This window comes from Sesamum indicum, linkage group LG7 (assembly GCF_026168435.1).
Source record: "Sesamum indicum cultivar Baizhima isolate 11 linkage group LG7, ASM2616843v1, whole genome shotgun sequence".
Taxonomy (NCBI): Eukaryota; Viridiplantae; Streptophyta; class Magnoliopsida; order Lamiales; family Pedaliaceae; genus Sesamum; species Sesamum indicum.
This window is the reverse complement of record NC_142663.1, coordinates 13,203,637-13,464,932: the sequence shown is the minus strand read 5'-3', so window position 1 is coordinate 13,464,932 and position 261,296 is coordinate 13,203,637. Positions and strand designations below refer to the sequence as shown.

Below are 261,296 nucleotides of genomic sequence, written 5' to 3'. Positions count from 1 at the left end.
ATGCTCTTTTAATTTCTAGCACTTTATTTCACTACTTTCCACTCCTAGTGGACCCCAATGCTATTTCTTACTCACATTATTGCCGTTGTCTGTGAGAAACAAAAAATTAAGAGGTGAGAACATAGAAGCTACCAATATCGAAGGGGCAAAATGTTTTTTAGTCCCATAAAATAAAGATAGAATTTTTTTGGGTACCACAACTATGGCAAATGATGCTTTTAGTCACATAAAATATAATTCACGTTTTTTAGCCCCAAAAAATGTGATTTTCAACCTTTTAAGTCCCAAAATTATAATGTCTTTTTAATCCTAAAATCAGAACATACGTGACTTATTTGGGACCAAAAATACGTAATTATGAGTTTCATGAGATTAAAAGCGACACCTGCCAAAAGTTGTGGTACCAAAATAAATTTTTCTATTGTTTTATGGGACTAAAAAAATATTTTTGCCCAACATCGGAGCTAACACCCTATTGGGGAACCTTGCAACAGGACGTCCCTTTCTGGGAAAAAGTAAGAAAACCCGCCCCTGCAATGCAACTGGAGGGTGCACATTGATATGCTTTAATAGGAACTCCTAGATCTGTAGAAGCGTGTCTTAGGGGTTCCCCTAGTGGAGCAGAAAGGTACCCCTTCAAGGAAGAAATCTTGGCAGACGAACTCTTCCTCAATTAGAAGGAACCCAATCTCTTAGAGTACGATTGAACCACGGATCCTCAGAAGTAATTCTCGTATTTCGAGAATGTTGTCCTTCTCCACCATTGTACCGTTGAAATAAAATTCATGTGTTCATAACCACATTCACTCGGTCGGCTCAATAGGGATTCAACCAATTGCCTACGAAATCAATCCGATCTTTTGGAGAGTTTTGCTCTCTCTTTCTTCGCCAATTTGCTAGCAGAAAACGACATCGATAAACAACAATGAGACTTTTTTATCCTACAACAAAAAGAATGAGAATTGATAAAGTATCTCCAATGTTTTAACTTAGCGGTTCTAGAGATTCCTTCTACTACTTTTGATATACTAACTTGTGCTTTTACGCAGGTCAAGATAGGGATTTTTTTCAAGTCCTTAATTAAGAAGTCTCTTCCTAACTTTTACAATCTTCTAGCCCGAATTGAAAAATACATTTAACATAGATAAGTCTAGGAATTATAAGCATGAAGTCCTTGGTGAAAAATGCTAGGAACGAGAAGATGAGGCCAAGCTCCACAAAGAGCTTGATGTATAAGCCCTGCCTCCAAGCAAGCACCCTAATCCCTCCTCAAGGGAGACATAAAAAGACATTGTCTCCCACACAAGCACATAAGCACTCTTCTGTGGAGGCACAAAAGCCCTTCTCCACAGAGGCATCCAAGCGCTTATTCGGGTAGACATCTAGGGTCGTTCTCCTGAAAAGCACATAAACTATGTTCCATGTAGGCACCTAAGCCCTCCTCCGTAGAAACACATAAAACCTGCTTTGGGCAGATACTTTATTACTCATCCTGCGAGGCCCCTAAGTCCCACTCCAAGCAAGCAAACTCAAATAAACCTTCTTCCGAGCAGGCACACAAATCTTGCTTCACATAAGCACAAAATCCCTGTTCATAATAGACAATCTCTATTATTAACATTTCTTGCAGAAAAATAAAACCTTACACCTGAGTAAGTACAAAAGGTACCCCCATTAAACCCTCCTCCATGGAGACACATAAATCCTACTCTAGTAATCACCTTCAGAAAAGCCCTACTCCATACAGGCACGAAAGAAGCTTTTTTTTTTCCCCTCCAAGCATGCTTATATTACTAATATTCTCTTACATGAATGCTAAAAAATAGCTCCCTCTTTGGTCAGTCTCTTCTCTTTAAGACATCTATTTTAATAAATATCAAAAGTTTTCAGTTATTAGAATGTGGGCCTAAATGATGTCAATAAAAAATAAGTCAACCCAAAGAGGCCTAAACAATCCAAATTGAAGAAAGAGATCACAAATCCCTAGAAGAATGCAAAGCTTAAAGTGCCCCTAATAAGCCAACCCAAGTAGAGTTCCCAAGAAGTCCAACAGGAGGTACCTCCAGAAATAAATTGACCAAAAGAATTTCAAACAGCCCAAATCCCAAGAGGGCAAATCCAAATTGTCTTCCAGGCCCATAAGAAAGTTTAGAAACTTGAAATCCCCTAACTAAAGTTAAGACCATATCACATGACGTCTGCGGGGTGACTTAGGTGGCATCCATATAGGATATTTGGAGATACACCTTACAAATCAGATAAGAACCAACAGTCCCCTCGAGGACATGTGGTGTCTCTAGTCCAAAGTAACCTAAACTTTATAAACTTGACATCCGGCTAGGAGAAGGCATCTCCTCAACCTTCTCCCCAAAAGTCCGACAAGACATCCTTATCTCTAGAAGATATCCTCATCCTCAACAGACTGCAACCGCTCCCGAGAATTGCGGCACTCCAACCTCTAAGAGATAGCCCTCCACCGAATCCCGTGGGTATCCTCCAATTGCTGGGAAATTGGATTCAACCTTATCTAACTACTTTGAAATCTTACTCTACCAAATGAGTGAGATCCTTCACCAAATCAGCGAGGAATTTGGTCTTCTCCAACCGATTGGTGGTTGCTTATAAATAGAGAGCTCCTCCAATGAAAAAGGACAATTTGAGCCTATATACTACAACTTTCGCCTTCATACTACCACTTTATATGAAAGAAATATGTAATTTTATACTTAAAATTTTACTTTAAATCAATCTCTCTTTTGAACATAAAAAAAAGAAGAACACCCTCAATTCACTCACTTATGCTCTTTTATTTCCCAAAACGTTGTTTCACTACTTTCTATTCCTAGTGGGTCGGAACACTATCTTTTGCTTGTATAAAAAAGAATTAAAGATTTTATTACTATAAATTAATTAGTAACATAGTTTAATTGTTTTAATGTCTGATAATATATTTTCATTATTAATTCTTAAGATATTAAAACTTAAATTATTTTCTATTACATAGTTTTATATTTAAAATTTTGAACTGTTATAATTTTTTATTTATTGACTATTGTAAAAAAAAGTAATTATCCCGCGCAGGATACTGACTATTTGTGAAATAAATAACAACCTAATACGTTGAGAGATTATTATTTTACAGTAAAAGTTGTGTAATTCTTACTTTCTTTAATGCATGAAAATAGCACTTCATATAAAAATAAACCTTTTCATTAGTTTGCGAATTTGTGGATAATTTACTACACATAAGTCACAATTTCTATATGGATTTTTGCTATTTTTATTTTTAGCCCATTATATTAATTTCTTTTTTACATTTTTTAAAACAATGTTAAAAAGATAATATTAAATTCATTAATTTTAAGATAAATTTCTATAAGACTATATTTGGCTAAAGGATTTGAAGTTATGAATCCCAAATTTCTAATAACAAATTCTTTTGATTTGTTTTTGATAATTCTAAATTCTAAATTTTTTAAATTTTTTAATATTAAATTTGAACTATTATTTTTTGAAAATTTATGGATTTGGAGTTGAGCGGGTTATTTAGAAAAAAAAATTCAAATGATTTCATATTAGAATAAAGGTAAATTACAATGACCTTTCATGAGGTTTGTTATAATTATGAATACTCTTTTATTATTTAAAAAATTATAAATGCCCCCTGAATAGGAGTATGAAATTGTCAACTTTGCCCTCCTTGTATTTTTTTATTTCTAAAAAAATAAAATTTATAAAAAAAATCAAACGGAGTGGATGAAAAAATTTTAAAAATTATATATTTAGTGTATAAAAAATCAAAAATAAATAAAATTATAATTTTTAATCCATAAGGGCATTTTGGTCAGTTTAACACAAAAAATAGATGGAACATAACGGATTTGGCTAATTGTTAGATGACCGTTAAAATCAGGGAGATATTGATAATTTTTCAAACAATAAGAGAATATTCATAATTATGTCAAACCTCAGAAGACGTTGTTGTAATTTGCCCTTAGTATAACTTCAAATCATCAATATTTAACAAAAACATAATTCAAATTTAAAGTTGTAGGATTTGAAATTCTTTAAGGCAGTATTTATTTATTTGAATAATTCAAAATTTAAAGAATTTCAAATCCTCCGTCAAGGTGGTGCTCCATGGACCTATAAAAAAAGATTACGTTTATGCTATATGTACCGATCAGAGTCTATATAACTAATTCATTGTCGAAAAAAAAAAAAAGTAAAATTTAATCAAGTGAAAATTAACAAAGACAAAAATTATATGATTCTATTAGAAAGAAATAAAAATGAAAAGGGAAGTGGGCCCATCATTGATCATCCTCTTCGTTGATTTAATTTTTTGTGATATCATTGATTCTTAATCATGATTGGTAATGATTATTTTTTATCAGCAGCCCATACACATTACAACTTCTGCACGATTCATATCCTTTTCCAACTTTGATTGGTTATGCGTACAGGAAATGAGACTCTTTAAAGTCGTGCTTTTGTCTTCTGATTTCGTTGCCAAAGTTTGCTTTCTCTTCTTTTTATTTTTTATTTTCTTATCAAAGAAAGTGCTACTTGAGTTATTAACCTAATTTGACCCCGCATAAAATTTTGGATGAAAATTAAAATATAATATATATCCTTCATGTTATAAACTTACATTGCAGTTAAAAATTATTTGTTATATCCTATTATCGATTATCATCATTTGTTATAATATATTGGTTGAGGTTGAATTTTGTCTCCCACAAAATGATTAGATTTGTCCACACGATTTTGAGTTTGTAAACAAGAATTACGAAACTAGAAATATATAAATACGTACGAATGTAGATAATCCCCTAATTATTCTCTCCGGATGTTGATCCAATGGCTAACACTTGTTCTTAATTGAACGTGTAATCTTCTCTAAATTTGTAGAAGAAAATCACTTGGGCTATCTTGAAATAACTTCAAGGTCTTGAGGGCTTGTTGCCAAGGAAGACAGAATTTTCGCGGTTCAAGAGCTTCGTATTGGTAGAAAGTTTTAAAAGTTACTTTTGTTGTGGATTTTGATGTGTGTACATAGTGATGTGTATGTGGGGAAGATTTTCTTTTTATAGGCATGAGCAGTGTTCAAGTATTTTGGGCTTACTTCTATTGGGCTTTATACCACAAAATTTAACATAAATCAATCTTCAACGAGCCATATTTGAATATATTTTGGCGCGAATTAGTCAATAAAAGAAAAAAAATTATATTTATATTGGATTTATCTATAAAAATGCATAAGGTCCAGATTTAGTTCTGGTTTATCAGGTTTTATTATTATGAGAATAAGTAAAGCCCAAATTAGTTATGGATTATGACTAAATTATTAGTCAATTTATTTTGGGCTTATGGTTAATAATTTTATTTTAAAATTAAGATGTCAACATGAGTTCTTGCGAATGTATTTAAAGGGACTAATCGAATGTCATGACCTGTGTGTTGACTCCCACACAATTAAATCTTAAGTTTTGACGAAAATAGATTATCCATAAGAACACTGACCGACGCACATAGGGCAAATGCAGTTGTGCCAGCTCTGCTTTCTCATTTATCTAACCCAAACAAAAAAATTATATTATTGATTTGATTTAAATCATTTTAATAAATAAAAAATAAATCATGCGTCACCATTAATAATAAAAAGATAAATATTCAATTAATTATTTTTTTAGAAAAGGAAAGATTACAGCGGAGGCCCAAAAGTTTTCAGTGAAAAATTAAAAAGTATGTATTTTTCATTTATTTTTTAATTAAAATTGATATTTTTTCCGACATAATCCATTTATCAAAATTAAAATATCATGGTAGTGTCTGTTGGTTGACCAACTCAAATGGGCCCTACAGATCAGGCCTAAAGCCCAGAAAAAAACCAGGAGTCCAGATCTACTGAACCAAAGCCACGTGGGCTATTATTTACCCTGTGATATTTTTTATTATGGTAGGTATGAGTACAGAGGAACAGCAAGCCCATACACGACTCACGTTCCGTGTTCCACGCTATTGATTATACCACAAAAGTGAAACCACGCTTTTCTGCAATTTTACATGGAATGGGGTCACAAGCGTGGCCGAAATTTGACTTCAAGAAAGAGCGCTTTTTGGGAACGTAGTGTGAAACTTGACTTTCAAGTGTAAACTATGGGACTAATTCTCCTAATATATAATTTTGTTGGGGTTAAAGCAAGAGTCAGATATTTCTAAAAACTGCAACTGTGTGATGGGATTTGAGGGGTGTAAATGCAATTTAAGCTCTTTTTCTTTTTTTTTATATATTTTTAATTTTTCAAACAACGATAAAAAAGTGTCAAAATGTACAATCTATCAACTAATCTAAATACATTTTTAATTTTACATGAAAACTTATACAAATTAAAAAAATACTTATTTTCACTAAAAACTAAAAATAAAAACACAACCAAACATAGCCTTAGGCTATAATCACTTGTGTTTTCGTCTCGTCTCATCTCATCCCATCACAGGAAGGAGACGAGCAAAAGATTTGTATCCTAATATTTGTAAAATGTTGTAATTTTAACTTTTAATTATTAAGCTAAGACATCATCACTCAAAACATAAAAATTGTGATTACTTGTGCTTTTTTATGTTGCCTCGTCTCATTTCATATGAGTGGGGAGACGAGCAAAAGCAACGGGGATAGTGCCGGCCGTGTTGTCGCATTTTGATTAAACCCACGCTTTGTAATTGCAGGAAGAAGTCGGCTCTGACCAATTAGCGCTTTCACCTGTCCCTTTCATTTCTGCTATCCATGTGTTCTCTTCTGGGAGCCTGATGCACCCTACAATTCTCATTGCACCTCACTCTTACACCCTTTTGCTCCGATACATATACATGCATATATACTAACAGCCGTGCACACTCGATATCCGTGCTGAAGAAATTAAATAAAGTATATTCTTTTATTATAGTAGCATCGCAAAATAAAATAAAAACAGCACATATATAGTATTTTAAAAAAATAGAAAATATAGAAATTACATGTTGATAATGACTATTTCCCACATGAAATTACATTTATACACTTACGAGAATAGATGAGTTAAGAAGAATAAGGGCATTTTTGTAAATCTACTTAATGCTCACCAAGCTAATTCTTCTGAACCCCTCGCATTTAATAAATATTACGGATATGTATGTTTATTTGAATAAGCAGGAAAAGGGCATTTTAGGTATTTTAATAGCGATGAAGTGTGTGCCCAAAGTCATCACACATAGCCACTCATCTTAATGCAGGAGTTGCAGTATATTTGGTGCAAGGGAGTGCCCCAGTATACTGTTTTATTCTTCTTTTGGAAAGTTTGTCTAATTCAAGTAAACGGCCAAAATTAATTGCTAGTGCGACATGAGTTGACCGTAAAAAATCGGGTCACGTCAGCACAATATAAATTTTGTAAAATTTTTTAATGTCTTTAAATTGAATATTATTAATTAATATTTATAGAATTTGATAAGATCATCAAAAAATCTGAATAAAAATTTATATTTACTTCCGACTAATTCATTACTGACCAAACTACTCTTATAAGAGTAAAAATGTACCTTTTCATATGCATTAGTGTGTGGATATGTATAAGGATTATTTGGTTAGAAAATAATTATTTGACCTGCAATAAGGTGATTGGATGTAAAAATGAATTTTCAGTTAAAAAAAATCTGAAATCAACAAACTAAAGGATGGATCTCTTTGTTGGTGGAAAACAAACGTCAAGGTATTAGATGTTATTTTTCAAGCCACGTGAGGTTTGCATGTTATTTACACCAAATCTCAGGGAAGGAACGTGTAATTGCCCCTTATCAATAACGATTATATATAATTAACTTGCAACTATTATTACAATGGATCAACAACTACTATTAAAGTAAACCAATACCTACACATTACTAAAATTTGAACTCATAATCTTATGATCATGAAGTCTCAATTTCATCAATTATATTAGGCAATCGTTATTTTAATTTTAACTTCTTGAAAAAACAAACTAACTATTTAACAGAGATGTGTGGAGGATAAAAAGTGTGGCTTTCACATCTCATAAAGACTTTGAAATACACACCATATGAGTGATCAAAACACACACAAGGGACCACAAATAATCATTGTTAATGTGTTCTTAAGCATTTCAACCAACACAATACAAAAGGAAAATGATTGGACCAACAACATAAATAAATATATATATATATATGTTTAAAAAAACAACAATATATAAATATATATATATAATAAAACAAATATCCATCTCAAGGAAATTACAAAAACCCAAAATTAATTTAGCCTAATAACTAAGAGGCATGCATATTTATATTGAAAAATAAACTATTAAAGTAAATTACAATGAACTCTTGTAAAATTTATCATAATTTTAAATATTTTATTATTATTTAAATAATTATAAATATTTTTTAATGCATATGTCGCATTGCTATTTTTTTTTTAATTTTACTTAATATTATTTTTACAGGTAATCTTAATCATACTTATTTATAGAAAATTGTTGTCATAAATGAATTACTGTGTATGGCAAGAACTGAATTTTCTATTTTAAATATTATTTTATTTTTAATAAAATATGTGATGTTAATTTTATATATATGGCGTAATATTAAAAAAATAAAAAAGATAATAAAATTAGATATAGAAAATTGAATGGAAGAAAAGAGGTAAAAGGTCACGTGAAGAAGAGAACATCATCATGACTACAACTGTGAAACACAAAGTAAAAATGAGCAGTGAAACAGTGTTGTTGGAGCAGATCATAATAAATAATAGTGAACAACATCACAACTTTGAACTAATCATTACATTATCATTTCCACAATCTTTTTGTCTACCCTTTTTCCTGTAATAAATATATACACACACAAACAAAAAAAAAGAAATTACACTAAACTATTAATTAGATATAGTGCAAAAATAATTCAATTTTTAAAATTAAATTTTTTTATTAGCTTTTGTATTAATATTTTTCATCTTTTATCAATTTACGTAACGCTTCAACGGTCAAGAAGAATCAGCAATTATGCAAAATATATAGAAAATATAAATATACTTTTTTTTTACATTGATGAATTTATATCAAAATGTCAAATAAAAATGAGTATTAGTAATGAATGAAAATTGTGATGTTTGTTTCGTTTTTTAAGTTCTGTAATTCAAAGTTTTTCAATTTTAAATTTTTGATAGCATGCCAAGTCAAGATAATTACTGCACTCCTCTTCAAACAATGAGCGCAAAATACAAAAGGTAATAAATTATAAATTACTATACAAGTAAATCAAAACCGAACTTGAATCCCAAATCTTTACCCAATGAAATAAGTCTTTCCACGCCCCAAGATCGACAATTACACAAAGGTGAACTTTTTTCACAAATTCCGTACGAATCATAACTCAATCTCATAATATTCCAGTCAACTATTATTGGCGGCTAACCCCTAACCCCACATACCAGAAAAAAAATAGTACTTGTGAAAAAAAAAAATTTCTTTAGAGTTAATTCTAAATGTAGAGTTATAGAGTGTTTGTGCGGAATTATAAATTTTTCACCAAACAATTATAAGATATTTGAAAACATATGAAATACTTAAAAAGAAATTAAAGATTTTCTTAATAGTTAAAAATATTTTATAAAATATACAAACTTATGAAATTATAAAAATTTTTTGAGTAAGTTTTGCCAAACACCCTCTTAAATCATTTTTTCAACCCAAATACTGAACATTTCGAATCTCGAATTCGCAATCACAAAATTATGAGTTAGACCTTCAATTTATTTATATAAAATACAAATATATATATCTTTCTATTATTAATTGAAAAGGAGACTCTTACAATACATATCCTAGTTGCCAAACATGAATTATCTAAAAAATCCTTAACTATAAGTTTTCCAAAAATAATCATATATTTTATTAATTAATTTAATTCATAATTTCTTTATTCATACACATTTAAAATCAATTTTATTAAATTTTATCAGCTTGAATCCTTTTTTATTTTTTATTTAATTAAATAAATATAATAAAAAATTAAATTTAGTTGAGGGAGGGGGGAGGGGGGGTTTAAAGGAGAAGTTTGAGAGAAATTAGGATGGAAAAGTCAAATATTTCAAATCAATACAGTTAAATAACTAACTGTGCAAAAATAGGTGTGGAGACATCATGATTGAATGGGGGGTTGGATGCTTTCTGCCTGCATGGATGACGGAACGTGTGGGCTGAGCTGCGCGTGGGTATCACTACTCAGATTCATCTTCTCAATCTAAATTAATTAATTAATATTATTATTATTATTATTATTAATAACAATTATACTTTACAAGAATTTGATTTAATTTAATTTAATTTGGATGCATTAATCATCATTATTATTTGACTCTATATTTATTATTATTATTATGTTGGAGTGAAATATAAGTAAGTGTCATATGGCTTTGAGCCCATAGGTATCATCAACCCCTTCATCAATTTTATTTTAATTAAAGTATTTATTTTATTTTATTTTATTTTCCAAAAAGTTGGGAGATTTTTTTTTTTTTTTAAATAATGAGCAAATGAAGTCACTTTTGAACATATGGAAATGAATAATTACACAGTGGGCTATGAGGTTTTAAGTAATTATAGAAATTTTATGTGGAGTTAATTAATTATATTAAATATATCAAGATATTGAAAATATTGTTAGATTTAGTTAAGTTATTTTATTTTGAGGTTCTCACAAATGATGTAATTAAAAATTAATTTTTTGGCTAATAAATATTCACTCAGCAGTTAAAGCCGAGGTCTTAAAATTTTAGGTCTATGATGTTATAAATTCGAATCTCATTAGATGTGCAAGTATTTAGTTCAGTTGCATGAGGTTCTTATTCTTTATTCATTACATTAATTTATTTTTTTATGATTGTACGTGATAAAGATGGGGTGTTCGACTAAAGTTATTTAAAATATCGTATAAATTCATATAGTTTTATAAAATATTTTTAGGATTTATAAAATTTCAATCTTATTTAGAAAAATTAAAATTTTAAAGTATTTGAATAAAATAAAATTATAAAATTTATAAAATTTATAAAATTTTAACAATGAAATTTATAATTAATTTGAAAGAGTTTGTTAAAATATTAAAAAAAAATAAGCCTACTGTTTTTGAACAAGCTTATAAACGCATAAAATTTTCTTTTTCTATAAAAAAAACCTTTGTAGCATTTTAAAACATATTTTAAACGGGTTACAAGCTTGTTTAGATCTAAAAAACCTAAAAATATTGATATAAAATTAAAAAAATTTCTTCTTTTCGTCTCATCAGACTTCTCACGACTTTCAAACAATGTGAAACTGAAACCACCAACCCCACCGGCCATCACACCACCCCAACACCTGTCAAGAACCTCGACCACCCAAACATCAGTTGTCCTCGATAAAAAATTAAAGCATATTTATCCGCATTCACTGCTCCAAAAATCGGAAAATATTAACTCCATCGATATGAATGCGGATAAAATCAAATTAAATTTTTGCTGTACGTCAATAATTGTGAACCATTCTCGATAATTTTTGCCAACCCTGAATGCCTAAGTCCATCATAATTTGAATTATTGCTACCTCGCTAGCAATTGCTTTTGATACTGCATAAAATACCAAAAGTGGTCATTGTTGGCTCAATGATTGAATCAATTTGAACAATAGGGTGAGGTGGTCACTTAATTTCACTATAGCAAGCAGCTAAACACGACTATGGTCAAATTGAAGCGTAAATCGCGCCTACCCGTGTGGCAATGGGACCAAAGGAATGACACTTTGGCGTCAGATGATCCACACGTTTCTTGTGGAATTTTTTCCTTGACTAGAATTTGGAAAATAATAAACATGTGATGCTACATTTGAGGAGATGACTACATACTCATACAAAATTGAATTTATTCACTCTAAAAATTATTTTATTCTATTTAAATAAAAATACAAGCCGATAGTCGGTACACAAAATTTGCCGTTAATTGGCAAACCAACTATGTAACACTTTTGACTCTTTTTTTTTTTTTTTTTCCCTCTAGGAATACTATAGGACTAATAGAGGATCAACACTAGCTACATCGTTTATGTCTTGAAAATAGTTGTCGACTTCAAGAAAACCAAGATCTTGAAACGTATCCTTAAAATCTCCGAATTCGGCCTCTTGGAAGCTGTTTTTGAGGATTGGGAACTCGTCTAATGACATTGAGAAATCATCGTAGTTGGAAGAAGTCGGGATGTCTTCAAACAACATTTGGTCTTGCGATTGAACATTGAAGAAATCATCCAAAAATGGAATGTCCATAGGCAAGAAGTCGTTTGAGTAATCGGGTACCATGCTCGTCTCCCCTTGACACTCCTCCACTTCATGAACCGGCAAATCAGCCGGACTGGCATCACAAGCCGGCCGGTTCGGAGCATCCTCCAAACCAGTACACGGTTCGCCTTCATTTCCCAATTCTTGCACCGGACCCGACCCGCTCGGTTCAGCGTCTTCACCGGGACGGAGACTGCTCCTGAACCGGAGAACAGAAGTTGGCGAAGACAGATTATGCGACTCGTCCCCGGAATCATAGCCGGAAACCGACGCCGGGTTGGTCTCCGCCGATGAATCCTTCGTTGGAGGAACGGTGAAGTTTGTTAAAGCGTCCGGTCCGCGAAGCTTTATCGCCGCATTATCATAAACCATAGCTGCCTCTTCTGCAGTATCATAAGTACCCAACCAGAGCCTGACCCTTCTCGAAGGGTCTCTGATTTCTGCAGCCCATTTACCCCAGGGCCGCTGCCGCACGCCACGGAACTTCCGAGAGCCGCCCTGTGAGGCGGCCGGAGCCGGCGCCTCCTTCACCTTCATGGGCTTGGGCTTAGCCTGGAGAGTCTCTACAGTTCTGGTCCTGCCATTGGCGCCATTGATGGAATCAGTCGTTGTTTCCATTCTGATCTCGCTGATGTATTTCTTGACACGTTGTCTTGGAAAGAGCTCGTCGTCGTCATCGCTGGAGGAATCCGTGGCGTCAGGGTCGGTAACGGAGATTCTAACAGTTCTTGGGGCAATGAAATTCTGATTATTCTTGGATTGCTTCTTAAGGCTGTGTTTGGAGGGTTTGATGAGTTTCTTGGTGATTTTCTTGTGCTCGGTGTATTTGACTGGACACAACATCTCCATTGATACAGACACGCGGAGATTTGATCTTTAACATACAACAGGAAAAGGGGGACTGCTTTGAGGAGGAGGCAAACAGACCGCAACGCTTCAAGCAGAAGCTTCAAAAACACAGAGAGAATCAGTCTGACAAATGAAAAGAAACAAGAAAACCTCAAAAGATGGGATTTCAAAGGCTAAAACAAGAGAGAGAAAGAAGAGAGAGAGGGGGGCTTTTCATGAGAAAAGTGCATCAACGGGTGAAAAGAAAGAGGTGGTTCTGCAAGAGTTGCAGGAAGAGCATGGGATTTAAAAGGAAGGGTGTTGCTATATCTGCATCGAGGATTATAAGGTAAAGAAATCAGTGAAAATCTCTGGATTCCTGGGTGGGTTTGAGAGAGAGACTCCTAGTTGGGTTTAAAAGGTTTGAGGAAATTGGGAAGAAAAAAGAGTGGGTGAGGGGAAGGAGTCCTTGGAGGGACAGAGTTTTAAGGTTCTGTTTGGAGACTCACAACAACACTGAAATCGCTGTCTTATAGGATCGCCGAAATTGGGAACCCCAAAATTCGGAGACCCGTTTTATTTTATTTTTTTAAAAGAAATGGGGTCTTTAATAATAGAAAGTAGTAAAATATCTAAGTGACGAAGTGGGAAAGTCATAGGTGGTAGACACCGGCCAGCTGGGCGGCGAGAGATTCCGGCCACCGGTGAGGGCCGCGACTCGCCGCGTATGGAGATTGTGGGCTACCGACACGTGGACATGTGGGGGCCAGTACGTGGGGGGGTTGGTCCAATGAATAAGCGTGAGGAGTCGCTGAGTCAGTAGGTCTCGAAGTACGTGTGGGGGGTCACGTGAGACCCAGGATGCCCGGCCCGGTTAAAATATGTCGGTCAAATTAAAAAGCCATTTGCAACAACTCACCTCTTTGACCATCAATTAACTTTTAACTACATTTTACCATCATTACTCACTTTTTTTACTATATTTTCTTTTTTCAATTTTTTGAGTTTTTACATTTCTAGAGATTTTTTATCTACCAGACGACAAATTTTCTGAAATTGTATTTATTTATAATAATATAAAAAAGTACTTTTCATTCACAAACAATCGTTTGTGATATAATTACATCAATTTTTTTTATCACGTCGATAACATCTTCAAGTTGGCTTTCTTCTCTCTCTCTTTTTTTCTTAAAATGTTATATATTTATTTGTAATTTATTTTTATTTATAATATATTTTAAAATACGCAATATTATTTTATATATGTACGAAAGTACAACGTGCCACGACAGCTAGTATTACTATTAATATAAATTCAACCCACCAACTTATTTATTTTAAACTCATTTTCGATAATAAAAAATAATAAAAGCGCTTTCTTTTTGAAATAATATTTATTTAGTTTTTGTAGAACAATAAAAGTTTATTCCTAATACATATTCATTAATAAATTAAGACTCAATGGAGATCTGAAATACAGAATATTTGTACGTAAATAACAACTTATTTTTTTAAACTTTTATTCGATACTTCAAAACTAATTGAATCTATTTATTTGAATGTTTAAAATAACTAAATATAAATAAATTGTACTTTGTTCCAACACTAAATTAAATAAAAGCATTATATTACCAAATTACATAAAAATAAAAAATAATAATAATAATAAGATTACTTGACAGTACACACAAAAAAAAATAAAAACAAAACGGTGTCGCAGGCGTTTTTACAGCGGGAAAATAATAACGTGGTGGACAGCCTTGGATTCGCCGCCATTTATAATTCCGGTTCTGTACGGCTCTGGGTTTTACCTCCATCTTTCGAGAAACCGCTCCCCACTTCGACAAACCGGGAGTGTTGATCACGCGCCCACATCACAGAGAATGACTTCAACACACGCGCGTGGAGGAGGCGGGGTAAAAAGTTTTCAAGTGTTTAACTGCACATGGTAACTGTGCAGAGGCCCATGAGGAGGAGGAGGAGGAGTTGTGATAATCCTCGTGAGCTGCACGTGATTAATACTCCCCACTATTATGTGATTCCTATTTTGGTTTATTTCCTTTTTATTTCATATTTATTTCCATAATTAAAAAAATGATTTTTTATTGCATTATTTCGCGGGGTTTGTTTTTTCCACATCCAATTATTTAAATTGTTTCCATATATATATATATAGTGTTTTTATTTATGATTAATGTATGTGTAGTCGAATTTTTTTTTGCTGAGCAATGGTGTTATTATACATATTAATTATTTTTTTAAGATAATATTATATATATAGTGAATAATTAATTTTTTCAACAATCTAAACTCTCCCGACTTCTTAAAAACGAAGTATTTTTCCAAGAGTATCCCGTCAGAATTAAATTAAGAAAAATATTATTTTTCTTGAATTAGTTTTCAGTAAAATATACATATTATAATTGAAAATAATTAAATTGAATTTTTAGGTCCAACGGTACAAAACTCTTTATAGTACATTAGTGCAAAATGTGAATGTCACACGAATGGCACTTTAGTATATTAATTAAAATTAAAGAATGAGAGTTATGGGAAAAAATGTAATTAAGCTTTTTAGGCACGATATAAAGTGGCCGGTTGTTTACATGCAGATCTAAAGGCCAAAATCACTTTCTGCCCTTTTGAGTCTGCATGCAATTTTAGTACTTCAATGGACCAAAGTTGTTTAAAGCTGAATACCTTGTAATAAAATTAAGGAAAAGTGGCAAAAAAAAGAGGATTAAAAAGTAAATAATATAATTATGTCATTTAAAATGAAAAATATATTTTCTTTACTATTTTTTGTAAATTAAGTATCTTATACGTAAATTAATTCCGAAAAGTAAAAAAATTAAAGATACAGACGATGTCTAGCTTTTTAATTTAATATATACCATATTTTCGAATCTCATTAAAGACGTATAAATCACTTACTTTATACGGGTGCATTTATGGCCTGACAGCGACGATAGTCGACTTGTACAGTTTTCAACAGAATTTCGGGCTTAGTTGTAAGTGCATTAATGATAAGATAGCAATGAGCATATTGGGTAATATCTTTATGAGTTTCGACGAAATGAATATTTTGTGACAGTCAGATGCCTTCAATTAGGCAATTAGCTACAATTTATGTATCATTTCCGCTTGAATGTTACAGGTGTGAATTTCATTAATGACATAGAGCTCTCCATTTTCTGTAGGTGCATAGTAAGCTAATTTACCGTAGACAATTAATATTATTTTATTCACTGTAAAACTTAGTTTAAGGCGTGTTGGGGATGAGAGTGAGATGAGCAAATCGATATAATATATTGGGGCCTGACAACACTGCCATAATAGTTTGTACCCACATCGACTGTAAGCCGTTCGACCACAGACTATCAGATATCGTCATGTGTTAATTCAACGTATCACAGCTTATGCGAGTACAAATTTATACAGACAGGATCAAATTTTTCTAGTAATATCAATGATTTGAGATTAAAATTCACAATACAATTGTAGCCGATCCACTGAAAAAATTGGGTCAATCGTGACAAACAAATTTCAATCACATTATAAAAGATAAAACAACTTTTAGATATGAGATCCATTTCAATATTTTTGTTGTGGCCAATCTTCTCAAATCCCAACTATATATGTACATATAAACACACTTTAGAACTTGAAACTTTTATCATATGAGAGCATTACAAGCTATATTTCCTGCAAAAAGTGAACAAGTGTACTAGATGTCCCTCATTTGCATGCTTGCATGTAAGAGAAAACAACTTAATTGGGAAAAATGAAAATTAAATAAAGGTGAATCACATGCCCATCACCATATTATCATGATGATGGATGTACAATTAAGTCACATGCATGCATGCATCCATGTTTAGAAAAAGAAATATAGAGTATATATGTATATGAAGGAAATGAGTGAGTCCCAACCCTTGTTTTCTTTGTGAATGTTTATCATGTCTTTTAGATGTTCTTGCCATCCTTTATGCACATTCTTGTTATATTGATTTTTATATAAGATTGTTCCGGGATTTTAAGACTGTATTTGGATTGAAAGATTTCATAATTAAAATTTTTAAATTTGTCTGGACTCATCAACTTTTCGTCTTGATTGACCAGACACGATCATTGTTTTTCGTTTTTTGACAATTGCACTTATGCAGATCAATGAGATTTATCCGAATCGTACCCTGATGTTATTTTTTTTTGTTTAAATATATATTTTTATTAAAATATTTAATTATCTATGCGTCTCAAGCTACAATTCTTTTTTATATATTTTCAAAAATAGTGTGCAACGAACGACTAATATATCTATATAGGTATATATATTTCATTTCTTATTAGTCTAAGTTGGAAATTGTCTGGTTGCTAATAGAATATATATATAAACCAAATTCAACATATTTAATAATAATATCAATTTCACCCAAACTCATCATTAATATTTATTTTTGCAAAGATCATTCTAGCCATCCTTTGAATATTCATTATTAATTATTAATTAAAACAAACAACCCCATTACTCCTCCTCACCACCCACCATGCACCGGAATACCCGCCGCCCCCATAATATTTTTACCTCCACAAATTCCAAAGGTGATTACATATTAAGTGCAATAATAATATTTCGAAATTAAGTTCAATAATAATAATAATAATAAACTGAGATTCCATTTAATTTAATTACAAACCCCATAAGTTAGAAACCCAGATTCTTATATGGATTTGTGAAGAAAAAATTATAAATAATAATTACTTATAATTAGTAGTAATCTTGGAGTTTGGCCTATATGTATAACGATATATCACTCATTGAGCCAAGTGCGATCGTAAAAACAATATACATAATAATGTCGAGCTCGACAAAAACAACGTACATCAACGTATAACCTAACGAATAATGTACGTCGACCCGTTTTTTGATAAAATTAATATAATTAGTCATAAAAATTTACAACGACAACGAGTGTCGATTTCTACGTATACTCTAATTAACGAATAATATACTTGATTTGTTATATGTATGTGGAGGTTAGCTATGAGCAGTTCTTACAACTTGGGAGAGAAGTCAAATGATTTCATCAAGTCCGAAGATGTTTAGGGAGTAATTAATTGTCATCAAGCCCTAGAAACCCTTGATTTGGGTGAAAACACCAGCTAATTATAGTCGTCATGTCTTACGCTGTGAAAACTATTATGTTATGTGTGATCGAAAGTGCTTATTCAAATCAAATTCGATTGAATCAAATCAAATCACAGAGCAAATATGATATATACTTGTCATATAATTTGTCATTATTTTTCTTAATTGTATACTAACTATACGAAAAGTATACGTTATTCTTGTCATGTATTTAATTCATGTACGACCAAGCCCGATCTGATTAGAATTTTCCGTTATGTGTGGGTTAATTTATGCAATTTATTTATTTTTGGTAAAGGCATTTGTGTACAACTTGCATGGTGGGTTTTATTTAAATCTAATGATTTTCTAATTTATCGAACAAGAAAAAAATAATACATTTGCTCGCTCCTAGAAATTTTATTTCATAAAATCTCGTCTAATAACTAATTAGTAACAAACAGTAAATTAAGATTCTATTCTAATATAAAATGAAAAAGACAATATACATGATGGGTCGATCCAATACTAAAATAAAAGTTCTTTTTTAGTTAAAAAAAATTAAATTTTACAAAATTAATTAAATGTTACGAAAAATCATATATATAAAAAAACCATATAAGTACAATCCAAATTAAATTGAATTTAATTAAAAGAAAAGTAAAATTGACGCATCCAAAAAGAATGAAGCAAATAATAATTATTTGCGTTAAACGAAATATAACTACAACCAAATCACGACTTTAATTCCTACCCTAAAAACGTTGTTTTGTGTTTTTTTTGCTTTTAAAGGAAAGGCCAAGATGTATGTAGTATCTTGGAAAATAATAAATGGCAAGGCTCGTGTTTTGATGCATGTGAATGAATGTATAATATGATGGCAGCATGAACCAATGAGTAAGTCAGAAAACACGCTTAATTCAGAAAAATGAAGAAACGTGTCACAAGGCGTCCTGATGAAGCAAGAGATGTTGGTCTTCTCCTCTCCCTCTTTAGCCTTAGGTTATGAACACTCAACATAGTATTAAATCATTGTCTATTTCCTTTTTCTATTTTCTTTAATTTAAAATTATTATGATAAAAAAATCATAATAAATAAATATGATCTATTATAGTAAAAAAAATCTGATGCGAAAATTTAAGTTTTGACTATAGTTAATCAACATTCACTTGACCTATAGTCAGAATATTTGTCACAGTTTTTAGATATATCAAATATTTTGACCTCGTTTGTAGAAATAACGAATATTAGCCATTGTCCATCAGCAATTAATTAATATTATAATTATTTTTTTTACTTTTAACTATAATAAAAATCATATTTCTTTTAACGCACTACACCGCACGTGTAATATTGAACATTTAAAAAATGAAATTTCGAGTAGTACTGATTAATTATCAAACTTGAAAAAGTTATTATGATGACAAAATAAAATACATCATTTCTTACATAATGAAATTTTTAATATTATCACTAATATATTGATTATCTTGAGAAATAATTTTAAAAATCTTTTTTTAACTCCTTTTTGTTAATGAGAGAAAAGTTTAAAACAATAAAAAATAAACATAAAAGCATGAAAATTTTTGTGCATGAATGGTTTTTGTTTGTTGAAAATAAATAAATAAATAAATGATTTAAAATACGGTATTGGTAACTGGACCGCGAGATCGTATTGTCTCGAGACTGGGAGGACAGTGGGACCCATTGCTTTGCTTCGGTGGGTCCTCACACTGACTTCACAATTTTCTCGAGCTACCGGTTACCGGCGGACTCCGCGCCCCCCGGCTTACCACTTGAAGCCACGTAGCATCCGCACGTGGTGCTGAGGTGGCAGCTTTCCACTGGGCTAGATATTTTGTACTCCGTACTTCCCACCCCACTCTTCCGTTATCTCCATACCACCCCTCATGTTTTAAATATATTTAAAAATACTGCAAAAATAATATATTTTTTGTAATGTTTTTATGAATTGAATTTATTAGTATTATTCAAAAATAAATTATGGTTTAATAGATATAATATTATAAATTAATATAACAAAAGAATAATAATAAGAGAAAATAGCATTTCCCGTCTCATATTTAGGGTCCGTAACTTTTTATCTTATTGGTTACAAGATTCTCAATAATGACCCCAAAAATTAAAAAAAAAAATCTAATTTTTGGTCTTTTTATTAGACCCCATTAGGATTTTGGATAACGGCGACGTGCTTTTTTGTCAAAATACTAATAGAATCTGTCGAAAAATGAATAATAATGATCATTTTTTATAACTTACGATACTATTAATTAGAATTTTATAATCAATGGGATCAAAAGCATATAACCCAAAAAAAAAAAAATGCAATTTTCCTAATAACAATAAAAACATGTGTTGCCCAATATCACACTTACTTAATGGGCTTTTTCTTAAAAAAAAAATGGATTTATTTAAAATTTAAAAAAATCATGATGAATAAGTTTTAAAATAAATATAATATTTATCTATAATATTATTAATGAATATAACAACAAAAAATAATAGACTCTTACGGTCTTGATTGTATTGCAAAAACATCGCAAATTCAAAATTATCATATAATTACAAACAATCGCTAAATTTTCAAAATATTTTGGATTTTCTTAATATTTCTTTTCTAATTTAGAATGTATTTAATTATTAAGTGAGAGAGAATATGTGGGGGATTTGGTACTTGGTGTCTGGAGCTAAGTGCTGCTAACATGAAATTATTTTTATATTTTATTTAAATAAAATAAAAGGAACATTAGTTGCATTTTATTGTGTACGTACGTACCTTAAATTAAGGAGAAAAGAAGCGATGAATGTCTTTTAGTGGAGTTTCTCTTGTCTTTGTTATCTGTATTTGTTCGGACACAAAAAGGTGTTGAGGTTTTAGTACTTTTTGTTATTACTCTTTACTCTTCAATTTTTGGTTGTCAATTTTGATCATTTTTGTCCCTTTTAGGTTTTTATTTTTTCTTGCACAAAATTTTAACTGGAATGGGGTTTGATTAAGATGGTATTTGATAAGCTTAGTTAAAATATTTATAAGTTTGATGTTTTGATTTTATTTAAAAAAAATAAGTCAGGTTATTGTACTTATAAAATATTAGTAACAACAATTTTATAATCCATGCGCTCAAACTTAAAGGAGTTTGCTAAGAATTATAAAGTAGGAATAATCCTGACTTATGGTCTATTTATACAAGATATATATGTCTTTTTAAAAATTACACAAACACCCACTGAAAACGTCGACATCATTTACCACTCCTGTTTTTTTAAAATATTATACACACACCCTCATAAATTACCACTGTTGTTTTACTGTCAAAGGTGATTTCTGTAATTACACAAAAGATATGAGTTGTTTGTGCAAGTAGTCCATAGATCATGGGGTGTAAATATAATTACCCTTACTTAATAAGTTTGAAACTTCTTATAAGCTCCTACCATCGTATTTTTGGATCGTATAAGCATCATTTTCAAAAAAATCTTACAAATCACTCATACATCTTATAGTATGTCTTTAAAAGTTTACAAGGTCAACCAAACGCTTTCTAAATCAAAGTCCATCACATGACAAGTATATCGTACTTACCATGTAATAATGTACAGTTTAAGGAGCGCGATTGATCTTACAATAAGTACAACAACACTTATAATATAATTGAATTTCGTGTAATTAATTTATTTTTCATCTTATTGGTATGTTCTCTAAGTTAAATAAAATGCCGATAAATGTTTACTCAGTTTCCAAATATATTATCATTTATTTATAACATATTAACTTATATTAATTTATTCATGAAAATATTTCAAACAAACATGAAATTTAACTAACCATGACTATATTGCATTCCCATTATTCTCACATGAAAGTACATTAAACATAAATAATTTCTCCTTTTTTTTAAAAAAAAAAGAAAAACTATAATGTGCTCCCCAACAATATATGTTGGAACAATAATTAGAAAAATAATTAAAGAAGCAACCTCAACACCCCACCTGTTCGCCGCTTCCATCCGGCGGCTGCTCAACCACCACACCGCCACCACTCACTCCTCAAGTGGGACTCAACTTGTCATTCTCAATCTTGTCCTCACTCAAGACAAATTCTACAAGTACATCAAACCACTGACCAAACAGCCTTTTTCTTTATATATATATATATATATATAATAATAATAAATTATAACAAATTCTTTTAAATTTTGACATAATTATAAATATTTTTTTATTTAAAAAATTTATCAATATCTTCTGAATATTAATGACCGCGTAATAATTAGCTCAATCAGTTAGTTTCCATTAAGTTTTTATTTATTTTTTTAGAGAACTGATCAAAATTTCCTTATATAATAATTCTATTCATTTATCGAAATTTTCTAAAAAAAATTATGGATTAAATGGATATTTTTTAATTTATAAAATTCATCTACCTCGTTTGAATTTTTTATAATTCTTTATTTTTTAAAAAGTTCAGTAAAAACAAAATGAACAACTCTATAGCTAATAAATAATAAATAATCTTTCACGCTTTAAAATATATTATAAATAAGAGTAAAAATATATAAATCCAGATATCATATTAATAAAAAAGAAAGAAATAATAAAAATAATAATTTATCAATTAATATAAATTTTAAAAAGTTGAACAAATTAATTATTTTATTATGAATAACACTTTTTACTTCAAAAAAATAGTATGACGATGTATTATTAACCATTATTTGTGAGCATGGACAGATTTTTCTTTTATATTAGTATAAACATAATATCTTTTATTTTATATTTTATATTAGGTTTAAAATTAAAGTGGAGCTGATTTTGAGGGTCGTGCACCCCGTCTCCACTCGTGGGCACGACCCTTTTGTCGAAATTAAATTAATTGAAATATTTATGATTTTTATCAGATTCTTGCACAGACGTGAACTCGACACTTGTAATTTCTAACCATAGATAAATATGAAAAACTTACACGACATGGGTCCCCATCTACATTAGACAACGTCGGCCTAAATGGGTCCACATAGACTGGGTTCAAATCACTTTAATTTAATTAATGACGTTTTAATTTAATTATTAAGGTTAAGATTGAAGTCTTATAAATAAATTTAAAATTACAGATTTTGAGTCTCACCATATATTTAAATATTTATTTCACTTTACTCGAATTATTATAATTTATTTATCAAATATTTTTAAAAAAAAACCTCAATTTAATGAATGGGGAAACAAGAAACATAGTTAATTGTTTTAGGATTCCTAGGTATTGGTCCTAAGAATTTTTTATTTTGGGATAGTTAGTACTTTGGTGACAAGAAAATGGCCCCTCCATGCTCATAAAGGGGTTACTAGGTTGTATTTTTCTTTTTTTTTTTTTTTCTCTAGAATTTTAATAAGATCATACCTTCTGAAAAAGTCTATTCTAAAAAAATAATATATTGAAATATATAATAATGTTTTATTTCTACTGTTACATAAAACCATATACTGATCAGAAGATATCAGTATGCATTTTTTTTATTGAAGTACTGTATTTAAAATGTATATAACTAATAAATAATTATGATATATGTTAATCTTTTTATAATACTTGAAAATTGGGAAAATAAGATATTTTTAAATAAAATATTAAAAGTTTCCAAGTTGTATCGTATATACAATAATTTAGCCTATTATTATTATTTTTTTTTTCAAGAGAAAAAATTACTTTTGGAAATTCAAGTCAAACCCACAATGGCATTTTAATTTGATAAAAGTCAAATTTAATCATAGTTTAATTAAATATAACTTTTTGTGTTCATCATCATTGTTGGGCTATTAATGGATTTGGGTAGGCCTAAAGACGTACCTAGGCAAGTTAATTGACCATAAATCGTTTCAATTAGGAAGAACGATGGTACAAGAAAATTCTTATCCAAATGGGTCTGGTCGGACTTGAATTAGTTATACACTTATCAATATATGATCAATTACATGACAAGTGTATTTCACGTCCTATTTGATTAAATCGGGCCGACTAGACCTAATTTGGATAGTAGTTCTCTGTGGCACCACTTACAATACGTCTACTCCAATATATGGTCGTGTACTTTAGGCTGACTTCAAGAAGGAATTGATTTAACGACTCCCTCACATCTTTGGAGCTAAGATAAAAAAAAAAAAAAATTAAGAAAAAGGAAAAATATGTTAATTAAAGAAAATCCAAGTTGAGTAACATTAATTACACAACAGCCCCAAGATTAACAAAAATTAGATGTACGTGCCTTCTAAAAATAGTAATAAATCTATGTCCATTACTTTCAATTATTATAATCTGGTCCCTATAATAATATATCTTAATCATCACAACCCCAATTTCGAAGGGTCATTAGTTATGAAGGATTAACCCATTAACAATGTGATTATGTGAGATAATCAAAACCAATCACATGCATCCATCGATCTGAAGGCTTTTGAGAGCCGATCGACGAACAATTATAATTATATATATTAATTGCTAATCACGATTATATAAAAAAAAATCAAAATTAGTCTGGAATTCTGCAGGTGCCAGTGACTCTTGATTGTGTTGAATAGCTTGCTCGCAGATTCGTCATGTCATTAATGATGCTTGTAATTTGACTTTGGCTGCATATTTTTAGTCATGCATCAATGTGTCGTGATGGTTTGATGAGTATTTAACTGATAGGAAGTGATCATGAACCTATATTGATACCTTCAAAATTCTAATATATATGAACTTATCGCGAGCATATGATTATTTTTTGCGTTAACGCGAGATCATATAATTAGGAAAAATATATAAATCGTCATCTTTTATGGTTCAGGTACAACTTTCGTTGTCCTATCATTTTTTACTATTTTAAATACTTTCCTTAAGACCTATCAAATTAAAGTACTGAAAGACTGTTACTGGGACTTTTTCAGTATGATATCTAATGATTCTTGTCTTGTAGGCTTCATTACAAGAAGATTTGAAGCATACTTTGCATATTTAAGGTGGTATAATCAGAATCCTACACTAATCCTAAAAATAGTAACAGCAAAATGAATTTAGAAATACGTCTTTGGATTTCTGAGAGGATTTAAGTAATTTGAGGAGAATGATGGAAATAGTTGAGTTTGTGTTTAAATGTTCAAGTTCTAAATTAGATTAAACAACTCAGAAGTTAGATTTTAAATAGGACGAAATAGTGGAATTTGGTGACTATTAACAACTATTCATGGTATTTTTAATCCATCATATTATAGGTGTAGAATTTACGGATACCTAGTTTTGGAAGTAGCAACTTAGAACATTAAGTTTTAACTAATTTTTGTACAATTTAAGAACTCGGCCACCGAAGTCTCAAAATGATAGGAAAATGATAATGTGGCCTTTTTTAGGGTTTTAAGATTCGAATTTTTGTTGACTAGATCCCAAAAAATCAAATTCTTGCTACACAAGAGGCTTATGTGTATAAAACTCTCCACATATGATTACAACTCGAGGGGAAAAACAAAATTTATCGCCATATCAGAAAATTCATAGCAATTCGGTAAAGGGTTCCCACCTTTTTTTTTTTCTTTTTTTCTTTTTAAGCTATATGAAGGGTTTTATCCACGTAAGTCTTTTTTGTCAAGATGCGCAGTTGGTTGGACTGCGCTAACCCAACCAGGACTTGATTGAACCAAGTCCGTTTGGGATTTGATTGGTCCTGGGCTAGTGCCAAGAATCAATACCTAGGAACAGTCGGGCCCAGGACTACCTGGTCCTTGGTCGGGCCTGAGCTGGGCTTAATGGGCTTTTTTTTAAAAGTTTATTATGTATATTATTAACTATTATGTTTTTATATATAAATTTTAGTGTAATTTTATTTATTATTTATTTATTTTTAAAGATAATTATAAATATAATTAATTATTTATAAAAGAAACTTCAATATCATAAAAAAAATTAAACAAGTAAATTCGGGCTTGACGCAGGCCTAGTCTGGGCTTGGTCCTTCAACTAGGCCAATCCATAAGCTGGGTCCGATTTTAAAAATAGATCTAATTGGGGCCTGCTTAGAGATCCAGGACCACCCTAAGACCGACCATAAATAGTAATGAATTGGTCTTAGTCCAAGCTTTTTCATGGTGGTTCGTGCCAATTTTGGACCGATCCGACCCACAGTGCACCTTAAATTTTATGGATGTTATAAGCAATTACTTCAATAAGTTGATAACTAATAAAGTGGTCTTATGTTTATGTAATGTGAGCTTCCTACATGACAAAGTCTGATGTTATTACATATGATATTGATTAATGATTTTTCAGAACAAAGTGATCATCACCAGTCTTAGAGTTGTGAAGACAAGAATGTGGGAATGTGAAAGTACCAAAGATGTAAGATCAAATCTGATAGTACACTTGAAAAGGATTTATGATCCGGCGCCCTGATTAGTGGGATTACTTTACGTACTAGTAGTGTGATTGGCTCAAGTGTGGGTATAAAATATTTGTTTTTATTTTTCCAAAAGTTTTTGTTATTTTTTAGAAAAAGATTAGAAAAAAAGTGAGAGGAAGGGAAAAATTTAGAAGCCTAACGAGCCTTAGGATTTGGGCCTATGCTTACATAAAAGTCCAAGGACTGGTTTATATGGACCCAAGTTAGAACATATTCAAATTGTCACTCATGGATTAAGAGGGTGTTTGCAGAAACTTCTAATTATAGAAAAATGAAAACTGTAATGAAATTTGTTTGGGAAAAAAACAAAATTGTTGGAGAATCCCAAAAAAAGAATGAGGATAAATGTCCAAACACGACTTTAGATATTTACAGAAATGCCGTGAAGCTGCAAAAGCTGGTTCTTTGGTGTTTTTAGATTATGGCTAAAGTATTTCAGCTTAAGTTTAGAGGTGCAAAAGCATAAGCAATTTTTGCAAACACTTAACTTGAACTTACTTTTTTGAGAAAAGATCCACCAAATACCAACTAAAGCTTCAAATTGTTGGTGTAATATGGAACAACAGTGATGTATATAGTTGTTGGGGGGGGGGGGGGGGTACAGATCTATTACTGCCCTTTTCGTTAATAGCATCAGTCATGTTTGTTTCAAGAAATAGTTGCTAATAACAACACTAACCTTGTTAAAATTAGTAATGTTACTTGATTTTGCCAACACCACGTGTTTTTTGCACCACGCAATTTCGATATAATTTCATTAGAATCTACATTGTGTTGACATGACAACTTCGTTGTTTGGTGTAAAACATTCTGCAGGGGGATATCCAGTTCTAGGATTTGGTGTAAAACATTCTGCAGGGGGGTATCCAGTCCAATCCTAGAACGTAAACGCACCCCGGGTGCAGGGAAATGTTTTTCCAAGAAAGATTTGGACAACAAAAGTGAATTGAACAATCTCTGCAACAAAAGGGAAGTACAAAACCGGGAATCAGCACTATACACAATCGACATTTTTATGTATATCAAGACTTAAGATTCCACTTTCACTACAGAGAGTGAAAGAAAATTGGAACTTAAACGGGAACAAGAGAGGAAAAACCATGACACTTACCTAACACTAACAAAAATCACTCATCATCTATATCTACCCAAAAAAAAGGCGAAAAATCATATCAAAATATGGGCTAATTAAGAAGCTCTTCATTGACATCAAACCAGCAGCACCTCGTTATTTTGGAAAATCAAAGGCTGCACATGTAGAAAAAGACTTGCAAAGAAAATGTCCCAAATTTTAACCCCTTGCTAACATGACGTCCAAGTGTGTTGAACAACTACCAGAAAATAGACCGTGCGTGTGAGAAACTTTCCTGTTATCTCTGCCAAAAATGGAAGCATCATGCATACCAGGGACGTCCAACGTGTATTTCTCCTTGGAACCTGATTGATTCAGATGCGCAAAGGCAAGCATGCTTATAGCAAGCAAAGCAGCATTGCCAAGAATCCCAACCGTGTGATTCTCTTTGAGGGATTTGGAAACAAAACTAAAGCTAGAAAGGAAGAAGTTCAGAAGAGCATTTGGGCTCTTCCCTTTCAGCGGCACAAAGCTCTCACCTGAGGGAGACGGTGTTGAACCACGGAGATGTTCAGGAGCAACAAATCGACTAGCATCTCGCACATCACCTACCAAAGCTTGTGCTTCTTCAATGACTTTGTACTTCTTACCTTGATGTTCGGCCAATCTCATTGCAAGAATAATACGACTTTGCTCCAAACGAGCAACTGCAGCGTCTCTCTCTGCTCGCTGCTGAGTTTGTACAGTCTGTAAATTGTAACATTGAATAATATTTTAGTAATTGCTCTATAGAATAACAGAAACTATCTAATATGTATCAGCAAAACTTCCTGATAAAAGAATCCATCAAATTACCACAACTATGATATAGTACTCTTTAACACATTGCAGTTTACAGCTAATATAGAATCTAATATCCATCTCTTTTTTTCTTTTTTTTTATATCTTTTTTCCCTCTCCATCACGCGTAAAAATCTCTAAATCCATTTAGAAACTGACGAAATAAATTCAAATCCTAGAGAGAGAACGAATTGCAGAGTTGACCACCAAGAACAAATTCTAGCATTACTGTATTTGTGATACAAGCTGCCTCAGCTTCATTCTTACCAGTATACACCTCTTCAACGGTTAAAACAGCTCCTCTATACTCAGAACATGAAGATAACAATTCATTGACCTCTAACACGCTGAATTCAGTATGCAGATCAAATCCGTTTCCAATGCGTAAAGAATCCAAGATAAACCAATTTATTACATACATAATGTTAAATAAGAAAAGAATTATTTTCAAAATATGCCCAGAAAATTATCAACAAAAATAAGCTAAAACCCACCCCAGAATTATGCAAGAAACGAAACCAGACAGATTAAGACAGCCAAAAGAAAGCAGAATTTCAACTAATCAGTCCACAGAGACTCAAAATCAAAATTTTCAATTTCGTAAAAGATAAAGAGCAAGGTAAATCTACATGTAAATATATGTATGCATATTCACATAATTACAATTTGGAGTACTCACATGGAAGAACTCGAGCTGGTCTTCCAGATTTTCGAGAGCGGTTCGAATAGCATACAAGCTCTTCGCCTCCTGAACAGCAGGCTCATCTTCATCGACCCGGAACTCCTTCGCGAACACAAAACCCGACCCGCCTTTGTTCACCGCGTCATCATCCGCAGATTTCTTCTTCCGGTGGAAATAAAATTCATCGGATTTCCGGGTCAGGTTCTTGATGGAGTTGAGGAAATGAGCTCGAGAAATGGAGTGGATTGCGTCGCTGAGCTTATCGTGCAAATCCCAGATTTTCTCGAGGACGGCTTCAATCTCGTCTACCTCCATCTCCCATTTCATTTGCAAGAACGATAGTGGGAAGAAAAATACAAGCAAAAACCGAAGGAAAATGAAAATTCTTTGAGTGTCTGAGGAGGGAAAGTATAGAGGGAAAGGGAAAAGGGAAGAAGAAATTTTTAGGGTTGAATCACTTTTGTTAGTTAGTGCGATTTCACGACAACGATGATAAGTGGCGTTATCAACAGAGAAGCGTTTTTGTGCTCTACTGGGAAGAACTGGACGAATTGAAACGAGGGAGGAGGGATGTGATGATTGTTTGTGGGTCCCACATTGGCGTTTCTGGAATTTTAAAATCTGTAGTGGCAATAGTGCTTTTTGCTCGTTCAACGACCAACGCATATTTGGTTGGCTGTGTTTGGATTCAGTCACGAATGCCACCGGGAACCTTTTTCTTTTAATTTTTAACTTTTTGGGTTTTACAAATAGTGGCCCTACCTTTTGTGGTTATTTCGATCAAGCCCTTGAACTATGCATAAATATCAATAAAGTTCCTATTTGAGACAACTTGTGCTTTTCTTGAGTTCATGAAAAATATATACATACCATGAATGTGTTTAAAATTCCCCTCAGTATATTTGATATTACTGATAAGACTAATTAAATATTTATGTAGAATGCACGAGCTGCTTATAAAAAAAATACAGTCTTATCAAGGAAACAGTTTGTACTCCTCTATCAACGGAATAATTGGGTATCCGTAACTTTTTTATTAAAATAAAAAGTGATGAATTTTTATTTTTTGAATAAATTGATTACACATCATCAATATAAAATATCCATATATAAGAATTACCGACAATCGTAGCAATCATATACTAATTATCAATATCAGATAATTATATCCAATCAACAACTACTATTAAAGTAGAGCGACACCTAATATTAAAATAGAATAACATCTCGATGGAGTTCAAATCAATAACCTTAAAACTGTGGGGCTCAACTTTGTCAATTGAACTATAACTCATTGACAGGTGTGCATAACTTAAAAACTTTTGAATCAAACTTTGTGTAATGCGATTTGGTTGGCGTTTTGTTTAGGCAAAATACTTTCAAATTCTTAAATATGCAATCGGATATTCCCAACTTTTAGGACATAATTCCTTTCCTAAATAAAGTAATATTACCAAACAAAATAAAACTTTAAAATTAAAATTCTCCTAAATACGTCATTTCCCGCCAAACAAACGGGTCTAAAGTTAAATTCTTCGTATGGCCACTTAGACACTTTTGTCCCTAAATTCTTCTTTTCTTTATATTAGTAAAAAATATAAATTACGATAAACTCTCATAAAGTTTAGTGTAACTATGAATATTCATTTACTATTTGAAAAATTATCAATATTCTTAATATTTGATAAAATTATGTAATTATTGGATATGTGCATAAAATTATCAACTTTATTCTAATTATATAAAAAATAATAATTGGAGGACTTGAATAGAAAAATTTGAAAAAATAAAATAACTGTCTACTTTGTCCATAAAAAAATTCAAAAATTTTAAAAATTATGAGAACATAATTTATAGTTTACAATGATATTTTAATTAATTCACCAAAAAAACAAATAATGGATTAGACTAGATGTTGGACGACTGTTAAAATCAGTAAGGCATTCGTAATTTTCTAAAGAACGAGAGGAAAAATTTTAGTGCTACCAATCTAAAGTAAAAAGTCCAGAGAGCTAACGCCAAGAAATAAATTTTAAAAACTAAAGTAACTCTAAAAAATTAAAAGACCTGCTATAATATTTACTCTATATATATTGAATTGAAATTAATCCTCAACTATTTAAAAGATAACAATTTCAAAAAGATATGGTAATTGTCATGTTAATTCTTAATTTAAATATAAAACATGTAATAAAAATAGAGATAAGAAATCCTAATAAAATTGGGGCTTCCATAACTTTAATTCCATATAACACATTTCAACATTCTTACATAAAAAAATAAAAAAAGAAGACAAAACTCAATTTGTTGAAGGATCACCAAATTATTTCCAGATTATCCAGCTCTTATTCATTCATGATTCTTAGCTACCCTTCCCCAAATTTATTATTATTTATCATCATTTCTTCTTGCAAAGCATTGAACACAATTTCTTCTTCAAAGCCCAAGTGATAGACCTGCCGGAAATTCCTCAATTGTCTTCCACACTAACCATAATTTCTTGAATCCTCTTCCCAGTTGTCGGGCCGGCTTTCAGGTCTTTTTTCGGTCATCTGGGTCTCGCTGTAGCCACCATCTTCGCCGGAAATCTCCTCCAGCGAACGCCCCTTTGTTTCCGTCACCAGGAAAGTGCAGAAAAATCCGATCATGTTTGTAATGGCTAACATGATCATCGCTTTCTTGATCTTCTTCACGTTTCCGTCTTGCGTGTAGTTCTGGATCCCGAACGCGCCGACCATCGCCCCGGCCTTCCCTGAGGCGGCGCTGAGAGCATGGCAAGTCGACCGAACTCTCGTGGGGAAGAGCTCGGCCGGCAGCACAAATGTTGTGCTGTTCGGGCCGAAGTTGGCGAAGAAGAAAGTCAGCCCGTAAAGAGCTGCGAACGTCCATTTGTGGTCCTCGTTCTTGAGGTAATCGTATTGGACTCCTATTATGAGCATGAAGACCGACATCATGAAGAAGCCCACCAACTGTATGTAAAAACGCCCAATTTTCTCAATGAAGGCTACTGTGAACCAGTAGCCAGGGAATGTGCCCAGTAGCGCGATCACGAACATGGCCCGCGATGTTTCAAACATTTCTCGCAGCGCACTGACGTTTTCGGCTTTGTTTGTCAGGCCCATTGTCGGGAAAATGTCTTTCTGTGTGAGGTTTTGGCTGTAGAATGCGATATCTAACAGAAACCATGTAGTCATGGTGCCTACCAAATGCCGCCCGTGGCGGATGAAGAACTCGTTTGAGAGCAGTTTGTACTCATTAGCTGAGTTGAATTGAGTTATTTTTTCCTGATCAGCCTGAATTTCGATGTCAAGAACCCTGCCCATGTCGGAAGCAGCTTGCTTTGCGTTGCCCTCGATCAGCGCCGTGTAACGTCCTGTTTCGGGCATTTTCATCCTCCAGTAGTATGTGAGGAGTGCAGGAAGAGCACCGAGCATTAGTACAATTCTCCACACATAGTCGGCCGCCGGCTCGGTTGAGAAGACATGCTCTTCTTTAAATGGTTGAGCTCCATAGTGGTCGAGGAAGATCTTGGAAATGATCATGGAGACGAGACCTGCAAAGATGATTCCAACCCCTTGCATGGCAAAAACGGCTGCAATGAATGCCCCACGAGTTTTCTTGTTGGCGTATTCAGACATGATAGTGGCAGAGAGAGGGTAATCACCTCCAATGCCAAAGCCAAGCCAGAATCTGAAGAAACAAAGTGTACCCATAACAGCTTTTGGACTGTATCCAAATGATAAGCCCGAGCAGATGGCACAAAAGGCCATTAGAATTAAAGTGACCCCATAAACTTTCTTTCGGCCTAGTTTATCTCCCAGATACCCAAAAAATAGCTGGCCGGTTAGTGTTCCCACGAGAGCAACACCAATAACCAAATTGTTGATGCTGTGAGGAAGTTTTCCGGGAGCCCCAGTCCAGGGCTTGTAGTAATAGAGGCGGCCTAAGAGTTTGGACACGGTGGAGATGCAAAACAGATCGTATGCATCGGTGAAAAAACCCATTCCAGCAATGACAATTGCAGTGACATGATACCATTGCGTTTTGGCATTGTCAAGAGCATTGAGCACAGATATGCTGTTTGAGGCCATTGCTTGATGTAAGGTTGCTTTACTTGTGTTTCTTGTTGCGTTCGTATAATTTCATGGTTGTACTATTTATATTTATATACTGACTAGATTCTGGAGCAAGAAACTAAGGGAACCAAAATTACGACGTTTAGACCAAGGTTTTAAAACAAGAAATTGACAGATAGTGGTATCCGTATAGGATATCCTTGTGCATAGTGGAAATCAAGGAAATATGTTATGATTTTCTGGGGTTTAGCAACCAATAAACACCAACTACAGCTAGTCACGACTTGATTTCATCTATAATTAGAAATATTTCTTTTGTAGCTTATAATAATCCATCATCAATCGAAATATAACAGACCCTTCGAAAGTGTAATATCATTATCTTAGTTTAAGTTTAGTCTGTTATTGTCCTTCAATAATTAAATAAGTTATTTAAATTGCTGCACTTAAAATGACCTGTTTGTCTAGAGTAGATTTGGTTGTCTACTGTTAGTACAACATTATTATGTTCTTCCCCTTGTAGTATAACGTTACTATGTCCTTCTTGTCATGTACCATGATGTGGTTTATTCTTGAGAATATTACTACATTTTCTGATAAACCTGTTAGCTGTTGTGATATTGTTTCGTATTCGTCGAATGAGTATTATATAGATATCTTAGGGATAAACCTCCATACATGCTTATCATATATTCATATCATTAGAGTAATTCATGTTACATACAAGCAAAGTATTTTTTTGATGCCCTTAAGAAAGTAGAATTCTTGGGTAAATCCCCTGATTTTATTTGTTATTGCTGTTCAGTAAAATAAAATCTTGGATCATGAGATGCTATTGCTACCCACTAGCTGAGATTGTGTTACTTCATTTTTTACTACATTACCAGAGATCCTATGGTTCGTGAGAAGTTTTTCTACTCTATTTCACCGATACAATCCCACTGTTTTAATCTCCCTTGATTCTGAAAGCATTAAGTTTAGGGTAAATTATATTTGACATCATCTGATATCCAAATACACAAACATCCTTTATCGTTTTCGAAGTTACAACTACACTCTCTGATGGGTTTTAGTGTAATATGCTTTGAGGGGTATTTGTGTAACTTTTTTCTTTAAAGAGGGAGTATAATTGTAAATTACAACTATAACCTCAAGCAGTAAATTTGTATTTGTACAAAAGGAATTGGGTGTTTTGTGTATTTTGCTCTATGTTAGGAGGTGTGGATGTAATTTACCCTTAATTTAGTTATACTAATCCAACTGAATTAATTGCAAATAAATATTAAGGAGATGAGCCATTTTATTTTTTGGGGCTCATGGGTCAAACCCAACCCCAAATTTTGGGTTAGGCCATAGTTTGGTAGGGTATACTATGAGTTAGGTCGGAATTGCACGGCTCTGCGATGTTTTAATTTTTTTTCTTTTTGAATCAAACTGGTTATCCAATTTTCTTTGTAGGACTCTAACCCAGTTGGGTTTGATAAGCATGGTTTTATAGTTGAGGTGGATTAAAATTGGGTGGAACCTAAGATTAACTAAAACTTAATAATTTTATAAAAAATAATAATCAATTTTAAATTAGTGGTTGTTGAATGTAAGCCGTGGGAAATACATGCAAACATGTTTTATATTATATTAAATATCTTTATTTTAATAGTTGGCTTTTGAATTAGGATTTTCTTAAAATCATATTATGCCCATATCCCTTTCTTTTCCCCCCTATTTCTAATGCCATATGTCTATATTAATATAATTAAGAGGGTCTCTATATTCACAAAGGGCGACTAATGATACACACTTATTTTTCTGTGAAGTAAAAAATGCTTTACAATAAAATAACTAATTGATTTAATTTTTAAAATTTTATATTAATTGATAAATTAATTTTCTTTTTTTTATATAATGTATAGATTTATATATTTTACTTTTATTTGAATATATTTTAAAGTATAAAATTTATTTCTTATATGCACGTAGAAACGACATGCAACAATAGCTATATATATATATATATTAAAGAAACCTTTCAAAAACCCCTAAGAAGATCCTAGTAACTGGATTTTTGTCAAACCACAAAAGAGTGGAAGAAAGTAGAAGGCAATGAGAAAGAAATATTTTGTGGCGGGCATAAAAGTGAAGAAATAACAACCCAAAATAAGAAAAATAGAGAAGAAGGAAAATTGTATTTTTTTCCCTTTTTGTTTCCACAAGAGAAAAATCAAAAGAGAAGCAAAATGGTCAATTAAGCGGCGAGCCAAACGTTGCCCTAAATCGAGAGACTTCTATTGAGGCACGCTCTCTTCTCTCTCTCACACACACTTGTGGTGGGGCGAGTGTCTGTGTCTGTGTCGTTCATATTTCCTCTTCTCCAAGGAACCAGGAACCAAACTACTTCTACGTTTTTCAATACCATTAACTGATATGAATAAAACAATAAAATAAACAAAAAAAAAACCTAGCAATAAACCTAATCATGAGTGTTTTGCTTTCTACTCGTACAGCCCCCAGCATCTAAATCGAAGGCCAGGATCATCTTAAGGTTCAGTATTTTCGATTTTGGTTCGCTATCTACGCTTTTGATTCTGGGCGTTGTTCTAGGGCATGCTGTTTTTATGCCCTCTGGTTTCCGTCCTCGATTGTTATGTGGGTCGTGTTTATAAGCATTCAGTGTTGATTTTTTTTTTACCCCACAATTTGTCAAATTTTTGGTTGTTTTGGCTTAAGATTGGAGAGCAGGGATTATAGCGAAGTAATATCTTTTAATTTCTGTTCCTAACTCTGAGATTGTTTTCGTAATGGATTTCCTCTTCTTTTCTTTCGGTGCGTTACTTGTGTGATTATCGCAAAAGAATCAACTTTTAACTGTCGCGGAGTTAGTTGATTTTGCTGGTGACTGATTGATGAAGTATGACATTTTGTGTAGTTGTTAATTTCAGGTTGATTCCTTCTTTGATTCGAGCTGGAAGATTTTATTTGGGAAAAGGAGAAATTTGTAAAGAGAGGATGGCAGGGGAACTGAAGCACTCTGAAAATCCATGGATGACTGTGGCCCAGCAGTCGTCGAGGATGGAGGAGTTTGATGAAAATGTTTCTTTGATGTCTGGGTCAATGATGGTTGTTGGTGGAATTGAAGCCTCTGAAATTTCACAGACTCGGAGTCACCATTCGGATGCCTCTTCAGGTGGCAAATTGGGGTTGCCAGAGCGTGCATTTTCTGCAGCTGGTGCAGCATTTCTATCTGCCGTTTTGGTCAACCCACTTGATGTGGTTAAGGTAAATGTTTTACTTATAGTGCTTTAATTCATTAATGCTTACTTAGTGCTGTCATTTTTGGTCTTCAAAGGGACGCAGGTAATCCTTTGGATTTTTCTGTTTATGCTCGTATGCCTTTCTGTTGGCTGAAATCGATGTATGTTTCAACTGAGACTGTTATTGAATAACTGGCTACCTTGATGTATTGCTAATTTTTAGTGAAATTGTTAAAATGGAATGCTTGACTGACTGGCAAGGAACCATTGTGTTGCTATACCGGTCTAACTTCTAGGATTTGATTTTATTCATCTCTCTCTCTCTCTTTTATTGTTTGTCTTTTTATGTGCCCGAGGGGAGTTGTATTTTTACTTCTATAAATTTCTGTTTTTATTTTTCCTTTTCATCTTATGATTTATATGTGTCAAATGTTTTGCAGACAAGACTGCAAGCACAAGCTGCTGGAGTCCCTTACTCACATCCATTGAGTAATGTTACTAGTCGCATGGCGTTATTTGGACCACACATGGTGCGTGTATTGTTTCTTCTGTTATTCCTTATAAATTTTTTTAGTTTCTTTCAATTGTCTGCTAATTTAAGAATTTCATTGATATATTTTACTGATTCAGGAGTAAAGCATTAGTTTTATGTTCATTGGATTTTGCGGAACTAGGATTTCTTTATCTTATATAATGTGTATCACATACATATATTTCCGTTAACACGAAGTGCTGCTCTAATTTTTTTTCCCAGATTGCTGACTTGTATGTCATCTTTGATTTACAAGAAATTTCAATGTTTATATTGGTACTGATAGTACTTCATGGTAGTTGGAAATTTGTAGCTTTTGGACTTGATGCAGCAAAATATTAAAACTTGATTTTGTCTTTATTTGGTTGCAATGTCAACATGCAAGTTATTTTAATCCTTTGCGGGTAGTAGTATTCAAGCATTATGTCATGATCTTCAGTTGTACTCTGACTGACCAAGATGTGTATAACTCTCAGTTGAGTTCTAGAATAGCTAGGCTCAACACGTTAAAAAACTGAAGTGGCACAAGTGCAAGTCTTAGTGCAATTCTAGGCCACTGTGCAACTCAGATGGTGAATCTAGTACAGTCTGAAGTACTTTACACTTCTCGATTCAGGTAATGAAGTTTGACTTACCCTATGTGATATTTTCCAGATGTTTGCTGATCTGAGGTGTTCTCCCTCTTGCACACGTGCTGGGGTTCATGGTACTGTAGCACTTTGCCCGCCTGATTGTTTTCATTATAAGGGGACCCTGGATGTTTTCTACAAAATTATTCGCCAGGTTAGCAGCTGGTAGCTAAATTCTATAAGCAAGTATGCTTGTTACTTTAGTATCAGTTATATACTTCTGAGGCACACATACATATATGTAATTATATAAATAGATATATTTAGTAATATGTATACATATATATATAGAGAGAGGGAGACATACATGTTATCAAGTACTTATGTTTACACATTTTATGAATTATAGTTGTTCAGACATTCATTCTGCATATTTTGTAGGAAGGGTTTTCTGCGCTCTGGAGAGGAACAAATGCTGGCCTAGCGCTTGCTGTGCCAACTGTAAGTTTTGAGTGGCTACTGCTGAAAATTTCAGGCATCTATTTACCATATCTTATCATCGATCTCTTTCAGAGATGAATTCATCTGTTCCCAATAGGAATTAGAGTCTTTATTGGTTTTCAAACAGGTCGGTATATACTTGCCTTGCTATGACATTTTCCGCAACCAATTAGAGGAATTTACTGCACAGAACGCGCCAAGCTTAACACCTTATGCTCCTTTAGTGGCTGGTTCACTGGCACGTTCTTTAGCTTGCACAAGTTGCTATCCCATTGAGCTTGCAAGAACACGCATGCAGGTATTTGACATATTGGCTGCATTATGATTTGCTCCCTTTTTCTTATTGTGCATCAATTTCTTTGAATGATGCAATGATGATTAGCTACCATTCAGGCATTTAAGCATCTCCATGGTGATAAAAGGCCTCCCGGAGTCTTGAAGACTTTAATTGATATTATCTCCCAAGTGAAGAGTACAACCAGCTTGAGTAGCAGCTGTAAGTAGATTTTCTTCATTTTACTGTACATTGATTTTTTTTGTCCTGGTATCTCTCCGAGCTGGACTCAGATGACTGATACTTGTGACCTTTTCGTAGATAATAAAATCATTAATGTCTATTGTAAATGTTGAGTTTTTGTGATGAAGGGGGTATCTGCTCTGTTTTTGGATGCATGTAAAACTTGGTGCAATTTCTTAGCATTTCTATTATTTATTCTTTCTTGCCTCCAATTTTTTCTCCTGGTGCAGTACAAAGCTACCGTGTCTTGTGGACAGGCCTTGGGGCTCAGCTTGCTCGCGATGTTCCTTTCTCTGCAATCTGCTGGTCAACCCTTGAACCGGTGAGAGCTGATTCCTCTGTATTTAAATCTGGAGCTGTGCGCATATTTTGTATAACGAGCTTTTATACAAGAATCTGTTATAGGTAAGGAGGCGGCTTTTAGGTCTTGTTGGAGATGAAGCCAATGCAATCAGTATCCTGTGGGCAAATTTTTCTGCTGGGTTTGTTGCTGGGGGCCTTGCTGCTGCTGCCACATGTCCTCTTGATGTTGCAAAGACTCGTAGGCAAATTGAGGTAATTCTTGTCTCATCAAATCTTAATATACTAGGTGATTGTATGACATGGATTTACACCATGGTGTATCATCCTCTCTGATCATAACAAGCATTTTCAGATTGAGTAAGCATGGTTTTGCATTAAGTTAGTTTTAAGCTGTTCATGTACTTGCTGTCTGATATTAGAAACGAACACTTATTTTGGGCTGAAGTGATGATTTATATTTACTTTCAAGAGCAGAATATCCAATCTATTGTATGTGTGATATGGCTATTATCATATGCCCTATCTTGCTGATATTCTTTCAGAGTTTGTGCTGCCAGTTTAGTTACTAATTTTTAATTGTGTGACGCTGTAAATAGGTCAAATTATTACTTCTTTGAAGAGGGGATGATATTGCTGTTTTTCTAACTATTATAATCAACTTATTTGTTTATTCATCTTACAGAAAGATCCGAGCAGGGCATTGAAGATGACAACAAGGCACACACTCCTACAGGTTTGGAGGTATCTCTCCATTTTTTGCGACCATAACTTCTATTTTTCTTTTCCAGTTCTTATAATGCTTTTCCATCTTAGACCATCATATTATTATTTTTAGTTGCATCAACAAGTAGTTCAGGTTAGTTTGTTCTTAAGGAGCCATTAACGATCTTGCATCATCTCTTCTGAATCTATGTCCAAGAAGTGATTGACACAATACAAATGATTTTTCTTCCTCCTGAAATTCCAAATATCATTCTTGATGAGGTCTTAAACTTTAGTTGCAATATTGTCAGGGACGGAGGAATTAAAGGCTTGTTCACTGGTGTTGGTCCCCGTGTTGGCCGTGCAGGTCCTTCAGTGGGGATTGTGGTTTCATTCTACGAAGTTGTAAAGCACATTTTGCATCATCGATATGCTACTTCTTAATCTGCCAGACATCTTTCCCACTCTTTTTCTTAACTAAAAACCACAGCCGCTGACTAGAGCTAACTAAGGCTTTGGAGGTTGTAACAAAGCACACTTGATGTCTATAAATAGGTTTAGATTGCAGAAGTTTCATGGTACATTATCTGCAATCTTTTCTAGATGTCAGGAAATAATTCCTCTTCTCATTTATTTTTGGACTTTTGATTATTAGGTTAGTTGTCGCATGAGTCCATTATTGAGAAGAGATTTTGTGGAATTTTTTTCATTTTGATCAGTAAGCAATTTTTGCTGAGTATATCTCAGTTTTGTTTGAAGCACCTTACTCCAGTTTTGCCTTGTGAGTTGCTGCAGCTTTATCTGCAACTTTTATTTTGCCCTTTCCAGGTATACTAGATGTGGAAATTTTTGTTGTATTAAAATTTCAAATTCCTCCTGCATAGATCACCAAGCAACTTTTGATCCATTTGTTGTTTTTCAATCATCTAGAAATTCCTACTTGTTCAAATGTATTGTAATTTTGTTACTTCTGCTCTTCATTTTCTAAGAGGAGATTCACTGCGTCATCTTTGTACAACTGAATATAAACTCCTCATCTCTTAAAAATAGATCTTGTTGTGAATTCACTAAAAATAGATGACATATATTTTATGCTAGTGTGTATATATAAAAATTGAATGAAAATATATATTTATTTTTAATTATTTTATTATTGATATATTGCATTTATCTAGTTATACTACAATTATTTGTTTGAAGTACAATAAGTATTAAATATGAAACTTTATTCAATGTCTTTTTGCCAATATCAATAAAAATTTCAGTCAATTTTGACTAATGAAAGAATCTATTTGTTAGTGAAAGCAAACATTAGAGGAGCAGGAGCTTCACTATGGTTGTATTCAATTTTTATTATGAGCTACCTAAAATATCCTTTTAGATTATGAATTACAATTATATAATATATTATAAAAATATTTATGGATTGTTATATTTTTATGAATTATTTTCTTTACCAACTCTGAGATTCTTTTACATTTTATGAACCACTCTTTTTAGGGGCAAATTAATGAGGATAAAGTAGTAATTTTTATCTTATTATTTATAAAGTTTATAATTATATATTTTATTTAGAGAATATTTATAATTTTTTTAATATTAAAAAATATTATAACTATGCTAAATCTCAAACAAAAAAATTGTAACTTGAAATTCACCCTAAGTTTAAATATTCATCAAAATATGAATGACGCCTAAAAATTATTATAAGAATGTAAAAGTACTAATGAGATTCAGACCCAAAATCCTCTAATATTATTGGTTGGATAATATTTATAAAAATGATAAAAGTACAAAATTCTAGAAAGAATAAGTAATAGAAATAATTAAAACAATATGTTTATTTTTGAATTAATTAGAATTTAATCGATTTAACTCCATATTGCTACCATGCAGTCGTGCTACAGAGACAAAAAAAAAAAAAAAAAAAATACTATTTGACTACATAAATAATTAGGTATATATAAATTTATATTTCCGAATTCACTTCTCAATTTATTATAAAATGTAATATTTCCCTTGGAACCACTTCCGGAGCTTGTGGTACAACTCTCCAAAGCTCTTCTCCATCCCTCTTCCTCTCACTCACAACTCTTGTCTTGCTCGTCTCTGTGAAGATGAAGATTCCCAGCATGGTGCGTTCACTCACAGCTCTGCAACTCAACAGACGAGGAATCCCACTTTTTGCTAATTCCACAACACTTCTTGACTCTCCAAGTCGTCCCTTCTCTACTGCATTACCGGAGAGCCAGGAACTGATCGAATTCATGGAGTACATGGAAAAGCTCAAAAACTACGAGAAAACAGGCGTGCCTAAAGGAGCCGGCACCGACTCCGGAGAGGGGTTCGATTTAGGCAGGATGAGGCGGTTGTTGCATAATCTGGGCAATCCTCAATCCAAATTCAAGGTCAGTCGTTATTTTAATTGTTTTTTGCTGAATTTCTCGGGTTTGGTGTTTATCGTTCTTTGCCTAGCACAGGGTTTCAGTGATTTGAGTCGAGTGGAAGAACAATGTTGATTCTTAGGGTTGAGTTCTTACCATGATTGATATTGTGATTAGTCTTTATTTTCTTTCTAGTGAACCACGCAAGCTCGTATAGCTTGATGCTTGCTTGTTTATGTCACCTTCTTTCGGTTATTGAGTTGAGTTTGTGGTGAACTCCAAAAGATTAACGGACTGAGGAATGGTGTTCAAGCTTTGTCTGATAAGTTATCAAATGAAGCTCAAGTAAGCTTTCAGGATACAATAGTAAGCCGCTATATTTCTTTGGTTTGTTCTCCAACCCTTTCGGGGTAATAAGAAGTAATGTGCAGGATTGTCTGTGTTTGTTTGAAAGGTATATTTACCGTGATTTCTTTCTGGTCATTCTCGGCCAAAAGGAAAAGACTTTTTGGTTTTTGTTTCCTTTTATTTTTTTTTGGTAACGTGAAAACCCATTCCACTAATCCTCATTCTATGTCCTTCAAAGTGTTCAAATTCTACAATTTCTTTAGTAAAACTGGAAATTATTCACAGTAGAAAATTATAAAATGTATGTTCTCTTTGGAGCTGGACTTTTGTGGCCTTGGATAGACAAGAGGCCTCTCTTCACTTGAATTTTGAGTTGTCGGAACTACCAAAGGGTGTCAGGTTGGGATGACTAATTAACTTAACGGCTTCTATGTGTGGAGTCCTGTATGTGGTTTTGGGTTTTCTTGCATGCCATATGAATTAGGAACTTAAATGGACAGAGATTGATTTTTAGGCTGTACATATTGCTGGTACCAAAGGCAAAGGATCAACTGCTGCATTTCTTTCCAGCATTTTACGTGCAGAAGGGTATTCTGTTGGTTGCTATACCAGGTATGGTCTGCGCTCCTGGTTGAGGGTATGTGATTGTAGAATCGGCGTGTTCATTTATCATGTCTAAAAACTTGGCTGCCTAAATTTTGCAAATGAAATGAGCAAGGGCTTTTTTTATTTAACCAGCCCGCATATACAAACTATTAGAGAGCGTATAACACTGGGAACAACTGGAGCACCAGTATCTGCAAAGACATTGAGTTCTCATTTTGACAAAATAAAGGAGGCTCTTGACATGGCAGTGAAACTGGAAAAGGGGCATCTCAGTCAGTTTGAGGTATACTCATTGATGGATAACTTTTCCTGTTGACTTATATGTGTGGTGTCTGTGATTTAATCATTTTAATTAAATCTGTTGATGATGCTGATCTTCACTGATTTTAGATCTGTCTGACTGAGGTGTTCTTTTGTTTGACAAGGTTCTCACTGCTGTAGCATTCAGCCTATTTGCTGAAGAGAGAGTTCATTTTGCAGTCATTGAGGTAGATTGTCTGCCTGACCCCTTTTACAAACAAACAAGGTGTTTCTCATATTCTAATAAATTGTCATAAAACAAGGTTCAACTTTGATAATCTGATGGAGCTATTAAATCTCAATAAACTTTTATTACGTGTTTTCTTTTGTCTTCTCAATGTCGAAATTTTGCTTAATTTGGCTTCCTGGTCTAAGATGGTAGATTCCACTCCCCATAAATTAACAGTGCTTCAGTATCAGGGTTCTCCGTTAGAGCTGGAACATAATTTTATGTCTCTCATTGTCTCATTCAATTTTTCCCCTTTCTCTACACCAGATCATGTAATCTATGTTTGCTAGAAAATAGTGGAAATCACCATCCAGATGTGGTATATACTCTAATTTATTTTCTTCAATGTATAGGCTGGACTAGGTGGATCACGGGATGCAACCAATGTAATTTCTAGCTCTGATCTGGCAGCATCAATCATTACAAATATAGGTGAAGAGCATCTGGCTGCACTTGGCGGATCATTGGAGAGTATTGCAGTTGCTAAATCAGGAATAATCAAAGAAGGACGTCCAGTTAGGTGGTTCTTGGAACTCCTTGCTGTAATAAATACATAAACTGTGTTAAGTTTTCAATTTGTGAGCAGACAGAAAGAGCAAGAGAACAAATACATCGTATAGAAACTTATGAAGCTTTTAAATTGTTAAAAATGCAAAAGAAACTTTAGAAGATTGAACTTTCGATGGTGGAGGAAAATTAAAAACACCTTCATCTGGAGCACAGTACCATGGTTTGACATTTACATTCTCGCTCTCGCTCTCGCTCTCTTTCTCAATCATCTATCTATTGCTATCTATCTACTATATATATATGTGTGTGTGTGTAAATGCATGGTTTTGTTCTGAATTAGCATATGTAATTCTGATTAATTGGTAAAAAATTTCAGCTCGTTCTAGGTGGGCCGTTCCTTCCACATATTGAGCATATTATTCGTGATAAGGCGTTGTTTATGCGTTCACCTGTAATATCAGCATCTGATCCTGGAAATAGAAGTGTTCTCAAAGGGTTTTCTAGATCATGTGAGACGCCTCGCCAATTATGCGATATTCTGCTTCTGATTGAGAAGGACCTTGAAGTGGTATGCCTTTGCATTATATTATGTGGTTCCTTGTCGAAAGTTTTCTATACAGCTAATTTGTTTTGATTTCTTAACTCAATTCTTGTTGGATTTCATAGAGCAATTTTAACATTAATTTGTAATATTCCAGTTCATTGAGTTGTTTGATGTACAATTACGGTTGCTTGGGTCTCACCAGCTTCAGAATGCTGCAACTGCTACTTGCACAGCCCTTTGCCTTCGTGATCAAGGTTTGAAAAAAGAAATTGTTATCAGTCTCTTTTTCCATAATATAGCATGAAGGTTATCTTTAACATGGACTACATTTCTGTTCATAGAATTTTGCTTTATATTCGTAAGTTGTTAGGATCCTTCAACAAAGAGATTATACTATAGCTCAACATTATTGCCCAGTCAAAGGACTAATGGTAAATGGAAAAATGGCTGAAATCAGTTGAAGGTAATGGTGAATGAAACAAGTATCTAAGTATATGTGATGTGGATTGATATAGGGTGTACATTTATCATGATTTCTTAATAGTTAACCAAGGATGATGGGGTGGCTTGAAATGGGTTTGAAATCATACTCAAGTATGAGGTACTGATATAACAGGGGTTGAATTCAGAATCTTGGTGGTTTCTGACCAGTATCTTCCGGCAAGCAACCCAGAATACAGGCGCTTGTCAGGTTTCAGAAAGACAAAAGAAGATTTACATCCAGTTCTAGCAACCCTCACCTTTTTATGAATCACTAAGCACAGTGGTCTTGTGTATCTTACTCGACTTATTTAAAGTTATTTTCAACTTCACCTGAAGAAAGTAAAATCATTGGTGTATATACTCTTATTGCTTCCAAAGGACATCTACTGGCATGAAGCATCTTCTAGTATCAATTGGAAAATTGCCTATATATGAATTTAACAATATAAGCTCTAACATGTCTGCTGGAAAATTTTCTTTTGAACTCTGGTGTTATTGGATAATATAATTTTACATCATGTCTGCTTTCAAGGTGGTCTTAGTGGAATTTGAAACTATTGAAATTTCTTCTGACTACAGATTCTAGTTTTCACTGCATCTAATATATGTAATGATTTTTGTGTTCTTAATCTTATCTCTATCCTTTTACAAATATGTCAGGATGGAAATTATCTGATGCATCCATTCGCAATGGTCTAGAATGTGCATATCTGCTTGGTAGAAGCCAATTTTTAACATCTAAGGAAGTGGAGATGCTAGGACTGCCAGGAGCAACTATACTGCTCGATGGAGGTCTGCTTCCAGTTTTGCGAAGACTTTCATTTTTGTACTACATGATAAGGCTTATGACAAGAAGCAGATAGATTAACAGGAGTGCTGTTCTCTTAAAGTTTTCAGGGCCATAACTTAATTTATAGTCCTTTGATTCCAATTATTATGTGTTCTTCCTTCAACATAAAAATACAAGCAAATTTCCAGAATCAAACTAAAGGATGAACTAGTTATTCATATTTCTATTTACTTTAGGCCACTCCTACCTAGATTGTGGCCCAGTGGATGAGAGACTTGTGCTAATGTTTATTACATCACTAATTTTCAGCCCATACCAAGGAATCTGCCCAAGCTTTGATGAACATGATTAAAGTGGCATTTCCTGAGGCAAGTTTGGTCCTTGTGGTTGCTATGGCGAATGACAAAGATCATTTAGGTTTTGCTCGAGTGCTACTTTCAGGTTAAGTATCTCTTTTGATTTATGTAAGACTTAATACTCCGTAAATAATTGTGAAATTAGGAAAAGGGGCAGTGCATTAAACTGGGGTGGTTTGTTGCTCACATGTCTTGACATTGTATTTTCTCAAATTAGCCTAATTATTTATCTTTTTCCTTTGTGCTGTTTAATCAGACATTCATTGCAACACCTAATAAAGCACTTGTGTCCTTTGCAGCTGGGTGCTTGGAAGCTGTGTGTTTCACTGAAATCGATATTGCTGGAGACAGATCACGTACGACTTCATCATCCTTGTTAAAAGATTCCTGGATACAAGCATGTACAGAGATGGGTTGTGATTTTCTTGACTGCAAAACTGCTAAGTACGAGTTCGTTGAGGATCAGCATAGTCAATTTGAAGGAAAAATGGGATGTCAATCCGTCTTGTTCGCTGAGGGATCATTAATGGATTCAATTAGACTTGGAAATGAGATCTTCAGTGCAAGATCTGGAACCCAAAGAGGGATAGTTGTGGTCACTGGATCTTTGCATATTGTTTCAGCTGTATTAGGTTCCCTCGAAGGATAAGTTGAAAACTTGCTATTCATTGTTTAATATATTTTCCAAATAAAGATTTGGTTATTAAAGTCCTGTTGACATCTGGGAATTGATTCATGAATATGTATAAAATTTCCATTATTCCATTATTAAGTGCTGTTAAGCTAGTACAAGTCAATGCCTATCCATTTGTATTTCCTCATTTGCTGAAATTTTAAGATTTCTTTAGCATTTATCACAAATTGGTTTAGTGAGACCTATGACAGGATTTAACAGTTTGTTGTTCTGCAGAAATACAATTAAGGTAACAAAGCATTGCCACTTAGTTTGAAGCCAAAATACCCAAACTGGATTGGTATTGTCACAGAATGAGGTACCTTTTTGGCTTTTGTTCATAAATTACACAATCTTTGCTGAACTGGATCAGCATTGAAGCAATGCGGTGTTCGTATCTTGTACATACGACAATGGCATCTCTTGGTCCCTACTTGTCTAGCATTGGATTCTAAGCTTAGCAAGATTTCAGTACATTACTATTGTTAAGCATTTTTATCTATACGAAATTTGCTGTTCGCTGTACGTGTTGTAGGTTGGAGGACCAACTCTGAAGATATGCTCCAACAGGTGGGATCACTTCCGCTACTGTTGCCTAGACTCTACTGTTTCCCGTTATGATATTTGCAAGTTGCTCTATTTGCCTGGTATGGTTTTTATCAGTACGCTGTTCCCCACCCCACCCAATCTTTAATAGAATTCTCTTCCTTATTCTGCTTAACGGCAAATGGAACTCTGTTAATAACTCCAAAAGTTACCAAGTTTTTATTTGCAGAAATTTTTTATGGTGAATCTTGCTTCATTTTGGCTTTAAACGGCCCCTATAGGCTTGTCTGTACAACAAACAACTTATTGAACTTTTCTTTCGAGTTCTTTACTTAGGTATCCACATCGCTGTATTTGGATAATTATTTTATATAATCGAGACAATACAGGTGTCGTGCATTACACAAATTATAATCAGCATATGCTTAACTTTTGGAATCAAAACTTTGGAGAAAAACAGATAATCTGAGAAAAACAACTGTACTCTTGACTACTTTTTTTTCCCTATATGTGAAAGCCATTACGGCTTGTACCTAAACTGAATAGGCTGAAAAACGGTCATATTGTTCGATTATATGACTGAAATCAAAGAAGGACAATGTGAAAAATGAACTAGGTTCAATATTATGCTAGACATTCGTGAAATGTTACATGGGCCTACACAGATGGAGCTTTATTTACTCTGCCAACCACCCTCTCTCATATAATTTTTCTTAGAACTCTCTTTTCTTTCATTTAGTCATAGCTACGTCGTTTTTCCTCATCTAATGTCCCGAACTATCAATTGTACTACCTAAAAAACCAAGTGGCGTAAGGACACTTTCCAAAACTCGTAGAACACCTTTCGAGCAATCCAAACACCATTTATGTCAAAAGGGGATAATTGGCTTGATACTGTAGACTGCTTGATTATATATTTGTATTTATCGGAAAACATATATGCCATTTACCTTAAGATTCTGCTAGTTGACTCGTGCTCAAATTTGAGTAGTCTCACCTAACTCCAGTGTCATCTATTAATGCACAGTACCTTGCATCAATGTAAAATATTGTAAACTGTAGTACAAATATTTTACTTGGAGCATCTAACTATTAAGTGAGGATTGGAACTGTAGCAACCTAAGTTTACATTTTTCTTCTCCGTTCCAGATATGTACATGTAAAAGCCAATGAATTTAATCTTACCAACCACAAAATTACTAGTCGAGTTATAACTTGTACCTGCTCCTCCAGTTTGAATTAGGTTGGGCAGTAACTGAAACAAAATGTCGTCAAAAACAGAAAATCAATGTCTCTTCTTTCATTAACAACATTCTTTTAAGATGTTTCTCGTGTTAATATTTTAGCATTACCAACCATGATACATGATATAAACGTTAAAATTACTAGTTGAGTATAACTTGTACCTGCTCCTCCAGTTTGAATTAGGTTGGGCAGTAACTGAAACAAAATGTCGTCAAAAACAGAAAATCAATGTCTCTTCTTTCATTAACAACATTCTTTTAAGATGTTTCTCATGTTAATATTTTAGCATTACCAGCCATGATACATGATATAAACGTTGGAAGTAGAATTTAATATACACTTCATACTCAAATACGCCTCTTTCTGATTTGTCAAATCTCCACAAAAGGTAAAGAACAACTGTACTTAGAAAGTAGGAACAGTCGAAGATATCATGTTTTATGTTAGAGCAACCAAAGGTGAAGCGCTACTTCCAATTAGTAGGACCAATCTTTTGTTATTTTGACACAGTTGTATGCTCACCATATGTTCTTTTCAGGGGCCCTGTACAACAATCACTTACTTCTTTTAACTCTGTACTGCCTTTGGTAGTTGCATCAGTTAGCTAGGCATTTAAGGTAAGATATATAGTTTGTTTTCTCTTGTGCGCTCCGTGATTGCTCCTTATAATCTTATTCGAATCATCTTGATCTCACTATTGATCCACGCGTCGAATTTGAGTAGATGATCCCTTCAAAGTTAGCACTTTCAAGGGATTGCCGGTGTTAGTGTGTGGAATTAGTTGCATTTATGACGCGCTATTTCGGATGGAAAAATGTTAAGACTGTGGAGCCTGATTGAACATTGATATAAACTTTATTGTTAGGGGTAAATTTCCATACTCTGGTATTTGATTCTTTTTTCTTATGTTCTGCATACTTTTTTACACGTTCTGTCATGTGATTTCGTGCAAAAATACAGCATCCCTTCTTTTACCATCATATATACACATAAAAAAAGACCACGACACCATCATATATCATGATCGTGTATATGTGTTTTTGTGCATATAAGTATTTTAAAGTTATGGAGCGCAGTAAAGGAGGGCTGCACCTGCACCCATAGCTGCTATAATGCGAGACGGGGACGTGACAGCAAAATGGGCCATGGGAAATCTACCTAGCAATCAAGTGAGTGGAGCCGTTGCTGCGTCTCAACGGACATTAAATCGCCCGGAAATCCAGCTCCAAGCATCAATTTTCTTACCGGCGTGAACACATGGTAATTGTTAGTTACAACAATCTCTCTTGAAAGGTAGTGTTGAATTGTTCAGTATACCTATCTTCTTTACAAAACTATGAGAACACCCCTGTCCCCTCCCACATTTTCTCCGTTAAAAGAACCCCATGGATAGATACCTCCCTACGTTTTCATGCAAATCCTGCACATTAAATCTTTCTGTTATAAGTAGGTGAAATATGAAATTTAAACCCAAAACCTCTTGTTCAACCCTGTTCGAATAACATGTTAAATGACCATTTCATCTAAAAAATTTAGACTATTAGAGATGGGAATCGTTTACAATTTAATATCTCAACAACCACCCAATTCGATAAACTAGGGCGGCACATAAATATTGGAAAGAAGGGTGTAGCCAGTAATTACATAAAGGGTAAACTACAACGCGTTTCTCCAAAAAAAGTTTGATATAATTAAAAATACCTCATCATTGTTTGAAAAATTGCAATACCCCCTTGATATTTGATGATTACCCTTGAATGAGGTTTGCAATTGTCAACTTACTCTTGTGGTATTTTTTTTCATTTTTTCTTTTTTAAAAAAACTAATATATCGTAAAAAAAAACCGAACAAGGTGGATGAAAAAATTGTAAAAAAATTATCCGTTTAGTCCATTTTTTTAAATTAAATAAAATTATAATTTATAATTCACAAATGCATTTTGGTCAGTTCACTATAAAAAATGAAGAGGTAATTACACTCCTCCCCCTTGAGGTTTGATGTAATTATACGTAAACTCTTTGTGGTTTGGGAAATTACATTTAACATCCCAGAGATTTGCTTCTGTCTAATAAATAAGTCTCTCCGTTGGTCAAAATCTATTGAATTTGCTGATACTAACAAAAAAAAAAAACTATATTAACCCTTGATTGACTTATTACTAACTTCTTACAGGCCAAATACATCTTTTTATAATCAAGTTATGCTCATACGTCTCCACACGTTAATGCATCTTCATTGTTATAAGGGTGGGTTAGTTCGAAAAAAATGTTTGACCTGCAATAATCAAGTAATCAGTCAACAAAGGGTAAATATCCATTTGTATTCAGTTTTTTGTTAACATTAATAAATTTAGTGAATTTTGACTAACGAATGGACTTATTTATTAGCCAGAAACAAACTTTAAGGTGCTAGATATAATTTTTCAATCATAGAGGGTCTACGTGTAATTATACCAAACTTCAAGAGAAGGGAGTGTAATTATCCCAAAAATAAACACAAACATAATAGATTAGGCTACTTGTTAGACGATGGTTAAAATTAAGGGGTATTGATAATTTTTAAAATGACGGTGAGTATTTACAATTATATTAAACTTAAAAAAAGCTGGTTAATTTAGCCTTACACTAAACTAAAGAAGAAAGGGTTGGTGTTGGATAACGGCGAGTGTGATGTCATGCGTTGCATTGGGTGTGCTTTTAATGATGGTTTTAGAGTGGGTAATGAAAGAGGGAGGACCCCTCCCTATTTACTCCACTTGTTTTAGTAGAGAATTTTGTCCCACATAAGTAATAATTTCTGATAAACTGTTACCACAGGAAATTAAAAACGAATATTCATAATATCTCCATAGGCTTCTTGAAAATTGGATTAAATGCCATTTATATTCCCTGACAAAAACTGGAATTTCTTTCTGAGGTGAGTAACTCTTGTGATAGGTACATTGTTCATTTTATGATTATTATTCTCTGCAAACCACTTAATAACTATTGGAAGATATTATGCAATTTTTTTGAAATTAAGACGAGTTCTTTTAAATTCCAGGAATTTCGATATATCATCCTCCTATAACATTCCATCATCCACACTCTATTTTATTCAAAACTAAAAACAAGTCATCTTAAGCAACTATAAACATAGGACAACTCTTTGTCAAAAATAAGTTGGATTGAAATAAATGCAATTAATCAATCATAGCAAAATGATTCACCAATTACTACAAAACTGTGATTTTCCTAAACTGGAACGCACTCCCACGCACGCACGTACTACTTTGTCCACTTCTACTGTAGTCTTCCCCCTACTCCTTTCTAACAACACACACAAAACACACTCCACTCATCTTGTAATAGTGGTGCAGTAAATGTTAACTAAATGCTTAGCAATTGAAACACCACCAAAATTTCAAGTAACATAGGGGGGGTGGGGGTGGGGGTGGGGGTAGGGTTGCGCACGGAGATACCGTGTTCTGTGGCTGCGCATTAAAAGCCATCTTCTTGAAGCTCCCCTTGTTCAGACACAAGTTGCAGGGGTACTGAGACACTGCTGCACTCCTTTCTTCCTCATTTATTACAACCACCTACTAAATATGTGTACACATGCATCTATGTACATACATGTATATACGCTCTTCTTTGTGTGTGCATATTTGTTTGAATGTCGTGTCGACGAGCTTTGTTGTTTTGCGTTGTGTTTGCTTGCTTTGATTCTTTGTAATTGTCGGTTCTTGTATCGTACTATGCTTAACATTATAGACCCTATTTGATTTAGAATTTATCTAAAGGGTTTGATGGTTTAATATCTCGAGAATGGTAGAAAATTCAAAATCCTAAGGATGAGAAATCTCTCAATTATAGGGTATCATATGATTTTTGGATAAAGTTCACCGCTACCATCTGAATTAACAGTAAAGAATCATTCTTCTCGCTGAACATCGTTGAAATAGTACTCAAATTATAGGGATTGATGAGTTAAATGTTTATTAAATCAAATAATTGTCATTCCATAATATACTTAGGTAAAGTTTACCAACTCTATAGTTGGAAGTAAAAAAAAAAATAAAGGACTTGATTGAAAAGATGATTTGAAGGAAGAAACCAAATGGGGCAAAGAGGACAAGAGAGTGGAAAATAAGTCATTGTCACACACTCATCACAAAAAGGAATGTCATTGTCACTCATGATATGATGATCCCTTTGTTTGTCTTAGAAAGATACACTTGTCTGGATGTACAATTAATCATCAAGGTTGCTTAATTTGTCTTTCTTTGGTTTTCAAAATCCTTGTACAAGAATTAAAATTGTTTTTTATTATATTCATGTCGGTCTTTTTAAATTATATAATTTTATATATTTTTTTAATTTTTTTTAGAATTATCTTTATGAACTATCCACCCTCATTTTTCTTCCCAATTAGAATTCAACAAAAGTAGAATAGTAGTTTTTAAAAAAAAAATGATATATCATATTACTAGCTATATATAATCCCATCCAGCAACCCTTTAACTGCAAGTTGCCATCATGCACATTATTATTGTATATATATATATATATATATGTTGGGGTTCTTGAATTCAGTGAATTTAGGCATTCATTACATAACTGTCACCAAGATATATATTGTGCAGTTTAAAGTTGATAAGATGTTAATTATATATATAGCCAAGGAACAAACAGTCCCTTCTACAGTTATGCATTCATTTGTGGCCATTTTAATTTGCAGTCATCATGATTTCGTTTATCACTTGAAAAGGAATTGTAAAGCCCAGAGACAGAGAGAGAGAGAGAGATTGGACGGTCTTGAAAAATTATGAATGATAAATTAAAAAAATAAATTTATATCAATCAAATCAAATTACGTACAATAAGTGATTGGATATACACATAACAAGTTCGTAATATACGGTGGTAGTTGATGGCCCCCAATTATTATACAGTCGTGTCTGATCAATCGAACTGATGTCTATCACCAAAATGGTATTTTTTTAGTTGAAATGATGCGTCCATTTGGGTGTACTGTTTGCGTTCATTTGGTTGAAAAGTCATAATGTTTCAAAAGCATCTTTTCTTTTATTGGGCATGTTCTTCAATTATGCCTATCTGATTTCTATAAATAGGCTTCTCTAATTTGATTTCATTAAATTAAATCAATGGAATAAATTCATTCCAGAGCATTTTTAAGCAATAAAAATATCTTATCTTTTATTGAGAGAGTTTCAAAATCTTTTTTTGGTCCGTAGTTTCTCCAAGTTTTGTAGTGTTGCTATTTTAAAATTGTAAACTGTTGTATCTTGGTAGATAAACTGTCGTTTTTGTTAGCACTAGAATGGGACAATAGATTTTAAAGATAAAGAATCTAACTCTTGCTTCGACTTCATAATACACAACTCCAGCTCATCCCTAATTTTTCATATCAAATAATTACACCACCCTTTTTTATGTTTGGTGAGCTACATGTAAAATTCATATAATTAGTTTTTCCCCCCAATTTGAGAAAAATATTTATTATTAATTTTTGAATTAATTGTATATAAATGAATCATACTCCGTCCCAATGTTTGTTGGAAATAAAACATTAATATTTTAAATTATTAAAAAATTTCCAAATATGGGTTAAGAAGTATCCGATACGTTATGATTATTTTGAAATTTGAATAATGTGAAATGTAGATATTATTTAAATTCCATCCAACGACTCACAATCTATCTTTGAGAGTAAATAATATATTTATTCTTTATAAAAGAAACTACTTACCAAGATCTTGGGTAATAAATTCTCATCCATCGGCTCTGCCATTGCCAACCCTAAATTAAATAAAAAATAATATTAATAATATATTGAATAAAATTATTAATGTGGAGTAATAATAAATGATGTGAGCAATGGAATAATTCAAAGGAAAAAATGGCAGGTATGGAGTCAATTAATTTGAAGGTTGGATCCCTCATGAACGTGGGACCCCACCCCCCCCCCCCCCATTAATATTTATTTCATATCAATTCCTCTCTCTCTCTCTCTATATATATATATATATGTCGATACAGACATTCCTAAATACACCAATGTTATGCCATGTCCTATTCAATATTCAAACTATATTTCTGCGTATACATACATATATATATATCTCTTTTTTTAGTATAAATTGTGATATGCTTCTCTATATTTGTCATAATTATAAATATTATTTTATTTTTTTTAAAAATTATAAATATCTTTCTAAAATTAAAGGTCATTTAACAAATACCGACCTATAATGGACTGTCACAATGGGGTATTTTTTTATACAGACATTAATTTTAGAGAAGTATTTGTAGTTTTTCAAAAAATGAGAGTACTTGTAATTATGACAAATATCAGGATAACCCATTATAATTTTTTTTATATATCTAATTGTGTCAAAATATTTCTTGAACTAGCTCTATAATTTATGTTTTCGAGCATTAATTTCTTATACTAATTAAAGTGTATAATTACTTACACATATATTTTCTTAAATATGACTAAAGTTTGTGGTTGAAATATAAAATGAAACCTGATTATTTCAATAATTTTTTTGGTTTTAACTTTCGCCAGAAGAATAAAAAAAAAAAAAAAACTTTTGATTTTTGATTTTAAAATAGTAAATGGAACTGAGGATAAAAGTTGAATAAAAATACTTTTGATTTTTGAATCTCAGGAATTAAAATTACACTCCAGACTTACGTCACTATCATATATATAGTTAATTATTTATGGGGTAATTAATGTTATATTTGAGTTTTAAAAAAAAAGCAATCATATTTCATTATTATAGAGAAATGAAACGAGCAAAAGATTTTATTTTCTGTCCATCATATAATTTTGAAGTCATTTAAAATTGAGATCTTCCAATCGCAATGTTGTAAGTTCAAATCCCACAAATACATGTGAGTATAGGTCTACTTCTATATATAGTAGTTTGTTTTTTTTGTCATGTCTGAGCGTATTTGTTGATCTGAATTATTGATGTATTGAATCAATTTTTTGAATTTAAATATATCGAATGATGTAATGAATCATATACTAATAAAACATTTCCTATCCTAGTCTGTTGGTATAAAAATAATAGTATCATCTGACTGACTATTTTTCTTGAATTGTATATTTATTATACTTATATTATGCTTTTATCATATAATACACCTCAAACTCAATCTAACTTAAAATTTCGCCTCGTTATATATATATATATATTATATACGCGTTCTCTCTCTGTCTGTCTGAAAGTTGTTCTTCTATTATATATTGTATATACACTAAAACCCTATCCCGCTCCAATTATGTCACTCTCTCCTTCCAATTTTTCCATCTGATTCTCTCAACCCCACTTTTCCTTTCCAAACATCCAACGCTTAATCACCCTTCCAAACACAACCAATTTCAACTCTAAAAGCGCGTCGATGGTGACGGTTTGGTCCCTTTCAAATCTCTCCAAATAACATTTCTTGGCAGCTTCCTGTTCTTGTTGTTGTGGTAATCCGTCGACTTTTTCTAAGCTGTTTTGTTTCATTGAACAAGATGGAGACTGAGGGTTTATCGGATTTCTTCGAAGAAGCTGACTTCCGCGACGCCACCAGCAGCAGCTTCTCCAACGCAGACGTCGACATTTTCAGCGTTCTTGAAGCTTGGGAGACAGTTGAAGTATCAGCTAAAGCTGGCGGAGTAGACGAGACGAATCATGATCATGAGCGCAGCAGCTTTGAGTTTCAAAATTCATCAGCTTATAATTTAAGTTTCCAACAAGAATCGGATGAGACGGAGCTGCCTGCGCCTTCTAAGTATTCTCCTCCTCACTGCAAGAGGCAGAAGCTGATTGGCGCTGCAGCTTCTGCGGAAGATGAATTAGGTGGACAGCACCGAGTTTCTCACATTACGGTGGAGAGAAACCGCCGGAAGCAGATGAATGAGCATCTCTCCGTCCTTCGCTCTTTGATGCCTTGCTTTTATGTCAAAAGAGTAATCATCATTATTTCATTTACCGCTTAACTAATTAAACAAAATACTCCTTTTTTTTTTTTTCTTTTCCAGACTGGTGGGTGTAAAATTCTCATCGAAATAAATCACAAAACAGATGTAATACATCATTTCTTTTAACTGTATTTCAACTAATTATACGATAAATGTTTCTGTATTTATCATATAGTTAATTCTACAGGTTCAACCAGTTGAATTAAAATTTCCTCTAGTACTATGATTATACGATTTTTATTCAACAGAAACTATAGCTTATATATATATATATATATATATAATCCATACAATATATGCGTCTTCAACTCCTAAATTTAGGGTATGTTTGATTTTTGTTAAAAATATTAATTTGACCCTTTAATTAGTTGGTGATGGTAGTAATTTGAGTTCCGTTATTTTGTTTTAATTCGTCTTTATTTTAAAAAACTTAAGGTGATCCAAACGCATCAAATATCATACCATCTTTTTGCTTAAACATACATATATACATATGAAAAATAGAAGGATTATTTAAAATTTGTTACTCTCTTCTTGATTTCATTTTTCTCTGTTATAGTCAGTAATTTCATTTGAGTGAACCACGTACCCTTTCTTTCTACGTCGAATTACCTATATATATTTAGCATCATTTTATTTTACTAATTGTTATTCATTTTAGGGCGACCAAGCGTCCATAATTGGGGGAGTAGTAGACTACATTCACGAACTGCAACAAGTGCTGCAATCCCTCGAAGCCAAGAAGCAAAGGAAAGCCTATACCGAAGTTTTAAGCCCGAGGCCCGTTTCTAGCCCGAGGCCTTTGCCACTGAGCCCACGAAAGCCTCCACTCAGCCAGCCCATAAGCCCGAGTACCCCCCAACCAAGCAGCCCCTACAAGCCCTGGATGCACCAGCAGCAACAGCTCCCCGTTTACTTGAATTCACCGTCTCTCCCCAGTCCGGTCGTCGACCCGTCTCCTTGCAACTCCTCCACTTCCTCCATTAATGATGCCGTCAATGAGCTCGTGGCCAACTCAAAATCAGCCGTGGCTGAAGTTGAGGTGAAGTTTTCGGGCCCAAATCTGCTGCTCAAGACGGTGTCGCATCGCATTCCGGGCCAAGCAGTCAAGATTATTTCCGCGCTGGAAGAACTCGCCCTGGAAATCCTCCATGTCAGCATCAGCACGGTCGAGGAGACAATGCTCAATTCTTTCACTATTAAGGTAAACAAAAATACATATAAATCTTTAATTTACAAATTTATATACATTTTTGTGTCATATTATTATTATTTAATTAAAGTTCATTATTATAGTTAAATATTTTATATCATTTGGAAATTGGAACCATACCTATAGCTATACTGAATTGTCTGAATTCGACCATATCAAAATTAATTATACAATTTGTTAATATAAAAATAATTCTTTTTCATTATCTACTAAATCTAGTAGTAATTCTTTCTTGGAAACATTTATAATAAACTCATGTATATATATATATGTACTATGTTGTATTTATCTTAGTAGTAAAGTCTGAAATATGTGGTATAAAATTTTGATGGTATCTCCCTCAAGATATATCTATGAACATGAACATGACAAGCAAGAAATGGTAAGAAAATTTTGAGCAATAGTACAAATGAGGCTACAATTACAAGGTAGAGGTCCTTGTAATGATTACAGCTGACAGTGCAATGCAATATTATGCTGTCATACCAATCCCCATCAAATGGTTAAGTTTGCACCTGCCTAGGAAACAACCCTTTTCACTCTCAAAATTTACTACACTTTTCTTGTCTTACCTACCTCTCATATATATATGCATGTAAATTTACTATTAATGTTGTTTGATTTATTACAAACCTGAAATTGTGGTATTAGTTTCATACTTTAAATGGGATTTCAAATAATTAATTAGTAATGCATTAATATTATAATGTTAGAGATATTAATCAGGCAAAACTACATTTTTTATCCTATAATTATAGGTCATTATTTTTTTTCTGTAACTTATTTATATCTTTAATACTTTCTTTTATAAATCTATTCATTTTCGGGCAAATTTAGTTCTGTGTCGATAATTTTGATGGTAACGACATTGAGATCTAATCCAATGTGAATGGGACTAAAATTGTCAATATATGATTAAAGTTGTCAAAAAAAAAACTAAACGTGAAATATTCAGACTAAATTAGTCAAAAACAAATTAACTATGTAAATGGAACCACAATTTACTTATATATATATATATGTTTATAATATATTTATAATGATTGGGATGTGTTGTGGCTTGTGTTGGTAGATTGGGATTGAATGCCAGCTTAGTGCAGAAGAATTGGCTCAGCAAATTCAGCAGACATTCTGCTAGCTAGCTAGGAAGTGCGACTCTTCTTCTATTTGCACTTGGAAACGCGACACTAATAAAGCAAATGTGGGGAAGCGTTAGAATTAACACGACTAGTTGCTACTATCTTTTATTTTAATTGTTAACATGAGAGTTCAGAGTAGTGGGTACTGATTATATCATATCATGTAGATTAATTACAGATAATCGTGATTAATTACAGTTTGTAGTTGAAGTTGCTGTTCACCTTTTCAATTTATGATATCTCGTCATTTACCATCTAACAATTCTCTCTTTCTTTCTTTTCCCCTTATTTCTTGTCTAGTTATCATTTGGAATAATATTCCACTTAATTTCCACCTTTTTATTTATTTTATTTTATTTTTTTCCTTTTGTGTACTATTGAGGTATTTTCTGGTTTAAATAAAAATGCAAGTTTTCGGTAGCTTTTTGTCAAAAATTAAGTTTTATTGAAAATTTTCATCCAACCTCTAAAAGTACAAAAAATTCTAATTTTAGTCCAGTAAGTATGAGATTGACAGTTTTAGTTCTACATAAATTCATTTGGGTAACTTTGTCCTATAATAATTCTAAAATTCCGCACATTGACGACAAAAATGACCATAATTTCCTAAAATGGCTGAAAAAGTATACATAATCAGCTCAATTAACTGCACTTTTCGGACTATTTTTGTCCTCAGTATACGAAATTGTTAAAATCACAAAACAAATTTTTTTGCCAAAATAATAAACTCATACAGAATTAAAAAGTTGTCATCCCTTATAATTATGGGACTAAGATGGATTTTCCCTTGAAAATATCTTGAATAAATCACAGTTCGAATATTTTATTAAAAAGTAGTATATATGTATATATATACATTAATTTTTTTTATATACTATAGGCACATTATATAGATATATATATATATACATACCAAATTGACTCATTTAATTTCAACAAAACATTCAATATTGTATATGTATAATTAGAAATTGGTATATAAATGCACTAATTAATTAACAACTACGCCAAAAGAAGACCGTCATAATTATATATTTGTAGAAACTTATGATAATGATCTTAATTAATACTATGAGGACTTGAGCTTATTATAAATTATATTTAGCCTTATTCTAAGATGTAGAGCATTTTATAATTTCCTTTTATTAGAAATGAGCTTATATATAAGATCCAAAAATCAAATATTAGAATGATAATTAAGCATATTTTAGTGAAATCCTAAGAACAGTACCTTGTTTTTAAAATCTTATTAAGTCCCTTCAAATTTTTGTATACTAATTAAAAAAAATTTGTAGGTTTTTTAATCTTATTTTACTAAAATTATTATTATATTTTTTAAAATTAATATCTTATAAACTATATAAATTTATAAAATATTTTAATTAAATTTAGTTTGATGCTCTAAAAGCTTATCTTGAGTTTATTATTCTAGAAAAATGCAGATTATATTTTTCCAGCATTTAATCAAATATCTTACACCCCTTGTCACATATATAATAATGTATTGCTACTTTATTTAATGTCAATTATCAAATATATATATATCTAACTAATTGGAGGAAAAAGAAGGGGGGGGGGGGGGTAAGGTTTCTCATTGAATTTTATAATTTCCAGTTTTAGCTAACATCAAATAAATTGCAATTTAGGCCCATTAATTAAGTAGGGAATAACAATTTTAGTTCTGTTGGAATTCAATTTGTAATTAATTAGACCTTGTAAATTTTTTGTAAAAAAACAGATAATTATACTCCTTGAAATTTATACGTAAACCCGATATGGTTTGGAAAATTACACTAACACCCCTGAGGTTTGTATCTGTCTAATAAATAGGACACTCACTTTCACTGAATTTGCTGATATTGAGAAAAAAAATTTGAATGAAAATTGATACTTACCTTTACTTGACTTAAAACTAACTTATTACAAGTCAAACAATTTTTTCAAACTAAACTACCCATATAACAATAAAAATATACCTCCTCACATGCATTAATGCGTGAAGATATATGAGGGTTATTTGATTATAAAAATATTTATTTGATTTGCTATAAATTAGGGGTAAATATTAATTTTTTTTCTAATTTCTTTATTAATTATCAATAAATTAGGTGAATTTGGAATAATAGAGAGATTATTTATTAAACGAAAGCAAACCTCAAGAATGCTAGATGTAATTTTTCAAACTATAAAAAATTTATGTTTAATTATATCAAATCTCAAGAAAAGAAAGTATAATTATTCATAAAAAAAAGTTGCACATTGAGGACAAAATTAGCTAGCAATTGGCCACATGACTTGCATGTGATAACTCAAATAAATTGAGGCTTTGGTAAAAAGTACCACTCCCCAGGACTAAAATTTAAATTTTTTCCAAGACTATTAGTGAAATTTGCCCCCCCCCCCCCCCCCAAAAAAAAAGATAATATTTTAGCCAAATCTCCAATTTATTTGATTCACGTGCATGTCGTCTGGCATAATTTGCAAACTCTGACCAATTTTATTCTCAATGTGTGATTTTTTATTTTTTCATTTTTTTAGTTACAAAGCCTAATTACAAAAATGAATTTTCGGACAAAATAAAAAATATCATCATTTAAAATTACAGGACTAAAATTACAATTTTCGGTGTGATAGTTATCTTCCCAACCTAGAAAGGATATATATAAATGCATCATCACATCCTCACTACTTCAAATACTAATAATACTACACCTATCATGAGCTAATAATAACCACTACAATTCATAGGGAGAGGGGTGAAAAAACACACATACACATACACATACGTGAATATATGTGTGTGCACGTATATATACATATAAATCGAAGTGATTATTGATGAACTTGGAGACTGGAGAATAGCCCTCAATTAACTACGCATGCAGCTTTACATTTTTGCATTGAAACTCTTGCAGCTTTCCGAGGTGGTCCTAATTAAGACAGACAACTCTACCTACAATTGTTCATTTTAATTCATGCACTAGTTGTTAGCCCCCCTAATGCGATTTATACATACTTTCATGCCTACCTATTTCACAATCAAAACTACCAACCATAGTTTCCAAGTAATTAAGGACAATGGTCCTATAAGTGTATAATGCATTGGGGATACTGTCCTTCATCTGGATCCTGTTTTTATGAGCAAACCCTTGTTGGACCATTCTTATTTTCGCTTCAATTGAAATTATATTCGTTTTTACACTTTGCTATCTAATTTCCTTTCGTGTATATATATATTAATGGCCCCCCAAGCCCCATAAGTGGGCTGGACTCCTTATTGCCATCTTCCTTTTTCTAGGCCTTTAGGTTTAGGGCCTTATGCCTTAAGATTTGGGCCTTAGCCCAATTATGATCTTCTTACATTAAATCCAAGTTATTGAAACTTGAAATGGGCCGAAGAGAAAAACTACTTGGGATTGTGTGCGATAACTCTGCTTTTAGATAAGTGATTTTTGTAAAAAAAAAATTATAATAATAAAAACTGTAGTAATATTAAATTAAATTAATATTTATAAAGATGGTTAAAAGCAAATAAAAGCTCAACGAGATAGTTTTAGAAGAGAGGTAAAATATGCTTAATTGGTCAAAAACTTTTTGTCTTTATATATTAAAACAACTACTATTTTCCCTTAATATTTGCATGTACCTTTATAAGGGTGAAAATATACCTTCGTATTGTGTAAAGATGTATACTGATAATTTGATCAACAAATATTAATTTATCATACAATAAGTTAGCAATAAGTCAATTAGAGATAAATATAGATTTTCATTCAACTTTTTTTTGCTAACATTAGCAGATTCATTGAATTTTGGCTAATGAAAGAATCTATTTATTAAACATGAATAAACGTAAAAAATACTAGATATAATTTTTCAAATTATAAGAGATAATGACACCAAATATCAGATGGGAGGAAAACATTATAATTACCAAAACAAATAAGCTCTTAAATTTCTTATACCATATATATGTATATATTCTTTTAAATCGAATGAAAAGAACATAGAAAATTTATCTACATCTTATTGAAACACTAACTTGAATTTGGGAATTTTTATTTAAAATTTTCGTGAACCGCTGAATTTTTTTATGGTATCTAATTATTTAAAAAAGGAAAAAGAAACTATTAGAAAATAATAATTAAATAAATGAAAACACATTTAAATGGCTACAATGAGGCTACGTCTGGATTCTCAGACCATTGACAGCAAAGGGAAGTAGGTCCCACCATATTTTAGTAAGATCCAATGAGAAACAACTACGTGGAACCAACAATATCCATAACCTGCAGGAAAATATCTCACCTTCCACTCTCAACCCGCCACGTGAGATCTTAACTCAGATCATTCTCCTGCTGTGCTACTGCCCACGTCACCCTAGCATTTTTCTAAGCTCGCGTGGACTCTTCTAGCCGTCTGATATTTTGGCTCCCCGATCTCAGCCGTATACATTTGTAGCGGAAAAGCTTGTGGACACCGAAATTCGAGCGCGTATTTATATTTTCAATATTTTTTATTAGAACTGAAATCTTTCGTTCACTTGAGATTCTTCTTGTTCACACCAGTTCTCACCGGAATATTCCGTCGTCGGCGGCAGGAATCTCAGTGCGGCTCGGGTTTATAGTCTCTCTTTGCACTTGCTCAGGTACTTGTTTGTGGGTTGATATTTTGTTTGTTTTGATGTGCGGATGGGATTTCTGTTGATTTATGTGTTATTCGTGAGTTTTGATTAGTGTTCTATTGGAATTGGTGTTTCTTTCTTTAATCTGTGATCCGCTGAATTGCCTCGTTTTGGTGTAGTTTTTAAGGTTTATGGTTTATGTTTTTGTGTGAGAATTTTAGTGTGTGTGGATTATGGATCAGTTCCGGTTATCATTAACGATATAGCCGAGGGAGCACTATAGTTTCTGAAGCTCTGAAAGTTGGCATACGGTGGTTTTTCGTTAGGGAGTAGCATTTGTAGCTTCTTGTTGTTCTATTATGTCATCGTGCGGCAGCTGCGTATGATAATTACTCCTGATTGGTAATGATTTATGTAAGTAGTTAAACTTATTAGGTGTTTGGTTTTTTAGCAGTCATAATTTATTGAATGATGTTTATCTTTTGAAGGTTTGTACTTTCCTGCTCATTTTTATGTCATGGGATTGTGTATTTAGAGGTTTTCTATATTGGCAGTCAATTTCTGGATCACACAGCTTTGGCATGGGAGTTGTGACTGTCTCTAGCTCTGCTGCACGAACTCCACTGGGATTGGACGCAAGATATTTGACTCGTGTATCTTTATGTAGAAGGCAAGTAATATTATCATTCAAGAACGATAAAAACAAGAATATAGCTTTAATTGCACCTAGAGAATCTGTAGCTCTACCTTTGGAGGCAAAAAAAGAAAAGGAGAAGAGGTCAAGAAAGGTAAAAAAACTTGTAGAAAGAGTAAGTGCAGTCTCAACAGATGAAGCCTCTCCAAGTACCATAGATTTGGATTACAATGAAGCCGCTGCAAAACTGGAATATATATACAAACGAAGTCCTGCAACCACTGTCTCTCTTGAGGAGGTCAAAGACCAAAGGGTAAAGAGAAGGCGACCACTAAGGAAAAGGACTGGAGAGGCTGAGGAGGCAGAGAAGAAAACTGCTGACGATGTGGTAAGGAGTAAAAGGAAGAAGGAGAGAAGGTTGACTCTTGAGAAGAGAATTGCTCTCAAAACGAACAAAGAAGTCGATTTTCTTGCATCATCATCCCAGAAAAGGAAACAAAGAAAGAATGATGAAGATGAGAAGATTGATAGGCTTGTACGGGACTATTCAGCTTCCACTGACTTGGTCAGCCTAGACTGGAAGAAAATGAAGATCCCACCAGTTCTTCCTTCATCTGAGCATGCCTGGCTGTTTAAGCTGATGCAACCTATGAAGGTGAGAAAATTACCCTTCCCCTGAAAGTTAATGTGCAAATGCTTGGAAAGTTACAAGTGATTTCCTTTTCCCTTTTGTTTTTTACTGCTGACTTTGGTATATATGCTTCAGGCAATCCTCCAAGTGAAGGAGAATTTACAAAATGATCTAGGAAGAGAAGTGACAGATGATGAATTAGCAGAGGCAACGAAAACTAATGCTGTCCAGCTGAGGAAACAATTGGAAGTTGGTCGGGCCGCCAGAAACAAGTTGATCAAGGTATTTATATTTTCTTTTGTTAGATTCCTTAGGGAAAGGAGCTTATGTAAATTGGAAATCTATTACTCCCCAGTTTCAATTGTGTAGGACTTAGCCTTTTTCCAGTTTTGCTTCTAGTTATTAAATCATGCTTCTTTTGCTGGGGGAATGACAAGGTTTTTAATTCAGGAACTTTTTAAAAAGGTTAATGTAATCTTAAGTTTAGCAATCAAGAAACAAAAGGCTCAATTTTCCTCACACTGGGGGAGTCATACTGACTCAGTGACATTTTGCGAAGAGAACCAGATGATGTCTAAGAGTTGTTAGGTTAAAATGGTATTTAGCTTCAGAAATCCAGCCTACCATTATGGATGTAGTTGGGTTTGAATCAGTCTACACTCTACATCAAAACCATGGGCAGTGGGTGAAGAGGCCATGTTCGTCAGGCCTGATGGTGTTGGCAGTTTTTTCTTGTTCATGCGGGACAAGCTTCAATATTCTGCTGCCCCTGCAAACTCCAATTTTGCTTGTAGAGGCAAATGCAAAAAGCCTGACTATGGATCAGCAAGATCTCAAGAATGAGGTGCAACTGTGCCCCTCTGAAAAATGCAAAATTGGCAAAAATAAGTCATAGACATGAATTGACTGGAAAAATAGCACTTGTTGAGAGTGTCTAATATCTTACATAGGTTAGGTAAATTCCGAAAATATATTCTCAAATTGATTTTTATTTGACAGTCGTTATGCTTTGCTGGAGAACTGTCTAAAATTTTATGGTTCTAGATAACAATTTACTTTAGATTCAAAAGTTGCATGTTGCATCAAAAGGTTCTAACTGAAGCTATTATGTTCTTTTACAGCACAACCTCCGGTTGGTTTTGTTTGTAATGAACAAGTATTTCCAAGACTTCTCAAATGGCCCCAGATTCCAAGACCTGTGTCAAGCTGGTGTCAAAGGTCTTATAACTGCCATTGATCGCTTTGAGCCAAAAAGGAAGTTCCGGCTCTCAACATATAGCCTATTTTGGATTAGGCATGCTATTATTCGTTCTATGACGCTGTCAAGCTTCACAAAGGTCTCATTTGGCCTTGAGTCGGTAAGCCTCATCAGATGCTCTTTTTTCTTTTCAATTCCGTCTCAAATTGTAAATAGGTGTAGCTTGTTGATTATATTACAGACCTTTGTATTCGCTAGGTTATTTTGTTGATTTGATAAATGCTTTCTGTACAACATATAGCACTCTGAAAAGGAATGATTTCCTGGTATAGGTCCGAGTAGAAATCCAGAAGGCCAAGCTAGAGTTGTTGTTTGAGCTCCAGCGATTGCCATCTGATGAAGAAATTGTAAATCGAGTGGGAATCTCCCCTGAAAGATACCATGAAGTCATGAGGGTATCAAAGCCTATCTCTTCTCTCCATGCAAGGCATGCAGTAACACAGGAAGAGTTCATCAATGGGATTTCTGATGTGGATGACGTTGAAGGAGATAAAAGAAGGCAACCTGCACTTCTCAGGCTTGCTCTTGATGATGTGGTAAGTTCTAGTCTGGATTTGGTATTAGTACTTCCTTTATTTGAGATGATACTATATGTTAATCTTTTTGTTTTCTAACAACGTGATGCATATAATCTTATACCAGGAATTCGGACTAGTTGTGAAACTGTGGCTATAGCTGGAATCTATTTTATACCCTATTAATCTGAACTTATTCTTGTCTATCTATATCTCTTATCTAGGCTGATGATTCCTGTCCATCCTATGTCCTTTATCTATTTCTTTTCCTCCTTCATGGGGTATATGTAGTCGTCTATAACGAATGTTTGTCACATATTTGAAAAGAGGAAACAGATATCAAGACCCTGATTCAGTTGATCTACTCATGATTGATATAATCGATGGCATTAACCTATATTGGCATGATAAATAACCAATATGAGTCTTACCTCCTGTTCTTTCAGTTTTTGAATACTACTTGCCCTACGCTCTTTCAAATTCTTCGAGAAATGACCAAGATTGTGCTTGTAAACATCTTTGACAGCTCGATTCGCTGAAGCCCAAGGAAAGTTTGGTTATCAGACAAAGATATGGACTTGATGGTAAAGGAGACAGAACACTAGGAGAAATCGCAGGAAATTTGAATATTTCGCGAGAAATGGTAAGGAAGCATGAAGTAAAGGCTCTCATGAAGCTCAAGCATCCCGCTCGAATAGATTACCTTCGCCGCTACATTTACAAATGAACCAACACTGGCTGACGACAAAAATGCTATTGTATACTAAACTTTTGTATAAAAATCATTTCTGTCATAGTTTAACATTACATGCACATAAGTATCAGTTAACATGTATAAAATCCATTTTTCTGGGGCACAACCTGCAGGTATACATATGTCTACACTTCCTATCTCTTTTTGGTCTGTATTTTACTCCGGTGTTGGAAAAGATATAGCTGTAACAGTTTAACTTCTGCTAAGTAGTGTCAATATCTAGCCTTTGCATTGGCATTTCGGTATGAATTATGGATTCCATACAATTGTTATCGCACATCCACGCACGTTATATGATGGAAGAACATTTGGTTTGGTTGGAGAGGAGGAGAAAGATCTTTAAAAAGTGAGCTTCCATGGTTATATATGGGTCTCGAAGCCACGGCTTTTTCTTGTGGTTAGTACGTTGATAGGCCCTGTAGATGATAGATAGAAAAAGTTTCTAGTCATAAGAGTATGCTTTTACATCAGGTATGCTGCTTTCTGTCAGTTGTGAAGAGAAAGAATGTGCATTTACTTTCAGAGTCTCCAAACTTGCATATATCATATCAGAGTTTGGATGGCTTCTATAGTCTACAGAAAACACATGGGTTCTATTGTTTACAACAATCCAACTACAGCCAGGATCCTTCTTAACTCCCAATTCTCTCAGGAAATCCCTTACCTTCAGCTTCTGCCCCCACTTTCCTGACCCTGAATACATATTTGACATGATAACACAGGCAGATGACGGGTCAGGATCCAACATGAGCATCTTTTCAGCCACTCGGTTGCCTACTTCCATGTCCATCCAAAACCAACTAGCATGGAGCAATGAGATCAAGAGAATCTTGTCTGCTTTAATTGGCATCGAATCAATAAGTTCCTCAGCTTCATTTAGGAGGCCTGATCGACCAAGTAGATCGGCCACACACGTGAAGTGCTCTATGGTTGGCGTTATACCATAACGCTCTTTCATTAGACGGAAATATCTCATTCCCTTGTCTGCTAAACCTGCTCGTGCACAAGCGGATAAGACAGCCACAAAAGTTGCTGCATTTGGAGTTATCCCCTTTTCTAGCATAAGATTAAAGAGTGAGACTGCATCAGATCCAAGTCCGTATTGTGCGAGTCCGTTAATCAATGCTGTCCAAGCTGCAACATTGGGAGAAGATATGCAGCTAAATGCTGCCCTTGCATCAGTAATGCTTCCACATTTTGCATACATGTCAGTAAGCGCTGTGCCTACATACAGGTTGGAGGACAATGGAGTCTTTGCCAGATGTGCATGAAGTAATTGTCCCTGTTGAAGAGACCCCAAGCAGGCACATGAATGAAACAAAACAGAGAAGGTTGATCTAGTTTGGCTTATCGATGATCTTCGCATGGTTAAATACATTTTCAGTGCATTTTCATGCTGATCATTTTCAATATATCCTGAAATCATCGAATTCCAAGTAATGGGGCTTCCTTCTCCTTTGGCCTTCTCGAAAAGCTCCAGAGCTTTGTTGATCTCACCATTCTTCGCATACACTGAGATCATAGTATTCAGAGAACTTAAGATCTTGGCAGGCATTTCATGAAACAACCTTTCTGAATCCTCAACTCGACCACACATTGCATAACCTTTAATCATCAGATTGTACGAAACTGGATTCCTCTCAACCATATTGCTAAAAATCAACTCAGCTTCTTCGATCTTACCTATCTTGAGAAACCCGCCAATTAACTCATTTGAATCATTCGCGCATCGATCCAACATATTATCATAAACCTTCTTGGCATCATCCATAAATTCACAGCTAGAATACAAACAAATCAAAGCACCACCAATCGAACACTCGTATTCGAACCCAGATTTTATTATAATCCCATGAACCACCCTTCCACCCCACAAATCCCCCAATCTACCACAAGCCCTCGCTACACAATCCAAAGTGAACTCATTTGGAACAGCCTCGGAACTTTCCCTCATCACCTTAAACAACTCTAACCCCTTCTTGCACCCATCCTCACTCTTCACATAACCTGAAATCAACGTAGTCCATTCCACCACACCATGCCTCGGCATTCGATCGAAAACGCTCAGTGCTTCACTCATTAAATCACACTCAACATAACCCACAAGCATCAAACTCCATAACAATTCGTTCTCTCGGTGCAACTCATCAAACACCCTCCGCCCGTCTCCAATTTTACAACAACTAGCATAAACGTACAACAGTGCACTTCCCACAAGCTTAAACCTTTGATGCCCGGATTTCATAACCAACCCATGAATCTGCTTCCCACAAACTAACGACTGCCCACGCCCACAAACGCTAAGCGAGGTCGAAAATGTAGTTTCATCGAGCTTGACACCGGAACGATGCATGAGCGAAATCAAATCTAGAGCTTCGGGAACCATATCCCACTTGGAGTATCCGGTAATCATGGTGTTCCAAGAGACGACAGTTCGATCAGGCATTGTGTCGAAAAGTTGCCGGGCATGTTCCAGCTCCCCCGTTTTGCAGCCCAACGTTATCGCTTTGTTTGCCGAGACCACATCAAAATCTGGATGAATTGGATTCACCTTCAAGAATTGGTGCTTCCAGGCGCCGGCAAATGAAGATTGCTCCAGCGCTGTTTTCACCGATTTTCTGAGGTTTGCGAGGTATTCAGGTCGCAGTTTGGACATAGAGAGCAAGTGCGAAGCAGAGCAAGTATACACTATACAGAGGTGTTTGCTAAGAAGCTTATTGGAAACATATTACAAGCTCTACATATTGTTAGATGTTTTAATATTTTAAAGGGCAAAAGACAATTTTCGTCCCACAGCTATAGGCCATTTTCGTTTTAGTCCCGTAAGTATCTAGGGTTTCAATTTGGTCCCGTAAAACTGAAAAAATTCGCAATTTCAGTCCAAATTTCGCCGGAAAATTTTGTGGGTCGCCGGAAAAAGTCACATGCGATGCATGTGACTTTTAAAATTGGGGGCTCGATCTTGATTGGCTGGAGAAGCTGATGTGGCGCATATGTGGCGCATACGTGGAAATTAAAAAAAAAAAAAAACGACAAAAATCGAGCTCGCGACCGTCGGCAAAGGCGGAGGATGGCTTTCGTCAAATCTTTGCACAGAGGTGACCAAAATCGATGGGACTGGTCTCAAAAGATTCGCCAGAATGAGAGGCGTTCAACGATGGTATTCCGAGCAGGTGGTTCGTTCGGACGAAGGAGAATACGCCGGCGGAAGGTGCAGTCGCGGCGGACGACGACCGAAATCTTCAAAACGATGGATCTTTGCACCTAGTTGATGAAAATGGATGAGACTAGTCCCATTAAAACCGCAGTGAGGAGACGAATCCAATGGTACCAATCCGCGATCGTGGGTCGTCCTGTCGCCGGCGAATCGACAGGAATTGTCCGCGGCGGTCAATTTCAAAGCCCAGTCGCTGTCGTGGTGGGATCTCAAAATTGGTTGAGGGGTTTTGTTCTCCTTGATGTGGGGAATCGAATGGTATATGTGGTGGCCAGAAATTCCAAGTAACGACGGCGGAATTGAAGAGAGAAGGTGGCGGCGACTGGCGGGCGATTTTTCAGTCGTTTTTTTTTTTTTTTAATTTCCACATATGCGCCACATCAGCTTCTCCAGCCAATCAGGATCGAGCCCCCAATTTTAAAAGTCACATGCATCGCATGTGACCTTTTCCGGCGACCCACAAAATTTTCCGGCGAAATTTGGACTGAAATTGCGAATTTTTCAGTTTTACGGGACCAAATTGAAACCCTAGATACTTACGGGACTAAAACGAAAATGGCCTATAGATGTGGGACGAAAATTGTCTTTTGCCCTATTTTAAAAGAGATGATTAAAGTGTTTAGATAAATAAAATATAAATTAAAATATTGAACATAATAATTTTTTTATATTATAATAATTGGAAAAGTGATTAAATTATTTGAATTTAGATTTATATAAGTTGATAATTTCGTTTTGGAAAATCGCTACAATGTTAAATTCAAAAATCTATAAAAAAAAAAATTTTAGAAGAAAACTTATAAGATGCAAACATCTTATTCTAAATTTTATAAATTTCTTAAAAAAAAATATCAAATAATTTTTAATAATTTAAAATCACATAAAATATTTTGAAAAACTTGTAAATTTGGCCCAATACCCTTTAAAAAAACTACCACCATATTTAAGATGACCCAAAAGACTTTACTATTTGGGTCAAATTAAGAGCAGATACGAATTGGGTCTATAAGTAAGGCCCAATAGTCAACATTTTTAATCCACATGGCCCAAAAAAGAATATGCCAGCTGCGCTACATGCATCTCTTTCTGCTAACTTCCGCAGGGTGTACATCGTACGCACCCATCTCCCTCCCACACAACTATAATAATAAATCCAAAAAGTGAAATTAAAAATCCTGTTTTCTTCTCTTCTCTTACAGGCTATTTTATACGCTCTCGGAACCCTAATTTCCTGATTCTCTCCTCAGGTAACCCTTCTCGGTGTCTCTGTTTGGCTTGTCGTTTATTTATTTATTTTTAGTTTGGATTCATTTAGACATGGTGCGGAGATTGGTTTGAGCCGATTAATTTGGTAGCTGAATCGATATTTTGCTATTATGTGGCAATTACATTAACTTCACTTCTTGGAAGATCTGTTTGTGTTTTTAGCTGATTATCGTTTATTATGGTGCACTATTTGTTGAAAAGTAAGTGCAGTATGGCATTGTTTGATCTGCGTTAGGGTTTTTTTCGAGTCTGGTTTCCTTTTGAGGCTAGTGGACAGATTTGAGGTTGCTTATTTATCTCAAGTTTGTGTTTTGGGTGGATTCCTTGCATGATATGTTGACTACTTTGGTTAGGTGTGGCTGTAAAGTTTCCATTGGCTATCCAGCTGCAGAAGGCATTTCGCTGGTGTCACAAAATGTGAATTGAAATTTGATGAATAAATTAATTCAATTTTTGGAAAGTTTTCCTGACTCTGGTTTCATGGATAAGCGTACCTGAAGGAATTTTGGTTGGTGAAACTGTAGAGGCATATGCTTGTATTAGCATGCAAGTAAATGGATAAGAATCTATAGAATGTCTTTTACTGAGTGGTTTTATCATTAGTGATTTTATGCTTCAAAAGAAACCATTGATTGGATGCATGACGCAGACAGGAAGGCTTATCGTGGTGTTATGTGTTTTACACATCTTTCTTTTCATTCTGTGTGCTTTTGTGATTCAAATTTATGTATATTCCTAATGGTTGACTTGATTTATGGCTGTTCATACCAGTAAATTTGTATAGGTATAAAATTTGGCTTACGATTTTGCAACCGGGTCGTAGTGCCGGATGTCGTCTGTGTCCAGCCAGCCGCAGTTCCGCTACACTCAACCTCCATCCAAGGTTCTCCATTTGAGGAACTTACCATGGGAATGCACTGAAGAGGAACTGATTGAACTAGGGAAGCCATTTGGGAAAGTTGTAAACACAAAATGTAATGTTGGAGCCAATCGGAACCAGGCTTTTATTGAGTTTGTAAGTGTGAAACTGTTGCTTGATGTATTGGAGTTGATTGGATGTTTGATGGTTCTGTGCTTTGACCTTTTTGCTTTGTGGCTTTTCGTGTTTTATAGGCGGAATTAAATCAAGCTATTGCTATGATATCATATTATGCCTCATCATCTGAGCCAGCTCAGGTACGAGGGAAAACCGTCTACCTACAATATTCCAACAGGCAAGAAATAGTGAACAACAAAACTACTGCAGATGTTGCTGGAAATGTACTCTTGGTAACAATTGAGGGGAATGATGCGCGTCTTGTCAGCATTGATGTCCTACACTTGGTAAGCAGTCAGGCATCTTCATTGTGAACTCAAAGCAATGCAAATTTATTGGCAGTATGAGATGTCCTCCATGACCTTTTGTGGCTAGATTGTTGTATGTCATGCTTGTTAAGCATTATTTGACAAGAGTCTGGATGAATCAGCAGGCACATGTCAAGGAAATATCTTCACTGGCAGCTTAGTGCATTCGGAGAAAGATCGCATGTGTGTTTGTCTTCTTTCTCCTTTGTTTAACACTGGCTCTTTCTTCCCTTCTTCTTCATGATTCTACCCCTACCTTTTAAGAAGCCTCAGATGATTTTCTTTCTTTTTATTTTTGGATTTCTGTACCTCCTTTTTTACTTCATACTCTATGATCTGTTCTTTTATTCTAGTGGCTTGATAACGCTTGCACTTATCTTAAATATTGATTATTTTGTTTTCAGTTGAACTTAATAACGTGTTCACCTTTTGATTTCTTAATGAGAGAAAAGGAGATTTCATAACATCTTTTACAACTAGTGTTCTCAAGAAAGCATGTTTATAACTTGGATTCACTGCTCAAAGATTATATACTTAACCTATTCTGATACTTGACAAAGTTACTGAGATTTTTTGCGAGTTTGTAGAATATTACGTAGTAAATTTCCCCTTCACCCAGTTGACTCTTGTTAGTGGTATGACGTCTTCTGAATCTGTATTTTAACCATCACTTGAGGGCCTTTCTATGGGAGACAATCAGTCATTTCATATGTTGTTATGAACTTTATTCTTCTTTTTTGTTTTTTTACTGACTTCTGTGGCAGAAGCAGCCAGTCTCTGGCTTCTTTATTAATTTTGCACCTAGTAAAACACAATGTCGTGGGTTGGGATGATTGTAACCTCTTTAGATTTCATAATAATATACAAATATGCAAAATGTTAGGTCGTCTGAAAGTCATCTCCAGGAAAACACCTAGCTGAAAGCACAGCATCTGGCTTTCTTTTTTCACCAACATTAGGTTCTCATATATGCAGCTATCATTTGTTTACTTTGCATGTGTTAAGACTTGTATTTACGCTCCGTCAGTTCTCAACACCATGGTAAAAGGTGGTGGTGCATGAAGATCAAAAGGGAGCATTGTTTGCAACTTCTACCTCCTTTGGTTATTCGCTGTGCAATTTTACCTTTGAAAGGGTACTGACCATGATCTAATACTAGTAAATAATATTCTTTGATTCGCAGGTATTTTCTGCATTCGGATTTGTACATAAGATCACTACTTTTGAGAAGACTGCTGGTTTTCAGGTGTGTACCTTGCATAAAGCTTTATTTAATGTTTTCTTGATAGTAGTAAACTTTTGACGATTTCTTACAAATCTCTTGTTTTGTCCCTCATCAGGCTCTGGTGCAATTTTCTGATTCAGAGACTGCCTCCGCTGCCAAGGATGCCCTTGATGGAAGAAGCATTCCAAGGTGATCTGGGTTTTTGTATTTGGCTTTGGATGTAACACCAACTGTTATCGATCATATGTCTCTAGATATGGTGCTCATACATTGGGCCGGACATCTTTCAGAAGGTTTATTAAGAATCTGCTAAAGGGGTACATGCATGTTCCTTATCCCACTTTATCTCTCCTTATTTAGTTATTTCTAGTAAATTTAGCCTTCATAGCAAGGATCATTCTGGTTAAGTTATGGGCTTATAGGTCACCGGTGTACTGCGAACAGATTTTGGGTAGGACAGGGAAAAGTGTACAAAATTATGAAGTAGGCATGAGATTTATGCTTATTGGATGACAATTGTAGGTAAAGTGCTCGAATTGAGAAGCAATGGGAAACTCCGGTATCCAGTGTATGGTTGACCACAGAAGCGATAATGAATACATGCAATGGACGGCACCTGATTATATGTTATATAACCCATAGTAAACTATAATTTTCACCTTGTATCTCATCTGTTTGGATCATATTGGTTTCCATCAAGAATTAGTGAGAAATGAGTGGGCTCTGTTACTGCTATCCCAGTTATCATCTTTGGAGATGTGTTATCAACCAGTTTTAGTCCCTATTTCTGAGAGATACATTTTTCTTTTTCCTGAAAATCTGCATCTGTGCTGATTTGTGGCCTTCTTTCTTGGGTCTGTGTCAGGTATTTGATTCCAGAGCTCGGACCATGTTCACTTAGGATCACATATTCCGCACATACAGACCTGAGCGTCAAATTCCAAAGTCATCGTAGTAGGTAAACTGATTGTTTTTGCCCAGTTTGATTACTATAGATCAGAAATGGTAGACATCATAGTGTATTTTGTTTTGGTCTTTAGTTTTATGAAGTAATATTTGGAAATTCTAATGTGTTGAATATTATTTGTTTCCTGTGGAAGTTGTTTTATGTTTTAACATTCACTTAAATTTCTTTGTGTTAATTTAGGGACTACACCAATCCTCTCCTTCCTGTTGCTCCTTCAGCCATAGATGCAAGCGGCCAGGTAAATATTGGATTAGCTATTTAATCAATATGTTTGTAAGTCATTTACTCCTGAGCTGTGGCCTAACTGGAGAAAATTAATTGATTGGGATTGCTTTATTTAGCATTAAATGATTTGCAATATCATGTCTACTATAATTTCTGTTGCCTACTTTCTCTAAGAAGGCTCCAAACTTATGACATCTTTCAGATGACAACTTAACCTGTCTTGATGGTATGCAAAAAGACCTATTCACCTTTGCAAGTAGTAAAATTGCAATTTTTGATTCATCACTTGCAATTTCTGTTTGGCATGTGCTTGCCCTCTCTCCACAATGTCGGTAGGTATTGCATCTAACAATCTGCACCTGCCTTCTTGCAGTTCAGTTTAGGAGTTGATGGGAAAAAGTTGGAGCCCGAGAGCAACGTTCTACTTGCTTCCATCGAAAACATGCAATATGCAGTCACCTTGGATGTTTTACATACGGTAACCACCTTCAAACAAGAGAAGCCTTTAGATGTTAGTTTTTTTTTGCTCACTTCCTTATTGTAATTCTTTTTGTGCTTAGGTCTTTTCAGCATTTGGGCCTGTCCTAAAAATTGCCATGTTTGATAAAAATGGGGGTCTTCAAGCTTTGATTCAGTATCCCGGTAAGTTGAAATTGGTAACTTATTTACCATGGTATGCCTATTTAAACCTTCCACGGAAATTATTTTAGACAAAAACTAGAGAAATAAACTAACAATGCCACAGAGCATATAATAAGGAGAAGAGACGAAATGCTTTCTTCAAATGATATAGGACAGTTGATCAATCTATAGGTCTGTGGTGCAGTTACCATTTTCCTCCCCAGTTTGTCATAATCAAATGAAAAAAAACAGTTGCGTAGGATCAAATAAAACTGGTTAATATATGAATTAGGAGGGTCAATTCTGGCTGGGTTGAAGTCCCTTTGAATCCTTTATATGATTGAGCAAGCTGTAGTTTGAAAATTCGGTATTCGAGATACAATGGGCAACTAGTATAAGTTTAGCTTAGTAGAACAGTTTCGGATCAGGATCATAATCCACTGGATTTGCAGATGTCCAGACAGCTGTTGTTGCAAAAGAAGCCTTGGAAGGACATTGCATATATGATGGAGGATACTGCAAGCTTCACATCTCATATTCTCGACACACTGATCTCAGCATAAAGGTGAGACTTCTCTAATGTGTCAAGTTGAAAATCCATGCCTTTCCAGCCATCCCTATTCCATCACCTTTGTTCATGCATTCATCGGGCATCAACTACTATAATTTTTTCAGGTCAATAACGACAGGAGCAGAGACTACACAATCCCCAATACTCCAGCTTTGAACTCACAACCCTCGTTATTAGGACAACAACCATATCCAGTGGGAGGTCCAGGTGTTCATGCTTATGGTGGAGGTGGTGCGCAATACGCTCCCCCATCAGACCCTCATGCAAACCCTTCAGCAGGTTGGAACCCACCTGGCCCTGCAGCACCTCAATCTATGCCGATGCAGATGCATAATTACCCATATGGGCCCCCTGCAGGTGCTCCTGCAATGGGCCCTGGGCCAGTACTACCTCACAGCCAAAATGGGCTGCCACACTCATCTCCGATGCGCCCTTATCATCATCAATAGCCCAAGTACTTGTGTAAAGCATGAGTTATGCAAGTACAGAGGATACGAATCCTTCAGTTGACTAGATGTGGAAACAAACTGCTTCATGGGCGATGATACTGCTCCTTTCTCATTGTACGTTCTCTTACTGAATTACCAATCAGGATTTTGGTAGTGAATCCCTTTGAGCTCCTTTGTCAAGTCAATTATGCTTTCCACCCTTTATAGGGATTGCATGAGTATGGACATTCAGCTTTTTTTCTTTTTTTGGGCAATTAATGTGGTAATATTGTACATCTTAATTCAGTTTTTAAGTACGAACTCGGAGGATGTAGCTCTGTTGTAAGCAGATCAGAATTTGAATGCCCTTTGCTTAATTCCGGATTAACTACGCATGTCAATTTCCAGCTTTTTATCCAGAAAGACAACCCCCCCCCCCCCCCCCAAAAAAAAAAAAAAGATAATAATAATAATAAAAGATTGAGGCAGTGATTTCTGCATGATCATTAGACTGAAAGGCAATGGTAGGGATTGAAGCAATGATTTTGATGTGGTAGTAAATTGTAAGGAATTTAATGGAAATCTTTTCTTTTACACAGAATTGCTTCCCAAGCTTGGCAATTAGTAGAGAGAGAGTTTTTCATAGAGAGAAAGTAATGAGTAGTTTTGTTAATAAATAGTAAATGTGTGTAAAAAATAAAATATGAGTTATTTTTAGTGGTGTATGGGTGTTGGAAGTTTTATAATATGATTTGGTGTACAAATTCATTGTATGATTTATATATAAAATATATTTTCATATCCTTATAAATAATTTAATATTATTAATATATCCATAAAATTTGTACAAAGATCATTCATCGCCTCAAGTCCAATGGTCAATGTATATGATCATTTCCATTCATAGGTAAATTTTGCCATTTTTAATTCCAAGAGACCAAAAGGAATGATTCCATAAGCCTTATTAATATTATTACACCAAGGTGGTTGCTCTAGGTCACTCAATTTTTAGTAATTATAAATGTATATAAATATTTTTCTTAAATAAAAAATTATTATGTAGATTTTTTTAAATATTACTAGTTTTAGTTTTGTTGATTTTTTTTTTTTAAGGAAGTTAGAAACTATGCAAAAAAAATTGAGAATGAGTCAAACAAATAATTTATAAGATATCTTAGTCCATAACAAAAACTAACAGAATGTGTTCATTGTTACAATCATGTTAAAATTATGAGGTTTTTATAATTTTCAAATAATGAGTAAATATTTGTAATTATGTCAAATATCATGAAATGCACTGTAGTTTACACTTATGTATTTATATGTAAGTTAAAATTAAATTTTCTTGAACTTGAAATATTTTTTTATAACTTTATGCAAGTAGTAAATTATACAAAGATAAAGTATTAAATATAAGGGTAAATTATAACTGCTTGCTTTGAAATTTAATATAATTATGAATATTTTTTAATTATTTAAAAAATTACGAATACCCCCTAAATAGTCCATAGACGGTGAGGTGGGTAATATTACTTTACCTTTACTAATTTTTCTTAAAAAGATGAAAAAAAGAGTATTTGAAAGAATACAAAAAAATTGAGGACTAAAATAAATAATTTATAAAAAGTATTAGTTCATAAAAATATTTTAAAAAATAAAAATATATAATTCAAAAAGACATATTAATCAATTTATCATAAAAATTAAATAAAAATCTATCTGACCTAGTTGTAATTTACCCAAAATTTAAAGATATTAGTACCATATATAAAATAATAGTCATCATCTCTATCAATACATTGACCTGCATGGAAGGTCTCTGCCTCATATAACACTCAAAGCCATGACAATGTAAAACATAGATATAATCAACAGGTCCATACCAATCGAAGAATCCTTAACAAATTCAATCACAATCCTAATAGTCAAGAGTTTCCCCCAAATTATAAAAGCAGTATCACACCGAAATTTCAATTCCACGGATAAGGTTTCAGTTCACCCTTCTCTTTCTCTTTCTTCTGTTCTCTGTAAAGGTCCAATCTTTGTGGTGAAGAGGAGAAAGAAGGAAGACGCCACTGGGTGTTGTGTTTGGTTGATTTCCTGTGGGGTTCAGTTTTCTCGCTGTGTAAACCCTAAATTCGAAACCCCTTTCTCGTTAAACCCTGAAAATCTCGCAAAAAATTGATTCTTGAAGTTTACTATGAGTATAGCACTTCAGGCTTCTCTGTTTTGCAGGCCAGCGATCCCTCAATTAAACCCTCCTTCTCTCTATCTAAAGCCACGCCTTTCCAGTGTTTTCCCCCAGTTGTGTTTCTCCAGAAGAATAAACGGAAGGTTAAGCGGTTCGGCTTTGATCAAGCCCAGACTTCGACGCCATCGTTTTTCCTGCACGTTGGATTCAGAAAAAGTAAATTCAGCTAGTGAGTCAATTAATGGTAATTCTTTTAGTGAGAACTCTGAAATAATTGAGCTCAATATCGGGTCTGTGTTCAGCGAAACCTCCGTCAGCGGAGAGGCCGAGAGCGTGGTGAAGAATGGGGATGCGAAAGAAAGGTTGCCGATAATGGTGTTTTTGATAGGAGTCTTTGCGAGGTTGAAAACTGGGTTGGAGAATATACTGTATTCGGATTGGTTCAGTTGGTGGCCGTTTTGGAGGCAGGAGAAGCGGTTGGAGCGGTTGATTGCGGATGCTGATGCTAATCCCAAAGATGCTGCTAAGCAGAGTGCGCTTTTGGCTGAGCTTAATAAGCATAGGTATAAAGTTTACTGATTGCTGTTGATGGATTTTTCATATTTTTGTATTGGTTGCATGGTTACTGTTAAGAGTTTTTAAGTTAACCTATATGCTGAATCTGAATTATAGAGTCTTATAAGAAACTTATTTTGCACCTAAACGTGGCTCGTGATGCGTGTCCTATACATTTAAAAATAGTCCGAATATGGAGATGGTTACATTGAATTTCTTGTTTGGCTTTGTTCAGCCCTGAGTCTGTGATTCAGCGTTTCGAACAAGGGGTGCATGCTGTAGATAGTACAGGAGTAGTGGAATATCTTCGAGCTCTAGTTGCTACTAATGCAATTGCTGAATATTTGCCGGATGAGCAATCTGGAAGGCCTTCTAGTCTTCCTTCCTTGGTAGGTGGCTTATTAATTTTTCTTAATGGAACTAGCCTTTAGTCTCTGATTTCACCACTTTTCTTAACTGGTTGAAATGTCTGGGTGCTGGTCATTCCTAAGGATGCATTTTTTACCTTCGGATCTATAACATTTGTTAAACAACAAATGTGATTCTAGGTTAGCAAGGTCCGACTTTTGGTTTAAAATGTTGCTAAAGAATAGCATCCTTTTTGGTTAAATTTTTGCTTGTGTCACACCAATTGTCCTTATTGAACATTCTTTATTTGTTGTTTTCCATTTCCTTACATCTTAGCATCTTGGCTAACTTTTAAATATTATGTAGTTGCAAGAGTTAAAACAACGTGCATCAGGGAACATGGATGAGCCTCTTTTGAGCCCAGGTGTGTCTGAGAAACAGCCATTGCATGTTGTGATGGTAAGAGAGAAGAAACTTTCCAGAAAGGAAAGGATTAAGGGCAAGAATATTGAAACTTTTATTCCTTTGCTGCTATTTCCAAAAACTCTCAACTCTTAGCATCTGCTGCATTGTAGGTGGACCCAAAAGTGTCGAACAGATCGTCACGCTTTGCTCAAGAAGTCATATCAACTATCTTGTTCACTGTTGCTGTTGGTCTGATGTGGTATGACCTCTCGTTTCATAGTTGCTAAATCCATTATTATTTTACCTCCTTGAGTTTATTTATGATGGTATTGCTTGTGCGTGATTTACTCTGGTTAAAAGAGAAGGTAGATGTTATCTAATGTGAATATTAGTTGTTTCTCTCATCTCTATTCATGCTTGCATAAGCTATATCTGTGTCTATGGTCATTTTATTATCTCCTCTATTTTTAAATGTTTGTGGTTTCAGGGTAATAGGTACAGCTGCACTTCAGAAGTATATTGGTGGCTTAGGTGGGATAGGAACTCCTGGAGTTGGTTCAAGTTCTTCTTATGCCCCAAAAGACTTGAACAAAGAAATTGTGCCAGAGAAGGTAATCTTTTTGTTCACTTATCTTTTGGTTTCAGATGTTCAAGGTTTTTTAGCACATTAATATAATACGAACTTGTTCCTCTTACGTCGTATTGTGCTTTTAGCACTTTGGTACGGCTGCTTTTTGTTTATCATACGCATCTTCTGGAATAACTCATACTAAGCGTCACAAACACATAATAACTTTTGATTTATGCTATGGCAGAATGTTAAGACGTTTAAAGATGTCAAAGGTTGTGATGATGCTAAACAAGAGCTTGAGGAGGTTGTTGAGTATCTAAAAAATCCTTCAAAGTTCACTCGATTAGGGGGGAAATTACCTAAGGTTTGTTTGGAGTAAATTTGTAATTGCACTTAATCACCTTGTTGTGGAGCAATGTCCTCCATACAGTGGCCTTTTCATGCATTAAATTTCAGGGAATTCTTCTGACTGGATCGCCTGGAACAGGGAAAACTTTGCTGGCCAAGGTATGCTGGTTTGTTGCAACAGAATAGCTATTTATATGTCCTATAAACTGCCCCCTTTGCCACCTCTAACAAATCTGAAGTGAGTGGCTGACAGCCTGCTGCCCAACATGGGCTTTAACTATGTCTGACTACTCTGTTTCTTGAATTTTGAAGGCCATAGCGGGAGAGGCTGGGGTTCCTTTCTTTTACCGAGCTGGCTCTGAATTTGAAGAAATGTAAGTTTTTTTAGGGAAAGCATTTAGATTTATTACCTTTGTGGGGAACATAGAGCTAGCAATCATATATTATTTTTCCATACAGTACGAAAAGTAGAAGAAACTCATAAGAGTTGATTTTGTTGGTCTACTTCGTCTCAATCTAGAAAACTTGAGTCATTCTTCTGGTTGGTAGTTTACTTAATTATCTGTTTGTACTCTTGATTTTTTAATTTTTTATTCTTTTTTATTTTTGGGATAAACAGTACATGTAAACTGAATATTTTTTTTTTAATTCTTTGCATCTATTAAATTTGTGTTTCTCTGAGCATTTAAGATAGGGTTTTGTAACTATATTAGTTTTCTATATATTCAAGACTTACAATTGATAATGATCAGATTAGAGGGTATGGATTTCCTCTGGGCAGAAAATTTACCACTTTTCTTCCCATGCTAGGTTTGTTGGGGTTGGTGCTCGGCGTGTGAGATCCTTGTTTCAAGCGGCTAAAAAAAAGGTAAATTAATGCATCACTAAATAGATGTAGCCAATTTTTGTGAATCTGGTGTTTCTTCCTGTTAAATACTCTTAATTGATTATCATTTATGAATGAGCTCTTTTTTCTTTTTAAATTTAAAGTAGAAATGGGACTAATGTCTATTGCTAGATTCTGCTTGAGTCCAAATGGCAGTAATATGGTTTTCCAAGGATTTAGACCAGAAATAGGAGACACTGCTGGAAAGTGGCCTTTGAAGAATTTTTCTTAGTGGAGCATGTTATGGATTAGATCAAATATTGTCATGCAGTGGCCAATTAAAAGTGGATAAGTTCAATAGACAAAGTTATTGCATCCGTTATTTTGAAATTCCATGGTAGTCTTTAAGATAGAATTTGGAAACAGTGTCTATTTGTTTTTATATATTTTATGTGCAGACTGAACATCGCTAGTGTTGTATAAGCATGCTATTCACCATATATCCAAATGTTTGTTTCCCTTCTACTTTGACGTGGAAGAATGTTTGACAAGCTGAAATCAAACTGATATCGATCTATTTAGTCATATCTTCCATTATCTCTTCTGACGTTGAATGTATATGATAGGCTCCATGCATCATTTTTATTGATGAAATTGATGCTATTGGGTCAACACGGAGCCAGTGGGAAGGTCATACGAAGAAAACGCTGCATCAGTTACTCGTGGAAATGGATGGGTTCGAACAGAATGAGGTAAAGTCACATAAAGTAGAGGCACCCTGTCAGCTATCCTTTGCACTTCCTGATGCAATCAAAATGTAAACTTTTGCAGGGTATTATTGTAATGGCTGCAACCAACTTGCCTGATATACTTGATCCAGCTTTGATAAGACCTGGTAGATTTGACAGGCATGTAAGTCTATATATCTTCTTTAAACATGTGTAGTGCCGATGCTGGACTCCATTTTGTCATTTATCCATTACACCGAAATTTTGAAATCTCAAGTTCTTAGGTGTGGTTTCTGAGGTTTCGGAACGATTATTGACTTCTTGCTTTGGATTTGGATTTCTACTCTTTCCAACAGCTAACACTATCTGAACTATGGCTGACTGCCACACTGTTTTTATGGTGCCAAAAGAGGGTGCATTTTGTAATAATATGCTGCTGTCTTGCTGCTACAGAAATTGCATTTTGCAGAATTTATCTCCTGAATGCATGATTAATAGATTGCTTCAAATTTTTTCTCCTTTTCAACTCCTTGTTTTTCATTGTGTAGTTTGTACTTCTATTTGAAGTGCTATAGGTCTATACAACTGGCAACATTTGCCTGTTTCATACAAACCTAACACCTAAAATACCTGTTTCTAGATCGTTGTTCCTGATCCAGATGTCCGGGGCCGTCGGGAGATCTTGGAGCTTTATTTACAAGATAAACCTTTGGCAAATGATGTTGATATAAACTCAATTGCTCGTGGCACTCCAGGATTCAATGGGGCAGGTATGTTACCACATTATATTTGGTCTTTGATCCATAAGGACCATAACATAACTCTAAGCTTGCGCGTAGTTCTCTGAACATCATTTTCTTGGTTGTCCATATTGTCAAAGATATAAGGTAGAAAGAAACACAGGCCTTTTAATTTTGCAGTTAGCAGGATTGACGCCCTGCTATGCTTACCGAATTATTTAAGTGGCCTGAGACATAACAGGACCTGGTTCACTAATTCTTCTCCTGGTACAGATCTTGCAAATTTAGTGAATATTGCTGCTGTTAAGGCTGCTGTAGAAGGAGCTGACAAGTTGACTGCCACACAGCTAGAGTTTGCCAAAGACAGGATAATGATGGGAACAGAAAGAAAGACGATGTTTGTATCAGAAGAATCCAAGAAGGTAGGGTCTGGTCTGTGTGTGTCTGTGTTTATTTGCATTGTAATTTTTTGGTGGATATGTCTATTATTAGCCTATTTTTCTGGTGCAGTTCTACAATCATAGTGTAGCTTACTTAAGTCACAACCATGCTAGCAAATTATGTAGCCAGGGGGTGATATGCCAGTTTTGGGCTGACAAGAGTTCTTTACTAATATCAGCTCCTTTTTAACCCTTGTTTAATTGCTGTTTCTGTCCACTGAGACCTCTTTTTCCTCTTATGGCATGAAAACAAACAATATGCACATAATGACTTCTTGTTTTTCAGCTCACAGCATATCATGAGAGTGGCCATGCTATTGTGGCCTTGAACACCGAAGGTGCACATCCAATTCACAAGGCAACAATCATGCCCCATGGATCTGCTTTGGGCATGGTTACTCAGCTTCCTTCTAGCGACGAGACGTCAATCAGCAAGAAGGAACTATTGGCACACCTTGATGTTTGTATGGGAGGAAGAGTAGCTGAAGAGCTTATCTTTGGCGAGGACCACATTACTACTGGAGCAAGTAGCGATCTTGACACAGCTACTAAGCTTGCTCAATATATGGTACTTCCCATAATAATGCATATTTGAATCAAGATGGGAAATCTCATTCTGATTTTTGTTCCCTCTCTCTCTCAGTGTTAAGCCTCTACCTGTTCACTTTTTTGATTGAGATATATTCTGGGGCTTTGAGTTGCATTTTAGTTCCTTCTTAATAGCTTGAGCAAAAATACTTTTTAATAAAATATTTGAGCGCCCAAACTTTATGAATCTTGTTGGGTTGTTTTACTTACATGATATTGACATAACATCCGAAGACTGTCCGAAAGGTTTGATAATCTTCTGCTATTTTTGCTTTTGTTGCTAGGTAACAACATGTGGGATGAGTGATGCAATTGGCCCTGTTCATTTTAAAGAAAGACCTGGTTCAGAAATGCAATCCCGTATAGATGCTGAAGTACGCTTATCCCATTTTATGCTATTCGCAGATAAAAAATATTGCTTATCAATATACTGTTACATCCGTTATGCAGGTGGTCAAACTGTTGCGGGACGCTTATAATCGTGTTAAAGCCCTGCTGAAAAAGGTATGATAATGGGATTCAGATCATCTTACTCTTTTGGTAATTGTACTTTGCATCAATGATTCGTATGCAAGAAAACCTTTTCAATGCTTCTCTATGGCATGTAAGAGTAGGTGAAGTATTAATTTCCAGATTCATGCAACAAGTTAGTTACCTCAATTATTGAAATATAGTTATTTATGATGTCTAGTCGTTTTTTGACTTGTAACAATGTCCTTGTAATATTAGTCCTTGTAGCTACTCATAGGATTATTTCTCCTAATCTCCTGAAACGCTCATTGCAGCATGAGAAGGCATTACATGCTCTGGCAAACGCACTCTTGGAGTACGAGACCCTCACTGCAGAAGAAATCAAGCGCCTACTTCTTCCTTGTACTGAGGGGCAGTTATTTGAAGCCGACGATCAGCAACAGGTGGAAGAGGAGCTTGTACTGGCTTACCCAGGATGAGGGAGATTTGTACAGGATATAATTACCTTGTCATCATTCACCATTACACAATATAGCGATATACGTTTCACATTTTGCTGTAACATAATTAGCGAAGCAAAATCCTGAGTTAGTCGAATGAACTAAATTATTATACACTAGTGGTTGGAAGGTGAGACACCAGTTCAAGTTGTACCCAAGTTTGGGCAAAATTTTGGATGTTGAGGATATTAGAATTCCCATTATGTTAATTGAACATAAGCTGATTAGCTGAAATTTATGTAATTCTTTCTGATTTTATCTAACAATTATAAAATGTGTTTGCCAGCTTAGATGGGAACACTACATCCCACGTCTAATAATTTACCCTGTTTGATGTCTTATGTATTCTACTACTATTGCCCTGTTGACTTTCCATGATTATGCCAAGATGAGGCTATACGACAATGAGACACGAGGTTTTCGACACTGTTCTTGCTGGGTTGGTACCAACAGTCCAGTTGTAAAAGTTTGGTCCGATACAGATTCTGTTGGTAGTCTGGATCACTCTGGCAGATATCAACCAGCCGCTATTTTTTACAAAGCGACAGGATAAATTACCAGCACACCCTGCACAGCGTACATCGTATGGTTTTCATTTATTACAAGCATCCCTGTCCACACGAAAAAAAATGGTTGAAGGCTTTTAAGCCCGAAGAGCCTTTACATCTATAAAAACTAACCAAAAATTCTCACCACCGGCAGAGCAGCTGTCGACGTTCCACAAAGCTTAACAATGATTAACAAGGTGAGGTAAATGTAAACGAGAGTTAAATACCAGGATATGTATGCAGTTTCTAACAATGGGGTAGTATTCATAAATAAACCGAATGAAATATAAAAAATGGAAAGGGCAAATCACTCTCCATAAACTATGCCGATAGCAACCTGGGCAGCATCTCAACAGCTCTTCATGGATAGAATGAAAACGAAAAACTGCGGACAATAGATTGAAGCTTGAGCTGTGCAACCAAATCTGCATTTAGCAACTATCAGCTCCACATACAATAGATTCATAACCAATTCAGAACCCTGAAATTTGGGCACCGGTTCTAGCCCTCACTTTCACTTCCCGTTTGTTTACAGTACAGAGTCACAAACTTTTATACAATCTGTGGTTCTTGAGCTCTAAAACACAGGATGTCCGAGATGACTTCGATACTAATGTACAACCAACAAACATGGAGACAAAAGATAGAGTCCAGAAAGGTATTTGCAATACAGAAGAATAGCTAGTCACACCTCCAAAGCTTGAGAGGTCCAAAAGCCTTCAAGTAAAGCTTCATCCTTGGTGAGCATAGTCCTCCATGAGAAGTACCTAAGTTCCACTCCTAGACACAATCAATAGGCTCAGTCCTGTCCTGCACAGCTAGCCTCTCGGAAACATCAGCAAGCGACTTTAGGTTGCACTTGATCAGTGCTTCAACAAAGTAGCACGTCTCATCCTTTGTGTTTCCTTCAGGCACATCCACCACGAAGGATTCAATTACCATGGTCCCAGGCCTCCCTTCAATGACCTCCGGATGGACAGATACAATGGAAGAGTAGTTCTGCAAGAAATTTTTGGAGTCGGAGGATTTGTGCTCTGTTAGATGGATGCACATTGTTTCACACCAACACAACAAACTATAGTTTGTCCAGTCATTATGACATGACACCTAGAAAAACCTCCTATGGAACAGATTGCATGCTGCAGTGCATTTAAAGGCCATAAGATGTAGTCACAAATATGACTTTATGATAGTTTTGAGACACTGTAAAACATCTCCAATCTAGAACATGAGTTACTAGAAATAATAAACTTTCACATTTTCTCTAGTTTTACTTATAGGCTTCCTACACTACCTTGCCAGACTTGGTTTGTATTTAATTCCATTTACAGTATTGTTGGAGATACTCTCTTGTCTCTAATAACTTAAACTTTTCGATGATGTGGTTATTTTACATGACAACCAATCCAGGCTAGAGGAGGTCTAAAAGTTCAAGATCCACTACCATCCATTTGTGAAAAAGAGTTCTTTGTACTAGGCTTCATAAAAGAAAATTTTCAACACCTGCCAGAGTCTCTCCTAACAGCTTAAGTTTTAGATAAGATGGTAATTCAACACTAGAAATACAATACCAGCAAGATAAAAGCATTCAACAAAATGATGAGCATAATAATATCAAATTATTTCAAACACATGAGTTCTAGAAAATCTCACCATGACACACAGCATAGGAAAAACCAATACAGATTAAAACTTTCAGTCTTCTGGAAATATGGAAGTTTCCTAGAACAATCGGTTTTCCCAAGGGATTGCATACAAGAGTTTTAAAGCTAATATGACAAGAATAAATGGTTAACATACATAAGATCAAATTACCACTTACCACCCTCAGAAATTTCAAAACCACACATGTATACATATTCATTAAAGATCATACACTCAGGAAAATTTTACATCACATTGAAGACTCCAAGAAACTGGCTAACCACCTAATTTTATTTGCACTAGCTAAAACTTAAAGATATGCACAATACAAAAAGAAACTTGAATATACAAGTTATCTATCATTTCTTTCCCAATCAAAGTGCACGACAAAACAAAACAAATTAGGAGGCCCTCAGAACTAATTGAAAAGAAGAAACAGCAACTACATACTCTGAGTCGGTGGTCTCCACCAATAATCCTGACACTGAGTACATGTTCATTATCATCTAGAAGCTCCAGTCTCTCAGTGCTGGTAGTAGCAGGAAGACCTGACTTGACGTCAACTTCCCTCAAACTACCAATTTCAAGATTTCCCTGCACAACACAACGACTGACAAAAGGCTTGTACTTCTGTGGTTGATCAAATCTTCTTACCAGAGACCAAACCTAGCAGGCAGAACAATGCATCATTCCTCACTGTATCTATTAAGCTACAGACAATAGCAAAAATAGACAACAACGACATAAAAGGCTCATATATATACACAGAATCGAAGCATTTAAGATTATGGTAAAAAGAACTTTAAGGGATGAGGCCGGCTAACAGTTGATGAATATCAATACTAGTTGTCCACTGTCATGCATTTTGCTTTGAATGGGGTTGAACATCTTAGCTTTCTGTACCTTTTCTTTTGACAAACAATGGGAAAAGCTATTCCACAAAAACCATCCTCTAAAATCATATCATTCAACAACTTCAGACCTTGCTCCTACTCAATATTATATTAGATTGCACATGGGAAAACAAGGAAAAATATTGAAATGCATAACTCGTAAATGAGACAACTAAAATCTAGCATTTCCTTAATAAATTTTCTATTCCCAAGGCAGATAGAAATTAGGAAAAAGAATACAAATAATGACTAAACCATATGAATGAACTGCGTTCAAATCGATGCTGAAACTTAAGAAAAAAAATCTTCAAAAAATAAGAAAAAAGAGATGGCCGTTTTCAAGCTTAAACATTGCCCGTAGAATGAATGAGAGCTTTCTGTCACAAAGAAGAAGCCTCGAAGGACCAAAAAATGAAAAAAGAAAAATGGAGTCTAATCAACCCTATAACTTCACGAATTTCATAAAATACAGTAAATTCAATTAACATCCATCCACCAATCGATCAAAACTCATCCAAAAACACACTCAAATACGGCGGACGTCCTAGTAAAACTTGCACGCACAACCCCAAAAAAAAGAAAAAAATAAGGCAGCAAGTAAATGGAACTAAAATTATTACGAGATGCACAGGCGCTTTAACATGCTTGATGAGAAAAGAAGTGCATTGATTATCCTTAATCTCGTGCTTGTGATGCTTATTTATATACTCTTTCTCCACTCCGCTCAGTCCTCTGGCATTCATCTTCTTCTTCAATCAGCGGAAAACTCCACCTCCGATCACCGGAACAACGCAGCTGAGTTACCGCCCAGGAATTCGACTAGCGAGTTGACTCAAATGGATCCGTACAGACGCAGCACCGCCATATTTGAGCGTTGGAAGGAGAGAGAGAGAGAGAGCGAACTAAGGTGCGTGCCGCCTCATCGCCTCCAATGCATCCCCCGACAACTGAAATAATACAAATAAAAAAATCAAGTCTTCTCTTTACCGTCACCATTTTGCCTACTATTTACATATAGACCCTTCTATTCTACAATATTTACTATACATCCCCCGACCTTTTTCTGGGGAGTAAAAAGCAATAAAATTTTAGGTGAGGGCTAAAATTAATCTCAAATTCTTGTTTTGAATTTCTAAGCTTAGGTCTATAGAATTTCACTTTTTTATTTCTTCTAATTTAAGACTTTTAATTTAGTGAATAAGGGTTTTTATTATCATTTATACAGAAAATTTTGGTACAAATAGCAATAATTGATATTTTATTTTGTAATTATATTGAAATACGATCAAATTATTTCTATACAATCATTAGGAGATGGGACCACCAATGTGCTACAATTTTACTAATTTTTCCCCATTGTACCCTCGTTTAGTGCTTCATATATATATATATATATATATATATACACTAATTTGATGAATACAATGTTATATTATAAATAGATTGATGAAATTATATAAATGTTATTTATAATTATAAATAAAGATAAATATCAAATAATTCAAACAATTTTGAGGTGGGCTCATGCTAAAATTGGAGATCATGCCTCGAATCCAACAGAGTTCATAAAATAAAAATTCAAATATATCTTTAAATTTACGTAGTTAAATTTGAACCCTTCTAAAAGGGACAGATTATTTATTTATCCTGTCCATTATGAAATATGATGAATTGGTCAGAATGACAATAAATTTTAAATTAGAAACATATGCTGTTAAAAAATGATGAGGATAGTACTTAGTATAATTTAAAAAAATTTATCGCCTAATACAAAAATATGGAATTTTAACAGATAAGAGAGTGATGTTCTTTTGAACTATGTATTACACAGTGAGATATGTTACTTAAAAAGTTATTCAATTAAATAAAAAGAAAATGTTATACATGTATAATAAAAAAATAAAAAAAGAAAAGAATAGTGTCATAGATCACTATTAAAGAAAACGCACGAGAAAATAAGCGAATTAATTTATTTAACTCATAATTTTCAATGACATATATATAAATGCAATAATTCAACTTTCTCTATTTCTGAAATTTGCATTGGAGGGTTTCTGAGTTTGAGTAATAGTCCTCAGGAAATAGCATATTATCATTTTGGCCCCCAGTTCTTGTCGTTTGGTGACAACTAACGCCCTCAGAACAATGCACTATTTACGGATGCGTCCACATTCTTGTTTGTTTGCGGCTGACTCGTACGGTAAAATATCTTATAAACTGTAAAAAGCAACCGTTTTTGTCCTTTTCCTGGCCGCCTGGCTTTTTCTATCGTGCATGCGCGTCTATAGTAGCCCTGTGCTCCTGCTCCTCATTTTTTTTTTACTCTCAAATAATAATTAAAAAGTAAAAAAGAAAAGAGATCCATTACACTGTATAGATTCACAGTAAATTAAAAGAAATTAATTATTGACTATAATTTTAATAGATATTAATTAAAAATTATGATAAATAATTTTTATTAATAATAATGTAATATAAAACTAAAATTTTCTACCAAGAAGAAGCTATTTGTCATGGCTAAGAATTATGGTAAATGTTTTAGCCACCCTTAGCAGATACCAGGTCAATAACTGTCATATGGTCATGGTCAATAGTTATTTGTTACGGTTATTTTATTTTTAATCATAATTAATATGTTTCATTCTTTATAGCTGTACGATAAAAAATAATTTAAAATTATAAATTATAAACAAAAATAAATAAATACCCTCATATAAATGGAATTTAAATTTAAAAAATTCAGACGTTACATTAACTTTTTTTTTTCTAGAGAAAGTCGAGAGCCTTTCAATAAATTAAAAAAGAAAAGAATCAAATCATCGAAATTTCTATTAATATCATGGGAAATTTCATTTAAATCCACGTAATGAGAATATTTTAAAATCCCAATTGATTTTTTCAATTACTTATAACAAATAAGATACAGAAATCGATTCATTTTTTCTCCGATTGTAACTTTACAAATTTATATACAATTTTTAGGACGTTATGCAACATTCAACGTAATTTATAATCATCAGGTCTTTGATATTGAAATACCAAATACACTGAGAAATATTTAAAATAATTTACTATTTCTCGTAAGTTGTAATATCTTGAATAAAAGCGAATATAAATTTTAATATCTTTAATATAAAACAAAATAAAGAGTAAATTTTCTAACATCATTATCACTAATCTCTATAGTCAAATTTTAATTAGTATGTAAATAATAATGAAATTGGTCAAAGAAAATATGGATGGAAATCTAGTCATGATGCATTAAGACTGAGTTCACCAAGTAATGTGCGTGTGATTCATGAGTATGATTATTTTGAAGAATATGATTATTAATAATATAAAATTCTCCGACATAAATTAAAGACAAATTAAAGTGTAATGTCACCTCAAAACATATGTTAACCAATTACAAATGTTTGCGTGCTACAAACTAATTCAATGTCCTAATTAACTTGGGACACACATCATTAATTTGTCTTATGTATCTAAATTATCCAATCTCAACACTTGTTTTCCACAAACTACCTACATGTTGCCTTACTTTTTCACATTTATTTTTAATTTAAATTCTGATTATCCTAACAACTTACATTACTTTTATATCAACGATAGGATTCCAACCTCGTCAATCTGCAAGGTGGGCCACCAGAGAATAATATTGTATAAAATGGTGAGCTAGTAAGAATAATCAGAGCAGTAAAATTTATACCTGGAGCATGGAAGGTGTGAATTTATGGGTGTGGTCGAATTGTAAGATGGTCGTTGATACATTTATAATTGTGTGACCATACTCGTTTTCAAGCCAGTTTGGAATTGAATCGATACGATCCAAATACTTTAAACATGAAATCAGTACCGATTAGGACATTAATCAATATAATTGGGGATCTTTATGTCATTTTGAGGTATCTAAGTATGGTCCCTACATCAAATACTTGTTCTAAAAATAAAAATAAATTACAACTGACTCCTCTAAGGTTTTGTATATTGTTGAAAAATTTACAAATAGCCCCCTATTATGGGTGTCACGTGGGGATACTTATTAGATATCCGTTAATTTTGTAAAGATATTTATAATTTTTCAAATAATGAAAAGTATGATATGAATGTGTTGTAATTTACCCTAAAAGCATTTGAATTCAAAAGAAATGAAAATGGGTTTTCATTCATCATCTAATTATTTAGAACTGATTTTACATATGCTATTATTTTAATTTTTGTAAGAAAAAATTTCTCCAAATAATTAGTCAGAATGGTAGACGAGGGGTAAAAATGTCCACAAAAAAGGAAAGAGAAAAATTCCAAGTCTCCAATAAAAATGGTGGTGTAACTATCACATTAAATTCAACGATTTGGACCAATTTTAGCCATTGATTAATAATGGTAAAATTAGGAAAATTAGAGATTATTCCAGAATATTCCAGGATGGACTCAACAATCAACACTAACACCCATCAAATTATCAGCATTTTGAGATCTGATACCCATCTAATACCAACAAAATATTTTTAGCAGAATTTCAAAAATTTGGTAAGAAAAAGAAAATTAAATCAGTACGACATAGGCCTCGTTTTATCGTAAATATGTATTTAATATTAATTATTTAACAAATATAATATATATTATTATGGTGTGTTTGGTTTAAACTCAAAAAAATTTGATTGGATGATGATGTCTGTGAGACAACACTAATCACAAACTGTCATTTCAACTAATTTGAGCATAATGGACGATGAATTTTTGTCTTTTTCAGTTATTTTATGGTCTCTGCCACAATGAAGATTAGGTAAGATTTTTTGACATTAAATTACTGAATATTATGGTATTGATTATTGGAGGTAATGGCTCTGTGATTTTTCATTTGTTATTATTAATTCAACAAGCTCAATTATTGGTGCTTTTCTTTTCTTTTTTTTCTTTTTCTTTTTCTTTTTGTGCGTGTCGTCATTTCCACTGTTGATTTTTAAAAGGGATAATTACACTCCCTTCTTTTGAGGTTTTGTATAATTACGTATAGATTTTTATGATTTAAAAAATTATATTTAGTACCCTTAAAGTTTGCTTCCGTTTAACAACTTTAGTCAAAATTCACTGAATTTATTGATATTAAAAAAAAATAACCCTAGATTGACTTATTACTGATGTATTGCAAGTCAAAGAATTCTTTTCTAACTAAACTACCCTTATAATGATGAAAATAACCTACTTATATGTATTAACATATGAAGATGTATAAGGGCAATTTGATCATAAAAAAATTTATTTTACCTGCAATAAATCAGTAATAAGTTTATGAGGAATAAATATAGATTTTTAAACAGTTTTTTTTATTAATATTATCAAATTCGGTGAATTTTGACTAACAGATGGACTTATTTATTAGATAGAAGCAAACCTCAATGATACTAAATATAACTTTTCAAATTAATAATTACACCAAACTAGAAAAAAGGAGAGTGTAATTATCCCTTTTAAATATTTGATATATTCTCTTATTAAAGGATGTTTGGCTAAACTTATTTGAAATATGATATGGTTCCTACATTTCATAAAATATTTTAAGAACTTTAAGATATCGAAACTTATTTTAAAAATAAAGTTTTTTAAGTGTTTGGTATAATAAGCTTTTCATTCTTTATGTGAAGTACTGTATATTTTGCATAGAAACGTACGATTATGTTCTGAAAATATGCCTTTGCTAGGAGCGGAGAATCTTGTTTGTCTAAGACGTTGGTGGCACAATCAGCATATATTGTACCTTAAAAAAGAGATGTGGGGAGCATATGTAGATGGTCTCGTTCTTATAGAACATGTCAAGTGGTCGATGTATCTCTTATGTGAATACAAATTCAGTCAAAATAAATAATATTTTATGTAAGGACCTGAAATTCTGGTCACATCAATACCTAATATTAGTTATTTCTGACATATTCGGATCATTCTTTTTTTTGTTTTTCAAACAAAATTATTCTTCTAATAGAACAAAATTACAAAATCATTTCGCGTCCGTGGGGACTTGATTGAGGCCGACTGCATCTATTATAAAACGCTATGTTGATACGACGTTGTTGTTGTAGTATATTAAGGACCGATTTTAGCGGATCAGACAAGGAAATCGCGATTAAGATCATCGGAAACGATTGGCGACAGAAACACGACTATCTCATAGCATAGGATATGGTGATTTCTTTGGATGAGTATTGTGATTTACCTTTTTGGCCCATATTCCTATGAAGTACTCACCAGTCAGCAGCCAAGAAATGCATTCTGCATCTGCCCGTACATTAGGTCCATTGGGCTCTTCAGATGACCCAATTCTCATGGGGGCCCAATACCCATTTCTGTAGGCCCTTCTCAGAGATCTGGCCTATTTTTATAAACATTCAGAAACAAAAAATTAACTGAAAAATCGTATAACTATAATTATAATAATAATCATTACCCATGAAATTATATATTTCATACACCCAAAAAATTAAAAGAAATCAGTTTAATATCTATTTTGTACTATATATTAAGGAATAACACCTTTATTATTTTCTTTGTTTTTGTCTGTTTTTTAATATTATTAAATTATATTTTCCTTTTATTCATTTGACTTCTCACCCCCCCCCCCCCACATTTTTTATAGTTCTTTAATAATAATAATAATTTAATAGCATGCGTGTCAGAAAGAGAGAGAGAGAGGAGCCATTTCCCAATGTTGATTTCCTAAGAAAAAGGAGAGGAGGACAAGGAATTTATGTGAAATATTCAGTATTAGGACAGTAGCACTTGGATATACATATATTATACTATGATTTTAAAGTACAACTCTCACTTCTTAATGTACCAATCTACTCTTTCTTTCTATTGGAATATCTTAGCCCCAAACATTGGCTTCTCCCTTAAACCACACAAATCAAATCTTTCTTAATTTATCTTGGGTTTTTTCTTTTTGTTTTAATGTATGAAATTTATATTCAAATTTAATTAATTTGGATTCGTCCCAAATTTGAAAATAAAAAAAAAAAAATCCTTGAATAGGAGTATTTCGTATGAATCAACCCAAGATCTTCACGATTATGGAATGAAGCTATTTCTGCTCCAACGCTGGTGTATTCGACGACTCCCTGTTCAGTGCACAGTTACATGTATGTATTCTCATAGAATATCACTCTGAAATTAAAACAATAATAATGATTCATTTGTGTCTATTAGTGTTATGTTGGTTATAAATATTTAACAGGGTAAATTGTAACGGCTTCTCCTGAAGCTTACCATGATAAAAAATACTCTCGTTGTTTGAAAATTATAAATGCTTTCTTGAAATCAATGACCATATCTACGATGAGCTGTTGTGGTGGGGTATTTGTTAGATGACCGTTAATTGTAGAAAATATTTATAATTTTTCAAACAACGAAAGAGTATTTATAATTATAACAAATTTTGAGAAAACTTAATGTAATTTACCGTGTAATATTGACAAGAACGGAAGTGTAAGTGGAGCCATGTACATGTAATGCAAGGAAAATGGAAATCAATGTGATAATTAATGTCATTAATTAAAATAGATAGTCCGGTAAAAAAAAAATTTAAACCTATGGTAATTTGAATAACAAGCTTATGATAATAAACTTAAATAATAATAATAAAACTTAAAATAAATTTACTAAAAATTTAGAAATAGAATAATATAGATAAAAAGTTCAAAATTTTTAAAAATATAGAGAACCTACTTAAATATTCAACTTAGAAAAAAAATAAAAATTATATATATGCATTATTAAAAAGAAATATGCCGTACAAGCCTGGCCCAAAATTAGGTGGTCTTAGGCTACTGGACTAGGTCAATACAAGGGACAACAATGAATCTAGGCCAAATCAACTTATTTTTTTATCGAATCAATCTAATCTTGGACCAAGCTAGTTCAATTCGATTTACAGTACATTTTAAATAAATACATATATATAAGTACTATGTTATCAATATTGTACGCTTAATGTATACATATAAAACAAAATAGAGAATACGACAAAAGGAAAAAAAAAAAAACAATAGAAAATGGAATCCGACGTCGAACCTCTTAGAGACCCAAAGCTTTCAACATCAAAGAAGCTTCTTGAACATTTGGGCCGCCAATCTATGGGGGCCCATGGTGTCATACCAAAAAGGGCCCACCTGTGTCGAGTAACTAAAATAACGGAAAAAAACGTACCGCATTACTTCATCCCCAGTCATGCTACCGGCGCGTTGGGCTACTCCCGCTCCCTAAATGAGTTGGTCGTGCTGCCTACGCTGGTTTCGGGAGCGTGGAGTAAATAGAACCTTGATTAGCGGAGAACGACAACTGGCTTTGCGCAGCACACAACCGTACACTTGAACGATGTCGTTGCGGTATGTACACAGGTATTTTGAGATGATAAGAAAGAAAAAAAGATATTGAAAAAGTAAATTAAGAAAGAGGAGAGAGAATGTATCCAAAACTGAATTTCACTGACAAAATGTTTTATATAAAGGCTGCTAAAAACCCACATATCTATATCAACACAAAAATGTATAAGGAGGGCTTCCTAAATTGACATCTGCTTTAACTTATAAAAGGCATGTAGTCTTTTTAACAAAATGAAATTCCCACACCAGAATCAGACAACCATCTACACCCCCTCCAAATCCTTTCCACCCGCAGCAAAACAACATCTACTTTCTCATCTTCTGACCTATACCATTTACAGTTAAAACTGCAGCTAAACATGATCCCCTTTAAGCATTCTGCCTCGTCTCCTGAGAACATACAAAAAGAAATAGGTTAAAATAACACCAAACTGCTCATCCAGTATAAACTTAAATCTATTGATAATGTTGGCTACCTTGGTGAGTCCGTCTTCTCCTAATTGCCCTCATGACTGTCAATATTGACAGCCTGAGGCTCAATGGTTTCATCTGCTATCTTGTCTAAATTAGTAACTGCAACTGTCTGCGTTCCGTCTGCATCAGCATCAACTGCAATCTCATTCTTTTCTGTTATCATCTGAAGAAGTTCCAATGGGGTAGCTGCTGGATCCAGTTCCACGCATCCGTCTGGGGCATTTGGAGCTTCTTGGCTGGTAAGCAAGTGGTGTGGGACAAGATGTGAAAATCGAAACATCTCCTCCTTCGGTATCTTCTTGATCGCACCAGAGTCCAAATTTGGACGAAATACTGTCTTGAAACCAACTACCTTCTCAAGAGGAGCAAATGATACACCCTGTTCCTCACTATAGTCAGCAAGTACCATTACCATGTCGTACTTGTGTACAACATCATCAGGCGTATGTTCATTCCAATCAGACGACCAATTCCTGTAAAGTGCCCAAACGTCATCCTTTTGCGGAAGTATTAGAACACTCCCACGTGGGCCTTTTGACCAATTAACTCTTTGAGAGAATGCATTAACAGCTTCGCAGGTCTCGTATCTGCCCACCCTAAATTCACCACTTGTTTTATAGAAACCTGAGCCTACCCAGTCAGCGGTGCTGAATTCACTGTTGTTTTTTGAGTTAAGCCAGCTGATTCGTAGCTTAAATGGATCTTTTGAGACCACCTTACTTATCAAAGCATAGAATCGCGGCATACCATCATCATCATCGTAAGCAGCCCAAATTTCATTATCTGCAAAAGAATCTTCAGTTCTATCCTGGTCAAAATCATGAAAATCAGGATCTGGAACACTCATTGTCACAGCTGTAACAAACTCCTCACTCTTGTTGTCAGCAGAATGGCTAGCCCGTTGTTTTTCTGCTTGCTCTGCATTTGGGTCATCGGCAGAACGGCCAGCCTGTCTCTTTCCTGCTTGCTCTGCTATCTTTGTAGCAGACAACTCACTGCTACCGTCTGCACGATGTCCTTGAACTGTGCTGTTGTTTCTATATCTCTCTTTGTTGCTTTCTTTAGCCTTTGGTTTTTCTTTAGCTGCAGCCTTAGCTGTGGTCTCCATCATCGGCGTACTTAGCATCTTTAGAATCTCCTTTTGAGCCTTTTCCATAAGGAATTTTCGGGCTTCAATGAGTGTCATCTCCCTAGTACTGTTTGGCTGAGGGTAAGTGCCAGAAACACCATACGTCCTCGATCCAGATGCACTTGCAGTTCCAAAGCCACTTCCAGGAAAACCATACATCCTCGATCCAGATGCACTTGACGTCGCGTAACTGCTATTTCCTTGGGCCATATTAGAATTCATTCCGAACAGCCTGCTACCATCTTCCAGTTTTCTCTTTTTGAAAATTTCATCCCACCCAGCAGAGGCATACGATTCAGTATGTGTTCGCTTCAATTTATCCTGTACCTGCTGAACAAGATTGGCTGCTTTTGCCGCAACGGGAGGATCTGTGCTAACGGTATTAGCTGTCCCATAAAGTGGACTCTGCTGATAGTTTGCATGCCTATGAGAACTTGGACCTGCTTGGCCTGCTTCTGATTTTTGCGCAGCTGCAGGCTTTCTTCCTGGAGCATAAATATTTGGCCTAGGCAAGTAATCATTAGGTAAAAGATCATTTAAACCATGCTGTCGCTTCCAAGGAACCGGCTTGGTTGATCTTCTAAAGTTAACTGGTGGAGCTGTCTGTGTAGCCATAAATGGCTGGTGACAATTGGGACAAAGGAGAGTATGGTTGAGATACACCTTGAGATACTCATACTGCATCTTGCATCTATGACAGAGAGTCCAAAAAGTATCCGGTCTTTGATAGGATGGAGGATGAGGAGGAGCGGGAGTAGGAGTAGAAGAGGGACCATAGGTATGAGTAGAAGTACGAGTTGGCATACGGGGCGCCTTCCCGCTTCTGTTCTTGGACCTGGGAGCCGGCGGTGACCTGCTTGCAAAAGTGAAGAATGGGTTTTCATTAGGTGGTGGTGCTGATGGACCACCAGTATAAGTTGGAACATTCTGACCACCAGTATAAGTTGGAACATTCTGACCACCAGTATAAGTTGGAACGTTCTGACCACCAGTATAAGTTGGAACATTCTGTTGGGATCCTTTACAGCCCCTCCTTTGGTTATACGCCAACCTCTTCTCCTTATCTGATAGCAGACTCCAGCCCTCCGAAATGAGTTTAAATGCACCATCTGCACCAATAGATTTATTTTTATCTGGGTGCAGCATCAGAGCCAACTTCCTGTATTGCTTCTTCAATGTTTCATCATCAGCTGACGGGTTCACGCCGAGCACCCTATACCAATCTACTTCCCCACTTATCTTGCTCTCCGCAGAAATGTACACATCAAGTGTTGTCAACATTTGGGAAATACCATCCAGCCCTGGGTATAGAGTTTGTGCTTTTAAAGCAAACTTCTTTGCACCAACATAATCTTTTTGCTCTAACTTGCTCTCAGCAATTGACTTTGCCCTGTTGGCTTCATCTCTATTGCACTCCATGTCCAAATTTTATAAGATACTCTTCAGTACTCTCAGTACGGCAGGAGAACAGCGGAAGCACCAAATGACAGCTGAATACGAACACAAAGGTATCCTGCCAAACACCAAGGATATCTCCAGATCAGAGATCCACTTAAATCTTAATTGTCAAATACCTGAATCATGGCAAAAGATAAGGAGGGTTATCACATAAGAACTGAAAATTCAGCAATAGCAAATAACAATCTATGGAAAAAAAGTTACGTGCTCATATCAATCAAATCATTTTCTGACAAAGTTCATCACTTGAAGACAACTTCTAAAAATATTGGAATCCTGAGTAAAATAACCTCAGGCTAAAGACCATGAGAAATTAGCAAAAACAAGAGCTCTCAATTTAAAATCTGAAAGGCAGTAAAACCTTGAAATTTCAATCAAACACAAACTTTCAGTTAAATTAATGAGATCAGGACCAAACCAACCAATAAAAGGAAGAACGGTCAGAACTCAAATTGCAATAAGTGGGTATGTGGTGAGGATACATTTTGTGAAATTCAAACCCACCTCTACGACACTGAACACCCTAATGTAACCACATGCACATCCATACACCATGATTTACAAGAATTTCAGTCCATGTACAATGAAGCAGCTCTTAAAGATGATGATATTAAACACAATCCGACACAGCAGTTGAGCTGGTTGAGACTGAAAACCAAAATGTTCAAAGAAACCACTCAATCTAGAAAAAGCGGCTTAATTCGGTTTTAGCCAAAAACCTTCTGGTTTGCTAATACATCACAAAATAGTCACTCATTTTCAATGTGAATGTCCCACTAAATTGGTAATAAGTTCTGGATAAGAGTTCACAAAAATAAGACTTTTTTATATTTTGACATAACTAGTCTGAATCACTATTTCAAGCATGAGGGTAATATAGAAAAGAAACCTTTTTTCTCCAAGGGCATCGGAAAAGGAAGCAGCGCCATTTAATTTTGAATAAATCAAGTATTTTTCATTTAATTTTTACATTTTCAACATTTAACGTAATTTCCATATATTAATTATACCCGACATACTTATTCCAGCTCGTTTCAAACACGTGTTGATTACCGTTGAGACAAACCGTTGAAAGAACCTGATCCTAACACGTGTTCACATGTTCAACTCAAATGACCAAAAAAAAAAGCAACTGTTCCACCACGTGTTTCCAACGGTCGACCAAATCGGTTAATAAGATGACCTGTTTCAAACACGTGGCGATAACGGTCGACCCCAACAATTCAAAAAAATTCCCGCGAATCGAGTTTACCAGTAAATTGAACATTCTGAGTTAAAAACATTGCATGAACATGAAAACAGGAACTACAAAGGTTCTTACTGCATTTTCTTTTCTCTAATCACATCAAAATTCAGTTTTAGTTTCTTTAAGATCAACAACAACGTAAAAACAAAATGCAACAAAAATGAAAGAGAAATGCCAAAGACTACTTAAGCGCAGCAACTCTGGAAAAGCACATCAACACAAGATCATCAGATTCTTCGGCAAAAACCCTAATCACAGCATAAAAATCACGACATAAACTTCATTCAACAGAAGTAACAGAATAACAACAATCAATTCAAGCAACCACAAGGACTGAAAACTAGCAAAAAACACTTAAACCACTACAAATTAGAAACAAAACCCAAATTCAAAGAACATGGATCGCTAACATTGGATCTGTATGATTAAACACACAACAAAAGCCAATTTCACCTCATAAACTAAAATTCAGCACAAGAGATTACAAATTCCACGTAAAAATTCAAGAATAAAAAAGAAAGAGACAGAGAAGAATCACCCATACAATTCAGCAACTTGAATCAGCAGAAGTTGGAATTTGTGGGTTTTATCTCTCTGTGTTTCCCACCAAATTGAAATGAGGGAGTTTGTGAAAACCCCCCAAAGAGAAATGAGAAATCTGAAAATGCCCAAAAAGTATGTAATTGGGAAAATAGGGTGGTGACTATTCAAGGGGGTCTCAATGATTTATAGACAAAAAAAAATTAGGTTAACCCTAACTATAATTGGATTTAACCATGGTTAACACATACATTTTAGCCTACTAGAGTTGCTTTTCGACTCGTATAGATAGGACCTCTGTTTTTTCCGATTTTTAAAACTCAATTTAATTAATTTTTCAAGATACAGAACATTTACTGTATTTGTCTCGATTAAATAAATCCATGACCTATCTATTTTTATTGTCTAATACTAGAGCAAGGGTCATTTCTGTAATTTCACTTTTGCAAGAACCAGTATTTATAAACAATAGATACACCCCTCGATTTCAGGGCAAATTCAAATAAAAATAAAAGAATTTATATATAAAAAGAATCATATATATATATATATATCAATAACACAACACTTCATTAATATTTCAAAACTTCATATTAATTTATGATTCGTCACAACTTTAAAAGTTCTTGTGTAATTTACATTGAATATGATCTCATTTTTCTCCCAAAAACTTCCTAAGTACACAAAGTTGGCTATGGTGCAATTTGAATATTGGTAAAGCGGGAGAAAAGCATACACTCATTTATTACTATATTTGTTTTGCTTAATTTCAATGTTAGGTTAAATTTACTTCAAATGTTTGCCAAATTCATACCTCTTATAAGACATTGTAAAACAATATACGTGTAGAGGTTCGAGTACTAAATTACAATGTCGCACATTGGGGGAAATATCAATTTACGAACAACTCAATATAATAACATGCGGGACGAATTTTTGAAAATAAATTTTAATGCATTGAGTATTATTACATTTAAGTATTACAGATCAGATGTGTAAATATTACGTTATTTATTTGAATTTTGAAAAATGTTCTGACCTTTTTCTTTAATTGTAAATTAGTGATTTTCCTTTTAGGCCCTTTTTTCATTGATTATTCTTTTTTGGTTGTTGATGGGTAAATAATTAATTGCCCTCTATCTGGTGACAGGTTTTGTCAAAACAAAATCAATGCAATTCAAGAATGGGATTGGGATGTATTTATGGCTGAGTTTGACGAAATGGGAGTTGCATAATCCTATTACAAATTCACAATTCTGGTCTGAATTCTTGCAATCTTGTTTCATGGTATTGAGTCAAAGTAGCTTGGAATTGGATTTGTAGTATCAGTGATTTCGTGTTCATGTGAATTTTGAAGCAATTTCAAGAATTGGGGATGAACCTGGTCAGGTTTTGTGGGGGGGGGGAAAGGGGGTTTGAATATGTAGAATTTGAAGGTGAGTTTTCAATTTTATTACACACAATTTAATTTTCCAAATATTAAATGATTTTGAGTGTACTTACTATGAAGAACATGGAATTTTGATAAGATTTTTGATGCTGTGATATATTTACTCAGATTTTATTTTATTACTATTTGATATTATTTTAGGTACCATCGTAATGAGTTCGTCAACAATGACATCATATATCACCCACTGATTCACAATTCTTGTTGCAATCTTTATATAATATATGATTAAAATGAATTTGATTATCTCTACCCACGCAACCATGAGAATTGTGTTGAACAATAATTTATAATGTAAATTACCATGGGTTTCCATCAAATTTAGTTATAATTACAAATACCACTTTATTGTTTGACAAATTCTAAATACCTCTTAAAATTACAGTTATCTAACAAATATCTTATCGTGTCAATCCATTATAACAGATATTTATTAGAGAAATGTTAATTTTAAAGGTATTTGTAATTTTTCAAACAATAAAGATATATTTGTAATTATGATAGATTTTAAGAAGATTGATAGTAATTTACCATAATTAATAATTATTCCAATAACAAATCTATTATTTTCAAATATTTCAGCCTGTAACAATGACTGAAAATAAAGCACCCGAAAATGTTTGTAGAATAAATAAAATTATTAGTAAAAAAAAAACAATGACATCATATATTACCAAGCGGTTTACACATTTTGTCACATTCTCTCATATACAACTAGGACTCAATCAATACGCATAATTTTTTAAAAGCGAGACTAAATTTTATTTTACCTCCTATATATATATATATATATATATATATTTGAAATAGTTAAAAAAATTTATGTGTTTTAAAAAAAAATAAAATTTTTCTATATTTTAATAAATTCAGTAAAACAAAATTGCAGTTAGAAACTAATGGAAGTGGGGTACACGGGTCTCAAAATTTAGAAAAAATGATGACAGATAGAATTGGATAGAGAGAAATTTTAAATAAGATAATAGAAAGGAAAGTGAGAATTGGGAAAAAGATAATAAAATAATTATTGACAGGCGAAGACACCGGTGACGCTCTTCATCATATATAAACAGTAGGTAGAGATAAATAGTACAGACGAATAGTAGTTGTAATCATTGATGAATAATAATATGCTCAAAAGTGGTCAAGACCTAGATTTTATCCATAAATAGAAAAGAATTTCAAGGTCAAAACCAAGTATGTGTGTTTGTGTGTGGACCATTTCTACATGTCCTCTCTCTTCAGACAGTGACCCATTTGCCTCCGTTTTCCCGGCCGCCTATTGACTCCCAATTCTTTGCAATAAAACCAATGAATAGCAGTCTACTTATGGCAGATAATTAATGAAATCCCAACGACCACTATCTATATAGCAAGTACAAAGGCGCATGCAAAAATAAAGAGACCAAGAACACCAGTCTTTATTTCAATGATATAAAAAACTACACCACCCCTTTCAAATTCTTTACCATGAAAAACACCTTTAATGAGCATCAACTTACAAATACACCGCCAAGATAAAATTACAAGCCAAGAATACAAGAACCAAACCAATGAATGAACAAATCACCAATCGACCCCCCTCGCCCGACATGCCTCAGACAGCGATTTTGCATCTGGGAATAATGCAATTTCAGGCGTCAGAGAGAATTCATCAACTTTGTCGGGTTTCCTCGGATTCTGGTTTTGGAGTTTCCTGGGATTCCTCAGGCTTAGGGTCTGTTTTGGAATCTTCTTTGTGTGTTTCGTTTGGTTGGGGTTCGACTTCAAGATGTTGGTGGGTTCGCTCAGGATTGACTTTGTCGTGGTGGAACTTGACGACGATGCAGGTGATATTGTCTGCACTGCCACGACTGAAAGCAGTCTCTGTCAACTTCCGAGCAGCAGCTTCCGGCTCTTCTTCTGTTTCCGCTATCAAAACAGCATCCTGAGAATAATGTGGATGGTGGCATCAGCAGTATTTCTATCGATGAACATCTTTTCAGTTATCATTTTGCCATTTTCTTTCTGTTTTTGTTTTTAATTAAGGTTGTCGCACAGACATGCATAATCACAAAATATCATATACTAAATTTTATTTTCAACCAAAATTTCATTCCACCTATGGTTCCAGGTCAAATTTCTGGATAATTTTAGGAGGGCATGTTGGAGACCTTTTTGCTCCTCTTGTCTATGTGATTTAGATATTCATAAAGTGTTATCATCTGAATTGTCTGTGACATCTAACCACTAATGCAGAGAAATATGTAATGGAAAGCTAATAAATGATAGTAATGATAATCATGCATGAAAACGATTACCTCATTAGGTACGACATCCCAAAGTCCATCACTTGCAAGCACAAGCAATTCAAGGTCATGGTCAACCTCCTGTTCCTGTACGATAAAACAAGAAAATTGATGTGGTCAGATGTAGTAGAATGACAAAGGTTATTTGACCACAAATAAAGCAGTAATCAATAACCACATAGTTCAGACATGTTTCAGCTTAGGTCTCATCAATATGACTAACAAAACCTCAATATTTTATGATTGATTAACGATCCATACTCTGGTTTTAGGTTAATCCATTACTGACAGTGTTAATTACCATGGAAAAAGAAAAAAAAAACCCATAAAATTCTGAATACCTGAATCTCAGGTTCAGCCACAACAAATTGCTTCAGCATGCGATTGCCAAAAGCACGAGACATGGCCAACACACCTCCAACCCTCCAAGTGCCTGATATAAAATAATAAGTGAAATTTATTGCTACTTCGAAGTATATTAAGATAACTGTTGAATGGAACATGATAACTTTCTACACACAAGGCATAGGTTCCCATAAAATATTTGTAACATAATCTGTCTCTTCTCTTCTCATCTATAAATCTAACTCAAAGAATAACTAGTCCCTCAGGTGACCAAAACGGAAGGAAACAGATTATACATAATGACCAAGATTCAGTAACTCCAGAAATGGCCCCATTTCTGTTTGCTGTTTGACATTATAAAGTAATTCCTTATATTAGCATGGATCCAATAGAGGCTGAAGGATCATTTAAGTGACTCGACAAGGAAAAGATAAGCAAAGACTCTTTTTGACATCAACACAACCTTTTGGTTCATAAATGACATCACTCCAAAGATGATGATCCTCGCTACATTTGGCATGAAATTAAATAAGCACAGCATTCTTAGATAATATAGAAAGGCCAAACCTGCCCACATCACAACACCCCCGGCACTTTCAATTCTCTTCCTCTCATCACTTCTATTTGGTTTGTGATCTTCCGAGAGTGCAATTGCTGTGGAGGAAGAAAAAGGACGCGATTTGTTATAGGAAACACTAAAACCATTATCGTCCCGAAAAAGTAAATATCATCGCCATGGCATTGCAAATTCCAGAGAAACAGCATGTACGCATACTGGTATGTGAAAAGAACAACAGAATTAAACTATTGTTCTAACTTCTAACTTCTTCTGGTATTTGTAATTAGGTAAAACAATCAAGCTACAAACTTATCACTTGTTGAAGAAATCACCGAGCCAATATTATTAAATCCCAATCTTTTATTAGAAGTTTGGGAATCGCATTCTTACTGGATGAAGATTGAAGGATTCACCACAACGGAATACTTAAAAATTGTATAACTGCAAGAACAATTGTCTAGTACCTTTCCCTGCCTTTGATATTATAGTTCGAGAATCTCCAACATTAGCAACATAAAGGTGATTGCCAACAAGAACTGCTGTTGAAGCTGTTGAGCCATCATCCCGGAATGTGTCCTTCTCAGACTCCAGAAAATCTCTGTCAGTCTGCTGATACGTGTCACCTGTTGTACATGTTAGTAATCTGGGTGAACTAATAAATTAAAAGAGAGAAAATCAGAAATAATTAGAACAATTAAACCATAACTACACTGTCTTTTCTAGACGTTAACCTTTCTAAGTATCCAATTAAGGTAGCATTGTCAAGTAGGAGATCAACCCACCCATGTTGCCACCGAGTCAAAATGATAAAATAAAAGTGAATTAAGCACTACCACTCTTACTTTGGGCCCCAAATAAATCCAGAGCCCAGAGATTGTTTAACAAAACTCAGAAATTCAATTTGTCCAATCAAAGTGATTGTCACTTTATCATAGATAAAAAAAGCTAAGGTGCACTTGAAACAGATAATTTCTATCATGTTCCCCATAGTGCTTTGTCCCAAATATGTTTTCACTTATATCCAAATATAAGTTACACCACAAACACTCAGCGGAGTAGAAAAACCAAATTTGCAGTTGAACCCAGCGAGTCTTTTCATGTTGCATAGATTTTTTTCATTTTAGAAGTTGAACCCTCACCCTTTCCAAATTCTCAATGTAGGAAGACCATAGCCTACCAGGTGAAAACAAGACATAATTTAATGCAACTTCATTCACTTTATATGTCAGTAGTTGATATCCACATTGCACGATAGAAGTTCGACCAAGCAGCAAGGAATAAAATGTACCCTGGAACATAACCAATATTGAACTCTATAATGATGTTGACATCATAGGGGCAAGTTCTAGGTTAGGAAGCTTATCATAGTTCAGCCCAAAACCAGACATAAAAAATTCCGATTGCTCAAAGCCCAAACTCCTAATTCTTGTTTCTCCAGAGCATCATACCCTATTAGCCAGAGAGGCTTGTGCATGCCCTAAAGTTACTCCCGTAAAATCCCATATCATAATTTGGTAACGAAAAGCAATCAGAAATTGGATACTTCAACTCACTAATAGCCAATTTCGTGTTTGAGATAAATTCTGGATGTTTCATGAGATTCTCAAAGAGATGTTCCTTCAAAAATTCGGCAGCGCGAGAGCCACCATGACCTGTCATGATACATTATCCACATTAGAAGAGAAATATTACTTTAATCTCATCAGAGTTTAGAAGCATAAAGTAATACATGATTATATAATTATGTACAAAAACCAAGAAGCAGCATTCAACTCCATGATTGAGCTCATGTTGTCAAATTCAGCATTCAACCATGTGATTGCCTTCAAATTCAACAAAGTTTTGTCGAAAATGAGAGAGTTTTCACGCATAAACTCAAGTTAGAAGACCTTTGTTCATAAACAATCTGAGCTTCAAAGCAAAATTTACACTCATTTAACAACTGAACTTACAAGCTCGACAATGGGCAAATGCAAGTACTTTATCCTACTCAATCAGCCATTTATTTATGCTTCAAGAAAGAGGTGCACAGGACAAGAGCTGACCGTCAAATATTCCAAAGAGGCAGACTGACTTCCCATCAATCTTGGAAGCCTTAATGTCATAAAAGTCCTCCATGCTTGCCCTTTTTCCTCTAAAACTGGAGTACCCGCAACTTAACCTTCCATCTTCACTGCCAATCAGGAAGAAAAATGTAAATGTGACTTCACGATGACAATCACATTGAAGCATACTCAGGAAATGAAGAAAAAGGTGTAAGTAGCCTCATCAGCACCGTTCATTTTACACTCCACAAAACAAATGCACCATGCATCTTGCAAGTAACTTGCACTATGTTAAAAGCTGATTACTGTGTCGTACAAACATTGAGCATGTCTTGTACATTCTCGGCAGACGACATGTAGATGGGGGAAGAAAGAACAGGATTAGATGTGATGCTTGTTTCCTAGTGTTCTGTCATTTCACTAATTCGAATGCTTAGTATGCTTTTTTGTTCACAATTAAGGGGCAATAAGAGGTACCACAGAAGCAACATATATTCCTAGTGGAACCCAAAGACAGTAACTAAATCATCTAGGATAGGAAATCCTCGGGACTTGGGTGCATAACCAGAATAGAAGTTCTAGAGCAATGCAAAACAAAGACGGCAGAAAAATAAAAGCATGCATAGAACTATTATTTCCATGAACAGATGTTACTGGAATAAACCGCTACCTTCATCAAATCACATGCAATATTTCGGTAGAGTGTTATTTAGACCTAATAATAGCTTTCTGAGCACAACCAGAGGCACGACAAATTTAAATCATTTCCCATACTAGATGACAAAATACCAGTGAAGCTAAACATTCTCTCCTCTGTTATCTCATGTTTGTCGTGCTTGCTTCACAATATAGGTGGGGGACTTGCTGATTTTACTATCCAAAATATAGGATTGCTAAATAAAGTAGACTTAAATTTTAGGATATTAAACAAAAGCATCAAACATAGTGTTGCTGAAGACTGTGGGGATGTAAGCAAATGCAAGGACAATCCAAGGGTAATTCTGTTGGTTGATCTAAAGAAACAACCCATCATTATTAAGAAATATTCTTTCTCCTTTCATGAAAGGAATCACAGTACAAAAGATGCTATTATTCAGAATAGGGCTACTTCAAGAACTTAAAAAAGGGAAACCTTTTACGCATGGCAACAACAGAAGACAAAAATGCAGAAAAGCATTTAATATCAAAGAATTAAAACAGTAACTATGTATAAAGACCACATGATCACCAAACATTAAATTTTAACTAACTCATGTGCAAAACTGAAATAAAGACAAAGTTGGGAATGACCAATCGTTCTCATACAGATTCTTTCTGAAACAACAAACCTAGAACGCAAACAAAAGCCTTACGATAAACAGCACCGACGCTTTACATCCAAACTGAACACAGATGTAAGAATGTTTTTATCCTGAAATAATTACTTGAAATAGCGATATTCCAAAAATTAAATATAGCAAATTCAAATTTAAATATTCAACCACCTTTTCCATCCTCCACTAGCATAGCCACCATCATCATCCTTTTCAGGTAAAAGATCAATCATAGAACCTTTAGCAGCTGTACCAGAATCTACCATCATCTTTTCCCTTCTTCCAAGCTTATGACTTGACGAATTAGTTAAGCAGCGAGTGGCATTCAAACCTCCAGAGATGTACCTAAACTGCGTGATCTCAGTGTATCTCCCAATGTGCCCCGCCCAAAGACTTACAGACCTCAAGAAAGTATTGCATAACATTTAAAGCAGATGTCTTGATCTCAAAACTGGATCTAGTGATGCCCAAGAAAAAGAATTTAAAAAAAAAAAGCGAGAGAGAGTGAGAGAAAAGAAAGCCAAAATAGTAAGCGCTGAGTTAAAGAGAAGTACAGTTAATGGATAGTAACGAGCAACCAAATTGAAATGGTTTTCATATACTATAAACATTCAACTTCAATACAGTAAACCCTAAGGTTTCAGGTTCATACTCTTTTTATATCATGGAGTAACCACTTTCCTGGGTAGGAAAATGCTCATTTTTTACAGCAAATAAACTAACCACAAGTGGTGAACTCCTTTTATTGGATCCAACATCTAACAAAACCTTCATTCTATCTTATTTTGATAAGCCAATATTACAAAGCTCTGAAACTTCAGCTACCACAACAGTTAACGGATCAAATTTATCCTAATCGAAACATCATTTTTTACATATAATGCAACCTCAACTAATTTCACAAACTATTTCCATCCAAACTTGAAGTCACCATCTCTGATCACCAAAACATTGAGTTTCCACGTCACTCAGAACACTAAAACACCAGCTCGGGTACAGGTAACAACAATCCACAAACACCAGCAAACAAAAAGTAAAAAAACATATCATCTCTTACACTCAAGAGTAGCCGACTCGTCGAGCCGGAAAAAGCACCACGAGATGCAGATCCACATCCATATTCACAAACAAAAGAATCTCACAACTTCACTCGATCAATAATCAAACACACAACATCACACAAAATCAACAGATCGAATGGTTGAAAACAACCGAACAGTGAATCGGATCAAAGAGAAGATCGCGGAATATCCGAATCCGAATCACATAAAACATCTCATTGTCGGCGAGCAATCATGAAACTAAAACTTTAAAGAAAAATAAGAAAAAGAAAAGAAGCTTCATTCAGAATCCGGAAACCCTAGAGAGAGTGATTGTTGACAGCAGCAGCATATACCACTATTATTAGTGGAGCGGAGTGGAGGTGGGATGAAAATGAGTTTTGTTGTGAAGTGGCGGAGGCTAGAGCGAGAAAGTAAGAGAGATAGAGAAACTCTCAAGAGTCCCTTATTAATAAATGTTGAATCTCTTTTGTCACCGAGGGAGATGTGTCGACGTGGCACTGCATCTCGTTATCGACATTAAAGACCGGATGATCTTCCTCTAATATTTGCCTCTCTAATTTGTTAAATATTCTGATTTTTTTTATTCAAATTAGATTTCACAAATTAAAATTAATTCTAAAATAAGTATATTGTACTTATTGTATTATTAATTATTTTTTAATTATACATCAATCGCATAATAAAAATATTATACTTATAATATAATTATGGATTAAACACATTTTGCACCTTTGACCTATGCATCCAGTCCCATTTACATCGTAACAAAAACACCCCTAACGACAAAATTGGATATTATTTGGAAAAAGTTGGCCTTCTCATCTATCCCATATATTTTTCAGTTTACTTTGTAAAATATATTTTATTAAAAAATTCTCCCTCTAAAACTACTTATCGCGCTTTAAAATTTTACTCAAATTTTATTTTAAAAATTATATTTAAAGTTTATAACTTTTTATAAATTATGTAAGAAAAAGTATGTGATGTAAATTGTAAATTTTTATTCAATTATATGTCCACAAAATAAAAGTATATCATATCATTATTCAAAAAATTAAACAATATTATATATTGGTTATATTATAGATTTGCATATTTTACAGTATCTATGTATATGTTCGGTGTGATATTTTAAAATTATATTGATAACTTATTTGTAAAAAAAGTTCAATATAGATAGACAACACAAGGAATAATTATATAAATATTGTATCAATTATGTAAAACAATAAGGATTGTAAATTTATAAAGTTTATACAGATTTTATACTTGTATATAAATCATAAATTTTAAATAGTGTTTAATTAAAAAATATTATAATAATTTAAATTATATTTAGAAGAATTATTGTAACAAATATATTTCAGGGGTTTAAATACTAAAGGCATTTTTTTCATAAAAAATATTAATCCATATTATGAGGGATCATTTAGAGGTGCAAAATGTATTTAACCCTATAATTAATTTTGATATAATAAATTCAATCCAGATCAAAAATCCCCTTAACATACCTTCAAACAAAACTATCAAAATCTTGCTGGCCAACTAGGTTTGAAGGGTGTTTTCAACAACTTTTGCTTTTGCTATGAAAATAAGTTGTAAGGCAAGTAGAAGTAAAAGTTGAGAATATTTAAAAATAATATTAATTTATTTAAATATTAGCTATTAGTTTACTGTAATTGTAATGGCTTGGCTTGCGGATTGATCGGTGCCTCATTGCACAAATTATTGTCCGTTTTGATTTCGTATGAGACTCACGTTTTTGTTCTAAAAATGCTCGGAGATGAAATAGGGTTTATAAACCGCTCAAATTCCTTATTTGCAATCAATATAGGATGCTTGTGCATATTATTAACCTCTATACAAGAAGTTTGAGATAAGCACATGGCCTCACTCCCACTGAATATTAATTAATAGTCATTAATTGTTAATAGTTAAATTATATATATATATATTGCTTAATGCTAAAGGTCGTACACAGTTTGAGTACACATACATGTTATTTTATATTGGATTGAGTTATTAAAAAAATAAATTTTATTCCCAACCAATAGGCAGCTCAGGAATTAGATTATGAGAAATGATAAATACCCTTATGTATAGAGTTGAGTTGTAATCTGCTGTATTCACGTGTTGGGTCGTTCAACTAGTGATTGGAACAATTAATTTTATAAAAAATAAAATAAATCGCATCCATATACACTAAAATTTATCTAATTATAAATATATTTATATTAAATTGAGATTTATAATTACTTTAACTCAAGTTTATTTTCTACGTCTTATATATAACTCAATCTAATAAAAAAACAAAATACATAAAATTCCCATATATTTTAAAAAAATTACAGAAAAAACCCTCATATTATAAGAATAAGTTAAAAACTTTTGATGGCAGACGATAACAGAGGAGGGCGAAGGATGGGAGCAAGTGGGACGAGGCAGTAGACTGCAATGGGGCTGTGGGGGCGAGGGCACAAGCGGGAGTTAAGGGTGGGCATGATGGCAGGATTGGAAAAATGGGATATTTAAAAAAAAAAAAGAATTTAATAATTTAAATATCTTTTATAAATAAATGATTTATTTTATTAATTCTAATATGGTTTAGATAAACTGCATAAATTATTTTGAAATATTATTTATTAAATTTAGTAAAATACAATTATAAATAAAAATAGAGAATATAAATAATTTATAAAAGTGTGGTACTTTTTTAATTTAAATTCATAATCTAGTAATTAATTTTATTAATATATTAATTGAATATTTAATTATTAAAAGGTGTAATTTTATATAGAGATTTATTTAGAAAAAATAATGATAATTTAAATTTGAATTAAAAATTAATATAAATAATAAAAAAATCTACGGGATCATATTACTCATCTCCATATATATTACTTTGATACCCCATCTATCTTTTGGTAATTACAAAAACACCATTGAGGGTATTTCCGTATTTGAAAAATCATATTAAAGTTTGACCATATCAACAAGAACATTTTGGGGTTTTGAAGGTTTCATTTGGTGGTTTCGGTAAATTTTTAAAAGGCATGGATAATTTGTGTAAAAGAGCCTATTTATAAATAGGACCATCATTAACGGATATGTATGTCCGTTATGGGTAGGGTAAAATATTTATACCCAAAACTAATTTGAAGATCCATGGACTATAGTCATACATTACCCGATACGTAGAGAATACTGCCTACCTTCTATAGTACGTAACAGTGTGGATAAAGGCTGAACATCTTAAAATACCCATATATGTTGATACAGTCAAAATATCTAATATTCTAAATAATTCATCTAGTCATTGATATTTTACCACACAAATTTTCTACTGAAAATGGAAACTTGTGCCCTGTAAATTGAGTGAGGTGATAAATTAGATATAGCAATTTGGGCTAAACTTTTATATTTATTAGTTTAAGGGCATTATATGATCCAAGCACCCAAAAGGGTGTGTAAATGATAAAACTCAATATATAAATTTAGAGTGTTTTGAATTGATGGATTTAAATATGAGAGACTTATTTTAAAAGAGCATCAGAATTTCATTCATATTCATCAGAATATAATTTAAAAATTAGAATTAGATTATTTGAAATTATTTAAATTTAGAATTATTCAAATATGATTTAAAACCTTTAAACCCAAATGCAACCTTATGCTGCATTTAGATTTTAGACCGATTAATTTGAATATGAGAGACGAAGTTGAAGAAAATTTAAATAATTTAAAATTTTATTAATATTCTATAAAATATAATTTTAAATTTTAAAATCCTCTTTAAAATTATCTATATAAAATCAAAGAAGAAGTTGCAGGAAAATTGCTAGGGTGCAACATTTATTAGAAAAATATTTCAAGATAATTGATTTCCGAAAATTAGTGTTTATGTATGTACATAATCTCTCTCTTCTCTCTCTCTCTCTCTATATATATATATATAGCAATTACTAAAATTTACAGCTATCTGTTTGTTTTATTTAATAATTGAATTTAGTCAGAGCATAACTATTTGCATTCTTTTTTTCTTCTTGAAATTAAATTATATAATATATATCAATATCAATAAGATTTACCAATTCAATCAGTATTAAAATAAACCTATTAAACTTGTATTATAAAAAAATTACATTAGATCAGATAAATACGCATTACATAAATTATTTATATTAAATGAGACAAATACTCACTTATTTCATTTGAATCTATAATTTTAAACTTATTTATAAAACCTGAGGTTGTTGTTTACCAACTCCCCACCTTTTCTTTCTCATTTCACTCAATTTGTACCAATCTCATGTTTTTTGCCCAGTAATATTCTGTTCATTTTTGTCTCTTTTAATACACTTAAATTCAAATATTATTCAATACATCGATAGTCAACTAACATATTTAAAGTGAATTTATAAATAAAACACCACTATGAAAAATTACTATATATTCATGAATCTTGAACTCACAACACCAAACTCTACTTGATAAATATTTTTCATATTAAGTCGCTTTCTTTCTACTTATTTTGACGACTCTACTTTTCCAACTCGACGATTACAAATAGATTTATGTTCTGGAATTTGTTACCAGCTCAAATTGATAATTAATATTTTTTTATTGTTATTATTTTTATAATGAGCACAACACGAGGATTTTTTATGGGATTACCTATCATACTACTATTTTCTCTCGAACACGCTTAACGTTAGAGTTTTGATGGAATTTGGTACATTGGCGCTGATATGATCGCACCCTCAATTTGATTATCAATATTAATTCTTGATATTATTAACAGTTGAGATTATAATGTAATAATGTAATATAATCAATTATTTATTTTTCTAATTCTTTTATGAGCTCCAAGTTCCCTAAAAAAGCAACAATTTTGAAATTATTAGAATTAAAAAAAAGTACTAATAATATCTTTATTTAGTGGTTAAGATTGATGTCTCATAAATAAGTTTAAGATCTTGAATTTAAGTCTTACGGACATATGAGTATTTGTCTCACTTTATATGAGTTTTTTTTTTTTTTTTATATACTTTATTCACAATTCTTTGTTGTCTATACTGTTATAAAGTAAAATAGGTGGTATAGAGACAAAATGGTGGTTTTAACATTGTTGTACTAATTTTTTTGTAATTTAAAAATTTTCTTAAATTGATAAGGTAATCAATTTATTCAACTTATCAAATTTTATATTAATTTAATTGTCAATTAATATATTTTAAAATATAAAAAAATATTTATTATAAATATACAAGACAACGTGCCATGACAGTTGCATTAATATATTGATTGAAGTCACGTATTACTCAACTTATTATAATTATCACTTGTGTAAAAAAATGTTATATTCTTGTCATCATTGACCACTTTATCCAAGTCAAAATAATATTATTTTAATTTTCCTTCAACTTTTTATTAATATTTTATTTTTCCAACTTACTGCGCGAAATCATTTATTCTCACCAATTTCCTCCTTTTTGTTTGATAAATATGAACTTATAAAGATTTTATCCTTTTTAATTATAATTAATTACCTAAACATTTTGTAGTATTTTAATAAGAAGGCAAAAATTGTATTTGTTATTACATCACCTCATCATAGGGACTGCATCTAATAATTACTTGCACTAAGTCTTTTTTCTTTTTTCTTTTTATTTAAAAAAACAAATAAGTAATTAAGATATAAAAGTTAAGAGCGTTATAAAATAACAATAAATAATGTGGAAGTAGGGCTGTAAATAATTCGACTCGAGTCGATCACATTATTATTTAAGCTTGTCTGATTTAATTTAATTTTTTGCAAACACCTCCTAAGTCGAGCAATTTACTGGCTCAATTTGTTGATAATTATTAAAATTTTATATTTTCAACACATCTATATTGTCGTAAAGAAAATATGTGCTATAGACACAAAATTAACTATGTTTCGGTTCAAAATTATTACAATATTAGGATTGGGCCGTGACAATAATTATTATTAATTAACTTTTAAAAATAAAAACGATGAAGTACTATTTTTTTTTTCTTAATAGATCTATTACAATCATTAATATCAAATATTTGTATCGAACAACAACGACCAATTATATCAATTATATATCAATCATCAATATCATGTAATTAAATTTGATAAATATTTATTATTAAAGCAGACTAATAATCCACACATTAATAAAATTCGAATTCATAGTCCTATAATCATAGCACCTCAACCTCACTAATTTAACAAGTTTTCATCGCCGCATTGACTATTGTAACGCCTTCGTAAGTCAACTGGGTCAACCCCACTGATGATGTGTATATGTTTTCATTTTTGACAGGCTTAAGCTTCTGGAAGATCCGGCGGTGGAATTCACTTTGTCACAATAATTTATCTTACAATTTATATATTTATTAGGTAAATTGTAATGAAATTTTCAGAAATTTAATATAATTATAAATATTTTTTATTATTTAAATAATTATAAATTTATTTTTGAAATTATAAATACTTTAATATATTTCCCATGTGATAGCTCATTGTATAAAGTGTTTGGTAGGGTATGTAATTTTAGAGCTGTAGTTGTAAATTTTCAAACAATGAGAGAATATTTATAATAAAGACAGACCTCATAAAAGCTCATTGCAATTTACCGTTATTACAGTTATTGTAATTTTATGTTTTGTGCGTAAAAATATTTGTTGAATATAGTCGACAAATTTTATTTTATTTTAAATAAACTCACGCATTTAAAAAAAACAGGTAGACCTCATCAACAACATTAATAATTCGAATTAACTAACAATGATGTGAAACTCGCTAAATTCGCAAGTAATAAATTATGTCAAACATCGTCCATGTCATCTAAAAGTCTGAACTATTAAAGAGGATAATTATTTAATATTTGTATTTTAACATGTTTACGTTATGTGCAAATTATATATGTAAAGTCTAAGTATAATAAAACTTTTTTTTTAAAAAAAATTAATGTTTGTTAATGAGATTATAACTCAAAATCACTTTTTATTAAACATTTAAAAATTTAAATTATTAGAAAAAATAATTATTTAATGTTAATATTTTAATATGTTCCTCTCACATACGAATTCTAAATGTGAAACTTTTAATGAGGAGATTCATTTAATATTAATATCTTAACATATTATTTTTTCATGTGCAAGTCCTACACGTGGAATATTTTCTTAATAAATGGGTGATAATGATATTCGAACACAAACCCTTTTTTTTGGTAGATCAATAATTCTCGTTATTTCAGATGAATGTATATTTAATTTTTAAAAAAGTATAGTTACTTTTTATAAACAAAGTATGAAAGTGTAGATGTTATTATCCGGTCTATCTATCAATTGTAGGAATTTTTTTTTTATAAAAATTAAATTCGGCCAAAGCAAATATATTATAGAATAAGTGTGATAAATTTTTCATGTGATTAATTATTTTTTCAGAAATATAAACCAATTATATGAAATATGTAATATACTAACATATAATTAATTCAGATTGGTTGAAATCCGGAATGAATCAAAATTTCCAGAATTGTAGTGACTGCATAACTTTCCTTGTGAATTAAAAATAGGATAGATACTGGAAACTCTTCAAGAACCGCAAGTACCGTACGACAGGAGAACCGGAGGGAAAAAGTCACACCCATTGGGAAATAGGCCCCACCAACGACTTTCCTCTTTTCCTTTCATTTGAACTGTAGTTGGGTGGACTCATATGCGGGAAGGAACCACTCTCTCTCTCTCTCTCTCTCTCTCTCTCTCTCTTTCTCTCTCTCAAATCCATTTACAGAGCTACTACAGATTTTTGTGATAAAATCAAATTGCAAGAAACACTTTAAACAAGAATTGGCAAAGTAGAGAAATCTCCACGAAACTTCCCTCCATAACCCCCAACCCCCAACCCCCCCGTCTTCTCTCGTTCACACAGCACACGTAATGATGTACGACGTCGTGGACTGGCCCTTATATTGTAACTATTCATGACTTCGTGTGTGTGTGTGTGATTCTTGGACCATTATTTTCCCTTTTACAGCTCTGTTTGTAGTTTTTCTTCGTGGTTTTGGAGTTTCGTGCTGAAAGAAGCTGGAGACAGTGCGGGAGTATGTGTATGTGCGTTTTCTTCTGTAATGGCTCTCAAGAAGTGGTGGGTTCTTCTTCTTTCCACTATGATTTTTGATATTGTTGCCTGATTATCTGTTTTGAATTGGGGGAAGATGGTTAAATTGTCTATCTTTTCTTGATGACTCGGTGACATTTGGTTTCTTGACTCTTTCCTTTGTGTGAACGCAGTGTCTTTTACTTTAAGCTGCTTGAAATATAGTAAAGATTTTTTTTTTAATAATTTTTTATTGTTGGGTTTGGGAATTGAATTATATTTTGTTGAATTTAAGGACAAAAGTGAGTTTGAAATGGAAAGAAATGCTGCTTGAGGGCGAGGTAGACTTATCTCCTGTTCAGAAATGTGAATTTCTTTTGCTGAAAATAGTTTCTGCTTTACTTTTCTACTAGCTCTCAAAGTTTGATTTTGGTGATTCAATCTAGTAAAAGATATTAATCTTTGATGGCCCAATGTTTGGTTATGTGATATAGCAATTTGATATATTGTTTATGGGCTTATTGAACTTTTTTATGTGCCTGCTTGTATTTTACGGAGGACTATTTTGGTTGCATTTGAAGACCTCCATTCTTGTTTGATGTCCATTGTGTAGTAATTTATGTTTGAATGTGTCAAAGAAGATGCTGGTAGATGCTAGAGTGGCTTAATCATTCAGTTTCTGCTTTCAATTTTGACCTTGCAATGAAATATCAACTAATAGAGGGTTGTTAATTGTATTTCCAGGGCTTGATCAGCACGGAGGAGTGGTGCTAGTGGAAGCATATTTTACAGGAATTTCTCATTTCCACTCCTGTAACTAGAAGTCTGTAATAATTACGCTGATGTAAGTTGGAGTTATGAGTCACGGCCAAGAGAAGTTTGTCAGGTTAGTTTTTCGTGATCTTTGTCTTCTCGATTCCTCTGCAACAGTTTGGGGTTTTACATACTTGGAAGTATTTATATAGAACAAAATCTTGCTAACGGAGAGAAAGGATAAGCATTTTACCCTTTGAGGGCAGATTAGAGATTGAACAGTTTTCTCCAGTGTAGGAGTAGGAAAAAAGTGACCTTTTGGGTGGGGGGGTAGGAGAATCAAAAACTTCACCATGGTATGAGATTCAGAAGCTTCATATCAATATGACATGACAAGATCATTGTTCTATGCCTTGCAAATTTCAGCAAATGGAGGGTTATGCTAATATTTTTGTTCGGCCACAATCTAAATAATTGAACCTTTCAGGTTTCAAGATTGGAGATCGGAGAAAAGCTTCAACGAACAATCCCCCTCAAGAGGTGGAGCAAAACTGGGCAGGCTTAGATCAGCAGTATACTCGGTTTCAAACAGATTTCAGAGAGGGTTAGAATCTGGCTCTGAAAGAATCAAAAGTTTCACTGGATCAATAAGATCCTTATCTTTTGGGAAGTTTCTGGCAGATGACGAGGGATCTAGAAAGAAAATTCTTGACCCTCAAGGATCATTTCTTCAGAAATGGAATAAGGTTTTTGTACTGTCATGCGTGATTGCTATCTCCTTGGATCCCTTGTTTTTCTACATACCCATCATCAACGGTGATAAAAAGTGCCTTGATTTGGACTGGAAATTGGAGCTGGCAGCTAGTATTCTACGTTCATTTACTGACGTCTTTTACCTCATTCATATCATTTTCCAGTTCCGAACCGGTTTTATTGCCCCTTCTTCACGCGTATTCGGAAGAGGTGTTCTAGTTGAAGATTCTTGGGAAATTGCAAAGAGATATGTATCCTCATACTTCATAATTGACATACTTGCAGTTCTTCCGCTTCCACAGGTAAGTGTTAAACTTCCACGTGCAACAAATACAGGATGATTGCATATAACTGTTCGTTGCAAGGAGGGTGCAACATAGTATTTTAGATAATTCTATACATGCATGGATCGTTCTGCACTAGTGGAAAATTAGTTTATATGAGACAATTGTTATCTCAGCATGAAACTTTGAATCCTGATCATCATGTAATTTCCACAGATTGTAATACTGATCATCATACCCAAGTTGGAAGGTGCGAGATCTTTGAACACAAAGAATCTGTTGAAATTCGTGGTGATCCTTCAGTATATACCAAGGGTTCTCCGAGTCTATCCATTGTATAAAGAAGTCACAAGAACTTCTGGCATACTCACTGAAACAGCATGGGCTGGAGCTGCGTTCAATCTTTTCCTTTATATGCTTGCCAGTCATGTAAGTAATGCTAGAAACCTTCACATGTGTTCACTGAACCATGTTCATTTCCTGCTTTCTATTCTAACATTCTCTCATCTTTGATCGTTGTGTTTTTGCTATTCCGCAGGTGATTGGAGCCGCTTACTACTTGCTCTCCATAGAACGTGAAACTACCTGCTGGGTTAGAGCTTGTGGGGATCGATCTGCTTGTAGGAACACCATAGTTTACTGTGATGCTGATCGTACAGGATTCATACAAACTTTGAACCAATCATGCCCCATACAGACTCCTGACACTACCATTTTTGACTTTGGAATATTTCTCAATGCCCTTCAATCTGGTGTTGTTGAATCAAAAGATTTTCCTCAGAAGTTCTTTTATTGTTTCTGGTGGGGGTTGCAGAATTTAAGGTACATTTTACCTTAGTTTATATTTCTTGTTAGTATGCGTAGTTCCCGCAATCTAACCTAGTACATGATGTTTAGCACTTGTCTAACGTTGCAGTTCTCTCGGCCAGAACCTTAAAACAAGTACCTTTGTCTGGGAAATTTGCTTTGCAGTTTTCATATCCATATCAGGCTTGGTGCTGTTTTCATTTCTGATTGGAAACATGCAGGTGAATCAATTTTCTCTCCGTGCTAAATGGTTTTAACAAACAAGCTTGTAATCTTCTTGATTTGATTAACAAAGGCTTGGACGACTAATACTATGTTTGTAATATACTGTGAATGTTTGGTACAACAGACATATCTGCAATCTACGACACTGAGATTGGAGGAGATGAGGGTGAAAAGACGAGATGCGGAGCAATGGATGTCTCATCGTTTGCTTCCTGAGAGTTTGAGAGAGCGCATCAGGAGGTATGAGCAATACAAGTGGCAGGAAACGAGGGGTGTTGATGAAGAGAATCTGATCCATAATCTTCCTAAGGACCTCAGACGAGATATTAAGCGACACCTCTGTTTGGCTTTACTTAAGAGAGTAAGTTTATCTTGAAGCCCTTATACTACTACATATTTCTCTTTCAATATGGACACAAGCTAATGCTAGTTCCTTCATGCATCAGGTCATCGTGGTTGACAAAAAATGTATAGTGAGAATAATGAAATGTTATACAGATTGTGCAAGGAAAGAAAATATGGGAAGAAAAATCAAATATAAGAACACAAATTTTACATGGTTTGGAGAATATTCCTATGCCCACAGTCGTTTCAGTTCTCTTAGCAGCGTAGGATTTTGTATTAATTACAATAGAGGCCACTTATCAGCTACGTATACTCAGGTTTTTGTAAAGACAATATAAATTACAATTTTAATCTTGACGGCGAAGTGTAGCATCGCCTGAGGCTTCGTACCCTGGTATGATTTTTCTTTACTTGAATACAAAGCTGGTAAATGATATTGAAAGGTACAATACAGGTGCCCATGTTTGAGAAAATGGATGATCAACTCTTGGATGCGATGTCTGACCGTCTTAAACCAGTACTTTACACTGATGATAGCTACATTGTTCGTGAGGGTGATCCAGTAGATGAGATGCTCTTCATTATGCGTGGCAAACTGTTAACCGTGACCACTAACGGCGGAAGGACTGGCTTTTTCAACTCGGACTATCTAAAAGCAGGTGACTTCTGTGGGGAAGAGCTCCTAACGTGGGCTCTCGACCCACATTCATCATCTAATCTCCCGATCTCCACCAGAACCGTTCAAGCCCTCTCAGAAGTCGAGGCATTTGCTTTGATGGCCGATGATCTGAAGTTTGTGGCTTCCCAGTTCCGCCGTCTACACAGTAAACAGCTCCGTCACACATTTAGGTTTTACTCACAGCAATGGAGGACTTGGGCAGCCTGTTTCATTCAAGCGGCGTGGCGCCGTTACTGCAGAAAGAAGCTTGAGGAGTCGCTGCGTGAAGAAGAGAACCGGTTGCAAGATGCATTGGCGAAAGGCAGCACCAGTTCGCCGAGCTTGGGGGCGACCATTTACGCATCGAGGTTTGCCGCTAATGCCCTTCGTGCTTTGAGACGGAACAGCACCAGGAAGACGAGGATGCCGGAGAGGATATCGCCAATGCTGCTTCAGAAACCGGCCGAGCCGGATTTCACTGCTGAAGAAAAGTGATTGTTCTATGTGTCTATTGTTTTTCAGATAATTGTAACATAGCTTTGTTGTTTTGAATTGTATGGCTTGGCTTTCTGTAGGATATATGTTGTATGTACAGGTTACTGCATTTAGGCACCTTCTGTTTGTGATCGTCATCATCATGAAAATTTCATGACAAATTACAAAACAATTTTAATCCTAACCACAATTGTGAAAGAACTTACCATAACAGAAATCTAAACTTTACTTTGATTATCAATTATGTTATTTCAAATATTGGCACATTTTTTATTTTACTTAATAGATATACGATCACGTATATAAATATTACACCACATGTTATTTCAAATAAAAATTGAAGAATCTACTTCTATTTCTTTTTAAAATATTATCCACACGAATTAAAAAATTATCACTAAAAGATTCAAAATTCTTTTAATTTGAATTCAATGATTCAAATGCAATATAAAAATATTTATCTTTCATCGGACTATGTTGCGAAAACCTCGTAACATTGCCCATTTTTAAGCATCAGATACATATCATTGCCTTAAAATTTTCAAACAATATTGCCCATTTTTAAGCATCAGATACGTATCATTGCCTTAAAATTTTCAAACAATATGTCAGGTTTCATGTCAGTGTGTTTGTATCCATACATCATATACTGTCATTGTTGGAAATTGATAACAATTTACAGTGACAACTCAGTAATATACAGATGAAAATCAACTCACATACGCAATGACCTCAAAGCAGAAACAAAATTCTTAGAACTGAACATCAGCCAACTCGTAGTCTCGTCCCCAGAGAATAGCCGTTTGAATCGGTCTCAACATCTCCATCTGGTCTGGAGGTTTTGGTTTCGAAATTGGACAAGTGCGTGAGCGTGATGGATGCGCATGTTAACCCCTCCCCCCCCATAAAAAAAAAAGAAAAAGAAAAAAAACATCAACCAGCTCAACTACCACCTCAACTTTTTCCAGCAGCTCGCTAGCAAGCTGACCATATGTTACCGCCAAGCTCCACCACCACCACACTGATATTGTCTCTACTACCTCCGCTCATCGCCAACTCCGCTAGCAAAACCGCAGCTTCAGCAGCACCACCATCATGCCGCTCATCTCCTACTCCTACACCGCCCGAGGATTGACAGGTTGGGCTCATCCATCCGTGAAGGCACCTCCTGGCAACCTGGCATGCGTGGTCGTTAGAGATGACGTCCCATAGTCCATCACTTGCGAGTATAAGGCACTCATCTGCATGGGTTCTGTCGATAATTCTTACTTCCGGTTCTGTTATCACGAAGGGTTTGAGATAATTGTCACCTGCAAATGAATATCACATGAGTCTAATTCTAGCCCAGACCGTCTGCACTTCCACCATGCACTTGTAATGCGATTGTTATACAGTTAAATAAATGACTAATTACATTAACGAATATATTACACGTTTCATGTTTGTATACCTATTGATCTTGAAGTCGCGAGAACTCCTAAAACTCGCTGTCCGTTCCAGTCAATGACGTTCCCACCGCAGGCCTCGATTCTTTCCAATTCATCAGGTCTATCGGGCTGTATAATATACATCAACCACCATCCTGTTAATGTCCATTTGATGTAACAAAGAAGCATTTGATCAATTCTCTAACAATATAAATCTACTCTCTCACTATTTCTATGTTATGACATTCATGCTGTACAGCGCTGTTTTGTAAAGACAGCGAGTATATGAATAATTGTCACATATCCTTCATTTGTATAAAAAGTATCGAGCGTGGCATCTGCAAGACCGTTTTAATAGATAAAGGATTTTGATGAAATTTATCTTAATCTATGGTCATGTGATCACCTTGTGATCGTCGGACAGCTGCACCGCCACTCCTCCGCGCGAAAGCACGGCCCTGGAATCGCCGCAATTCGCCACTACCACCTCATTCTCCCCCACCACAGCCACCACGGCGGTCGACCCCATCGTCGCCACCGCTGCGCCGTTCTTATTCACCTCCACGTCCATCTGCTTAAACCCCGCCGCCATTACCTTCTTCCAGTCTATATCATCACCAGTACTTTCTTCCTCCACGATCTTCGCCAACAGCTTATGCAGCATCTGGCCGCAGGCCTGAGCCACGTGCCACCCGCCGTGGCCGTCGTACACTCCGAAGAAATCGTAGCTTTTACCACCTCTCTTCAGAAAGCCCAATTCCACCGCCACCGCGTCCTCCATTTCTCTCCGCCGCCCGATGATCGATATCTTCCCATATGACGTGCGAGTGACTCCTCTCCGTCTCTCTCCTGTATCCATCAATCCGCTCTCAGTCACCTTCGTCTCTATCTGAATTTCCGCTCGCTTTTTCTTCACGCATACGTCGTCCCTCGATGGGTCTCCGGCGGACTTCGCCTCATAAACTGTCCTCATCCGACGGAGCTCCATTCTCCTCCGGCGAACATTCTTAGCTAGCTTACTTCCTTCACCACTGAGTTCATCTTGTGAACCCAACCAAGCGCCCCGGCGGCGGAAACTCGCCTCCGGCGGCGGCGACTGGTGTTCTGGGCTACTGAAATTCATCGCAGGTCATTTATCAAAGGAAAGATGGCGAAAAGATTGCATGCTGCAGGGCATATATACAAAAAGGGTTTGCATGAGAGTTGAGGAAGAATCAGAGCAGTAAATAAAGAGTTTGTTTTGGTGGGAACTGCGGCGGTCAAGTGACATACGGAGGCGGAGGGAGGCGACACGTAGGCGTCGGGGGATCGGAGTAGCTGACACGTGGAGGAAGGATCATGGAGTAGAGGGTGATGTTAAGTTCCATGAATCTCAAGATATTCATTTTTTTTTATATGTGAAAATATAAATTAATATACTCGTAAAATATTAAAATAAAAGAAATTTTAATTTGGGTCCAGTTCAGTGAAATTAATGTTAATCACACTGTGAATTCAAATAATTAGTGAATAATTTTAAAAAATAATTATTAATCACATCCTCAATTATAATACTTATTGTAATACTATTAGCTCTGTAGACTGATTTTAATAAGAATTTTTTTGAATCAACTTAAATTTGTTAAAAAGTCAAGTGTGTTAATAATGCATCCTTACGTATTCTCTGTTCTCTCGTGGATTTTAAGTTTTATTTTAGTTTAATATGATATTGTATTTCAAATCATATAAGCTTATATAATAATGACCCGAATTTTATATGCATAATATATATAAAAGAGATAATTACGTTTATATTTTTAGTTTATAGTTTATTTACATAAATTATTCTTGTCTTATCTCTAATTATAAAAACCACTCTTGATAAATAAAAAAACAGATATTAGAATATACGTAATTTTCAAAATGATGTTGACGTTTTTATTGTATATTCAAAAAATATGAATAATTTGTCAACGTGCAATTTTACATATCGAAGAACTTGGTATAAAGTATGACAAATACTAAAAAATTGAAAAACTTTCCTCCTCTATGAATTGATCATCCATGGCTCCCTGGAAAGGCATTGGAGGCATCTTTAGCAATTCAACTCCTCCTTCAAGCATTGCAACAACTTCACTCATCAAAGGCCTGTCTCCAGCCCTGATTTGGATGCACCATAAGCCTACAGTTATCATTTTCTTCACCATTTTTCTCTCTTCTTCATCAGCTTCTCTGATTTCCAGCTCTTTCCCTTCATTCAACTGCTTGTAAATCCACCAGGGGAAGTACATTTTCCCTGATTTTTCAGCGTATGGATTCAGGGCTTGTATTCTTGCCACCATTTCCAGCACCAGCATTCCGTAGCTGTATACATCAGCTTTGTAGGAGACTTCTCCAATGTTCTTGTAGAACATTTCAGGAGGTAGGAATCCTGTTTTGTATTTGCCTGTTTTCAGGGATACGGCTTCGTGATCATTTGATGTGTAAAGGTTTTGGAGCCCGGAATCGGAGATCTTGGGGTTGTGATCTTGATCAAGTAGAACGTTCTCGGGCTTGATCCGAAGATGTAAGATGTTGTTATCATGTAATGCTTCGATCCCACGTGCTGTTCCGAGAGAAATCTTGAACATGTGCTTATAGCTCAAAGAAGGACTTGTTTTCTGCAAGAAAATGTGTTTTTCAGGAGAGCCATGTTGCATGAACTCGTGGACTAGAGCTCGTTTCTTGCCCTCGATGCAGAAGCCAATGAGTCTCACGACGTTTTCATGGCTTGTTTTTGAGATTTTCGATATGTAAGTGATGAATTCTTTGTCACTGGCTGAGGAACTCTCTAGCATTTTTACTGCAGCAGGAGGACCGCTACGGAGGTTGCCTTTGTAAACGGTTCCATGAGCTCCTTGGCCTATTTTAGTTTTGAAGTTTCTTGTCATCTTCTTGATCTCACTGTAACTGTAGTTTATGGGCACGGGATGTATCTGTTGTTTCAGAATTTCTTTGATGGTTTCACTCTTGTTCAGTGATGAGCGCCTTGTTTTGCATTTATACACCAGAAATCCAACTATGAATGGGATCCCGAACACGAACCTTAGTCCTATCAGTCCTCCTGTGAAGTTGAGAAACAGAAGAATGAGGAAATTAAGGTAGATGCGAAGAGAAAGGGTCGATTTACATTCTATTACACTTGTGTTTTCAACTGAATGTGCATCTGAAACTTACCAATTACCACGGCAACAAGTAGCAAATAAGCTGTTCAAAGGGCAAAAAAAATAGGATCAGGGGATGAAGATTTACTGACAAAGGTACCAAGAACAGGCTTATAATCAACTAATCAGAAGCCAATGCAAAGAGGAACTTACGGGCATAGTACTCCAATTTGCCTGCATCACAGTTAAAAAAGACAAGAGTGTAAGTAGTTCCAAAAGTCCTGTTTCAAGAACATAGTTCTAACAAAGACAGAAGGCATAGAAGTTGTCTTACAGCCAAAATCACGCTCAGACAGAGGGGTGCTTTCATAGCAAACGCGGCGACATTGTATTCTGTTGTCCTCGAGAAAACATGTCCTCTTGCTTTCTTCACATGATGTGCACATGGCTCGGTACCATGAAAACTCAACTCCATAGGCTAACATATCATGAATCTGCGAATACGAAACGTTACCGTCTGTTGAAGATGATGCTGGTAATGAGGTCATAGCTGGCATGTCGAACGTGCAAGTATCCTCCAAATCGGATGCTGATATGCTTCTTGCTGTAACATAGCTATGAACACGGGATGTGTTGGAAAAAGCACTTTTGTTGCCACAAAAAGGGCTCTCGACATATAATGGATTGTTCACAGGGCCCAGGCAGTTGAGAAAAGTTAAGAAAGTGGTGTTAGTGTAACCAGGAGACATGTATCCTAAGTAAATGTCGTAATCAATGGAAGAATAAACCGGACAGGATGAGTAGTTTTTGCTGTCGAGACCTGGATCAGATGCACGTATCGAAAAGTTGTTGTAAGTGATTGCCTGAACATGGTACCTTCTTGAGCTTAATCTCAGCAAGGTCCGGTTTTGCTGGCATTCAAGCACGAAAACGGGGTCCTGATGGCCACAGTTTGTGGGATCGTCTGGCAACCTGAAAGGGTATCTGATCTGGATGTCCCCGCATGAAGAAGGGATGCAGGCCGAGTTGTTTTGGGCTCTGCAGTTTTTGGTACAACATAGGAGTAGAATCAAGGTTGTTAGAACTGAAAACCAGAGACCTGTTGTCGACATTTTTACAGATGATGAGGAAATGTAAACCATTGCACAGCTTGATATCTTTTATTGATGTGAAAAAGGGTTCTTGGAAAAGAAGGGAATAGATGGATGGTTTCTTGGATGTTTCAGACTGGAACTGGTTATTGCTTCAGTTGGAATATAATGATTTTGGTGATTAGTGCATTGACTAGATCAAATCACTAAAAATGTTACTTTTCTTGGCACTAATAATGCTGAAGAATTAATAATTCCACTATCCACATTGAGTTCTGAAAATACAGAGCAAGAGTGATTAATATATCTCAACAATCTTCATCATTGTGATTTGTCAACTAAGAATGTTGTTGATCTTCTATTGCTTAATGCTTTCATTCAAAGTCAAAGTTTGAAAAATTAGAAAATAGGTCTGTTCTGATCCACTCGACGCGTTTCATGTTGGTCCCCGTAGGTTGAGTGGTAGGGTAAGGAAGAATGGAGGAAAGTGCAAAATATTATTCTAGACAGCATCTTGAAACAAGAAGTCAAATAAGGAAGAACAAGATCAAGATAAAACTCAACTGTATAGGCTAAGATGTATTAACGGATTTCACAGAATCATAAACCATGAAGATTTTCCTTTTCACCTTCATTTCCATAGTCCATCTTGCAGGAGGCCAAAATGGCTGCCTGCCTGCAACATGTGGACCGTCAGGGCCAAATATCCGGTTCCCATTCTGGCTAAAAGATCATCAACCAGAGCACTGTGGATATCCGGGCTTTGAACTCAGATGCACTGAAAGTGGTGATTTGAAGTTTGATCTCCAATTTCCAGTAACAGCATCAGCCAACAATGTAGTGCTTCCATTACTAACAACTGTCACAGTCGGGGTGATCGACTACGGAGCACAACAGATGCTAGTCAGGAATGCCGTTGCACGGTCCTGCCCACCAGAGAAGCTCACCACTTTGAACTCTTCGGCCTCTCCTTTTGAGGTGGAAGCGTTAGGATACAGTGAGGGATATGTTTTGTTCAATTGTTCTAATGCAGAAAGTGATTGGCAGACGGTTTCTTGCCTTAGCAACCATGATCACAAAGTCATAACTCTCCCTTCTACCAGTGAGATCACAGCTCTGCCTCCTCACTCATCTTGTTTTAAGATGTACAACATTTCATACGTACCGTACAATGCATTAGCAGGAAGAGATGATGAATATGGTGAGCGTTTTTATGTTCGTTGGCGAAAACCGTCTTGCGGAAATTGTGAAGCAGAAGGCAAGTTTTGTAGATTGAGGAATAATACAGCAGAAGACACTGAATGCTTCAGTCCGGAACAACCTCAACACGGTACACAAACACAGTACTCCAGTCTGCTCTGAATCTTGTTTTCCTCTTTTCAACAGAAATCTTGACACAAGTTAAGACAAATCTGTGTTTTAGCAAGAAATTTCAGGTTATATCAGCTAACAGACATATATTTGTCTTACCAGGTTTATCGAAAAATTATAAATCACTTGTTGCAGGTAAAAGTTATCATTACTATTCTTTGTTTCACTCTGGTTTAGAAATGATTTTTGACAATACATGTGCGGATTACAGGTATAACTGTAGGAACTATACTCCTTGGGTTTATCATGGTTGAGTTGTTCTTCGTCTTCATCTCGATGAAAAGAAAGAAAGAGGAGCACAAAAGGATACAAAAAATCTTAGAGAATCACAAAGACATGAGCCCTAGAAGATACTCATATGCAGATATCAAGAGAATTACAGATAATTTCAAGGAAAAACTCGGCCCACGAACTCTTTTCAAAGGGATGCTCGTCGATGAAACTTGTGTTGCTGTGAAGATGCTCGATCATTCTGAACAAAATGTTGAGGACTTTATTGACGAAGTGGACACAATAGGTCGAATGGAACACGTCAACGTCCTTCAATTAGTTGGATATTGTGTTGATGGACGTAAAAGAGCTCTTGTTTATGAGTTCTTGTCGAGTGGTACGCTTGAAATGCTTATTTCTTCAGAAAGCCAGAGCCAAATGCTTGGTTGGGAGACACTGCACCAAGTTGCTCTAGGCGTAGCCAAAGGGATTGACTACATTCGTCAAGAATGCAACCAGAACATCCTCAGTTTGAACATTAAACCTCAGAACATTCTGCTAGATAACAACTTAAATCCCAAAGTCTTAGTATGTTCGATAAGTGCTGCTCCAGGGGCATCAGAATATGCTGCCCCAGAAATGTTTGCAAGTACCTTTGACGTCCTGTCACAGAAAGCAGATGTTTATAGCTTCGGCATGTTGTTGCTGGATGTTGTAGGGAGACGGAGCGGTGGAGAGAAAGAAAATGGTGGCATTTACTTCCCCGAATGGATCCTCAAGAATGGAGCAGAACGAGCAATCCAGATAGACGAAGAAGAAGAGAATATTGAGATGGTTAAGAAACTCTCAGTTGTCGGCTTATGGTGCATTCAGTGGTTTCCATCTGATCGCCCGTCTATGAAGACAGTGATTCAAATGCTCGAAGGAGACAATAAGCCCATTACACCGCCAAATCCTTTTGCCTCTTTCAATCTCAAACACACATGAAACTTCATGTTGAAACATATTTAGCAGAAAACTTTGTTTTGGTCTGCAGATACTCATTCATGACTTGTTCTATTCTGATAATGTTAATAAGCTGAAACACAATAAGCTAGTGAACAATTATCGATTTACACTTTCTACGTTGTGTCGAAGGACAAACAGCATAATATTTACTTAGCAGGCAAAAGAAAAAGAATCTAACTGTATAGTCTATACAATATGACAAAATAATAAAGGTTAATTGGGAGTTCTAGTCATTTCATGATCGTTTGCCATCTCACGTGGCGCCATGAAAGGCTTTGGAGGCATCGGCAGTTCAGAGTCATCCTCGAGCATCTCGACTACTTTGTTCATCGGAGGCCGATCAGACGGCTTCATCTGTATGCACCACAAGGCCACTATGATGATCTTCTTCACCAGCTTCCTCTCTTCTTCTGTTGCATCCTTTATCTCTATCTCCTTTCCAGCATAAAGCTGGTCATACGCCCACAATGGAAAGTAAATTTGGCCAATGTCTTCAGTGAAGGGGTTCATATTTTTCCGTCTACCCGCCATTTCCATTAACAACATTCCAAAACTATAAACATCAGCCTTGTAGGAGACTCCACCAATGTTCTTGTAGAACATCTCTGGTGCCATGTAGCCCATCGTTCCTCTTGCAGCCGTCAGGTTTACAACACTGCCGTCGGTCGGGTACAGTTTTGCCAGCCCAAAGTCGGAGATTTTCGGGTTGAAATTCTCATCGAGCAAGATGTTATGAGGCTTGATGTCGAAATGCAGGATTTGCATGTCACAACCACGGTGCAGGTAGTCGATTCCACGAGCCACTCCAAGGGCAATATCGAACATTTTCTCGTACCTCAAGGCTAGGGCCTCTATACCTAGTTGGTTGAAAATGTATCTGTCTAGGGAACCATTAGGCAGATATTCATATACTAAAGCACACTTTGAACCTTCCACGCAGAAGCCGATGAGCTGAACTACATTGACATGGTGAATCCGGCCAATCGTGCCAACTTCACTGATGAATTCTTGCTCAGTAGCCATTGATTGTCCCATCATTTTCACTGCAACGAAAGGGCCACTTCTAAGCTTTCCTTTATAGACGGTTCCGTAGGCCCCCTCACCCAACCTCTGGTTGAAATTGTTGGTCATTTTCTTGATCTCAGAGTAGGTGTACTTTATCGGCGTGAGGTTGTTCTGACCTTGTAAAAATTCTTCGATGCTTTCATCCATCGATAAATGCCGCCTTCTCCATTTATACACCACTAGCCCGATGAGGAACGGGAATCCAATGATGAATCTCAGAGCTAAAAGCCCACCTGCATGATCATGAGGAAAAGGAACCGTCAGCTACTCAACAAAACAATAATTTTGAATTACAAACAATTTCCTTTTCTTTGGCGGAAGGTGATAATAAACAAGCAAAATCTGCTACTTAAACTAAAAAACAGGATCAATGAAACAGACAATCAAGAATCTGTGTAAGAAAATAATGGGTCTGAATCTTACCAACTGCAATACCGCCCCATACACCGATAATTACTGTTGAAAAAGCAAAGTTAGAAGTTAGAGGATATAACAATATGTTAAAACTTTAAAGGAAAAGGCTCACAAAGACAAGTAGTGTAGACTTGAATAGTTTAAGAACTCACATCCCCAGAACTCAAATTGACCTGCATTGTTCAAGTAAAAGCAGTGTCAGCAAACTTATAGTAAGTGAAAAAATCAGAAGAAAAACGCTCATCAGCTATATTCCTTTATCCAGGTAAAGCATTGAAAACTGAAATAATAATAGTTTGAGACAATTTTCAGTAGCTAAAAGTACTAAGGATAATAAGAAACATCAGTTGTTCCATGATACTTAAAGGATACCACAATTATCATTTTACCATGTAGTAATAATTTCCTCAGTCCATAAATCCCAAGAACCATCCAATTCTATCCCATCATCATCAGTTCAAAATCATAACAAATGTTTGCAGCTAAGTGATCGCAACAAGCATTTGAAAGATAATTTTCCAGGCATAAATTCAAGATCAAGAAAACATGAACTATCACTTACACTTAAAGCCAAGTTTTGAAAGAGGAGTATCCTCCCTGCAATAATGCTTGCAACTGATAGTATTCCCCTCCAAGCTGCAATATCCATAAGTCCTCTCACATTCTGCACAAAGAACACGAAACCAAGAAAGCTCGAACCCGTAAGCCAATCCATCATAAATGCTTGCCAAAGAAGAGTTATCTCTCGTAGGCCCTCGGGGCGATGCCCGGGCCACCATGTCAACTGTACAGGAATCCTCCAAATCCGATATCATAACACGATCACCAATCATAACATAACTATGAACTTCTGAAGAATTGGGAAAAATGCTGCTCCTGTTGCCACAAAAACCAGCTTCCACATACTTCAAAGAACTGACAGGAGCCAAACAGTGGACAAACACCACAGGTATGTTATCCAAGATCCCATCAAAAATGGAAGTGGGCCAGTCATCATAGCCATTGGAAAAAGCAGGGCAAGAAGAGAGATTCCCCCTGTTTATGCCTGGATCAACTAGCCTCATTGAGAAGTACTCATAATTGATATCTTGGACATAGAACTTTCTTGATCTTACAGTCATTATGGCCCGATTGTTCTGGCAATCTATCTCAAAGCTGGGGTGGTTGTACCCACAGGATTTGGGGTCGGTTTTCAGCCTGAAGGGGAAGCTTACGCTGATATTCCCACAAGATGAAGTAGGGCAGGATGAAGTGGGATTATTGTTCTGGGCTTTGGAATTAACTGTAAGGGAAAGGAGGAGAATCAAGATTCTTGAAATCGCAAAAAAGAGTCTCTTTCCCGTCAACATTTTTCTGCTCTTTTAGTGATATTATGAATTCTTGTTTGTGAGACTGGGAAGAAGAAGGAGCTCTCTCTCTCTCTATATATATATATATATGACTGTTCTAAATTGATTTCAACTGATTTGATTTGCTTTGGGTTGGCTGGTTTTACTGACGATCAAGACAGGGTCAGCTCATCCTGTCAGTCAACTTTTCGCGTTCTATTTTTTGGATAATTATTGCTGGAGAACAAGTGGAGAGAGTCAGACGCTATGACCAGTGACCACTGACCAGGTCCATCATTCTTGGGCTGGTTTACAATAGATCTGGTGCACAGGACGTGGCCTATCATTATCGTCGATTACCTCACGATCAGTAAAAAATTTCAAGGTATTGGATCCACAAACCCTTGATGCAGTTTGTGTGTTGGTCTTCATACACGGCATGTAGCACAACCCTACAAAGGGAATGGAATTGTCCAACTTGCCAAGTGGGAGTGGTCCTAAAGTTCCAAATTTTACTTATCCCCTCTTACATCATCGTTGAAAATCAAGCAGACAAGGTGGACTGCGCCATTTCAACACCTGTCCTTGCTCATCTTTTTCTCTCTACAAATTAAAATACGCGCTTATTTACAAGTTCTAGAATTCAATACTTTAAACTACTTGATTCAAACGATTTGATCCACTACCATTTCATGTTTCTGAGTGTAGCTTGTCTGTTTTCTTTTCAGACTTTAGCAGAGATTTAGATAAATACCCATCAGAAGGATTGAAAGAAACAGAAAACAAGCTTTAGTTCCTTACAGCCAGTATGATTCTTCTCTTGATTTTCTTGATTTTCTCAGCACCTGTCCAAGAATCAAGATTTGCAGCAGCCCAAGATGAATGCGAGCCCACAAGCTGCCATGCCTCGGGCCCGGTTGTCCGCTTTCCTTTCCGATTAAAGGGCCGCCAGCCAGAGCACTGCGGCTATCCGGGCTTTGATCTTTCTTGCAATCCCAACAACAGCACGGAATTTGAGTTCCAGTTCCCGGTTCGGGCCTCGACCCGGAACATTGTCCTCTCAATATCAGCAAGAGCTACAGTTCAAGAAATTGACTACAGAAGTCAGGTGATTCGGGTCAGCTTATTTAACGGATCATGCCTCCCCAGCCGGGTTCCTGATGTCAACTCCCCTGCATCTCCTTTTGAAATGTATTACAGCTACAGCCCGGGAACAGATGGATTCACACTTTTCAATTGCTCGGGCAAGCCAGAAGACAACTATTCAGACAGGGTCTCTTGTCTTGATCATGGAGGGTTCAGAGTGTACGCATACCGATCGTATTATTCGGTTACCGAAGCGTCGGTGTCTAGTTGTGTGAAGATGTACAATATTTCTGATATCTCAGAGGTGATTCTATACGGGCCGAGAGAATATTCTGTTGATAACACTCAGTTGTATTGGTCCGAACCGTCTTGTGGTAGTTGTGAAGCGAGAGGAATGTATTGCAGGTCAAAGAACAACGGCCCGAACAATGGAACTGAATGCTTTGACATTCCAAGAGTACCACCTGAACCGAAGAAAAAAGGTAACCTTTATACATTTTGTCTGAATCTTTCATCTGTTGAAATTTATGTGTGTTTTATAGCACTATAGCTTTGCTGCATCAAGATTTTCAGCAGTTCATTGCTATAGAATTTGAATATCTGATACAGAGTGATCTTGTAAGATGAGAGCATTGTGAATTGGAGGAAAGTGAGAAAATGGAAAGTATTGTGAGTTTTAGCAGCAATGTTGCTGATCTTGTATTCCTTCTTTCACAGGTTTGTCGAAAAACGTAGTTATTGCAGTGTTGGTGGTTAGTGTTTTCCTGACGGCGCTAGTGTTTGCCGCACTGTGTCGGGTCTATACCGTGTGGAAGAGAAAACGACAGAACCAAAGAAGAATTGAACAGTTCTTGGAGGATTATAAAGCTCTTAGGCCAACAAGATACACTTTCTCGGAGATCAAGAGAATAACTGATGATTTTAAGCAGAAACTGGGCCGTGGAGGTTATGGGACGGTGTACAAAGGGAAGCTCTCTTCCGACATTCCTGTAGCCGTTAAAGTCCTCAACAACATCAAAGGAGATGGCCAAGAGTTCATCAATGAAGTGGGAACCATTGGCAAGATCCACCACGTCAACGTGGTTCGTCTAGTGGGATACTGTGCTGATGGATACAGACGAGCTCTAGTCTACGAGTTCTTGGAAAACGACTCACTTGAGAAGTACATTTCGTCGGGGAAGCAGAGCAGCACGCTTGGTTGGGAGAAGGTGCACAAGATCGCTTTAGGTATAGCCAAAGGGATCGATTATCTTCACCAGGGCTGCAACCAGAGGATCCTTCATTTTGACATTAAACCTCATAACATCTTACTAGACCACAATCTCAACCCAAAAGTTGCAGATTTTGGTTTAGCAAAACTGTGTTCCAAGGAGCAAAGTGTCGTCACAATGACTGCTGCAAGAGGGACGATTGGTTACATTGCTCCAGAGGTATTCTCAAGGAATTTCGGGAAAGTGTCGTATAAATCTGATATTTACAGCTACGGTATGTTGTTGCTTGATTTGGTTGGGGGGCGGAGGAACTTCCAAGCCAACGGACAAGACAGCAGCAGCCAAGTGTACTTTCCTGAGTGGATGTATAACCAGCTTGACAAAGGAGAAGACATAGCGATCCAGATTGAGAAAGAGGACGATAGTGACATAGTGAAACGGCTGATCATTGTAGGCTTGTGGTGCATTCAGTGGTATCCGGCTGACAGGCCTTCCACGAAAGTCGTGATTCAGATGCTTGAAGGCGAAAACATGCCCATCATGCCGCCAAATCCTTTTGCTCCTTCAAAGTCTGTGAACACCACGTCAACTTCCAGTGAGGGCTCGTTCATTAGTGCTCAAACAAGCATGAGTAATGATGGAATGAGGTGATGAACTTGTGACAGTATGTGCATATTGTTTAGATTTGAGGTGCTCATTCTTTCTATGTAACATAAGATCACATTTTTACACTGTTTTTTATATGATGTGTTTGGAAGTTGCAAGGCAAATTATGAACGAGACAAAGAAATCGACTCTAAACTCTCCCTCCACTCGTTTTTTCTTTCTATTACTTACAAAGTGATTGCTTAACCTTCAGTCACTTGAATTTTCGATATTCTTTTTCTTGACATCCGCAAGAATTTGGTGTCCGACAATAAAATTAGATCATAATGAATGAGCTCAAGTGTACTATTAGATCAAGAATCCACACTTTAATAACAAAAACCCATTACTCCAAGTCAAGGAACACAAAGAACTCATGATTCTAAGTCACAAGAAAGCTCCATTAAGTCAACATTTATCAAAGGAAAAGAAGTCCATATTTACATCTTAATTATAGCACAGCATCAACATGTTTCATTCTATCTACACTCCCTCATCAAAGGCACTACCAATGAGAAAATCATCAAAATTACATGCACAGCACAGTTAATCTTTTCTTGTCTTCCTCCAACATTGTGGTTAAGAACAAACCGTAACCAAACCCTCTAAATTCCTGTCTCAAACAAGCATCACGCAGCCTGTGTCAGAGGAGAGGACTTAGGAGAATTCCTACAAACAGGACAAGAAGGGTTCATCCTCAGCCATTCATCTATACATTCTGCATGGAAACAGTGCTGGCACTCAGGTATGCTTCTCAATGTCTCTTTAGGCATATATTCAGACAAACAGATTGAGCAAATATTATGGTCAGGTGTAGGCAGCCGACAGCTCTCCCCTAGGATCGTTTTCGGGTACGTCTCGATAGTTGGGCCGTCGAGGCCTGCCGTCGTGATGGTTGGCTGTGGAGCCACCACCACCGAGAATTCCATGAGGGGCCGCTGCCGCCACCTGCTACAGCATATCACCCGGCCACAAATGAAGTAGACGAAGCCCAGCAGGCAGAGGAATGCTGGGAAACCTGCTCCGACGATTATGGCGTATCGAGCACCTCTTGGCAGCCCTGGAAGGTTAGTTCATGGTTTCATTTAGTAACACGTTCGGAAAACTCTATAAACACACTTCATTGGTACAAACAATACCTCATGTAACATAATGTTACTAAACCATTTCATGTTATAGTACGATTAATCAAAACTTGAATGAATAATACCTCATACAATTTGACTTTACGTCATATCAAATATATATTTTTTGTCAATTTATTTCATTTTAGACCTATTATATAACTCGAAATGCAACGGGTAATTAAAAGTCAAAGGATCTTGTAATATTCTCTTTTTCCTAATTGAAGTAATTGACTTTTCATAAAAGATTGCTCTTGCAAGGGTCCATTGCACGGTAATTTGACTTTACGTCATATCAAATATATATTTTTTGTCAATTTATTTCATTTTAGACCTATTATATAACTCGAAATACAACGGGCAATTAAAAGTCAAAGAATCTTATTTTCTGTCAATTTATTTTATTTTAGACCTATTATATAACTCGAAATGCAACGGGTAATTAAAAGTAAAAGGATCTCGTAATATTCTCTTTTCCTAACTGAAGTAAAAGGATCTCGTAATATTCTCTTTTCCTAACTGAAGTAATTGCCTTTTCATAAAAGATTGCTCTTGTAAGGGTCCATTGCACGGTTCCAAGTAGCATGTCCATTTTAATTATGTGCAATTGTGATTAAAATCGTGTAGTTTAATATTTAGAACGATAATCTAACAAATTATATAATTATAAATTGGTCGCATACGTTACCAAATCGGTATAGGATGGTATGTGTTGGGGTATGTGATACATTTAAATACGTAAATAAAATAATTTAATAATAAAAAGTTGGTTGTGGTTAAGTATATTTTGTATTTTAGGTGTTTAATTTGGTAAATTAAAATAAACATAGAAGAAAAAGAATTAATTGGAAAAAGATATAGAAATTAGAGAGGGAACGGAGGGAAGAGGACTTTACCATGCCGACGAATATTTCTGCACTCAATCACGCTACTATTTACGCTGACGAGCCCGCACTGGCCGCCGCGGGCCTCACACCGCCGGCAGCGCGGCCAACCCCAGCTGAGCCGGATATCGTCGCTGAGATCCGACGTCGTCACCGGCTGGAAAAACTCCCACTGAACCGGCACCGCCACCGTCGCCACCAAGCTACACTTGGACGCCAAGAATCTGATAGCCCTTTCAGAGGAAGAAGCGAAAATTGTGTAATTCTCTCCACTCAAACAGCCTATGGGATCCAACTTGTACCTTTTGTAATCAAACGTGCAGTTAAAAAGCGTGAAATCTTGGAAGAAGACACCATTAAATGGCGACCCGGAGAGGTTCAACTCGAGGAGGCGTCTGGGAAGGCAATATTGGGGGTCGTTGAGCCATATGTTTTGGTTGCCGTATTCTATGGCTTGGACTGTGAACTTGCCTGAGTTGGGGAGCTCGATAAGTGTTTGATTAAATGCGCCACAGGAGAGGTCAAAGCCTGGGTACCCGCACGAGACGGGCTGGTGGTCTGGGAGGCGAAACGGGAATCGGATAACGGGTTCAGTGCGACCGCAGAGAGAGCTGGAACAGAATTCGGAGGCTGAAGCTGAAGCTGTTCCGACGATAGAATTCAAGAGCAAGTAGAAGAAGAAGATGAAGAAAAGAGCAATGATGAGTTTGGTAGTGTCCATTGAGTTGGCGATGTAGTGATGTAAGGTTGAAGAATTTGGGGCATTTTAAAAGATGGGGTTTTTGGATTTGTATATAGTTGAATTCGCAAGTCAACTCATGGAGCCATAGATGAGCAGGGGTGTGACAGTTTTTGTTACTGTTTTTTTATAGGTCTTGTGAAATATTGCTATCAAACGACAGTCACTCTATATCAAACAAGATAATGTGATGCAAATAGTTTTGAATTTGGTACCATACTCTGAATTGTGAAGTCTATTAGCCTATATTTCTATGTTGAAAGAAGATAACATACTTCCAGTTGAATTGGAATACTGTTCCGATGCAAATTAGTCGCACGAGAATGGATTATACTCATTGTCTGATTTGCGTTCTTGATCCTTACAATTCAACTTAAACTGCAACAGGGGTTGGGGGTGGGGTGGGGTGATATGCAGTAACTTGACTCTTGGGCCAATCAACTTCTTGAATCAAAGCCACGACCGATTCGCTTCAATGATTCAATAGAAAATTGATTGGCAACAAACATGCCTTTTTTCTTTGATCATATTTTGTGAAGGCCCTTCCTTCAACACAACCCATATCACAAGCAAAGGACTTGGTCAAAATAATACACAGAAAATTGCCAAGTATTATTATAATGATCATTTCAACCCTCACTGACTTCTTGTTTTCTTTACTGATCATTTCAACACAAACACACACACACACACCAAAAAGAAAAAAAGAGGAAAGAAGCTTTGGTCTTTTCCCAAGAAACAGCGTGAACAAGTGTTTGTTTTGTGAAAATATTCTAAATTTTTTCTTCATTTTTCATGTTCAATCACTGCATGTTGGTTAGAGATAAAATGTAATAGATAAGATCAAACATGCAAAGATGATCGGATCACAGCCAATTAACCCTAAATCAATCGCGATTTCCCCATTTATTCTAATTTCTTAACCATAAAAACAGATTGAGAGAAAAAAAAGAAAAGTGAATAATTCGTGAAATATCGGAAGCTCAGAAATCATAGCACCGACCGTTCTTCTCCCAATCGCCGTACCGAGTGGGCTCCGGCCCGCGGGGGCCACCGACTTCACCCGTCTGCTTATTTACAAACTCATCGCTCCCGTCAATTTCCTCATCTTTGGAAACCCTTTTCTCTCGATCCCCGACTTGGTTGTGGGCCTTCTCTTTAACGTCGAAAACCGGCGAGTCCTTCGTTTCCGATTGCTGATTCTGCAACAGCTGAACCTTCGTGACGATGAATCGCCGATTCCCCGAGCTATACAACCCTGATCTGGCGATTGGAGATAATAATAGACGGTACAGACTGCTAGCCATTCCCTACTTCTCCTGAAGATTAACTTTAAAACTGGAAATTTTTTATGGAAAAAAACTCGCTAGAGAAAAAAAGTGGTTTGATTGAACTGGGAAGGTGGCGCCGCCGTCTTATGCGGTGAAGGAAACGACGACGTGGTGGTGAGTAGAGGGAACACGTTTCCCTCGGAACATAATCAATAGTGGACTGGATCTATTAGGTGGGCCTAAATCAACAAAAGCCCACCAAATTTTCTTCATTTTAATTTTATTAAATTTATTTGAACTGAGTTGTTACTTCAACAAATTTTATTTGAATGCTTTCTATTTTTATTAATTTTTAAAATTTAAAGCTGCGGCATTACTAATTAATTTTAAAAATGAAAATAAAACATATTAAACTATTCAAGTTCGATTGTATGTCGAATCCTGATAAAAATATTTATTTACTATTTTAATTATAAAAATTTAAATAATCTTGTTTGGACCAAACACACAGCAAAACCGTAAGTTGCTTTCAGGAATACTTACCAACATAACTCTCAGGTCAGCTGAGATATATAGTACCATAAAACTTCTTACACAAATCTATTTTGGTTTATTGAAACAAACAATATGTACAAATCTAGACGAGCATTTGATCTACAATGCAGATTATTACATTTTACGAACAAACTAGCTATCAAGCTTTAAGATGGGAAAAAAATACTAATCCAAACGAGGTTCTACCAATCACATTGTAAATATTGTTGCACTTATCATGCTATTGACTATTTCAGCTGCACACCAATTACACGATAAGTGTAGTTCACTTGCTATGAAATTAGTTCGGTTTTGCTGAACCCGTCCGAACTAGAATAGATCCCACCAAAGCTTCAACTAACACCACAGTTACTAACATTACCATGAGATTGCCTTTCCCTGACCTCATGATTAGCTCTAAGAACCACAGCTCAACATCCTTGTAGTTGTAGAAACAAACACTCATTGCTTCTTGCAACTTTCTAGTTCCTCAGTCCTGGCAAACCGCCCTCGGATTCTTGGCTGGCTGTCGGCCAGTGCCTTCCTGCAAGCATACTGAAATCGGACAGTCTAGTAAGAATTCGTACTGGATATGTAGTTACGGGGAAACTGAGTAAAGATTCAAAACTCACCTTAATTTTTCTGCCAAAATTTCTCTTGGACTTCTTACTCCAGTATCTGGAGAGCTTTTCCCTGCGGTCTTCAGAAGCACGGCTGCTCATAGGTTTAGGTTGCCCTATCGAGGACTGCATGATGCTGCCAAGACTCTGTCATAAAAACTCAGAATCAATGACTCTGCCCTATCCTGTCGAAGAATCCAGAAACATCTAAACATTTCACAGTCTCGTCGACCTTGTCATCAAACCAATAAACGCATATGGCTCAGTCGGGAGCATGGCTAAATGAGCACATATCCGTTTGACAGAAGTCATACATGCTTGTTTCAAGCTTGATGTTAAGATATAGTACAACGTTTTGTTTTGTCTTAGTATCCATTTTGTGCCGTGTTTCTCTAGGTTTTACACTCCATTAAGTTTCGGGATAATTTATGCATGCCCGAGGCTTCAACATATTACAAAAGAACCCTGATTCCACTCTAGCCACCTGCTCTTCAGAGGAAAGGGTTCCAGTGTATTATCCTTAAGTTTATCATACGATATACATATATATGTTATATGAAGGAAATATAGTCTGTGAATTAGATAGAAGGGAGCAAGTAAAGTTGACCTTTATGTCTCCTTCGCTGAATGCTCGTCTCATTCCATAAACAGCTCCAAAGTCCAGAACGGGAAAATCAAGATAATTCGGCCTCAGCTGAGTCTCATGCAAAGAGTCCATTGACCTTAAACAACTCGAACTAACACTTTTCTGGAACGGACCCTCAGCGAGCGAGTTCTCCTCAACAATAAAGTTCTCATCAATCTTTCCTGAAGGAATATTGATACTAAGGACGTCAGAAAGTGGTGTTTCGTTCCCGTCCTTTGCCAAAAGATCCTTCCTGCACTCATAGAAAACCTCACTGAGAATTTGTCCGCTCTCAATAGATGATTCGATATCAGACACGGTCAAAGATTGGGGTGAGATGACATCTTCTCCACAAGAAATCATAGAAATGGCAGCCATCGGGTTGAGGTCAGTAAAGGGTTCTCCTATAACTAGTTCAGGCGCCTTGAAGAGATCCCCTTCTCCCCCAAGGTCGTATTCGGATATAGGGGATGTCTGAATGAGGCTGCTCGGTAAGCCCTGTATTGGAATTAAGAAACAAAAGTTTACCATGACATAAGAAATCATGTTTCTCAATGTTCAACAGAAAGTACTGATTATCAATGACACTGCTGTCCTACGAAATAATCCCAATCAAGTACAACATCTATACATCTTCACATCTTGTCCTCACACGTCTAAAGATGCCAATGAACACAAAACAGAACTATCACATGAACAGAACCTTCATATCCAATATTTCAATATGCAGAGTGAAAAATTGGCTCAAATACGAGACAGATACACGCATAAGATTAGCCAATTGTTTACTATAACCGCAATATTTTCCCAAGAATTTACTTGAAACAAAAAAAAGTTATACATCTTAGAAGTCTAAGTTGCTAATTCCTCAAAAATCAGGCATAAATTTTCCATGACTCATACATACTGCTCTTAGCTAAGAGGCCAATGCTCTGAAGCTGCCATTTTCACCTCAAGCACATGAAAATAAGGGAAATTTAAATTAACCCTTTTAAGATTAGCAACAAAGTTACACAGAAACAGAAATCCCACTGAAAAACAAGAACCCTTTGGAATAACAAAGCCATTAAAGGGTATCTTTTAGCTTTAGATTTTCTCTCAATCCTTACTTCATCTTTAATCAGCATAACTCAAGTGGAAAAGTGAAAGTCCTCAACAAGTTGACATCAGAAGATCAAAAGCATCACTAGAAAGGAGTTGTTGGGAAAAGGAAATATAACTAGGTGGAAAAATTTATCTCTTTGTATTGGGCGAAGAAAAGAGATAAGTGAGTAAAGAACACGGAAGTGATGAGTATGATACTCTTTTTTTTCTTTTTTCAATGTTTTGTGTTCTCTTTTTCTTCCATAAATAGAAAAATTCGAAGTGCTTTCTATTTAAAGATCTCTTCGATCCCTATAAAAAAACAGAACATTAAAGGAAAATGGGATCATTGGAACAAAGAAATCAGCTTTTCCATTTTGATGTTCAACTATAAGTCAAATTTTTGCAGCGGTTAAAACGTTAATTTAAATGTCTGGAAATCAAATTTCAGAAGTGAAATTCAGGTGAGAAAATCAGACAAGATTCTTGAACAATGAAAACATTTGCCCATTAAACTTTCCTCCAAATTTCTTGAACAATCAAACAGTAATTGAACAACCCCCACAAACGTAAAACCTGAACTTGAAAAAACCAAATCCACCGCCCCAAAAAATAGAAAAATGGGGGACAAAAAAAGGAACTTCACAGAAAAGAAAATGAAGAACAGAAGACGCAAATATTAAAAAAGAATCCCTACAAAGACAGACGAAAAAGGTTAGTTTGTGTTAAGGTTTTGACCAAAACACAGAAATCGTGATCAAGAACGAAGAGATTGTTTACCAATGAAGCATTGGGCTTGTGGGAGCAGAAAAAGTCATCAAACTGCTGAACTTCTTGAGGGAAGCTCTGGAAGTAGGGGAACATTAGCCCTGTTTCTGCATACATTTACTTCACTTCTTGTATTTCTCAATATATAACTTCAAGAGACTGAGAGAGAGAGAGAGAGGGAGAGAATTCTGTATGTAAGTGTATGTACAGATATAAGCACTAGTGCTTTAATGGAGGAGAGGTTTTTTTATAGGCATCAGAGAGAGCGGAAAAAAACACAGAGAAGCAGCAGAGCAGCTACAGCAACAGCCGTAATGAAGAGAGAGAGAGAGAGAGAGAGAGAGTTGAAGAAGGAATCTGATTTTGGTGGCTTCTTGGGTTTGGAGTCTTCATTCAGGACAGGGAATTTTGCGACGGTAAAAACAAATTTATGCGCCAAATTTACCACTGTTATTCTTTTATATATGCATAGACACGCACACTATCTTTTTAATTTAATAATTATTTTTAAAGAGTGATTTACATAATTTTAAAAAAATAATTTTTTCCATTTTTATCTAAAATTTTATGGGTTTTTTTAGAGTAAAATTCATAGTGTAGGATTAGTCCTAGTAAAAAGAATTAAAATTTAGTAGTAAACTCCATCATTAATAAATTTAATTGTGGTTGTAATTTGAAGTTTTAGATAATTATAACATTTTTTAGGGTCTGAATATATATATATATATAAAGAGATTTACGTTCTTTTAGAGGATAAAATCTTACTCTAAGTACCTCATAGAAAATAAATATTATTAAAAAATTATAAAGATATAGTCTTTTAAATTCAACTAACAAGTAGAAGTGACATCCCATAAACCTGTCAAAAAATATCGCACTTGCATTATATGTGTCAGTTGGTGTCTTCACTTACTGCTGCAAAAAACTAAGGCCCGTTAGAGAGGATTGTGTTTATATGGGTTACTGCAATCATAAAAAATCAAGGCCTGTTTAAAAGCAGTATTCTTATATCTGACTTATTATCACCAACAATCGAAGTATAACCATATGGTGTCAACACACAGATCAAAACGTACATATAACCCTATTGACAAGAACTCGAACCCACATCATAAGTATAACATAATTAAACTTTAACTATTAAATCACAGTGATCAACTGTTTAATAACTGTGGTTGATTTTACACAAAATTAAAATCCAAAAATACCTCAAAAGTGGCAACCAAAGCACCATGTAATTGAAGATTGAGGGTGAAGATTTAAATATATATTATTTTTTCAAGTAGGTGCACTAATTTCTTTACTATGGGCAAGTGAAAGGGACATGTTTAAGTAAAGAGGAAAATACAAAAAGGACAAAATTCAAAAGGGGTCATCAAATCATATACTACACCATGCAATGTCTCCTTTTTTCTTATCATCCCTAATTATTTAATATTTTTTAATTTATATTATAGTGTTGAATTTCATAATATTCACATGAAGACACCAAATTACTTATTATGACTTTGAGAAAAGTGATCAGTGTATTACACGCGCTTGAGTTAGGAACGACGCTTAGAATGTGTGCAAAAAAATAGAAAAAAATATTTTTTTTTATTATAAATTGTTAATTAAATGTATTTTGATCTATTAATAATCATTGGAATGATGGGACTGACCCATTAAAAAAAATTCATCTAAAAAATCAACATTGTAATATTCATGGATTTATATAATATTAAAACAAAATTAGCCACCCTCTAAGTGACATTTATGCTCAAAGATTCTAGTTTTCACACTTATAAAATATTGTATATATTTATATTTTTAATTGTGGATAGAAAAATATTACATTTATTTTTTACCATTTTTATCCTAAAGTTCTTGACTGAAAATTAGTAAAATTAATTAGGCCAAATCTCTTCATTACAACTCATCTTTACTTGCCATCCCATTTTAATCCGTCGTTCTTCGAATACTCCATAATAGTTCTTCGTCTTTTAAACATATATCACTGTAGTCCCTAATCGTTTTATTTTAATGGAATCTAAGTGAAGTAGATGGAATATTACACTGACGAGATGTAAAATTAAAAAAAACTCATGTAGTCTTTAACGCATTCCGATAATATTGCTTTTTATAACTATAAAAAAAGAAATCGCTAAACAATTCCTAATTATTTAAAAAAGAAAAAAAGACTAAATAACTATAATAAATCCAAGTTGAGTATATTCTTTGAATTTTGCAATGCATAATGAAAATATGTTAATTGAAATTCATGCAAATTCTTTTTATATATATTTTGCAAATTTGTTAACACCTAAGCATAAAATTATTTATTACGTTGATCTTTTTTGAATAAATTTTTTGTTCATAATTATTTTTTATGTATGATAACTTGTACTTCCAATTAAATAACTTGTACTTCCAAATGGTTTTGTGTATGAATTGAAAAGGACATATGATGGCCAACAAAAACACGACACGCGTCCAATAATGGCAGCAGCACGACGGAAGGGGGCTGGGTTCGGTGACGACAAGAGCGAGGGAGATGGTGGCTGCAGGACAGCGACCACCGCGGACCGGCAATTTGAGGATGAAGAAGAAAGGGACTATTTATATATATATATATATAATTGTTATATACTAATATATAATATTAATATATTGAATTGTATTTATATAAATATATAGAAATTAATATTTTACATTAAAATAAATATATAAATAAAATAATATTTTATTAGTTAAAAAATATACCGAGATGTATGTTGGGCGTGTGTAATGCACCACTGGGTCAAGGGGGGTATTCGACTCTGTTTTTAATAACATATGGGAGTAAAATTGTTATTTTATTTTTTTATAGAGGATAAATTGTATTTATATATATATATATATAATAGTAAGGTTGTAATAATTGGTCTCATTTGGCTTCTTTTGGGACAACTTGATAACATCTTTTAGGTTCAATCCCTTTCATTCACAATCCTTGCATTAAACCCCAGCCAAAAAACACACTCCATGAGCACCTATAATTTTAGTTTTTATTATATATTTTTTTAAAAAATTAGAATTAATAAAATAAATTATTTTTTTATGTACATAAATAAAAATTATTGATAAAATTAATAAATTAAGAAAATAATTGATTGGCCGATAAATAAGTTTAAGTGATGGCTGGTGAAATTTCTCCAAAATCACAACTATTATATTAATTATAATTTAAAAATAATTACATTCACATCCCATAACATATGATTTATTTATACAAATTTTTGGATTATTATACATACATCTACTAGAAATATTAAACATCATTTAAACTTTTTTGTTATATTTATTTAAAATGATTAAATTTACAAGATTTATAATACAACCAACGGGGTCTTGCTTCAATAATAAAATCGTTGCAAGAGTTTTTAGAGGTCTTAAATTTGAATTTCAGTTGAATATTTGACTATTTTTGTAATAATTTATGATCTATTATTTATGTTTGTATGTTGTTTGATATAAAATTATTACTTATGTAGATGATATATTTTTTTTCTTTCCGACCTTTTTCCTTGTCAAATTAAAGAATTTTACATTCTTACAAAAATAAATTTATATGAGTTTTTGGTAACCATAATTTTATATTTATATAGAAATTTTTATATCTTCGTATATAGACCTAACCTCATATAAATGAATCATGCAAATTTTTTTTGTCAATGCAAATAAATTGGGTTATTCCTTATACTAAAAATTACTACAATTTTAAAGTCATGATTAACCAATACTATTTATCATGAAAAATAAATACAAAAATTTAAAATTTGATATAATTAATCAATATTCGTCATGATTTTAATTACAGTCGAAACCCTTGTCATAATTTTTAGTTGATGCTATATTTTGGCCTTATCTGCAAAAAATAACGGTTAATAATCATTGTACAGCGTGGTTAATTACTAATTGCCACCATTTTTTAGTTTTATTTATGGTGATTAATCATAATAAAAGCCACATTTTTTCTAATTATTTCACCCTAATTAAATTCTAAAATATACATTATTTGAGAGAGAGAGATTCTGTCGTCCAGTTGGGCTGAATTATTTATTCTCCATGCATTGAGCCCCATTGCAGTACGATGCAAATTGCCTTGCACTTATATCTGTACTAACATAAAAACGATCCTTTATGGTATCACAATATTAATTTTATTGTTAGGTTAATAATACTTTTAAATTATTTTTTTTAATGTGATATATGGGTTTATATATATATTTTTTTATTTATAATGCATTTTAATATAAAATATTATTTATTATATGCTTATAGAGACGACTTGTCACGATAATTATAGTGAAGAAACAATTGCATTGTGAGGAAATGAGAAAAAAAGAAGACTGTGAGAAGAAAGAAACATGGGATGATGCGAGAGAGAAAAATAAATTATAATTGTGTATTTATTAAAAATATGTGAGTAGTAAAAAAAAAAACATGAAGAAGTAAGGTGGGAGAAAAACGTGGAGTAGTGGGTTGAAAGAAAAAAAAATTACGATTATGAGATTATTCCTATTCTGATCAAAGTTTCCGTCGAAGAAATAAATGAATTAAAAGATAAAATTTAAGTATTGAAAAGTCGCCATGACAAAATATATTGTTTATAATAATATAGATTTATATACATATATATATATATAATATGTCCTTTTCTCCAGCTTTACAGAGCAAATTAAAGGAGGACCAACTTGCAATTACTGGAAGTCCAGACACTCGAGGAATAAACTTCTTTTAACAGACAACCTTTTGCTAATTAATAAAGTGACAAATTCTTCAATCAACTAAAAGCGTATCTTATGTAGCACGCTTAATTGGTAAAGATTCATCAGTTGTCAAGTCCAAAATTTTTGCCTATCAAATTCTAACTTTTTTTCCTCACTAAAGATTAATTAGTCACAATTATTTTCATTTGGTCATAGGAATAATCATAACAATCCATGAAAATATTTCTTTATGTTGTCCAAAAATATATTATAAATTACACAAAAGTTTTCATATAATTAACTCGACCTTTAATTCTAAATTTAATTAGTTTCTAAATTCAAGAATTTTTAATCTGTTGAGATGTCGACGTATTACAACTCAAATATGAACATCACCCGATGAAATTTGGGTATTAAACAACTAAATTGGTTGACGTTTATCGAAAAGCATAATTTTAAAGAAAAAGAATATAAGAATAATATGAGTTGAAAAAAGAAACAAAAAAAATGACCAATTAAATAACTTGTTCTTTGAATCTTTAAATAGTAAGTAATATCAACAAAAAATTGGCATTATTGCTCATTGGAGGAAGAAAAGATCCCACTAATTAAGTGATCCCTTCCACTTATGGTCAAATTGTTTACAATATGAAAATAATATACATCTCGGAATATGGACTTTGGGGTTGGGCTGTACGTCGTAAATTACGTTGGGATTTGATATAATTATAAATAATTTTAATTATTTAAAAAAAATATAAATATTTTTTTAAATAAAAAATAATGTGCAGTACTTAATGATAAGACAAAAATTATAATTTTATACTTCCTGAATTTTTCTTAAAAAAAATATAAATAAAAATTTGAGAGTGGGTAATAAATAATTAATTAAAAATATTAGTTCATAAAGTATTTTACAAAATTATAAAAAATATAATTTATAATATGAAAGAGTATTTTGGGTAATTTATCACAAAATTGGATGAAAATCTAACAGAATGGATTTATTGTTAGACGAGTGCTAGAAGAATCAGAGAAATATTTATAATTTTTAAAACTAAGATGAGATATTTGTAATTATTTTAATTTATAAATACTTCTTTATCGAAATTAAAGCTGTTCAAATTTTGTTATAATTAATAGCAAAAAGGAGGTCGAATTTCTAAAAAAGTCTACTTCTTTGCTTTTTTTTTTTTTTTGTTTAGTAGAAGTGGGGTGTGTGTATGTGTCCACTTTTGATGATTAAAATGATCTGCATTTCGACATGGGTCATGGGACACTACTTACCAACCTTAAATTTTCCACAATGGGAAATTACAATAGAAAAAATAATATGAAATAATGAGAAGAATATATATATATATATATATATATATATATAAACACTAACAATTAAATTATTACGAACCCTTTTGGCACGTGGCATATATTGTCTTTAATCATCATGAAAAATTTTGTTTTATACAATAAAGAACAAGCACGTGGCAAGTTCTTGTTATACTTTTCCATTATTGATTTTGACGTCCTAATAAATAATATATATCACTAGCTATTCAACGACATATAATCGCTCTCATAAAATAATAAATTCAAAAAAAACATTATTGAATTTTGAACTAAAATCTTGAAAAACTCAATCAATCAGTGGTATGTTGTATCTAAATTTTTCATTATAAAATGATATTACGTCTCGTATTATATATATATACACGCACTTACAATACATACAACATATATGTATGTATATAATATATATTTGTAATATTGATGAATGAAAGATGAAGAGACATGATAGGATGGAAGCCCTACATTGTGCCGTGCTCATTTTGATCACTTTATCAACTTAAATGGGAACTTCAAACCAACAACAATAAAAACAAACCAAGTGTGTGTGTGTGTGTGTGTTTGAAGAAAAAGAGGAAGAAAGAAAGGGACAAAAATTGTGTTAGTATATAGTGATGAAGTGAATGCAGTCACAATATTATTTTGTAAGTTGGCCATCCCACTAAAATTTGTTTGTCTTTTGCAGTCATTCTTGATTTATTTCCAAGTTTTCACAATGAGGTGTGTGTGTCTGTGGGTGTGATGATTGAAATCAATTCATTTTGGCTGCAAGAGTTGTTGTTATGAACTAATATTAGTAAGTAATTATTATTAATTATTGTTAATAAAATCAACACAAAAATTTAATTTATTTATGTAAGATTAAAGGTTGTTGGTATCAAAATTGTCAACTGACCTAAAATTTTTTTTAAAAAAAAGTTTAAATATGAGATGTTTAGGACTAAATTCGTAAATTAAGAAAAATGATAAATTATAACGATTTCCCATGAGGCTTGGCATAATTATGAACGTCTCTTTGTTGTTTGAAAAATTATCAAATACCCCTTAATTTTAACGGTGGTCTAACAATTAGTCCAATTGTTAGGTTTTCATCCATTTTTTATAGTGAACTGATCAAAATACCATTGTGGATTAAAAATTATAATTTTATTTATTTTGTTAGAATTTTTTTAAATCTTTTTATAGACTAAGTGGATTTTTTTTTATAATATCTAAAATTTTTCCATCCATCCCGTTCGATTTCTTTATAACTTTTGAATTCTTTTAAAATAAATATAATAAGGGTAAAATTGACAATTTCATACCTCCATCCAATGATTAAATAATTTCATCAAACATTAGGAAGATATTTGTAATTTTTCAAACAAAAATGGGATATTCATAATTATGACAAATCTCAAGGAAGGTCATTGTAATTTATTCATTAAAAAAAAACTAAATATGTAAACTGAGTAAATTATAGGACCAAAAATACTAACAACTTATATTTACAGGGCAAAATATATAATATTACCTTTTATACCGAACCAAGTACTTTATGCACTGTATAAAGGGGTCATGATCATATACTTTTTTTATTTTAAAAAATATAAGATATATTACAATCGTATATATTGCTAACAACAGATGTCGTCTGTACAAAACATTTTCTTAACATATGCTAAAGAGTTTGGAGTTATTGTTTGTGGGTCCCATTTGTTGCCCTAAGAAGGCCAAAACCACTTGGCACTGTTTTGCAAATTTTTGGGTGAGAGGAAATTCAAGAGTGGCACCTAACTAGTTGAGAATGACAATTGTGGGCATATAACTTCATCAACTCATATTATTGGAAAACAACGGAATAAAATTAAACTAGTAAAAACAAATATATGTGCGGATCGAGTTAATGTAATGAAGCGAAAGTATGTAGATCCATATATTCAAATCAACCCCGTCTACAAGATTATTTGCCCCTCTATACAAACATATCAAGCTCGTCTGCAAATTTTTGAATCACAGATATATTCTTTTTATCACCTTAAAGATCACCCATACAAACGTTACCGATGCAAGACCTTGCTCTAATTGTTGTATAGACCCATGAAATATGCTTTTCTTGCTTTGGTTAAAAACTATCAGAGAAATCCGTTTGTTTAGACACCTCAAATTATGAAATTTTTAGTGATTCTCTAAAAAAATTTATTGAAAGAAGTATAGGGCAAGGGTAGTTGTGATGCAATCACTTGTACTAACATTTGTGTTGTTGGGTAGTTGTGATGCAATCACTTGTACTAACATTTGTGTTGTTTGGTCATTGCTATGTGGCATAATTTTAGGTGTACTCAACTCTATTTCAAGAGCAGTTCTTATCCCAACGTATATGAGAACTACAAACTCTATTTCAAATAGAATTTATTCTGCAACAGTTCTTATCCTAACATGCATTTGAAAGATTTCAAATTCTTTTAAATACAATTTATCCAAATTTATCAAAATATTAATTTGAGAAATTTCAAACCATATCTTAAATATGAATGTCAATTGAGGATTGAGGATTCTTCCAATTTCATCTTTTAAAGTTAATTACACTTAAACCCTTTCTAAATATATGAAATTATACTTTTTAGAAAAGAACTTTTGAAATCACAATTTGCGCCATCTCTACTGATTCTTTATTTACAACTATACTCAACTCGAAACAAACTAAATAAAATTACTTTAAAAATGAGCCAAACTTACCTTTAATCTATATGTTGAGTGTTATCAATTTCACAAATTAAAATTTGTCCATAGTGCGATTTTATATAAAAATACTTGATTAAAAAGAACCAAATTATCTTCAAAATATCAAAATTCCAAATTAACGCACAAATATCGTGGGAAAAGGACCTTGAATTAAAGAGCAAACCCCCATCATCATCCCAACTAAGCCAACAAAATGAAGGATACCTGAGCAGTTGGACCATAAAGAAAATATCATTTCAACTCTAAACCTGATACATCTGTTCACTCGTCTTCTCAATAATCAATGAAAAAAACGAATATGCTTGCTTACTCAATCCATTTCACTATGCTTATTTGCTCAATTCCTCTACATTGTGATGATTGTGAATTTGATTTTCTTCAATGTGAATCAATAAATATAGTTGTTAGTAACTTATGATTCTAAGAGCATATTTCGATGTCTGGTAAAGGTTTTTTAATTTATTGTATTAATAAATAAAAGAAAAAATAGAAAAGTAACAAAAGAATCTCCATCTGGCTAAACCCATTTTTGAGCTAAGTTCCACGATGCAAGTGGACAATATGGCAATACCAGTAGGGTCCCACGCCCCTTTTTAGGGAAAGCAACTTTGAAAATCATTTTTTTGTCATTTCCTAGTGATTTATGGAATGTTGGAATACATGGGGGGGCAAAAAAAAGAAGGGAGTAATTCTTGTTAGATCCTACACATAGAGAACCCACTGGGCCTTTAGACACCCATCCCAATGGAATAAAGAAATTCAAATACCTCACAACTTACGAACAATTATGAACCCAAACACAAATGAAGTACTGATTTGTTTTTTAATTTTGCTGCACTGCCTTGATTTTCTAATCATATTAATGGTAAATTTTCCTACACTTGGCGTTTAAAAATGTTTGGGATCTTAGTCTATCTCCGAATTATATTTGTATAGCCTTACCTTATTATAAACATGGGAACTTATAAAACATTTCTAGATAATTCTTACCTCAACATACCTCCAAAATCAAAATTCCAATTCCAATATATTCTGTGAAATTCAGTACGATAGAATTAGTATGAGTCGATACCATAAGCTCGATAAACACTAGACTATAGAGAAATGTCACTCTCGTTTTAAACCAGAAATGCAGCGATTTCAAAAGGCCACGGTTTGTTTCTTTGCCAATCATTCTCGGAGTACTAAATCCAATCCTGGCTCACAGACCTCCGAATCCCCGGGGACGGAGTACCTCAAAATGATGACCACAGAATGCGAGCAAAAATTAACAAGAGCAATTACTGTCCAATTTTCCCCTGCCCACCCAACGTATATTCTATTAAATAATTTGAAGGCCGATTTTCTAGTTGATCTTCGCCCTTGAAAAATCCATCTCAGGATGCTGCAAAATCAATAATGTTTGATGAGTGGACCACTTGAGAGAAATAAAGGGGTGGGCAAATTTGGGGGCGGCGATGGTCATTGATCATTCGGTGTTTACCTCAGCCATGAACTTCTTCAATATCTCCTGCTTCTGCGTCTCATCACTGGTCGGAAGGCCCATTTGTTTTTGTCTTTGGTCAAACTGATGAAGGCATTGTATGAGACCAAGATAACATTTATTCTTAAACAAGAGCGGGACAACAAATAAAAGGACTGAGTGATAAACCAAGCAGTGGCACATAGGCAGGAACCTGCCACAGCTCCAAAGTACAGAAAGTATCCAAAGGCCACCGAACAAAAAGTTCAGAGCAAAATGCAGTGAAGAATGGATGACAAAAGACTCTCAAATGATCAGATGGTAGTCACAATGGACTACCATCTTCAACAGCATATACGACTGTGATTCAAAACCTACTCAAATGATTGAAGTATCAGTTTTGAACCACCTAGATGCATGGACCAATGACCAAATTGGCAAACAACTGAAACTTGGATGTTATGAAGTAAGTTGATTCTTCTGGGTCCCTATGCCCCACCAACATAAAACCAAAATTTTGACGTGAGTTTCAACACATTGTAAACAGATGTCTTGACACCTTTGATGTCCAATAGAAGTTGTCCCGATGTACAGATATTCAAAGTACCAGAGTCCATATATGAGAAGATGATGTTCAGGTAAAACCAAAATTAGTGAGTCAGATGCCTTGAAGCTTTTAACTTGTGTTTGGGACATAATATTGTAAAAGCAGGCCCAAAGATAGATAGCCAACTTCAATACGTTGTAGCTGAAGAACTTTGGTAAAGACACCAAGAAGCAACCTCTTATGCTGAATAAACGTATTCTTAGATTAAATGGGCCAATAAAGCAGATGCGGAATTAAAAACATACCATCATCTTTTCCACAGTAGATCGTGTCTCAGGATCCAGATCCGACAATTTACTGTTTTCAGGTTCTACCTTTTGCGTGTCAATCTCCGGCTCACCCTTCACCAAATACTTCCACCACTCCATCTGATTTTGTTTTGTAAGGAGAATGGAGACTGATCTCTGGTCCTCTGCAGGAATATAAATTTATTATGGGTATCAGTTCATGGATTCAAGTAAACATTTTTAATTGGCTAAGTAGTGCAAACCTAAACTCCAAAAACAGTCTTCAACTTTAACAGGCTGGAAAAGCTCCCCCTACAAGTATATATAAGAGGGGAAAAAAACACTCAGTACTTGAACAACAACAGCAGTGTTTGATGATTGTGCAAGTACATGAACATTAACTGAATACTTGAACGCAAAAGAAAAAAAATAGTACAATGGCACAATTAAATATACAGAGAGGCAGGTTAAGTTACATCAATAACCGGTTGCTGACCCTTGAGCCCAACTTTGAGATGATTCTTCTTTATTTCGCATGCAATAAATCTTGACTTTGTTCCAGGAGGAACAGGAATAGTGATGTTAACTTCTTGTAATGATTGACCCCAAGAGTATGTATCCATATCAAGGCCATTGCTTTTGTTCGGAACTGCACAGAGATAAGTAAGCATTATCCAGGTAGCAACAAATAGAACAGTGACAATGTGAAGAATATATCAAAATTGAATATCCCGTGAAGTAGTATATGATGCTAGAATTGGAAATGGATGTTAGTACTTGTGCCATGCAGAATCTAAGGATCTGATGATTTTGCTATAGTTGAAAAATATTGAAAGAAAATGAATGCGGTATCACATGGAGAACCAATATTAAAAGATATGAACAAAATCACTAAGACATCCTTTTGTTTTTCTGATATTTGCAATTTCACAAAGCAGCACACAGTTGAACTTCGGATACCATCTCAAACTTCACTTCAACTTCGATTGTCGTACCCGTCCCCAAACAACAACGTGTAACCTAGAACTCAATCAAATAGTATCGCCAAATACTGGAATACGACTAATAAAAAGCTTCACTGGAATTCAATAAATAATCTAACTGGTGTATCAGAGTGTAAACTGAAAAGTAAAAATTAAGCAAACAAGAAATTTTGCTCCAGCGGAAAAAGTACCTCGACGTCCATTCTTCTCCTCCTCCTCCACTTTACTCTCACTTTCTTTCTCATCCTTAACCGCATTCTTCTTCACCTCTTCCTCCTTAACTGGCGGCGCCGCCTGCACCTCCTCCTTAATTTTCTTCTCTGCCTTACCATTCCCTTCAAATTTCACTTCTTTCCTCTTCTTCTCCTCCGCCTCCACTTTATCCTTCACCATTCTCACCACCGCATTCACATCCTTCACCAGCGAATCGCTCTTGAACAGATCGCTCTCCTTCGCAACAAATTCAAACACCTTCTCTAGAAATCCTAACGGATCCGACGGATGAAGAGTGGCATTAAACGGCTTCCTCTCCGGCGCCGCCGATGACGTTGCCTTCTGTTCTTCTTCTTCGTAATCGGAGAGTATCGCCATTAGAGATTGATAAAAAATTGAACTGAATCCCGAATGTAAGGGTTTTTGAGCGACTTCAGTTGTGGGGGTTTTGGAAAGTATAAGGTGAGACTTAGAAGAGTTACGAATATTCTAGAAGCCCTTAGCTTTTAGAGAAATTGCAGAAAGGACCCTGAGGTTACTTCAAATTATAGTAGTACATAATTTTGATGTTTCTTGGCACCAATTAATTCTAATAATCTTTTGTGGATTTAAATTTGAGATAAGTCTTTGAAAAAATATTTCAAATAATTTTACATTAAAACATTTTTAAAATATAAAATATAATTCAAATTTAGAGTCAAAGAATTTAATTTTTTTTAATTTTAAAATTATCTAAAAAATGAAAAAAAAAATTATTAAAAGTTTAAAACCCATTGATCTAAATATATTTCTATAATTTTTTTTAATTTTTCAAATTTTGATATGAATAATAATAAAGTTTTTATTGGATAACATTACAATTTTATTTTAATTCTTGTATAATGATTTAAGAAATTTTGAAATATTCAAGAATATGTTTAACGGAAATTGGTTAAAGGGTGGTTAATCACACCACCGCACTAATTTTTTGCGTTGTCACATGGCCTTTATTATAAAATAACTAACATATTTAATTTTTTAAAATTTATATTAATTGATAAATTTTCTTTCTTCCTTTTGATTAATATAATGTATTGGTTTATATAGTTTACTCTTATTTATAATATATTTTAAAGCATGAAAGATTATTTACTATATGTATGCAGGAACAACGCGACACAGAGGCTAGTTAATATATAAAAGAAGGTCTTTTTCTCTTACAAACGATGATTATGACATTGTGACACCTATTTATTATTATGCTGATATATAATACCCCTAAATTCTTTTTTCTTTGTTGCTTTCTGTCTTTCTTTCTTTCTTTCTTTTTTTTTTGGATAATACATATAATGTGTTGATTTATATATATATATATATTATTCATAATATATATTATAAGATATAAAATATTATTTATTATATGCAATAAAAAAACATGTCACGATAGCTAATTTTTAAATTAAAATGTATGAATTTATAAAATATTTTAAAATAGTTCAATTAGAAAATAGTCGAGTAAATAGCCCAATAAACATGTACGAAGTACAAGAACCTTTTACTACATTCCTATAGTACCCTTAAAAGTAGAATGCCAGCACTACGGACTAAACCTAACAACCTTTGATTGTGTATTATCGATACAGAATTTAAATCATGATCTGAATCAAATACAAATTTATAAAAAAAAAAAATTAAGGGGCGAAGTTAAGAACCCCAATTTCATAGTATGATTTTAAAAGAGCAAATCAATATTTTCAATTGATTGTCCTATTGAATTTTGCTCTGAAAAACTCTAATTTGATGTTCTAGGAAGTTTCTACCTATTTGTTGACTTTGTTTTCATTCTTGATATACAGCCCATCAAATGACAGGAATACTTAACGTTGGAAATCATAATTTATTGCAACTTTCACATATTTTTTTATGCTGTATTTAAAACTTCAACTTCCGTTGACTTTGTGTGCTCCACTCTACGTGAATAAAACTAATGTTCTCCATCGTCCAACTTAGATTTTAATTCTTGGCTGAAAGTCTAAATTATGTATATACATATCACACAATCTTTTACTTGCAATGAGAAGTAATTGATGACGAATTATAACATCAAGAATTCTCTCCCCGGAGGAAGTTCTTCATCTTTAAGGTAATGAAGCATTTAATTTGCATGAACTCTGCAAATTCTTTGGTTTTGATGATGGGCTAAAATTCAAGTTCTTGATTTTTTGTTGTGATCATATATATGTATTCCACGATGTTTTACTTGCTTGACGATGGCTGACAATGTTTTAATTGCTCGATGATGGCTAACGTTGAGACGAGACGAGACGAATGAGTTTAGGTTCCGTTGGTCAATGTCTATTCTTACATGTATATCGACCAGACAATTAGGACAGTTGGGATTTCTTGAAGATAAACTTTTTTTTTCTATTTTTGCGTGTGTGCATATATATACATGTATATGTATGTATATGGTCTCTAACATTGTGTGTTTATTCTCTGAAATGGGATTCACATACAATTGAGACAGAAACCAAGGAATGATGGCCTCAGAGAAGGAAATTTTCAGCCTCACGGGTCCAACATTTCTTACATCTATTGATTGGTAAGATGATCACATTCCAAGATTCAACTTTGATTTCTTGCAAGCAAAAACTCATCTATTATGGCGATATGAAGGACAATCTTACATATGTTCATGTATTCATATATAGGAACAACTCGCACCATAGACGGTCGGTTGCTGCCAGCCTCGTGCAGGGAGTCTACACGATGGAACGGGACAGGCAGCAGAACCGGGCCGGCTCTCAAGCATTGGCTCCACCATGGTGGCAATTGTTCGATTTCAAATTAAACCATATACTTGTGGACAACCAGGATCTCTCTTACTTTGGCGCTATTTATGAGTTCAACTCCTCGTATTCATACCACAGCTATTCAGGCCAGAGGCCTCCCCAGTATGTCATTGCCTTCCGGGGCACCATCAAGAAGCCTGGCAATCGGGAGCAGGACTTCAAGCTCAATCTCCATTTCATGCTCCATAATCTCAACAACAGCACCCGTTATCAAATAGGATTAGAATCTGTTCGAGAGATAGCTCACAGGGCCGGCCCCCAGAACGTTTGGCTAGCCGGGCATTCCCTGGGAGCGTCCATTGCATTGCTCATAGGACGTGACATGGTTAAGCACACAAAGATGAATCTTGAAACCTACCTCTTCAATCCTCCGTTCGCCTCTCTCCCCATCGAGAAAATAGCAAACGAGAAGTTGAGGCACGGCCTTAGGTTTGCAAGCAGTGTCCTGACTGCCGGCCTGGCTGTTGCCACCGGCGGTGGGAAGAGCGCTAAGGAAGAGGACACGTTCGTTGTTTTGTCCACGTGGATTCCTTATTTGTTTGTCAATCCATCGGACCCCATTTGTTCGGAGTACGTTGGCTATTTCGAGCATAGGGAGAAGATGGAGTCAATGGGTGCGGGGAAAATTGGAAGGCTTGCCACAAAACACTCTGTAGGGAGCATTGTTAGAGGAAAGGATTGTGAGGCAGGACATCTCATTCCTTGTGCTTATTTGAGTATCAACTTGAGCCCTTCTCAGAGTTTTAAGGAAGCCCATGGGATTCATCAGTGGTGGAGACAAGATTTGCAGTTTAAGTACAAATTGTTTCAGTACAATTAAGAGTTTTTTCTACATTGTACTAATTATGGTTTCTAGTTTTTTTTTTGTTCATTTCATGTGATGGTCTAATAGGTGTTTTTTCCTTTATTTTTTTCTTTTTTTAATGTGAAACTTTGCGAAAGGTGATCATATTCGATTTGGTAATTTTTGGGTTCGATTGAAGTGGGCATGACACGATTCAAAAATATTCACAGAGAGCTGATTTTCATCACGTTGAAAATGTTCATCTCACCAAATTTACTCAGGTCAACATGATGACTCAAAACTCGACTTGTTCCATTTTTGAAAAAATTAAAAATATGATATTAAGTGTCAATGTAGATTTTAAATTTCATTCAAGAATTTAAAATAACATCCAATATTCAACATTTAAGTAACAAATTATCCACTCAATTTTTTTATTAAAAGTTTTACTCAATTATTTCCAAAATCTACAATTTTTAATTCTAAATAATTATTATGAGGACGGGTCGACTTTGTTTCACGGCCCGGCCCACAGAAGTTTCTTTTCGGCCGTTATGGTTCAACCCAAGCCTGCCAAATTTTGTTAGATTCCACCGTTTCGGCCCAACCTTTAGCCACATTTAGAAAAATAATACTATTGAAAAAATTATTAATTTATGTAATAAAAATTATCGCCAGTTGTAGATATAAACTAATAAAATTTTAATTTTATACTAAAATTTTTATAAATTTAATAATGATAAGAATCATATTTTAATAACAATAATTAATTCTATACGTGACACGAAAGAAATTTGCTCATTCCAATTAGACATTCTAACGTAGAACATAATAATCTTATGTTTTTTTGTTTAAAAAAAAATACCTCGTTAAACGAGAGACCCTTAACACTTTACACTAATATAATTAATTGTTCGTTTATATTCAATATGAATTAATACTAAATACTCGAAAATGACAAGTCTCCTGGTCAATGACTTGACAATAAGTTTCAGAATTTCTTACTCTAATTTAATTTATCTCATATTATTTTCCACACACTAAAAAATAAATATACTACAATTAAAATAACGAAAGATGAATGACCTAAATTGTACCAACTGACGAGCATGAACAAAAACACGTGCATGTCTGAATTTCAGGACGAAAAATACAATTTTGCTTTATCATTGTCTCATTACATCTTTCTTTCTTCATCTACAGTGACCAGATGTAGAGTTCGGCGTAAAGTTGTCAATCTTTCCTTGTCATTAGACAGCTTCAAAAGTACATGGTTTCGTGATTATAATGAAATAACGCTTATTATAGTACTAATAAGACGCGCAAAATTATTATTATTTTTTCGTACACAAGTCATTTTCCTCTCCATTATTGCGAGTATCATGAGTTGCTAGTAGCTGCTATTGTTAGTCTTGAGATGATAACGACTTTAGTTAATATATTTACATCTATCGGTATAAAATTACTAGATCTAAGTTTGGTATAATTATACGTATATTTTCTATAATTTTAAAAATTAATTTAGTACTTAATATTTATTTTAATCTAATTAAAAATTACTAAATTTATTGATATTAATAAAAAAATTAAATAAAAATTCATATTTACCATCGATTAATTTATTATTGATTATTGCAGATCCGGATAAAGCTATTGTACAGCTGTTGTGGATAGATCATAGAAGAAAGGGAAGCATGGCATGTCAATTTCATGTTACACAAAATTAATCACTAATAATGGTTGGTGTTGGTGGAAATTCTTTGGTCATGACATTCTCACTATAATTAAAAGATCAAAAATTCCCAATAATCATCATTTATTACCAAAATCTACCAAATAAGCCAACTTTTCTTTTAATAAATAAATAAGTTTAGAGATGGTGATATATTAAATGAACTCGATTATCGGACCTGATATGAATTATTTAAAAATACCCCACAAAAGACGAATTTATATTTAGGAGGTAAGAAAGTGTCGAAACAGAATAAAGATCTGTACAATGCACTTGCACAATCAATGATCGAAAATAGCAACTATATGTCCAAATGGACACTGGAAGGTTCAAGTCATGTTATGTGGACTTGTATGTTTTTCGAGAATTCTTTGGTGTACCAATTTTTAAATATTGAAATTTATCTTTTAATTTATTTTTTCTTCCGAAAGAATTTGGTCAAAATAGTAATATTTTTAATAAATTCACAATTATATATTTTTTTTTTCTCGCAACCCGGTACACCACGTTTCTTTTTTCTTAAGAATTTCTTTCTTTCTCACCCCTTCATACCATGATTTTTTTTTCTTTCAAAAATTTCTTTGTTCCCTTCATCTCATACTATAGTTCGGCAGACAATCGTACAGTAACAACCAGTCACTCTAAAATTCAATTCTGCAACCTTTTTTCCAAACTCAAATACGTACTAACTGTAACTCTCAGCTCGGGATCGGTACATATTTTTTTCTTAAATTACTTCTTTGCCCTTTTGGATATCTTGATAGAGATGTGCTATATCCACTTAACATTTTAAAGAGTCCAAATATTTTGTTATAATGAAACTATAGTATAGATGAAACTTAAATTATGAATACATTGAGCCCTAATGCTCCAACTTTAGCAACTTATGATATTGCTCTTTTACAAGAAATGATGACCAAAAATAAGTGCTACCTCTAAGGACATGATGTGACATTGTCACTCCACTCCACACTAAGAATAATAAGGCTAAGGAAAGAATCCTTTTCTTTTCTCTAAAGAATCTTTCAAGTAGAAGTTTTTTACTTAGAAAATTTCCAATACTTTCATTAGTTGGAAGTGTTAGCCATTAGGTTTGTTTCCCATAATTATACAAAATAATAATACACAAAAAGTTGTTCTATTTTTAATCAAGATATGGTACTTTTTTTTTAAATTGAAAGGGTTTTTCTTTTTAATATTCCTTTTCATTTACTACTTTTAGGCTTTACATTTTTAATAATAAAAAATTATCTCTAGTTTTTCTTCTTTGTAAAACTATCATGAATTATTATAAATTGTTTTTATTTTTATTTTCTTTGCAAATTGATTTGCATCATATGTCAATCTCTTCAAAAAGTGACATTATTGTTATTATTTTTGTTGTTTGTGGCTTTTCTTCGTTTTTGTTATCGTAATTATATTGCATGTGCATCCTGTGTCAAGTAGAGATGACAAATAAGGTGGGTAGATCGGTCTCGATCACAAACCTATTATACGTTTGGTTATAAATAGTAGGTCTGGATCTGAGGATTATTATTTTTTTTTTTTGGTTAATATCTCTCTCTCATAGAATTCACTATTTCACTTAACAATATAATAAAGAAAAAAACTACTATCACTCTTTAGAATTCTTCATATGTAAAAAATATGTTTTATTAGTATTATTTTATTAAAAAAATTATTTTTATCGATATCATATACACTTTGACTGAAAAAAAAAAGTACATATATCAACCAATTAGGGGCGAAAAAAAATCAAGTTTTAAAGGTTAGACCCACAGGGTCTGGGTTCAAGATAGATTCGAAGCGGGACATGATAGATTTCAGGTCTAGTTAGTAGTGGGTCTGAGGCGGGATGAATTTTGAATTTAATAAAATTTAACACGTACTATCATTATTGTTAGTATCAAATGTAAGGTAAATTACAATGACCTCCTCAAAAGGTTTGGCATAATTATGAATATTCCCTCATTGTTTGAAAAATTATCAATACCCCCCTGATTTTAACAGTAACCTAACAATTAGAGCAATCCGTTAGGTTCTCATTCATTTTTTGTGGTGAACTGACCAAAATATTCTTATGAATTAAGAATTATAATTTTATTTATTTTTTATAATTTTTTTGTATGGATTAAGTGGATAATTTTTTTTTATAATTTTAAAATATTTGTTTATTTTTTTTCAATTTTTTTATTTAAAAAAAAATAAAAAATACAATAAGGGTAAAGTTGATAGTTTGATACATCCATCTAATGATTACATAATTTCATCAAACATTAAGAAGGTATTTATAATTTTTCAAATAATAAAAAAAAATATTTGTAATTATGACAAATCTTAAGAGTGGTGGTCGTGATTTACTCATCAAATGTAAATGAAGTACTAGTATACTAAATAAACAGACAAACATAATATTATTTACAAAAAATCTCAGGACATCTTCACAACTAATAAAAGAACTCTAAGAAGTAAAAAGATAAACATGTCATTTCACTAAATACATCAACTCACTTAGCAACCACCTCTTTCCTTACAACCCCTCCATCCAATTCAAGACCTTTTCCACCAAGTTTAAAACCAGAAAGTCAGTGCCCAACAAGCAAACAAAGAGAAAAAGTTAAGGAAACTGATGAGACCAAAACAGTAAACACTCCGAACTAATTCATTCTATACTTGTCTCCAGTTCTAAGTAGAGGCCAGCTAATCTCCCTTGATGTCGACCTCGTACCAAACCCCTCCAATTCCAATTGGTAATTTTTAATTTAAATTGAATTTAGTCGAGTCTAAATTGATTATATAGTAAGTACAATACACTTATTGAATAATTAATATATAATTAGAAAAAATGATCAATCACACAATTTTAGTAAAAAAAATTCATCATCATCACACACTTCTGCAACAAAACATATTGCTCTGACTCTCTTTTTTTTCTTTTTTTTTTTGTACTAATATTACATCTCGTATTTGCTATAATGCGTGTTTTATGCTTAATTTGATAGTAAATTAGTTATAGTTGTAATGGAATCATTTTGATTCAAACAAAAGTGGTTCATATTCTTTATTTACTTATTTTTTAAAAGATAAAAGACAAACTGTCAATAAGGTAATATATTTTGGGACATATTATATAAATTTTTAACATAAATTTAAAATTATATATAATTATTAATGACGAGTGAACCCATAATCACGATCCCACCTAATAACCACCAAAAATATCAATTCATGAAATATTTCTAAAGTGAGCTCTTATCAAAATAAATAAATATACAAGACGTAATATTGTAAATTCTTCCCTATAAAATGAGTCTAAATTGGAATTTTAAAAAACAAAATTAATTAAATCGCAATCGTATACATTGTGATATGCATACTTAGCATCGTGATTCGAATCTTTTATCATAAATTAATGTTATATTTTATATATATGTTTGATATATATTATTTATACAAAAGTAATGTAAATTGTATATAATGCAATACAACATACGATATATATACGAAATTCAATACGAACATATTGGGAAATTCTTGTTTGAACTAAATTCGATTAAATTTGAATCTATCGTATAAATAAATTCGACCGAATTAAATTTAAACAAATTTTTTTCACAACATACCACACATATAACACATAAATAGAAAAAACATACACATCCCACACTACAGGTCTACTCTACACAAAAAAGACACAAATACACACACTATAGGGCTACTCTACACAAAATATGCACACACATTCCACACCAAAGGTCTACTCTACAATCCTCCCTATAAGTTACCCCTAAAACTTCCATAGCTAGACAACCCACACTTCTCTTTCTTCTTCTTCGTTTATTCCCCTTTCTCTCTATTTACCACCAAGCCTAAGGCAATGGAATATGGCAGGCTCGGAAAAGCCGAGCCTGGTGGCTCCTCATCCCGGGACCTGCCTACTGACCCCAAACCAACACCCAAAAAGTCCAAAATCAAGCTTCTGCTCATCCTAGCCGCCACACTCATTGTGGCGTCCGCCGTCTCCGCCGCGCTCGTGGTGGTCATCAGAAACAGAGCGAATTCCGGCCCCGGCGCACGGCTACACAATCGACGGCCGTCTCAAGCCATGTCCCGAGCATGTAGCCGTACTTTGTATCCTTCTCTCTGCCTCAACTCGCTCCTCGACTTCCCCGGCGCGATCACCGCCTCCGACGGAGAACTCGTCCACATTTCCGTTAATATGACTCTCCAAAAAGTCGGCCGCGCTCTGTTTTCCGCGTCTGAGATCCGCAATCTCGATATGGATCCTCGCGTCAGGTTCGTTCGAATTAATGTCGATCGAAATTTACCGTTTTTTTTTTTTTTTACACTGTGCAACTACCTCAGGTCGGCGTACATGGACTGCCTAGAGCTCCTCGACGACTCCGTGGACCTCCTCTCTCGCTCCCTCACCTCCGTCGTGCCCGGAGGCGCACCCGCCGGGTCCACTCAGGACGTCTTAACTTGGCTCAGCGCCTCTTTAACTAACCAGGACACCTGCAACGAAGGCTTCGATGAACTGAACGGCTTCGTGAAGAGTCAAATGTCCGATAGGCTAAAGGATTTATCCGAGCTCGTGAGCAATTGTCTCGCGATATACGCCGCCGCCGGAGGCGACCGGGATTTCTCCGGTATACCGATACAGAATCGCCGCCGGCGATTACTGAGCCACAAAAAAGAGCACGAGCCGTTCCCGTTGCCAATATGGTTATCCCGGAGAGAACGAGTACTGCTAGACATGCCGGTGTCGGCGATTAATGCCGATATAATCGTCTCGAAAGACGGCAACGGATCGTACAAAACAATAGCAGAGGCGATCAAGAAGGCGCCCGAGCACAGTAATCGGCGATTCATCATCTACGTGAGGGCAGGAAGGTAATTTCACATTAAGTTTGAAAAAAGTTTGGCAAGGCACCCGTGCCACACTGTTCTTTTTGGTTGGTTTGGCTTTTTAGTTGTTGGTTTTTCATAATAATGATGAAGCAAATGACTTGAATGTCCCTGTCATTATGCTTTCGTAATTGCCTCTCAAACCCAGTTATTATTATTTGATTGGAATGTTGACTTCATGAGTCCAATCATGATGTTGCTCCAACCCTATTAAAATTATTATTCATAATTTAAAACTATATCTTTATTATAATAGTTTGAAAGATCATATAATTATCTTTTGTTATCCATATATGTCGGCTCAATTAATACAGTCTAAAAAATTTAATTTAAAAAATATGACATGTTCGATTGTTGTTATTAAGTTAATTATGCTGATACCTAATTTGAAGGGTGTTCATAATTGATTCTATTTATATTCTCGACTGGAATTGATGATCAGAGTTGAGCCATCAAGAATTTTTAAATTCTTTCATATTGGTTGACATGATTTGAAATGTTTTTGTTCTTTCTACACATAATCATAAGAGTGCGTGCGATTTTATTTTATTCTTACAAAAAGTGAGAGTTGACACACTAAATTTTACTATTAAGGGGCAAAAGGGGAAAAGAAAAGAGAAATGGTTGTGATTTGTTGAATATAACATAATGTTGTAGATACGAAGAGGATAACTTGAAGGTGGGAAGGAAGAAGACAAACATAATGTTCATCGGAGATGGCAAGGGCAAGACAGTCATTTCAGGAGGAAAAAGCGTGCAGGATAAATTGACAACATTCCACACCGCGTCCTTTGGTAAAATTCCCTTTCTCATCTCCCCCCCTTTTGCCTTTTGCGCTCTCTTTTTTCACTATTCGCCTTTTTATCCCCATTACTTGGATTATTCTCACTTGGGCCCTGAAAACTATGCGCATTTTGGCATTACATGTCCCCGAACATGCAACGTGGCTTTCACACAGTCTCGTTAACGCTGTCTGGGACACGCACCCGCTTTCTCTTTCCGTTGTGCTTGTATTTTTGGTCACAAGTCATGATTTAACAAATTTACCCTTCTACGCGGCGTATATTTATTTATTTGGATGAGCTCCATTAATTACAACTATCACCAAAAAAAAATAATAATAAATTAATAGTGACAAAAAAAATCAAGTGATAGTATCAATAAGAACAGTAATTATATATATAAGCCGGCAAAATTTTTATTTTATTAGGGCAACAATTTAATAGTAGTGATTATTATGTTAAAGTTATTTGCATAGATAATTAGTGATATGTTTATTGTGATAACATCATTATGTTGTTAGTAACAACTTATAAAATTCTATCTTTCGTAAGTTTTCAAAAAAATATATTGTGATAAGACTAAAAAATTAAAAATAACAACAATGTTAAAATTGTGGAGGGCAATCAAAAGTGTTATTCTTGCTCCAAATGATAATATTTTTTTTCTTTATTATTTGATTAATATATTTTTTTCCTTTTTGCTTCCACCTAAATTTAAGGCCATGACATAGCATTAATTAGATTTGTACTATGATCTATTTTCAATCTCCAAATGACATGATATTGTTAATCATTCATCTTGATGCCCACTTTTAACATAGGATGCCAATGAGAAGAAATTCTTGCATCATCCTACTTTGCCACGAATCTTTCTTAATATTTACTGAAGATGCTTTTCAAGATCTTTTAGTTCAGCTAAATCTATGTGTCTTTCCCTCTTCATGTGTTTGCTAATACTCAATTGGCATACAGCCGCAACCGGCGCCGGTTTCATTGCTAGGGACATAACCTTTGAGAACTGGGCCGGTCCCAGCAAGCATCAAGCTGTCGCCCTCCGAGTCGGTGCGGACCACGCTGTGGTCTACAGATGCAACGTGATCGGGTACCAAGACACACTATACACACACTCGCAACGACAATTTTATCGCGAGTGTGACATCTATGGCACGGTGGACTTCATCTTTGGCAACGCGGCCGTTGTGTTCCAAAACTGCACGCTACACGCCCGAAAGCCCATGCAACTTCAAAAGAACACGATCACGGCCCAGAACCGCAAGGACCCTAATCAGAACACAGGCATTTCGATCCACGCCTGTAGGATTGTGGCCGAACCTGACCTGGAGGCAGCCAAAGGCGCCTACCCGACGTATTTAGGGCGGCCGTGGAAGATGTACTCGCGCACCGTATACATGCTCTCGTACTTGGGTGATCACATTCATCCTAGGGGGTGGCTAGAGTGGAACTCAACGTTTGCCCTAGACACGTTATACTATGGGGAGTACATGAACTATGGACCGGGTGCTGCGTTAGGGCAACGCGTGAAATGGCCTGGATATCGTGTGATCACATCCACGATCGAGGCCAGCAAGTTTACAGTGGCACAATTTATCTATGGGTCGTCGTGGTTGCCCTCCACTGGGGTGGCATTCTTGGCTGGGCTATCAAATTGAATCACACACATAACTAATTCTATTTTAAGTAAACTGGGCTTGGTCTATACATGGCTATGGTCCTATTGATATAGTATAGTAATTTTTTAGGTTTTTTCTCTAATTTCATATGGTCAAAAATTAATATTTTCTTAAACCGGATTCGAGTTTGAAGCCACTCGAATTCATTAATATTTGTGTTTTTATTACAAATGAGAGTTTTCATTGTCTGTCTTCTTAATTCGATAATGTTGGATGGATGGAGAGTCTTGCATCCGATCCACTGAAAGTTTTACAAATTGACTCATAAGATTGAGTAATGGACTAAGATTTGTTACCAAAATAGTGATTTTGAAGTGTTGTGAATCAAAATGATGCAGTAAAGTTGAATGAAAATAATGTGGAATTGGGCAAGAGAGTACTGTACTTTATTTTGACTCCCAGAACTACTGCATTGTTTGTCTAAATACCGAAGCAATAGTGTTGAAGCTGTTCAGTCGGTTGGGCTTTAAATACTTATAATGAATTCTTAATTCCACCAACTAATCGTGTGACCCACAAGATATATGCAATGAACAAGTGACCATGTGAATGAATTGACTCAGCTGGATCATGATATAAAATTTGTCTTGATCTAAATTCAAAGGTGACTTTTATCGATATCAACATTGATTTTGGTGAAAAAGTATAAAAGGCTCTATTTTTAATGTTTTATCTTATATTTTAGAATTAATTATACTTATACCCTATCAAATGTAAAATTACACTTTATTTAAAAATAGTTTAAAATATTATAATTATATCCTTTTTACACCTGATACACTTTTTCTAAGGTTTGTACCAGAAATACTGATGTCAACAAAAATAATTACATATAATTTTATTTTTTTTGAAGTATAATTTAAAACTTTTTTGAAAACACATTTTCAAATAGAATCTAAATATAATTATTCCTATATTTTATTGTATAAGTATATAAAAATAATTACATTTACACCCCTTAATCTATACCTTTTGAGTATTTACACATACATTACCATAAACTGCAATATTACTTATACACAAACCCCTATTTTTAAAAAAAATTACACATATATCTCCAAATTATCATCATCACACAAACTATTCATGTTCTGTAACTGTTAGGGCCAATTTGTTTAAGCTAACTATGAATCAAATAGTGTAAATGTAATTATCCTAAGTATGTATTATATATTTAAGAAAAAAGTTATACCGGATGTGAAATATATAATAAATTAATTAATTACTTGCATTACAATTTTACTAGCATTATAAATAATTGCGTATACCCAATCCCAAATATTGCTTATTACTCATATATGATAAGAGTAGGAGGCAGCAAGGTTTATTACATTGAAGTTACAAGGTCGAATTAAATGAAACATTAGATACAAGGTGCATTTCCGGTTCAGTAAGCTGAAAGGAGAATCAGAAGGGTTCCAAACATCAAGGATCGAGCACCTAAAGTGCCATCTTCTTCATCAAGGACCGGATCCATCTCCACAAATTTTCTACCAACTGAAGAAGTTATCTACAAACTCCTCTGGATAAAATCCCATATTCTGTCCTCCATGTATGTGCGGTCCCTAAGCCGACGAGGCATGTGCCTTTCGTCTGGGAAAATCAACAACTCGTAAGGTTTCCCAGCTGCCACAAGCGCGTTCACAAGCCTCGCTGTGTGCCTGAAATGCACGTTCTCATCTATCATACCGTGCACAAGCAGCAGCTTCCCTTTCATGTTATCAACATGGTGCATTACGGAACTGCGTAGATAGCTCGACTCTTTTTCGGAAGGCAAACCCATGTATTTTTCAGTATAAAATGTGTCATATCCGTCCCATGATGTGACTGGAGCACCAGAGACTGCACATTTGAAAACTTCAGGAAACCTTGCGAGGGTCATGGCTGAGAGGTATCCGCCGTAACTCCATCCGTACAAGCCAATGTGACCAGGTTGGGCTAACCCGTGGTTAATGAGCCATTCTGCTCCAGTTAGTTGATCCTCGGCCTCAATCTGGCCGCAGTTGTATTTGATGGCACCTTCAAATTTGAGCCCACGTCGAGCGGATCCTCTGTTATCCATCTGCGGAAAGCATAGCAGCCATGATAAGGTACAAGTCCACCATATCTTGTCATGAAGTGAAAAGGAAGACGAATAATACTGGATATTGGAAAATCAAGGCATATTCCAAAAGTAGATAAAAAGGGGCAAAAGATAGATATTCGACTCAACTGAATATAAAAGGGGCTTTTAGATGGAAATGAAACAAGCTAACCTTCCAAACTAATATGCCTTTACTTCTCAGATATTGGGCTCTCATGTCGACTGTGTTTATCCAAGAATCACACACTAGTTGTACACCGGGGCCACCATAAACTTGAATCATCGTTTTGTACGGCGGTGGTCCAAATCTTGCAACATCAGGTTTGTATAGTGCTCCATACAAAGCAGTTCCGTCCTTCGCCTCTACCTTAATTATCTCTGGAAACTCAAGCTGGAGTTTCTTGAATCTGGGATTATAGACTGGCTGCTCATAAAAAGACGTAATCAAGCTTCCATCGAGCAAAGAGTTTAGAGTAACTTTGGGAGGTGAACCCAAGGAATCATGGATATCTACAAACCTCTGAAGCTGATGATCCAGCACAACCACATGTTTTCCCTTTCCCTGTGTCAATCTCATGGGAACCTGTAAGGAATGGCCTGCATCCGGGAATAAGTTGGTGCAGTAAAGATGAGATTCCAAAGGACCATCTAGAGTTCCAGTAAAATAAACGACGCCAGTAACCTCATTCACACCAGCAACTTGCTCAACCATCCAATCACCTTGAGTGATTGGTCCCAAACACTCTCCATCTATATCGTACAAATACAAATGTTTAAATCCTGTTTTTTCACTAGCCCAGATGAATCCAGCAGTTGACTTATTAGGTACTTTGTCTAATGGCGTGAAACAGTCATGTAGATTGATCCATGTTTCGTGTTCTTCTTCCAAGATGACTTTCCTCTGACCAGTTTTTATATCAAACCTGAGGATTTTCAGTTTAGAATGTGTTCTATTCAGCACCTGAGCCGTGAGAATATTTCCACGCATCCAGTTAACTCTCGCCAAATATTCCTCATTTTCTACCCGGTCTCCACCGCAATGAAGATCCATCCAACTAACTGGTCCTCCGTTGGCAGAAACAACCCCCAAACGAACTTTCACGTTTGAACTGCCAGCAAAAGGGTAAGCATGGTCTTCCTGTGCATCTGAACCCACAGAATTTTTGCCTTGGTGCATGATCCTAAAGCGGGGTATCTCAGATGAATCCACCTCGGTGAATGCAATATATTTGCTGTCTAGTGACCACCAGTACCCATTCTTCCGATCCATTTCCTCCTAGAGCAGGAAAACGTTAACATTGTTCAGTAAGTAAATATGTCTTAAGCTTTTGCTTACTTTATTGGGAATAAAGTTTATTTTTTCTAGCAGGGGCACATGAAATGAATAAGAAAAACGAGTATGTCTGACAACAACCTTACCTGGGCAATGTACTCAGCAAGGCCATGTGTCTGAAAAGGAAACAGAAGAAATTAGTCAGTATGCTCTAAGCAACTAAAAAGGAAACTCGGTTTCAGTGTTCACTAAAATAATATAAACAATAGGCGTCATAACGATTCGCATAGGTCACATAATCAAAATTAATCTAGCATGAATCAACAGTTACATCTCATGAGCTGGATGGACTCTGATGATTTTGCATTTGTATAAATGCTACAACCAATGGAAACAACTGATTACTCAAGTATCCATCTTTTGGGGATCAAGGAGAAACAATGCTTCTTCCAGAAAGGTCGTATTCTATTTTCCATCAGCTTCCTTGAACATAATCATTTAGTTCAAATTCAGAATGTAAATTTTGCATGGGTGTTCTGTTTTTACAGAAAGTATAGTCATTATGGAATAGAAAAAACACAAAATATTAATCTATCCACTCTATTTGGTAGCTGGTTAAGTATTTATGACATTCTAATGCTCATTTAAAGTCCTTGCCTTGTTTTTTATGTTTAACAATGACAAGAAAAGAAACAAACTTCCTTCAGATTAATTTCTGACTAGCCTACACCACGAACTTTGCAGTTTTAGTCACACAACCACTGCGAGAAACACATAAGCAGAAAAGAGGTAAAATATGCAAAGAGTGACATACATAACATCAAATACATTTACCGGGGTCTTAGCATACAATACAGAAGACCAGAACTATATCAAACAAAAAATGGAAACCTAATGCTTACTATAGAATTCTCATTGGCGCCCATTGTCAACTGCTTTGACATGTTGTACAGAAGGTTTAACACATGCAGCTCATTATCCCTCACATAAGCAAGCATGGTGCCATCTGGTGAGACATGTGGATCTATAATCGTTGAGCAAGAAGCACTTTGAAGTTTAAGTTCTGGTTGAGCAGCAGTGTCCTGAATATAGATCTGCAAACAGGGACCTGATATAGATTAGTCTATGATCTAGTGATTTATATGCAGCTCAGTTTCCAGTTCTCCCGTACTTCAAAAAGACTGAGAGCTGAGGACAGAAAATCAGGCATACAGCATAAACATACATTTTCTACCAGCTTATGCTACTCGCATAATTTTATCAGGTCTTATCAGACAGAACTGCTTTGATAAAAACATGTAAACCACCAAAAGAGGATTTCAAAGTTTACAGAGTATGTAGCAGCAAGAGTGCTTTACAAAGGGTTCATGTTTTAGTTCATAAAAGGGCCAGATATCTTTTCATTGTACATCTTGTTGAGCTACTAGCAGATTGACCATTATGTTACCATTAACAACCAAAACCATGAAAGTAAGACAGTCAAGAGTTTTCATGGCTTCTAGACATGGACCTCTGGAAAAATCACTTCAAGAATCACTAATTTTAAGAAAGCATTGATCTTAATAATTTCACTGTCAAGGTTATAAAGTTTATCTCCAAACAAAACAACATTTTACTATTAAATAAACCTTGTTATAAGTTCAAGCAGCACACAATGCAACAATGTTGACCCAAAACACCAAAGCAAATGCAATTATAAGATATTCAACACAGTGTTAAACAACCAAAAAGTGTCATACTTAAATGAAATTGAAGTCAACTTTCCATATCACTAAAAACTCCTCCAACAAAGAACAGGAAGAGATGTTAGGAAACATACCCCAGCTGGTAGAAGTACTATAACTCTTTTTCTCTTTGAGCTCGTCTTCACCCATTCATACCGTGTTACCCCTAATCCACGCTCCCTCGACCTTTCCCTCCTCAACTTCTCTTCAGCAGACAAATTATTCTCGTCAAGCCCACCATCTGGTGGGCTGAAAAACAATTCATGCTTCCCACTCTTAGGATCAAATACGAACACTTTTCTATACAAACTCTGATCAGGGCTAAACAAATACGCTATCAGACTATCATCGGGGCTAAAACTAACTGAAATTGGTACTCCACAACCTGGTAATGGATACTGAACTATCTCTTCGACCGGGAACATAGTGCAATCATCCAGAACATTTGCAGCAGTCGAATCAGTTACAGGCATATCGTCCGTTAGTGATCTCGTTCGTGTTAAGTTCCGTTTCCTCTTGCTCTTATTAGGTGATTGCATTACAAATAAAATCCAAGAGTGAATAGTTTATGCCCCAATCCCTGCATACTGAATAATCTGCTAAAACATAGTAGAACACCAAAAATTGGAAGCCACTATTAATTGTAAACCAGAAAGAAAAAACATCTCAGCGTTGCTAAAATTTGAAAAGCTGCAAGCAGCAAACACCAAACGCATCAAAAATTCAAATAACAAACCCAAAAGGTGTGGACGAAAACAAAAAAAAAAAAAAAAAAAAAAAAAAAAAAAATTATAACAAAAGATCAGATCAAATTTTCAAGTGGAAAACCATTAAACTCATGATTAGAGCATAAAAAAGGTTTTAACTTTAACTTAATCAAGATTTCAAAAAATTAACTGAATCAAAGCTGCTTTCTGGAGCTTTTTTTACCCTTATTCTTTTTCCCCACTACCCTACTATTTTCCAACTGGAGGGGCAAAAAATACAAAGTTTCACTTTTTATCTTCAAATCAGAGTCTGCTGCTTAATTTGCTGCTAAAATAATTTACATAGTCTAAAAACTAATCTTAATAACTTGTCAACCAAGACACTAAATAACAACAAAAATAAAAAATAAAAAAACAGCAGTCCGAAAATTATCAACAGTCAGCGCGATCGAAATTACTAATGAAATCAATAATCACAAATAAGCAGTAATAAGTAAATTTGAACTAGTATCAACAACAATGATCAGAATTTTCAATCTGACCTGGGTTTGATGACCAGGCAATGAAGAGAATCGGATTCAGATTCCTTTTAATCAGTGAAGTAATCAAGCTTTCAATGGATAATGGAAAGTTATAATCGGATTATCAAAAAACCGATTCCAGAATCTGGGAAATGAGAATGGGATTAATGGAGTGAAATGGAGATAGAGAGGAGAGTGCTGTGATTTTAGGGGAAATGAGACGCGTACGACACACCCTCTCGCAGTGCGCGTCCGTTTTCCAATCATCATAATTATTAAACATAATCTACTCATTATTTGTTTTCTCCAAAAAGTAAAGTAAACCTGCAATTATTATTCATTTAATTTTGTGTTTTTCATGATTAATTGTTGTGCTTTGATTTATTTATATTTTAATTCATTCATTATTTTCCAGTATTCCTATTTCTTTTTTCCTCTCAAAATAAATCGACAGTTCTAAATCAATCAACATACTATTACTATAATATTTATATACAATACATCAATATTTTTAAATTAACCAGCAAATTCAAAGTAAAATTGGCGGTACAGTACTTCATCGATGAGGTCTAGTTTAATTGACGAAATTAAGGTTCCATAATTCTAAAATCATGGTATCAGATCTCACCAACTTGTGGTATGATGTTCTATTTTAATAACAAATATTAATTATATATAATTATTTGATATTGATTTATTAATATTTAATTAATAATAATCATTACATATAAATATTTAATATTAATAATTGTAATCGATTTATTAAATAAAATAAGAATAATAATTCATAGCTTATACCGGATTCTTGACTATGCTTAAGTGAACAATTTTTTTTACAGTTTTTTAATTTTTTTCCATCGAACTCATTCATTAAAAAAAAACAAAAACAAAAGCAAAGTTGATAATCCATAACTCTATCTAAATAGTACATAATTTTATCAAATATTATGGTGTATTTATAATTTTTTAAATAATAAAAAAAATATTTATAATTATATTAAATTTTAGAAGCGCTCCTCGTAATTTATACTTATAAGTTGTGATTTAGATATGTGTGAGTTTACTTTGACTTTAAGAATACACCAAAAACAATAAATATGGTGAAGAATTGAAGAAGTTTTTCAAATATTTTGATTCTCATAGTACAATCGGATAAGGTTGTGAGTTATTTTTCCTTTATTACAATATCATATTTGCATAAAAAATACCATAAAGCTGACGTTACTCTTCTTAATTTTTTCATTTCATAATCAGTGTAATAATACTAATAAATACATTGTCGCTTCTCATCCATCTATTCAATTTTCGACAACAATTATGATTTTTTTTTTTTTTTGGTACTTTCTTTGCCCATCACACACATGTCTAAATTACAAAAATTGGTTTTTTTTTTAATAAAAAAAGGCAGAAGTGTCAAGATTTTTGTTGTCAAATTTTGGAACTCATATAAAAAAAAAAAAAACATTAAAAGTTTCATATATTTATTTTTATTTTTGGGTTGTGAAGATTTTAGCCATAAATGTCGTTTTTACCTTCATTTTATGCCTTTTGTCCCCTATACAAAAGTTAGCTCCTCATCACTCACTACCAATTCTTTATTTATTTATTTATTGGGAGTGGAAGTGGGACCATGACACGTGTAAGTTCCAAACCATGATGTGACTTTGGAATAGGGACCATCACACGTGTAAACTCCACCCATGATGTGTCTTTAGCCTAAATATAAAAATTATAATATATATATATATATGAAATAAAGAAATTAAAATTTGATGTGTACTATAGTATAGTTGCTACGAAAATATGGATTTGAATTTTCGATGTGTTAGTTGATTATAACAAATGTTGCAATCTTCTTTTTATCCCAATGATGTGGGGTTTCGTTCCAGTTGCATGGTAGGTCGGATGGGACTAAAATTAACAACCAATCAGTTTGAAAAACTTCGTCGACTGTCCTTAATTATTAAATTATCTCAAGAATTGAAGTACTCTCTTTATAATTACGTAAATTTATTAGTGTTTTGTAAAATAAATAAATAATAAATCAAACTAGCAAAGTTTTATAACTATAAAAAATATAATTAAGACCACATAATGAATTCAAATATTGATTTGACTAATAAGCTTACAATATTAAATTTAGATAATAAAAGGCCCCAGAAAGACTTAAAATAATTTTAGGTAATAAAAATTATATGTCATTCATTATTTTAAAAAATTAGTCTATTTCTCGGTTAAGGACCAAGCAGTCTTGGGTCACTAGGCTAGCCCAATCCTAGGTATTAATACCAGGTCTGGGCTAGTCCAGCCCACTTTTATTATTGGTGTAGTTCGGTCCACTGTCCATTTTGAGGCACTTGAAGGTCGTAAACATACCAACTCTCTCCTTCATTAATTACAACATACGCCAAGATCTGTGCTCTTTATTCATACCTTTTCGACCCGACTCCTATTCAATCCAAATCAGGTATGTCTGGACTCATAATGACCATATGATCAATCCTAGATATGTGGTTCATATAAATCTATACAACTATAAAAATTATAAACATCAGTCCTCCATGCCTTATAGACAACTTTTGTTACCTACGTATTTCTTATGACTTCACATAATTCTCTAATATGACATTATTTATTCAGACATCGGAGGATCATAACTAAGACATTCTCAATATGGTTCTTACTGTTTCTGATTTTGTATGTCCCGTATATAGAGGAATGAAGGTTTATCTAAGCTGTATTGGACATTTATTCTCGAATTTGTTGTAAAATGTATGTATTTATTCAATTTTTAACTACTCTAGACGGATATTGATCATAGGAAATATTTACAATTACAAAGAGGTTTTTTTTTTTTTAATTGCTATAATAAATTTAGAATGTTTGGAATATGAGCATTTTTTTTAATTTTTTCTTGAATATTTAATCTTATAAAATTGCATAAACTTACCTGCGTGACTAAAAGATTATACAAAATAATTTCACCTTTAAATTTCATTAAAAATTGATCAAAAAAATATAAAATTCACTAAGATAAAAAAAAATTAAATATTAGAGACTAAAATGATACAAAACTCAATCTTGACCTACCATATTTGCCTGCACACTATTAACACTTTGAAGAACTATTTTCAATAAAAAAAATTTTCAATAAATATAATTATTGCAAAACTTCTAATTCTTGATACTCCTTTTGGTTATATTTTTATCTAATAAAAAAGAAAAAAAAAAAGTTGCCCCTTTATGAAACAATCATTGATGAGGTGCAAACTTCTGAATCAATGGCTAAAATTGAAGCTTCCAAAGCAGCAAAAACTTGAGCAAAGGCAAGTTGGAATCAAACTGTTCTCTGACTCTACAAAGTTCACTGACATCTTTTGTCCTGGAGATGAAGAAACAGTGAAAAAAACATCAGAAAAGAAATGAATCAATGTGCATAAACCACAACCTTGTGGAACTTTACTTCACAACTGAATTCTTTGGGCAACAAAAGGCAGTTTACAGGCTATAGATACGCATCAACAAGCAGAAAATGTCGATGAAATACAACACCATCATATCGTGTCTCACAGATACACACAACAACCACGCAGAAATGCAAGCAGAAAAGCAAGAGTCAGCGCCAAGAATTAAACCGTTTTTTAGCTACAAAGATTTGGGATGCAAACCCCGGCATCTTGATTCTGTTGTTCCTTCCATATTCGTCCCGTTACTCTGAGCTTGAGCTCTTTCCGGTCGCCTCCGGAGAAGAAGAGTGCCATGTTTCGTTGGATGATGAGACCGTCATGACTATCTCGGACCTTGCGGTGGCTATCACGGATGCTGCGTGGGGTACCCTCCCATATGAGCTTTCTGCCGTTTGCTCCTACTTCTAAACTGTAGCTGTAGTTGCGGGCATCGTTTTCGTCGCCCATAAAACGGAGAAATGCCATGTATACGGGGGCCATCCCAAGCTGAAATGCTTCGAAGTGGAGGCAGAAATATTGGCCAAAACAGTGGAATACCTAATGAAAATGAGCCCAAGAAACAGATTATGGAGTGATACCATTGATGAGAAGTTTTCACCAAGTAACCAGGAACTATTTGGATGAGAATATTTTCAGGAGGTCAAACACATTGAAGAAAGAAATAACAATAAGAAATGAAGTTGATGGCGTTAGTAATAAAATTATACAAAACAGAAAAACTTACTATCAGAATTCCAGAATATAAATGGTTTACAGTGAAACGTTGTCCATCTCATTCATAGGAGTGACTTTCAATCTCTTGGAATTAATTTGTCAAGCACTTACTCAGGACTTCATGGAAAACACAGTGAGATACAAAATAAGCTTGATCCTATTAATGATATAAAAACTAGTTAACGCCCTATCTCAACACATGAGAGAAGCTGGAGAAACCCATCCGGAAACATCTCGTTACATGTAAAAGAGTTAGGTGCAGTGACACAGGAGTTGGTGCAGCCAAAATCTTAAGAGTCCCCAACGCTTTATGCCCTAAGACAGACCTTTAGCCATAAAGAATGGTTTGGCAGCAAAAGTTTGGTATGAAGAAAAACAACAAAGAAGGACATCATAGTGATATTAAAACTACTACCCAAACAACAATGCAACACGAGAGAAAATTTTGAACTCACTGTTAACATCCATGTTGCATTTTCTACTTCACGAGGATTTGACTTAACATAGCGGTGATTGAACGTGCATCCTGTGTGCATGTCCACTTTGTGGTCATCTCTCAAATGGGCGACCAGATAAGGAATATCGCCAGTAACAGCACATTCAGATCCAGCATATGGACAACTGTATGGTCTGAAATTGCAAACTGCCTCGTGTTTGAGTTTGCTGTAATATGGAAAAATTTCCGAGCATCCCAAAGAGTAGAACTTGCAGGGAAGCTCTAGTGACTCCGCAACTTTCTCTAATGCTAAGCACCTGATATCCCCAAGCTCTTGTCTGCATGTAGGACATCGATTATGCACCCTTGTCTTGCAAGTGGAACAGAGAGTGTGCCCATTGTGACACTGCAGAAAGGAATATAATCAATTAGTCATTCTTCATGTTCATTTCCCTCACATTTAGCAGACAAAGTTCCTTACCAGACAAACCAAACAGAATAACTCAGGCAGAACAAAGAAAAAACAAACACAGATTTTAAAATATGGGACCTGAGTAAAAGACAAAAATACTTATTTTGATTCATTCAGTGCAAAATATATTAAGAAGCCTAATTAGTGGAAAGCATCACTTCTGTGCACCATCAACTCAATTTCAGTTAGAAGTTACCATCTAATACCCCATTAGACAACCATAATTCTTCAGCTCCTTAGATTTCTGATTTACCGCGGCAAACCAAATACTCACCATTCTGATTTTCCTGTCTAAAACAGCTCCAAATTTGGATTCCCTGGTAACGGACACTAATTCAAAAAACATAATGCAGTTTAGTTACTATGTTTCGTTGTTTCTAATAGCAGCCTGCCAAAGTACTCAATCGAATATCTCGATTTACATTTTCCTAATGAGAAAAAAGCTTATGGTTGATGAGAGGAGTAGGTTTATTCACATTGCATCAACAATATATTGATCTTCAATTAGCAGTTTAACTCACAAGACAACACTTCTACCCCCACCCCACCCCCCCCCCCCCGGGGGGGGGGGGGGGGGGCGAATGATCAACCATAACACATGTATGGAGACACAAAAACTTAGACCAATGTATCAGGAAAGCAGAAGAAGCCATTAAGCTAAAAGGATAAGACATAAACATAGAGCAGACCTGATGGATTGGTGGGTACATAGAATTAGTGCAAACAGGGCATTCCAGCAATTCATGGACACTTGTGGGGGCAAGTCCAGAGGTGACTAAATTATGAGGCTTTGAAGAAAACTGATGAAGGGGATGAGGATGTGAAGAAACTGATGATTGGATCTCTTCATCTTCAATTCCATCTGATGAAGAAACACACTCTACATTATCCATTTCAATTGTTGCCATTTTTTGGGGTATAGAAATAACTTTAACTTCACAGTACTCTGGGAGATTGCCAAAGATCCAATCTTTTCCCCAGAAATATCAAATGCCCACTTCAAAAATTCTAATCTTTGACAGAAAAAACTGAGACACCCTCTTGCAAGAAATTCCACTCTTCTGCAAAAATCCCAACAACCCACTTCCAGAAATGTAATCAATGAGCAGAAACTGCGTGATTACAACATAGAAATTCCTGATCTGCGACAGAAATATGAGATCCCCACTTCAAGAAATTCAATCTTCGGCAGAAAAATGAGATACCCTCTTGCAAAAAAATTCACTCTTCTGCAAAAATCTCAACAACCCACTTCCCGAAACTTAATCAATCATTGATATACCGGACTCCCACATTGAAAAATTCGATCTTCCACAGAAATCCGGGATGCCCACTTTCGAAATCCAACTGATCTTTCTTCGGTTCAAGGGTTCATCGCTTTATGCTTCCTCTTAGTATTTTTTCCTTCACTTTCTCTTGTTTCTTCTTTCCAGAAGGGAGAAGAGATCAAAAGAATCTGAAAGAAAATGGAGGAGAGAACGACAAACCGATTCAGAAAGAACCAAACAGAGGATCATTCCCTGGAAAGGTGGCTCTTTTCCCCTCTCTCTCTCTCTCTCTCTCTCTCTCAGGTTTTGAGGCTCACCGTGGATCTTGAAAATAATTGTTGTTAGGATGTTAATCCCACGGTTGTAAAGATGGTGTTCTTTTCTTCTTTATACTCTTGCAAATTGCATTTGCTGGTTGAAGTAAAACAACAATAATAATAATAATAATAATTTTTATTTTCTTCTAATCATACCTCAACTTTGATCTATAAAGTCATATAAATATTACTCCAAATAAATAAATAATTGACACATCTTTTTTAAAATAAAAAAATATATGCCAATCTTTTATACAGCAAATACACCAAACATCCAGTATAACATGTCTTAATCATCAACTTGAGATGTTGGATTTTCATTAAATGGACTTTTTTAATTTTATTTTTTAATATTAGAAAATGTGAATTATAATAATGCTCCTCGAATGTGTGATGTATTTGCATAATTAAACCTATCATAAAATATTAATATAATTTACTGAAAATTAAAACCGATGACAATAATGTAATTTGAAATTTAAGTACAGAGCAATTCAAATATTGAAAAGGATTTAATCATAACACCTGCACTCTAATTGAAAGAATTTCATGGATGCTATAACAACTACACCAAACTAGTCTAAGCTTGAGACATGTAATTCTGGTTGAGCAGCCAAACAGATCCCAACAACAATACTGTTGGCTGTCTCAATCAAGACCTGGATTTTATGTGGGGAGAAGGTGTTTGGATAAAATAATGTACTTTTAATAATGCAAGAAAAAGGAGGGCCTAAATTTATTCAAAAATTCAAAACAAGAAGGAAATGTGGAGAGGAAGATGATAGAGCATCCCCTTTTCATTCTGACTGCTTCAAATTCAATGGGTGAAGGAGCCAAGGGATCACATCTGCCTCTCATCACTTGCTTTTGACTTTATGATAATAAGAAAAACCGCGTGGAAAAATATAGAAAAAGACACTAATATAAACATGTAACAAATTATCATTAATTATTTTTTGTTAATACAATTTACATTTATCAAATAAATATATATATATATATATATATCGTTGTGGGGTTGGTTTCAAGAAGTTGAAGTCTTAAGGTTAGAAGAGTGTAATTGCATAAATATCCCTAAAGTTCAGTCGTACTACAAAAAAGGACACTTTTTATTTTCCAGAGTTTTGGTGCAATGTTGTTTTAGATTAGTGTTGTGACAAAAGGGAGATGCAAAGAAGACCAATTTTTAGATTTTTTTTTGGGACAAGATGATATATCTTTAGGATAATTATATATACACCCTGGACTTTTGATTTATTTAGACAAACTACTCATATTTATTACATAATTATAGTTACCACAATTGACAATAAAAAAGTATGATAGTTGATGTTAACATTTTTATTTATTTTGGTTGGGTGGAGGGTATGTATAATTTATTTTTTTAAAAAAATAGAGGTGATTTATTTTTTATTGGTGTATGTATAATTATTTTAAAAAAATATTTGGTGATTTTGTGTAAATAGAGCAAGTCATAAAGCGTAATGTCATAAATTTATATTTTAATTAGATCCAGAAACAATATGGTTCCATGGTCTAGTGGTCAGGACATTGGACTCTGAATCCAGTAACCCGAGTTCAAATCTCGGTGGAACCTAACTATTTTTTTTCCCTTTTCATGTATTTCACCAATGTGTCTATATAAGAGTATAGAAAACTGGATAATTTCTGCAACCTCATTCTTGTCAGCACATTAAGCCCAAGCTGGCTAGTTTTCGAATAAGAAGTCTTGACATTTCAAGAAGAGGTTTGATGCATAGGACTTACAGCTGACAATATTACATACAACTATCATGTTCACACTGATTTAACAATTGTTACAGCATGATACTAGGATGGATGTCTTCATTAGTAAAACCTCTCCACAATTTCATTGGAGAAACATGTCTTCAAAGTGAACCATATCGTACATTCAGGCCAACGAGATCCCAACGATGAGTAGAAGGTGAAATCAGTTGGCAAGTATATCAAGCTTCTCCAGTTTCCTCTGCTATTTTGCCTCCATGGAATCATCTTGGTGTTGATGCGCGTCCCGCCGGATACTGATACAACATAAAGTCGGAATAATTCAGCCTTTTGTAACCGAAAATTAGTTAAATAAAAGACGAATGAAAAGAAAAATTAGCCCGACATGGCAAACCACAAAGAAGTTTTGTTTTCTATCCATCAAAGTATTGATTTAGGAGTTGGGACGGCCGATAGCAATTCTCTTGAATCATGTATTGGATGGATTACCTGAGACACATGTGATGAGCTTCGTGCAAGAAACTGGAGAAATTCTCTCTTCTTTGTTTCGTAGTTGACTCTTGCATGGGCTAATAGAGCCTGCTCTCTCTGCATGTCTTCCATTGTCCTATCCTTCTTCCATTTCATCTCTTTCAACCCGACTTCAATCCCAAAGTAGCTCTCAGGGAGGTTCAACTTTTGGGAAGTAGTTGGGAACTTGACATCGATGTCTCCCCTTAGATGATGGAAATTCAAGTGTAAGATCAGCTTGAAGAAAAACAAAATGAACTGAATGTCATCGAATAAATCTCTAGAAGAATAGATAGATGTGTAAATTTCTATACATCAGGAGTTTGTAATTTTTTGAGAAAATAATTTTCGATTAGTGAACAAAATGAAGTGAATGTCATCGAATAAATCTCTAGAAGAATAGATAGATGTGTAAATTTCTATAGGAGTTTGTAATTTTCTGAGAAAATAATTTTCGATTAGTGAAAGAAGGCGGAGCTTCTTACTGATGATGACCCAAGGAGAACACTCCACGACTTCTTATCATTCCTCCATCTAGAGAGATGGCTCCATTTCTTATGCAAGAGAGAGCATTTAGCATGTCTTCCCTTGATTTGTACACTTGCAAATCCGAAAAAAGATGGTAGAACAGGGTTTCTCTTAGGCTGTGCCCGTTCTTTGAGAAACAATACAAGTTAGTGCTGTCAATGGTGATCATATTCACAGCAAAACCTAGAAAGCCAGGGGGATGTTCCCCGTTGAGTAACCTCGGCTTTAGAAGAGTAAGCCTTCTCTGAGGATCATCAGCTATGATCTCGCCAGAATACGGTCTAAACATACACCCAAAAAGATCACAAGTATAAGTCGATAATGAATCTGAAAAAAACTGAAAACCGATGACCTCATATACGCATACCTTATATCTTCAAGACAAATAACAAGAAATCTGTCTGCCAGGGGCCTGCCAATAGAAGCTGCAAATGCATGAAGGCCGGAATTTTTATCTATTGAACCTTCCTTGTTGTATGCTTCCAGGGCTTTGACACCTTCATACGTCTTGCAAACCACCGCTAGCATGGTTTCAAGGCCCAAGTGCTCAGAAAAAAGCCTAAATCCCATAATCAGACAAGAAAAAGTCAGCCATGAAGATCTGAAGCTATTTGTGTTTTTAGTGAACGTTCACTAATACCCTCACACCACTAATTCAAAAAACAGGTTTACTTAATCTGAACTCAGTTAAAAAAACAGTTTGGATAGTCCAGAAACTTGTCAGTAAGTATCGCATCACATCACACGGTAGAGAAAGGAAACCAAATGAGAACCATTCAAAGTGAGTTTAGAAACAAGATTCTCTAAGAAAATCACTTTTAAGTACTCTGCGTTTGAACAGTAAATAATACAAAGAAAAAAGCCTTATGCAGCAAACATGCTAATACTAAGATATGTATGAACATCCTGGTACATCCAAACAAAAATTGAAGACAGTCACAAAATCTACAAACCCCCGCACACAGAGAGAAAAAGAAAAAGAAAAAGAAGGGTAGGAAAGGGTGGACCAGCCTGCTAAGGTTGTCATCATCAACTTTTCCAAGTGTAGCTACAATGCCAATCACATCCTTCGTGAGTGAATGATCAGAAGACAGAGCTTCCGCTTGACTTTTCATCCTAGACAAAAGGGCAGCTGCAGAATTTTCATGCTTAAGAATATGATCAATTGTTTCTTCTTCACTCTTCACAAGGGCAGGGTCTTTGTTTACTGTTCGGGAGAAACTTGCTTTATCATACTTCCCAAGAGCAACTATGAGAACAAGAAGATTAGAAAATGAATCAATATAAATTAGGTTACAATAACAAATAGAGACCTGTGAGTAGCCAAACTGAAAGAGGAGCAAATTTTGAATGATAAACATCTTTGACATATAATAGCTGTGAGCTGGAAAGTATGCCTCTGAAATATGTACTGAATTCTGTAATTGTAGGCAATGATACACCAAGTATCCTCTGATTCTACTTCTGCAAGCATGGCACTTGCCAGAATGTTACTGGAAAGACCAGGTGGAATTGGTTACACAGATACCTTGCATTTCAAGGATTGATTCCTCCAACTTATTCTTCAAAGTCTTTAAGTATTTAACATTGTCCTCATGATGCTTAATTTTCTCACCCAGTTCATGCAGATCATCTTGAAGTTTCTGCAACAATTACATCAACTCAGTATCACCCTGGTCCTTAACTTACCTCAAGCAGCAAAAGCATTTCAGAAGATAGAACGGTGCTTTTCTTAATTTGAAAAGCAAAAAGGACATTTAACATACAGGGTTCTGCAAGAACAGATAAAAGTTCACCTCAGACAACCCTGGAGAACTAGTGACAAACCTTAGAATTGTTTGAAATTGACTCAGCCTGCTGATTATGTGCTCCATTTTGCATGTCCTGCCTTGGAACCATATAGGGGATATCCTCACCAACGTGGCTAAGTGCTGGGGCAGAGACGACCAACGCCCTTGAATTGATCGACAGCTAGCATAGCAAGACCACTACCCAGATTTAGATACCACACATATAAATGCTAATGTATATAAGATCATCCAGAAAGACAAGCGAAAATGGAGTTGAAAACCTCTTTGTGCTGGTAATGTGGAACATAGAACAGAAATTGTAAAACATCAATTCTTCTAGCTTATATACTTCTGAAAAACATATTTTCAAAAGTTCGTAGTGGAAAAGCCAAGCAGTATGATAAGTTCAATTAGAGTACCCAAAATTTCATCAATCATTTAAAGCCCAAAGCACTCCTCATAAAAAATAATCCCACCAACAGAAAAATGGCGGCTACTGAAACAAAAAATGTGTACAAGTATTATCATGAAAACAGACGTCAATTGCCCATTTTCTGCTCTATTAACAAGAAGTCATGACATTTGAAAATGTGAACTCATTCTTGATTAGAGGAACACAAGTCAAATTCACAACCTTTCCCAAATCTTAAGAGTCCAAAGTGGACTTGAGCTGCCATGCAACAAGCAATATGCTGAAGTCCATTTCATGACAAATCTTAAATCCTACAAGTAATCGTAGGCTAATTTTCAACACTCTGTCTGTATGCAATTAGAATACTTACACCAACACAGACATGATATCAAAATCGTTAGTCTTGGAAAGCAGGCGAAATCCATATCCTTAAGAATCTAGAATTTCCCAAAAACCAAATTTTAACATGCAAAATCATCCCACTATCAGAGTATTAGAAATTTGTACTATCCATTTCTGTGTCTGTGTCTGTATAGATACATAAAAACAGCCAAAATAAAATGATTTAAATCATTCAAAAACCTCCCAAAATTCCCAGAATTTTCGTCGGAAATTTCCAACCTTGCATAGCAAACAACACCGACATATAACAAATTCAAGCAAAATCATTCGTCAGAAGCTCGTAATTTCACTTTCTCCATATCTACATTTCTATGTTTGCATCAACTCCAGCTTCTGTCATACACAAAAAGCAACTGCATGTTCAGCTTTTAGGGTTCCTCAACTTCCAAAAAAATGAAAACAGCTTACATCACCCGAAAACCCCCAATTAACAAGTTAATTAGATAAAATCCAGAAACAAAAGGCAAATTAAATCAAAATAAATGGTAAAAAATAAACCTGCGCTGCCGCATCAACGTCCATGGACATTCTCCGGGGGTCGCCGCCGCCTAGCATCCTCGGATTTCGGGCAGGGGCGGTGCTCGATTGTTGAGAGATCACAGAGCAGGAGAAGAGAGCGGAAAAGAGTATTAACAACTACTACATACTCCACATGAAGTGTGAGTAAATACTCTATTCCTTTCTTCTTTTTGTTTTTGGGTAAATTACATTTTGGTCCTACATTTTGGGTCATAACCAATTTTCGACTTTTCAAGGCTCGATTTTGGTCCTCAATTTCAATAAATTATTATAATTTTTGTGGAAAAAATACAAACAACTCTCTTACAATATCGCAAATGAGTATTCTGTATTTTTTAAAATAAACAATTTACACCCCTATGATTTTTAAAATGAATCAATTTACCTTTCTGTATAAGGAGGTAAATTGCTTCATTTCAAAAACTAAAGAGAGGTAAATTGCTATATCTTTTTCATAAGGGACAATGTGCTTATTTTTAATATCATAGAGGCAAATTGCTATTCACCTTGATTTCTATTCAACTATTAAAATTAAACTTAAAAATATTAAAAATGATGGAATTGAATCTACCAAAACTATAACAATATTAAATATTATAGACCAAAATAATTTCTCGAAAAGTTTAGAATACAAAATAGTAACCATTCATAAAAGTTAAAAATCAAAATCAATTTTGGCCTAAAGTATAGGGATCGAAAATATAATTTACGCTTTTGTCTTTAATTTTAGGTTAATTACACTCTACCCCCTACTCTAACCTTATTTCAGTTTACTCCACCTACTTCCACTTACATCACTTAACCCCCTTGTAATCTAATAAATTTAATCATATTCTTACCTCGATAATATAATTTTATAAGACCTAACAATTAGTTTTTAATGAAATTTATAAAATAAAATAATTATGAGAAAATTCTTAACTTTTTCTTTTTCATACTTCTAACATATCTATGTGATTACTTTAGTTTTTTTAATTTAAAAATATAATCCATTTAAATACTAAAATAATTTTTAAACCTCAAAAATATGTAAGAGTATTTGCGAGTGTTTTTTCAATTTTTAGCTAAAAAAAAAAAAAATTTTTGATGTGTTTGAAATGCCAATTTTTACTTCTGAAATGGCTAAGAAAACGCTTTAGACAGAAAGAGCTTTGGTTTTTTATTAATAAAATTTATTTTATTTTTTATACTTCACCTTTATTATAATAATTTTCTTTTAATTTTACTATTTTTAAAATTATATATTTAAAATTGATATTAGAGTTTTCAAATAATTTGAATAATATAACAATAATCAAAATTACACTTTAACATATTTAAATTTTTTATATTTTTATTTATTATATCATCTAATTATATTATTTCATTCGCATATTATTATTTGATGAATTAATAAAATAACTTTTTCTTTTGCAATCCGACAAGTTTAATTATTGTGTATGAATCAACAATTATATCACTTAGTGGGAGCATTATTAAATTAAATATTTACTTTTTTATGAATTATACTAATCAAAATAAAATTTATTATTTTTTAAAAAAATAATTATTATTGACAACAAGTAAAATAATAAATAAAAAATAGTATTATTTTAACACATATGGACAAAACAATTTTTAATTGATTAAGTTTATTTCCAAACTGACCTTTCTACATAAATTTTCAAGAATTGTCATATCACAGTATAACCAATTAATATACTAAATTTATTTAGTTAAGGTGAGTTTGGCCACAAATTAAAAACTCTAAAAATCACTTTAAATAAATCATAATTTGAAGAGGTTTTATAATTTAAGATGTGATCATTTTTAAATTGTTCAAATGTTATAATTTGGGTCTCTAAAGTAAATTTTGGAAAATTTCCAATCATAATTTTATACTATTTTTTCTTAATTAAAATTTGATATAATTACACAGAGACTTTTAGCAGTTTGAAAAATTATATGTATTATCACGATGTTTATATTTCTCTAACAAATAGATTCATTCATTAATTTAAATTTATCGAATTTGTTAATATTAATAATTATTTTAATGAATATATATATATATTTACTCCTAACTGATTTATTAAAAATCAAATAAATATTTTATGATCAAATTAACTTTATACATTTGCACACACCGATACATGTGGGAAGTTATATCGTCACTCTTATAAGGATAGTTTGGTTACAAAAGATTTGCTTGACCTGCAATAAATCAGTAATAAAATAAGTCAATCGGGTATAAATATAAATTTTTATTTAGTTTTTTTACTAATATTAGCAAATTCGGTGAATTATTGATTAGTAGAGGAATCCATTTATTTGATGGAAACAAACACTAGAGGTACTACATGTAATTTCTCAAGCACAGAGTTTTTAAATGTAATTACACCAAATGTAATAGGAAGACGGCACAACTATTCCTAATTTAATAAAATTAAGTATTTCAAAATTAATAATATTTGTATTCTTTTTATAACATATAAAAATAATTAAATATTACATTATATTATATATATATATATGGTTTATGATAAATAATTGAGAAAATAGAGGTGGAAGCAGATGGCATGATAGGAAGCGATGATAGAGAGTTTTTCCCACAATAATAGGAAGTAGAAGGAACAATTGGTTTGGGCGGTCAAAAGTTTGATTCTTTTCTTCTCTCCCCCTTTTTCCGATGGATCAAGCTACTAACTTCCTCAAGCCCTAGAATTTCCTTCCTCTTCCTCTTCCTCTCCCTCTCGAAGCGCAAAGGGTGTCGTCAAGGCACCAGATTCTGATTCGTTTTTGAATCAGCTTTCGCTTTGAATTTTCCCTTGTCCTGAAAGGGCGAGAGGATGCAATAAAGGAAAAAGAAACGGAAGTTTTCCTTTTTTTTTTTTAGTTTTTTTGTATTTTTGATGATTTTTCTGTTGTTGTCGGATCAAGAAAATGATTATGGATCCAGATCTTATCCACTACGCCTGCATTGCAAAGGGCACAACAGTATTAGCAGAGTTCAACTCCAAAGACGCAGCGCTCGGAGAAATTGCGGCCAAATGCCTTGAGGTCACGCCGCCGTTTCATGCGACTTTTACCCACACCGTCCGATCCAGGACCTACACTTTTCTTATCGAAGATCCTTTTGTTTTTTTCGCGATTTTCGATGAGAAGATGGAGAGCGCGGAGAGGTTGGCGTTTCTGAAGAGCGTAAGAGACGCATTTGCTGGGGTTGCTAAAAGTACGAAAAATCTGAAAAGTTTGAATTCTCATTGTTTCCAGGGAGAGTTTAATCCAGTTTTCCGTCAGTTGCTGGGATTGGGTTTGGACCGTCTGGAGTATTTAGAATCTCCAACAGGGCAGAGATTGGGCCCAAGTGGGATCTTACATTCGGATCCAGTTATGGGGACGTCCAAGCCCAATTGCGAGAAGGGGTTGACGAAGATGAAGAATAGGTTGCTTGGGGAATTGAATATTGGAAGGAGAAACGGGGAGAAAAAAGAGGATGATGACGATGGAGGAAAAGGGATTGGGTTGAGCCGCGAGTTTTCGCTCCTTAGGCATAAAAATGGGTACTCTGCAGAATTGTCAAGCCAGCAGAAAGCGAAAAAAGTGTGGAAGAAGCAAGTGTGGGTTATTCTTTCGCTTGATTTGATCATTTGTGTGATCTTGTTTGCTGTCTGGTTGTGGGTTTGCAGTGGTTTCAAATGCATGGATAGCTGAATACGTGTTTAAGCTGTTTTGGATATTCAGGAATTGCATTGGGGCTGCAGGTCATGTATCTGCTTCTGCTGGTAATGCTGGTTGAGCTCCTTTTTTTTTTTCCCTGAAAAAGAAAAAAGTTCCCGAATAGTCCTCCGGGATATGTTGATAGATATGTGTGTTGTTTCTTTTTTGCAATGTTCTTTTTATTTATTGGATGTTTTAAAGTTGTGCATACAATACATACGCGTTTATAGGATACATAATTCTTATAGAGAGGTTCTGTTGATGAAATGGATTGAAGAAATGGTGTTATTCCATTCAATAAAATGGTTTCATGTGGATTCTGTTTTAGCTTGAACATATTCATTGCTGTTGTGTAGATGATACAAATAGTTAGGACGCGTGATTAAATTTGTGGGGAATTAACAATTCTTCCGTTCCCGATATTTCAATGAACTGTGTTTTTATCTTTGTCTTTGAGATAGAATAGTTTTTTACTTTCAGGAAGGCTTAGAATGAGGCTATCATCCAGCTTTGTTAAAATGTGGGTGGGGATCGTTTCCAAGATCATGGTGCTTTTTTATTCTTTCAATGTTACATCATTGTAATTACTATGTATTATTAGGAGAATATGACATTCTCGCCATTCAATTGGTCTTCAGTATTTATTCATTCTGGATTTGTACTTCTCCATTTGTCAAGCACTTGCAGCAACTGTAATATAAGATCTGTCAATTATGTGCAGTCAAATACTAATGTAGAGACAGTAGCTGCAAAAGAGGCTAGTCCCAGCTGTTTGGTACTTGCAAGAAACTTGCTGCGTATTTCCTCATGTTTCACTCCACATAGCCATCCTTATATTCTTGAAGGTCTCACTTTTCATTCTAGATAACATCATATGCATAGTCATCATCATGGTTCCTGCTACTCTGTTAGAACACGAGATAGAATTTTGCTGCCTGAGGAATTAGAGGCGCCTTTCGCACTGTGTGAATATTTCTGGTTCCATGTTGTTGCTATGTATTTTCCTGAAAGATCTCACACTTCATTCTATCTATACATCATGGGCAATTGTTTTCATTTTGTATTGTTTGTCAGGTGTCATCAACAGTGACATCCAAGTCCTTTAATCATTTTCCTGAAACTAACGCCATTTTGCTTTGCAGAAAAATATTTTATGAAAAGCACTTACATATGTTTGCTGTCACTTTTGATTGTGTTAATTTAGATTGCAGAAGAATATAGGTACATGTGCACAAGATTATACAGAAGTATGGTAGAACCTGTGTTTCCTTTACAGCAAAGAGCATTGTCTCTTCTTTTCTTTTTTCTTTTAAACACAAGCACCCATCACACTCACCCACACCCACACCCACACCTACACCTACGCAGGTTCGAACTCAAGACCTTCTGTAGACGATTTTGAGCCCTATCAACTGGTTTATCCCCTAGGGACGTGCATCGTCTCTACATCTTTCTTAGGATTTCTTAGAAGTTGATGATATCTGAACTTGCATCTTTTTCCACTTCAAAGTTTGGAAGTGGGGAGTGTTTCATTATCAGTGATATGTTGAACATAAATTCGGCTGAATGTTTGATAGTTCTAATTAAAAATGGTATATCTCACCAATTCCAATTCTTATCTGATCTGAGTCCAAATGTAGGCCAAGTATTATATGTCTAATAATTATAGATTCATGTTCAAGTCTCTAAACTATAACTACAAGCTCGATGAGAACAATACCAGTTATGTCTTGGTTAATTATATCTCTCTGATTAATAAAGTAGTTTAGAGGATAAGCTCAAGAGAGGTCGTTTAGAGGATAAAGTGAAGAGAGTAAATAATATTGCAAAAGTTGTATTTGGTATTTGATGGGTGTTTGTTTATAAGTATGCCCGAGTTGGATGATTCATGTAATCTAATCTTGATCAAAGAGCTGTGGTAGTGTAAAACTTATGTTTAGGGGTTTTCAGTCATTTTAGGGTACCTAAAAAATTTGGTTCTAAATCATTATCTAATTTATAATCTCATGTGAGCGAAACCTAATAAGTAATAATATTTTACTGTTATTATTTTTTTGTCCCGTACTGAAACCATCTGTCCCATTATTTTTTATTGAGCAAATAGTTTCTTGAACCAAATCCTTGAAAACTCATATGCAATGTTCAAATCAGCCCGCCATATTTTAATATTTTGTCTACATTTAGTGTTGAGAAAGCAAGCACAATTACTAAAAAGAAATAGAACAAAGGAAAGTAGTAAGTCCTAATTTGTTGGCTTTAGAAGCAACCCAATTGGTGGAATTCCGGGGTTGTCAGCAGATGGGCAGATCATCATCTTGACACAACAAGAAAAAGAAGTGGTGATTGGTTCTTATCTCCTCTTTGATTCCCAACATAAGTAGTAACAATAATTTTTAATGGGGCAACACTTTTCTAAATTTGTACAGCTTTGATCTCAGCAAAGTTTTTTAAAAATAATTTGTAATGGGACAACACTTTTCTAAATTTGTACAGCTTTGATCTCAGCAAAGTTTTTTTTTTTTTTTTTTTTTTTTATCTTTTTTCAGAAAAGTAACGTGCATTAAATTTTTTTTATTCATTCATATCTAACTCCACACAAATTAATTGAAATTGTAAATATTATTATATTCTTTATATGGTTACATATTTTTTTTTATATCATATATCAGTCACATGACAAATATAATTTACTATATAATTAAATTTGATTTTGAACGAATTTAATTTAAATTAATTTTTTTTTGTGTGTTAAGAGTTCACCTATCATCAATAATATAAAAATCCCAGGTGTTATTATGTAGATGGCATCATGAAAACCCTGCATTGTGTTTGGATTTGTATTTTAATTGTTTTGTTTTGTATTTTAAAAATAGAGAGAAAAATAGAGATAAGTAAGTGTGTGTTGAAAATAGATGATATGTTTGGATTTCTGTTTTGGGGTAATTTAAAATATTTTAAAATAAGTGGTGTAGGTATGATGTTGGGATTTGAGAGACAAAAATTACTGTTCATTGTCAAATCATATATTTTTATATATGATATATTTATATATAAATATGTATATATATAAATATTTTATGTTTTGTTGTATTTTTAGGAGACAAAAATTACTGTTTATTATCAAATCATGTCTTCTTTATATTATGTATATATATATATATATTATATAGAAAGTTGAAAAACAGAAAAACACGCAGATAAAGTGTAAAAATAAAAAAATAATATTAAATATGTTTTATCTTGTCTCAAAAAATACGAGAATACAAATCCAAAGAAAGCTGGTTTCCTGGGTGGCCTCCATCATGATTTTTGGTTTAAAAACCATCAAATAAGACCTTATTCTTGATTTTGGTCTAAGGTATTACATTTACCTCAAGAAATTTTACATCAATTGGTGAGGAGATTCAGATGGATGCATACCCTTCTTAATGTTGGGCCCATGTCTTTTTCTTTCTTTCTTTCTTTTTCTTTAAATAAATAATTTCAATAAAAAAGTTCTTTCAACATACACTTATTTTGTATAATTTTATAATATTTTATGAATATTATAATCATATATTATTGATCGATTATCGTCTATTTTAATAAAGTGATTATTCATCTTTTATGAGTATTTTTATAATTTTATAATATTGTACCGATGTTAAAAGTATATATTATTATGATGGCTCTCTATTATATCCAAGTGGTTATTACGTGGTATGAAAATTTTATTTTGGGATAACATAAAACTTAAATATTTTTATGGGATTTTACAAGAATGGCCTCATTTTGTGATTGGTTTGTCCATAATTATTTAGGGTATATTATCTATATTGGTAGGGTGATATTGTGGTCCATGTCAATTTAATTCTATTTCATGTGGTGTATTCCAATGTCAAATCTCAATAAACCTATTTGTTTTCATGAAAGCACCTAATTGGATAATTATTAAATAGCAATAATGAGAAAATGTCCTTTGGATGCAAAAAAAAAAAAAAAAGGAATGTTATTCAATTTTTTATTTAATCTAATATATATACGGTATGCGTACAAATATTATGTTGTCTATTTTATTTAAAAAAAAAAGAATTTGTACATGCAAAAAAAAAGAATTTGTACGTGCATTACATGGAACGAAAAATACGATAAGATTTAAAATAGAAAATTCATTGCGCAAAAAAGTACTATTGAAGCTCATATTTGGTGCCTCATGTTATAAGTATGGCAATGCCATTGTTATTTTTCATCCATGTTGTTGTGGGGCTATTTGCAGAAAGAGATGGACAACCAAACCAACCTGGAAAGAGTACAAATACATTATACTATGATACTTTGATGGAGATGTGACATTATTTTATAGGGTTTATACCTCAATTTTCTGAGCATCAATGGTGACAACATTTCCCAGGAATCCAGCCCCATTTGCCCCTCACATTCAGGACCAGAAACTGAAGGAGAAAAAAGGGCAGAAAAAGAGAGAGATTGGCACTGAAAACCAGGGGAAAAAAGCAATATTATGTTGCTGCCATTGGTTTTTTCTTGAACAGTACACTTAAACTGATGATTTTGCCTCAGAATTCCTACGTGTAAAAGTCCATGCTTTTGGTGGTGTCTGACGTTTTTTACACAGGATCACTTCAGCCACCAGCAGATATCACCAGCTTTTCCAGTGGGCTTTTTTGGGTGCTTGGTTTCATTTCTTGAAGCGAAAGTAAGAAAGAAAGATTAATTGTTGCTTTAAGCTGAATTAGTTCCCATAAAGGGTTCTTGTTTTAGCATGTATTGATTCCCCGACAAGTGTGTGTATGTGGTGGTGATTGAAGAAAATTTAACACCCTGTTGTGGTAAGTTTGCTTTTTTCATACACTTGTGTGTTTAAAAGTTCTGTAATTTAGTTCAAGAAACCTTTCACAGTCTGCCCTTTTCTTCCCAATGTTCATAAATGAGCATTTCTGCAGTGCATCATGTTTTTCAAGTTCTGGGGTTTGACTGATCTTTAAGGAATTCTTGGTATTTATATTTAATTTATGTTCCTTTTTTGAATTCAAGAGGCTGATGTTGTAACTGAGAGATGGATGAAAAGGGTGTATTTGAGGAGGATATTGATAGCTTGTACCCAATGTTTTTTGGTGTTTCTTGTGCATTTTTTGCTCTCAGGCTCTTGCCAGAGCCTGAAATCTGTGATGAGAAATGGTCAGAAATAAGAAATAGAATGCTAAAGGGAAGTGCTCATCTGTTGGGATTGCTTGTTTGGAGAGTTCAGAAGGAGGTTGCCAATAGTGAAAGATTTGAGCTTCTCCACAAGCTTAAAATGGCACAAAAAGAGATAGGGGAACTGAAGAGAATAAGAAGTGAAGATGCAAAGGCCAATGAGAGAGTTGTGAGCATGTTTGCAGCCAGAGAACAGAGCTGGTTTGATGAGAGGAAGAAGCTCAGACAGCAAATTGGTGCTCTGATGAATGACTTGAGAGTTCTTGAGATGAAGAAAGAAAAAACTATTGCTGAATTGGGTGAAAAGTTGAAGGAAACTGAAGTTATTTTGCAGTCGAAGGATGAATTGATTGAGGAAGGGGAGAGGACGAGACAGGAAACTGAGGAGAAGCTGCAGAAAGCAGAAACTCTGGCTGAGGAGTTGACCGAAACTGTGAAGAGTGAAGCCCAAAGGCATTCTAGTGAGATTTCCAAGCATAAGACGGCGTTCATTGAGCTCGTTTCTAACCAGCGCCAGCTTGAAGCGGAGATGGGCCGGGCTGTTAGGCAACTTGAGGCAACAAAGGAAGAGCTCGATTTGGTGTTGGAGCAGAAGGAGGAGTTGGTTTTGGTGAACCAAAGGCTCTCTATAGAGCTTGTTAAAATACATAAGGATTTGGAACAGAAAGACCAGATCTTGTCAGCTATGCTGAGGAAATCTAAGTTAGATACGTCCGAGAAAGAAATGCTTCTAAAGGAGGTGAAATTGTCCAAGGCAAAGAGAAAGCAAGCTGAGCTAGAAACAGCTAGGTGGAAGGCGGTTTCTGAGTCTAAACATGAAAAACATTCATCAAGAAGTATGTTGTCTAAGCATGTAAGGGCAAAGCAGGATGCATTCTTGGGTGGTAAAATGCTGCATGCCAATGGCTACCCTCTTGAGAACGAACAACTGGAGATTAGGAAAGGGCTTGAAGTTTTTTCCCAAGAAATCGAGCAAAGGCATCATCTGGAGATTGATGCTTTTGCGGAGCAACTGAGAGTCAAAGACGAAAAGTTGGAAGCTTTTCGTTGGCGTTTGATGAGCATGGAACTTGAATCTAAGAGGTTTCAATCGCATATTGAAGGGCTTAATCATGAAATTGCACAGCTCAGGCAGAAAAACATGAAATTGGAGGGCATGCTTTTAGACCGTGAAGCAGAATTACATTCATTAAAAGAGCAGTTGGTATTGGATTCAAGTTCTCCAAATCAGCAGAAACAGAACTTCAACCCTTCCCGACAAGATGCATCTGTAGGCCCTGATGCAGTTTGGTCGAAAGTCAAGGTCATTAAAAGAAAATCAGGGCGTAAAAAGCTCGAAAAGAAGGTAATAGCTGAGGAAGTTTCTCAAGAAGTAGAGAATGACAATGTAGACGGAAGGTCAGCTAACGAGCAGCTCCATGATATTGTTTTGACACTTGAATCTCCAAATAAGGAGATAAAAGAAGGGAAAGTTTGTGCCTCAGATACGGGACCTCTTCAGCAGGAAAGTATCGACTTAGAAGGTGTTGTAAATGCTGAAACAGCAACCTCAGGCAAGAGAAGTAATTCTACTTGGACGATGGATGTTCATGCCCTTGGCATCTCTTACAAGATCAAGAGACTTAAGCAGCAACTGCTCTTGCTCGAGAGGCTAACAGGAAAGAAAGAAAACTGTGAGGACAATGACCAAAACAATCCATATTGCGGATGGAAGGGATTCAATGCAGCTATGTCAATCCTGAACAAACAAGTTGACCGATACCAAAATCTCCAGGGGAAAATCGATGATCTTTGCAAGAGAATGGTATGATTCGATTCAACATAGATAAATCAAGCACACTTTACCTGTCGATCTAGTAAATTTTACGTAGAACTTTATTCCAAATTCTTTAGGCATTCATTGCAAATGCAAATTGAGTAAATCCTGACAGAACATCAAATTCTTGATTGATTTTTGTCATGTATATGGCTATCACTTTAGAGCCCACTTATCCTTGCTGTTGCATGAAACTGCAGCACGGGAACAACCTGAATTCGAACTGTGGAGGTTCAACCATTGCCAGGCCAGAGGATGGAACCAAAAGGCTGGAGCAATTTCTTGAAGAAACCTTCCAACTTCAGAGATACATAGTTGCAACAGGGCAAAAACTAATAGAAGTTCAAGCTAAGATCGTCTCTGGCTTTCTTGAGAATGCGGAAGATATTGAAAAGCCTGAAAGCTTCGACATGAAGCGATATGCTGATATTATCAAAACCCTTTTCCGAGAAGTTCAGAGGGGCCTTGAAGTTCGGATATCCCGACTCATTGGAGATCTTGAAGGAACCTTAGCGTTTGATGGTTTCCATACATCTCAAAAGTAATGAGACCAAGAGAAATGACTTTGAGGTCTATCTTAATTTCGAAACCAATGTAGAGAATCTGTAGCTAATCTGTATAGTATCTCTACTCAGTTCAAACTTTTTCGAGATTATTCAGCTTATTTGAGCTACATGTTGAAAACCATTCTTCCTATTATCAAGATTACAATGAACAAGCATGTTCAAAAACCTGCCGAAGCTGAGGGAAAACGAACTCGGCGAGCTTATGAATAAGCTGTCAAGGTGCTTTTTTCTCAATTAATAGCCATTCAATCTGTTGTAAGCCATGCTCACCAACTTAATTTAGTGGCTGCATTAATGTATGAACACATTCCATCACCATCAAGAAGTGATCAACTGCTTATAGTTCACTCTTGGATCATTAGATAATGATAGCTTTTTGCATTTTCAGAGGATCACTAACTAATGATGAACAACTTCACATGTTCATCACAGTATAATCCACTGGTCAGAGATGAACGAGTGGCTGCCATCTGCTCCGCCTGTCGGCTTAACCTCCGATTTCATCCATTTCTGAGGTGAATGTGAGTTCTAGTGGAGTGTCTCATGTGATGTAGTTTAATGATAAAGGTTGATTGACATGCAACCATACGATGTGTGTCATGTTTCATCGACGACAAATATAGAATATTTATGTAATTTAAGTGCAAGTTTCAATAGAACCCTTGATGCGTATTCTCAAGGTACTCGACTTGAAACATTTCAAATCCATGCGCAACCCAACTTCATTAGTTGATTAGTGATCCATGGACTTTGTTTCCCTTATTGCAATTTTTTTCTTCTATGATGTGGCGATGTTGTTGAATTAATAAATAAATATTTTATCGAATCCTTTTTTTGAGCCAACTAATTACGTATACATTGATTAATTAATTTTCTTGATTACATAGAAGACAACCTATCATCCACATTCCACGTAAGTAAGACATGATGCATTAAGATGTGTATGATGACTTGACCATGATAAATTGATCGATGATCGAAGACATCGAACGGTGTAAATGCTGCCTTATCAATTATGAAGAGTTATGTTGTGCATGCACGCATACATCATGCTCTGTATACACGCATAACATCCATATTCATACACATGCATGATGAGTCATCATGAATGAGATGTCATGCACATCCGCAGCTATCACTGTTGTGGATGAGAAATGAATGCGGAATGAGAAGAAATTCTCTGGAAGCAATTAAGATGAGATGTGGCCATCCACAGCAAGTTGTGATGGATGAGAATGTGATCAGCCCTTCATCTTTAATCACTTCCTCATCAGATCTCAATTATATGTATGTTCCCTATCTGTGATGCATGCCTTTAGGCAAAACTGTAATTTTAGTTTTATAAGTTAAGAGGGGCGACAATTTTGGTTCTTTTTAAATTAAAATTTATAATTTGGTATTATAATTTTAAAATTATGATAATTTTAATCTTTTTCGATCGATTCAGACAGATAATTTCACGTCATCTCAGTCATGTCAACACTTAAAATGAGGCTTCCGACGAATTTAATAATATGATAGTCTGACATTGGATAAACGTCAGTATTTAATGATTGAAAGATTGGGCAAAATGGTCATTTTCGTCCACAGGACAAGGGATCTACACTTTAATCCGTCGCTTTATACAAATTCTAAAATGATCATAAAATTGAATTGTTTTTCAACACATTTAGTCCCACACCCAGCTTTCATAAAACAATAAATGGCAAAATCACGTGGCCGCTATGTTGGGACCAAAGTGTAGACCTCATATCTTGTGGATATACAAAATTTCGTGTCGTTAATTGCCTTATTCCTTTTTATTTAAATCATCAAACGAAATACATTTTTTATTTAATTATAAAATAATAATTGCAACTTGGTGAATTATAAACAATATTGATCTATGTATCATGATTAAAAGATAAATTAATTTACAAAAGCCATAATATCTAGACCTTATTTAAGCTTGATCGAAATGTAAGAAAATTAATGAAAAATGAAAGAAAAAGATAATGAATAATGACTAGGTTTACAAAAATGGATTTCTTCATCCCATAAGACATGGATGTCTGCACTTTTAGTTCCAACATCAGGGTCACGTGATTTTTTCATCTATTATTTGACGACAATTGGGTCGTGGTACTAAACGTTTTGAAAAAGTCTAATTTTTAAATCTTTAAAAAATATCACATAAAAACCAAAAGTATTAAACCCTTATTTTTATGAGACGAAAAATATAATTTTATCAGATGATTTATATTGATGCGTATAAAACTTTAGTAGAATTCAACATAAAAATAAATTGTATTATGTTAAAAATTAATTTTGATTCGATCAAATTTTATACACTATTAAAATTCTCGACAAATACTCATATTTTATTTTAATAAAATTTTGGCCCAATAAGACAAACTTTTTTTTCCCACAAAATAATCAATTAATAAATTAACTAGTTAAGTATTTATATCATCTTAATTAAGTCTTGAAAATCCCCTTTAATTCATACGTTTTATTTTTGCGCGCACATGATATCAACGGTCTGAATTAAACTATTTCATCTTCCCTCCAACCATCACCGTTGAATGTCCATTTACTCAAATTGACCAAATAATTAAATATGTGTGTATGTATATATATTTAAAGGTCATTATAGTCATTTAAGCATCACTAAAAAGATGGACACTTGGACTATCCGTTACTCCCCACTTCTTTACTCGTGAAGAGTTGAACCCAGGAGCCTTTTCATGTCCAACTACTATTAACTACCCCCACCCCACCCCCCAATCGATATATACAGAAGCATGTATGTATACATCTCCCACTGCAACAAAAAGCGTAGAACGAACTGATCAGCTCGTTACAATGGGCTTCGAAGTAGACGATTGCTACGAACCAAACTCAACACCCAAACTAACTCTGTCCAAACTCCCCTACTGCAAGCCAAGAGAGCCGCCGCCCCTCATGCAAACGCCGCCGCTCCGGCCGTCCGTTTCGGTTCCGTTCCATTGGGAGGAGGTGCCCGGAAAGCCTAGAGCCACCGGGGGGACGGCGGTGGAGACGCCGCCATCCTCGACCACGCCACCATCCTCCAAGAACAAAGCAGCGGCCCGGTGCTTGGACCTGCCCCCGAGATTGTTGCATGACGAGTCCAAGATTACCATTATGCCCTCGCCGACGACGGTGCTGGGTGGGCCGTACGTGGGCCGGTCTTTGTCCCTTGCATGCACTTTTTCTTTCCGAAAAGGGCTTGTTTCGGGCCGCGAGGAAGGGCTGAGGCCCGCAAAGAGGAGCAGTAAGAGGAACTTCGGGTCTGGGAGGTGGGGGAGCTTCAAGGACGAGGAAAAGTTTAGTAAGGGCAAACTGGACTTTTCACGTTCACTAGGTGATATTTTTGAGAGTGACAGGATCACAAGGGTTGGAAGGAAGAGGAGCTTCTTCAGCATCAACTCCAACCTGTGGGTCAGTTTCCTCTAATTTTAACTTTTATTTAATTTAACTTTACTTTTTCTATATTTTTTCCAAACTTTTAGATGTTTTTTTGGTACAAATTCTATTTGAATATTTTTCTACTATATGTAATTTAGTTGATTAAATATTAAGAATATTTTTTATTTAAATCAGGTTTAATCGAATCAAACCAATCACAGTATAAATATAATACATTTGCCATGCTATTGCTTATTTTTTCCGAACTATATTCCGTAAGTGTGTTATACTTGTTATATAATTTAGGTTCGATCAAATCTGAACTGGGTTAGAATTTTCTAAATATGAATTTTAAATTCGTTAATTAGTTCATACTCTAAAGATTATAAAAGTGAAAAAAATATAATTTTAGTCTTGTAAATACGTGGATGACATTTCAGTTTTGTACTAATTAACAAATTTATCCTGTAATTTTAAGATTTCGCACGATGAGGACAACATAAACTTTTATGATCATTTTAACAAATTTCGAGCATTTTTATCCTTAATGTGCGAAATTTTTAAAATTACAGAAAGAAATTTGTCAAAATAGATTGAAAAATAACTAAAATTACCAATCGACCCAAATTTACAGGACTATAATTACAACTTTTCAAATAAAAGTCTTAGGTTATTAATTAATTTATGTTTACTAAATTTGAACTTAATCTGAAAATACAATTTGCTTCTTCAATATTTTCACACACATTGTGACGTGTAACTGTGTGAATTTAAGGCCATTTGGGTGTCTATTTAAATGAATTTATGTTTATGGCAGGGTGACATTTATGCCAGCTTGAAGCAAGCGGTCCCATGGAGGCGTAGTCGTGATTAATTAGTATATATATATATATATGAAAACGTCCGTACCTGAAAATATCAACCTCCCTCGGATTGAATTTTCAGTCACGGACTTGCAAAAAACATCATCACATATTAATTAGCATTTTATTACTTTGAATTATATGTAGAATTTTTACTTATTTTGTAATTAGTTCAAATGAGTTATATATGGTATGTAGTTCTATTTTAATCATTTTAAATAAAAAAAAAAGAGATTATGTCATTTATTAAACCAAAAAAAAAAGATCATATATATATATGGAAATAAAGCAATTATTTATTTAATTTAATTAGTATGGGAATGGGTAGCTGATAATTAAGTGAGATGGTTAGCTATTGCTTTCTATGTTGAGTATGTAGTACCAAAGTTGGTGATCTAGTAATTATTTTCACATGAAATATTATTTGGTAAAAGGAGTAGCTATACATATATATATATATATGATGCATTATTATTTCATTACTACTTTTTATTTTTTATTTTTTTAACAAAAAAATACGTTGTAATAATTACAGTACTGCATATTTGACTAGTGATTTTTGGGTGTTGCGATTATTCAACTAGGGATCTTCATTGTCCTTTCATTTCTCTTCAATTATTCAACCACTATACTATATATGTACCTTCAAATTTATCACTTTTTGGAGGAAAAAACAGATACAATTATTTTTTATACTATAAATCATCGTAATTTATCAATAAAGTTTTAACTTAGTGGTTAAGATTAAAGTTGGGGTCCTATAAATAAAACTGTGGTCATGAATTTGAATTCCATTGGATGTCTTAATTTATGTGAGTTATTGTAATTTGTTTATTTTTAGACATACTGATGATCTATGGTTGAGTTGATGTAATTTGTTTACTGATCTTAATGAGTCATATTGATGTATTGATTAAATTAATATATTACTAACAATAAACAATCAGTATGATTCATAATCATAACCAATCAATACTATATACTATAGTCAAATAAAATTGATGTGAAAATTTAAATTCTGACCATGATTAATTAATACGCGTCAGGGTTTTACCTATGATCAAAGCCTTTGCTAATCTTTGTTGTACTTACAGAAATATTAGCTAATAATTATTGTGCAATTGTAGTTAATCAGCATTATTTTTAAGTTTTTATTATGATAATTAATCGTAATGAAAAATTTTAAAACCCAATATTTTTTTTTTAAAAAAAAACAATAAACATTGTGGGACATATAGGTAGATGCATCATCAATGAATTGCGAATTGGTCACGATAAAAAATAATGGACCTACAACATAGACCAATTACTCACACCAACCACCAATCATAATTATATTCATCTATTTAATATATATATATATATATATATTTATCAACTCCATTCACCCACGCTTTCAATAAATTTTATACGGAACACATAAATTATGAAATATTGAGCTTTTAATTATTAAACTATCCCCTCAAAAAATGTCAAAAAATAAAAGTTCAAGAGCACATACGAGAAAGTATCGAAACAAATTCCCTTCACAGAAAAAAAAAGTATCGAAACAAATTCAAGAGTAAATTTATATCAACACTCCTCAATGATAATGTAATTATAGAAACATTTCTGTTTTTTTTATAAAATTACAAATACAACTAAATTTAGGAGATGTACTTTTAATTTTATAAAGAGAAGGTCTGCTTGTGTAATTAGACCTAAGTTTGGAGGCCATTGATGTAATCTAAAGCAAATGGGATTGCAGACAAGAAAAGTGTCAAAAAAAAATAAATATTTAGATTCAGCAGATTACCGTAAGTTAGGAAATAGCAATTCGAGTCCTTTCCAGCTAATTTCGCTGAAAAAATTTTATGTCATCAGTTATAATAATATTTAAATTGAGGCTTTTGATGAATTTGATGATATGATAATTTAATTTTATTTTATTTTATTTACGGAGATGATTTGGCCAAAAAAAAAAACAAATAATTATGTAAAAAATGAGAAATGAGATGGAGAGCGAAGGAGAGGCTTAGAGCATTGAATATGCTATAAATAATTTATAATCCTAATAAATGTTATACAGAATATGCTGTTCAGATATATAGAGGGTACATGAATTACACTTTACCTGTAAAAAGCTATGGATCTGCCCCCCCAAATGGACATATATAATTAATATTTTCACTTTGACCCCAAATGGACATATATAATTAATATTTTCACTTTGACCCCAAATGGACATATATAATTAATTTAGGAAAGAAACCCCAAATGGACATATATAATTAATTTAGGAAAGAAACCCCAAATGGACATATATAATTAATTTAGGAAAGAAAATATTATATATAGAACAAGACATTCTATTTAATTTGTCCCATCAATGAATACATCATCTGAAGAACAAATATTTGTAAAAATTAAGGATGAAGGGACCTTCTCTTCTTGTAATTAGCCTTGAAGCAAGCTTGTCTCAACTTCTTGGTTCTTTCAGTCAGCTCCATTTCTGGTATTTTCTCCACCATCCTCTTGTGCTCCTCCAGCATCTCTATCTCATTTGTCAATCCCAATTCCTATATATATATATCATCAAATTTTCATTAATATTTTTATTTATATATATATATATATATATTTTGGGTACGACTATAGGGTTTAATTCAGGAAACGCTAATTATATACCTTAACGTTATGGATAAGGGACTTCAAGCTCTTGATCTTACGATGAGGCCATCGCGTGATGTTAAGCTCTCTGCATCGTTTCTTGAGGACCGTTAGCCCGACGTTCAGTTCTCTTGCAGCCACTGTTATTGGAACGTCGAAGTACTTTTGAATTTCTTCTAGTTTCAGACCAGATGATTTGTGCCTTCCGCTTCTTCTAAACTCCATATTGGTATCGGTCATAGTTGTTCCTGAACTAGAACTGTATGTCATTTTAGTATGATGAGTACTGTCATTGTTGTTCATGAGAACATGATTCTTGATGTCCGAATTAGAGTTGGTAATGCTGATATGATTGTTGAACGAGGGTTGGTCGAAATCCCACAATCCCAACTCTCCAAAAATCTCTCCAACATCATTCAGATCATCATGGGGAGTAATCATACCCATCAATGGAAATGGTTCGAATTCGAGCAAACTAGGTAGACCTAAATTGTAGCCCTCCAGTTGTTGCTCCCATGTTCTAACAAAAATAATTAGTCACAAGAAACAAAAAACTCATTCTTAGTAATGATATAAGTACATACATTTCTTTGTACAAAACTCATATTCCAACTCATTCACAACAACAGAATTATGTGGGGCCCACATATAATCCACTCGAATTTCATACGTACGTTTCAATATATATATATATATATCTGATCAGCAACTATAAATGAACTCAACCCATGTCCGAACACAAAACCCCCAAAAATATAAATAGGAAAAAAAAATCAAGAATTAGCAAATTTGATTAATTACCCAAAGGGAATTGGTTCTCCAAAGAAGAAGCAATCATCTTGGTGGTGATTCTCCAACTTGAGTGCAGCTGTGGAAACCATATCCACATGAAAAGGGAAAAATTATTAAAAAAAAAAAAAAACAGAGTAATTTTTGGAAAGGGAGGATGAGGAAATGGGGAATTGGATTGTGGGTATTATTATATATAAACAAGAGATTAAATAATAATTAATGTGAAGAATTAAGAAAGGGATTGAAGTTGGTGCACACGATTATGGGAGTTACGATAATTATAATGATGATGGAGGACACTTAATTAATATGGTGTATTAATTGATAACAATTACCAATCACTAAAATCATTCATGTACCTATATATATATATATATTTGGTTTTATTAATTATGTTCTTAATCATCATAGATACATCTCCACCTTCATTTTCCAATTTTACACACGCCACCCCCATCTTTTTACAATTTTTATTTTTATTATTATATATTATTTTGGGTAACTGAACTAATTAATCATACATTAAATTTCAGGGTGACACGACGATATTTTTCGATTATCAGTGTAAAAATTAATATATATATTTTTTTATCTACTTTGTTGAATTTGCATTTTTAGTATAAGTACGTAGATATAGTGCTAAAATTTACATAATGGTCAAAGTGATGGAAAAACAAGGTACATTTAGAAGAATGAATTGAGATTTAATTTACACATATGTAATTTGATTTTTGTTTAATTACTATATAAAAGAAATAGCATGTTACCCTATTTAACTCATCATCAAATGCTATATATATATATTTGTGATATTATATTTTTCAAATCATATTCCCATAAATAAGTTGTAGGTTATGGGTTCGAGCCCCATCAAATTTGTAGGTGTTTATCATATTTAATATGAATTTGTTGTAATATCAATTTATTATACTATAAAGTTATTAATTAAATCAATATATTTATAGTCAGTTTATTAATATTGATGTAATAGCAATCACGTTTTTGTTAAAGAAGAAAAAAAATAAAAAAACAGTTGATGCAAGTTTTACTTATTGTAAATATGATAGGTACAATTAACATAAATTTAAGGCAACACCAGTAATAAAATGGGACGACCAAACGCAAACTTTGATGATTGATGCAATACATACAGTTCCAAAAATATCGGAGACCATGAAAAAATATAGATTACTGGGAAAAGTAATCAATATCAGTGATAGTGAAAATAGGGTAACATTGTAGAGTGTACAGTCTGGATTTTTGGGATTTCGTAGCCATCATTATTACCGGTATTAATCAGTCAAAACGTGGTATTTACCCTTTAAAACCCGCACCTAAATTTCTACACCATTCTCACTTGGGGCTAGGCCGAAGCCCAACCCCGACATTCAACTTAGGAATAATTATATTTACACTGATTTATAATTTATTTATATAAATTATTTTTAATTTTTGAATAATTATATGTCCACTCAAAAATGCAATATTATTTATATAAATTATTTCTACTTTCGAAAAATTATATAGACATTCTTAAAAATATGAATATTATTATACAAATTATCCTTACTTTTTGTCTATTAGGGATGATTTTAGTAATCATGCAAAAAGTAAGGATGATCTTTTATAGACAAATCATAAATCATGAGATATAAATGTAATTATCCCATAAAGTTATGAGTTCAAAACTCCATCCAAATTTGAATACTATATTATTTGATATTATTAGTTAGTATATTAATTGTTATAATTGTCAATACCCGAATCATGAAATTGATTTATTCAAAATATATATATATATGTACGTGGGAATAATTAATCACAAATTTGGAAGCCTTTCTTAATTATTTTCTTAATTTCTTTTCTTTTTTATCCTTTTTGGTCAGCATTTAACATAGGATGTAATGCCATTTTCTTTCAATTATAATATAGTATCTTGAGTAATCATATGTCATTGTAGATGCTATACAACGATTAATATGAGTAATTGGTATTTTCAACAGAACAAAGCGACACAAACTGCTACAACTTACAAATTATTCATATATTACAAAAATTGTACATTTACACACCACATTCCACAAACTTACACGCACTAGAAGACTAACTGTAAGTATATGTACAGAACATGAGAACTACCGACCTGGGAAGCAAACACCAATTTTGTAGCCAACTTCTACATACTAGTTCATTCTTATATCCACCGAGCATGAGACACAAAGTGGTAAGGATTAGGCCACTTCAACAATGAAACCTATATTTTATCCACATGTCGTGATCCACACCTAATCGTGTTTTCACACCAGGTGTATGTAAGATACATATATAGACGTATAGACATATATGTATATATATACATATATATTTAGGTCTAGAAAGCAGGGAAAAGCCAACCAATGGTCCAACCAACTAGGAAGCCAGCACCAGCAAGACTCAAGCCTACTGCAAAAGCAATGGCGTATTTGTTTATATGACATCTGTGTTTGCCCAGCTTCTTTTTCGGGCCCCTAGCTCGGTTCCTCCTTATAGTCATATTTTTGCTTCGGATAGCTGGAGGGGTAAAAGAAGTGAGCTGATCTCTGCTCCTAAGATGAAGGCATAATGTCTCTAGCTGCAGCATGCGGAGCCACTGCCTATAAGCAAAGAGGCACGACGCCTGCTGGAAAAAGAGATTGATGACGTGATCCTTCTCATCACAGGCTTCCTGTGCCAACTTCTCAGCCTTTCTTGCACGTGTTTGAGAGTGGCAGAGCGCTTCTAACAACTCGGTTCTGCTAAGATCACCACTTCTTGGTTTCTGGCTATATGATGAATCCACTTTGGCCGTATTACAACTGTCGCTGCTGCTGAAAGTAGAGGATGTACGGTTTGTGCGTGACTTTGATCAGGTGAAGTTAACAGCTAAATACAAACTACAATTTGTCAACTATCACAAACAAGCATGTACATAGCACTCTTATCAGTTCTGCACAAGAAGAAGTTTGTGATCTTTTATTTCATTTAAAAAGCAGAAATGTTTAGTCCTCGTGTGCTGGATATTTCTAGAATTTACCCAAAGTAATGTATGTCATCATGTCTAGGACCACTAGGACAGTACTGCAATTCTATCAATGTCACCAGTCAAAAGGAACAAGATCTACAGCACGCCTGAGCCTGACTCACAGTATCAAATGTTTACTTATGAATCCTCAGAAGAATTGCCTTTACTGAAGCTTGAAACTCCCACTTCCAAGTATTTCCCATCAGAAGATGAAAATTGAAATCAATTTCTGGAGCATCATTTTAATGGTTTATTATAATTCCTAATGAAGTAAAACATGCTTAAACTATCACGTGAAATGCAAACTCCTAATTAGAGCAATACCTGAAAGTTCCCTCAGGGTCTTGCAGAATGGGCTCCATTAGTCCTTGTTTACCCAGTGATTTATCCATGCTTAATGAAGCAAGATTTCCCTCAGTACAATCAGCCATATAAGAGAATTCGGTATCTTCAACTGAAGCAAGATTTGCTTGAGTAGAGTCAGCCACATGCAAAAGCTTTCTCTCTTTATCTCTAAATTGTCCTTTAAATTGATCAAAGCAATTTACACATTTATCGGAAACCTTCTCAGAATGCATGGATTCAACTCCTGGATGATCATGATCTCTAATGTGGCCAGATGATGTCTGAGAAACCAGGGATGCCGAATCATATTTATCACCTGCATGCCACCATGGTTCAATCTTTTTTAGTCCAATCCATTCTGAATCCATATCCGAACAAAGCTTCTTAGGCCGTTCAAGGAGCAGGCAAGTGCAAGAGTCCAAATCTATCAAATCGGCATCTGAGAGTAAATCATCTTTAATTGTAGATTCAAATTCTTGCAACCAACTACCCCCGTTATTTTTTCCTAGAGAATGAAAATGCTTTAACGGCATATGTGCACAAAAACCACCATGATTTTTTGGAGAATAACATTCCTCACTGAGTTGATATACTCCACTTGCTTTTGCATTTCCATCAACAAAGCCAGTGCCCAATAGTGTGACCTCCGCATCCAACACATTTAGCTGGTCTTTCCCAAGCCCTTGATGGTCTAGCCACCATTTTGCATCACGTCCCAAACCCAGAGTTGAAGAATTACCTTTACAAGGTCTGTGATCGCGGAAGAAACTATAAGATCCATCTACCGACTCACTAGAATTTCCACCAGAGTCTGATTTCAGCGTAGACATGGAGCCGCAAGCGAGCAGAAAGTAATAGTTAGCAAGTTACTTCAAATCATCCTCCTACTCAGCGGTAGCAATCAGGTCATAGAAAATATGATCTGGAAAACTGGCAAAAAATGTTAAACCCAGTGGAGTAACAAAGGGTCTGGCACGTCACACAAAACTGAAAGATAATGAGGTCAAGTTCATAATTTTCAGATTTTAAGGCAGAAAATAACTATCAACTATGAGATACTTGCAACATGAATTCACTTCTCGTACGTCTATATGCAATAGATAAAGAAAAAACAAAGGCTAATACCAAGATCTTAAACAAAACTCACCAGGAAAAAAACTATCAATACAACTCAACTCCACTAACTCAATGATTCATTCAGCACCAACTCATTACGTAGCTTTCTGGTATTCTAACTTTGTCTAAAATCTTATTATTACTGCAAAATCTGGATAACTAAAAGAATTTTTTTTTTTAAAGGTCATCATTAAGCGCAGATCTATACTATTTCTGCAAAACTATCTATAACTTGATACTGCAAGCGAATCCACATAAAACTTTAAATCAGCAAAATTTCCAAAAATCAGTAAACATATAGTAATATCTAAAACTAAACCGATCATCCGCAGCACTATATCTAAAATTTATTAAGCCGAACAAATAAGCAACATTCAGTTACAGATCATACGTACTTGAACAAATTATACAAATTTTAGCTATAAAGGCATAGAATTCAAATATTCGAGATATACCTGATCGGATTACTTTCCTATTTTCATTTTCATGTCGTCGAATTGGAGAAGTTTGGGAACGAAAAAAGTTCCTTGTCAAGGAAGTGTGGATTGAAACTGCTACAAATGAAGTTTCAGTTCAGTTTTGATTTTATCCCCTTTTTTCTCCTTTTCTTTTGTTTCTTTGTGTGACTGTTCCCATTACCTGTAGAAATGAGAAACTTCTAATCGCGTTTTCAGCTACGCGACTTTAGCTAAAACACATGGAAGTCGCTTTCCTATTTCAACTTATCAATCAAAACTTAAATATCTAAATTTTTACATGCACAAGAAAATTTAGGTGGCATTTACGTATAGATTAAAGTTTCGTTTTCAAATATATTTTGATTATTAAACATTAATCAAATTTATAACATGTTTCTAAAATATTATAAAATTAAAGATTCGTGTCTAAAATATATTTTGATTATCAATTAAATATTAAAAAAAATTATATCATGCTTCTAAAATATCATAAATAATATTATAAAAATTAAATATTCATGTCTAAAATATATTTTGATTAATTAAACATTGAAAGAATTATAACATGCTTCTAAAATATTATAAAGAATATTATAAAATTAAAGAAAACATGCATAATAATAATTTTTGTAAGAGTTTTATTGTCATAAATGCTTGTAATTACTCATTATTTTTTTATTTTTCAAGTTATAACTAATTATAAGATTATATCAACATCTCAATAAATTTGACAGTACATAAATTTTAATCAATACATTAATATATCTATAAACAATTAAATAAATTAGAAAAAATTGTATTTCACATCCCACAAATTTGTACTTTTGCTATTTTGGTCTTATTGTTTTAATTCACTACGTTGCATCCTACAACTCCAAAAAAAAATTATAATTTTGATCTCAAACCTTAATTCGACGGTAACAGCACGTGCATGGTACAAGTTCTAAGTCTTTAGAGGAATTAAGATTGTTTCCATAAAAAACTTAACAGAATTATAAGACTTGGAATTAAAATTTCAAATTTTTTAGAGTTCGGGATGCAATGTGATAATGGGACTAAAATTGCAAAGAAACTAACTTGTGGAACATAAACAATAGATTACAATAAAATTATAAGCCCACGTAAAATTTGACAGATTACACATATTTTGTAGAACTCGAATATATGACATCAAACTTATTTACGGGACCTTATTAGTACAAGGTATGATTCTTGCTTTGTGTTCAAGAGGTTGTAATTACTGATTATTTAAATTCTTTTTTAATTATTAATATTATTTTGATACTTAGGTATTTTGGATTGAATGACAATAATTACCTTAAAACTGAGAAAACAATTATGGAGTGAGATGGACAGACAAAATGTACAAATCATTCACCAAATTGGCATTGACGTATATAAAAAATATAAGGAGGTAAATTATTGTATTTTAGAAATATAGAGAGATAAATTATTATTTTTTTTTATATAAAAGGTAATTTACTCATTTGCAATATCATAAGGGATTGCTTGCATTTTTTCTCTTAAATTTCGTTACTATTTAAACTTACAAAAGTTATTATAGTGATAAAATAAAGATAATTATAATTTAATATCATCATTTATGTTTTTCTACTATTTTTCTTCCTTTTTAAAAAAATAAATATATTTGTGGTAGTGGTAAGCTAAGTGTGACAGACGAAAGAAATCCAAGCCGTTAATTCAGTTAGAGGACTGTCTGGCCTTCACTTCCCCTCCATCATCCTTAACTAAACCTCAACCAATCAAAATATCCTCTGAGGGATCAACAACAAGTCACAACAGTGTTTTCATTCAATTCTTGAAACCCTTTTGATTTTGCACCGAGTAATGGCCCTCTGTAGTCCACAGCTGCAGAAGTTTTTGTTGAACAATATTTGCTGCAATTATGTTTGTAATAAGGCTTCTTCGAAGAACGTCGTAGTAAAGGGTGGAGAGGGAAGAGTATTTTGCTCTGCTATTGCGATAGATGCACCGGCTTCGTTGGCGGGTGTTTCCGGGATCAGATGGGGGTCGGTTAAGCTGAAAGGAGCCCGCGAAGAGATGGAGGATGATGTTGTGATTGTTCAATCTGATGCGCTTGATGGATTTTCCTTTGCTGCAGTTTTCGATGGCCATGCTGGATTTTCATCTGTTGAGTTCCTCAGGTTTGATGAAAAAATAATGATTTTTTTGTGCTTTCGTTTTTCTTGTAGTTGTCTGGATTGCGGGCTAATAGGGCATGATGTTAGAAGATCACAAGATGGAATGAAATATGTTTGGAAATTAAGAAAAGAGAGCTAAATACAAGAAGACACTGCGTGGTTCAGAAGATGAACTTTTATATACTGTTCATCTCATCTTTCTTTATTAACACTGTATAATTTTGGACGCTTGTAAAGTATTGTAAAATTACAGATTTACTTCTTGCAAAAAAGTGTATCCCAAGTTGGCTGAAGTAGAACGTATGGTCAAACTCTGTGCTCCAACACATAACTTAGTGTTTCCAACCATGTGTTTTACATTTGTTAATGCTGCCTCTGTAAGAAGTTACAGGGCTGATTTCTGTGTGCTGATTATTTGTTCAAATGCAAAAGCGTGGGGGTAAGACGAGTCTAGCTGGTGCCCGTTTTTCATTTTTTGTCAAAATTTGTTGTTTGTTATGTATATTGGTACGACTAATTACTTCAACATAAAGTCTTTGTGTCTGAGAATTAGTGAGTTCGCTTAGGCTATTATCAACTGCGAGGTCCATCGTGCACTGTGTTCTTGAAGTTCCATTAATTATAGTCCTACTTTATTATCAGCTACTTAAACTAGTGTATGGTGAGATTGCTTGACTGGTTTTCTTTACTGCAGGGAAGAACTATACAGAGAATGTGTTGCAGCGTTACAAGATGGGCGGCTCTTGAAGGGGAAGGATGTCAAAGCAATAAAGCAAGCGCTGCAAGAGGCTTTTGAAAATGCTGATGCAAAACTCTTGAAACGGTAACAGATTTGTACCCGTTCTCTCTAGAAGAGCATCTGTGTAATCCAAACATCTACGTAGTCTCAATATGATTATATATGCTATGTGATTGTATTGAAGGTTTTATTTTGTAAAAGGCTTGAGACGAACGGTGAAGGGGACGAGTCTGGTTCAACAGCTACTGCTATTTTCATCCGGAATGACATGCTGTTTATTTCTCATGTTGGCGACTCTTGCCTGGTATGCTTACAACACTTGATTTTCACAATTTTCATGATTGGACCGTGTAATAGTGGATAAACTATATCTGTATTTTACTTCGGCAATGCAGGTGCTCTCACGGTCTGGAAAAGCTGAAATCTTGACTGATTCTCACCGGCCCTATGGGAACAACAAAGTTTCTCTACAAGAAATCAGACGAATCAGAGAGGCGGGAGGATGGGTGTGTTTTGCTATGCCTTTTTCCCTCACTTAAAGTCAATTTCTCTTAAATGCCTCTTCAAAAGTTGAACTCTATGAGCCTTCTATTCAGTTTCCTGATGATGTCATAATATTTTTCCAGTACACATAGATTTCATTTCACAATGTTACATGTCTGCAGATTGTCAATGGAAGGATTTGCGGAGATATCTCTGTGTCCCGTTCTTTTGGCGACATGCGGTTTAAGACCAAGAAGAACGAGTAAGCAATTTCGTCTTTCACTTGTGTATTTGTATCTATCACTACTTTTTCGTATGTTAACGTAGTTTGTTTTCATTGAAGGATGCTGAGAAAAGGAGTTGAGGAAGGGCGGTGGTCGGAAAAATTCGCTTCTCGGTATAAATAGCTATACCATTGCGTTTCATTTCCTGTTACGATACTTACTAGTATTACTTTGAAGTAAACAAGTCTAATTTCCTATATTTTTCAGCATACAACTGAAAGGAGATTTTGTAACTGCGTTGCCTGATGTTTTTCAAGTAGAGCTTGGATCGGATGCTGAGTTTATAGTATTAGCTTCTGATGGATTGTGGGATTACGTGAACAGGTAAAATCTATGGATAAATATGTAGACACCCCTGAAATTTCAACACATTACAAAAAAATCCATCAAGTTTGAAGAATTACACTAGCACCTCCTACTCGTACCATAGATTGCAGATTCCTCCTGACCATTTGGTCTTGGAGGATGAATTTATAATGTAAAACATTACTGCACTGACTGCAATGTAATTTGTCAAAATTGAAGGATTCTTTGTCATATGCCTAAACTTCAAGGATGTTTACTGCTTGTCTTCAACAGTATTATCTTATAAGAACTTTTATCATTATATCAGCTCGGATGCAATTAATTTCATTAGAAATCAACTTCGACAACATGGAGATGTTCAGGTAAATAAAGAACCATAGCTCAATAACTAATGTTGTTCCCTAAACAAGCAGAAATGACTGTAGTTTCTCCTTTTCGGCAGATGGCTTCAGAAGCTCTTGCCCAGATGGCTCTGGTAATGAACCACGGAAAACTTCATATTTTCCATTTTCCACACCTAAGATGAGAACATTATTGACTTGTCTTAAAACAAATTTTGTGTTGCAGAATCGACGTTCACAAGACAACATTAGCATTGTCATTGCTGACCTCGGGTATCACTCTCTTTTATTATCATTTGCATAGCCATATTTCTGCAGCTAGTCCTAGTTTTTTTAAGATAAATTCCATTGTTAACAATGCAACCTTTTTATCATTACAACCAAAGTTTTACAGACCTTTGTATTATACTAAGTATTTGTTCTTGTGTTTATATTATGTGTGACAGACAAACGGACTGGCGAAATTTACCCGTGGAGAAACAAAATGTTGTGTATGAATTGGGACAAGCCATGGCTACAATCAGTTTAGTCTCGCTTGCAATATGGATGTCGACTTTGCTCTCATTATGAACATGAGACCAGACTATTTGTACATACTATCACGAGCGAACAGAACAATCACTTGTTTTTCTTGTGTTCTGTAAATTCAAGCTTCACTTATCTGAGTAGTTATTACATCTAAGAACAATCAAGAAACTGACAGATTAATACCATGTTTTTCCTATTCATCGACCAGTTCTCAGTGTAAAAGACATGTTTATGACTTGAAGGTTGTCTTTAGGAAAGTTGTCTATGGACTGGGAATTGGAAGACAGCCATTTCCATGCTTATTTTCTTACAACAATGATGAGCAGGAGCCTTGGAGTTTTAGCATCAATGGCATGTTGATTTCTGAATCCTTATTAGATAGCAAAATGGATTCAGACAGTAGATGGGACTGCACCTTTTTGTGGTAAACTAGTGCACTGCTATTTAGGTCCATGGTGGCATCATTTTTTCACTGAATAAACACGTCCCATTGTCTGAACCCCATATGATGCTTGGTATATAACCCTGACGTCTATTAACCCCTATAACAGTGAAGTTTTTGGCCGCGCTGACTGTTTCCATCCAAAACCATTGGATTTATCGCCCACCATTGTGCCAGAATTCGACATCCAACAATAAGGCTCAATACATTACTTACGAGCAATTCTTTCTCTATCAACAACAAAGATCTTACACTATCGGCATAAAAACTCATGAAAAGAATCTAATGTACGCAATACAAAACTTTGTCTGCACATAGAAGGCTAAACTTGATAGTGTCATGGGCTTTTGCTTCCACCACCTCCTCTCTTCCCTCTTGGATCATGCTTAGGGTTAGGGCCCGCGTAGTCGTAATCTAACACTACTTCAATCCCCAAGAGCTTTCTTGAATTTCCCTCGATTCCTCCCTATTAAAAATATACATCGAACATTAGCAGAATCGACAGTGGTCTTTCATGTTAGTCGCAAAAATATGCATAAAAACAATGTTGTTACTCGCAAAAGAACATGATGCTATTTCTATCATCACACTTTAACATATTAGTACATCACAATCTATAGCTTCTCCTACCCATTCTAGGAGAAATTAGCCTGAACCAAATCCAGTCAAATCAAAAACTAATCACATGACAAGTGCATTATATTTGCAGTATGGTTGGTGCATAATTTAAATAGAATGACCAATCGCCAACCTACCTTGTAAAACGAGCGGAGAGGATTCACTCGGAGGCCAATGCACTGATCAGTAGTCCATCCAAAGAAAGCAACAACTAAGATGAAAACTAGAAGAGAACACCTCATTCTTGGATTCATGGCTATTTGTGAGTTTAGTTAGAGGCCTGTTTAGGCTCATCAAAGCTATGGTTTGTTCAAGGTGGGAAGCTGGCTTTATAAGAGCAGAAATGGGGATGAGAGATCATATGCACCCAATAGCTGGTGGTACAATGATGATGAGATGCATTAGCAGATGAGTGTAATAAGTCAACTGCACACAACATGTCATGAATGTTACATCAACATTTGAAGAAACAGTGGATGTCTGCATGTGGACACAATACAAAAAATTCAATTTGCATGGGTAGTCAAAGCAAAGCACTTGCTGCTTTTCTTCTTGGCTTTTAGCTTTCACTTTCTTTTCTAATTATCTCATGCCCAGCATACATATCATAAAGGAGTGATACATTTAATAGTGTGTGGTAAATGTTAATCTCCCCAGGGGTTGACAAAATGGTATGAGGTTGCATTGTGTTCATATTTGTAGGGTCGATTTATTTAGCAGGAAATCTTGTGTTCCAACCTATCTATGCAAAGTTCCCTCATGCCTATGACAGCCACAAATCGTGAGTGGGATTAGTCTCAAGTCTAGTGGGCTTGAAGACACCTCACGAGAAAAAAAACAAAAAGGAAAAAATATACTCTTCACATTGTTTTATTGCGCTATCTTATGTGTTAATTTGATTTTTTAGATTAAATGATCATTTAACATGGTGTTGAAGACAATATCGAGTAAGAGTACTGACGTATGTTGAACATCATCATATTCCCCTCCACTATGAAATAACAGGTAATGAAAAAAGAAAAACAATTGAAAGTCTCAAAGACCATGTAAAAAAGTTCAAATTATTAACATAGTGAAAAAAGAGCTTCTGATTTTCTCAAAATGTTAGTGCAACAAATTGACTTGTCACCTTTCCACAATTTTGCAGGGGACGGCAGTGGATAGTGCTCTACAAATAACTTCAATGCGGATTTCCCCCCTTTTTCCCCCATTTCTTTTCTTTTCTGGTTTTTTTTTTTTTTGGGGGGGGGGGTGTTATAGTATATTAATAAATAATAATAATAAATTTGTGATATATAAAAAAACAAATAAAAAAGTACAAATATAATTATTACAGTCTTTATGATCCATGTTTTTCCCTGTAGTAAAATGTATTTAAAATATATATTTCAAAAAGTATCTCATAAGCAACTACATATATAGACAAATAATATGGAAAATAATTCACAAGCACAGACTTGTCTTCTATTATTGTTATTATTATTAAGTTTAATGTAGAACAAAAATTAGAACCTGGGTTTTCCTTAAATGCTTTGATGTTGTCGACAGATATAAAAACACTTTGTCAAACCCTTACCTAAGTTTGAACTCCAGATCTGACTGCAAATTTTGAGGCAAAGCCCTGTGGGCTGTCCCAAAAGATCCTCATAGTCTCTGTAACGAGAAATGCTATCTTGAGAAACTCTGACTCCATTAAATCAAATTTTAAACAACTAACAAATACATTGTACATGAAACTTTTGGTGCCACTTAAAAGTGCACAAATTTGGCAATGAATGAAATTGAAGTGCACATAAAAGTGGAGAATTATGCAATAGGAAATAGTGAATGCAATAGGAGAAATTATTCAGTTTGAAAGGCGACAAAGTGCGTTGAATTGGAGTTGAGGTCGCTAAACTAGTGTTCACATACTGTTCTGTTGGAGTTCTACCGGACATTCTGTTAGTTGAAGTTCGCCCACTATGAACAATTTGCTGACTATGAAATAATGTATTGTATACTTGGGAAAATTATCCGCAATTTCAGAGACCGGGACCAGGACCGATCAGTTCATAACGCACCCAACATCATCTGCACAATACGGGAACAGGATCGTCCTGAACCACCCCAGCTTCTCTGCAGACTCCACACTCAAACATATAAAGCCACTATGCAAGTACAACCGATTTGAATCTCTATAGGTGCTCTCCCTCTCCAAGTCGAGCAAAACTAAACTAGTACATATGCAAACTTACACCAGAACAAGTCTTTGACAACTTATTCAGGGTAACAACTTACTCAGAAAATTCAAATGCAACATAAACTTGGATTTGGACAGCATTTCACACTCCCAACCAGAGTGTATTGGGGCCACAATCACCACCACTAATCAGCAAGCTTTACAATAGGAAGGTATAAAGTAGAGACATGATACAAGACCAAAATACAAAAATCCATACAACTATAGATTATGTATCCCTTGAGAGATGAAAACTACAAGGCAAGACCACGAATACAATGCCTTAGATCCTTCGATCACATTCTCAATCCTTTCTATGTCATCGCAATTTCATGACATCCACACTTGGAGCTATGAAATAAAATAGATTACATTTTCAAAAGCAAGATTGAGAAGGGGAAAAAATAAATAAAAGGAACCTCTACTTTTACAGCAGGAAAGAGCAGCAAGCAAGTTCTCCAGGATTGTAAATGGCCTGTGAAACACCTATTTGATAACTGAAGAACCGAAAGTGCAAATGAAATGTCCTAGCTAACTAGAATAGGATGGCAGCACCCCATGTGAATGCTAATTCAAGTGATGAATGAGATTATATGCAAAACCCGACTCTGATAATATAGAATGTTTGGATGAATGCATGACACAGACCGACCTGGATATTATATTAAAAAGAAAAAAAAATTGTATAGTAACAAAGAAAATTTTAAATATGAGGAAAATTAAAAGCTGGTGAGTTGGCTGGCTTCAAGTATAGTGGAAACCGAATTTGTTGCACTGGTACGGGCCGCATTACTACCCGACGAGCAGGCAACACCAGGATGACATGGGGGCTCACCTTGTCAAAAAACACCAGCCAAGCATCACACATTCAGCATGATTTGTCCATTCAGCACATCAATGACCACCTTCGACTCAGCACCCGCTCACCATAAATGACACATCAATTTCTCAGTCCTTCAGAAAATTTCTAAGAAGCTGCCACTGCAAATGTCCCCAAACCCCCCATGGCAAAAGACAGGAACCCAACTCCATGATGCTGATGCATGAGTTAGTACAAAAGAAGTAAAAAGGCTTCTTTTGTTTGTGAACATGACATGAGTTAATGTCCAAACTGGACCCTGACCCGACACAACCATATGCATGCAGGTAAAGTAATATGCACAGACTGGACCAACTGCACCTCAAACAGATATGGCTCGACTAATGGCCAACCTCGCCCACTCAGCAGATTCTTTGATCAAATGGTCCTCTGAAGACAAGCATTCATTTAAAAAGTCTTTGCTTGACAGAGACTGCTGGATAAGAGCACCAGCATTACTTCCTAGGGTATCCGCTAGATCTCCAAGGACGCCTATAGCAGTTTTCATCACAACATCATCCCTGTGGACAGATACACAAATAATCAGAGAACATATTTAAAGAAGAGGTACACCTAGATACAAAATGCATCAATAAGATAAGAGTGTACTCACATATCTTTCTCCATGTACATGCTATCCAGGAATTGCAGGATGTGAGGTGCATACGGAATCAGGAGTTGGGTTTTAGGAGAGTTCTTGAAGCCCTGAAATATCCCAGAATATGCTTCCAATATTCCATTCCTTAAAAGATTAGTGTATTCTATCATTTCATCATCAGCACCTGATGTGTGCACAGACAACTCCGCAGCACTCTGCAGCATGGGCATAGCATACATCAAATACTTCTCAAAATTCTCTCCAATAGCTAGTGCTATGTCACCAAAGCATGAAAAGATTGGAGGTTTGACAGACCGATGCAACTGGTTGCTTGACAAGTCTTTCAGAAGCAGGGTCATTATTCCATCACAGTAAGGCAGAATCTTATCCTCCAATGCCCTGCAGATATCCCCCACAACCCCAACAGTTACTGCACAAACTTGGTATTCCTCGAAATTCTGAAGACCCATCTCCAGATACTTGTAAAAGTCCGGCATGTACTTTGCAAAACTAGGACCTGCCACATAGGCAAGAGCACCAATGGCAAGCATCGCTTCCTCATGGACGGTCGCACTTCTACATGCAAAAACCCGTAGGAAAAGAGTCATAACCTGATCTGCATACTGCATGAAGGCATACTTAGTGGGCTCCGATGCCCCCAATTTCTGGATGATAACCTGTAAGCATCCGCAAAGAAGGCCTTGCAATTCATTCTGCTTCTCTCTCTCATCAGATGAAAGCTTCTGTGTCTCAAGAGTGCTGTGGAGCTCAGCCATGATGACTTGAACAAGCTCCACCACTAAGCGGGCGGTTTCATCAGTAGAGGACCTTACTACCTCATTTAGGGTCTCATAGGCAGCTGTTCTAAGCCGTGACTCCCCTGCATCTTCTCTGCGAGTGACATCAATAAGGGACTGCACAATTTGTTGGAAATAAGGCGTCAAGGGCGACGTGGAGCCCACATCCTCGTAACCTTGTGCTAGGAAATAGAGAGCACCACAGGCTTTCTCGGCCACATTTGGAGCATCTGTCATGCTCTGGAGGAGAACAGTGATAATCTGTTGACAATTTGCGGGTGTAATAATGGGAGTCTCCACAGTTGACCCATGAAGAAATTCGAATATTCTTCCCAGGGTCCAAGCTGTTGTGTCCTTTACATGGCTGCTTGGATCATTAGTCAAAGCAGTGAGCATGAAACTTAGAGCAACATTGACAATAGGAGTTAATTTGTCAGGTGAAGGACCTTCCAATATGGAACCAAATGCATAAGTGGCAGCTTCTCTCTGCCTCCAATCAGATTTTGTTATATTTTCTTGAATAAATGGCATTACAAGTGGTACAATATCATCCCCAACTGTTCGCGCTACCAAACCAAGACAAGTTCCACCAGCCATTGCAAGATTCCAAGCACCTTCATCTTGATCCTGATCTTCTTCTTGCTTAAGAAGTGTCTCCAATAACATAGGAACAAGTGCAGGTAGGGCCTGCTTGATAAAATAATAGCAAGGAACATCAGAATCTGCTGTAAAATCACCTCCATACTCCTCTAAAATATCTATCTCCTCATCACATATTGAGCTCCAAAATTCAATTGCCTGAAGAGCCACCGGCTCCTCATCTTCTCGGACAGCTTTGGATGTGATGTTGAAAATGTCTTGAATGTATGGAGCTAATTTGTCATAATATGTTGAGCCAATTGAGACCAAACACTCAAATGCAGCCTGCCGAATTTTAACCTCTGGTGAGAGTGTGGCCTCACAAACAACTCTCATTATGTAGTCACGCTCCATATCATTGGAAAAGTTAGCCTGGGCAAATCCAAGGGCATTATACAAGGCTCGGGTGGCGGCAAGCCGAACTTCTATATTACCTTCATTAGCATTCATGCCTTGAACCACAGCCGTAAGTATCTTATTCACTTGATCCTGGTCAACAACTTCTGGAACAACTTCTTCACACAAGTAACCCAGTGTTTCAAGGGTAGCTTGCTTAACATGAGGTGGGACCTGGTGAACGTTAGACAGGAGGGAACCTATGAGCTCCGGCCACTGCTTCTGTGGCAGTTCAATGCCTGCAACCTTTGCAATGACTTGTGATGCAGTTGACCTAGCATCAGGTGAAGCAGAGGAAAGCGTCTGTAACAAGCATGCCTTGATCTGGCTCTTCACAGCAACATCTAGTGATAACCATCTTTGCACAAGCTCATACTTTCTGTGCTGTTCCTTGGCATCCAAACGATTTTTAAGAATCAAACCCGCTAGTTTACGGCTTTCAACAGGCTTCTCCTCATTAGCAAGCTCCCCGGAAAGGGATATCAAGAAACCAGGAAAATTTTGCTCCTGAAACTGCTTTAAAGTTTCTTCCGCATGCTTCCTTATTGTTGAATCAACGACTTGGGCACTTAAAAGGACCTCCGTGACATCCATAGATATATTCTCTCTGCCAATATCAACATGTAGACCAAATTACCATGATTAGGCACCTAAGTGAAAAGTCAGCACTGGATGACATCACACATCAAAGAATGAAGTAAATGGTAAAGCAGTCATCTTTTACAAAACATAATTCCAGTTGCAAAATGAGGATTCAAGAAAGAAATGATGCATTTCGAATTCATTAATGAGAAAAAGAAATGAATACTTTGTAGGAACCAAGTCATAATAAGAAAATAATTAGACTGCATATCCAAAATATTAGTGAATGTGGCAGTGGCAGCAAAATAATCTGACAGACAGTAATTCCTTTTTGGAGCAGCCCTAAAATCAGGAAGCCCACAGTCAACTTGTACACGCATACGACAAAGTAACACAAGGATGCCACTTTGACAGCTAAGAGAACCGAATACATTCGCAATTTTACTACGTAAAGACAACAAATCCATTTATCACCCAATCAGTATGCATCATTGCATAAAAGTGTTGACAAGTGGAAAAACAGTACATTGGTCTCCAATGTCGCACCCAGCGTAATGCAATAAATAGAACCAAAACAAAACAGGTTCAAATTTAAACTTCCTAAATTTAAGTAAATCAACAGCTTCACCCATCAAACTAAAGACTTAATTGTGGTCTAATCCAACACGAACAAGAAAAGATTAAAGTGCTACCACCACTTATCATTTCACGTAGTCACATTAAGAATCAACCAAAATAGCAATAGGAACACACATGAATTCAGCCAGGGGAAAAAAACAAAAAAGAATCGACCGTACACCAAAATTCCAACTGCTGGTAAATTTACAAAAAAGAACAAGCAGAGGAATCCGATCTATCGATATGAACTCTAGAACTTAAAAAATTATAAATTTCACATTTACCAAGTAACACAATCGATAATCAATTTTTCAGCTCAAATACTGGATAATTAGTCGGATCAAGCCAATAAGTGGATCCAGCAATCCTCCAGTTACTCTAGGCTTCACTTTATAGCAACAAAAAGTGCACACTCAAACGCTCAATAACCAAAAAAAAGAAAAAGGGAAAGGAAATTACAAAACTCATAGCTATTAAATCGAAATTACCTGGGGAAAGAAGCTGAGGAGCGAGAGCAAGTGACGAAAGAATTCTCCCCGCGATCGAATAAATCCTAAAGCGGCGCCTGCGAAAACCCTAAACCGAGAGCTTCTAGAGAGAGGAAGTGTATGAATGTGTGCGTTTGCTTAGAGGGAGAAAGAGCGGATGTAGAGCTGGACTTGAATTGTCCAAATCTCATTTATCTGCAATAATCATTTTCTTTCTCTCTTTTATATTATTTATTTAAATTTTAAAATGAATGAAGTTGGGAGATTATTGGCTGCTGCGCTGACTACAGCGCTAAAGTGTGTGGGGTCCACCTGATGAACCTTCTCCCCACTCCTTTTTTCTTTCATTTGTCATATTTAGACGAGTTTAGTTTATTTTCGTTTTTCTTTTTTTGCTAATAACTAATAAATATGTTGTGGTTATGCCCACTAGATTTAAAACAACAATATGATCAAAATCACATGAATTGATCCATCATAAACCATTAACACTCAATTTTTTATGATTCATATCAATAATGTCAACTAATCTATTTAAAGAAGAAATTTATTATTTTATAATTTGAAAATAATAATTTTAAATAATTAATTGAGTTTGGTCAAAATGATATGGATACGAATTAAAAATATTTGACGGGGATATTCAAACCAAGTCCAAGTTTTCTTAAAATGAAATGTTCAACCCATTCCATTGCCAACTCTAAGTCGGTCCAAAACGGAATGGCAACATCCCATGAGGAAGCCGCAAGCCGAAGAAGAGCTTGTTTGAATTATTTTAATTCAAAAATTTGATCGAATAAATTTTCATGCTCCTAATAATTTAATAATTTATATTATTCTTTTTTTTTTACTATGCAATATTATTACAAAGCAATTAAAAGATAATTGAGAAATTCGATGTACTTTTTTTAATTATGAATTTAATTAATTTTTCATAAAATTAAAGTAATTATTTTAAGTAATAGACCAAAGGGATAAATTGGAATGAAGAAGATAAAAATGTAATGAGGGAAAAGAGAGAGGTATAGTAAAGAGGGTCACAAATAAGAAGCCGTGGGCTTGAATCTTACAAATACGGGTAATCAATCTATTTTAATTATAGGGTAAACTATAATGATATTTTTTTAAAGTTTGATATAATTATAAATATTCGCTTGTTATTTTTGAAAAATTATAAATACCCCTGATATTGGATGAAATTATGTAATTTTTTTGATAAGGTATGAATTTTGCAATTATGCTTTTATGTATATTTTTTAAATAAAAATTGGATGGGGGTGGATATTTTTTTTAGAAATTATTAAAAAAATATCCATTTAGTCAATAAAAAATTAAAAAATAAATAAAATTATAATCATTAGTTCACAAGAGCATTTTAGTCAGTTCACTATAAAAAAAATGAATGAAAATCTAATGGTGACTAGCGAGATTAACTAATTGTTAGACGACCATTAAAATTAGATGGTATTAATAATTTTTCAAATAAATGAGGAATATTCGTAATTTATCAAATCTAAAAAAAAGTTGTTGTAAATTGCCCTTAATTATATATATTTATTTTTATTACATATGTATACATGCTATATTTTAAAATTATTTACATAACCAATCAACTCCACATTTTAATCTATATGTATCAATATCTTGTAATTTTTGTAAATTATTCAAATTTTGTTTGATATATTAAATTTCTATTTAGTCAAAAATATATTTTTTTAAATGTGTAATATAGAAAATATGTTATATGTATTTTTTTTTTTTTTTGGGTAAAATTGACGAACTTTCTAGAGAAACTATTAATAGTTAATCCATCATAAAAGGAGAAAAAAAGAAGAAAGAGAATAAAATGAAAAAATCAACTAGATCATAAAACTTACGGCAGTGATCGTCCCAGGTGGGAGAAGAACCCCATTGGTTGATATGTCCCTGCTAAGATCGTGATTGGTCCACGTCATCGCTAGTGACACGGTGAACCTCTGCGATTGGCCCAAGTGAGCACCGGTGACACGGTTTCTACAATTCAAAGCTCCCATTTAGGCGGAGGGAGAGGAGTGATTCACACGCGAGAGATGATTGGTCCACGTCATCACCTATGACGGGTTCACTCTGCAGCGGAGTGGCTATATAATACTCCTCCCTTGCACCGTCCCCTTTTCAGATTCAGAACTCAATACGCAGCGGCAAAGAAGAAAATATAAAAACGAAAATAACATAATAGAGAAGAAGAGAAGAGTGTGTTTGGTTGTCGATCTTCGCAGCTATGGCTGGTGCGAGGAAGAGGCGCGCATCCTCGACTGTCCTCGGGATCGTCTTGCTCGGTGAGGATTTCGTTGGTTTTATTATGGAAATTATTTGTTATAGCTGATTTTTTTGGCGTATTGTTTATGTATGTTGTTTGATTTGTTTTAGTCTGTTGTTTTCTGTAAAGTATTTGTGTTTCATTTTTCTAGAGAATGAACGATCTGTTCAGGAAGTTTTTAGCTGAAATTTTTTTAAGCATTATTATTTGCGAACAATGCTTTTTCTCTTTTGCTCATTTCTCGACGAGAAATGTGGATCAGAGTTCATGTGTAATAGTTTGTCTGCAGATCTGCTGATATTTTGAAATGGAGTTGGGAGAGAGATCAGTTTCTTATTGTGGTTCTGATTAAAACTACTGCTACGAATAGGATTAGTCAAGGATGAAATGAGACTGCCGATTTCTTTTTCTTCTTTTCTGTTCCCTAGCATTATATGATTTGTGTTTGTGGATTTATGACCGTCTTTTAGTCGCTAATAAAACTATGAATTTGACAAATTTTGAATATTTTTTTATTTTTTTCCTTGAATTAATGAAAGATTATCCGCCTACTAAATAGATGAAATTCGGCCAAGTGCTCAGATCAAGAGTAGTACGACAAGAATATATCAGAGTTTCTAAATGGAAATGAAGTTTGCTTATAGTTCTGCCTGTTCCCCCCCCCCCCCCGATCAATTTAGTTGTGAAATTATATTTAGGGTCTCCTTCGTTGGGTGATATGTTCCATAACTCAATGGGGAGCAATTAAAATGCAGATGACTTGTATGTCTCAACCATTTGATTATAGGAGTAATGTTAACTTTTCATGTTCATTGAAGGTAATGTATTTATATGGTTATCGATTTTCTGGTGCAGGTTGTTTATTTGCATTTTCCATAGCTAAAGAGGAGGCTGCTAAAGTTGGAACTGTTATTGGCATTGACCTTGGCACAACTTATTCATGTGTTGGTGTTTACAAAAATGGACATGTTGAGATCATAGCAAACGATCAAGGAAACCGCATCACCCCTTCATGGGTTGGGTTCACCGACAATGAGAGGTTGATTGGAGAAGCTGCAAAGAACCAGGCAGCTGTTAATCCAGAGAGGACTGTCTTTGACGTCAAGAGACTTATTGGCAGAAAGTAATTACTACTACTTATCCTTTCTTTACATGATATAAACTGGCTGATATCATTATCATGAATCTTTACTGATGCTACTTCACAGGTTTGAGGATAAAGAAGTTCAAAGGGACATGAAGCTCGTTCCATACAAGATTGTGAACAAGGATGGAAAACCCTACATTGAGGTCAAGATCAAAGATGGTGAGACCAAGGTCTTCAGTCCTGAAGAGATCAGTGCGATGATTTTGACAAAAATGAAGGAGACAGCTGAGGCTTACCTTGGAAAGAAGATTAAGGATGCTGTTGTTACTGTTCCTGGTAACTTTTTGGGTGCCTAAGCCATTTACTTAGATAGACAATATTATGGCATTACTCATTCCTTTTGCTTTTTTTCTGTAGCTTATTTTAATGATGCTCAGAGGCAGGCTACCAAAGATGCTGGCACAATAGCTGGCTTGAATGTTGTAAGAATTATTAATGAACCAACTGCAGCAGCAATTGCATATGGTTTGGATAAGAAAGGTGGTGAAAAGAACATTCTTGTCTTTGACCTTGGTGGTGGAACATTTGATGTCAGTATCTTGACTATTGATAATGGTGTTTTTGAGGTTCTTGCAACAAATGGAGACACTCATTTGGGAGGTAAGCGCTTTTCAAAATCTCTTTTCGAGCATCAAATTAATGTATTAACCTTGTCTGGTCAAATTGTACCTTGCAGTAATGCTGTTGCTAATGTTTATTTAGACCCAATAGCACTGTATGATATGTTGTGATATTTTTATTTCCAATATCTTTTGGAAGGCTATTGATTTGCTAAAGTCTCTCTTGAACTTCTTGAGCTGTTTTGCATCTGTAGTTTTCAAGATTACAAATTCTGAATAGTAGCTCCGTACTGAGGGACTGTTTCATAATATCAGAAGATGTGAAGCATGAATTGTAGAATATGCAAACTTATTAATCAAAACGATCTTAACTGGTTTAAAGATGCTACATGCAAGGAATTACTGCACTGACTATTCCATAAGCATCTCCATTCTAGTAGTTACATGGGTCTATGAGAAATTTGAATACCTTCCGAAGCACTTGTCTTAATTTCGTCTTATTACATGTCTCTGCAGGTGAGGATTTTGATCAGAGGATCATGGAATACTTCATTAAGTTGATCAAGAAGAAGCATGGGAAGGACATTAGTAAGGATAACAGAGCACTTGGAAAGTTGAGGAGAGAAGCTGAGCGTGCTAAGAGATCTCTGAGCAGTCAGCACCAGGTCCGAGTGGAGATCGAGTCCCTCTTTGATGGCGTAGATTTCTCTGAACCCCTTACAAGAGCTCGTTTTGAAGAACTTAACAATGATTTGTTCAGAAAGACTATGGGTCCTGTTAAGAAGGCCATGGAAGATGCCGGTTTGGAGAAGCGCCAAATTGATGAAATTGTTCTTGTGGGTGGAAGCACTAGGATTCCCAAGATTCAACAGCTTTTGAAGGACTATTTTGATGGTAAGGAGCCCAACAAGGGTGTTAACCCAGATGAGGCAGTTGCTTATGGTGCTGCCGTGCAAGGAGGAATCTTGAGCGGAGAGGGAGGTGACGAAACCAAAGGTACTGCTCTATCCAAACCTCTCTTGAAATGGCCATTTAAAATTTTTATATATTCCTTTCTCAAAATTTTATTGTTAGAGCTTTCGTTACTAATTAGTAACCCTCTCTTGGCATCAGATATTCTTCTCTTGGATGTGGCTCCATTAACTCTTGGTATTGAAACCGTTGGAGGAGTTATGACCAAATTGATTCCAAGAAACACCGTCATTCCAACCAAAAAGTCCCAAGTTTTCACCACTTACCAAGATCAACAGACTACCGTCACAATTCAGGTATAAAAATCTGAATCCTGAAATTTCCGAATAATGAAGATAGCTTCAATTTTTTGGATGAAGATAAAATGGAATTCATGCTATTCAACAGGTCTTTGAGGGTGAAAGAAGTCTTACAAAGGACTGTAGGTTGCTTGGGAAGTTTGATCTCACAGGAATAGCACCAGCCCCAAGGTTCATATCTCCCTGTATTCCTATTCCACTAGAGATTTCAACTATGTTCCAAGTCTTTTTCCTGACTGGTTACAATCTTTTGTCTTGAACAGAGGAACCCCACAAATTGAAGTTACCTTCGAGGTAGATGCCAATGGTATTCTGAACGTCAAGGCCGAAGACAAAGCCTCTGGTCGATCCGAGAAGATCACAATCACCAACGACAAGGGCCGTTTGAGCCAGGAAGAGATTGAGCGTATGGTCAAGGAAGCTGAGGAATTTGCGGAGGAGGACAAGAAGGTCAAAGAAAGAATCGACGCCCGCAACAGCCTGGAAACCTACGTTTACAACATGAGGAACCAGATTAACGACAAAGACAAGCTCGCAGACAAATTGGAGGCTGACGAGAAGGAGAAGATCGAGACAGCAACCAAGGAGGCCCTTGAGTGGATGGACGACAACCAAAATGCTGAGAAGGAGGATTATGATGAGAAGCTGAAGGAGGTAGAAGCAGTGTGCAATCCGATCATCACTGCTGTCTATCAGAGGTCTGGTGGTGCCCCTGGCGGCAAAACAGAGGATGAAGACGAAGGCCATGATGAACTGTAAAAGATTTTAAGTAGGTTCTAGGTTTGGAGCTTTTACTGATGAGAGAGAGATGTTAGTTATAGAACATGAAACTCGACTTTTTATGCACTCTTTTTCTGGCAAAAAAGTTTTGTGTATTTTCACAGGAAAATCCTGTTCGCTGAGGACATGAAATGGGGTCTTCCCTTTCCTTCATCGTATCCCTCGTTTTGGATCTTTGATAATTTGAATTTAAAGGGAGATGCATTTTCTGTATTGCGCATTTATTAATTATTAACTCCTAGTTATGCTTGGAATTGCACTGCATGTTTTCATTCTTCGTTTCTGCAATCTATTTCACATGCAATCTATTTTCTGTACTTTTCTTTTGGGGTTAAAACGAAGATCAGGTCGGATACCCCAGTTAAAGAAACCTAATTGCTGCGCATCCTGTACTTAATCGTTCAAATGAAATCAGCCTTCTTTGCCAATTCTATATCAGTACCGCGAAGATGAAATTAACCTCACAAGTAAATCCACAGTTGATGATGCAAGTGCACGAGTTGAACGGCCATTGGCTACTGCAACAGCAACCTAGGTAAGAGCTTTCTAACAAGAACAAGAAGATGTAGCATATGCAAAGTTTACTTTATTTTGTAAAGAAAATAGGATCAGTAGGGAATCCAAAAGCCACCATCGTTTAGAAGGCAAGATATGATCAAAGCCCAGGTTAAATATGACAAAAACCACAACTCGTAGGGACATACGAATAACTCTGAAAGTTAATTATACACAGGGATGGGCTTATCTGATCAGTAAACGGGTGGAAATTTGAAAAATGTTATCAGTCAGCCACATTAGAAGCACGTTGCATCCAGGGCCAGCTCAACACACAAACATCGGCAGGAGTGTTTCCTTCTTTATCCTTGATCTGTATATCAGCACCATGCTCCACAAGTAACTTTGCAATGGCAGCTCTCTCACAAATGGCAGCATAATGCAATACAGTTTGACCTTCATCATCCTTTCCAAAAGCAAGAGAATCAGAAAATTTCAGTGACACAGAGTCTCACCTACTAAGAATGCATCATTTCTTGCTTTCTTCTCTTACTCCCACTCAAACTTGCAAACACAGATACTTCTTGTTATAAAAAGTTCACGAAACAAGGTCAGAGAATGTGAAGTATCTCAAGGATGAAAGAAGACAGTTATCGCACGTTGACAATTTTCTTTTGTCTCATAAGTTTCCATAAACTTAATTTATTTTATCCACAAAAATTGCAGCTAGTTCGGAGAGTAAGGGCATTCTTTTATGGAAAAAGATGAGTCAGATTTTTCAATTTTAAGGAGAACATTCAAAAGGACCTATCGTGATATAAAACCTACCTCAGCATTAAGATCAGCCTTCTTTTCCAAAAGCAATGCTACAACATTCATATGCCCTCTATCTACAGCCCAATGCAATGGAGTGCGACCTTCACCATCTGCAACATTTCGTGTATATTTCAGTCAGAGCCTTTATCGGACCCAATCACATATGTATTACAAAGTAAAGCATCATACAGATGGGACAGATTTATTTGTGTAATGCACATTATATTAATGAAACTTTTTTTCTTTCATCTTTGTCCCAGATGAATTGAATAATTCAAAGGAACTTGGCAAGTTGAATATCAATTTTTGCTCGATTTTGTAGTTTGTCCTCCTCACTGAAGAACTTCTCCATGGATAGTCATCACCAGACTGTCAACCACAGCATCTTATTTTCCTTTGTGGTTATCATGAAAAAACAACAAAATAGTAGATAACTACAAACCCTTCAGATTCAAGGGGACACCACTCTCGATACACTTAAGTAGCTTCTCTTCATCTCCTTCTCGTGCAAATGCATGCATAGCATCCAATTTTCTGCAGAGAAAACAGGAAATGTTACAAATACAACTCCTCTACATGTGCCGCAGGTGCCCTCTAATACTATTAAATTGTAGTCCGACAGCTTTTATCTGAAATCTGACACTATGTTTAATAGGTGATAAAAGCAAAGGGCAAATTCCAGATACCCAATACAGAGGGAAAGCCTGAATAGGGTTGCAGCAAGGATATGGGGGGTGGATGCCGAGTTTGACAAGCATCAACTCAGAGAACATGGAACTTTATAACAGAACAGAAGAATTAAGAACTAGATCAATTAACTGATCGTCTGCTGTATCTGACTACCGAAGACGGCTGAACGACAAAGGGCGTCAAGAATTTTTCTTCACTCCTAATACCTATCCGTCTCTTCACCTATGCTTTGGGTGTGGAAGGTGTTGTGAGGCTGAAGGTCTAATTTAAGAATAAGATCTCCAGGAAGATTAAGCAAGAGAACAAAGTACAAACTCTCTCTCCCAGTATTAGTAGATAGAGGGCTATTTTTTTTTAAAATACAGGAATATATAAAGGAGGCCTCTAGGTACACTTGGACAGAACTTAAAAGAGAAGTAATGAGACCATCCTTTACAAATCACATGCAGCAGCAGAACTTTACATGCCAATCATACAGGGTAAGTTCAGGACCTTACAACTCACATCCAGGTTCCTCTTCATGTATAAAGGTGCTAAAAACAGGTCCCATGGGCCCTTTGGAACCAGAATTAGGTGCATTGCTGCTCTCTAGATCATTTTTCTTCTGCCATTGGCATAGCAAACAGAAATAGGACGAGAACAGTGGTAAAGAAGAGAGCAAATAAAAAAAAATTTCAGAAAAAAAATAACAGAAAAATCTGATCTCACAATTACTGAACTGGCAGCCCATGAGGGATATAACTCAGTGACAATGTCAATGTACTTTTGCATTGCTTCTTCAGGAGGCATGGCCCCCAAATTCTGCCATGCTTGCCTAGAGGACCAACAATATAAATCTTTTAGCTACTTAGCCAAAAGATCTTGTGCCAAATGGCAAAGAAAATGGGCCAGAAAAACAAGCAAGAAAACGAGATTCCACTTAAAATTTCCAGCTGACTTACAATTGTCAGTCTATGGTTCTTCACACTTACAATTGTTAGCTGACTTACTATTCTTCCAAAGATCCAGATAAATAAGGATAAAGATGTAATTATCTGGTAACAAGCATATAATGCAGAACAAAAGAAGGGCAGAGCTAAGATAATGTTCAGCTTGTCTTGCAACCTCCAAATCGTATCTCAGCAAACTGATTTGTGCATAATGAAAATAACAAGCAACTAAAGACCCTGATGCCCCCAAACAACTAGAGTGAACTACATTATCCGATCATACAAATAATCAGGTTTCTCGGGCAAATACAAAACATAACCAGCATTATGTTCACTTGACAATTCTCATTGCTTAAATAGCTATTATCTGTCATCACCAAATTGGTCTCTGATCATTTTCCAACACCAAATATCAGTAAAAACTTCCAGAGAGTCAACTCTATCCTAATTGAACACAGGCATCATATTCAAAAGGGATAAACTTTTACCATTTGGCACGAGCAGTCATCTTAAGAACCGACGGCTGGGATGCAGAACAAGGCCCTTCGGTAGCAATCTTATACAATCCGTAAAGCTGCAACTGCAATTCACTCGACACTTTCTGAGCTGCACGATCTGCTGCTTTTGCAGCCACAAACGCTGTCGCGGCACTAAATGTTTCGTCCAATTCAGTGCTCTCGACGCCCTCCCAGTCGTCATCACTATCACTGTGATCTTTGATTACTGCACTCTTCTTAACCGCTCCTTCATTATCACCCAATAATGGCTCATTTTCTTCTAAAACCCTGCCCGATGAGCTCGCGATTTTTTCATCAAATTGGCGCTTGGAGTCGTCTTCAGCTTCGGTTTGATGCGAGCGCGTGATGCGGAGGTTTTCTTCGCGGAAGGCGAAGATCACCGAGAACAGCTTAGCAAGAACGAATGAGAAAACAACGCCAAAAAACACCGATTGCAGGTACTGCTGCCACTCAGCCATAACGGCTGATAAAACCAAAGCGCGCGCCTTAAAATATATTTTCACAAAATAACCCAAAAAAAGCTCAGGAGACCTAAAAAGTAAAAACAAAAGCTTTTCCGATCAGCAAGCTGAAATCAGAGCAAAACACTGGGACTTCCAAGATGAACCCTAGAAATGGTAAAGTCGAACTATGAACTACAGAAATTTAGTATTATGGATAACATTTGAATCTATACACATCAAACAAATTTACATTTATATAGTATAAGAAAACAGAAGGAAATATACGAGCAACGCCGATAATGGCGGAGGAACGGAGCCGGATACGACCTTCTGCCGCTACGAATTTCGTCGGGTTATAGCTTCCAGGGGAGCTGCGTCGCAGTAATTAACTGTCTCCAACTGTCAACGTACCCAGATACGATTTTGAGTGAAACGTCAAACGTGAGAGAATTGGAGTCGATGGCAAGTGAGAGAATGAGTTAAAGCCCAGGCCCAAAACTAGCTGGACCAAACTTGGGCCCAATTGCCAAACTTAACATATGCTTCCTAGTCTAAAGGTTTGGACTAAAGATTCTCTACGGGAGATTTGTGTTCGAAATTATAAAAAAAATTATAGCGGACACTCTTAAAATTTAATATAATTATAAATACCGCTCAATGCTCCCCTAATAAAATTATGAAATCATCATATAGTAAGGTGAAAATATCAATTTATCCTTACTAATTTCTTTTTTTTTTTTTAAAAATATATATAAAAAGTTCATGTTGGACATGTGTTATTATAAAAAAAATGTACAAATTTGATATGGAATGGATGGCATTATAAAAAGGTTGTATATAAAAATTTTAAAAGTGTGAAAAATTATAATTTATGATCTTAAAGGATATTTTGACAATTCAATGTAAAATTTGAATGAAACCGTGACGAAAATTAACAAAATGAGTCAGTTGTTAGACGAACGTTATTATCAGGGGTATCAGTAATCTACCAAACAATAATGTGGTAATTATAATTAGGATAAAATACAGACACCATCTCGACGTATGGGGGTCATTTGCACTTTGTCCCCAACTTTTTTTTTATATACTTGTCCACCCAAACTTTTAATTTTGTTGCGCTTTGCATTTTCAGGGATTTTTGGAGGAATATTCCGTCCGCGTGTGTATACGCGTCTAAGGGCGATTTAATTATAAAGATGAAATGCAGATAGCCCTCCAATATATGGGATCATTTGCACTTTATCTCCCAACTTTTTTACAAAATAAATAAATAAATAAATAAAATTGGAGAAAAGTTTTGAAAAATGGAGAAAAAAGGAAAAAAAATTCAAAAAATTTAACGCTTGATCTGCAGATAAACCACTTCACATTACAAATCAAATATAATGTTGGCATGGATTGAAATACAAACATATGCTTGATGGTGGCGCTAATAGAAATACACAATTTTTTTCCTTTATTTTTTTGGATTAATTTTTTTCTCTTTTTATACAATAATAGTGTATTTGATTTGGTTGTAAAGTTACACTCTTTCGTGATTTTTTCATTTAAGTATTGAATTCAATCTCTTCATTTGGGTAGTTGAGTTTTTCTTATTTTCTCATCTGGGTTTTTGTTTCAATCTTTGTAATGTTCTGCTGATTTTATATTTGTGTTGAAGTTTTTTGTTTGTGAATTGAAGTTTACAATTTTCTTGTCCAGTTTAGGGGTTTCACACACCTAATATGACAGAAAGTTCATGATGTTTCTGATTGGTTTTATTTTGTAATGTCAAGTTATTTATATGCAGATTATGTATTGTACTTTTTCTTCATTTTTCTATTTATTTATTTTATTTTTATTAAAAGGTTGGGGGACGAAGTGCAGATGATTCCATATGTCAGAGAACTATTTGTATTTAACTTTTACAATTTTACCTAACTATAAAATCCCCCTTAGGCGCATATACACACGCGGAAGGATTATTCCATTATTATTCCCCAAAAAGTATTAAGTGTAACAAAATAAAAGAATTGGTGTGGATGGTATCTGCATTTTACCCTTATAATTATATCAAATTTTTGTAGAGCTCAACATAATTTATCTATTTTTTAAAATTTAAAAGCAAAAATCAGTTTGTTTTTAGCATTCAAGAACTTGCTATTACTATAGTAAATAATATCCAAGAACGAATATTAATCTAAATATATTCATACAAACTCAAAGTTATATAAAAATAATTTTCTCCAAGCTCCAATTTTTTCGCACGTTTTGCACAAAACTATTAAAGAGTGAGAATTATACCACACAGCACAAAACCAATTCAATATGAAAGCATTCAATATAAAATTATACTAAATAAACTGCACATGTTTCCGTATGAAATTACATAGAATTCATAGAAGAAAATCTCCAAAGAAGAGAGAAGCGTGCTGCTATATAAAGAAGAGAAAGTGATAATATTTTTCAACTTTTATATTTAGTAATTAGGAGTAAAAGTGACCATTCATAAACCAAAATAACTAAACCAGTCACAAAAATGGACGAGTGAACTACACTGTCCAGCAGAAGGGAGTAATATGCTTCTTTGTTAAAAGGTTGCAGAGGCTTTTTGGCCTTTTTTTTTTCAGGATTTTTTTTTTTGGGGCCCTTTTCCAATATTTCAGGTGAGTAATTTGGATTTATCCCAATATAAAAGTATGTCCAAAATAACAAAATAAATAGAATAAAAAAGTATTTGCCGACAGTATTTTATATAATTATAAAGATGTAAGAAGGAATACTTATCTAAAATGTGTTGAGTGGTGGAGAAAATGAGGTATAGAGCTTTTAGGAAGCCTCCAGTTTTAACATTGCTTGCCCAAATGAGCATCTCAGCAGCAGAAAACCATTAATCAAAAACCTTCATATCCATCAAACACAAAGTATTATTATACTTTGCTTAATTCTGCAAGCCCTTCTGGAATACTCATTTGAGCAAGAAATATTAAGTGGAGGATTACACTCTCCTTCTCTTCACTCTCTCTTGATAATGTGTTGTAAGGTTTTAGGTGGCTCTACCTATCTATATATAGCACAAGAATATCAGACAAGTAGGTAACACAACTACCAATTACTTCTTGTCCCAATCCCTATCAATGCACTTTAATCCAAATATATTACTTTTATGGGCTTATAATTTACTACATGCTTTAACTAGATTTTTTTATTGGGTAATCGCTGCATGATAATTTGATGTCCAACATAATGATAAAATTAGATTATAAGATTATAGGTTCGAAATTTTTTACCTACTTTAATCGTAATTGTTCTAAAGTAGCTGTCGGTAATTGACAGATTGATTACTGCACTTATTAACAACTGAAATTCATAAAAACACAACTTATATATATGTATATGAAATTTGTCAAAGATAAAAATATGATATCATATCCCACATTGGTTGAGAACGGACAAGAGCTTTGGTTAAAGAACTTAAATGCATCAATCAGATATCCCTTTTTAACAAGTTGTTCGTAGAAGTTCATATGAATACAATTCTGACGTTCAATGGGTCCAAATGTGATAAAAATATTTAAAATTTGAGATATTTAAAAGTGGAGAAAAAGGTAGGTCTGTGGTAATTTATGAAAAGATGAGGGGAAAGTTGGTTAAGGGATATATAGGAAGTTTAGTTCTGAGTGGAATGGCAGTTATAAGTTGGTGAGCCCAACTACTTTCAAATTCCCCAACGTTTTAGGGTACCATAGTTTGGTGATCGGCAATAGGGTGGGTGAGTTTGTACTCTTGAGGACTTTTCATTAATGAGATTTATTATTTATGGAAAGTAGTTCATTTAATTTCGAACTTGTTTAGTTAGATTAGACTAAAAACAGTAAGTGTAATATATTTATCGTATGATTGGTGTATAATTTAAAAAAATGATCAATCACATAATAAATATAATTATGATGCACTCATCATATGATTGATTTGATTCGACTAAATCTAATTTAGATTCAAAAAAATTCGTAGTTGATCTCAACCGTCCATGTTACTACTATTGCTATCCCAACCAGCTAATTCTACTAGCCAACTGAGTTAACTTTTGGGCCCAACAGAGAGAGGTCCAGCCCACTTAACTACATTATGGGCCTTAAAACCAGATAGCCCAACCCACACAGTAATAGTTCCATCAGCCCACTTTGCACTTAGTGGGGTGCAAAAGATGGGTATAAAATGCGCATCCGGGGAATCGAACCCCGGTCAGTACCGTGGGAGGGTGCTATGATACCACTACACCAGATGCGCTTCATTTGTCATTTTTAGATATTGATAAATTTTGAGTACTTGTATATATGTGATTGCATGTTCTATTTTACGTATACAAAAAGCATGCATAAAATCTACATATTATTTATAATAAATACTCCCTCATTTAAAAAATTATAAAATACCATCTCAGATCAAAAATAATTATGTAGCTCTTAAATGATGAAATAGAAACTTTACCCCTATTATTTTTTTAAATATTTGAAAAAATATTAAAAGAATTTGACAATAAATAAAATAAATAATGCATACAGCATATTAGTTGATAAAAATATTTTCGAAAATTTTAAAAGTATATATATATATATATAGAATTATAATTTAGGGAAAAATTATTTGGCCATTCAAACTATGATCATTTTTATACTTTAGCATCAAATTTTTTTTTGTACAAAATTTACTATCTCAACTTCATGAAATTTTACACTTTGCTAATTACAACTATTTTCTCAACCAAATTTTTTGTCATAAAAACACAACATAAGTGCACATGTGATTTTAAGGGTTATGTGATATGAAATTTTTCACATATGCGCAATATGTAATATTTTCCGGCAAAAAAAAATCAGCAAAAAGATGATCATATATGGTAAAGTAAAAATTTAGCAAAGTTAAGATGGCAAATTGACATAAAATATATATATATATATATATATATATGCCAAAGTGTAGGAAGAGGTATAGTTCGAATGTTAAAATTAATTTACCCTATAATTTATAATCCAAAAGGTCATGTTGGATAGCTAATCACAAAAATTGGATGAAAATCTAGCGGAAGCTGAGGAAATAGACTGTTGTTAGACGGACATTAAAATTAAAGAGGTATTTATGATTTTTCAAAAAATAAAAAAATATTTATAATTGTAAGACATCAAAGGAAAGGTGGTTGTAATTTATCATATTTATAATAAAAAATATTTAATAATTGTTATATTCGTATATGTAATATACAATATTGAGATAGAAATATTAGTATACAATAAAAGATGCATATTGTGTCAAGCTAAAGGTACATTCAAGAAAGCACAATCTTCAACAGTTCATCCTCCAAACAAAAAGCTGGACAAGATTTCGTTTCCATGTACTGATATTACAACCAGAATTGGGTGGCCTTTCTTTCTTTAAAGAGGATGCAAGAAACTGATAGCAAGGTAGAAAGAGAAGCTATCGGCATCCCAGGTTAGCTCTTCCTTCATCACCAATGGTCTTATTCACACACAGTTTCTGGAGATCGATATAACCGATGATGGTGTCCTCAAAGTCTACGTCTTGAAGTTGAGCGTCATTGAAGGTGGATCCCGACAGGACGGTGTTCTTGAACACGGCTCCCTGGAGATTCGCCTTCTCAAAATTCACACGGTCCAACACAGCGTTCGAGAAGTCTGTCCCTGCAGGAAAAACGAGACTCGTTTTTTCAGTTTGGAAGCAATTCCCTATTCCAGCAAATGCAGCATTGTAAAGATGGATAGAAAGGCGACTTAAGTACAGTGCAGGATAAATCGAGCATCTTCCATGAACCCTTTTTCATAATCAATCAGTTTATCTTATAAACGCAATCTGAGTAAGTAATGGTTGAATCAGCTTGAGATGAAGTTGCTGTAACTTTGAAGCAATGCACTGTTTGAAATGACGTAAACTTAAAGGGAATTTACCCTTGAAACTAGCTCCAACAGCATAAGCCTTTGACATCACAACTTCAGACATGTCTGCACCATCGAACTTGGCATCCGACATGAGGGCTGCAGCCAGAGACTTCCCCTTGAGGTTGGTCTTCTCGTTCGTGTAATCACAAAATCGAAGGTCAAGTGGTTTATCATAGACGCCGTTAGCTTGACCTATCGTATTACCAACAAACGCACGCTCACACCTGTTTGGCTCGGTTGACAATGGCGGCAGCCTCTACAGTACAAATGCCAAGAAAACTTTTAACTACTGATTATTGATCAAATAATAAATGTTAGCTCAAACTTTGTGAATAACTTCAAGCATTTCAGAAATGAGAAATCAAACAATCTTCGAGAGAGTTTCGATCCTAAAGATTGTCACAGAACTTGCACGCAAAAATCTACAGTCCTTTTGAAAATTTAAACGATTATCCTATCTAGCAGTTTCAAGTTTTAAAGGAGATGGTCGTTCAACATCGCATCAAAGTCAAACCAAACAAAAAGTTCTGAGTTCGAATCTTGTCATGCATTTATTTTTTTTTTGAAAAAAAGAAACAAATCACATGCTAGGTGGCCGCTCGCACATGAGGGTAATAGTTTAAGCTTCTAGATAAAGTCGTCATTTGACACTTAGCATGATTATCAGAAACTACAATAGCTTTGGATTACTGAGAGCAAATCAACCACCACCCGGAAGATTTAAAAGTGCCATACTACCAAACTCAAGTAACTAATGAAGCTTAGTTATACATACACATTTACTACTAAAAACTAGGGTAAATAGCAACAAGCTTTCTTGAGGTTTGACATAATTAATAAAGACCCCTCGCTGTTTAGAAAATTACTAATACCTTCTTAATTTTGATGGTTGTCCAACAACTAACCAAATCCATTAGGTTTTCATGTGATGAACTGACTAAAATGTCCTTGTAGAGTATAAATTATAATTTCACTAATTTTTTGAAAACTTCTAAACTTTTTTCATGGACTAAGTGGACTATTTCTTTACCATTTTTCAAAATTTTGAATCCACATTGATCAGTTTTTTACAATTTTTTTTATTTTTATTTTTTGAAAAATACAGCCTTCCAAATATTACATAATTTCATGAATGTAAAATTACGTAATTTCATCATATATTCACGAGGTTATTGATAATTTCCCGAGCAACGATGGATATTCATAATTTGCCCAACCTCGTGGGAGCTCTATGTAATTTACCTTAAAAACTGATAATCATGCAACAAAAAGGGTAATTGAATCTAGACCTGATTTGCAGCAATAACAGGTGAAACAGCAGTCACAGCCCAAACAGCAAGAATCCCACAAGCCACATTCCTGATTTCCTTAAACTGGGCCAAACATTCTACAGCTTTGGAACAATCCCTTGTAGCTGAACACACAAATTTCAGCATCAAATCAGAAATAAACATCATTCTACAACACTGAAAAATCACACACACACACACACACACATATATATATATATATATATATATTCAAGTAGAATTTAAAACCTAATAGTGTGGAAAGCAATGAAGACTCACAAGAACATCTGATTTGGGTTGGGAAGTGAAGATCTTGGAGAGTGGAAGTAGCAATTTTGTGCTTGGCGGAAGAATAACTCCGAAAGGAGAAAGCCCTTTGTTGGAGAGGAATGGAGAGAGTGGCCATTGTTTTTCAGTTGTATGCTGCTGCTGGCTTTGATCTGGAGGCATTGCTTACTTATCCATCTGACAACCAATTTCTATGTGACGTGGCCAATATCCATTTCCATGCTCATATTTTCCATTGATAATGAAATTATGAGTTTAATTTTTATGAAAAACTAGCCGTCATAGCTTGTTTCTACATATAAATATATAATAATTATTTTTTTTATATTTTAAATAACAATAAGATATAAAAATCACTTTAAATAAATAAAATTAATTTAAAATATTATCAATAAAATAATTTTTTATATATAATGGTGTTAAAATAATGTGAAGTTACTTTACAAAAAATAATATTACAACTAATTCTTAAAAATATCTAATAAATGGTATAATTATCATATTTAAAAATTAGTGTACGATGTCATTAACCACTATTTGTAAGTATAAATAATCGTATATATATATATATATATATTAGTATAAGTATATGTGAAAATTTATTCATTTATTTTGTGTTATAAATGTGTTGTGGTTTTTTTTATAATTTAAGTTATATTTAAAAAATGTTATGTCATAAGAAATGGTAAATATAATTAATCAAGATAGCATATTTAGGCAACTAAGACTTAGTTCAAGTGATTAATGCTAATATCTACAATTACTAGAGTTTTTTTTTTTTTTAATCTCAAATCCCATATTGAAAGTGTTTGTGAGGTTTTGGATTGATATATTTAAAATTCACAACAATAACTTATGTGAATAATTATAAATTTTAGATAATTTTAAATATTTTAACTATATTTTATTGCATATTCTTTTAATATGAGATCAATTTAAATCATTTTTTCCAAATTATTTGGTCAAACTTAAATCCATTAATCAAATGAAGGGGAGATATAATTCAATAGCTAACTATATTACCAATTTGATAGATAGCCCGCTATATTTATTTAATTTGGCAGATATTCATTCCACTTTAGCAGTTACCTTTTTTTAATATTTTATATAAGGTTAAATGCAATTTAACTCCGTTATACGTAAAATCAGCAAATAAGTTTTTGTAAAACAAGAGTTAGCAAATCAATCCCATATTTCAAAAAATGAAACAAATTACTTCTATCAATCAAATAATTTTCTTCGTTTTTCAAAACACAAGGGATAATTTGCTATTTTATTTTTTATATGGATTTTTTTTACTTATTTATCATATCACATGAGGATAAATTGTATTTTCCCCACATATTATATATAATCGAACAATATTCACTTCAAAAAATAGAATAAATAAAGAATTTATTGTATTTAAACTAAATAGTTTGCATTCTTTCCCTCCTCATTTCACTTAAATGAAACGAACTTCAAAATATTTATAAGGTCTAAAAATAAGAAGTTGGGATGAGCTTATAAGCTCTTTAAAAAAAAATAAGGAGTTGTCGATTTATTTATAAAATTTTATCAAATTCATTCAAATTAATTATAAATTTATCATTACTAACATTTTATAAGTTTCAATATCTTATTTTCCAAACATTTTATGAACTTATTTTTAAACTAAAATCTATAAGCTCTAAAAATTATATCTTATAAGATGTATGAGCGTATAGAATCTTTTAAATAAGTTTTTTCCGAGCACCCTCTTATTTGATTATGAATAATTTTCTATTTATATACATTTAAAGGTAATTATTTTATTAATTTGATCTGCCATTTATTATATTTTTCTTCTTTTTGCATTTAATTAGTATAAATAATAAAATTTTAAATTATATATACACATCCAATGTATTTTAAACTATTGATTAATAATTGATTGGAGTTCTCTTAGGCCGTATAGGTAATGGACTTATCAGTAGGTGAGCCTTAGTTTAATCGGCAAAGTTGATGTTCCATGACTATAAAGTCATGAGTTTGAAGCCTGTCATAAGATTTTATTCTATTTAATATTGTGTTGTTTTAATTTAACAATAGGTATTGATTAGATATAATTATATGATATTGATGACGATTATATGATTATTATATTCATAGGTTGTTATTAGATATATATATATATAATTTTGATAATTATGATTGATTTATTTAAAAAATAATGATGGATTAAAAAAAAAAGACTAATTTGGTTGAGCAAGAAAGGAAAATTGTTAGGAAACTCTAAATTTGGGAAGTTCCTCTCTCTAAAATCTAGTACAAGTTCTCCCTTTCTCTCCCTCGGAGATCTCCATCGCTTCCAAGCTTCAACGAATTACCGAAAGGAAAGCACAGCGATGGAGAATGCCAACGGAAGCGCCTCCTACTGCGAGAAAATGGACGGCCTTGCACGGTGGCTGGGCACCAATGTCGCCGCCGCCTTCTTCGCCTCGCTTGAGCGTTGCTCCTGCGTCAACGTCGACGCCGACGGTGAAGAAGAATCGGAGGAGGCGCACGATCGTCCTTTGATGCTCACCTCTCTCTCCTTCAGTTCCACCACCTCTTCCGTCGCCGATAATCATATTGTGCAGGTGAATCATCCTCCCCCGCCCGTTCAAAATCTCCCGGTTTGATCGCGGTCCCTTATACTTTATCTCTCCGTGGTCGGTAAAAAGAAAATTGTGGTTTTCTTTTTATAGTTTGGGAATACTCGTGTATGCCTGTTTTTTTTTTCCTTTTGTTCTTTCTTTTCTACCTTGATCTTGTATGTTTTTTTGGTGAATTTCGGGTATCTTGTTGATTTCTTTCGGAGTTCGTTTTGGAAATTACGCAATTTTAACGTGATTGAGAAAGGGAATTTTGGGTTTGTTGGATTTTGTCTCAAAGTTGTGGGAATTAGGGTAGGGTACTGTCTCGAGGTGAAGATTTTTATAATCTTGTTGCGCAAGCTTGTTTATGCCTCTAGTCATCCTGTGTGATTGATGTATTTGTTTTGCTGAATTCCAATCAAGCAATCCAAGTAGCATTGTAGTTAGCGGTGTAAAAGATGGAATCAGAGTCGAATGCATTACGCTTGAAGTTTATTTATTAAATTTCGAAAATTATTCTTAACCTTATATGACATTTATCAAGTCGATTTTGAACGATTCAATGTGAATTCAAACTGTTTGGAAGATGGCTCGCCAGACATTCAAAATTGCTGTGGCAATTTCATACTAGTTCAAATAACATAATCAAGAGGTTGTTTATTTAAACTTATTTGTAAGATCTTATTATAAGTTCACATATGCATCTTATCAGATGCTTTTTCAGTCTATAAATATAAGATTTTAAATCTTATTTTAAAGAAGAAATTATTAAAGTTTTTGAAATTTCATCTATATAATTTATTTTGCTTTCATTTCATGCCTCTATTTCCTCTTTTTCTTGGTCACAACGTTGAATCAATTGAAAAGAAGAGAGGGCTCAAATGTAGTAAAACAGGTCTTGCTTGTATCTGTAAAAGATTTTCTATTTAACTCGGAAGAAAGTGTGCAAAGGTGCAAAAAAGAGTGAAAAACGAGTCAATTCTGTACAAAACTACACCCTATTTACAATACATCTCGCCGAAAGAACAAAATCTCTATCAACCCTTCTAATTCTAACTGTTGCTGAATCGCCCTGGGCTATAAAAGCTGGTATTCACCAAGTGCAGCAACTTGTACAGGTACAAGTTCGACAAGCCATTTACGAATAAACAAACAAAAGAATATCATTTACTTACGCCACATTGCTGATAAGCCTACCTCAGCCAATTCTTGATCAGAGCCACGTTACAATCTGCACGTTCTGGACTCCTGTCAACTGTCGTTGCCCATCCAAACTTCAATGAGTTTTGCAGCAACGAAAAGGACCAAATTTAAGACAACAGTTCCAGTAGTGCCAAAACTGGCTTTCTATGTGCCAGCCTAGCACATCACACAGTCCATCACATTTGAAAGCTGCGTTTTGAAAGAGATAACATCCAACATTTTCAGTGATTTGGTCACCTTGTCTTAAAGGGGCACCGGCAACCCATAATTGTGGAATGATCTAATCCTGCCGTCCCAACTAGCAGTAACAATAACTAGGCCCCACGCATGAGAACTGGACGAACTCTGACAAGAATCCTTGAAAAGTTTATACTGGGATTTGCTCATTGGAGGTGTCGAAGCTTGAGGTGTTGAGGCGGGGAGCTTCTCCTCTGGCCAAGTGGCGGATCCCTTTGAGCTGGAACCTAAGAGATTCTCTTGGCTTAAAGAGAAATGAACGGACGATGAGAACGGCAACGTATTAGTTGACGTTTCTTGGATTAGAGCCTCCTCTGAGTTCCCGGTTTTCAGACCGGACCAGGGTATGGCAATGGAGGCATCAGAGGAGAAACACTCAAAAGACCTGATGGCTTTGGATTGCGAGAAAGAAGACTCTCTTTGATCAGCATAGTTCCATATATAAATATTTGAATCATCAGATGCTGAGACGATATGTTTTCCATCAGCAGTAAATGAAGCTGAGATCTGGTTCCCAGTATTTCTGAGGCCTGAAAAACATAGAAGGTTTCAGTTGATTATATAATTCTATTAACATAGAAGGTTACAGAGTTAAAAGCGTATGTATTTACCTTTGTATTTCCCAATAATATTTATCCTATCGATAATTCTGACTTTTGAATCAGCACAAGTAACCAGTACTTTGCTCGGGTCTTGTTTTAGAAACTGCATCCATGTAATAGCAAAGTAAGGAAAAAAATCAATAACCAAAAGCAAACCAGCAATCTCATGAAGGCACTTGAAGTAACCTGAAAGCCAGTTATTCTTTTGCAGGGAGATTTCTTATTGGTTAAGCACATCTGCGTTCCCAACTGGAGGTGATTATCTGATAGAACCAACACAAAGCCATCAAATGATGGTTAGTCCCGATACAATTTTGCAACAAAATCTTTGCATACAGAAATATTGAGTTCCACGTTTCTTGCTAACCCCATAATAATTTGGATGGAATATCATGGAAAACGGCCCACGTAGTGAGCTATGACTTTCAAAATTTCTTTCCAAGAAATTGACTGGATTTACACACAATAACGTACATGGATTTATACTCAACAATGTGTACTAGAGCATCTAGAATCAAGTCTAACCATTATCCAAAAGTTAAGCCTAAGTCCTGCTGAAGGTGAGATGCACAATGTTCAAGTGGGATAAATTGTACGTACGCTAAATGGTCACATAGCAGCAGTGACTGAACATTTTGAACCAAAGAACAAGAAAAAAGAAGAGGGTCGTCCAAGAATTCAATGAAAATGTACCTGATAAGTCAAAAAACCGGCAGGTGCCTGTAATGGAGCCAACAATACCACCCTGTTTTACAAGGAAAGGAATACTGAATTGATAAGCCCACATTCTGAAATTGCAGTCATAAAATGCAAAGAGTGGTGTTAACGTACCTGGCCATCGGGGCAATAGGAAACAGCAGTAATAATGTCCCGTGTTTCAGCCCAGTCAACAACTTGACAACCATCAATAGTCCAAATCCGAACCTTCCCGTCTATTGAACCACTGATGAAGTAATCATCATTCACAGGATTAAATTGAATGCAGGTCACTGCATAGAATCAGAATGGTATTTAGCCGAAGAAATCAGTAGTACTAACCAAACTTACATTTGAGTGCTTTCCGCAAATTAGCTATTATCACTACTTCGAAAATATGGAGTTATGCAGCTAGGTGTATACCATAATCACTATGCTGGAAAACCTTGAGGCAGTGATCAACTCCAACCCGCCACAAGCGAACAGTTTTATCTATTGATGATGAAAGCAGGCACTGCAAAGAAACAGTGAAAAAGTTTTTAGCTCAATGTAAAAATTCAATAGATGTCACAAAAAAACAGTGGATCCTAAAACATACATTGTTCTTCGACCACGAAAGATCCAAGATGTCCCCACTGTGGCCCTGGAAGACATGCAATGGCTTCTCAAGAATTCGGAAAACTTTTGGAGGGAAGACGATACATGCTGAGTCTTGTGTTCTTCTCAGACTCTTGGATTTGTTAACTTTATCTTTTTCGACCGTTAGAGGTCCCATTTCAGATAGATTATTCACTGAGAAGTACACACATGATGGATCTGCATCTGGAACGTCGATTCTATCTGATCTCTCATCTTCCACCACCTGCCAGATTCTGACAATCTTATCTTCGCCAGCACTAGCCAGGTACTGTCCATCAGGACTGAATTTCATCGAGATAATTGACCCCTCATGGGCTTGAATATCTTGTCCAGAGAAAAGGGCTGAAATTTCCTTCACCCTTCTCCGACAATGGCGAACCCTAACTCTCCGGATCCTTGTCCCCTGTAATTGGCAGAAACCATCCGATCCCACATTATCATCTTTCACATTTCCACTTCTCATACAAGTCACAGAACGAAATTTACTCAGCCAACTATTTTTCATTGTTCTTGGTGTATTCACGTTAACCTCAATTTCCCTTCGCACAAATTGCTGAACTGAGGGAGAGAATTGAGACAGAGGACCAGCTGATGATAGCCTCTCATTTTCCACCATCGCATCTACATTACAATCAATCTCACCATGAAATCTCACATTCCCGTTTCGACACTCCCTCAAATCCTCTCCCTGAGACAAATCCAAATCATCGGTATTCCAACTTGAGACAGAGGACCGGCTGGAAGAAAATTCATCTTCAACACTTGAGGTTCTTAGCACAGCCCCATTATCCTCCATAATTCTATGAAAATATCCCATGGAAAAACAACCTTCACTGCTGCCGCACATATCTACAGAATTTTCTCCTCCAAACTCACCTGGGCTAAGTCCCATCCATCCAATGAACTTCCGACGGCGCTCTCTAACACTCTGAGGAGCATGAGTCCACACATCATACCCCCAATTTCTAGAAGACGAGCAACCATTATCAGGTTCTTGAGCAATGTACTCCTGAGCATCGAAAAATTGAGATTCACCGTCGTCGTAGATGAAGCTATCCATGGTTTCTTGAGTTCAACCCATGAAAAAACTGAATCCCAACTGCAAGAAACCAACTTTTTGAGCCCTAGGCAATGTGCTTATCCCTTCCAATATAAAAACCTTTAAACAACAAGGAAAAGAACACAAACAAAGTTAATATAATCACTACTAAACAAAAGAAGAGCACCATAACCAATGTTTCAGCAATCCCACAAATAAACAAATGAAAATCCCAGTCCAGCAAGAACATAAAAACAAACACTACTACTGATAATAACCACAAAAGAGCAAAAAGAAAAAAATTTAAAAAAAAAGATCAACATGGATCCCAATCCCCTCTCATTGAGCCTGGTGCCCCACATACATAACTCCCTATAATAAAGATACAAACTTGACTACATTTCTCATATATTATACCTGGAAAACATAACCCAACCTTTCCATCAAGAGAACCACTAAAACCCAGAAATACTTAGCATGAAAATGAGAACCCACAACCAATATGAGCATCTATACACTTCTGCACACAGTAATAATTACGTTCCAAGCAACAGAAAAGGAAGGTTTCAAGACAATATTAGCAAAATTTACATTCACTTAAACAGGAAAATTTTGAAAAAAAAAAAAAAAGAACAGATGAAAATTGTAGAGGAAGAGGGATTTGCTCACATGGATTTGATTCAGTTTTACGGGGTAGAATTGAAGCAGGGAGATCAAAGGGGTTGGCTGGGTACAACGGAAGTAAAGAGGAGTGGCCGTTAAAAAAAAATGGAAAAGAGGGGGAAGTGGAATTAGTAGAAACTTAAGGGGTCGAATTGTGAAAGAATGAAACTAAAGATGGAAAAATGTAAAAAGCAGAAATAACTCGATATCCGTGAACTGATGGATAGCCCAAGCAACGAGAGTTTGAGAGCTATGATTGTGTGTGCTTTTATGGGTTTTCTTGTGTGTGTGTGTGTTTTGTTGTCCTAAATAGGCCAACTACCTTGACAACCAGAATTCTTTTTGTTATTTTCATAATAATACATTGGAATTTTGGAATATACATATTGATTGTCAACAACTAATCTTACCAAGGTCGTCTCAAGATCTCTACTCTCTCATTTTATTTTTAAATTGCATCAAGTTCTCAAGATCTCTATCCTTTCAATTTATCTTTAAATTACATCAAGTTCTCAAGTCATATAATCAATTTTGAATCGTCATGATTTGACTTTGATATTCTCAAAATCTTAATATGTAAGAATTCTTTATGACCATTCGACTATTTTCTTATTTATGATTTACGTAAAATTGTACAATTAAGAGAAATATTGAAACTACCGTTCTCCATGTCACAAGTGCAATTTTAATTGCCTGAACATTTCTTACAACCTTAAGTATTTTATTCCTACGATTTATTTAACTTACGCATCAAGAATTATTATTGAGACCTTCTTGATGTGATTTTGATAGTGTTTTGCTTTGTCTTATTTTCAGAATAATTTGAAGCGTATCTTGCATACTTGAGCGGCATATTCCACACTTGTAGCTAATGTATTAACCTCACTAACATTAATAACAAGTATGTGTATTTTTATGTATTATTATATGATATTAACTTTCCTATAATATCACAACAATATTTTCTTTTTTTTTCACAAAAAATAATTAATTATACATATCTACATACTACTTAATAATACATTATTCTTTTGACTTTTTTCTATTTTTTAAAAAATTCTAGTTTAAATCAATTTGATCAAGACAGAGTCATGATTGAATTCTACCAAACATGTCTTTATTCAATTATTTATCATTTTTTAATCATAGATGCAATTAGATTAAAATAATTAAATTACAAGAATAGTAACGAATCAGACTTTGCTTAATTAACTTATATTAGCGCACGTGTCGGACATAAAACCTATTAATTACAATCTAACTATAAATTCTCATAATCCGCGACCGTGGGGTTTAATTTAATTTTAGATTAATTATAACTATTAATTTAATATAATATTTCTGGTAATAATCCCCATAAACACAGAGCAAGTGGGCTGTGTGTTGCAAAAATGAATTTATACCTATATTTCTGGTAATAATTTACCTGACATAGGGAATGGGCATTTGTAATGGAAATAGGAAGACAGAGGCCGACAAGTTACAGGTAAATTCCAAATATGCCCAGAATATGTTGATGGGAGGTCAAAACCTTTCTGACATATTCTTCAGTTTAAGGGGTATGGGTTGTCATTGCCTCCCTCCAATCATATTCTCTTTTTCGAAATATGATTGACAGTGTTGAAATATTCGATGCCTGTGTTTAATGTTTAAAATTATTAATAAAATAAATAATTAATCATTTTACTTTTGAATTATGTTAATACAATGTATAATTATTAATAAAATCGAAATCCTTATGTCAAACGCAGCAATTTGAAAACACTTAAATTATGTATAATTTCGACGTGAAGTCACTTGCGATCGTTTCTCTGAATCCTTCTCTCAATTCAAAATTCTTCCGTCCAAACGCAGTATTAGAGTTTAAAAGCACTTAAATAATGTAAAACACGAAATTGATAATTTATTTTGTGTCATATACTAAACTCAAAAGAAAAATGACAACTTTAGTAAAAGGTTGTATAGAAATGTTGAGTAGATGTTTGGAAAAGTAAGTGAAAAGGAGGTGGGGGAGAAATGGTCTACACTAATTAAGGAAGAGGTTTTGTTTTGTGTAAGTAAAGTAGGGAGGGTTAGGAAAATAGTCAAAAGAGAGTGGGGGTGTTTGTTTCCTTTTAATCAAACATTCTTACTTTGAGGCTTTTATCATAGTCTTTTCCAAACCCTCCTCCTCCCTTTGATTTCCGACCAAATCATCACTTTTCTTGAGTGTTGAGTACAGACAAACACCCAATCAATTTATAGAGTAGGTCAAAAGAAGTCACTGTAATAAAATTTTGGTTCTTAATTCACCTGCACTCAAGAGGCTCCAAGTTTAAAAGTTCATGAATGTGGATAGGTAATTTTATTTGAGTTTGAATTTTGTAAATCTGAATTGGTTCTGTATTTCTAGTTCGAATTCCATGAATAAATAATTTATTTTTTAATAATAGTATCTTGTTTATTTATTTATTTTGTATATATTAATCGATATAAAAATATTAATTTATCAATAGCAATGAACTGTATAAAAGAAAATTGACCTGCAATTAAATAATTCAAATCTATGTTTATATTCATAATGCAAACATAATTTCTTGTATTAGTTTATTTTTATTTTCATAATTATTTTTTAAATTAAATTATATGCAAATTTTCATGTTTTTAAAAGCTAAAATATAATATTTTAAAATCCAAAAATTTCCATTGTGTTTATTAAATAATTTTCATTAACTTTAAGAATGAGGGTAGTCTTGAAATAATTTCGATCTACATTTAAATAATCAGTTATGAAATTAGAAATCCAAATACCAATCCCATAGTAAAAATAATAATGCCAATCCCAACTACCAATGAGAAAACATACCTGTAATAAAGTGGTATAGACATGTCCTAACAAACATGGATCTGCAATTCTGGATCTTCTCCGCAGCACAATGACTTGGTAAATGGGCATCAACCACACTGCCAATTACAATCTTCTGACGTCAAACTATATTTATATAATTTTGGATCCATAAATTTAAAATTATAAATATATATATTTTAATGTTGATGGTTTTCATATTATTATAATATAAAGTTATTTAATCATATTAAGTCCGAACTAAAATTTCTTCTATACCAAAAAATTAATTTTGTGGTTGTGTTGGAGAAAAATGGAGTAATCATCATTAGGCCTAAATGGGTGATAAAGGGAATGTATGTGAAATGTATATATATAAATAATAATATGAATCGTGGATATGAATTGCCTGCTGCTTAAGCATCAAATCATTATCCCACATAACTAAGAATATTTTGTTGTAGAGTTCATGGAATTTAGTTGGATGATGGATGGGATGGGATGCCTTCTTCTTTCATCATCAACACCATGCATTCATCATCACACATTTTAATGTGGCAGCTTGCCCATAATGTTTTTGTCAACTGTTCTATGTTTATAACTACCTAGTAGTACTAAACTTAGAATAATGTCATTTTTTTCTTTTGTTAAATTAACTACCAAAGTAAGAACACATACATTTTTTTTGTACTGAATTTAAATTTAAGCCCAAAAATTAAAAAGAATTGTTTCTGATCAAAAGCAACGAAGCATTATTTAAATGTAAGGTTGAGACATCACAAGTAAGAAGTTGTACATTGGAGTTCCATTTTCAAGACTTCCCTACTAGAAAAGGGCAGATTCGTGAACCCTTATGAAATCAAAGCAGATAATACACCGTGCAACATGCCACTGATTTGCTTCGCATGTTGTACCATTTCATGTTAAGTGTGGGAAACAAGCCATGTGCTATTTTCAACGCCCTGATCTAGGGGACTGATGATGTTGGTACTCGTCCATACCGATTGTATTTTCAAGATAAAATCATCGCAACCAAAATCCAATGTATTTATTTAAAACTATCAATTAATGTATTTTATTAATCTTTAAAACTCAAATATTTTAAGCTGAAGTACTGGTATTAAAATTTTATTTTTCACAACTTAACACATATATATATATATATATGAAATCTAAGTTATATTAAAATAGTGATTTATATATAAATAAATATATTCTTGAATCGTGAAATTATTAGGGGTCATGGCTTACGTGAGGTTCTGATCTTTCCAAAAGTTTCGACATGAAGTTGTTGCCGACTAAGGTCCAATCAACTTAATTTAAAATATAAATAATATTAAGCAACTTTAATTTAATTACCTAAGTTTTAATATTATATTAGTATATGAAAGTCGCATGCATGCATGCATTCTGGTGGCCGACATATAATGAACTTCCTACCAACATTACCTGATATATTTAATAATAATCATTAACTACCTAGTTAGATATATCTCGCACATCCCTATTATTATTATTATTTATTTTCCAACATATAATAATTATTTATTTTTTAATTATTCTTTTTACCATATCTAATCTACCTAGGATCATGCCATGGATTGTGCGTAGTTGCCTCCTTTTCTTTTCTTCTTTAATTCATACATCGCCCCTGATTGCTGATGTGGCATTTTTTCCAAAATAAATTCTTTTATAAACGTGGTAAATTAAATAAATTCGCTCAAAATATTTTATTATATATCACACATAAATTATAACCATTATATTTTTATTTGATTTAATATATTTTAATAAAAAAATTTAAGAAAAAACACATATATCGACATTTGGAAGAAAATTGAAAGGTAATTTGTCTAATTAATTAATTAATTTATTTATTTAGAAAAACCTCATTTTTTTCCAATACATGGAAACTTCAATATTTTCTAGTATATTGTAGTTTTTAGGAAAAATCCAAAAGATTAAAAATTTTGGAGGTAGGGTCATATTACGGTGGCCATAAAAAAAAATGTATATTTTCAAATTAATATCCACAAATTGATAGTGGAAATTGAAAAAACACCTGATTGCACATTTTATTTTATTTTTGAGTGGTTATAACATTTTACATGAAAATAAATTTACGGGACAGAATAAATCGTGACCGCCGCCAATGCAAGTGTACGACCCAAAAAAAATTACTGAAAATAAAATTAAATATATATATATATATATATATGATCAAGAAAATAAATATTAGGGAAATTATTTTACATGATAGGCAATTAATGTTGAAATCCAACCACAAGAATTGGGGATTACGTGTTGTCTATTTCAAGCAAAAATCAAATTGATTTTGTTGTATTTTTCTCTTCACAATCCATCCGTCCATGTCCATCATGCAGTTTGAGCTTGTCATTTTGTGTACACGTTCACCATCCATGCACCTGATATTTCATCTCAACTCACCCAAGTTTTTGGATCCAACTTTCCACATACTTTTATTAACATAATCATGATGTACTCCTCAATACTCAAATTTCACCGATAAGTTTGAGTTTCCATGTGAGATCTATGTACATTTGGCTGACTTTACATGAATTTATTTTATTATTTTCAGATGTATTGATCATATATAAATACAACGAATATTTATGTACTAATTGAATATTGAGACGTTGGAATAAAAAAACATTATTAGGCAATGATTTTCTTTTTAAAAATGTTATATAAAATTATCAATATCATATGTTTTTTTAAAAATATATTATACCTAAAAATAAGTTAGAATGAATATTTTGATCAGCAACGAACAGATCGTATCCAATTCACTTTATGTTTACGTATAATTTACATAAATTATTTTTTAAATACATAAATGGTATAAATTATATATATATAAATTAATATTAAATAGAAGGAAAGATGGTAATGAAGTCTAATTAGTTAAATGCAAAAAATGAGCAACTTCCTCATAATGAGTGCATGGAAATAGAGTGGGAATACGTCGTAGTTTTTGTGAAATTAGGTGAATTAATCATCCAAATTCCTATCTCTACTTTTAGACTTAGGCTGAAGATGCATTCAACATCAGGACATGAAATCCAGCAAATACAGTTCACTTTGGACCGACACCACCGCCTCCACTCATCCATTCAATAATAGGATAAAATTATATTGACATTTCTTGAAGCTAGTCAAATTTCTTATTTTTTTGTAAAATACAGCTTTGTTTTTTAATTGAGAGTGTAGTTGTAATTACGACTATAACCTCTTGGGGTGTCAGTGTAGTTTTACAAATTAGGAGTGTTAGTCTATTTTGACTTAATTTTAGAACGTTTGGATGTAATTTACCCAAAATGATAATATGTCTTCACTATAATTACTATTTCAGAAAAACTAAATACTAAAAATAAAAATATATATAAATGATCCCTTGTTGAAATCATGAAATTACATTAGACCATCCTAGTAGGGACATATATACAATAAGTATTGAAAATAATAATAAATGTAATCGGGCAGGGTGATTTTGAAGGTGTGTTTACGTGCTGTTTTCTTAGGCCTATTTGTAAATATTGATAATGGGAGGTGATGATGTATTAGTGTAGCACGTAGGGGCATTAATTATTTTGTATGTGTATGAATTAAAGGGACATAATAATTTGAAGTCCTATTTTTGTTGTGTTTGAGAAGGCGTGTGAGTGCAAAAAGGTGGCGGCATAATAGAGACAAAGGCCACCAAATAAAGGTGGTGGAGTGTGGGCCGTTGATGCTTTAAAGAGGTTTAATTAGGATGCCTGCCCACTAACCCCCACTCTCTCTTTTCTCTTATTTAAATTATTCTTTTTTTTTATTTACTAATTATACGTGCTTATGACCTCCATCAACAAAATCAACGGCTCATGTAATTTACCAGATCCAAAACAAAAAAAACACAAGTAAAAACAACATCACTTAAACCAAGGCCAGAGAGTTGCTGACACAAGTAGTAAACAAGAATCTATGCTCACTGAGCAACCTTGCTGGCAGCTGGGGATCACACCTTCTACTCCCCAACACAAGCGTTTTTTGTATATTATCCCATTGGACCACTGCAGTTGCATAAATTTCGATAGCGTAATAATAAATTAGAGAGAAAGAGAGAGGTTGAATTTATGTTAGCTGACCAGCACTGATGATGTCTTAACCTAGTAATTAAGATAGAAGTCTCATGAATAAGTCGGAGGTCATGTGTTCAAATTCCATCAAATGTGTGGGTGTTTGACTCACTTAATGTAAGTTTAATGGATTTTATCTGACTTAGTAAATTTGTTGGTTGAATCAATGTATTTGTCATTTTTGTTGATATTGATGTATAATGCACTCATCGATTCTATAAAAATTAAAAAAATAGGAAAAAACGAGAAAATGTAAATTGGACCAGCCTAAAGGATAGAGTGGTCCTATAAATTGGATCTATAAACATAATGGCTCTACTGTCTCTGGGCCTGATGTACATTGATTCACCAGAAACTATAATGACATCCAGACCTTTTTTATTTTCATGGTTTTATTACTTTTACTGCCTTAAAAAAATATATCTAAAAAATAATAATATTTGTTGCAAAGTGAAATTTATTGAATGAAAAGTTAATATATTTTTGTGGGCTGAGATAAGAACAAAAATTGGGCTTAGGTTCACAGTTTTCTAGCCCATTGGGCTTCGGGTTAAGCAACCCAAACTGACGCAAGTTTGATTACAAGTTCAATTATTGACCTTAGCCCAATTTCAGTTCTCACTAGGCTCAAATTCAAGGCGGATATTACCCATTGGGCTTCTTCCCGTACCACGTGGCAATTCTAACAATGGGAGTGTGCGTGTGTGTGTGTTTTGGTTGTATTTGAAATTTTGTAAAAAAATCCAAAAGTTTCTATATATAATTAAATATAATTTCAAGAACTCTCAATGTAATTTACCAGTTATATATGGTATTGTTATGTATTTAGCTTTTGATCTTAGTGTGAGATAGAGTGAGTGTAGTGGAATAATTAGATGAATTACTATTTTTAAAAAATATAAAATTTGAAAAATAATACTATCATATTTTATAAATATGAGATAATAATATTATTGAAATATTATTTTTTTAAAATACAAATTTATATGTGCATGTTTTAGACTTTAAAGTATTAAAAGTTTTAAAAAATGTGTTACTTAAAATATAGGTTAAAATACTTATAAACTATTTATATCGTTATTTTAATTTATAAAAATACGAATTTTATGTATTATGTGTAAGTATAAATAAAATATACATATGAAAACTATTTCATATAAGTATATTTATAAAAGAAAATTAAAAAGACCAGATACGGTCAACCCAAATCCTAAATACTAAAATTCAGGACCTGTTCAGGACTCAATTATGAATGGGAAAACCCTCTTCAAATGGGACGGGTCCAAATTTGCATTGACATCCCTAATTATAAATAAGTTTTAAGATTGTTTACAAATTATTCATCAATATACAATCATGGTAGGAGAGGGACTTAAATACGTGAAGTTTTAGTGCGAATTCGACTTGACCAAATTTAAATCAATTATATGACAATTATAATACACTTATCGTATAATTAGTGTATAATTTAAAAAGATACAAAATCACATGATAAGTATAATTAGTTTGATTCGATCAGTCATAATTCAGGTAAAAAATCTCTCTTAAATTCACAATTTTCTTGACTGAATATGATTACTAATTGTACAATACACATAGATATAAATATAGGTGTGTGTCAATAAATACTTAAATAGGCTCACTTTGGAAGATGATATTTTATATTATATTATTTCATAGTTGACCTGATTTTAGACCAATTGTGATTATTATGGTTATAATTGCATTATAACCATAACAATTGGGGCCATGTTTGATGCCCCTTGTGTACGGATTAGCATCATTATCTGTTTTTCTTTTTTTCTTAACAGAATTTGATTCACTACATCATTCAATATATTTAAATTTAAAAAAATAATTCAATATTTCGATATTTTCAAATCAACAAATACATTCAAATAAATCAGAGAAACAAGAAATTACTACAAAAAGTAGATTGTATACCCAAATCGTAAAATTTAAATTCATAATCTTTTGATTGTGATGTCTCAATCTTGAACATTGGAGCACGAGGTGGTTGGTCATTGTCTGCTTTTAACACTTGTATAATTAATTATAAAGATTAGTGACTGATGCAATAGAATGGCATAATTAAATTATTGAAAGAAAAAATGACTTATGCAACTTTATGTCTAGTCCACCGCCTGCCTTTTGCGATTTTAGCTGTCAAACCACTCACGTTTTTTATTTTAATTATACTTTTTATAGTAAGGTTTTCTGGTTTTTTTTTTTTCCCTCCTTTGCCTATATATTAAATAAAGAAGGAAATTCCATCTCACAATGCACTATGGCGAGGGGATAAAATGGGATTTCACCCTTGTGAATTAGTGAAATGACAATAATAGCCCTATGTCCCTCTCTCTCTCTATATATATTATGTAGGTCCTATTGAGGATAAATTTGTTGTTTCACTTCAAAAATTTTGATCAAATTGAGGTTACTTTGGTCTTATTTCCTCCTTTCCCAAAAACACAATGGGATTGTTAGTAAAAGATTTTACCACCTTCAAGGGGGCTAAAAGGTCATTTACCCCTATAGATTCACATGGAAGCAAAAACTGGAACTAGGGGTGTAAACCAATCTAATTGAGTCGAGTTTGAGATGTGTCTGAAAATGATTTGGCTATTAAAAAAATTAAGTTGTTACAAATTTTAATTAAATTGGATACGA

General features: G+C 34.3%; 38 protein-coding genes and 2 non-coding genes across 66 annotated transcripts; 17 read left to right on the top strand and 23 right to left on the bottom strand.

Annotated features, from left to right (window-relative positions):
* Positions 1-11,937: 11,937 nt before the first annotated feature.
* Positions 11,938-13,755, bottom strand: LOC105166722 (ethylene-responsive transcription factor CRF4). Its single transcript, XM_011086179.3, has one exon. The coding sequence runs from the start codon at positions 13,213-13,215 to the stop codon at positions 12,097-12,099; it is 1,119 nt and encodes a 372-aa protein (XP_011084481.1). The 5' UTR covers positions 13,216-13,755; the 3' UTR covers positions 11,938-12,096.
* Positions 13,756-27,555: 13,800 nt separating this feature from the next.
* PDV1 (plastid division1) lies at positions 27,556-29,884 on the bottom strand. 2 transcript variants are annotated; one of them, XM_088882446.1, is made up of 3 exons: positions 29,356-29,819; positions 28,376-28,583; positions 27,556-27,721 (listed from the first exon to the last, which is right to left on the bottom strand). In XM_088882446.1, the coding sequence occupies exons 1-3, from the start codon at positions 29,683-29,685 to the stop codon at positions 27,642-27,644; spliced, it is 618 nt and encodes a 205-aa protein (XP_088738572.1). In that variant the 5' UTR covers positions 29,686-29,819; the 3' UTR covers positions 27,556-27,641. The 2 variants fall into 2 exon arrangements, with proteins under 2 accessions (XP_088738572.1, XP_011084482.1); XM_011086180.3 differs by lacking the exon at positions 27,556-27,721 and having other exon boundaries at positions 27,739-28,583; positions 29,356-29,884.
* A 1,705-nt stretch (positions 29,885-31,589) lies between these two features.
* On the bottom strand, positions 31,590-33,449 carry LOC105166724 (low affinity inorganic phosphate transporter 4). The gene has a single exon (XM_011086181.3). The coding sequence runs from the start codon at positions 33,447-33,449 to the stop codon at positions 31,845-31,847; it is 1,605 nt and encodes a 534-aa protein (XP_011084483.1). The 3' UTR covers positions 31,590-31,844.
* LOC105166725 (manganese tracking factor for mitochondrial SOD2) lies at positions 33,319-40,564 on the top strand. 3 transcript variants are annotated; one of them, XM_020695416.2, is made up of 11 exons: positions 33,319-33,457; positions 36,371-36,707; positions 37,123-37,212; positions 37,869-37,997; positions 38,225-38,284; positions 38,412-38,582; positions 38,678-38,780; positions 39,032-39,123; positions 39,207-39,356; positions 39,787-39,845; positions 40,118-40,564. In XM_020695416.2, coding segments are annotated over exons 1-11 (1,326 nt in total). In that variant the 5' UTR covers positions 33,319-33,455; the 3' UTR covers positions 40,251-40,564. The 3 variants fall into 3 exon arrangements, with proteins under 3 accessions (XP_020551075.1, XP_011084484.1, XP_088738791.1); XM_011086182.3 differs by lacking the exon at positions 33,319-33,457 and adding an exon at positions 35,690-35,973; XM_088882665.1 differs by lacking the exon at positions 33,319-33,457 and having other exon boundaries at positions 36,358-36,707.
* Positions 40,565-41,804: 1,240 nt separating this feature from the next.
* On the top strand, positions 41,805-47,124 carry GLA1 (Folylpolyglutamate synthetase family protein). The gene is made up of 10 exons (XM_011086183.3): positions 41,805-42,214; positions 43,053-43,150; positions 43,277-43,427; positions 43,570-43,632; positions 44,027-44,188; positions 44,560-44,751; positions 44,882-44,981; positions 45,871-46,002; positions 46,310-46,441; positions 46,656-47,124. Exons 1-10 carry the CDS (start codon positions 41,924-41,926, stop codon positions 47,003-47,005), a joined length of 1,671 nt encoding a protein of 556 aa, XP_011084485.1. The 5' UTR covers positions 41,805-41,923; the 3' UTR covers positions 47,006-47,124.
* An 8,951-nt stretch (positions 47,125-56,075) lies between these two features.
* LOC105166727 (transcription factor SPEECHLESS) lies at positions 56,076-59,379 on the top strand. Its single transcript, XM_011086184.3, has 3 exons — positions 56,076-56,794; positions 57,468-58,010; positions 59,092-59,379. Exons 1-3 carry the CDS (start codon positions 56,357-56,359, stop codon positions 59,155-59,157), a joined length of 1,047 nt encoding a protein of 348 aa, XP_011084486.1. The 5' UTR covers positions 56,076-56,356; the 3' UTR covers positions 59,158-59,379.
* A 4,213-nt stretch (positions 59,380-63,592) lies between these two features.
* Positions 63,593-67,713, top strand: LOC105166729 (RNA polymerase sigma factor sigE, chloroplastic/mitochondrial). Its single transcript, XM_011086185.3, has 6 exons — positions 63,593-63,806; positions 64,337-65,071; positions 65,183-65,329; positions 66,169-66,405; positions 66,578-66,841; positions 67,347-67,713. Exons 2-6 carry the CDS (start codon positions 64,364-64,366, stop codon positions 67,545-67,547), a joined length of 1,557 nt encoding a protein of 518 aa, XP_011084487.1. The 5' UTR covers positions 63,593-63,806; positions 64,337-64,363; the 3' UTR covers positions 67,548-67,713.
* A 284-nt stretch (positions 67,714-67,997) lies between these two features.
* Positions 67,998-70,296, bottom strand: LOC105166730 (pentatricopeptide repeat-containing protein At2g13600). Its single transcript, XM_088882881.1, has one exon. The coding sequence runs from the start codon at positions 70,228-70,230 to the stop codon at positions 68,017-68,019; it is 2,214 nt and encodes a 737-aa protein (XP_088739007.1). The 5' UTR covers positions 70,231-70,296; the 3' UTR covers positions 67,998-68,016.
* A 1,588-nt stretch (positions 70,297-71,884) lies between these two features.
* LOC105166731 (polypyrimidine tract-binding protein homolog 2) lies at positions 71,885-77,826 on the top strand. 5 transcript variants are annotated; one of them, XM_020695462.2, is made up of 12 exons: positions 73,003-73,072; positions 73,171-73,233; positions 73,304-73,380; positions 73,527-73,584; positions 74,585-74,647; positions 74,742-74,815; positions 75,492-75,584; positions 75,774-75,831; positions 76,192-76,296; positions 76,379-76,460; positions 76,892-77,004; positions 77,115-77,826. In XM_020695462.2, exons 3-12 carry the CDS (start codon positions 73,343-73,345, stop codon positions 77,457-77,459), a joined length of 1,029 nt encoding a protein of 342 aa, XP_020551121.1. In that variant the 5' UTR covers positions 73,003-73,072; positions 73,171-73,233; positions 73,304-73,342; the 3' UTR covers positions 77,460-77,826. The 5 variants fall into 5 exon arrangements, with proteins under 5 accessions (XP_011084489.1, XP_020551121.1, XP_020551119.1 ...); XM_020695460.2 differs by having other exon boundaries at positions 73,524-73,584; XM_011086187.3 differs by lacking the exon at positions 73,527-73,584 and adding an exon at positions 71,885-72,038 and having other exon boundaries at positions 72,829-73,072; positions 73,171-73,380.
* Positions 77,827-79,246: 1,420 nt separating this feature from the next.
* Positions 79,247-86,439, top strand: LOC105166916 (ATP-dependent zinc metalloprotease FTSH 11, chloroplastic/mitochondrial). The gene is made up of 20 exons (XM_011086437.3): positions 79,247-79,253; positions 79,301-79,563; positions 79,674-79,858; positions 79,932-80,192; positions 80,420-80,573; positions 80,899-80,991; positions 81,108-81,196; positions 81,425-81,548; positions 81,753-81,872; positions 81,965-82,015; positions 82,169-82,230; positions 82,667-82,724; positions 83,309-83,434; positions 83,514-83,594; positions 84,051-84,180; positions 84,424-84,572; positions 84,877-85,158; positions 85,463-85,552; positions 85,629-85,682; positions 85,964-86,439. Exons 1-20 carry the CDS (start codon positions 79,247-79,249, stop codon positions 86,126-86,128), a joined length of 2,544 nt encoding a protein of 847 aa, XP_011084739.2. The 3' UTR covers positions 86,129-86,439.
* A 657-nt stretch (positions 86,440-87,096) lies between these two features.
* On the bottom strand, positions 87,097-90,204 carry RCAR3 (regulatory components of ABA receptor 3). Its single transcript, XM_011086191.3, has 3 exons — positions 89,855-90,204; positions 88,792-89,007; positions 87,097-87,696 (listed from the first exon to the last, which is right to left on the bottom strand). Exons 1-3 carry the CDS (start codon positions 89,975-89,977, stop codon positions 87,478-87,480), a joined length of 558 nt encoding a protein of 185 aa, XP_011084493.1. The 5' UTR covers positions 89,978-90,204; the 3' UTR covers positions 87,097-87,477.
* A 7,479-nt stretch (positions 90,205-97,683) lies between these two features.
* On the bottom strand, positions 97,684-102,599 carry LOC105166733 (uncharacterized). 4 transcript variants are annotated; one of them, XM_088882877.1, is made up of 3 exons: positions 102,455-102,599; positions 98,086-100,786; positions 97,684-97,999 (listed from the first exon to the last, which is right to left on the bottom strand). In XM_088882877.1, the coding sequence occupies exon 2, from the start codon at positions 100,629-100,631 to the stop codon at positions 98,106-98,108; it is 2,526 nt and encodes an 841-aa protein (XP_088739003.1). In that variant the 5' UTR covers positions 100,632-100,786; positions 102,455-102,599; the 3' UTR covers positions 97,684-97,999; positions 98,086-98,105. The 4 variants fall into 4 exon arrangements, with proteins under 4 accessions (XP_088739003.1, XP_088739005.1, XP_011084494.2 ...); XM_088882879.1 differs by having other exon boundaries at positions 98,086-100,725; XM_011086192.3 differs by having other exon boundaries at positions 102,461-102,599.
* A 2,705-nt stretch (positions 102,600-105,304) lies between these two features.
* On the bottom strand, positions 105,305-111,994 carry LOC105166734 (putative protein phosphatase 2C 76). 2 transcript variants are annotated; one of them, XM_011086194.3, is made up of 9 exons: positions 111,850-111,994; positions 110,625-110,910; positions 109,141-109,268; positions 108,649-108,747; positions 107,560-107,718; positions 107,104-107,190; positions 106,533-106,624; positions 106,204-106,278; positions 105,305-105,830 (listed from the first exon to the last, which is right to left on the bottom strand). In XM_011086194.3, exons 2-9 carry the CDS (start codon positions 110,876-110,878, stop codon positions 105,558-105,560), a joined length of 1,167 nt encoding a protein of 388 aa, XP_011084496.1. In that variant the 5' UTR covers positions 110,879-110,910; positions 111,850-111,994; the 3' UTR covers positions 105,305-105,557. The 2 variants fall into 2 exon arrangements, with proteins under 2 accessions (XP_011084496.1, XP_011084495.1); XM_011086193.3 differs by having other exon boundaries at positions 111,511-111,940.
* Positions 111,995-119,244: 7,250 nt separating this feature from the next.
* On the top strand, positions 119,245-124,137 carry LOC105166735 (cyclic nucleotide-gated ion channel 1-like). Its single transcript, XM_088882666.1, has 8 exons — positions 119,245-119,681; positions 120,378-120,519; positions 120,874-121,441; positions 121,640-121,852; positions 121,962-122,245; positions 122,340-122,451; positions 122,580-122,816; positions 123,255-124,137. The coding sequence occupies exons 2-8, from the start codon at positions 120,491-120,493 to the stop codon at positions 123,951-123,953; spliced, it is 2,142 nt and encodes a 713-aa protein (XP_088738792.1). The 5' UTR covers positions 119,245-119,681; positions 120,378-120,490; the 3' UTR covers positions 123,954-124,137.
* Positions 124,138-124,581: 444 nt separating this feature from the next.
* Positions 124,582-126,645, bottom strand: LOC105166736 (protein phosphatase 2C 51-like). The gene is made up of 3 exons (XM_011086196.3): positions 125,787-126,645; positions 125,404-125,509; positions 124,582-125,263 (listed from the first exon to the last, which is right to left on the bottom strand). Exons 1-3 carry the CDS (start codon positions 126,501-126,503, stop codon positions 124,929-124,931), a joined length of 1,158 nt encoding a protein of 385 aa, XP_011084498.1. The 5' UTR covers positions 126,504-126,645; the 3' UTR covers positions 124,582-124,928.
* Positions 126,646-127,274: 629 nt separating this feature from the next.
* LOC105166917 (LEAF RUST 10 DISEASE-RESISTANCE LOCUS RECEPTOR-LIKE PROTEIN KINASE-like 2.1) lies at positions 127,275-129,834 on the bottom strand. The gene is made up of 4 exons (XM_020695435.2): positions 128,837-129,834; positions 128,716-128,736; positions 128,576-128,605; positions 127,275-128,462 (listed from the first exon to the last, which is right to left on the bottom strand). The coding sequence occupies exons 1-4, from the start codon at positions 129,642-129,644 to the stop codon at positions 127,381-127,383; spliced, it is 1,941 nt and encodes a 646-aa protein (XP_020551094.1). The 5' UTR covers positions 129,645-129,834; the 3' UTR covers positions 127,275-127,380.
* A 298-nt stretch (positions 129,835-130,132) lies between these two features.
* On the top strand, positions 130,133-132,298 carry LOC105166739 (rust resistance kinase Lr10). Its single transcript, XM_011086198.3, has 3 exons — positions 130,133-130,923; positions 131,067-131,099; positions 131,176-132,298. The coding sequence occupies exons 1-3, from the start codon at positions 130,203-130,205 to the stop codon at positions 132,159-132,161; spliced, it is 1,740 nt and encodes a 579-aa protein (XP_011084500.3). The 5' UTR covers positions 130,133-130,202; the 3' UTR covers positions 132,162-132,298.
* LOC105166738 (rust resistance kinase Lr10) lies at positions 132,269-135,124 on the bottom strand. The gene is made up of 4 exons (XM_011086197.3): positions 134,224-135,124; positions 133,814-133,834; positions 133,671-133,703; positions 132,269-133,480 (listed from the first exon to the last, which is right to left on the bottom strand). Exons 1-4 carry the CDS (start codon positions 135,008-135,010, stop codon positions 132,396-132,398), a joined length of 1,926 nt encoding a protein of 641 aa, XP_011084499.1. The 5' UTR covers positions 135,011-135,124; the 3' UTR covers positions 132,269-132,395.
* Positions 135,125-135,562: 438 nt separating this feature from the next.
* LOC105166741 (rust resistance kinase Lr10) lies at positions 135,563-138,087 on the top strand. Its single transcript, XM_011086201.3, has 2 exons — positions 135,563-136,557; positions 136,793-138,087. The coding sequence occupies exons 1-2, from the start codon at positions 135,798-135,800 to the stop codon at positions 137,935-137,937; spliced, it is 1,905 nt and encodes a 634-aa protein (XP_011084503.1). The 5' UTR covers positions 135,563-135,797; the 3' UTR covers positions 137,938-138,087.
* Positions 138,088-138,311: 224 nt separating this feature from the next.
* Positions 138,312-140,885, bottom strand: LOC105166740 (putative RING-H2 finger protein ATL21A). The gene is made up of 2 exons (XM_011086199.3): positions 139,952-140,885; positions 138,312-138,991 (listed from the first exon to the last, which is right to left on the bottom strand). Exons 1-2 carry the CDS (start codon positions 140,658-140,660, stop codon positions 138,561-138,563), a joined length of 1,140 nt encoding a protein of 379 aa, XP_011084501.1. The 5' UTR covers positions 140,661-140,885; the 3' UTR covers positions 138,312-138,560.
* A 1,651-nt stretch (positions 140,886-142,536) lies between these two features.
* On the bottom strand, positions 142,537-145,923 carry LOC105166742 (uncharacterized). Of its 3 annotated transcripts, none has more exons than XR_002287474.2 (4): positions 145,592-145,923; positions 143,711-144,226; positions 143,116-143,288; positions 142,537-143,038 (listed from the first exon to the last, which is right to left on the bottom strand). XR_002287474.2 is itself a non-coding variant. In XM_011086202.3 (4 exons), the coding sequence occupies exons 1-4, from the start codon at positions 145,694-145,696 to the stop codon at positions 142,946-142,948; spliced, it is 849 nt and encodes a 282-aa protein (XP_011084504.1). In that variant the 5' UTR covers positions 145,697-145,917; the 3' UTR covers positions 142,537-142,945. The 3 variants fall into 3 exon arrangements, 2 of the variants coding, with proteins under 2 accessions (XP_011084504.1, XP_011084505.1); XM_011086202.3 differs by having other exon boundaries at positions 143,116-143,250; positions 145,592-145,917; XM_011086203.3 differs by lacking the exon at positions 145,592-145,923 and adding an exon at positions 144,838-145,021 and having other exon boundaries at positions 143,116-143,250.
* Positions 145,924-155,374: 9,451 nt separating this feature from the next.
* LOC105166743 (protein BOBBER 2) lies at positions 155,375-158,323 on the bottom strand. Its single transcript, XM_011086205.3, has 6 exons — positions 157,848-158,323; positions 157,150-157,322; positions 156,937-156,985; positions 156,692-156,858; positions 155,861-155,944; positions 155,375-155,761 (listed from the first exon to the last, which is right to left on the bottom strand). The coding sequence occupies exons 1-6, from the start codon at positions 158,245-158,247 to the stop codon at positions 155,723-155,725; spliced, it is 912 nt and encodes a 303-aa protein (XP_011084507.1). The 5' UTR covers positions 158,248-158,323; the 3' UTR covers positions 155,375-155,722.
* A 1,532-nt stretch (positions 158,324-159,855) lies between these two features.
* On the top strand, positions 159,856-161,664 carry LOC105166919 (GDSL esterase/lipase At4g10955). The gene is made up of 3 exons (XM_011086440.3): positions 159,856-159,991; positions 160,376-160,450; positions 160,560-161,664. Exons 1-3 carry the CDS (start codon positions 159,936-159,938, stop codon positions 161,518-161,520), a joined length of 1,092 nt encoding a protein of 363 aa, XP_011084742.2. The 5' UTR covers positions 159,856-159,935; the 3' UTR covers positions 161,521-161,664.
* Positions 161,665-166,944: 5,280 nt separating this feature from the next.
* LOC105166744 (putative pectinesterase/pectinesterase inhibitor 61) lies at positions 166,945-170,785 on the top strand. Its single transcript, XM_011086206.3, has 4 exons — positions 166,945-167,512; positions 167,582-168,109; positions 168,782-168,918; positions 169,879-170,785. Exons 1-4 carry the CDS (start codon positions 167,094-167,096, stop codon positions 170,574-170,576), a joined length of 1,782 nt encoding a protein of 593 aa, XP_011084508.1. The 5' UTR covers positions 166,945-167,093; the 3' UTR covers positions 170,577-170,785.
* Positions 170,786-171,862: 1,077 nt separating this feature from the next.
* On the bottom strand, positions 171,863-177,139 carry LOC105166745 (prolyl oligopeptidase family protein). Of its 2 annotated transcripts, none has more exons than XM_088882804.1 (6): positions 176,927-177,139; positions 175,773-176,276; positions 174,856-175,047; positions 174,100-174,129; positions 172,853-173,956; positions 171,863-172,659 (listed from the first exon to the last, which is right to left on the bottom strand). In XM_088882804.1, exons 2-6 carry the CDS (start codon positions 176,214-176,216, stop codon positions 172,108-172,110), a joined length of 2,322 nt encoding a protein of 773 aa, XP_088738930.1. In that variant the 5' UTR covers positions 176,217-176,276; positions 176,927-177,139; the 3' UTR covers positions 171,863-172,107. The 2 variants fall into 2 exon arrangements, with proteins under 2 accessions (XP_088738930.1, XP_088738929.1); XM_088882803.1 differs by having other exon boundaries at positions 175,773-176,273.
* Positions 177,140-180,338: 3,199 nt separating this feature from the next.
* On the bottom strand, positions 180,339-183,621 carry LOC105166746 (E3 ubiquitin-protein ligase SINAT5). Its single transcript, XM_011086208.3, has 3 exons — positions 182,684-183,621; positions 181,542-181,928; positions 180,339-180,909 (listed from the first exon to the last, which is right to left on the bottom strand). The coding sequence occupies exons 1-3, from the start codon at positions 182,900-182,902 to the stop codon at positions 180,547-180,549; spliced, it is 969 nt and encodes a 322-aa protein (XP_011084510.1). The 5' UTR covers positions 182,903-183,621; the 3' UTR covers positions 180,339-180,546.
* A 1,483-nt stretch (positions 183,622-185,104) lies between these two features.
* Positions 185,105-185,176, top strand: TRNAQ-CUG (transfer RNA glutamine (anticodon CUG)). Its single transcript has one exon. It is a non-coding gene; the product is annotated as a tRNA-Gln (tRNA).
* Positions 185,177-185,291: 115 nt separating this feature from the next.
* LOC105166748 (protein DEFECTIVE IN MERISTEM SILENCING 3) lies at positions 185,292-189,628 on the bottom strand. Of its 2 annotated transcripts, XM_011086210.3 has the most exons (8): positions 189,466-189,626; positions 188,191-188,334; positions 187,892-188,006; positions 187,375-187,612; positions 186,731-186,922; positions 186,321-186,644; positions 185,815-186,040; positions 185,292-185,621 (listed from the first exon to the last, which is right to left on the bottom strand). In XM_011086210.3, the coding sequence occupies exons 1-8, from the start codon at positions 189,520-189,522 to the stop codon at positions 185,589-185,591; spliced, it is 1,329 nt and encodes a 442-aa protein (XP_011084512.1). In that variant the 5' UTR covers positions 189,523-189,626; the 3' UTR covers positions 185,292-185,588. The 2 variants fall into 2 exon arrangements, with proteins under 2 accessions (XP_011084512.1, XP_020550872.1); XM_020695213.2 differs by lacking the exon at positions 185,292-185,621 and having other exon boundaries at positions 185,933-186,072; positions 189,466-189,628.
* Positions 189,629-192,027: 2,399 nt separating this feature from the next.
* Positions 192,028-193,896, top strand: LOC105166749 (SNARE-like superfamily protein). The gene is made up of 2 exons (XM_088882417.1): positions 192,028-193,250; positions 193,666-193,896. The coding sequence occupies exon 1, from the start codon at positions 192,409-192,411 to the stop codon at positions 193,177-193,179; it is 771 nt and encodes a 256-aa protein (XP_088738543.1). The 5' UTR covers positions 192,028-192,408; the 3' UTR covers positions 193,180-193,250; positions 193,666-193,896.
* Positions 193,897-197,427: 3,531 nt separating this feature from the next.
* Positions 197,428-200,881, top strand: LOC105166750 (uncharacterized). Of its 2 annotated transcripts, XM_011086214.3 has the most exons (3): positions 197,428-198,011; positions 198,217-200,182; positions 200,395-200,881. In XM_011086214.3, the coding sequence occupies exons 2-3, from the start codon at positions 198,239-198,241 to the stop codon at positions 200,737-200,739; spliced, it is 2,289 nt and encodes a 762-aa protein (XP_011084516.2). In that variant the 5' UTR covers positions 197,428-198,011; positions 198,217-198,238; the 3' UTR covers positions 200,740-200,881. The 2 variants fall into 2 exon arrangements, with proteins under 2 accessions (XP_011084516.2, XP_011084515.2); XM_011086213.3 differs by having other exon boundaries at positions 197,428-200,182.
* A 2,556-nt stretch (positions 200,882-203,437) lies between these two features.
* LOC105166751 (uncharacterized protein At4g00950) lies at positions 203,438-205,243 on the top strand. The gene is made up of 2 exons (XM_020695524.2): positions 203,438-204,201; positions 204,986-205,243. Exons 1-2 carry the CDS (start codon positions 203,548-203,550, stop codon positions 205,040-205,042), a joined length of 711 nt encoding a protein of 236 aa, XP_020551183.1. The 5' UTR covers positions 203,438-203,547; the 3' UTR covers positions 205,043-205,243.
* Positions 205,244-207,436: 2,193 nt separating this feature from the next.
* On the bottom strand, positions 207,437-208,561 carry LOC105166920 (uncharacterized). The gene is made up of 3 exons (XM_011086441.2): positions 208,482-208,561; positions 207,699-208,200; positions 207,437-207,589 (listed from the first exon to the last, which is right to left on the bottom strand). Exons 1-3 carry the CDS (start codon positions 208,559-208,561, stop codon positions 207,437-207,439), a joined length of 735 nt encoding a protein of 244 aa, XP_011084743.2.
* A 1,931-nt stretch (positions 208,562-210,492) lies between these two features.
* LOC105166752 (uncharacterized) lies at positions 210,493-213,598 on the bottom strand. Of its 3 annotated transcripts, none has more exons than XM_011086218.3 (3): positions 213,429-213,598; positions 211,837-212,787; positions 210,493-211,315 (listed from the first exon to the last, which is right to left on the bottom strand). In XM_011086218.3, exons 2-3 carry the CDS (start codon positions 212,685-212,687, stop codon positions 210,844-210,846), a joined length of 1,323 nt encoding a protein of 440 aa, XP_011084520.2. In that variant the 5' UTR covers positions 212,688-212,787; positions 213,429-213,598; the 3' UTR covers positions 210,493-210,843. The 3 variants fall into 3 exon arrangements, with proteins under 3 accessions (XP_011084520.2, XP_011084518.2, XP_011084519.2); XM_011086216.3 differs by having other exon boundaries at positions 210,493-211,318; positions 213,429-213,596; XM_011086217.3 differs by having other exon boundaries at positions 210,493-211,318; positions 211,837-212,779; positions 213,429-213,596.
* Positions 213,599-215,117: 1,519 nt separating this feature from the next.
* TAP38 (thylakoid-associated phosphatase 38) lies at positions 215,118-218,560 on the top strand. Of its 2 annotated transcripts, XM_011086219.3 has the most exons (11): positions 215,122-215,596; positions 216,288-216,416; positions 216,534-216,636; positions 216,728-216,838; positions 216,998-217,077; positions 217,159-217,212; positions 217,307-217,423; positions 217,713-217,767; positions 217,848-217,880; positions 217,973-218,019; positions 218,193-218,560. In XM_011086219.3, exons 1-11 carry the CDS (start codon positions 215,280-215,282, stop codon positions 218,314-218,316), a joined length of 1,170 nt encoding a protein of 389 aa, XP_011084521.1. In that variant the 5' UTR covers positions 215,122-215,279; the 3' UTR covers positions 218,317-218,560. The 2 variants fall into 2 exon arrangements, with proteins under 2 accessions (XP_020550886.1, XP_011084521.1); XM_020695227.2 differs by lacking the exon at positions 217,713-217,767 and having other exon boundaries at positions 215,118-215,596; positions 217,819-217,880.
* A 3,188-nt stretch (positions 218,561-221,748) lies between these two features.
* Positions 221,749-226,733, bottom strand: LOC105166755 (importin subunit beta-1). 3 transcript variants are annotated; one of them, XM_011086223.3, is made up of 3 exons: positions 226,530-226,731; positions 223,025-225,491; positions 221,749-222,932 (listed from the first exon to the last, which is right to left on the bottom strand). In XM_011086223.3, exons 2-3 carry the CDS (start codon positions 225,433-225,435, stop codon positions 222,734-222,736), a joined length of 2,610 nt encoding a protein of 869 aa, XP_011084525.1. In that variant the 5' UTR covers positions 225,436-225,491; positions 226,530-226,731; the 3' UTR covers positions 221,749-222,733. The 3 variants fall into 3 exon arrangements, with proteins under 3 accessions (XP_011084525.1, XP_011084524.1, XP_011084526.1); XM_011086222.3 differs by having other exon boundaries at positions 223,025-225,448; XM_011086224.3 differs by lacking the exon at positions 221,749-222,932 and having other exon boundaries at positions 223,035-223,224; positions 223,325-225,448; positions 226,530-226,733.
* Positions 226,734-228,673: 1,940 nt separating this feature from the next.
* Positions 228,674-232,799, top strand: LOC105166756 (luminal-binding protein 5). The gene is made up of 8 exons (XM_011086225.3): positions 228,674-228,847; positions 229,684-229,951; positions 230,037-230,251; positions 230,333-230,575; positions 231,052-231,531; positions 231,649-231,803; positions 231,895-231,977; positions 232,070-232,799. Exons 1-8 carry the CDS (start codon positions 228,790-228,792, stop codon positions 232,563-232,565), a joined length of 1,998 nt encoding a protein of 665 aa, XP_011084527.1. The 5' UTR covers positions 228,674-228,789; the 3' UTR covers positions 232,566-232,799.
* Positions 232,800-233,152: 353 nt separating this feature from the next.
* Positions 233,153-236,928, bottom strand: LOC105166757 (acyl-CoA-binding domain-containing protein 1). 5 transcript variants are annotated; one of them, XM_011086226.3, is made up of 7 exons: positions 236,805-236,927; positions 236,005-236,565; positions 235,296-235,401; positions 235,085-235,191; positions 234,340-234,431; positions 233,910-234,007; positions 233,153-233,547 (listed from the first exon to the last, which is right to left on the bottom strand). In XM_011086226.3, exons 2-7 carry the CDS (start codon positions 236,490-236,492, stop codon positions 233,368-233,370), a joined length of 1,071 nt encoding a protein of 356 aa, XP_011084528.1. In that variant the 5' UTR covers positions 236,493-236,565; positions 236,805-236,927; the 3' UTR covers positions 233,153-233,367. The 5 variants fall into 5 exon arrangements, with proteins under 5 accessions (XP_011084528.1, XP_011084529.1, XP_020550858.1 ...); XM_011086227.3 differs by having other exon boundaries at positions 236,005-236,497; positions 236,763-236,918; XM_020695199.2 differs by having other exon boundaries at positions 236,763-236,905.
* A 3,747-nt stretch (positions 236,929-240,675) lies between these two features.
* On the bottom strand, positions 240,676-240,746 carry TRNAG-CCC (transfer RNA glycine (anticodon CCC)). The gene has a single exon. It is a non-coding gene; the product is annotated as a tRNA-Gly (tRNA).
* A 976-nt stretch (positions 240,747-241,722) lies between these two features.
* Positions 241,723-244,155, bottom strand: LOC105166758 (Tetratricopeptide repeat (TPR)-like superfamily protein). Its single transcript, XM_011086229.3, has 4 exons — positions 243,979-244,155; positions 243,700-243,824; positions 242,420-242,666; positions 241,723-242,155 (listed from the first exon to the last, which is right to left on the bottom strand). The coding sequence occupies exons 1-4, from the start codon at positions 244,103-244,105 to the stop codon at positions 241,932-241,934; spliced, it is 723 nt and encodes a 240-aa protein (XP_011084531.1). The 5' UTR covers positions 244,106-244,155; the 3' UTR covers positions 241,723-241,931.
* A 3,313-nt stretch (positions 244,156-247,468) lies between these two features.
* LOC105166760 (uncharacterized) lies at positions 247,469-251,928 on the bottom strand. Of its 2 annotated transcripts, none has more exons than XM_011086231.3 (8): positions 251,670-251,928; positions 249,921-251,120; positions 249,746-249,836; positions 249,458-249,615; positions 249,320-249,371; positions 248,813-248,889; positions 248,636-248,729; positions 247,469-248,554 (listed from the first exon to the last, which is right to left on the bottom strand). In XM_011086231.3, exons 2-8 carry the CDS (start codon positions 251,019-251,021, stop codon positions 248,031-248,033), a joined length of 2,097 nt encoding a protein of 698 aa, XP_011084533.1. In that variant the 5' UTR covers positions 251,022-251,120; positions 251,670-251,928; the 3' UTR covers positions 247,469-248,030. The 2 variants fall into 2 exon arrangements, with proteins under 2 accessions (XP_011084533.1, XP_020551105.1); XM_020695446.2 differs by having other exon boundaries at positions 249,921-251,060.
* Between the last annotated feature and the right edge of the window lie 9,368 nt (positions 251,929-261,296).

Excerpts from the sequence above, each read along its gene's own strand:
- LOC105166746 (XM_011086208.3), bottom strand. The coding sequence starts at position 182,902 with ATGGCAACAATTGAAATGGATAATGTAGAGTGTGTTTCTTCATCAGAT. Across the intron at positions 181,929-182,683 it reads TGTACCCACCAATCCATCAG|TGTCACAATGGGCACACTCT; the intron begins GTCTGCTCTATG and ends TCCTTTCTGCAG. Across the intron at positions 180,910-181,541 it reads ATGCAACATGGATGTTAACA|GTATTCCACTGTTTTGGCCA; the intron begins GTGAGTTCAAAA and ends CATTTTCATTAG.
- LOC105166760 (XM_011086231.3), bottom strand. The coding sequence starts at position 251,021 with ATGGATAGCTTCATCTACGACGACGGTGAATCTCAATTTTTCGATGCT. Across the intron at positions 249,372-249,457 it reads CCTATTGCCCCGATGGCCAG|GGTGGTATTGTTGGCTCCAT; the intron begins GTACGTTAACAC and ends CTTGTAAAACAG. Across the intron at positions 248,730-248,812 it reads AAAGAATAACTGGCTTTCAG|TTTCTAAAACAAGACCCGAG; the intron begins GTTACTTCAAGT and ends ACATGGATGCAG.
- LOC105166733 (XM_088882877.1), bottom strand. The coding sequence starts at position 100,631 with ATGGAGTGCAATAGAGATGAAGCCAACAGGGCAAAGTCAATTGCTGAG.
- LOC105166749 (XM_088882417.1), top strand. The coding sequence starts at position 192,409 with ATGATTATGGATCCAGATCTTATCCACTACGCCTGCATTGCAAAGGGC.
- LOC105166752 (XM_011086216.3), bottom strand. The coding sequence starts at position 212,687 with ATGTCTACGCTGAAATCAGACTCTGGTGGAAATTCTAGTGAGTCGGTA. Across the intron at positions 211,319-211,836 it reads GACCCTGAGGGAACTTTCAG|CAGCAGCGACAGTTGTAATA; the intron begins GTATTGCTCTAA and ends CTCTACTTTCAG.
- LOC105166750 (XM_011086214.3), top strand. The coding sequence starts at position 198,239 with ATGGATGAAAAGGGTGTATTTGAGGAGGATATTGATAGCTTGTACCCA. Across the intron at positions 200,183-200,394 it reads ATGATCTTTGCAAGAGAATG|CACGGGAACAACCTGAATTC; the intron begins GTATGATTCGAT and ends ATGAAACTGCAG.
- LOC105166739 (XM_011086198.3), top strand. The coding sequence starts at position 130,203 with ATGAAGATTTTCCTTTTCACCTTCATTTCCATAGTCCATCTTGCAGGA. Across the intron at positions 130,924-131,066 it reads TCCGGAACAACCTCAACACG|GTTTATCGAAAAATTATAAA; the intron begins GTACACAAACAC and ends TTGTCTTACCAG. Across the intron at positions 131,100-131,175 it reads TTATAAATCACTTGTTGCAG|GTATAACTGTAGGAACTATA; the intron begins GTAAAAGTTATC and ends TGCGGATTACAG.
- LOC105166916 (XM_011086437.3), top strand. Across the intron at positions 81,197-81,424 it reads GTTGCTGTTGGTCTGATGTG|GGTAATAGGTACAGCTGCAC; the intron begins GTATGACCTCTC and ends TTGTGGTTTCAG. Across the intron at positions 83,435-83,513 it reads ATGGGTTCGAACAGAATGAG|GGTATTATTGTAATGGCTGC; the intron begins GTAAAGTCACAT and ends AAACTTTTGCAG.
- TAP38 (XM_011086219.3), top strand. The coding sequence starts at position 215,280 with ATGGCCCTCTGTAGTCCACAGCTGCAGAAGTTTTTGTTGAACAATATT. Across the intron at positions 215,597-216,287 it reads TCATCTGTTGAGTTCCTCAG|GGAAGAACTATACAGAGAAT; the intron begins GTTTGATGAAAA and ends TCTTTACTGCAG. Across the intron at positions 217,881-217,972 it reads CTCTTGCCCAGATGGCTCTG|AATCGACGTTCACAAGACAA; the intron begins GTAATGAACCAC and ends TTTGTGTTGCAG.
- LOC105166722 (XM_011086179.3), bottom strand. The coding sequence starts at position 13,215 with ATGGAGATGTTGTGTCCAGTCAAATACACCGAGCACAAGAAAATCACC.
- LOC105166730 (XM_088882881.1), bottom strand. The coding sequence starts at position 70,230 with ATGTCCAAACTGCGACCTGAATACCTCGCAAACCTCAGAAAATCGGTG.
- LOC105166758 (XM_011086229.3), bottom strand. The coding sequence starts at position 244,105 with ATGGCCACTCTCTCCATTCCTCTCCAACAAAGGGCTTTCTCCTTTCGG. Across the intron at positions 243,825-243,978 it reads AACCCAAATCAGATGTTCTT|CTACAAGGGATTGTTCCAAA; the intron begins GTGAGTCTTCAT and ends TTGTGTGTTCAG. Across the intron at positions 242,156-242,419 it reads TGTTGGAGCTAGTTTCAAGG|GGACAGACTTCTCGAACGCT; the intron begins GTAAATTCCCTT and ends TTTTTCCTGCAG.
- LOC105166919 (XM_011086440.3), top strand. The coding sequence starts at position 159,936 with ATGACGAATTATAACATCAAGAATTCTCTCCCCGGAGGAAGTTCTTCA. Across the intron at positions 159,992-160,375 it reads GGAAGTTCTTCATCTTTAAG|AAACCAAGGAATGATGGCCT; the intron begins GTAATGAAGCAT and ends CAATTGAGACAG. Across the intron at positions 160,451-160,559 it reads TTTCTTACATCTATTGATTG|GAACAACTCGCACCATAGAC; the intron begins GTAAGATGATCA and ends ATTCATATATAG.
- LOC105166751 (XM_020695524.2), top strand. The coding sequence starts at position 203,548 with ATGTATACATCTCCCACTGCAACAAAAAGCGTAGAACGAACTGATCAG. Across the intron at positions 204,202-204,985 it reads GCATCAACTCCAACCTGTGG|GGTGACATTTATGCCAGCTT; the intron begins GTCAGTTTCCTC and ends TGTTTATGGCAG.
- LOC105166757 (XM_011086226.3), bottom strand. The coding sequence starts at position 236,492 with ATGGCTGAGTGGCAGCAGTACCTGCAATCGGTGTTTTTTGGCGTTGTT. Across the intron at positions 235,192-235,295 it reads GGGCTGCCAGTTCAGTAATT|AAGAAAAATGATCTAGAGAG; the intron begins GTGAGATCAGAT and ends TGCCAATGGCAG. Across the intron at positions 234,432-235,084 it reads GAGGAACCTGGATGTGAGTT|AAAATTGGATGCTATGCATG; the intron begins GTAAGGTCCTGA and ends TTTTCTCTGCAG.
- LOC105166727 (XM_011086184.3), top strand. The coding sequence starts at position 56,357 with ATGGAGACTGAGGGTTTATCGGATTTCTTCGAAGAAGCTGACTTCCGC. Across the intron at positions 56,795-57,467 it reads CTTGCTTTTATGTCAAAAGA|GGCGACCAAGCGTCCATAAT; the intron begins GTAATCATCATT and ends TATTCATTTTAG. Across the intron at positions 58,011-59,091 it reads TCAATTCTTTCACTATTAAG|ATTGGGATTGAATGCCAGCT; the intron begins GTAAACAAAAAT and ends TTGTGTTGGTAG.
- LOC105166756 (XM_011086225.3), top strand. The coding sequence starts at position 228,790 with ATGGCTGGTGCGAGGAAGAGGCGCGCATCCTCGACTGTCCTCGGGATC. Across the intron at positions 228,848-229,683 it reads CCTCGGGATCGTCTTGCTCG|GTTGTTTATTTGCATTTTCC; the intron begins GTGAGGATTTCG and ends TTTCTGGTGCAG. Across the intron at positions 230,252-230,332 it reads TGCTGTTGTTACTGTTCCTG|CTTATTTTAATGATGCTCAG; the intron begins GTAACTTTTTGG and ends TTTTTTCTGTAG.
- LOC105166742 (XM_011086202.3), bottom strand. The coding sequence starts at position 145,696 with ATGTATGCAGAAACAGGGCTAATGTTCCCCTACTTCCAGAGCTTCCCT. Across the intron at positions 144,227-145,591 it reads ACAAGCCCAATGCTTCATTG|GGCTTACCGAGCAGCCTCAT; the intron begins GTAAACAATCTC and ends ATTCCAATACAG. Across the intron at positions 143,251-143,710 it reads TCAGCGAAGGAGACATAAAG|AGTCTTGGCAGCATCATGCA; the intron begins GTCAACTTTACT and ends TTTTTATGACAG.
- LOC105166736 (XM_011086196.3), bottom strand. The coding sequence starts at position 126,503 with ATGAATTTCAGTAGCCCAGAACACCAGTCGCCGCCGCCGGAGGCGAGT. Across the intron at positions 125,510-125,786 it reads AGCTGTCCGACGATCACAAG|CCCGATAGACCTGATGAATT; the intron begins GTGATCACATGA and ends TATATTATACAG. Across the intron at positions 125,264-125,403 it reads CGCGACTTCAAGATCAATAG|GTGACAATTATCTCAAACCC; the intron begins GTATACAAACAT and ends ATTCATTTGCAG.
- LOC105166917 (XM_020695435.2), bottom strand. The coding sequence starts at position 129,644 with ATGGTTTACATTTCCTCATCATCTGTAAAAATGTCGACAACAGGTCTC. Across the intron at positions 128,737-128,836 it reads GTCTGAGCGTGATTTTGGCT|GCAAATTGGAGTACTATGCC; the intron begins GTAAGACAACTT and ends ACTGTGATGCAG. Across the intron at positions 128,606-128,715 it reads CAAATTGGAGTACTATGCCC|CTTATTTGCTACTTGTTGCC; the intron begins GTAAGTTCCTCT and ends CCCTTTGAACAG.
- RCAR3 (XM_011086191.3), bottom strand. The coding sequence starts at position 89,977 with ATGAATGCCAGAGGACTGAGCGGAGTGGAGAAAGAGTATATAAATAAG. Across the intron at positions 89,008-89,854 it reads TTAAAGCGCCTGTGCATCTC|GTTTGGTCTCTGGTAAGAAG; the intron begins GTAATAATTTTA and ends TCTGCCTGCTAG. Across the intron at positions 87,697-88,791 it reads GTGGAGACCACCGACTCAGA|AACTACTCTTCCATTGTATC; the intron begins GTATGTAGTTGC and ends AATTTCTTGCAG.
- LOC105166740 (XM_011086199.3), bottom strand. The coding sequence starts at position 140,660 with ATGGACACTACCAAACTCATCATTGCTCTTTTCTTCATCTTCTTCTTC. Across the intron at positions 138,992-139,951 it reads CAGAAATATTCGTCGGCATG|GGCTGCCAAGAGGTGCTCGA; the intron begins GTAAAGTCCTCT and ends CTAACCTTCCAG.
- LOC105166748 (XM_011086210.3), bottom strand. The coding sequence starts at position 189,522 with ATGCTAGGCGGCGGCGACCCCCGGAGAATGTCCATGGACGTTGATGCG. Across the intron at positions 188,335-189,465 it reads ACGTTGATGCGGCAGCGCAG|CTGTCGATCAATTCAAGGGC; the intron begins GTTTATTTTTTA and ends TTGCTATGCTAG. Across the intron at positions 187,613-187,891 it reads ATCAATCCTTGAAATGCAAG|TTGCTCTTGGGAAGTATGAT; the intron begins GTATCTGTGTAA and ends TTGTTCTCATAG.
- LOC105166743 (XM_011086205.3), bottom strand. The coding sequence starts at position 158,247 with ATGGCGATACTCTCCGATTACGAAGAAGAAGAACAGAAGGCAACGTCA. Across the intron at positions 157,323-157,847 it reads GGAGAAGAATGGACGTCGAG|TTCCGAACAAAAGCAATGGC; the intron begins GTACTTTTTCCG and ends ATCTCTGTGCAG. Across the intron at positions 155,945-156,691 it reads CTACTGTGGAAAAGATGATG|TTTGACCAAAGACAAAAACA; the intron begins GTATGTTTTTAA and ends TGCCTTCATCAG.
- LOC105166920 (XM_011086441.2), bottom strand. The coding sequence starts at position 208,561 with ATGGTTTCCACAGCTGCACTCAAGTTGGAGAATCACCACCAAGATGAT. Across the intron at positions 208,201-208,481 it reads GGAGAACCAATTCCCTTTGG|AACATGGGAGCAACAACTGG; the intron begins GTAATTAATCAA and ends TATTTTTGTTAG. Across the intron at positions 207,590-207,698 it reads CCCTTATCCATAACGTTAAG|GAATTGGGATTGACAAATGA; the intron begins GTATATAATTAG and ends ATATATATATAG.
- LOC105166724 (XM_011086181.3), bottom strand. The coding sequence starts at position 33,449 with ATGGCCTCAAACAGCATATCTGTGCTCAATGCTCTTGACAATGCCAAA.
- LOC105166729 (XM_011086185.3), top strand. The coding sequence starts at position 64,364 with ATGGGAGTTGTGACTGTCTCTAGCTCTGCTGCACGAACTCCACTGGGA. Across the intron at positions 65,330-66,168 it reads CCAGAAACAAGTTGATCAAG|CACAACCTCCGGTTGGTTTT; the intron begins GTATTTATATTT and ends GTTCTTTTACAG. Across the intron at positions 66,406-66,577 it reads TCTCATTTGGCCTTGAGTCG|GTCCGAGTAGAAATCCAGAA; the intron begins GTAAGCCTCATC and ends TTCCTGGTATAG.
- LOC105166745 (XM_088882804.1), bottom strand. The coding sequence starts at position 176,216 with ATGCAATCACCTAATAAGAGCAAGAGGAAACGGAACTTAACACGAACG. Across the intron at positions 175,048-175,772 it reads TAGTACTTCTACCAGCTGGG|ATCTATATTCAGGACACTGC; the intron begins GTATGTTTCCTA and ends CCCTGTTTGCAG. Across the intron at positions 172,660-172,852 it reads AAGGCATATTAGTTTGGAAG|ATGGATAACAGAGGATCCGC; the intron begins GTTAGCTTGTTT and ends TGCTTTCCGCAG.
- LOC105166734 (XM_011086194.3), bottom strand. The coding sequence starts at position 110,878 with ATGTTATGCAATACTTTCTTGAGGTCTGTAAGTCTTTGGGCGGGGCAC. Across the intron at positions 109,269-110,624 it reads GCTAGTGGAGGATGGAAAAG|TGAAGATGGAAGGTTAAGTT; the intron begins GTGGTTGAATAT and ends CCTGATTGGCAG. Across the intron at positions 106,625-107,103 it reads GGGTGTTGTGATGTGGGCAG|GCACTTGGAGGGTTGGAGGT; the intron begins GTTTGGCCTTTC and ends ATTTTATATCAG.
- GLA1 (XM_011086183.3), top strand. The coding sequence starts at position 41,924 with ATGAAGATTCCCAGCATGGTGCGTTCACTCACAGCTCTGCAACTCAAC. Across the intron at positions 43,428-43,569 it reads GGCATCTCAGTCAGTTTGAG|GTTCTCACTGCTGTAGCATT; the intron begins GTATACTCATTG and ends TTGTTTGACAAG. Across the intron at positions 44,189-44,559 it reads TAATCAAAGAAGGACGTCCA|CTCGTTCTAGGTGGGCCGTT; the intron begins GTTAGGTGGTTC and ends AAAAAATTTCAG.
- LOC105166731 (XM_011086187.3), top strand. The coding sequence starts at position 72,887 with ATGTCGTCTGTGTCCAGCCAGCCGCAGTTCCGCTACACTCAACCTCCA. Across the intron at positions 74,816-75,491 it reads GATGGAAGAAGCATTCCAAG|GTATTTGATTCCAGAGCTCG; the intron begins GTGATCTGGGTT and ends GGTCTGTGTCAG. Across the intron at positions 75,832-76,191 it reads CCATAGATGCAAGCGGCCAG|TTCAGTTTAGGAGTTGATGG; the intron begins GTAAATATTGGA and ends GCCTTCTTGCAG.
- LOC105166741 (XM_011086201.3), top strand. The coding sequence starts at position 135,798 with ATGATTCTTCTCTTGATTTTCTTGATTTTCTCAGCACCTGTCCAAGAA. Across the intron at positions 136,558-136,792 it reads ACCTGAACCGAAGAAAAAAG|GTTTGTCGAAAAACGTAGTT; the intron begins GTAACCTTTATA and ends CTTCTTTCACAG.
- LOC105166735 (XM_088882666.1), top strand. The coding sequence starts at position 120,491 with ATGAGTCACGGCCAAGAGAAGTTTGTCAG. Across the intron at positions 122,246-122,339 it reads TGGGGGTTGCAGAATTTAAG|TTCTCTCGGCCAGAACCTTA; the intron begins GTACATTTTACC and ends CTAACGTTGCAG. Across the intron at positions 122,817-123,254 it reads GTTTGGCTTTACTTAAGAGA|GTGCCCATGTTTGAGAAAAT; the intron begins GTAAGTTTATCT and ends GGTACAATACAG.
- LOC105166755 (XM_011086223.3), bottom strand. The coding sequence starts at position 225,435 with ATGGATGTCACGGAGGTCCTTTTAAGTGCCCAAGTCGTTGATTCAACA. Across the intron at positions 222,933-223,024 it reads ATGTACATGGAGAAAGATAT|GGATGATGTTGTGATGAAAA; the intron begins GTGAGTACACTC and ends ATCTGTCCACAG.
- LOC105166738 (XM_011086197.3), bottom strand. The coding sequence starts at position 135,010 with ATGTTGACGGGAAAGAGACTCTTTTTTGCGATTTCAAGAATCTTGATT. Across the intron at positions 133,835-134,223 it reads TTCAAAACTTGGCTTTAAGT|GTCAATTTGAGTTCTGGGGA; the intron begins GTAAGTGATAGT and ends TGAACAATGCAG. Across the intron at positions 133,481-133,670 it reads ATGGGGCGGTATTGCAGTTG|GTGGGCTTTTAGCTCTGAGA; the intron begins GTAAGATTCAGA and ends ATGATCATGCAG.
- LOC105166725 (XM_020695416.2), top strand. Across the intron at positions 36,708-37,122 it reads ACCCACTTGATGTGGTTAAG|ACAAGACTGCAAGCACAAGC; the intron begins GTAAATGTTTTA and ends AATGTTTTGCAG. Across the intron at positions 39,357-39,786 it reads AGACTCGTAGGCAAATTGAG|AAAGATCCGAGCAGGGCATT; the intron begins GTAATTCTTGTC and ends TTCATCTTACAG.
- LOC105166744 (XM_011086206.3), top strand. The coding sequence starts at position 167,094 with ATGGAATATGGCAGGCTCGGAAAAGCCGAGCCTGGTGGCTCCTCATCC. Across the intron at positions 167,513-167,581 it reads GATATGGATCCTCGCGTCAG|GTCGGCGTACATGGACTGCC; the intron begins GTTCGTTCGAAT and ends CAACTACCTCAG. Across the intron at positions 168,919-169,878 it reads ATTCCACACCGCGTCCTTTG|CCGCAACCGGCGCCGGTTTC; the intron begins GTAAAATTCCCT and ends ATTGGCATACAG.
- PDV1 (XM_011086180.3), bottom strand. The coding sequence starts at position 29,685 with ATGAAATGGGAGATGGAGGTAGACGAGATTGAAGCCGTCCTCGAGAAA. Across the intron at positions 28,584-29,355 it reads ACCAGCTCGAGTTCTTCCAT|ACTGTACAAACTCAGCAGCG; the intron begins GTGAGTACTCCA and ends TACAATTTACAG.